Here is a 281,014-nt window from a genome sequence, read left to right as displayed (position 1 = left end):
TCTTGGAAACTTTTGAAATGTGAAAAATTAACCTGATGTTAAAGTGTTAGATGAGGTGTAAACACACCACTAAAAGTGGCTGAGGCGTCAGTTGAAGTATAATCACTGAAAGCAGCTGAAGTGTTGGATGAAGTGTAATTACTAAAAGCCGTTAGATATAAGTTAAAGTCTAGTCACTGAAAGCAGTTTGAGTGCAATTTTAAGTGCCAGCTAAAGTGTAATCACTGATGGCCAGTAAGCTGTTAGCTAAAGTGATACATGAAGTTCAGTCACTGTAACTAAAGTGTCCGTTAAGGGCAGTTCAAGTCTAATTGCTAATAGCAGTTTAAGTGTTAAATGGTTGAAGCGGCTTTAATGTCAGTCTTAGTAACACATCAAAACAGGTCAAGTGTTATATGAAGTGTAATAACTGAAAGCAGTTAAAGTGTCATCTGAAAGCAACTGAAGCATAAACAGTTAGGAAGTTAAATAGATGAAGTGTGAGCTCTTGAAGCAGTTCAAGTTTTAGTCAAAGTCAAAGCAGCTAAAGGTGTTGAAGTGGCACTTGAGGTGTAAGCAGTGATAATAGTTCAAGTGTCCGCTGGAGTGTAAGTGCTGAGAGCAACTGAAGTGTCAGCCGAAGTGTCATCACTTAAAGCCCAACCTGTTTTTGTTGTTTTTGTGTCCCTGTCCTGAAGGTCCACACTTTGCAGCAGTGAACAATAACAATGAGATCATCGTGACCGACTTCCATAACCACTCTGTCAAGGTACTGACTAAACATCAATGAAAAAAAGCACCCTTAGTCTAGTGTTATCTTGGTGAACAGGTACATATTTAATGTTTCGCTGAAGGCAGCTTTAACATGACACATGAGTATGGGTTCTGACTCTTTCTGTTTCTCTGACCCGGTCAGGTTTTCACCCCTGAGGGCGAGCTGGTTTTGAAATTCGGCTCAAACGGTGAGGGAAATGGCCAGTTCAACGCTCCCACTGGCGTAGCTGTGGATGTTAATGGGAACATCATCGTAGCTGACTGGGGCAATAGCAGAATACAGGTACGACAGTGCCGTGCAGTGCTTGTCAACTTGTGACAATAAGAAGGCGCTTCTGGGAAAATTATTGGATTTATCAAAACATTTCCTGTCCCTGTTCCAACATTTCCAGGTGTTTGACGGCAGTGGTTCCTTCCTTTCTTACATCAACACGTCGGCGGACCCTCTGTATGGACCCCAAGGTCTGGCTCTGACCTCAGACGGACATGTGGTAGTGGCTGACTCTGGCAACCACTGCTTCAAAGTCTACCGCTACCTGCAATGATGGAGGCTTGGATGGAGAAGTGAAGCGGAGGCAGGAGGGAGGGTTGGGGGGGAGCAGTCGTGGAAGAGGAGAGATACGACGCATGATGTAAAATTTTAGGAATTATCACATGAACCTCCATTGCTAACTGTAACGATGGAAGAAGGATGGCTAAAAGCGACGAACGAACAAAGAGGAAGGATTAGCAGAGCCATCGTTCCATCACAAGGCTACGATGAAAGTAAAGGCTAGTCTTGACCTCTTTGCTGATTTTGATAAAGAAAGATCATCGAAAAAATGAAACAGTGGACAGCAGGAGATGGTGGAACAAACACTGGTTCTTTGGACTACATCCTTTTAAACGTCTGAAGATTGTTAAATGGCAGATAAGGGGTAACGGAAGGATAAAAACCGTCTGCCTTCATGCAAATTTGAGATATATTGCAGAATGGGGTGCAGGAGGGATGCAAGGCTGGAGTAAAAACAGAGATGCAAAGGTGAATTAAGGATGTCAAATTCTAAAAGCCCGCCTTTCTCCCAGGTCTGCGTGAGGAGAGCAACAGGGGACTGAATGAAAAAAAGGCTTTAAAAAGGAGAGGATGACAAAAATAAAGACCGAAAGACTGGAGGACGAAATAATCCTTGGAAACCACTGCTTCCCTAAACCCGCAATGGAGTTAATGATGGATAAAGGGATCGAAGAGGCATCAAAGGCATAAATGAATGAAGAAAGGATGGTGATTCGGAGAGAATGGAATGGAAGATTGAAAGTTTTCGATTGTTCGGCCTTCTTGTATTGTATCTAACAGGTAAAATAATGGCCAGCGAGCTAAAAGAGGTCTATGTCTTGGTTTGACACAGCGTGTTACTCCACATCACCAACGTAACTTTCACCTACAGCTTTTGTACAGTAGTTTACATTTGTACATCAACATCCACTCTAACATTTGGGGCTAATTCCGGCTACCGACTCTCGGAGGTTGTCAGGGTGCGCTTGAGCAAAGCACTTACGGGACTTTAAACTGGTCCAGCAGTAGAGCACCGGAGTTGCCCCGGGAAACTCCCAGCGTCAATCTGTAAATATGAAGCAAAGAATTGGCAAAAAAAATAGAAAATAAAAATGGCAGTCTCACACAGTCAGATTTCCTTTGACTATATCGTTAAATGAAGATGTTGTGTCAAAAACATTTTGCTCTGGAATGGTCGTTAATTATTAGTAGACTAAGACATGGGCCACCTTTAGCCTGTTGTCCATTGTTTGTACATTAGGATTGTCTGGAATGTTTATTTTCTTTCTTGCCATATGCTAGTATTCTTTACAAATCGTAGGCAATAGATTCATCATTAGATACGATTGCTTGACTCTGATTCTGATTGTCCGAATGACTGATCCGTCGGGTTGATTGACGAGCACCGTTGCCCATCTATGCTTGGTTTGAGTGTTCATATATTTTTCCTGAGGTGTCTGTTGCAAGGAGGAAAAAAAAAGAATGTCTATAAATCTATCCTATATATTTGTGAGAATACCTTTAATAATATCTTGTAAAATGCTCGAAATAACCAACGTATTTGGGATCAGGAACGTTTTTACCCACTCACTCACTTCTGCTCGCCATCTCGGCACCGGAAAAACAAGAGGCCCTGGGGAGGGAATTCTGGAACGTTTGGGTGCATCCCACCACCGCTGAGGCTTCCAGGAGGCACTGAGAGCTCCGAGAAGTGCTGTCGCTCGCCCGTGCATCTCCCACAGAAGAATACCTCGGTGTTCTAGACGCATGCCTCCGTATTATGTGATTGTTGACATCAAACGTACCTGAATTCGACTCCCATTTTACAAACAGTTCAACCGCACCTGAGCAGATTTAATGTTAAGTACAGTAAAGGACGACTGCGAAGCGTTTACAAATTACCTTTGGAAAAAGCGCTATGTGATGATAATATTCAGAATAATACAAAGCATTTACATCAACTATTGAATAGGCAAGAAAAGCTTTTAAGTTGCTCACATCAACCCACAGTTGGACAGTTTGAACCGGCATCATTTATATACAGAAAACATCTTTGTCGTCTAACAGACGCTTGTGTTAGAGGAACAGCTTGTGGCCAGTTGTTTACACTATGTTGTCTATCAGTCTCTATTGAAGCAGGAATAAAAAATAAAAAATAAAAATCAATAACATGAATACACTATGCTCACAACAGATCAAAGGTTTGTAGTAAACTCTATGTAAGTTATTACTTCTATTTATTTATTACTTATTTATCTTATTAGGTATTTTAATCTCTCTATCTTGCCATTTGATTGTGTTCCACGGTGTGCATTGAAATTCTTAAGTGCCCATTATATTTCTTCTTTTTATACAGTTCATCTGTTATGTTGAATCAGAATATGATTGTTGGCATTTGCCACGTTTTATATTGGCTGGTGCGAGGGGACGAATCAGCGTTTAAACTTTTTATTCTATTCGTTTTTTGGCAAATGAAAGTTTTCATGCCGCAGGGAAAAAATACTCAAGCTAGCAAGACATCCAAAACAGCTCGGTAGCGTCGCATTTCTGATTGAAAACCAATGGACATTTTGAGTGCAAAGCTAATAAGTTAGCAGTAGCCAAAAATACAGTACAATGACCAACCTTATAGACACTGAGCTGCTGCTGGTTAGGTCAGAAGGTCGATTTCGAAATGCTAAGACTGTCCATTTTGTAAGAAAATGTGTGACTAGTGACCAGCTAATGCAATAGTCTTTGGTTGTTTCTAGACATTGGTTTGAATGCTGAATGCTAACAAGGCTTGTCACCACTGTTACAGATAGCTACGACAAAATAGTTTATAAACTGCGGGATAAGTGCATGCTCAAAAAAAAAAAAAAAAAGATTAAAATGAAAAGGTGTCAGTCCAAAGACAGAGTCGTTTCCCTAATTGTTCAGATTGTCAGTCTGTTCAAGAGTCTGTTAAAAGTACATTTTCCGACTTTGCTTAAGCGCCCAATAGTGCTGCTGAGTCTCCGATCTCGCGCATCAACAGTGAGCTGGTAGAAGATTTTTGGGTTTGTTGGCGCTACTGATTGTTTCAACGAAATTAGACTGTTTTTCTAAAGTAATCTGGGCCTTGTTTGCTGGATATTCAGCCTTAATGTCAGTAACACACATGAATGTTGTTTCAAAGTTGATATGAAGGAATTGCCTTCTCAGTAATCTTGACTTTCAAAATTTATTGCAAACATACAGAGTTAGGTAAAAAAAGAAAAGACATTTCGTTTGTAGAGTACACATCCATTCGAGGGAACTTTTGTTCTGAATTTTCACAATCGGGGGAAAAAAAACAAAACGAAGAAGAAAAACTTAAAAGAAATCCCTTGATAAACACAACAGAAACCTGCTACTTTTGTCCTTGCAAGTGCTCTCACGTGGCTTTGGGTGTGTATCATTGTCAGTTTGCACCATGACATGAACAACATTGTACATCGGTTTTATTTTTGCCCTCAAATGGATATGTAGTATTTTGGGATACAGCTCTTAAAGTACAGATCAGTTTCTCACAGTGTCACTTGCCTGCTCGTTCTCTCTCTGTATTTACTATCTGTCATGTCTGTTCACTGCTATGGACTCTCTCTTTAACATTCACAAACACTCAACACTGAAATAAAGCATTGATTCCTAAATGGCAGCCATTTGTTGTGGTTTCATTTTGTGAAAGCTCTGCATATTGAAGGATCTCAATGTTTTCTGCAGATAAAAAAAAAAAAAAGGTTGTGTCGTTTTTCGGTTTTCTCTTCAAGAAACGACGCCGCTCGGTCAGGGTCTCTTCTGCTTCATGTTGAACCCGTTTTCTCGGCGTTTCTCATTTCAACCCATCCTGTAGCTGCAGAGGAGACACAGGACAGTCAGAGCATGAAGTCCTGCAACTGCAGACACACACCCACCTTTGTGTGTGTGTGTGTGTGTGTGTGTGTGTGCGCGCTATAGGGACAGCTCCTACCACTGCTCAGCGTAACAGAATGTCCAGTGAATGGTCAGACGGAGCAGAGAAAAAAAGAAAAGACTGAGTGAAGCGCCCTCTGCTGTCTGCTCATAGACTGTGCATGTCCAGGGCACAAGCTGCTGGATCTCAAAAATGTTATGCAAATTATTTTTCTCTTTTCGGGACCTCAAGTTTTTAAAAACTTACTGATTTTATTAAAGAATAAAACTTATTTCTAAACTTTTATTCTGTTACTTTTCTCTAATTTTCAATGTTGATTTTTTGTTCAATTATTTATCCTGTTGGTTATTAATATACACACACACATCATTTTTTACTTACTTTCATTTACATAAGTCTTTTATTACGTTTAGATGCATTTTATATCTCCCCGGCGGCATTGTGTTTGTATTGTCCTAATTTTGCAATATTATGAATGAAATAAGAACAAAAACAAACAAACACTTAAAAGAGAACAGTACCAGCAGTAAAACTAATGGTAGCAGGAGCAGGGAGCTCAACTGTCCTCTGATCTGTGTATGGTACTGACCTTGAACCTGGATCTCCATCACTTTCTGTGAGAGGATGTCTCCGTCTCTGCGGTGAAAGCGTTGGTGCCACTGGGGGCGGACTGAGGTCTCCAGTCTGCAGCAGGCTCTCGAGGTGAATGTCACGCCGTTTCTCGGGTTGGTCACAACAGTGCTGATACGGGGGTTCAGAGTCAGAGAAGCTGCAGTCCGCTGTGGCGTCCTCAGAAAGCTGGGCCTTGCTTTGGTAGGACAGCTTTACAGACTCCGACCCCTTCTTCAGCCCCCCCTTGGAGCCTGAGTGGAAAGCTGAACGAAGGAGGACAAAAGTAATTCTCTACGACTGCTGGTGTGTTAAAGAGAAGCTTCCACCCCTTCAATGTGTTGCCTCCCTGCTCCCTGACTGAGGTTTAATGAGCTGAAAAGATCACGATAATGTACCCAACCTTAATTTCTGCAACATACCTGCCACCTTCGACCTCCAAAAACATACAACAAAATCCCCGACCAAAAAACCCACGGCACCCACCAAAGCACCCAGGAGAAAGGAGGACATTTGTGGGAACGGTTCTGTGGATGACACAAGGAGAAACACCAAATTAACGTGTACATCGCGCAAGACAATCCCCCATGATGCACTTTTGATGATTTGGGTCACAGGTCGCATTCAGTTCGATCCCTGACCCATTTCTGAAGCTCTAGGCTGTAACCTCCACCCTCTATTGTACCGACCTCTGAACTGTATCTACGATGACCTGCGACCTGTATCGACAGATGATGTGTTAGGCTTCGTTCCTGACCTTTGACCAGCAGCTCTACTTCTGTCCGGTTCAGATTAGAACCCAACCTGCGGATGATGCAGACGTAGGTGGCGCTGTCGTTGAGGCGTGGTTTACTCAGAGTGAGGCTGGCGAGTCCTTTCTCCCGCTGGGGTTCGACCACTGTCGTACGATCTCTGTAGTGCCGGTTCTGGCTGTCAGACCGATCAGTTCCCTGCTCTCTATAGTGGACGATTGAGGAACTGAGATCTTCACGGCGCCACACCACGGACAAGTTTGTGAAATCGGAGAGATGGACGGCGCAGGGCAGCACGACAGAATCCGTCCCCTCGTAGACCTCCACAGCCTCGGCATGTTGGAACACTTAGGGGACAAGCAGAGGAAAACGCTGTCAGAGACCTGCCGTGGTGCAGATACAGTGAGTTCCACAGGGTTTCTGTGGAGTTAACGGAGTTAAACTTAAGACTCTTTCAGAACCGAGTACAATGCAATTTAACAGTCACACAGCTTTAACTAAGATATTATTAAAAATCCGGTGGGGATCATAAGGCCTAGAGTTATTTACCAAGTGCGAGGTGAAAATTAGTTGGTTTGTTTACATTTATTTCACGTTTGTCATCACTTCCTGGTACATTCCTAGTAATTAATCACTTAACACGGACGTGGATAAGCAGCAGAAAAATGGATGAATGGGCAGATGGATTCACCAAGAAAAAAAAAAAAATCTTGAATTAATTTGAGGTCAGAGGTTTGGAAGAACACGGGAGATTAGCCCCTGCCTGATACGGCATATACCCTGCTCCCATTTAAAAGACTAGAGTGTAAAGCCTCCGAACGACCAAATGGTTCTAAGGCTGCATTCACACAGACGTTCACTCGGCGTGGGAGGAAAAAAAAATCCTGTCAAGCCACCGTGCTGCGTTTTGGCGTCGCTTAGTTCCTCAAACTCGATTTCCTGGAACATATTACATGATCCCACTGTGTCGAAACATGCTCCTGCCCCTCGCATTGTTTTACCGTGGGGCAAATATCTGTGAGAGTAACTCGCACCGAGGGTGGAGTCCATGTGGAACCAGCTCTCTTGGTATCACGTGTGTGTGTTCTGGATGCTGGAGCCAGTGCTGGGGAGGCTCTGTGGCGAGCTGGCCCAGAAGACGCAGCGGTTCGGCCTGAACGGGACATCAAGGACGCAGACTAGACCAGAAGCCGCATCTCCATGGATTCTCCTGCTCACCTCACCCACAATCAAACAAACGTCCTGCTTGCCTCTCACCAGAAGAGGCGAGCAGCTGAAAACCTGATCTTTAGACAACACCTGTACGTGCATTTGGGCCAGCTGACCATCACTACCACTAAGTAATATGAATATGTCAACATTATATCAAATCAGAGCACATGTGCCACTTCCTTCCCTTTCTGCAGTATCGACAATCTGCCAGATATAGACTACTAGCTTATAGCAACACATACTGTCTTGATTATTTGGTCCTGTGACTAATTTATGACCCTGCTGAAAAACCGAAGCAGCATAGCATCCAGTAAAGCACGGGCCTGGGGGGCCTGGGGGCCCGGGGGCCCGGAGGTCTGGAGGGCGGCGGCCGTCTCGGAAGCCCGTCTCCCGGACGATTCCTGTGAGGAAACCGGCGACCGTGCGCTTCTCTTTAACGTCGGCGGAGGAATGAGTCTCCGGGTGGTCTCCCCGCTCCGAGTCGTTCCTCCTGCTAAACCTAGAAAGCTAAGCACGGGTGTCAGCTTCCTGTCTTTCCAACAGACGCGGCCCGGCCACAAAAAGGCGACATCCGTGCTTGATGTGAGGCGCTGTCGAACCGTGCCGAGTAACTGACGGCCTCGGGCGGAGGAAGGTCGTCGCTTACCGTGAACAAGCGCCAGGAAAAACCCAATTCCCTTCATCCTCCCGGAAAGACACCAACCGAACTAAACGGGTTCAAACCAGGGCTTCGGCGCCAAACCGGCTCGAACTGCTTCCGTGTTCCGTGTGACAGCTACGTCACAGAATTCTAAGCTCGACAATTGGATGGTTCTTCGCGAAATGCACCGCGGGAGCTGTAGTGAACCCCTCGCCCCAACGTGTCCACGTACTCAGGCTTGTACCTTCGAATATTTGACCAAAGAACCGGACCTTTTCGGACGCAGTTGATGTTCGTTTGCACCGGTGACCGAACCGGGAGCGTGTCGCGCGGATCCAGGCCGCGGGGCCACTGACACCGTCTGTGGGGGAAATGAATGGGACTTACTCCGCTTGGTGCAGGTTGGGGAACCGGGATGTGACAGATTCAAGAGTAGCCCAGTTTGAAATGTTCATTTGGCGCTTCTGGTCCATCTGTACATGCATGTATAGAATGTGAGCTTAAATTAAAAAAAAAAAAAAATTATATATATATAATTTTTTTTTTTTTTTTTTTAAACAAGCCCTCTGAATAATGTTCCATTAACTGTTAATACTCTTATATGAGCAGATGTAAACATCTACAAGTGACAGGAAGTCCAACCCTGCCAAGGAGGTTGACCTCCGTGGTGTGCACGGCCTGAATTCCCATTGGCCTCCACTGTGTTTGCGAGGACAGGGGCCCAGCTCGGCTTTTTCACCGCTCACTGCGACCGATCGATCACATCTGTGATACTTCGCGACGGTTGCCGTTGGCAGCACGCGGAGGTCAGTGGGCCTCAGTAGTCTCCAGTGTGTTTTCGGCGTACTCGTACATCAGGAGTTGTTCCAAGTTTCAGTTCCATCTTTAAAATGCTGTCTGCATATCAACCCTGTTCACGCTCCAAAAGTTTTAGAAACCATCTCAGAGAAGTGTTCACCATCCTGCACTGTTGGCCAATCATTGGCTAAACAGAAGAAGTTTTCATATCAATATCAGAGGAAATGTTGCAGGAGCGACCTGAATCGACGGCTTGTGTGAAAAGAAAGCAAAGATGTGACATCTCACCTGATGCCTGCACTCCAGCGACCCAGGCCGCCTTGACTGACGCGTCGAGGGCCGCGGGTCGATATGGCGCGCGGCCGCCTACGGGTCGAGGCGTTCTAGGAGGAAGTGGTGAGGCTCAACGCATCACTGCCGCTCAGACGGGCTGAAACCTGGTCGGCATCCAAGCAACATGAAGGCTCCGTCTGTCTCTCTGCTCCGTGGTGAGTTAAACCCAGAGCTTCTACAATCCTTCCGTCCGTTCATTCGTCCATCGCAGCTCCAACACACACTCAGTGTGTCGGCTCCTACATGTATAAGTCGAACCAGCATCCGGTGTTTTATAATATTCCTTTCATCCACCTTTTTGATTTTTTACACATGCCGGTGCTCAGAAAAAACGAATGTAATCATTTTGTGATCTGAAAAAAAATGTCTTTGTCGTACTCAATATTCAGTTACATGAAAATGAAGGTGCTTAAATGTACCAGAAATATCAGATCGTCAGTTTGTGTCGCGCGTTCAGGTTTTAGCTGTAGGTTTCCATTCGGACATGTGAGCCGTTGACAGAAGGGAACAGAGCGCTGTGCCACTAAGAGGTCCCCTCGCACAGGAAACCTCAGCTTTTGGGTGAACGCACACAGAGGCCACTGAGCTTTTACCTGTCACTCGACACTTCCTTCGCCGAGTGGCATGTTTTGTTATATTTGCCTGACACTTGTCTCTTGAAAACTGATCGAATGTGAGCTTTTAAGCAGGGGGCCGAGTGGGACTCGACGAGGACCGAGCGGAAAAAACAAAGTGTAAATAATAAACCCCTTTATGCTTTACCTTGGCCTTTGAGAATTCTCAATACCGATTGGCTATCAGGTGTCCATTAATTGCAGGCGCAGTCCTTTAAGTTTGCTTTGAGTTTGGCAAACTCCCAGCGGGCTGTCATCTGGCCTCCGTCCAGCCGCTCTACCCCAAACACCTGATTGACGGAGCGCTGCTGAGATGGTCGCCCTCCCCGGCAGGTTCTCCCATCTCTGGACGTCTGAGGTTCTTTTAGAGAGACCGTCGGGTTCTCGGTCACCTCCGGGACCGAGGCCCCCTTCTTGCCCGGTTACTCAGTTTGGAAGATTGGCAGTGTGAATGGTGGGACATTTTGCCTTTTCAAAACTCTGTCCAATCGGTTCAGTTTGCCACGGGCGGACTCCAGTCGAGTTCTGGTCACATCTCAAGGACTGTTAAATCAAGCAGGAAGCACCTGACCACGGTGACGGCTCTGAACACTTTTTGTAAATGAGAGATTTCTCTTTTTGTTTTTTGTTTTTTTTTAAATAAATTGTTTTCTCTTCATCGTTATAGGTTAACCGAGCGTAGACTGAGGGGCAAAAATGGCATTTTACTCTGTTTAAAATCAAATCTATGACAAAATAAAGTGTGAAAAGTCTGAACGCTTTCCGAAGCCACTGTAGGTGTTGTTAGCTACAGAGCTCAGAGTTTGCTTTTACCGAGAAGAAATGTGGCTGAAACCGCACAGATAATAAGGAAGTGCAGAGAGCTCTGTGTGAGTGGGTTAAACGAAACAGAGGTAGATTACAGGAATAAAGAAAAATCTCATCAGAAAACCAGTGAAACCATGAAAACCATTTCCTGAAGACCGCTGGTTGGTTTTCAGCAACACGAGCAGCAGAAATACACAGCATTCGATGTCCCTCTCAAGGTCCAGACGTAGAGAGTGTTGATGATGTGGACCTTCCGGCCGTTTGGTAGATGCAGTTCTCCCCCTCTGAGGCGTAAACGCAGGAGTGATGAGACCTGACAGCGGCCATTTAGTTGGGGTGATACCATTCAGAGTAGGAGGGGGAGCTCAGATGAGATCTGCTGCAGCTTTATGTTGAGGGGAGGCAGTCGAAAGTGGTTCAGGTGGGTCAGGATGCCTCTCGGATCTCTCCGCTGGGGAAGACCATGAGGCCGTGGGAGAAAGGCCTTAATACACCGGAGTGGCTCTGTATCCCATCAGGCCTGTGAACGCCCCGGGCTCCTCCAGGAGGAGCTGGAGCCTATTGACCGTGCTGACTGATGGGCAGTTAGCCCGCTGACCTCTGCGTCTTAGATGAACCGTGTGCCCCTGTTGCAGGTCTGGCTGTTCTGCTGCTGTCCGGACCGGCAGCTCCTTCTTCAGGTGAGCTGATGGAAGTGAGATGTTGTCCCAGAGAAATAAATCACAGTCACTCTAGTGACAAATCAAAATACACTTCCTCTGTTCCACCTGTCTGTCTTTCTCCGACAGTCTTTCTGAACGCCAGTCCGAACCGTCTGCAGTTCCTCACAGAGGAGTCCGTCTCTCTGCGCTGCGAGGGACGGCGGAGCCTCGCTGGATGGACAGTGAGGAGGACAGCGGGGGGAAAGACGCAGAAGTGTGGCCAAGGTCCGAAAGATTTTGGGAGTTTTGATGGATCCTCGTGCATCATGTTAGACGTCTCCCCGTTATCGGACAGTGGAGTTTACTGGTGTGAAAACGGTGACGGGCAGAAGAGTCCTGAAGTCAACATCACTGTGTCTGGTACAGAAACTAACTTCTTCAATCCCGTCGTCAGTCTGATATCATTGAGGGCTTTTGGGGGTTTTTTGGTCCACCCCACACGAACACACACACACACACACACACACACACACACACACACACACTCTATGTATGGAATAAGAGCTTAAACATCAGTTTAATTACATGATTTTTTTCTTCTTCTTTGAATAAACTTTTACAACTTTTATACTTCTTCAAGAAAGAGGAAATATATAATGTTGCCATAGATTCAGTGAGTTAAGCTGTGGGCTACAACTTGAGCCACGTTTTAAAAACATTTTTTTCTGCTGAAGTAGCTTTAAGAAGTTCCTGTTTTCAGTGTGCCCACGGATGCACTGACCGCAGTCACTGGATCACTGTGACACTGAAGAAAACCTAAATACCTGGTGATTCTCAGGCAAGTTCTGCAGACACGAGGAAGGCCTTTTGTGTGTGATTTCTAAATGGATTCATGGACATTTATCAGCGGTAATGATGTCCTCAGAAAGAGTAAGCCACACCAAATCTAGAAATAGGCCTATCATGTCGCTGCGTTCAGATTTGACTGAGGTTTGACTCCAAGTTTGAGCCTCAATTTAAAGTGGCCGTCTTTATTTGCTTCCATCGGCCGTGCGGCACTGCCCCTGAGCAGCTATCAGTCATGCTGATAGGCCGGCCCACTGACGATAACTGACCTCCTGTTGCTTTTAGAGCACCTGCATCCACCGGTCCCTCCTGTCTCACCCTCTGCGCTTTCCTTACAGTTTAAAAAACCTCTAGATTTAAGACGAACCTTTGGCGGGTGGGATCTGACCTAATGGTACAAGAAGTAGCCCGAATTATAACAAGCCAAGATCAATTTCTACCAATCAAAGAAAAAGTAAAACGGCCCAATCTGGCAACACAGTCTGGTGTTTGTGTCTGTGTTACTTGGGTGTCAACCTGGAAGCGGCAGCAACCTCCACTGCTCTGTCTGAACCTGGCCGTCGTCTGAGGGAATAACTCCGTCTGGTGTTGCCGTGTTGTTTAGGTGTGATCCTGGAGATTCCCCCGGCGCCTGTGGTGACAGGAAGTGATGTCACACTGCTCTGTAGAACCGGAGCCGCGTCCATGGGCACAGCCTACTTCTCCAAGAACGGTGTCTACATTGGGTCGGGATCTAAGGGGGAATTTACCATCAGCAAAGTGCAACGGTCTGATGACGGATTCTACTCGTGCGCTACTGATCTGACTGGATCATCTTCACGGAGCCGGCTGATTGTCAGAGGTCAGGAAACTCACATTCGCTTCCTGTTTGTATTGTATGACTGTCATTACGTCACACTTGTGTTTAAAGATAGGAACCAACCCGGTGACATTTGTTAAACTCATCACTTTACCGCAGGAGTTTTTTTCTGCTCTCTCCTACAGATGTCTCTCCTACCACCCCTCCCCTCCGCCCTACACTTTCTCCTGGTCCTCACCCTTCCCCAACTCCTCCTCCGCCGCCTCCGCTCTCCTCCCTCCTCCTGCCAGTCGTAGCAGCTCTGCTGTTGCTGATTGTTCTGGTTTTGTTCCTGGCTGGAGCTCTGCTGTTCTATAGGAAACAAGCGGGTATGAAAGTTGTCACACTCACCTGATACGGTCAGGCTGTAACTAGACTAGTCGCTGTGGTCGCCGGGCAGCGGGTCTGTACTGTTACTCCAACCAGTGACCCATTTTAAACACCGGGGCAAGGTTATGAAAGTCTATAGGGGTCAAACTGAGAGAAGAAACAACCCAAAGAAAATCAAAAAACGTTCGGCCAGTGAGCAAACCTGTACATTTAATGAAATGAAACACTAGCCCTAAGAAAAAAGATCAGATGAGCAGAGACTCCACTCAGGAAATGACACCGATCGATCGATCACGTTCAGTTTTGAACCTGCCACTCGGGCCGTTGCCAGTGAGGATCTAAAGCGTAACAGTAAGCCGTGGTGCGATTGTGGGCTTAGTTTACCGAACAGAGGAAAAGATCATCAAACTTCGAAGGAATAATAATAAGTGCAATAATAGTATTTATCAAAATCACCCTCAGTGCTGATTATATATGATTTATTGGCATGAATATGTGCGTCAGTCACAATCAGGTGGGGAGGTTTGAGGAAAAACTCAGAAATGAAGGAGAGGAAGCAGCAAAGCTGCTCAAACACTAGGGCTGAAGTTACTTTGATAGTCTCACTTTTTACCCCAAATAATCTGCATGAAGTTTAATTTAAGGGTTGGACAATATCACAAAATCTTTATCATGAGAGGGTTTAGACTCACCAGCTGTCGGAGATTTTTTCCGCAACGTTTACGCACCGATACTTTACTTTCAAAGTAACGTTGCAAATAAATGAGCAGGCGTGCTTGGTGGCAATGTGGGATCGTCACCCGACTATGACTGGAGGAATCTCTGTCTGACTGTCCTTCGATTTTCTCGACAGCCGCTCATCCGATCGACCTCTGACTTCAAACAGTTTATTGTTGAGGACCCGAGGAAGCGCCTTGTCGGCTGTGAAGGTTTTTGGACGAGCGGTTCTCGAGAAACATTAAACGACAGTCGGTCGGAGCTGAGGCGACGCGACCGCGCAGCCGACGTCATCGATTAGAACTACGGCGCGGATTCCCCCGGAGAACCAGCTGCGGCCACAGACGCTGGCACAGGATCGTCTGAAGTGTGGGACTATTTTAGACCCAGGCTCTGACTCATCACACTAACGGTCGCGTGAAGCGAAAGCATCCCGGGGCGCTTCGCTTAGAGCGCAGCGACAGCAAGGCCGCGCCGTTCTGTTCACGTTTTATCCGCAGCCGGGACCGATATATTAGGATCAGGCGGAACGAGTCACTTATGCGCCGTTTCCATAACGTCACCGCCATTGTGTAATGCCGACAGGATTATGTTTTGTGTTAACCCCAGGAGGCAAAAAGTTGTTAATCAACATATCGAGTCGTAAAAATGTTCACACTGAATGTATCAGTAAAACCAATAACAACGTAATTCGTTTGGTTTTCTGCCTAAATGTCAGATCTTGCGGTTCTGTAATTAACCTCTTGCGGTTGCTACAGTAGTACAGCCTGATGATTAAAAGTGAACAGAAACCACAGTCTTTCCCAAACCTCATCCAAAGTGCTTTCGTTTGCTAAATCTAAGCACACACACACGGGACTAAAGCTACGAACCCCGGACTCCGGTGTCAAAGTCCTGAACTTTGTAGACCCGTCATCCACCCCGACCGCCTCCGCGTGGCTCCGGTGCAGATGTCATACAGATGCACGGTGGCAGGCTACTCGCTTGAAAAAACGTTCCAGGCAGCGACGATATTTGCTTTCACCGTGTAGCTGGGAGGCACCAGGCGTGTGATAGTTTTACCCCGATCCCTGATTCCAAACAGTGAAAATACAAAAAAACAAAAACAGGTTATACAGGCTCTAAAGGCTCGATAGCAGGGGGGTCCAAAACCTCCATGTCAGGGGCCACGAGTATGCAGTCCTGGGCCGCTGGTCTTTTAATTTAGGAGACTATGTGAGTGAGGAAGTTTTGAGCAACTTAGCTGTCAGTCCTCTTGGACTCGAGTCTGCTCTGGGTTCACTGTCCTCAGAGAAAATGTTTGCTCACATATGTGCGTAGAGCCAAATAAACGGAGCATCCCTTTGGCATCGCCAACGCCGCCGCTGGGGAAATCTGGACTTTGCCAGCCCCCGGTTGAACCCTAACAGTGGGAGCTGCTGGTTGGCAGAAGGGATCATGACATCCCATTTCAATAAGCTTCAACTGCACATCCTCCTGTGCTCCTGACATGTCAGGAGAGAGAGGGTTTGAGAACTGGTTGATGTTGCGGTTAATGTCAGCCGGTGACCGTTAGTGAGACCTCTGACCTTTTTGACATCTAGTAACGTTGTCCTTCCGTTGCAGGCCTGGCTGTGCAGCTTCTGTCTGGACTGGCAGTTTCAGCAGGTGAGCTGATGGAAGTGAAACTATATTCTACCTTCAACCTGTCTGAGCTGGTGCCTGAGCCCCTTGACACAGACATGTAAAAGGTTCCCCAACCCTCTTACTTAATAGCAAGACCCCAGGTTGAGAGGGACACATGTCACTTTGCATCTCTTCTTTGTTTGTTTTGTGCTTATTTTTACTCATTTTCGTGTCGCTTTGTGGTCATTTTGCATCTAGTCATGTTAATTTTTTCTCTCTGTAGCTGTTTTGTGTCTATGTTTACTCATTTTGCGTCTCTTTGTAGTCATTTTTTGATGTAATCCATCAATGCTTACATGGCCCGTGGAGGAAGCTGTGTTGATGGAAGCGCATCTGTTCCGGTTAAAGTGATCTCACCGGACCTTCAGGACATTTCGGGTGTCGTAGCTACACATTTTAAGCTTTTCGCATGTCATTTAATGCCATTTTGGTTACAGTTGGGGGGGGGGGGTAAATGACATGTGAGAAGCCAAAAATGTGAAGCAATAATACGTGAAATAACTTAAAGGTGCTATATGTAAGTTTCTTGGTTTCTTGGCGGGAGCGGGTGGTGGTGATGGTCGCTTTGCCAGGAGCTTCAGTGATCGTTGCAGTTACAATACAAGATGTTAGGATACCCCCTTTGAGCAGCGCTACTTCCTCAGGGCAGCCTGGACGCTACAGTGACTCGCTATCGGAAAGGGATGAGGCTGGCCGGGCAGGCCGGGGCCAGCTGGCTAGCATGCTAGCTTCAGTAGAAGAAAACAAGTGATAGAAATAGAAAAGCAAAGCAAAACAAGAGCTAACATTGGCGTTGCTTTCCACCGCTGGGGACAGCTCAAAGTTTGAAGCTGAACTCGCAAGGTTTCTTCTAGACCGGTGAGTAAACAGCTGTTAATCCTAACGTTGGCTGTGCAGCGATAGCAAGTGCTTTCAAATAGCACCTTTTAGGGACATTGGCGTGTTGTTCATACGCCATTTGGTGAGTCGTGTGTGAGAAGGACATCCTGCTCAGACGAGCCGCGAGCCCGCTGACCTTTGCGTCTTAGATGAACCGTGTGTCCCTGTTGCAGGTCTGGCTGTTCTGCTGCTGTCCGGACTGGCAGTTCCTTCTTCAGGTGAGCTGATGGAAGTGAGATGTCCCAGAGAAATAAATCACAGTCACTCTAGTGACAATCACGATACACTTCCTCTGTTCCACCTCTCCTCTAGGCGTCCTCCCTGCTCCCTCTGTGTCTGTGGTGACACTGCTCTGCCATCTAGTGGTCTTCTGTCCATACTGCATCTCCACCATCCTGATGGTATCTATTTACTGCAGCAGGAGGACAGGTAGCGACCACGCAACCGCCTATAACCCCATCCCAATACCTCCACTGTGGAGTTGTCTACCGCCGAGTATCAGACAGCGCAGTGTCTTTGACCGTTTTAAATCCAGTTTGAAAACATGGCTGACTGTGTGGCCCGCATTAATGCTGTGTGTCTCGACATGCCTCGCACTGATTGTAATGATGTCTAGATTCCTGAAGGCACACTCCCTGGCCGGGAGCTAGTATTGTCTATGTGTTTGTTTTGAGGCTTGTTTTTCCTTTGTTTCCCCTTTTTGTTTTGTTTTTTTCAGTTTTTTAACGTTTTATCGTGTCTGTTTTTCAGAGCGTAGGGTTTGAATTCACCGCACACCTGAGTAATAAATAAATAAATAACTCGACTCCACCCACAGGAATCAAACGACCAGCCTCCACTGAGATGGCCGAGCGCGCTGAAGGCGAAGACTGTGGCAACATCACGGCCGATGTCACCACTGAGCATCGCGTCTGAGAGGAAGAGGCCGGTAGAATGAATTTTGAATTGGATTGAAAATGGATGAATTTAATTTATTGACTTTACATTCAGTTGCAAGTTTATTGGAATTCAGTTCCAAACTAATAATTTGGATTTCATATTATGCTATTCAGATTCAGTTTTTCTGTACAGTTATTCAAGTGAAACAATGCAAATTCAAATAGAAATGATTCAAGTTCAGTTTCTAGCGACACATATTTCTGCCCATACTGGACTGTGGGCTTTTGTTGCATGATGCAACGCAACACAAACAGGCTTTTGTGTGACTCTGTCGCTGTCACTCTAAAGTCGGCAAAATGTCTTTTCACATCGTTCTTCAAAAGCAGTTCATAGCCACTTATGCTGCGCCCATCAGATCTACACTTCATCCAAAAACGGCAAAATAATCAGAGGAACTGTTGAGAATTTGAGAAATTGTTTTAACAATATTGCCGTTCATTCTATGACATCAGGCTGCAGCTTATTTCTCTTTTTTTTTTTCACAGAAACAAGAGCAGTATTTACATATTTCCATGCCAGTAGCCGTGCTTCATTTTATCAGTCCATTATGTTTGATTCAAATGATCTGTAAACCAAGAAAGCTGTTTATTCAAATAGTATCATGCAGACTGTGTGTGCGTACTTAGTGCACTTCGGGGGCAAATCTCCTTTATCCGCTTCATAATGACCTTGAATGCAGTTTTAGTATGTATGACTCCAGCAATCATTATTATTAGCAGGGTTAATTTAGTCGGTTAAATTAGTCAAATCGAACGGGATGAGAACAGAGTAGTGGCTCAACCATACTGCAGCCCGCAGGTCACAGGGCTGAGGTCGAGCCGGTATAATGTCTACCGTGTTCATGTTGATGATGACCCGATGACCGCGCTGCATAAAAAGTTAAGGACTCACCGAAGTAACTAGCAATAGCCTCCGCCATAGTAATAGCCATTATTAGTTAGCCAAAGTGTATAGCGGTTCGTCCTGAGGGGGAGCATGAATGTCCGTACTAAATTTCATGGCAATCCGTCCAAGAGTTCTTGAGATATTTCACTCAAGACACAAAATTGAAACTCATGGTGAGGATAGAGGAAAGGTCAGAGGATTCCCAAAGTCATTATGATTCATCCTCCAGGCACCATGAATATCTTTACCAAGTTTCATGAGGATACATTGTCTGGGCATTCATCCTCTGGGCACCATGCCCTGGAAATGTATACCACGTTCAATGGAAATCCATACAATTGTTCAAAAGTGTCAACCTCTTGGTGGCGCTAGAGGCAAAGTCAGGAATTCACCAAAGTCGGTAGGATTCATCCTCTGGGGACCATAATTGTCACAGCATGTATCCATGGATGTAAGTTGATAAGAGGTTTAAGTCTACACCAAAGTGTTGGACTGTGGTTGTACTTCGTCTTGCTCTGGACAAGTCACAGCTGCTGAATTACAGTCAGGGGGGTCTGGTGCTGGTATCCGGAAGCTGGTTTAGTCTGCCCAGCAGTCTGGTTTTACTTCTTCTGTTTCTGGACAGGGCAGGAAAACTGCTGTGTGGCCAATTCAGCAACGGGTAAAGGACAACGACTGGATTGGATCTGAGGATAATTCTATTAAGTTAGTTCAGAGTACGTTTCACTACAATAGAACCTCAGACAGTAAATTAGAACTTGTTTTCGTAAGTTGCCACAGAGAAGGTTGGATTTGATGTCATTGGATAAAACAAGAGAAAACAGACATACAACGGTCCCTCCAGGATCTCAGAGCTTTATTTGTTCGTGATACAGTTTGTAGTGAGGGATTAAATTTGAATTCAACTCATACACAAAAATTCATATTCTCAGATCACTAACTGGTGCAGGCAAATAGCAATTTTTCGCTCTCTAATCAATAACTAGAGGGCACAAATTAGTAATTAAACCCTCAAGGTTAATGACTCATGCTCTCAGTCACAAATTACATGTTGATCAAATTACATTTATAATGGTTTTAGCATTTTAATTATGTTTACAGGATGTCAAAGATAAAGGAATGTTGTTTAACATGCAAAATATGCATGTATCTGTGTATTAAGGTCAAGAGGCTCATTTAGGTCAACTGCATGAAAAAGATGCATATAAACAGTATATGCACCCAACTGATGCTAACCAGAATTTTCTGAAACACACGACGAAAGAACAAAAGAGGACAAGGACAACAAAATTAAGTAATTCGTGAGCGTGAAGTAATAACTTCGGTTTACAAATGAACCAATTTGAGAGCACAAATGATCAATGTCCGCGGCGTACGAATAAATATGAGAGCACAAATTCAGTCATTCAAGAGCCACAACTGCGGTACAAATGAACTCATGTAAGAGGACAAGTTACTACTACGGAGCCAACAAACGACCCAATGTGAGGGCACGGATTACTAATCCGAACGTAGAAATGAACTAATTTCAAAGTGCAAATGAAGTCCTCCAGAGCGTCAACCACAATTCTGGGCCTACGGAATATCAAATTCGAGAGCATGAATTGTACAAGTGTAATAATAATACAAGAGCACAAAATGCGAATATGTATGAACAAACTTGACCGGTTGTTCACATGCTGGGCTTCACAGCTCTTAGATTACAGATCAGTTTCTCACAGCGTCACTTGCCTGCTCGTTCTCCCTCTGCGTTCACTACCTGTCAGTGCTGTTCACTGTTATCGGTTGCCTATTGCTGTATACCATTCAATCACTACTGATACTGCTAACGCAAATTAAAAGATTTCTAAATGGGAGCCATGTGTTGTGGTTCTGTTTTGCTTTTTGGAATATCTCAGTTGCGCTTTGCCAGTGTTTGTATCCTGTGGGGAACAAAATCACGATGAGTCTCACCCTTAAGGCAAGTGAGCAGAGCCGCAACAATGACCTGATTAGTCCATTGAAAGAAAATTAATCGGCAACTATATTTGGTAACCGAATGATCGTTTCAGTGATTTTTCAAGGTAAATGCCAAAGATTTGCTGGTTCAAATTTCTCAGATATGAGGATTTGCAGCTTTTGTGTGATATATGATAGTAAATAAAATATTTGTCTGGAGGAGGCGTTTTGGGCTGTTGGTCAGACAAGTGAACCGATATGAAGACGTCACTTTGGGCTCTGCGAAGTTGCGATGACCATTTTTTTTACTACTTTTGGCATTTGAAAATGTACGCAGATAATCTGTTAATCAAGAAATTAGTCTGTAGATTAATCCAAAAAAATTAAAATGATGTGTGCAGCTTCTAAAGCAACGCAGTCAACAAGAAAAAGTGTTGCACTTTTGTGAATTTTTGTATTCTTCACATTCTGACATTTCATAACTACTATAATACTGATTGCCCTACAAATCAGATTTAACACACTGGAGCTCATCTCGGGGTCGAGTTCTATCCGAGTCTTCGTGCGCCGCTTTGTTGATGTTTGTAGCAGCCCTGATTGCAGACTTCATAGAGGTCTCGATCCAGGCGTGAGGGAAGGCCGTGTGTTCGCCAGCAAAGTGGACCCTGTCTTCACGTCTGAAGAGCTCCTTGGCGTACTCTAAATGTTGGTAGGGTGTGAAGAGAGCGAAGGCGCCCAGGCTGTAAGGATCCAAGCTCCACCTCTTCACCACCACCCCTGTGCAGAGACACTTGACGTGCTCGCCGTGGATCCGCGCCAAATCTCTCAGAGCCAGCTCTTTCAGGTCTTCATCGCTCGCTCCCTCGAAGAGGAGGGAGTCGTCAGACCATGTGTACGAGGCCAGGAGGACGCCGATGGTCTTGTTTTTTGGGAAACTGTGGCTGGGGTAGTAGATGAAACGAGAGGGCCTGTCGGTAATGCTCTTTCCTCCTCGGATGCCGTCCTTCTCCCAGAACTTCTCGCTGAAGGTGAGGATGATTTTAGTGGAGCTTTCATAATGGACAGTCCTCAGGGCCTCCATCTTTCTGGTGGAAAGAGGTGGATCAAAGTCTATGAAAAGGGCAGCTTTGGCCGTAGTCGTTAGCAGGACGGTATCGGCAGCAAGGTCTGTCAAAGAGGACTGTTGGCCTGTCTGATACCGTACAGTAACACCCTTGTCTGACTGGCTGATGCTCTTGACCTTGGAGTCGAGGAGGATGGGGACATCGAGGACAGGAAGAAAAGCTTTGGGGAGAAGATCTGACCCACCACTTATTTCATAGTACCTTCAAAAGAAAAAGACAAATCTTTATCGTCATTGAGCACGAATGCGACGAAATTATCGCAGTCTTTGTGGATAGAATGACAAGTCAGCCCTTTGATAAGTAATTCGTTTTCGTTCGGCCTGAGCCAACTACAGCGTGTCATCTATCACCGAGGTTTCCCTGCCAGAAACAGTAAAGGTGCAACTAAAAGTAAAGAAAACAACTATGTCTTGTCTTGTCGTATGTCTTGTTATCCCCTTTTGAAAGTTAATGGCTTCTTGCCCTTCTCCTTCTCGCCCAGCATTGGAGCGTGGCCATTCAACACAGATATAAATACAGCAATAAGACATGGTCCGACGGCACTTTGTACAAACTGTGTAGCTTCAAGTATCTTTCTGGGTAAAGTCAGCTGATCTTACACGGTGCTGTCGCTGACGTCGCTGTTGATGTAGATCACCTCGGTTAGAGCCAGGTGCATGAGGCTCTGTTCATTGAGCAAGTCTCCGATCATCCTCACCGCTTCTGCGCTCACGCCACCTTCCTCTCTCAAATATTCCTGTAAAGCCAAACACAGATGGTTCTCTATGTCGAGTGTTCACACGCTCATATTTAACCTTAACCTTAGATTCAAACTCCATTTTTCTACATTTACTCTACATTTTGAAAAAACCGAACAGCTGAAAATTGGTACTGTTTTTCACATAATGCCTCTCCGCAGCACAAAGTCTTGTGTTTCAGACTTTGTAGATTTTCCTGGAATCACAAAGCGCTTTACCTTCAGAGAATAGTGGTCGTATTTCTTAAGCGCAGCTCGGCAGCCGTGTGCCTCCACTTCATCTTTCACCTACAGAAAAGATCGATTACAGTTACGAGTTAGAACTACAGCTACACACTCGACCCACATCGTCACTAGAAGAGACACGTGTGTACATTAAGTATAAATCCTTCAATTTCTTATTAAAAATGTTTAATGGAAATGTCCAAAAAAAAAGCCAAATTTAGTTTTTACCTAGAGAGTTTTAACCCAGTTGTCTTTTGACTTTGGACTACGTGAAACAAGGTCAGTTTCCTAAGCCTTATTTTAACAATCGGATCAAATTCATACACACAAAACATCTTCAGCCCCAAAGTGAGATCTCAGTGATGGAAGAAAGAGTCGATATGATTTACATTTAGAGGGACGCATCAGGTTATTCAAAACTAATAAGTGCGTACGTAGGACATCATCTTTCAGCTCGTACTGACGCCAGATACTCTTACTATATACTGTACAGTATTAGGACCACTAATTCCCTCTTCATCCCGCCACACCTTCTGCAAAGCTTCCTGCAGCAGTTGCTCGGCCGACTTCCCCCTCTCGCCTTCCGGCAGTTCATACTTCAGGATGTCAGGGTCTGCTTTCACCCCGTACGTCCGTTTCAGCTGCTCATTGACCAGGTAGAAGGTGTTGAGGTCATCCATGATGAATTTATTTAGCTTCACGTCAAGTTTCTCAGCAAACCACTGGACGAGTCTGTTGAGACACGAGGCCACGAGCTTGAGACCGGAAAATTCCCTGAGGTTCGGAAAATGTGAGCCAAGACTAGCGAATTTCTTTCTGACACCTGATGGTGGACTGCGGCATTTCCATATCAGTTCAGAGTTTTTAGTTAAGCAAGGCACATTCTGTTGATGATGCTTGAGTTTCTTTAAGTGTTGCTATTGCTGCCCATGCTGACTACCTAACCGGGAACATTTTTGACTGGCTAAAGGCAGCGTGTATTGTAGGTCATGTAGCAAAAAAGCAGAAATTCCTCTCAGAGCCAAACCTGCAAATTTAAGACACATTTCTACTCACTGGTGAAAACTCGGGATCCTCATTGCTCCCATTTCAGCGTACCAGCCCTCTTTTTCATTCCTGTAGGTCTCCACGCGTCCTCCCACGCGCCCACTAGCCTCTAATATGGTGACCTTGTTCAAACGGATAAATGAAAGGATTAGCCACGCGTGTTTGATTCCTGATTTGGAGTGAAATTTTCTGTCAAAAAAGACATTAATAAAAGAAGACATGTTCAGGGAAGTACAGCATATTTGTGTCCAATCATGGTGGGACAATTGGAGCTCGGAAATGGATTAGATAGTAGATAGTAGTTTAGGTAACAGAGAAATCATTATTATGCAAAGTATAATTTAATATAAGCAAAAACGTCACCAGAATCCTTAGGCTCTCAAACTATGTTCTGGCTCATATGGTACTAAAAGGTCTTAAATGTAACTGGGACAAAGGCCACGAAGAACCTTACAAGTGGTGGGAGCCAGTGTAAAGAAGCTTAAACAGGAAGGATGTGGTCTCGCCTCTTGGTTCCGGTTAAAGACCCGGTAGCTGAGTTCCGTACAGTCTGCAGGCGATGAATAGATTTTTGCTAAGACAAGTCCAAAGGCTGTTGCACTAATCAAGGCCTGAATAAAATAAAGGCCGGTAAAATGGAAAGATCGTGTTTTTTGACATGTTTCCAGGATGGTAAAAAACATGAATGGAGCCGCGGCTCAGAATTTAAGTTACTATAAAAAAAACAGAACACCAACATTTCTTGCAACAGGCTGGAGATGCTCCAGCAGAGAACCAGCGGATGGTAGAACGTATGAGCAACGTAAGCCTGCGATTTGTGGTGGCTGTGTGCCCATCAGCTTGTTGTAACGTTTCTCTGCCCCTTGGGGCCAACGAAACCACCAAAAGGAGCTCTGAAGCATCGGCCCGCGGCGCGTACCTCGTGTCCCGCGTCCCGCAGTAACGTGGCGGCCGTCAGTCCGGCCATGCCAGCTCCAACAATGACGACATGGTGAGACGCGTTTATGCGCGGGAGGCCCGTCTTCGCAGTCCGCAGCAGCTCACTGTAGTCTTTGTCCTCCAAACAATCAGCCAGATGTTCCCTCAGGCTGAAAGCAGCAGCGTGGCCGTGGCACAGCGTGAGCAGCAACACGCCAGCGGCAACTGGAGGAAGACCAGAACGGAGAAACGCTCGACTTACCCCAAGAGGAAACTCTCACAGTGAGTCGAGTGCTTCTTTTTGTTTCTTTGTTTGTTTTTTCAGGGACAGAAATATCGAACAACGTTACAACAACGTTAGTTACCGTCGCTGCTCTTATCTGAACAAACATACCGTTGAGTCCGGTGATGCTTCAAGGCTGAATTTTATTTACGCTTCTATTGCAATTAAATGAATTGTATGCTTCCCTGTAGACAATTTTCACATTTGTACTCATACATTATGATAGGAATTAAATATATGTGACTCGTTGTATGTGGCTTTTAATGTAATAATGTCCGTTATATAAAATGAGTCCAGTAACTGAAGGATTTTCAGTTCCGCAAATTAAAAAGTCAAAACTTTGTGGCGTTTACGCTGGCAAGTCCCACTTCTTCTAGTCAGTGTGGGACTTTTACGCTCTTAAATTCCAGTAATGAATGGCCACTGCCCATTTCATCATGTAGAGATGAGAATGAAACTGAACTCATGACGACCTTGTGTTCAAAAATAGAAATACAGTAACTGTTCAGCGCTGATTTCTTCAGCGCGTCAAAACCGCAGACAGAGAAAGAAAGTCCGGGAACCGAGCACACACTTCACAGCACAGAGTGATTACACGGGAATTCACACCGAGTACTACTCACCTTCAAGCCTCCAACGCTCGGTGACACTGAGACACCGGAGTTGCAGAGGGGGCAGCCTGATAGTTCAGATCATTTACAGCTTTGTCTCAGCAAAAGAAAACGATATTGCTCCAAAATACTCACGCGATTTCCACTTCTCCAAGCGCGGATCCATCTCGATTTGGAGGCTTGTCTTCTTTTTCGCCTTCGGTGGGACGAGGAGGAAGAAGAGAGGCAGAAACGTGCAGGAGGAAAAATGTTTAAATCCTTAACCTCCCGACAAAAGTTGCAGCTCAGACGGTTACAGTGTGTTATCTTTTACATTTAGCTAAGGACCTCATCCAAAGTGGTGAAGTTGAAGGAGTGAACTCATTGACAGTGAAAAATTGTGCAGCAGTATTCAGTTTCCTTTGAATCCCTTTTCTTTCCTTCTATTCTAAATGAAAGGACAGATTCCTACCTTTCGAGGAGGTTAAACGTCAGATCTGATGTTACACTGACCTGACATGAAATCGCGGCCTCTTATATACAATTCAGTGTCCTGATGCCGGTGAATTTTTTTCTCATCTGATTGGCTCACCAGAAAGGGCATGACGCCCTGCAAGTTCTGTTTGTGTTTGTTAGTTTTCGGTTTGATTATTCACTGTCTCACGCTATCACATGAAAAAAAAACTGGTCGGGTCTCATGATCAGAATAAAAAAATGTGCAATGTCTACTTCTGCAACGTCACAACAAAGACAACCGCCCTGAGGAAATGTGAGTATTTTTTAATCATTCGATCGTGTCAAATTTCCCTTTGCTAATCTGCCTCCCGTTCCCACAGTCATACACAGACATGCACCACGCGGGGGAACGGTATCTCTGACTGGCTTAGATCTTGAGGAAGTAAGAAAAGTGCTGGCAATATCAGGTCTCCCGCAGTGGATTCGTTTTTATCTCCCTCTTACCGATTGCTTTGACCACTACTGTAAAATGAAGGCTGTAGTCGCAATCATTGACCATCCACTGATTGTACTTTATGGTTCTCTGTTATCTATTATACCACAAGCACTGCCTGGCATGAATAAAATCCCTTGTCGCAGTCCATCTTACACTGCAATATCCAACCGGATGTTAGTTTATGGCTAATCCAGCTGTTGAAATACCTGAGAATCCATCCCATTGATCCGAACTTTGTCTATAAATCCACTGCTGCCATTAATCGACAAAACCTCCCTCAGTATCCGGGTGAAATGTCTGACCGTGGACACATTTACGGAACTTCTCTCCATGTATCATCATATCACTCAACCTCGTTGGGGATTCTGTCCAGGGGGTAGCCGCACCATCGGTGGCGCTTCTGCGGGTGGCAGGAGGCACATGGCGGGATTCTAGAGGAGCTCCACAAATTTGGAAAACATAAAAATTGTGATTTGATTAAAAAAAGTATTGGTGTTTAGAGGGTCTCCTATCTCTGTAAAATACTTTTATTTTTCTTTGTTAAATCATTGGGAAACAAACACTTCATATTGCACAGACAGGTTATTTTGGATAGTATTCAATGAAGGGGGTATTCTCTCTATTAATACCACACTACTTAGTTGCTCAGACCCTGGAGCTCATCTCGGGGTGGAGTTCTAGCCGAGTCTTCGTGCGCCGCTTTGTTGATGTTTGTAGCAGCCCTGATTGCAGACTTCATAGAGGTCTCGATCCGGGCGTGAGGGAAGGCCGTGTGTTCGCCAGCAAAGCGGACCCTGTCTTCACGTCTGAAGAGCTCCTTGGCGTACTCTAAATGTTGGTAGGGTGTGAAGAGAGCGAAGGCGCCCAGGCTGCGAGGATCCAAGCTCCGCCTCTTCACCACCACCCCTGTGCAGAGACACCTGACGTGCTCGCCGTGGATCCGCGCCAAATCTCTCGGAGCCAGCTCTTTCAGGTCTTCATCGCCCGCTCCCTCGAGGAGGAGGGAGTCGTCAGACCAGGTGTACGAGGCCAGGAGGACGCCGATGTAAAAATAAATCAATTCCCGTTAAAACACACGACATGATTTGTGCTTTGCCGAATACCACGTTCGGATTCAGCTCCACAGTTTCATTGCATCTGTTTGTCAGCACATGAACAAGAGCGTTGTAAGTTCAGCAGAAATCAGAGGGGAGCTCTGATCATTTACTGTATTTAAACTAAGTATAAAACCTGTTACTTCACATTCAGATTGTTCTCAGTAAAACTTGTGCTGCGTCATCAGTGGTGTAACCCGCTGCGACCGGGTGCGTCGGGTCTTTCAGGGTCAGACTGAGCAAAGTTCAGCGGCCGACCGTCTGGGTCTGGATCTGAACTCCTCCCTGATTTTCAGTGAAGTGACGTCACCCTTGTTTATGTGCAGACGCAACTCCATTTCCCATATTGCAAGTGAACGGGAAATGTGTGGTATATACAGGGGGGTCCATGTCTTACACCACATTTCCCATTCAGATTACAATTACATATTTATATATGATATATATGTGATGTCTATGTACTGCTTGTATACATCATATACATGTATATATATCATTTATAAATATGTAATTGCAATGCACTGTATCTATTTATCTATGAACACTTCTCAGAAATTGAAGTCATTTAGAAAGTTGAAGAACGGCAAATCGCCGCCGTCTTCGGGAACATGTCACCTGCTCGTGTCCGTAGTTGCACTAAAGCGGGGAAAGCAGAAGTGACAGTATCTTGAAATGAAAAAAAAAAGACAAGTATACCTTAGTCTGCATCCACGTACTGGGCACGACGCCGATCGAGCCCAGAGCCGGGACACATTTCTCGGTTCTAGACAGGACTGGAGATATCAACTGTCTGTCATCAGAAGCTAATAAAGTACACGGCCTGCATCGGCCTGCATGAAACTGCGGTGGGAACGACGCGGATTTTGATCCGCCTCTTGTTTTTGTGGCTTATTTACGCGAGTGGCTCTTCTGCTGCCGGTACTGTCTGAAAGCCACAAACCGTAAACAAAACCAGAGTTACCACTGTACGCGGATATGACGCGGTGACCCCCCTTTGGTCGGTCAGGTGCTCGGGAGCCACAGAAAACGCGTGAGGACACGCACATCACCACCGTTGGGTCTCCACATGCAGTGCTCTCCAACAGCTGCAAACAGACTGATGTGGGTGACTGCAGCCCAGCGGCCGATTCGCCGCTGGGCTGCATTGTGAGGGAGCAACATCCTGGGATTCTCCAGGTGAATAACAGATCAAAGATGGCATACGTCAGCGCGTTAACATCGCTTAACCCTTCCTGGTAGAACCCGTCAGTCATCCTTGCGTGCGCTGTACTTGCCGCTCGCTACACACTGTGTGTATTCTGTTCCTCATTCAGGGGTGAATGAGTAAAATCTGGTTTCGGTTCTCACCCAGAAAACCTCATTGCGTCACTGCTGCTAAGGGGAAGACTCCCTCTCTGCACGCCTGCTTGGTTAGAGGAGGCCCACATTAACCCACAAAAAAAAAAAAAGTTAAAAAGGGACAAACAACAACAACCACAACCAAAACAGAAACCTGCGTTCCTGCGTCGCTGTGTTAAAAACCAGGCTCCTAACAAATGTAACGAGTCGCAAAAACAACTGAAGCTAAGCTCCATTTGAAGATTTGGATCCTGTGTGCTCAGAAATGCCAGGGAAATGAATTTTGATGATACAAGCTGCTTTTTTCTGGAAACATGCCACGCGGTTTCGAAATCGCAGCGACGCTCCCGGCTCCACCTCACGCAGCTACGTCATCAAATCGGGCCTCAAGGCTTTGTAGCAAAAGGTTTTGAACACACGCGAGTGCATCTGCAGGCTTTCAAATTCCGACGAGCGCGACAGAAATAATTCCATTCATTCACCCCACTCCAACTGATCTCCGTGCGAAGATCACGCTTTAAAAAAAAAAAAAATTCCCTCCCGGAAGGCAGACGTGAGTTCCATCGGTTCCAGATTGTTTCCCTTTCTGCTCACAATGGACAGAGGCCCCCGCGGAGAACAATGCGACAGGCTGTGCTTACGTCCTGTCGCTGTGTGTATCATTTCCTAGGTCTGCGTGTACCGTCACTATAACTGCACCAGCACTGTAATGACCACGAAAAATAAACAAAACAATCCAGTTCGGCCCCTCTGCAAGACCGGGGGCCCGTCATAGTCGGCGTCGTGCTGGTGTGCTGCCACTTTCTAACACATTTAGGATATCGTGTAGAGCCAGTTAGGCCTGGGCCCGTTGGGGCCCCCACCGGCCCCGCTTCCCCAGGAGCGGAGCTGTTCGCAGGAGAGGAGGAGATGAGAGACGCCGACAGAGGCTGAGGCCGTCGACCGCAGGCGACACGGCAGAGGTGAAGCGAGCTCCGGCCGAGTCTCCCGGAGGATGAACGCTTGGTTCGCAAACACCCGGATCAAGAACCAAACCGACGCAAAGTCTCGCGTCTCCAGTTTTATTGGTTTGGTTGTTTTGTTTTGTTTTGTTTTTTTTTTTTGCTCCGCACTTGATGTGGTTCAGATGAAATGTTTAGCACCTGACACCAGCTGGCAACCTATGGGGGAAAAAGCTGAGGCGCGGCCTTTAAACCGCAACAGGAAACCCACGACGACAAACGTAAGAAGTCCCGAGGAGGGGATTTCCAGAACCGAGCGGACCCGGCGCCGATGTGGATCCTCACACACGGTTGAAATTTAGAAATGTAGGAGTAAAAAAAAAAAAAAAATCTGAGAGGGAGAACTTTTTATGGCCTGAAATAATCCAGAGCCACCAGATCTGGATTATCTCAGTGAGAGGGCCGGATGTCACGAGACTTTCTCGCAGCACTCAACAGCTGTGTGACGCATACGACCCGGAAACGCGCGGGGAAAACTCTCAGTTTCTTTTCCCACTGACCTCGAAGGCACCACATGCAGAGCCGTGAAGGAAGCGGAGCGTCGTCGTCGGGCCGAGCGGAGCTCGGTGTCCCCTGAAACCTTCACCCTCCTCTCCCTCTCTGTGCCCGTCCGTCTTTTCTTGAAGCGGGGGAAACCGAACTTCTGTGCTGCGGGGATGGATCCTCGCTTAGTCCTGCTGCTCACTCTGCTGCCTTGCTCCGCAGGTATGTGTGCGTCTATACACTCGTCTAGATCGTTTTTTAACAGGGGCCAGAAATGAGCTGCATGTGAGGGCATTAGTAGAAGAAGAGTGGTAGAAGTGGTCCCTCGTCCTTTACATCGCGGTTCAGACGGAGCTTCATCTCAGCACCTTTTTTTTTCTGACAGAGTTTGGTGTTTTCTTAATACTTCTACCGACTTTGGAGGAAGGGGAGGAAAATCCCTTTTGAGGATCACACTCTGTATATTATTAAAACCCGTGACCTGGATCAGGTGTACGACGTGTGGGCTAACGTGGATTGACCCGGGAAGGCGGCCTTCGTTTGGCTTGTATGTTCGTTGTTAATACTTGTTTTTGTGGGGGGGTCCGTCTAGGCATTTGTCCCGGGACAGGGTGTGGTGGCCGTTCGAATGTGTGTCAGTACCGTGGTCCACCTGTGTTGTGGACCGTCTTACAAACCTTGTGCAATGACCAGGCATCAAGGATTTCATCAGTTCAGCATCGCGACTCTTGCTGCGGACTCGAGTCGGGCCTAAAGACACAGTGAGGTCTCAGACCCTGGCGCGGTCTTGACCTCTGCGAACCTTGACGGATCGGGGCCACGACTCACCGAAGACCTGAAAACGGTCTTCGGTGAAAACGGAGACGCGTGGGAACGGAGCGCCGAGCCGGCGAAAAGGCCGATCGGCGCATCCGGGCCGTGGAACGCCTGTTCGGACTATGAGACGCTGGGGCAGAGGCGTGTCGGTGAGGTCGGGAGATAGTGACTGATATAAAAAAAGCACAAGCAGGAGAAACGCTCGACGTTATTGACCCCATTTTATCCACCGACGTGCATCATGATGCCATCGGTCCGGCGGAATTCCACCAGAGAAACCGTGATTCTGTCCATCTGGACGTATCAGATGAAACAAAGTTCACAGTGGAACTTTTTACGAGTTCTTTACAACCTGCTTGGCCTTCGAACGAGGAGGAACTGCAGGCTCTCTGCCAAGTGTTGCACAAGTTTAGGGGTTTTTTTTTTGTTTTTTGTTTTTGCGGCGGGGGTTTCCAGTTGGATGAGATTCCGCTGACATTCCTCACGAGCATGTTTTCCCCCTGTTTCCAGGGACGGAGGGTGGCGGTCGGAGCGGCATCGACCCCCGTCGCTCGACCGCTTCCCGCGCCGCCTTTAAATCCCTTTCATGGCGCCGAGCCGCAGACCGGTCCGCACACAAAGAGTTAAATTCCAGTCCAGTGCGGGGGGGGGAAGCGAAACCGCGTCATGTGGCGGAACCCCTGGATGTTTAGTGAGGAGTTCCTGTTTGCTTGGCGTTTAGAGAGACACTCGAGTGGGTGGATCTGAATGATCTTCTGAATAAAGTGGAGGCTGCACAAGGTGAAACACGCACAGAGAGAGAGGGGAGTTTGAAATGTTTTCGTAAATATTAAGCGAAACACACGACGGGATATTAAAAGGTAGCAAAATTCACTGTGTTATAAAGTTTAGGTGACAAGACTGATGTGGAGACTGTGTCAAGAGAAGTCAGGGCGAGCGTCCCCATAGGTGGATGAGGCCAGCTGGTCTGAAAAGGGCTTGAGTCAACCATTCTGCCGTTTCTAGAGCCGCCTGTCAAAAAGGCTGTGGAATGTTTAATACGAAGTAGCTCCTTCTGTTACCGTTTCTCAAATCTTTCCAAGGTCAATCCTCGGTGCAAGGTCTGCCGGAGAGGGTTCGCGGTCCAGACAATGTCCTCGCCTTCGCGGGCGGAGACGTCACTCTGCCCTGTAGTTTCGACATCACCGCCAGTCGTTACTTTCCAACGGTGGAGTGGTCCAAGGAGGACCTGCAGCCAGATGTGATCTTCCTGTACCGGGACGGCTGTGAGACCCACGAGATGAAGAATCCGGACTTCGAGTACAGGACGAGCTTCGTCACGAAAAAACTGAAGAACGGAGACATCTCGTTAAGGATCTCCAACGTGCGGCTGTCTGATGCCGGGCGGTACAAGTGCACGAGGCTGATGAAAAATTACCGAGAAACTTCAGCAGTGACGCTTGTTGTGGGTACGTTTTTATACACAGTTAGAAAAGTTCCGGTCCGATCCAATCAGGCCTGAGGCCGATCCGACCGGATCATTTCAATCCGTTTTTAACTCCAGTTTGCGCTTTAATTACGTAACGTCGCTCTCGGACATTTCCGAAGCCAAAAATTCAAAGCAGCCAAGTTGGGTCTCACCCAGAGGAACGGCTGTTAACTTTTCCCGATGCCCGTTTTCACCTCGTGTTTCCACCCGCACGGTATGAATGAACAGCACTCGGGAGTGTATCATAGCCTGTGTCATTCTCGTTTATGTATAGGTGCAGTTTCTGAGCCAAAACTCTCGGTGGTTTCGGCCGAGAGTGGGGGCGTGACTCTGCAGTGTGAGGCGAGCTGCTGGCTTCCAGAGCCGGAGATCAAGCTACTGGATGATCGGGGAAACGAAATCCCCGGCGAAGACCCGAAAAGAGACCAAGATGCCCGTGGATGTTACACCGTGAGACGAAGAGTGACTCTCCGAACTGCCACCAGCAGGTTTCAGATTTAGTTTATTATTCACACTTAAACCAGTGTTCTGCAAGAGGACTGAAAATCCCGTGCAGACACATGGACTCAGACTCTGCTCTGTAGGGGGAAAAAAAGGCCCTTTTCCAACAATACGGGCCTCACACTCAAGTGAAGGTTAAAAACAAACGGCACATGAGTTCGTCGTCAGCGCTGATCATTCAGGTCCTCTTGTGCTTATACCAAATAGCATTGAACGCATTAGTTCACCAAACGCAGGACAATCTTTGCCATAAGAAAAAAGAGTGAACGTATTTGTGACGAAATAACCGAACTGACGCTTCATCTGATGTCTCGTTTCATCCCAGGGTCACCTGCAGAGTTCACCAGGTGGACTTCAACCAGTCCAGGGAAACAGACATCCTCATACCAGGTACGCTGGAGCTTCAACGGCATTAACTACAACCTGAATTCACGCCCCTCTGCCACCCCCGGGCAGTTTCGCTGTGGGGACGGGGCCACGTTTCACCCCCTTTCCGCAGTAGCTGATTTTACATACAAAACCAAGGCTAATGGTTTAATTTGAAAGAAGACACTTAAACTTATAACCGCACAATACTTTATTTATTTATTTTCATGAAAAGATAAGACATCGAATACACATTTAAACCAGAAGGGCACCTAGAGAGACAGCGGGATTACGCAACGAAGAACTGAACCGATTTGCACTGAACTTGGTGGAGGGACGGGGGCCTGGGCTGGGGAAGAACCCGCTACGCCGTGGGGCAGATCCAGATGATTTAATATGAATTTGGATTTTTTTCCCTGAAGTCTGGTGTATGTTGTTTGACACTGGCCTTGGCGGAGGTCTGCGCTGTGCTGGGCACGTCGCCTAGTTTTTGAATGTGATGCTGGGGCCATCAATGTGTGTTCTGACACTTATGGAAGACTTGGATCTTTTTTCAGCAGTTTTCAGGTCAGTAGAGGATATCTGCTGGTCTAGAAAAGCCCTAAAAAGCACTGAATTCAGTTTCCAAAAAAATAAAACAAAATCCTGAAAAGGCATAAATAGTCTCTAATTTACAAAAGTCTCAAATATAGTCATTTTTCCTGCCGTAGGCCGGTTTGTGAGTTCAAATTTAAACTTCTAATGCATCCATTCATCCATTTTCTGCTGTTTATCCTCATCCAGGTCATGTTTAATGACTAATTAATGATTCATTAATTATATTACAAGGAAGGGAATTATTGTGATGTTCAGCCTGGGCGTACTGACAAAAATGGGCCATAAATGTCAATTCATTCACGCGCTTGGTAAATAAGCTGAGGCCATATCATCTCACTGGTTTACACTGATATCGTCAAACGGGCATTAGATTGTTTTCTGTGTTTGGTGTTAAAAATGCCCTTGAAAGTCCTTCATGTAACTTGGTGAACCCTGCAAAAAACCCTGGAATAATATGCTAAGATGCTTCTTCACAGCTTCCTTGTTTGACTGACACATTTCAATGGCCGTCAGTTCAACAGGCATCGCACCTCGGGGTGATATTCCAGTCATGTATGAGTGTGCCGGTTAAAGAAGGTCAATTCTTAGTTGGCTGAAATCACGGGCAGTGGAGGAAGCGGACTGGAAACTCCTGTTTCCTGTTAACAGATTGCTCATGTTGTCTCCCTGTGGTGTATGCGAAATATCAGATTATTATCTTGTATGTCGACACTGTTCACTGTCATTTCAGCTGACTGCATGAGGTCCTCTTTTCGGCTGATCCTTGGCATCTCTGTTGGAGGGGTCATTTTATTTGCATGTGCATTTGCATTTGCCGTCTACTTGTGGAAGAGATGTGGCAAATCAGGTAAGTCACTGACACTGAGACAGAACTTTTGAATGCCTGGGTATTCGCCGTTCGCTATTCGCAAAAAGCAGCCTCAGCACCTGGAAACTCACTGCATTTCAAGTGAACTAGAGGCAAATGCACGTCCCTGGTCGATTGCTTTGCAATGTGAACATGGTAGTTTTCCTGTTTATCTGCTAATTGCTAAGAAAGAGGATAAAACGATGAAACGATTTCTTCATGAAAACTCTCCAGAGCTGTCAAACCTGTCGCGTAGTGTTTCTGATGAACCTTCAGACTCACTGATTTGGTACCAGCCTTCCTGCATTGTATGTCCTCCGCGTGTCCATTTTTTTTTTTTTTTTGTGGACGCAGCGCTGTTCTTGGTCTGAGAGGCTGGTGAGTGCGCTAGCGTTGTCGATCATAATCCCTTTCTGCTCTAAAAGAGGTCAAAGTTGAAGACGGAGGTGGGTCTGTAAACTGTGATGGATGCTTAGAACGGAGAGTTAGTGTTTTAGTGTTCGCCTTCCCCTTCTCTACCACATGCATTTGGCCAACCCGGAGGTCTGCTTAAAACTCGTCCGATTATCTGACCGATCATCCTGCTCGTCCTGTCTGACTTTGTGATGTTGCCACATTCCCAGATCTCAGCGGTTAGTTCGGTGAGTGAGAACGGTGGTTCCACAACCGACAGGACCTGTGGCTAAACCTGCCAAAAAAGAAAACAAAAACAGAAAAACAACAAGATCTAAGTTGTGATCAACGGGAGTCATCCAACGATCAACGTCAGCATTACTAACGGCTGGTCTTTTTTTTGTCTCCACACAGCAGAGGCACAGAAGCAGCCAGTGACCAGGCAGCCGTCGGATGAAAGTACAGTCAGTGGCACCTGTGAAAATCAGCTGCTCCTGCAGCACAGAGAGACGAGCAGCACCGTAGAGCAGCTGACCAAAAAGGTGGCTGACCTCAGGGCAGAGCTTCGGGACAAAGACGAGACCATCCGCCAACTACAAAACAGCCCCAGATCTCAGCCAAGCCAGCACAACCAGCCGGCAATTGACTGCAGTCCTTCCAGATCCCCGCTGGAAGCCTCAAAACCCTTCAGCCCCCAGAGCAGCATCTTAACCAGCGATCGCAATTCAACGCCAGCAGTCTCCAGCAACAGCGACCTTGCTAGATCTGCCAACCTACCCCAGAACAAGCCTCCAAAACCTGGCATTCAAGGGCAGAACAGTAATCCGGGGCCTTCCCGCCCGATCCAAAAACACCATCTTAATAACAGCAGCCTGGCTGTTTTCTCTGACAATGACTGGGTGTTGTACAGTTCTTCTTCAGAGAAAAAACAAGGCCATATTGGTCGTTCTAGGAGCGTGTCTCATGCTCTGCGTAATCCACAGAATGCCAAGTGTCAGCGTAGATATTCGCTAGGGTCACAGCTATCTAATAACCGCTACGTTGTCCTGGCAGATTTGAATGAAGAGTCTGAACAGTTGGTGTCATGAGAAAAGAACACGAAGCAGTGACCATTTCAGTTCTGGATATCCTGAAGCCCTGGCAAATAAAAACAACCATACAGTATCTGTATGGTATCCACTTGCTAAAATGAGCATGGCTTCTCTCAAACGCATGGCGGGCGTCTCCAAGAAGAAACAGGCTCACGCTCCTTTTGCACCTTCGCCCTTTTGACTTTTATTTAAAAAGAAAAAATCTTAAATTCACTTTCTTTTTTCACGAATAACAAATCCGCTTTTGATTTTTATATGGAAATGGACTCGTGGAGTTGTCAGCGTGGTACCTGCTGATGTATGCATCCGCAACATCTGCCCACTTTTTACACGTTTCTATAGAAGCAAATTATATTGTAAGGGTTAGGGTTGCAATGGGTTTTGATGTCCGGGGTTGTATGTATGGCTTCCTGTTTTTTAAAACTGCTTGGCGCTTGTGATAAAGCAGTGATTCTTGGTCTTAATTAAATATTTGTATAAATTGTAAATAGCATTTGGCATTTTTGTATGTTGTTGTAAGCTGAGCTTTTTTATGTCCAGTACACTCTGTTCTGAAATGAAATAAAGCTCTTTCTTTCCTTAACTTCCATCATAGTATACTAGTCGGAGACCTGGAAAAAGACAATGAGCTCCCCCCGGTGGGTAAATAATGGCACTGCACCTATTGATTTGCTTTTGCATTGGAGGTCCTGCAGCAGCCAACTTTTTTTCAACCTTCTCTGGTGTCTTCAGAGCTGAAAAGTGAAAGTCTGATCAGTCAGGTTGGGATTTTAACTGGCCCTATATGCTCAGGTGTTGTCGAGTCATTTGGGGTAAATTTTTCTTCCTCCGGGATAAGTGGTCAGCAATATAGACACCTGATGCAATAAGCTGACACTCGTCCCGAGCGGTTGCTGAAAGACAACGAAGTCTGAGATGTGATGGATGCCTGCGTGTGAAGAAGAGAAAGCTGAATACATTAAAAAACGAAGTGAAAAGCTGTGAATTATATTTATATTAATAGTGTAAAAACAATGACTGTGCAATGTGTAAAAGTAGTCACTTGCAGTGATTATCCCAGAGAGAATTATCACCTGACACTGCAGCTCCCCTCAGTTGTATGGAACATTTTAGCGTCTTTGAGCTCGTTGTTTTGGTTTTATGGCCATGTTGTGGTTCGCTCTCAGCGCTCTCATTAGCACAACTTCCACTTACAAAAGGCAGCTGTTTTCAGATAGAATCAGCTGTAAAGAGCCGCCGTCCACTTCCTGCTCAGCAGCAAAACGGCAGACAGACCCAGCCAGAGACCAGCTGGTGAACACGGCGGAGCGTTTAGCAGCTAAAGAGCCAGAGGTTTCCCTCGGGAGCTGGTGGAGACCAAAACCAGAGCTAAGAGAGATGGAGTACTGGACTGAGGTTCATCAGGTGACACAAACGCCAGATGCAGATGAAGGATCATGTTGCTCCTTAGGTCCTGGATGTGTAAATATGCAACTTTGTTTACTAGTCAACTAGTGCAGGTTCTGTGTTTAGAAAATTGCTTAAATACACTGAAGGGATTTTCCCCTGGAGGAAGAGTAAGTAGGTTACATTCTGGAAAAAAAACCCTGAGGCTTTTGACACAAGCAGTTGCCATGACACCTAACAGAGAGGTAAAGTATGTATGTGTGGGTGGCGTTTGTAAGACAGGAAGTGCAGAGATGAGACCCCGTCAGTCCGTCCGTCAGTTGGCGGTTGGACAGGATGCAGTTAACACCTTTCTGCCTGATGCTACGTGAGTACAAACTGACATTTCTTTCCTTTCTAGAAGATGATATGTCTTTTTTTAAACTGCTCAGGGTCCCAGCATGCTGTTGATGGACATTTTAGTGTCTTTTTGAATTCAAACTTTATTAAATTACTGGTACGTTCGTGCATCTTGTGCTATTTTTCTATATCTATGTTTCCTTTTCATTTTCTCTTTATCATTTCTCTCTAATACTTTTCCTCTCATTATCTCATCATCTTTTCCTGCCTCCCTCGCTTTTTTCATTTTACCCTACTTTTCTTACCTTTCGTTTCGAAATGTTCTTTTTGTGCTTTTGCATGACTATTTTCATCCTATTTTCTTTTATTTGACATATTTTCTCTTTATTTTTCACTCTCTCCTCCACCATTCTCGTCATACTTTTCCTGCTTTCACACTTTCCTAATTCCCCCTATTTTTTTTTCTTTTCATATTTGCTCTTTGTCTTTTACCTTTTTTACTTTCTTTAGTCTCCTACATCCTTCCATCCTCTCTTTTCTCCCTTCTCTCCTTCCTCTCCTCTTTCCCCCTCCCTGCAGCCTGTCTTCGGATCAGCCCTGACAGGTCTCAGTTCTTCAGGTACGACACCATCTCTCTGACCTGTGAGGATCAGTTGAACTCCACCGGTTGGAACGTGAAGAGGAAAACATTGGAGGGCGGGTTCAGGCCCTGCTCCTCTGGTTGGGGCTCCACCTCTTTGGGCTCGACTTGCACCATAGGAAACATCTACCCGTCGGACAGCGGGGTGTACTGGTGCGAGTCCGTAGACGGGGAGCGGAGCAACGTCGTCAACATCACCATCACTGGTACGACACACAACACTGGAAGGCAGTGGCAAATTTTACATCAGAATCCATGTCTGACAAACATCCACAAAGTAGGGTTAGGGTTATGTTAGAAATTGACCTTCTGTTTGACGTAAAACCACAGCAAAACAAAATGAGTTTCTACCCCTTTGTAAAGATCGTACTGTGATCCTGGAGAGTCCTGCCCTCCCTGTCTCGGAGGGAGCTGCAGTGACTCTGCGCTGCAAGGCTGAGACGCACTCCTCCGACCATGTGTTCGATTTCTACAAAGATGACCACCGCATTAGCAGCAGCTCCACAGGAGAGATGACCATTCACAGTGCTTCCAAATCTGATGAAGGACTCTACAAGTGCAGCATCTCCGGAGGTAGAGAATCAACAGCCAGCTGGCTGGCTGTTGACGGTGAGTTAACCAGTCTAGAGTCGCTATATAACTGACAAAAAGTCTGCCAAATGCACTGTATGAATATGTTGTTGCATTACCAAGTCGCAGTTAGTATCTCATCTTTCTCAATCTATACCCTCAGATTTTTTTTTCATTTTCAAACTTGTAGTCTTCAGCTCCAGCCAAAGCTGATTATCAGACCTTACGCAGCTCCCTGGAGACACAAGAGTTCCCCTTTTTAATAGCAACCAGTGGTTTAACTTCCCGTTCGGCCTCAGTGATGTAGAGGCTGCCTGGTATTAAGGGTACCCCTGGAGGTTTCTGACCACCTGTAGCTCTACGGAACCAGCTTTTCTATGTGAGCAGCCCCCATTTTCAGTCCATTTTTGTTCTAAACAGGGGGTCGCTCTCTTAAAAGGTTAAGAAACACTGCTTCATTCTAAACGTATCTTTATGCTCATATTATATGCTTTATCACAGTTGTTTTTTTTAATATTGTATATTTTCTTCACTTTTTTTTTTCGTGCTTTGCTCAGCATACGTTGTTTGCTTCTATATTCTATAAAGTACTTTGTACCATCTTTATTTGTGTGCTTATGTTTCAGTCCACTGTCTTATTGTAAAATTATATTTCACATTAAATTGATGATATGAGGCAAAAGACCAAACAATGCTACAAAAAAGTCATGACTGAAAGTAAACATTTATATTTCAGAGGCTGAAACAGATACGAAGGAAACACTAGTTTCTTTATTTGATTAGTGGGTCAGTTTTTTCATCACATTGTTAACAAACTTCGTGATTATGAGGGGTTTTTTTTGTTTGTTTGTTTTTTTAATCAACACAGCTTCGCTTCCGCCTTCTACCTCAGCTCCGCCCGCAGCTTCATGTTCAGTTTCTGCCATCAGATTGACGTGTCACCTGCTGGTGGGAACTCCTTACCTACTGTCCACTGTCTTACTAGGTCTCATATACAGAGACAGGATGAGAGGTAAGAGCACTCCTGCAAGTGTCTAAGGAGGCAGTCTTATTTCCACTAACTAACTGCAGCAAATCATATCAGGCTAAAACAACAAACCACTGCGGTTAGCTAGCTGTGCTATCAGCTAGCCGAGTTCTTTTCTGTTTGGTTTGTAAGAGACTCTTGTTTACCTTCTACAACATCTGTCAACCCTTCTATTGTGAGTGTTTGATAATCAAAATTGTTGCCTTAGGAAAGAAAGTCAGCCAAAAACAACTGGGTGTCGTCTGCATAACTGATGATTTTTGCACACAATATGGAAAATAACCAAATTAAGGCTTTACTCCGAATAAGATGTTACACTTGTACTATATAACTTTTACAAACGTGTTTTCGTGGTGCAGATTCCATGGCAACACGATACTTCCTACAGCAAACATGACAGGAGCTGTAGTTCCATAACTGAGAACATGTAAGTAGAGATTAAAAAAAAAAAAAAAGGATATTTTGTTCAGTTTACACTAACAATATGTTTCTTGACAGAACTAAACCACAAAACATCCGATCGACACGGTTCTTACATTCGTTGGACAGTAGTAGTAGCATTGAATTTTGAATAGATGGCATTTCTGAGTAGCCTAACCTATCGTGAATATAACAATATATGGCATACCTAGCTAAGACAAGTGATGACTATGCCAAAGCCTCTAAATAAAGGTGGTGAAAACCAAACGAAGAAAGCCTAGGGTTAAATCGTCATTCACCAAGTTTTCATTGGCTTCTGCAACAAATAAGTCAAGGTGCCTGACGATGAATGCCAAAGACATTCTTGGCTCCAAGCAGACTCCCTGTATGTCTTTCATGTTACAGAGTGCGGCATCTTTCTCTGGCAGAACATCTTTTTACTCTACTTGTTTTCTGTTGAAGCTACTACAGAAAGAAAGACTCAAAGCACAGTTCTGTTGCAGTACAGACTGACAAAACAGATTGAGAGCTAGAGGTAAACGCCAACATTGCATTGCATAATGTGAAGGTGGCTTTTTCGGTTATTAATCAGACTCTACATTGAAACGGGAGAACGGGCTGCTCTGAAAAGAAACCCAAACATCTTAATCTAAGTAAAGCCTTCACCTGATTATCACTGATTCATATTAAGGCATAAATCTGGCTATTATTTTCATAGATATTAAGCCACTTCTGTTGATTCTTATTTGTTCGCACAGCAGCTCGGACAGTTGCAGAGAGAAGAGGCAACAACGACGTCGTCATGGAAATAGTTGTGTAGCCCAACAAACCAGAAACAATCGGCCAAGAAATTCTGCATCACCTCTGACCGTGCACCACGGGAGATCAACTTTTGCTACCATCAGCTGATGTATCGGCAGTATTTGACATTTGAAGGCAGCAGGTTCAGCAGGTCAAGGTCAGCCGAGATTGTAGTAAAAAGAGATTACAAAGCCTTGCGACCTCTTAGACGTAATGAACTCGTCATGAGTCCTGACGAAATATGAACGATCTTTTGGTGCATGCTTCCTATCCTCTTTTCCCTTCAAAAATATCAAATTCAGAATATTTTACAGTTGGTGTGTGTGGTTTCAGTTCTGATGTCTCGCCGGTCATCTCAACAATGCTGTAAGTCAACAAATCTTCCAACCGAAACGACAACAGTGGTCCTCCGTCGGTGACTTCCAAAATGCATGACCATTACAAAAACGACCCATATGAGAGTTTTCTGATCTGACACCTCTATGGTCAATGTTTGGTTAAGTTAAGGCAATTGGAACTACGTGGTTAAAGTTGGCTGATTATCATTATTAAAAGTAACCAAATGCAGATGCAAATATACAGCACAGGGACATAGCTTGGATTTCGTAGAGGTGATGTGCATTACCCTAAAACCTTTTTTATTGCTCTCAGCGTCATGATTGAATAATCGAGTGGGACATTATGAGTGGACGGTGAACTGTAACTGAGACAAATTATACTGTATAAGTACCTCGGTAAATACTGCAGTTGCGTGTGAAAAGGAAGTGGCGGGGCGATGGGTGCATATGTTTGTTGTGCAGGGTATAAGGTGTTTTTCATCATTAAAACAGTGTGAGGTGTGAAGTTTTAGCCCGACTGTCTATTTTTTTCTGTTTTGTATTGTTTGCTTATTTGCTTTTCCCATTTAACATTTCATCTCTGTTCAGAATTTACTGAAAACTCCATTCAACATTGGACATAAATGGCTTTCACTGGACAAAGACACAAATCACTTTTGTAAATGACATTTGTTGTTTTATGCTTTTCTCACATTTTTATTCTTCTACAATATAAATGTTCCTTTAACTCACAAACAGGGAAAGCTCAAACTTTTTTGCATTTATTTTCCAGTGATTTACTCAATCAGCCTTCTCTGCCTGTGTCGGTTCGTTGCGGTGAGATCAGATGTGTTGAAACTAGGTGAATTTCTCAGAAGCTCACAAAGAGGATGTTGTGCCATATTAAAAAGCCCACAAACAGGTCACCAATTGATTGAAAAACATGTACAGGAGAAACTGAAGGAGAAGCAAAACCAATTGAGATGCTTAAAACAAACGGCCAAAGCAGGTAGGAGTATGTGCTTTGGCACATTTAACTTCATGAAATGACCCTACAGTAAAAATGAAGCTAAAGCCAGCAGCTGGTTAGCTTAGCTTAGCATGAAGACTGGAAACAGGGGGAAACAGCTGGCCTGGCTGTGTCCAAAAGTAATATAATTTACCGTATTTTAAAATAAATAAATGCAGTAATACTCCCTGAAGTACAACACCTGTAAACACACTTTGACATGTAAAATGGTGGAGTTCAGTACAAACCCAAACCAGTACAAAACCTTGCTTGGCCTGTCACACTTCCAGCAGTTCTGGCAGGCATTCACATATTTCCACACACAGATCCAGAGATGTAGCGTAGTCACCTAAAGAACAGAAAAGGTCAAGTGTTATTGACCTTGCCGCCACTCCGTTGAGCTGACGGCAGGCTTCAAGACAGCTGGGAACAAGAAGAATCATCCGTCTGAGGCAAATGTTTCTCATTTGAGTCCGTTAGACACTTGCTGATGTATTTGGTTCGTTATCCAAGAAGCTAAATGCTGAGGAGCATTGAGGCTATTAAAGCCCTGAAAATCTGAAACTTACAATGGGGAAATAGAGGAGGGGGAGACATTTTTTGATCGACCATACTGACCATTGAGACAGCATACTACGGCAATGACAATAGCGAAGATGACGACCACAGCGATGCTGATGCCAATGCCGACGTGTGAGTCAGTTCTGTGATCTAAAAGAAGACAAGGGAGGTCCGAGCTTCAACGCAGGTTTCCAAACATCTGCACACTCATTCAAACATCCCGGGATCTAAACCGTGGACTCAAACATAGGTTTCGTGACCTGACATGACTCACTATTGGCATGATGACATTCCTCCTGACGAGTTGCCAGCAGGCACAGCTACCTGGAATCACCTGCATTAACCGGACCAGCTGCGTTCCCAGTGGAAGCCCCAATATCTTGTGTATGCAAGGTTTTTTTCTAGTGTGTCCAGAAATGCCATTTCTTTGTACAGCAGAAAAGTCGATATTTTTTTAGGCCGTGCTAGAGACGTGGCACCAGGGTTGGTTCACCACGTCGATCCAGACTTACTTACTTACTGGAGTGGGAGAACTGCTCGGTCTGGTTGCCTCCGTCCTGAGGTACTGTTAAAAAAAAAAAAAAAAATAGGAAAAGAAAAATGTTATAATAGTCCCCCCAGAAAACTTGCGATAGGTAGATTCTAAACATGCTTCATATTTATTGTGTAAATATGTGTCCCCTTGTTCAGAGAATGGCACCATTTGCCAAAACCTGCCTTTGCACTCGTGGAAAACTCATCGGTTTATACTTGACGGCCAAACGCGCAGCTTTCTTAAAAGGTCACTAAGAGCTGGAAACAGCACAGGGTGAAAAACTGCCTGCGCGTTTTCCGTGGGTCTCTGCTGAAGTTCATCGATTAGCTTCCTCCTTACCTGGCTGTGTAGTTGTAGTAAACCTGGAGTACATCAGCACTAATGAATATAAACCTGGTACCTTATTTTTATATTTACAGACTATTATAATTTAGCTTTTATGACCATGTTGTTAAAAATAAATAAATAAATGACATTATCAGTCAAAAAAATACATGACCAATGTTGAAAATTGAACTGATTAAGCTGAAATTCAACAGATTTAATGACAGGAAAAAAATAGAGTAAAAATCAGCCTGTTTTGACCCCACCAGGTCTTCATCAGGCAAATGGCCAACATTATAAAAAAAATGAAAATCACAAAAACCGGTCTTAGTAATCCCCCAAAAAACCATATGATATTAATATTTTTTAAATAATATTTTTTTAATATAATTTGTTCAAAAAAAGCCTTAAAAATGAACCACAAAATTCAAGAAAGACAACATTGGATCTCAGTATATAACTAAATGAGTGTCTACGTATCTCGATCTCTCCGCTCTTTGTCATGATGTTCAAACACTGCCAGGCTGAGACAGTCATACTGTACCAGAACAGACAGAGGAGTCTGACTTTTTTAGTTAAGAAATAAACACGTCAAGGCTACAGTCGCCACGAACAGCAGCCATGGCAACTGTCTGTTAAAGAACCACAAAATGAACATACCCGTGGGGGCCATGGCGACTTGAGAGAGCAGCAAAACCACGAATGCCACTTGCTTCATCCTGCACGATGCTGCTGCAGATTTTACACTTTATGATCGATAACAAAGCAAAATATACGAAATCTGGTTTATCCGGTTTTTGAGGGTGAACACCAACCAGCTTTACTTGACACACTGGCCACAAGAATACTTCTGCTTAGCTACTCAAGAAGGAAGTTGCTTTGTGTCTTAAAATCCACTGTTACACTGCGAACAGGAACCACTAAAAGCCCATTGGAAAACGGGGATTTACCTGTAGCCCACAGCGTGGCCCACTGAATCCGTGGCACCGTTACACTTCCTGTTTACAAGCACCATTTGGAAACCTCTCTACTTGGCAATAACGCAGGTCTCAATGTTTAGAGTCCATTGAAAAACGCCGTTTAATGATCCATCAAGTTGGCCGTTATAAATGTTAAAGAGTCATTAATATATGATTCATTAACGTTTTGCTTTTTTTTTTTTTTTTTTACAATAATTCAAGGATGAGGATAATCACCAGCTGGGGGAATTTTTCCCAAGCTTCCACGCAGAAATTGTTAAAACTATTGATTAACCACTAGTGAAGCTATGACTGTTTTCACAGGAAATGCTGCCATTATCCTGTACATCGGTGCGTTTTCTCCTTGCTGAATATTTCCTTCTTTGGGGCTCATGTAGGAAAATGTTCCCTGACTTTATAATTGATCCTGATAAATGGTTTATGAAAACCAAATCATCACAGTCATACCATGAATAATTAAACTGTCAAAGCAGTTTCTGCACCAGAGCCACTTGTTGATTTGTTAAAAACCCAAAACGCTTTCTTGAGTGTTTCAGCTCTCGAACCTTTGTGTTGAAAAATTTAACCTTTCATGCCTTCACTTTAGAGGAAAACTCTTTGTCTCATGAAGCATGATCAGTTGCACCTGAATGCATCATTCCATCACTTTCATTTACAGCCTTGTATGGCAGTGTCATTCTTAAGTCTGCTACCAGGTGGAGACAGAATGAAGACTTCTGAAATCCTTGTGGGACCGATGTGATGTTTTCACCCTGATCTCTGTGTGGTATATGCATGTGTGTTACATCTTATGGAAAATGTGCACAATAAAAGTTTAATAAATGTTGATGAAACATTTTGACTCGTGCATTCGTCCAGTAGGATTGAGGCTCAAGACTCACTCCTGGTGCTCGCGGGAGACCGACGTTGCACTTGATCTGATGCTGCTCGGAAAACTGTCAGTTGTGGATTCAGTTTCCTGCCTCAGTTTAATGAGAGCAGCAACACCGGCGTGTGGATCTGCACCTTAAAAGGTTTGTTTCATGGAGCCAAAAATGAGACATTATCAAACCATCAAATAAGTTTAGCAGAACCCGTCTAACATGATGGAGGTGAGCGGAGAGACGCCTCACAAAGCTGGACACGATGACTCGAACGTGTCCTTTATGGTTGACAGACAGAAATGTTGAAGGTTTATCTGAACAGCTAAGAAGCTGAAACCAGGCTGTCACTCACAAGCTGACTGAAAGTGATAGGAGCTGTCGGGGTTGATGTTAAACTTCGCCTACATGAACAATGAACAGACGTTTAACAATCAGCTATGTCCCAAAAAAGTCCGATACTACAAGAAGTAACGATAGTTTTTGTTCATTTCTGACTTACTTCTCGTTTTCGATGCCGTCGTATAAGAAAATATCCACCGACTACAACAGCAGCAGCAGCCAGGGATAGCGAGGAGCAGACGACCACTGGCAGGATCCAGATGTTGGGACTGGACCGACCATCTGATGTGAAAGAATGAAAACAAAGACGACGGCTGCAGTCACAAAAAATGTCAACAAAGCGCCAAAATGGCTGAGAATTCTTTATTCTGTGTCTTTTTCTCTCGCCCTCACGGAGCTGGACCATTTTCTCACCTTTGCCATCCGTCCCGTCTTCTGGATCGGGAGTTTGTAGGCCTCTGTCACGCAGCGGCGCCTCTGTCGTCCCGGTTCTAAGCAAGTTTGGATCTAGAAAAACACGAGATTTGCAAAGATTTACAACGCAACATTCAAAACAAACAATATTAGTAGGACAACAGCGACGTAAGTTGCTGACAAAATGACCCTTAAAGTTTAAAAGATTCTCATTTTGATCTAATATGGATATAAATGACTCATCACACAGATAATTTTACTAGGGCTGCAACTAACACACAGTCATTTTCATTATGAATTCATCTGCTGGGTTTTTTTTTTGGATTCATTCATTAGCCTATGAAACATAAAAGAAATTGTCCAAAAATGTTTCTGAGCTGAAGCAGACGTCTTCAAAAGTCTTGTTTTGATTCACCAAAAGCCCCAAAATGCCCAATTACTCAGTTTACAACGATATGAAATCATCTGTGCCGAGAGGCTGAAATCCGGGAATATTCGGAATTTTAATGGCCATGTTTGCGTAAAAGCGGGATCCGTTTGTAACATTTAAAACAGCTATAGACAAATTTACTCACCAACAACAAGTCGTATAATTGAAGCATTCGCTTTGCTCCTTAACTTTGGGATGAAACATCTGTATCTCCCGTCATCCGCGTGCGTTACGTTCACGATCTTGAGCGATATGTTTCCACGTTTCAGGTCGTCTGTGAACAGCGCCGTCCTGCCGACGTACGACGGGATCTTCATGTCAGGGTCCTCTCGCTTGTCCCGGTAAAGGTGCACGTACCCGACCCGGCTCAGCCGATCGGAGGGGTCGGGCTTGAGGTCGGGCTTGGACCACTCCACCGTCAGCCCCCGCACGTCGACGGGTGGGTCCAGGTGGCATGGCAGAATGACGTCGTCACCCGGCGCGGCGAGGATTGGCAGAGATGAACCAATCACCCGAGGCTTACCTGGAAAATTGAGGGGAAAAAATTAAAACTTATGAAAAGCGAGTGAAGTGTGGAATCTGATTTGCTGCATGTTGAAAACATACATACATACTATTTATTAAAATACAGCAGAGTCTTAAAGACTGAGGTGGCTCACGGAGCTCTGGACCAGACTGTGCGTCCCCTGACAAGCCTACAGCATCCACATCAGTTCACGAGGTGTGAGTGACTAGTCTCTCCCTGGTCCAGCAGATACTGGGTTTACACAAAGGAAGTAACAGTGTCGGCTCGGCCATCTTCTCGTTGGCCGAGGCCTCCGTCGCTCCCCCGGCGTGTGCCTCCATCGGGCGGACATTTCACTCTGGGCGCGCTTGACCCTCCCTGCTCCCCAACTTACCTGTAGAAAAAGACCAGACGCAGGACAGCACCCGAGGACGGTTTCCAGATTGTCACGCCGTTGCCATATAAGGGGTTGTTTTTCTCATGTGCACAGCTTTATGCAGAATAACACACTCTGTTCAGTACATTATATCCATTACAAACACCTAAGTTTAATAAGCACCATAAGCACGTTTCTTTTAATCTCATAGCAAAGTAATATATAAAAACATATAAAAATAACTCTTCAATTTATATATATATATATATATATATATATACAACATTAGATGTAATGAACATGAGCGTATTTGCTGCAAGTTTTTCAAGTGCAACATGCACAGAAGTTGATAACGTCCTGGTCACACAAATCAATTAGATCAAATATCAAAAATAAAAATTCGGTCCATGGACTGTTTTGTTTTTTTTTTTTTGACTTGAGCATAAAAAACAAACGTCAGAAAAACCTGCGGTTTGTTTGTTTAAAAAATGTTGCGATTTGTGATTCTCAGTTGATTTTGAAAAAAAAAAAAAGAGTGACAGACGGTTCGGAGATCGGCCGGTCCGACAGTCTCAGCACTGACCGGGACTAAAGGGCGTGCGCAGGTTTTCAACTGGCTCTTTAGAGCCTCCGTCCTGCTCATGGTGACATCGTTCTCTGCCAAGACAGGATCAACATGGACCAGAATCTCAAAGCAAGGTTTCCAACATCTTATGGGATCCAGGCCACGAAGACCCGGGGCTGTCTGAGAGCAAATGGAAGAACTACCCACTGTTAGTGTGGTGTTCCTAACAAAGTGCTCAGGGAGGGTATATACTGTATATACGTACACACAGCACATTAGAAGTTTAGATCCTTCTCCATCAGTCCCATCAGTGAGGTGTCTGATTGGTTCCAGATTCATCCTGAAGCAGGACAACGAGTACAAACACAACCAGAGTCATAAAGACTCTTTCGGGTTGGCGCTCCCTCGGACATTTTATTTGAACGTGTCTTTGGAGACCAGAAGGACAAGGAGTCCTGCAGCCCCCACAGAGATCTCATCTTAACATCATGGAGTCAGTCTGGGATCAGATTAAGAGACAGAAGACACCGAGACAGACTAAATCCACAGAAGAACTGCACCAAGTTCCCCAAGATCCTTAGAACAACCTACCTGCCAAGAACCTTAAACAAATTGTGTGCAGTTGAACCAAAGAGAACTGGTGCTGGTTTAAAGGCTGAAGGGGGTCACAGCAAATATTCATTAGGTGATCAGCTGGGTCTGATTGTCGGTGGATCCACTGCGTTGATCCAGACATCGATGGATCCCTACGACTGTCGGTCCAGATCCATCATTTTCTGAAAGGTTTTGATGAACAAGTCCAAGAAAAGGAGTTTCACCCCAGGATGTTTGAGTTTTAGACACAAATCTGTTGCATGTCCTCAGGTCAAGTCTGTTTTATTTTATATAACATAAGTTATCTCAGGGACTGGGTAACTGTATGTGTGTGTGTGTGTGTGTGTGTGTGTGTGTGTGTGTGTGTGTGTGTGTGTGTGTGTGTGTGTGTGTGTGTGTTTCTGCTGTACAACCTGTTCCCTTAAGTGTTCCGGTCTGAGCTCAGGATGTGGGTAAACCTTTCTCTTTCAGATTCAGAGAAACACAGAGAGCTTCAACGCAGCATGGACATCCCGTCACTCTGCCTTTTCATCTGTAAGAAAATTTGTACTTTTTTAATCTCAGATATTTCCCCCTCAGCTTTCTCCTGCAGCTCAGGTAGAAATCAGCTCCATCTCTTTCTTGGAGCCCAGTTTTAAGCTGAAAAGATGTTATGTACAATGTTTGACCTTTCAAATAGAAATGAGGAATAGCAATCAAATCACTTTCGGGTTGGCGCTCCCTCTGCGGACATTTTATTTGAACGTGTTAACGTGGTAATTGTTTGGTAAAACTGTTTGTCCATCCCACTTTTCTCAGCTTCTGCTCTCAAAGATTTTTCAACCTTAAACATTTGTTTTAGCCACCAAACCTTAACCGCTGTTTGATTTGCCCTACTGACAGTCGAAAGGAGTAGATGCTGTAGGAGGAAAAGGATTTTAGGAAAGTTCACGTTGAATGCGGTCGAAAAATATCTTGCAGAACCGTCCGGAGTCAACGTTCCTGTTTGGCGACCGGGCTGCACTTCCACATCACTAAACGGAAAACGGTCAGGATCAGTTCACGGGTTTAAAAATTGACCAAAATTAAATGGCCAGTTAAACTGCTTATACAGACAGAGGTGCTATGACGACTATTTGATACTAGCTGCGGTCAGCCAATGGCATCAACAACAGCAACAACCTTGTGATATGAACCTACTGAATAATGTTATAAAATCTCGGTGTGTTAAATATAAAATATGAAGGGTCTGGTACCCAAATTACATTTACCCTTGGTGTTACCCAGCCGAGCAGATCGTTCTGAGTTTTTTTGGTCAGGTTTAGAGCCGTCTTTGAGATATCTGCCTCCAACCCACTACATTGGCGTTGAAGAATAAGTTTTAGTACAAACCACTAAGTTGGTTTGTCATGTTAAAGGCATTTACAAAGTTCACTATATTCTAAAAACTTTTTATTCAAAAAGAGACATCTGCACAGCTAGACAACATTATAGGTAAGTGAGGACATCTGTTTTTTTGTTTGTTGTTTGTCGGTCAACTGGTCAACTTCCTCGAAATGAGTCACTAATGGCCCCACATTGCATCTACGCCGGCTGGCGCAGGTCTGGCCCCACCATGTCGTTTTAAGCGAGAAAGCAGAGGGGGTCTTAACCTTTCTCTTAACGAGCATTCAAAAAAGGAGCAGATGACGATGTCACCCAGACGGTTTTGCGTTTGTGTCTGCTTTTTCCTGTCTAAACCCACAGCAGCCACACTGAGGGTCCACCCCGACAGATCTCAGTTCTTTCCGTACGAGACCCTCGCTCTGACTTGTGCAGTGCCGGGGAACTTCAGCGGCTGGACGGTGGTGAGAAACACTTCCTCTGAGTCATTTCAGTCATGTGAAGCCGGCTGGGGTCGCACAGACGCCCCCTCCTCCTCCTGCACCATTGGGGGTATCTACCTGTCAGAGAGTGGACCGTACTGGTGCGAGTCCAAGCGAGGGGAGTGCAGCAACGTCCTCAACATCAGGGTGCACGGTAAGATCGCAATGCCGAGTGTTCCTGGAGCTTTTCTGTGTCTTTAGGTATACACTGTTTCACGGTGAGTGGATTTCTCTCTGCGCAGAATGTCCGTCCACCCAAGACGCAGGTCAAAACTTTTAAAAATGTGACATCTGCCGTGTTTTTAATTATGAAAAACAGTGACTACCACAATGTCGTCTCTGCGCTACAAAGCAAAAAAAAAGGTTTGTTTGTCAGACTGAGTTAACACCAGAATCTGACTCCCCGATCTGTTTTACCATGGAGACAATTAGAAGGCCAGAGAAATGAATCATTTCAGCATGTTAAAAATCTGCAGTAAATTAAAAAAAATGGAGCTAAGAACCGAACCAAAGAGCAGTAAGTGTGCTCTGCCTGTCCTGTCCGTCCCATTTATGTCTACCAGGGGAGGCTAAACAACCGACACACCTCTTTGTATAACACAATACACTTCGACGGCAGCACAAACTGCTGCCTCCGAAACGCTCGCACAGTTGAATCAACACGTCTCTGAGTCGGTTTCAATAAAAACTGAACATTATAACCTTCATGCAGGAGGCTTTACTGCAGGACTGGATTTTCAGGACAGGTTTTTGGCCGGGTGCACCTACTAAACTGCAAACTGAGCGTGCACTTCATTAAAAGCAAAAGTGCTGCATTGAGAATGTCACTTACAAACGTAGGTATTATTAGAAAAATGTTCTTCAAGTAGCAAAAGTGGGTGAAAAGTACTCATAATGCAGAACAATGTCACCTATTACCAGACACATTACAGTATCTGATTGCATTATTATGACTGAAACGCTGATGTGCAAGTAGCCTTTGCTGAGGAAGAAAGTTCTTCAGATGGGCCAGTGGTTCCTCAGATCTTCCCCAACACCTACTTTTAATGACCAAGAAGCAGTTGACAATCAAAAATTCGGCTCAATACAGTAAACGGAGGCTGGTTCCCGAACACAGACACTGAATATGAGTTAAACCCTTCTCACCTTAGATACCTTGGCGGGTGTTCCCTTGGGTGTTTCAAACATTCCCCACGTTGTGGCTTAATTCAGAGATGATTTTAACTTTTTCCCGTACTCTAAGATTCTCCGCTCTTAGGTCGCCAACATTTGTCGTTCCTTGCCCCCTGCCGCATTTCATCCTGTCTTCCGTAGGGGCGTCTTCCGACGGACCGACCCCAAAGAAATCAAATATAAGCACGTGTTGTTCAGCGTCCCACCCGTTGCACCTGTTTGAACGTGGCAATGTCGTGATGGGACCCTAGAGTAACACAACACAAAATAAGATGCACCTCACCTTTTACTGTCGTGGTTGGTCAAGACAGAATTCGTTTTTTATATATCCTTAATGTTTTGAGTTTGGTCAAACAGAAGACACGCGTTTGCACTATTTACGATGCAGGAGGATGTTTTTTCACCTGTTACTGGCATCGGCACTGACACAAACAATACTGTAAGTTAATGACATTAGATTTGCGTCGTTCAGTGCAGACAATTCAGTGTCAGTCGTTCACCCATGCCTCAGAATATCATCTTGTCATTGCTTTGCTAAATTCTTTTAAATGATTAGGTGTTAAATAAGCACTTTGCTCTTTCTTGTGTATTTTCCCATCTTTACTGAACATGTTCTAGTTAGTTTTTCTGCAACTAAACAGACTAAGGGCTGAAAAACCGCGGACCGTGGTCCGTCACTCTGTGTTCCAGCTGGTGTTGTGATCCTGGAGAGCCCTGCGCTTCCTGTGACGGAGGGAGACAGCGTGACACTTCGCTGTTCCTACAAGGTAAGACCTGCGAAGCCCTCCACGTCGGCTTTCAACGCAACGTTCTACAGAAATGGCGTCATCGTCGGGACTCAGCCCGACGGAAAGATGATCCTCCCGGCGGTGTCCAAGTCTGACGAAGGCTTCTACAAGTGTCAACACCCCACAAAAGCAGAGTCACTGCAGAGTTTGCTGGTGGTGAGAGGTGAGGTCAGCTCCGTGTTCACGTAATACAGACGTGTCTTTGAGACAAAGCTGTTTCTAGAGGCAGGAATCTCATCTCATTCTTTGAGTTAAAGCTCAAAAGTTGAAGCTGACTACGCTCCGTAATTAATAAGTTGCGGTCCTTCTTTTAGATACTTGCAAAGCAGCTTGAAACTGTTCGACTTGACTGCTGCTTTTTAGACTTGACACAGACCTGAAACTCAGTACAACCCGGGAAAAGGTCTAAGTGGGTACACTGCGGACAAAGCACAGAGACAGACTGGTTTGAGTATTGTGACCCTGGTGAGGTTTGATGAGAGTCACGTGGTTAAAATGTTCCCTAGATATAACAGTTAACTATTTGTGTGCGTCAATTAAGTAAACAGAAACCATCTGTCAGCCTATAAAATATGGTTAAGCCTCACTGTGTTGCTGACACCTGTCATTACAGACGTCCCGCCAGAATCACCAAAAACTAAATCGCATACTACATACTGTAGACCCATGACGGACAGGTTTTTTGTTTTGTTTGTTTGTTTTTAAAAAGAAAAAAAGGATTAAAATTGACGCAGGAGAACTAGAGATATCGTCCACAATGCAGCTCGCTCGCCGACAGTTCACCCGGAGATTCGGGTGCGTTCCGCCAATAGCAGCGGAGATGAGGAGCGGACTACAGAGGTCCGGTGACCGGTTCACATCCACTGGTTTTTGGTCTTTTCTTCTTTTTCAAACTTGCAGTCTTCAGAACTAACTGTGGCTGTGGCCCACGATGGATGGAGTTTTGTGCGTACTTGTTTGTGTAATGTTTGGATAAAAACAGAACCGTTGACCTGAAGTGGTTTCCTCCTCACAGTCAGAGCCCAGCCCGGAAGCGAAAGTGTCCCTGCCACTCTACCTGACACGTCCGTGTCTCACCTCAGGCTGGCGTGTGCCGTCCTGCTTTTTAGCTTCTACAACGGCATAATGATAGTGTTTGTGCACAAGTACCGGAGGTGGGCCCGAGGTAAGAACACCCCTGAAAATCCTAACAATGATAATAGAATGTACAGATCCCTGTATTTACTACCTCTCCTGTTGGCCACAAGGTGTCTGTGATCAGGGCCGATCTCGTAGCTGGTAGGGACGGGGACCCTTCAAAGACACATATCGCCGCGGTGAACGCTCAGTACACTGCAAAATCATTTAGTCCATCTGGTTAAAATCACCTCATCTGTTGTCATAAACGATTATTCTGATCAATATAATTAGAAAAGGTTTGTCACTTCTACGTCAACTTTGAATTTCGAAACTATTTCAGAACATCTACCGTATTTACGAATTCAAGTCGTGGGACCTAAAATGGGGGGGGTCAATATTCCTCTAAACTTTTTAGCTTTTTAGCATTTCTAGTTAAAATTCTCCAGATTCTCTTCCTTCCCTGTAGACTTTTCAACAATGCGGTGCACGTCGCGTATCGTTGCTTGGGGGCAAGTCAGAAGTGACCCGGGGCCTGCATCGCAAAGCAGGTTCAGCCTAGCCCGGCTCTCTTTGGGTTATCTGGCTTCACCTAGCCCGAGTGTGGTGAGCCTGAACAGTCTGTATCCTGAAGCCGGTTATCAACGGGCTCCGTTAACTCTGGCTCTATCCGTCCGGGCGAACAAGCGTGTGAAAGAGGCAGGGCCGGAACCGGGAGTGAAGTGCTTGATGTGACACGAGATGGAACGGTGGGACCGGCGGGCAGATTCGGTTGTGGTGACAGCAGGAAGCGGTGTTCATGGAGGTGAAATGTAAACTAGAAACTAGAGCAGGAGAAGAAGCTGTTCAAATGCAAATAAATGTAATAATTTGTACCATTTGGGCGGTTTCCACCCACCGAAAGTTAGGTTATATTTCAATAAACCTGCCCCTTCTCTCATCAGTCAGCAGATTCCTCCTGACACACACAGTGATGTCAAAACCGAGTGTCATTGCAGTTGATTACAACTAAGTTGAATCTTTGGAAAACCAGAGTGAAGCGTAGAGAGAGCCCAGCTCACCCACTGGCCCCTGCTCGTGGTTTCTGAGGTGAAGCCAGCGGCTGCGGAGCCGCTTGTCGCAGTACGACAGTGTTGGTAGAAAGAGGGAAGTGAAAGAACGGCGAAGGTGAAAGTCTACTGATCACGGACGCCATCTACCCGAGCCTCAGGGCAGGCGACGGCTTGTCCAGATGATTGACAGGTGTGGTGAAGTAGGGAACTGGACCAAATGATGGAACAGCTGCTTATGTGGGATTAAATTCTACTTTTAAAAAATGGACATCGAAAGGGCTCAATTTAAAGACCTAGAGTAAGACTTAGGACCCTTTTATCGATGTCCCACTAGATCCAGTGGATTTTATTGCGGGGGGGGCTCCTGTAATATTATATCTGAGACAAGAATTGTTTAAGACAACAGTTTAGAAATAAATCAGTAAATAAAAGGTCTCCCCTCTGCTCTTCCTGCAGCTCGAGCTGAGGCTAAGAGGAGAGCTTCTGATCGTCTCGCACGGGAGCGATGAGGCCGGTTTCCTGCGGGGACGACGATGAAGAAGACCACGTTATAGGCGAACCAATATTACTGCGAATGAGACAAACTGCTTATTTTATATTCTTCCCATTTTTAAAAATACGTTATTACACAGCTAATATAATGCGACGCCTAAATGAGGGCGTTTCAAAAGATGTCAAATCATTAAGGAGCTTGATGCGGTGTACATTAAATTATTTGTATTTTTTTTTTTTTCTAATGTACCAATGTTATTCTGTACCGTCCCTGCTAATTTACCAACTAAGGAATAAATGAATAGACTTGAGTTTCCTACATTAGTTCTGAAATGTCCTCCGGTACGGAGCGTGTGTTGCACGGGGCCGATCTCCATCGGGTTTTTGTCGACGGAAAAGTTCGGAGAAGCTGAACATGTTGACGCCGATGTTTCAGACGCACCTTACGGGGGCATCGATAGCTGAGGCCCGACTCACACGACTTCACTCTGATGAACTGGAGGATTAAGGTTATAAAAGTTCTTATTATTGATTTTTTGTGTAACACAAAGCTCGTCACATCTGGTACATCAGCGTATTTTATCCTTTCAGAATTGTTCTCTCTTTGTTGCTCACCTGTGAAAATTCAGCTTTTCGAAAATCTGACTTCATCATTGACCCTGGTGGATAATTTGAGTCTACAGCGATGCTAGAGGCTCTTTAGCAGGTATGTTAACCATGTTCACCCTCTTACTTACAAGACCTAGAGTAAGACTTAGGACACTTTTATCATTATCCCACTAGATCCAGTGTATTTTATAGCGGGGGGGCAAAACCCCCACAAAGGGACAGAAGACTTCCAGCCTGGTTGTCTCATACAGGATGGGTGGGAGGCCTCCTGCCTGTCCGTGCCCAGGGTCCCATTGTCTCATTCTCCATCCATGTCGTTGAGCCTGTCGTTGCACTTTCCTTTCACAGTGTTAACTGATGCCAAGAAGAAGAGAAGAGGAATCCGTGTAAAGGCCTGCGGTTTACCACCAGAACCTCTCTACAGGGATACAACACCTCCAGTGGGGGGGCTCCCTTGGTTCTGGGGGGGGGGTTGGAAAACGTGTCCGAAGGCTTATCGAGCCGTGACCGGTCTCAGTGCTGCCTCAAGTGGTTAAACCCCGGGGAGGCGCTACGACCTCTCTGTTTTGTTTACGGTAACCTTGGTGATGGCTGCCGTCACGCTGAACCAATGAGAGCCCAGGAAAACTGGCTGAGAGGGCGGGGCTTCGGTCCCGGAGGAGTGTCCCATATCAGGTTCATCACATACCGGAGGAAAGGACTCAGCGAGCGGCGTCAGTCTGAGTCCCGGCTGCTTTCTGATGTGGTTTTGGGTTTTCAGTTCAAAATCTCATAGGAATACTTGTGAATTTTTGTCCTGTTTCTTTGTGAACGCGACTTGTGATGTAAATAACATGGCTCAGCTATGAAGCAGCCTTTCGTGACTCAGGAAAACCAGACAAGCACCAGTCCGCCCGCCTTAAAAACACAACGCCGCTGCTGTGTCTTTAATAAAAACACGATAATGCTTTACACTTTATGACGAAGGAATTACTCGATGCTTGTTTGGCATCTGTAACGATACTTTTAGCACTTGAATGGTCGGTTCGACCAAACGACCAAAGGGGAAAAAAAACAAAACACCTATTTTCCGAATGACCTTCACTTGTGGCCTCTATCGGTCAGTGTCGGTTTATTTCCTATCACGATAAACACGGTTAGCTTCCGTGCTAGCAACAACCCCGGTTGTTGTTAGCACGGAAGCTGGAAATTCAGGTTGAAAACGCCCCAGCAGCCGCATCCGCTGCCGGGTCACTCTCCCAACCCTTGACTCGCTCCTCAGTCCATATCAGGAGTTTCCCTGCGGCGCACAGAGACGTACTCGTACCTGGGATCTGTTGGGAAGGAAATGAAAAATACAACAAAAAACGTATTTCAGGTTCGTTGGTCCTGCTTTTAGAGACGCGACCCCGTCGTGGGTACGTCCTGACTCGGGAGGACCGCCGAAGCAACCGGGACCCTCGGCAGCGCAGTGATAGCCGAAGGTACCCCCCCCCCCCCGGCCCCACATGCCTGCCGGGGCCATCTGTCTGCTGGTCGTTCTGAGCCACGGTAAGTCGGTCCCGTTCACGGTGGTACCTGCGCTGACCACTTTTGTCGTGTGCCGGAACGTCCCGGTTCTCTGAACGGCTGAGTCACGTCGAGAAACGTCCCCGGGATCGATTCCCGAATACATAAACCAAAGAACCAGTAGACAAGGATTAGACCTGCCTGCTTTAAAATAATCCTCGGTGATATAGTGTATTATGTACACACGTGATTTTAAAAACTATATATGTCTGTGACATCCTTAATATTTGAAGTAGCGAATAAGGAAATGAAAAACTGTCTAATATTCTTGTAACATATAAGTGGGGATGAAATAATGACCAGTTCGCTAAAAGGTGCCTGCAAAGAGTTGGCTATTAGTTCCCGCCTCTGAACGACAGACAACGACGGATGTTGAGATGAAACCATTCATCCTGACCGAAGATATTTTCCACAACCAAAAGGTGTCCCGGGAGGTGTGTGCGCTCTCTCCTCTGTCTCTGGCGCCCAGGATCCGGACCTAGCCAGGTCCCCCCCTTTACTACCGTGCCGGACTTTGAACGTCCAGGTTCTGAGTGTGTTTTCGTTTTTCGGTCAATCCCACAGGCGCCGTCAGTGGAGCGGATGTTGGACGAGGCACCGCGGGCGAACCAGAGGACCCGGGTGAGTATCCGCGGTCGTCGCCCACGGTGGCAAACAGGTTTTCTCTTTATCTTCTGCGTCCAACACGAGGACGTGCGTGTGCGTGTGCGTGTGCGTGTGTGAGTGAGTGAGTGAGTGAGTGTGTGAGTGTGTGAGTGTGTGAGTGAGTGAGTGTGTGAGTGAGTGAGTGAGTGAGTGTGTGAGTGAGTGAGTGAGTGTGTGAGTGAGTGAGTGTGTGAGTGAGTGTGTGAGTGAGTGAGTGAGTGTGTGAGTGAGTGAGTGAGTGTAGCCATGGTGAGAATATTCCTCACCAGCGTGTGACTGCGATCACAGGAGGGTGCGGATGAGTTTGCACGTTTTATGAAAGTCGTGAAATGTCACTCGGGACCAGTCGTGATGGAAATGCGGTAAGAAAAAAGGCGGGAGCTGTTATGATTTGCTTGATTGCATTCGGCCGCTAAACATGGCGACAACCATCCGGACGTTCGACACAGAGATGCATAACGGAGTCATTTCAGTGAAACAAGTGTCGTTCACCAGGTTGGCGCAGTGTCCGGTCGCTCCCGGACACGAGGTCGGTGGATATTTCACACACTGTTCAGTTTCGATCCGTGCTACCAAACTCACTTGTTCGGCTAAAAACGGACAGTTTTCTCCATCTCTCTCTCGTTTCACGCTGCGTCAGCGAGCTGTGGCTGGAGGCGGCTCTCCCGGTCTGCTCCCAGAACGAGGGTATGTTTCTCAGAGGCCTGGGTGTCATCAAGGAAAAACCTTTTTGTGCCTTTATCTTCGGGAGGTTTTAACTCGGCTCAGTAGTCAAATGAAACTCACCAACCGGTTTGTGTTTTGACACCAGTTACAACTGAGGCCACAGTGATGTGGGGCTGCAAGTAACGACTGTTTTCATCATTGATTAATCGATTAAGCATTCGGTCAATGAAACATCATCACAACTTTTTTTTTTTTTTTTTTTCTTCTTTGTGCAACCGACAGTTCAAAACCCCCAAATATTCCATTTACAGTGATGTAAGACCCAGAAAAGCAACAATTCCTTCCATTTGAGACTTGAACCAGAAAATGTTCTGTCCTCTCCTCTGTGTAACTTACCTTTTGTGCATTTTGTTACAGATGCCCAGAAACAGTGGCACTGCTCTGGTCCATCAGAAGAAATATGTGCAACGATTGGCAGAAATGCAACTCTTCCGTTCAGAGTCAGTGGGGCCGATTCGAGATACACTTGGCGAATAAATGGCTCTGATCTTTGCTTCTGTCGCAGCGGATACCTGCGATTTGAGTCTCGGCGCCACAGAAGAAGATTCGGAGTCTCTTGTAAAGACCTTGCACGAGGAGAAGGGTCTGTCAGGGTCTCTGGAGTGCAGGAGCAAGATGGGGGGCTGTATTCATTATGTGACAGCAGCGGCAATTGTACCTGTGTGAACTTGGGTAAGCGCCGTAAACACTGTATGGTTCGCTGACCGCACCATTTCTCTGTTTTGACCTGTGCTGATGTTGTCGAGTTTTAGTGAATTCATCGTACCTGGGTCCACGTCGCATTAATGTAATTAATGATATCATCAGGAGTTCTTGTTATAAACCGCCGGGACATGTTTAAAAATGTGACGCGTGTATATATAAAATAATTCTTCACCGTATCATCCCTGATGGTTTCCCGTCACACTATCGTGCTTCGGCCATTGTATTTCCTGTTTTTACAAAAGACGTCCTGAACTGAACTCGCCGAACCCTGCAGAATTCCTGGCTACCTTTTTTTTCGCTAAAATGTCGGGATGTGCGACGTCAGCGCACGGGGCCAAACACTTCACTCCAACTCCAAGCGCACTCTGAGACTCGGTCAATGTCACACAGGCAACAAAGCCGATGGCCGAACATCGGGAGACGACAAAATGGACCCAGAGAATTTTGAAAACCGTGGAAGTTCTCAGTAATGACATGCACACGTCTTGGTTGATCCTCTCCTCCGACTAATTCAACACCTCCCTCTCTCTCTCCTTTCTTCTCAGATGTGAAACCAGCTGGAACAAGTTGCGGCAAAATCGGTAAACACATCTTCATCAGTTGTCTAGAACGACGATGACTTTTTTTTTATTTTATTTTTTTTAAAATCATGTCTCGGACACAAGCGCAGGATGGTTTGAGCCGCGTGGAAGCGTGAAAACCAAGTCATTCCATGTCGGATTTGGTGGATGAAGCGGTAAAATATCTTGACATTTTCTGGTCCACGACCAACGGTTAAGACGGGTCGGATTGTAGAGAACCAAACCTGCGGCGCAGAACTCTGGGGTCCAGTGACTCTACTAACTGATTCCAGCGGTGTTTAGATCACTCGTTGCTGAACCACGTTGATGAGTGGAAATACAGTCGAAACTTTAACTGTACTCTGGCAAACTAAGTGACTGACTGTTAAAGTCTCAGTGGCATCTTACCAATCAGTCAGCAGGAGATCCTTCTTCTTTTCAACGCGCTGGAAAGTTTCACTCCAAAGGGAGAAATCGACTAATCTGAACACCTGTCTTCAGCAACTGACCCCGGCTTTAGGACGCTGGTTCCCGTTTCTTTTCCAGTTTTATAACCACGTTTGCATCTTTTGTTATGAGCACAGAAAGCATTGAGTTTTGTGAAAGTGTGCAGCCCCATCGGCTCTTTCCAGGTGATTTAACGCGCTCCCGTGTCATTGCAGATTTAGCAGAACGCCCAAGCGACAATGAGAACGATCCCGGAGTCCAGGACAGCGGGATGAACCCGAAACAAGCCAGTAAGTCGCAGAAAAAACGGATCATTCACAGCTGAATACGACATCTTATCTTATCTCTCTGGTTTTGAATACAGAGCGCTTTAGGTTCTGAAACCGCTGCTCACGGTCAACAACTTCTTCAGCGAATGAGGACAGACTGCACACGCTCATGACATAGTAGTAACAAAAAAGAAGCTGTAGCACAGTAGCAAAAGCTACCTGGTGAACGATAGACGCCTGCAGTGCAGCACTGTTACTTCCCCGGAGTCACGGCAGCGTCTCCTCTATGCTTCCAGATCCCGTCCAGAGCTGGTTCGCACCTGTCGTCGTCCTTTTAGCTGGTCTCTGCTTCACGGTGCTAATCTGTAAAAAGAAATGTTCAAAACGTAAGTCACCTATTTCCTGCTTTCGGAAAACCCCCTGACGTTAAACTTGTCAGGATTCTAACGGCATGGTCGGAGCATGTTGAAACGTGTGTGACGTGATGTGTGTCACGTCGCACTCCAACGAGTGATGTTAGCTGTTTGGTCCACGGGTCCCCCAGAGAGGGGTCCGGTTTTTAGTTTTCTTTTTCTTCAGTTGTTAATTCGGAGCGTTCCATGCAAACTTTCCTGTGTGACGACATGGACCACAACCTGGTCACTGACGTGTCTTTGTGATTCTGACATTATCCAGGTTTCCGTTCCTCGGGGATGCCTCAGAAACTTCAGCATCTCCAACAGTCCCTGTTTCCACAGTCCAGAGGTGCAGGTATTATCACCATCTTACTTTTACTTGTGGACTTGACCGCGTTTGACGACGAAGCCGACTTTAATCCTACTGCTGATCATTTGCTGGGGGGGACGACCCACAGTGCGCACGTTGGGCCTGCTTTTAAAAAACCAAAAGTAGTAATAAATCATAGAATATTCATCAATAAACGTGAGCGTGAGGAACAAAATGAATCCAATTTAGACGAACAGGGAGAGATTTAACATTTATCATAAACTGCATCACGGCTTTCATACAAGTAAAGTATCGATTTGTTGGGTTCGATCGTATCAGGCATCAGATCCCATCAGTGCGATGCTGATTTTTTTCCAGCTGACAAAACAAATCCTCATGCTTTGCTGCAGTAATTCTACATAGTGCACTGCTGCTATTGGTTAAGCCAGCGAAGGCCGAGAGGCGCCGTGGTCACGTCCTGTAACCGTTGCAGCCGGTGGTCATTTACCGTGAACTTCGTGAGCCGAGGGACGAACCGGGGTCTGAAGAGCCCTTTTGGTTTGGCGAGTTCCGACAGACGGCTGAAGCTCAGACCACCGGTCTCTGGGCGACGGGGTACGAGAATACTCCAGCATGTGCCCTGTGCTCTCACACCAGGACATGACGTCATGTAATAATGACCAATGTTAACGAATCGATTCAGAATCCTAGAACATAAAGATCGATGTTTGTTTTGACCCCCCGGGCGTCACCGGGCCAGACTTTTACAAGTGGATCAGCCATTTTAAAGGTCTAACATGTAACTCTTCCGCATTAAAATGTCCAAAGACAACTAGACCCCTGTTGTTGAGATGCGTACTGACTTTATCCCAAATGTTTCCAGCAATTTCCAAAGCCGGGAGAAATCCGCTGTTTAAATCCGGGCAACCGTCCGTTTCACTGTCAGTGGCGTGCGTCATTTCCCCTTTGCGCATGCGTCGGCGTTGTGGTTTGTTTGCCGGTAAAACGGTAAAATTGACTTCTCATCCAGCTTTAAGCTGCATTTTTAGGATACGCTTTTTAACTGTTGGTTGTCTTCAGCTATACACTTTAACCAGATGAAGGGTTTTAGTCGTCGGGCGTCCGGATCTTAGGTTTTCAGAGAAACGAGACGAGCAAACATTAGCGGCAGCTCGGCTCGCAGCCCCTTCGGGACGGTTTTGAACGTGAAAACGCTTCGTTCCGTGTTTTTACCGGATTTGCTCACCAGGTCAGTTTTTATTATTGAGAGGAGGAGACCTCTCGGTAAAAAGACGACCTGAAAGATTGACGCTGAAGGAATCCTAACCAGGAGAAGCTGGTGGCGAAGACAGCAACTCCCCGTGATCCCGCGCTACGTCGGGACGTCACGACGACCGAGGGACCCCCAGCGGCAGAAAACTACAGGTTGCGCGTTGACGTTAATTCCAGTCACTGCCGTTCGTCTATGTCTAAAAACAACCCAGAATAACCGTGATCTCTACCGTCTCAACCGAAACTCCAAGTCCCCCCGCACCGTAGCTGCTGTGCTCAAGTCCTGTAGAAAAAAAAAAAGAATTAATCAAAAATGCGGGTCAGCGCTGCCATTAAATGTAACGCGGGGTCTGTGGGGCCGCTGTAAGTCCGTCAGACAGAGTGAACCTGCGGTAACCGTCGTTAACTTCTCACACTGCCACAGCGGTGCCGGCAAACAACGCGGAACTGGAAAGGCTGAACCGAAAAAGATGTACCGGCCCTGACGCTGGACCTGACGCTGGACCTGACGCTGGACCTGACGCTGGGACCTGACGCTGGACCTCCTGGCCAAGACTGAAACCTCGTGATGTGCAGAATGATATTTACAGTTTCTCCGTGTTTATTCTGAACTGTGATGATGAATGATGAAGGGCGTTTACAAGCTGGTGGGAGGGGGGGGCGAAACCTTCTTCCTATGTGCACTGTGTGTTATTAAGAATGAATGTTATTCACAGTCTTTCTTCTGAGCACTTTTTCTCATAATTGTGGGTGTGTATGTGTTTTGTTTTTTGTGTTGCATTAATTCTGGGCCGTTGCTTTATAAGTTTTTTATTTTTTTTATTTTTAGATACGAATAGTAGACATAGTTCTTTAGTATTGATTTCGTTTGTGTTACTACGAGCCAGTTGAACTCCAGCAGCACCCAGGACCTGGTCTTTTACTTAAACTGTCAGCATCTTAAGATTTATTCACACAGGGGCGAGGGACGCAAATATACACAAATGCGTATATAGAAATGGGGGAGCGCAAACCCATTTATTATATGTTTTGTAAACTTTTCTTATTCTGCAGATTTATTAATAAATAAATCTTTTAAAAAATAGTATTGAAACTCTGTTGTGTCTTGGTTGTATTTTGGCATCCTCCGGACAAAATGTGTGCAGCTTGTTGTCCTCAGCCCGAGAATGATCTCTTACGCAGGTTCAGCCAAGTCCTAGGAACTGGTTCTGGGGCTGGAGTGACGAAGAAGACCGTTCCTGTGTGAGAGTGTGTAGCCGTCGCAGATCGGATTTGGATTATTGTTACACTGCCACTGATGCCCAGACCGCTCAGTGGAGTTTTTCACACTCTGTGGCAAAGCTTGCAGAACTAGTCTCTCTAGTCTCTCGGGACCAGAGGAATGAAGGAAGAATTCAAATGCCGATGGTCCACGCAAGGATTTTGGCGTGAAGGCTGACAACATTCATAGTGACCGGGAGGATGGTGAGGAGGATCCCCCAAGGTCTCTTAAGGTGCGAGGTGGAGCCGCCGCGGATCCGGCTTGACCCGCAACATCCCCCAACACCCCGGCGAGTAAAGTGGCAGAAGTGAAGCTGCTTCTTACCTATCGATGAACCGCGAATCCGGCCTTGAGATCAGCTCTGCCTCAGGCTGGTTGTTGGTTGTCAAACCTTCAAGCAAACGTGAAATTAATCCGATTAACCGCTTCGGACATCACCGCCTCACACCGCCTCGTGGGCATCGCGGTTTAAAACACTTTCATGCGGCATAACTGGACTTTGAAACGAACCAGTCATGGCCACGGTCGCTTTGAGAGCTCAGGCTTCTGCAGAGCTCAGTCGTCCCTCAGCTTCCTGTTGCACGTGCGAGGCGTCGTTGTGATTTGAAGGTCGTCCAGCTCTTCCCGCCAGAGTCTGCATCCTCGTTTCACAGAGACAATCCTTCATCAGCGTTAGAGCCTTTACTGAACCTCCCCCTTTGACTCAGCTCCTTCCGCGCAGGTGAAAATACCAAGAATCGGCCACTGGATGTCACCGACGTTCAGTTTCCTTCACTTCAAACCAGTGAACCCGGACACAGTGTGATGAAATCTGTTGCACGCGTGCAGTTGAACCTCTGCTTGAAGTAATTTCTAAGCCGAGAGTGGACGCAGAAAAGGTCCGAAGCAGCAAGGCCAGGACCCAGAGCTGTGAAAACGTCCGTGGCTCTTCACTACTGGATCCGCTGGGACTGGGGACTCTGTATTTCCAGCTCCTTCCAAACAAATGAAATACCAAGGTTCGGCCACCGGATGCCGCCATTTTCAGGTTCAAACAGTTTGTGAACACTGGGGTTTGACCTAACCCGTGAACCCAGAAACAGTATCACGACCTCGTCGTCCACATGCACGTGAACCTTTTGATTAAAGTACGAGCTCTAATTACTCTAATCCCTCAGTCCCTCCCAGACCCTTAAAACTGGATTGTTTAGGGGAAACACTGGAGAAGAGACGTGGCACTAAAGGTACAGACTACTGAGATTTAATCATTTTGTGATTACAGGTTACCTGACACTGAAAACCCGATTTAGCGGTGTGATAAGTAAATCGTCATCAGTCTCAGCGAAACAGATTCCAACCCGTCAGCTTGTGCGGATACTATGACTTATTAGTGTGAATTACCTGTTAGGTCCAACGGGACATGTAGGGCTTTTGCTTACATCAGATATTTCACATTGCATTTCACTGCACATTTAAAGAAAAATGTGACAAATCATTAAAAATGCATTTTAAAGAATAATAAATTTTGAAGACAACTATTCACGCTCATATTTGAATGTAATGGAGGCCAGTATTTTGGACTGGGCAAAGCTGTTTTGTCACGCAGGCAAGGCTAGTAACTAATTATTTGTTTTTTTCAGTGCTATATATGTGTGTGTGTATGTGTGTGTATATACCACTAAAGGACATGAACTGAAATGACTGGTGCTTTAAGGAAACATTTGTTCTTAAGGCTCTGTCTTGTGAAAGGAGCCCTGAGTTAAAATCCTGTTTAATACTTTGGTTTGGTACTAAAATGTCATATTTTACTAAGTAAACGTGTGTCTTAATCAAGGGGCCACAACTAATGACTAATTATTACATTTAACTAATCTTTAGACAGGGGCCCCTGGGGAAAGAGTTTTTTTTTTTTCCTCCATGAAACAGAGGAAGAAACCAGAATCCCAAGAGAAAACCCACAATCAATAAACTGAAAGTGCAAATTCTCCCTTTAGCATCTGTTACTTTCGTATTTTTTGCCTACCACTGAAGACACGTCAGCTAAGCAGGTATTTGGTCATAAGCCAAAGTACTGGACACGTTAATATTTTGACCCGATGACGGCGCTGGATTCAAAAGTCCGAGTTTTTTTAACAGTTCGTCGTCTGAGGGGGCCACACGTGTCTCAACCATATTTCACAACAGTCCATCCAATAGTTTGTTGAGACCCTTCAATAAAACAAAAAAAACAAAAATGTCAACCTCATGGTGGCGCTAGAGGGAAAGTCAGAGGGTCACCAAAGTCCGTAGGATTCATCCTCTGGGGACGACGAATGTCCATCCCAGACTTTTTGAGATATTTCAGTCTGGACTAGGCCTGCGACTAATGATTGTTTTCATTAGCGATTAATCTGCTGATTATTTTTGGGATCATTTGATTAATCATTTTGTGTATAAAATGCGAGAAAATGTTGAAAAAGGTCTATTTCGGGGATGTTTTTAAACGTTTTTGCTTCGTCCGACCGACAGACCAAAACCCAAAGATATTCAGGTGGGCCTGACACGAGTGCGGCAGACTTTTCCCGTCGACGCCGGCAGATGACAACGTCCTAACGAGGGGAATGCAGCTCAGTCATCGAGTGTTATTTCCCAGTAGTGTTATTTCCCACTTTCTGTTCTAGTTAACACTCGGCAGCGAGTCAGTTTCTACTCAAGACTCTTGGGTGAATTCACTTCTGTACATCACTTCGTTTAATTTTTTTGTAAATTGATTTTGGTGATTTACAAGAGGAAAAAAAAAAACACCTAAATGTCTCGGCTTAAAAAAAGGGGTTGAAAAGTGAACGTTTCTTCGCTGCATATCAAATCATTCCGAAGACCATATTCCATTTTGAAGCAGGTCGTTGAAATGTAGTCACTGAGTGTCGTTGATATGATGTTATGTGCAGCCTAGATGTACAGTATGAAAAGTGACTTAGCCCTACGTTGGCTCAGTGTTTACGTATGTATCGTGTGTGGAAAGAGGAAGCAGCTTCTAATGCGAGGTGGAGTAACTCGTAAACGGAATGTGGAGTTACCTGCTCAATCAGCTATTATTAGCACAGTTTCCACAAATAAATCCTTTGTGTTTCTAAAAAAAGGATTTGGAAACATCTCTAACAAGGAATCTTCTGCGTTGAATCACAATTAGTGCCTGTAAGTCGTGGCAAAGGGGCAGACGGAAACGTTTTAAAGCGGCACCCAAACAGTGTTTCCATGAGAGCGGCGTCTTTATTAAATGGCAGTTTCTCTCAGTGATAAACTTGTCCAGCCTGTGTCCAGCCTGTGGCTGTTGATTGTTCTCAGGACCGGATCTTAATACATTTCCTGTACCAAGCCAAACGCTTTTCCTTCCGCGGCAACAAGAATTGAAATCTGATGAGTAAAGTAGGTCACGTTGACTTCGTCCTTATTAAATTATTCTGGCGTAGTTCTTGTGAATGTTTTTTTTTACATTATGACCCATCTGAGAAGTTTGGCTAATTATTTCTGAGGAAATAGTGAAGTGAAAATGTGTTGTACACATGATGTACTGAAAACAACACGAAGGCCCCAAGTGACTTTGTACTTCTGGGTAATTTACATCTGTGCTCACCAAGCTGAGAAAAAAAAAAACCCAGTGTGGAGTTTCATGTTTTACTCTTGTAGTTTTATGTAAAAGTCCATAAATCTGACTAGTTAAGAAATATATACAGTATATAGAGAACAAATTCTACAAACAACTACACAAAAACGCACAACAGCACAAAACAACTACAACGAGATGCAACCCAACTACAAAGAAACACAGAATGAAACTTCATATTGCGGATGCTGCTGAAATCCATATTATTATGATTATTATATTCCAACAATGGTGCTGTTTTTCTTTTTCCTGTCAGGTGCTTCCTGCCTTGACAGCTGAGTTAGAAGGTTGAAACCTCGTCCACACCTGCAAAGGAGGGATACGGACAAACTGTTACCATTTAGGGGTTCAGTACTACAGATATTAGGTGAACAAAGTACTAGAAACTATAATATATGTCAAGTTTTTCAGGCGCAGCACGTCTCTCGCCTTCAATTCAATTCATTTCAGGGGCATAGCACAGTAGATGTATAACATAAATATGTATAATAATAATGAGACTAATAATTATAGAGTAAATAATAATACTAATAAAACTAAATATGATACTAGTTGATAGTCAGAACATTTGAAGCAAGAAGCCTCAAAGTCATGTGAGACGTTAGTAGGAGACATTCACTGCTGGTTTTGGTCTTTTCACGGGATTTGTCAGCAGGGATACAACACCTCCAGTGGGGGGGTTCCCTTGGTTCTGGGGAGGGGGGGTTGGAAAACGTGTCCGAAGGCTTATCGAGCCGTGACCGGTCTCAGTGCTGCTTGTCATAGCGCCGGGGAGGCAAACAGTGTTGACAAGCAGACAACACTGTTTGTTTACAGTAACCTTGGTGATGGCTGCCGTCACGCTGAACCGATGAGAGCCCAGGAAAACTGGCTGAGAGGGCGGGGCTTCGGTCCCAGAGGAGTGTCCCATATCAGGTTCATCACATAGTGGAAGAAACGACTCAGCGAGTCTCCCCCTTGTTTGGCATCTGTAACGATACTTTTAGCAGTTGAATGGTCGGTTCGACCAAACGACCAGAGGGGAAAAAAAAACACCTATTTTCCGAATGACCTTCACTTGTGTCCTCTATCGGTCGGTGTCGGTTTATTTCCTATCACGATTATTCATCCGTAGGTTGAGAAATCTGCTACGGTACGGTACAGGGGAGGCCATGGAAAGCTTCATGCATGTCCCACCATCGAAGAGCACAGAGCGTTTCCTAATTCATTTGTGTTTCCTGATTCATTTGTGTAGCCTTCACGGTCACATAACAATATTTCTTCAGTGTTTACTTGGTGGTTATGAGGAAAGTTTTAGGACAAAAAGTTCACGGGTGCTTGGGGCCGTGAGGTAATGTGGCATCGGTGGCCTGCCCGGGTCGCATAAGATCATTCATCAAGTACAAGGAGGATGACACCAAATGCAGCCGTTCATTCATTACAAATTTACTAAATCCGCCTGCGAATTGTTCAAACGCGCGCAACGGCTACTCGCCAGCGACAGTGCGGTGTCGTCACCTCCAGGCCACTTGGCTGCCGGCGGGTGACCCGACCGACCGGTGGCCCGCGTCGCACTCTTCTCCTGATTGTACGTCGCGCAGGAGCCAGTTCCCTGCCTTGATATAAAGTCCACGTCCAAATGTAAGACATGCCTGTTGGTTTTTGTTTTCTTTTCTAACTCCTCAAATGTCAAAAGGTTTGTGCCTCAGGCCCCCTTTTACTTTTCATGGGGTTTTTTTTACAGTAAACAGACACAGATAATTATGGTGATTTTCTTTCGGGGGGGAAAAACCACATCTCGCCTGTCAATCTTGTGATTTTTTACACAAGGAAGAAGTTTTGCAAAATTTCAGGTGACTCACAAAACATGACCACTGAATTTTCCTTCTACGTTTGGCTGCAGTTGCCCAGGTCCGGACCTCGGGTCACGAAAAATGAGAAGGGGCTCCGGGATCCTCCAGTGGGCGTTTTATAAAGTTAAAGATCGTGAGATTGGTCCGGGGACAGCCCTGCCGCGTGGAGAAACTTCCAGAATCGTGATTCATCGCTGAGTTTGTTCTGGAAAGTGTTTGTCTTGGACCGGGCAGAGCACGGTGCCGCTGTGGTTCTGGTAAATTCCAGAAAGGGGCCGTGGCGGAAGAACGTTTTGCCCGAGCTCCGGTTCTGACTCAGGCTCCCGCGACAGAGGCGACCCACGGGATCAAATACCTTTTCTTCTAAGTCAGTAGGAATCCGTGAAGATAATCGGGGCGGGGAGGCACCCATGACACACATGACACCCATGACGCACAGTTTCCCTGGTGCCCCCCCCCTCTCGCGTGGCTTCGCGCATGAAGTTGAAGTCAGAGGCACGCGCCCCGCGAGAGGCTTTAAAGCGGTCGAGGGTACGGCGGCCGGCAAGTCAACCGCGGGCATGTCGGAGGCGAACGTCGAGGGGTTCTCTCGGGCTTCTGCCCTCTGGATTCTTACCCTCCGGGTCCTGGCCTTCGTCCACTGCACGTCCGTTGAAGGTGAACAGATACGTTGCTACCACCCCCGCTGGCTTTAGCTCGTTCGTTTAGCCGCCTCGTGAAACACGGCGCGTTTTACCGGTTGTTTTCCTCCGTCTTCAAACTGCTTCAAAACCGAAGAAAAGCTTAAAAACAAAAAAAAAAGACGATGTTTCTCGGGCGAGTTCATCGCCACTGGACCTGGAAAAAAATACGTGTAAACCGCAGTTAGCGTCTTCAGTGAACTCGTTTGCCGCTGTTTTTGCCGCAGTAGAAGGATTTCACGGAATTAGAAGTGAAGATGAAAAACCATCGGGCGAGTAAAAGGCTGGAAATAATACGGTTAATCATTATTAACGATTATTGGGAAGGAGGGACGGAAACGTTACCTGAATGTCAAGAAGTTGACGGTGCTTAACTCCAGGCCACATCATCCCGACGGGTCTCCACCGATCCGTCTCGGGCTTTGACCGGCTGTTAAATGGCGTTCATGCAATATTACGAGCTAGTTACAGAAACGCGAACTAAACCTAATCGCTGCGAGGTTTTGAATGAAACTACCAGCGGCTGTCGATTAGTTGATTCATCGGTTAGTCGATCCACGGAAAAGGAATCGGTACTTCTTTTGGTCCGTGGTTAAGCAGATATGCTGGTTCCAGCTGTTAGGATTTGATGTCTTTTCATTTATATTATATTATATAATAAATGGTAAATGGGCTGCACTTATATAGCGCTTTTCTAGTCTTATCGACCGCTCAAAAGGCTTTACACTGCTTTAAGTATGTATGTATGTTTTCAACATGCAGCAAATCAGATTCCACACTTCACTCGCTTTTCATAAGTTTTAATTTTTTCCCCTCAATTTTCCAGGTAAGCCTCGGGTGATTGGTTCATCTCTGCCAATCCTCGCGGCGCCGGGTGACGACGTCATTCTGCCATGCCACCTGGACCCACCCGTCGACGTGCGGGGGCTGACGGTGGAGTGGTCCAAGCCCGACCTCAAGCCCGACCCCTCCGATCGGCTGAGCCGGTCGGGTACGCACCTTACCGGGACAAGCGAGAGGACCCTGACATGAAGATCCCGTCGCAGTGCCGCCAGGACGGCGCTGTTCACAGACGACCTGAAACGTGGAAACATATCGCTCAAGATCGTGAACGAACGCATGCGGATGACGGAGATACAGATGTTTCATCCCAAAGTTAAGGAGCAAAGCGAATGCTTCAATTATACGACTTGTTGTTGGTGAGTAAATTTGTCTATAGCTGTTTTAAATGTTACAAACGGATCCCGCTTTTACGCAAACATGGCCATTAAAATTCCGAATATTCCCGGATTTCAGCCTCTCGGCACAGATGATTTCATATCGTTGTAAACTGAGTAATTGGGCATTTTGGGGCTTTTGGTGAATCAAAACAAGACTTTTGAAGACGTCTGCTTCAGCTCAGAAACATTTTTGGACAATTTCTTTTATGTTTCATAGGCTAATGAATGAATCCAAAAAAAAAACCCAGAAGATGAATTCATAATGAAAATGACTGTGTGTTAGTTGCAGCCCTAGTAAAATTATCTGTGTGATGAGTCATTTATATCCATATTAGATCAAAATGAGAATCTTTTAAACTTTAAGGGTCATTTTGTCAGCAACTTACGTCGCTGTTGTCCTACTAATATTGTTTGTTTTGAACGCTATGCTGTAAATCTTTGCAAATCTCGTGTTTTTCTAGATCCAAACTTGCTTAGAACCGGGACGACAGAGGCGCCGCTGCGTGACAGAGGCCTACAAACTCCCGATCCAGAAGACGGGACGGATGGCAAAGGTAAGAAAATGGTCCAGCTCCGTGAGGGCGAGAGAAAAAGACACAGAATAAAGAATTCTCAGCCATTTTGGCGCTTTGTTGACATTTTTTGTGACTGCAGCCGTCGTCTTTGTTTTCATTCTTTCACATCAGATGGTCGGTCCAGTCCCAACATCTGGATCCTGCCAGTGGTCGTCTGCTCCTCGCTATCCCTGGCTGCTGCTGCTGTTGTAGTCGGTGGATATTTTCTTATACGACGGCATCGAAAACGAGAAGTAAGTCAGAAATGAACAAAAACTATCGTTACTTCTTGTAGTATCGGACTTTTTTGGGACATAGCTGATTAATTGTTAAACGTCTGTTCATTGTTCATGTAGTGTGTGAAGTATGAGGTGGCCCCAAGCTCACCACTTCCAGCCTAGGTCCCTTGCTTAAGGACACATTGGCAGTTGCTGTTGATGGAGATGAGAGCTGGACGTTAGAATCAGTTTGGGGATTCAAACCAGCAACACTTTCGGCCACAGTTGGACACACTAGACCAGCAGGAGGGAGATCATCATGGTGGCTCCAGGTTACCATAAGGAAATCCTCTCAAGAAAAGGACGTAAGTCCGACTTGAACATCTGACCACTGTTTTCACAACCAGAGTAATAATATGATGTAACCAGACGAGTCATCCATCGTCTGAACAAACCCGGTCAGACAGTTGTGTCGGGGGTTTGCGCTCTTGACTCCAGGCCTTTCGGGAAACGGCGTTGGGTATTTGTCACCAAAATCAACGGTCCGATTTCAGAAAACCTCCATGCTGACAAAACAGCAGAAGAGGCTCTTGATAAGGAAAAAGAATCAATTTACTCTACGTTGAGTAGAGTCTTTGTGCATCTAAAGAGCCTCTTCTACCCACTTTTACTTCTCGGTGGGCGGACAGGTCTTCTACAACAAAAGAAGGCGAGTCATTGGGAAAAATGCAAAGATTTCCAGCGTAGTTTGAGTCTAGATTCGCTTCAGATTTGGCCTCCAGCCGGTTTTGCGCAGCTTTGCGTTGGAAGTGCAGTCACTTGATTCTCTGCTCAGCTGCAGAAGTTTGGTCCTAAATGTTCACGCAGCTGACGTGCGGTCTGATCAGCTGGGTGGCAGGTTACTGCATTGCCTGGTTATCAAGTGCATAGTAAAGAGTGTTTTAGCGGAGGTTCTTGTGTGGCAGCAAAAACTAACGCACTCTGTGTTTTCTTTATCCACAGGCGTTATGAAGATCTTGGCTGTGAGCGAATCGGTTGCTGGAGGAATCTAATCCCCTTGGACAAAGACTGCTGTAAAACCAACACCTGTCAAAACTGATGGATCCCATTTTGAAAAGTAAACCCTCTTTCAGCTTCTCAACACGTGATCAGCAGCAGGATCATTTTGCATGAGACATTTATTTCTTTTTATTTCCTATGGAAAGAAGGACGCCGACCTCAAAGCCAACCTATGTTGGACCAAAAAGTCCCAAAGGGTTTGGTTTAGCGCAGCCAGACCCTTCCTTATCGTTGGGATCTTACCCGTCGTCTTCCTCAAAGCAGAGGACCCAAAGCTGCGTGTGCATTTTTTGTTGCACCGAAATTCATAATTGACGGACTACCTCGTCGTTTTTATTTTTCGAGTTTAAGTGGACTCTTATGTCTCCCGCAACTTGGTCATTTCAGTCGCAGATCATAAAATCTGCGCGGACGTAATGCTGCCGTACCAGTTTCCTCGACAGTGGAACATCTCATTAGCGACGTACAAGCTACCTACAGGAAGGAAAGTCTTTTTCGTGAAAGTCCGCACAAGATGGTGCAGGACTCCCTCCTCGCTCGCCTTTCTCGTAATGGACGTTCGACCCGCGAGTTTGTTTTTTGTTTTTTGTTGAACTGCCTGACATCATTTTCTTAGAGCAGTTTTTGTGAGCAGATCTGTGACCGAAATGTCCAAGTTCTGGGAGACTCTGAGGCGGGCAGCAAAGCTTCTGGTCGCTGAGAGAGAAACCTTCCGGATCGGGAGCCAGCTGCACCACCTGTTCGCAAGTTCCCGCTGGGCCTCGTTCTAATGAAAGTGTTTACTAAGTGGAGTTCTGGGCATCGTTTAATTGAAACAAATTGCGCAAACTTGTTTTTTTTGCTGGAGGTTCACACCCAGTACCTGCAAATCGAAATTTGTGACTTTATTTAATGTATTTGCAAAAGTTGTATCTCTTGATTGGACAACACCAGTTGACACACTACTGAAATCTTTACTTGTCCATCCAGTGACGGCGAAGATTATGGGGGGGGGGGGGTTCTGCTTTTGTATTTTAAGACCTTTTTTTAAGTGGAGGAGAAACATGGTTGAAATTAATCCTCATGACCCCGTTGTGGTCGGCCCTCCTTTCACCTGAACACACGCCCTCGATTCGGAGTGGCAGCTGCAGCTCTCTGGCACGTACGAGTCAGAGCTGGAAGAATTAGCTCATTGGACGTTCAGACGCTCTCCACTCCCTTCACATCAACGCTGAAAGTAGCTTTTAGCAGGGCACCTCCGCCTCACTGATGTTCTCTTTATATAATTTTGTTGTGATTGTTTGTTTGAACAATTTAACCAATAAAAGATCTTTGTTCGTTTTTGAGCATCAAACTACCTCTAGTTTCAGTTACATCGTGCTGTACGTGAATGTTATTTCTCTAAATAAAGGTTTTTATAGTGTTCACACAAATTCTGTGCACTTCATTATTTTTCTCGGACGTTTCCACAACGCACGTGTTGCTGCTCTCATTAAACTGAGGCAGGAAACTGAAACCACAACTGACAGTTTTCCGAGCAGCATCAGATCGAGTGCAACGTCGGTCTCCCGCGAGCACCAGGGTGCTAAAACAATATTCACATGCTCACGTGTTAGTGGTTTGTGTTTCGACACTGTTTCCTTAACAAATGTGTGGTAATGGTAACACAGTGAGGGAACTTTGTATGTAAATCATTCCCATTTGATTTGTCCTGTTGCTGAAATTTCATGTCAGCTTTGGCTGAACTTTGGGGTTTGTTTTTTTTGTTTTTTTTCCCTCTATCATTTTGCATTGCGTGTATTTATTCTTTATCTCTTTTTCAGTGGGTTATTTCTAACCAGTGTTAGAAGGAGGAACAGGAGGAGCCGTAACAGCTTTCAACAGTGCTTTCAATGCACTGTACCTCTGGGCGTTGGAGGTGCAGTGTCATGAGTTGTTTCAAACACCAAACTAATATCTGAAAACATAATATGTTGAACTTTGAGAGTCTTGTTTTATTTATTAAGCACTGCTGTTAATAGTGAAGTCAGCTCAGACGTTAGGCCTCACCCAGTCTCCAATACAGCAGCTCGAAAGATTCAAAGGTGACCTTAGCCGGCTTAGAAGTAGGAACCGGTAGAAAACGGAGGGCTGAGAAGGCACTGGAGGGGGCGGAGGCTAGGCTTAGACAGAAGGCCTTAGCAGCAAGAACGGTGGCCCCTGGACGAGCTGGCTTGAGGCATTTGTCTAACATCCGAGTCCAAGCCGTGCGAGCGGGCGTGGAAGAAGAAGAAGAAGAAGAAAGACCAAGCGGGATGGTCGGGCTGAGGGACCAGGCGGGAGAACGCTCCGCAGCACAACATCCCCTGGTCTGACGCAACCAATTCCAGTCCCCCAGTTCAAGCTGTCCCCAACATTCTCCCAGGCCCCACAAACCTCCACACCAGGGGGAAGAATGACTCCACTCTGTCGGTGGGAAATAGTCGCTTAAATGTGTCTCTCGGGGCTGGATAATCAATCAAATGATGCACAACTATTTTATAACTGATCAGCCATCGCGATGGCACATCAAAGCATAAAATACAAACAGCTTTTAAAATGTGAGCGTTCGCTGCTTCCGCTGGTTAAACGTCGTTCGGGTCCGGACCTCGGGTTCAGGAAAAATGAGAAGGGCTCCGGGATCCTCCAATGGGCGTTTTATAAAGTAAGACTGTGGGATTGGTCCGGAAACAGTCAACAGATGAACTGATAATGAAGTGTGTGTTTTACATCCGCACCTGGACCCTAACAACCGCATCTTTCTCTGGGACCCGTTGCCACGACAACGAGATCAGCCGGGGTTATCCAACAGCTGCAGCGAAAATCTAGTGTCACATAATGACACTACCAACATACGAGACAACGCGAGGGAATGTAGACCGTCACGGGAACAGCTGTGTGCTGTCTTCCCGTTTTCATCAGCTGAGACACGAGGCAACAGGAAAAACAAGTAGTATCACGAGAGATCTACGGCGACCTACCATTAGTCAGCATTAAGTAATAAAATCCTGAATAAAACTACCATAAAAAGCAGAGAAAATACAGCCACAAAACGGACTACGCACTTTGAGGCTTTAAAACCTCCCAGCGGGCGCCCAGACCCCGACAGACCGCTTTAGAGACGCCCAGAGAAACGGGGGACTGCAGCGTCGCAGAGGCTCTGTTCAAAACCCCCCAGGCCCAGTCCACAAAAAGAGGCCCCGTGAGCCGAGAGCACGACTGTTTGCGTCCCTCCCTCCCATGTACGCGCACGGCGACCGTCCTCATACCGGCCAGGATCTGCTCCAGCCTCCTCGGCGGGCAACAGTTAGAAAACGACGGCTGGAAAAAAAAAATCTGCCCGAAACCCTGCGAGAGTTTCACCGTCACTCCGGCGGTGTCCACGCGTCCAAATGACGACGTTATGAAATGAGAATCAAGGAAATCGGATCTGAATGTTACCGTGATTATTAGTGACCAGTAATAGGAGACAGAAACCCCCACAAGTCGGCAGAACCGAGACCAGGACCTGGTCGGTCACAGGTCTCCGGAGAACGAAGACACTCATTCCGGTCGGTCGGTACAAATCCGCATATGCGCTCCGTCCGACGGGCAGTTTGCCGTAGACACGCGTTCCCGCGCAGACGTATCGGGAGGAGGAACCCAAGGGGCCCGACAACTCAACTTCACCGATCGGCCCTGGTCCGGTACCGCTGCGACCCTCCCCGGTCACGAGGAGACCGAAGCCTTGCTCCTCTGGTTACGCGGCACGTTTCTTTAAAAATGGCACTGACATGACAAACCCACGCACGTTCACGGACGCTGCAGCCACACGAGCGGTTTGCCGCGCTTCTTCTGCGTCACGTGACGTTCGTTCAGCTCGCGACTCCTCGTTATTCCTCCTCGGTCGCAGCGTGACGCTGTTTTTTGCAACAGTGTCTGGTTTTGGTCTTTGGGGAAAAGTCAGACGGATTCTGCAAAAATCCCAGTCTCTCATTTTGGTTTTAAAATGGAGCTTAAACAATTGATCGATTGATCGGTAGACAGAAAATGATCGACTATTTTTTACCCAAGTGATTTATTTTCGAGCACCAACGCCAAGCGCCTCCCGATTCCAGCTGGTCTCAGTCCGAACATTCGGTGTGTCTCAAACATCAGTCCTTTATGTAAACCGACGCGTCTCCTGGAGCAGATCTGAAAGTCAGATTTCCGGGTCACCTCCCCTCCAGTCACGTCGTCGCGCCGACGTTGTTCGGCGCCCCCTGGTGGTGGAAATGTCCCACCGGGGACGTGGAGACAGACTCCTCTTCAGCTCTCTGCTCCGTGGGGCATTAAAATGCTCGGTCTACGCTGCCGACGCGGGTTTTTCCTATTTGGTAACTAGTCTTTGAGAGGTCAGGGAGAACATTCAGGAGTCACAGAATGAGTCCAAATGTGTTCTTAAATTAAATAATTCGGATTCGCGGTATGTGGTCTGAGTTATTCTGCGTTGTTTCGAAAGACGCTCGCCCTCATTTCTGCTAAAATCCTCGAAACGGGTCGGGATTATCTCGCTTGTGTCGCAAACCCGCCGCCTGCGCTCTTGTGACGCACTTCCCCAGAGCGGCGCCTTGGGCTAAATGCCGGTCAGCAGGCTAACACGCTGGGCTGTGACGTTTACCGCTGAAGGGTTATTTTTATGTGTTTCTATGTATTATCTTGTTATGAGACTAAAAGAAAGCAGCTTGTGGTGCTTATTAAACTCAGGCGCTGCTACTAAACAGAGGTGTTATTCTGTAAAGAATGCACCCAAAGACACATGGTTGTCTCTATGTGACAAACGACCCCTTTTATGGAAACGGCAGGACAGTTTGAGAAACCGTCCTTGGGTCCTGTGTAGTGTCTCGTCTTAAGTCTCTCGTCGATAAGTCGTTAAACGGGGAGAGTCAATCATGTCCAGAGGGAAACGTCCGTACGAGGGAGGCACGTACCTGAGGAGCATTCGGTTTGAAATTGAAATATTGGGGACCGCATTAAAGGGCCCGGTGTCAGCTTTTATTGGAGTAGGCTGAGATGTGGCCCTTTAAAAAAGGGTCCACATTTTAAGGGGTACAAAAGTAATCGGACACTTGGCTACCTTCTCGGGCCGCCGCGCGTCGTTTCAACGCTTGTTCGTGCACAAAAAAATAAATAAATAAATTTTTAAAAATGGCTCAGAGTTGACCGAGAGCCGAGAGTTGCCATTTAGATCGAGGTGGGGTCGACATGAGGAGCGGCGAGGCGACCATGCAGGGGAAGAAGATAATAATGTGTCTCAAAACAAATAAATAAACAAATAAAATCTATCAGAGAGATGCCAAAGGTAGCTGGTTTGCAGGTGTGTACGGGAAAACTAGCGTACTAGCGCAAACGAGCCGGTAGACCGAAGAGTGCGAGCAGAAAATCGTCTGTATGTTGAAGAACAAAACCCTTTCTAATGGTCTAAAGTTATACTATTGTGCTTTATTCGGTCAGTCCTCCAGTGTGAATGGGCTTCATGCTGGACAGACCCAGACCTGGTTTTATTTCATGTCAGCAGGACACAGGTTCCCCACTTTTTTTTTTTTTTTTTTTTTTTTTTTTTTCCGGATCTGAGGAGAACTCCGATTTCCGAGCTGCGTCTGAACGCAGCGTCAGGCTCTATAATGAGCTGTCCGTGGTGCTGGTGGTGGGGGGGGGGGGGGGGGGGGTTGGGGGCGGCGTGGTTACGTCACAGAGAACGTCCCCGCCAAAGATCGTGTGTGTGCGTGTGACAGATGATTTTTTTTTTTTCCAGGTGACTTTTAATGTTTTGAGCGGAAATAAATGAGACATGAAGACAAATCTGGCTGCAGCTTTTCAACCAAAACGATTTAAAGCCGCGTCTCCGACAGAGATAAAAAGAAGAAAGAAAAAAAAGTGACATAAATCTAACACCTCAATCTGCTCTGTTTTAAATAACGTTTTTATCAAACACTGCAGTCCTGAAAATGGTTTTTTTAAATGATTATTATAGAATTAAACGTTTAGGATACTGCAGATCTGCTATTATTGTGGACGCATTAACATGTGAGCTGTAGCCGGGCGAGCAAAAAGTCCTTTTAACCGCTGGGCCAGGAACAATTACAGGGGAGAGATTTATTTGACCACAGTAAAACTAAATGCTGGACGGCCATCGCGCCGACCTGCCGAGGGTAAAAACGCCAGGAAGCTAAAAGCTTGTTTTCATTCTGGTCGTCGGGCAAAACAAAGCCTATGATGGACGCGGATTTACGACCGACTGCCTCGTCGCCGCGATCGTTGTCTCATCGCGTGTCATCGTAACAAATATTTTTCATCACGTTTGTGAGTAAAATCTTCATAACAGAGTGGAGAAGAAATACGAAGTTGGATTCAAATAGGAAAACTCGAGTAAAGCACAACTACCTCAGAATTCTACTTGAATATAATACTTTAGTAAATGTTTGCAGTCACTTATCTTCACTGGTCAACATACCTGCTAAAAAGAGAAAATAATAATCATAATAATAATTTATATGCTTTTCCAGTCTGAGGCTACAGACTAGAAAATGACGCCAAGGTTCCTGCAGTGCTGTGTTACCGAAAGGGGCAACGCACCAAGACTGTTGGAGACGTTGGACTTTACACCGTCTGAATTTATGATCAGTATTTCTGCGTAATCGGGATTAAGCTGCATCAAGTGTGCAGATTATCGGTATTCTGAGAACTGTTTGCGAGGTAACAGTTTAGATAGATCTGGGTATCGCACACGTAAAAATGGAAGCTGATGTTGTGTCCACGCATCGGAGGCGTGTAAGTGGAAAAAAGCATCGGACCGAGCACCGAGCCCTGAGGCACCCCACAGAGGTACCCCGGGTTAGGGTCAGGTAAGGACCTGACCTGAGCCACTGCACAGCGCTGCCGCTGAGACCCGGCCGGCTTTCGAAAAGGACAACAACTGTATCGAAGACGAGAATGGAGCAACATCGGCCGAGGGCAGAAAGCCGCCGCAGCCCGGTTCGTTTTCTAAAACCGCCAAGAAAAGAAAGCAGCCGATCAACACAACCAGTGGGGCTGGGACCGCTTGTTTAGCACTCGGGTGAGCCGTCTCCTCACTAGAAGATCTTTGTCGTCCTCCGCCCCCCCCCCCACACACAAACCAGCACCCACCCCTCCCTCACCCTCCCACCCTCTCAGACTGAAAATAGATCCAGCTGGGTTTGGTCTGGTCCGGCGATCATCGGCTCCTGCGTCCACCACCAATTTTTTTTTTTTTTTTTTTTTTTGAGCCAAAAATTAACGGACGACATCGACGTGTGGCGACCGTTGACCGGAGGATTTACCGCCAGTTTTGGGGTCGAGCTCGGTCGTTCTCGCCCCCTGCCCCCTCCCCCAGTGCTCTTCATATATATCTGTTTTTTAAAACCTCGTCTACCCTTGTTTTTTCTTTTCCCTCCCTCCCCAACCGAAGCGATGTCTGTGGCGGGGTTGAAGAAGCAGTTCCACAAAGCCACCCAGGTAGGGAGCGCCCGTCCTGCCGCGCGTGTTTGTGGGTCTGTATCGCGTCCGCGTTGACGCACGGCGTCCGTGGTCTCGGCACCTGTGATGCGTCTGGCGCGGGGAGACACGAGCCGGAGCGGGACGTGAAGTCGCCACGGGTCCGACCGCGACCCCCGACAAGCTCGGTGGACGCGGACACCCTGTAGAACTGGTCCGTCCCCCTTTTTTAAAACCGCGTTATCGCATCGGAGAATATTCGCGATTTTGGCTTCATGTTTAAAAAAAAAAAACCCCAAACAACCGCGATTTTAGTTGGAAATTGAGCAAATGAAACGAGATTTGGGGTAAATTGTGAGCTGTGGTCTCGCGGTGTTTTGGGGTCAGGGTAAACCCCCCTCTCAAACACACACACTTTGGGATGTAATATTACATAACATAATGTGAGTTGAAACTGTGTGTGTGTGTGTGTGTGTGTGTGTGTCGGCAGAGCTGATTGGCTGTTGCTGCACGCAACAGGGAATTCCCTCCATCCCTCCTTCTCTCTTTTCATCCATCCATCATTCCTGGACCCCCTCGTCCCATCTCCCTCTCCCTTCCTGTCTCCGCTGGTCATCCCTCCGTCCTCCCCGTATTCATCCTCCTCCGCTCGTTTTCATTTACATGTGGTTCCTTTACTCCATCGTCCATCTTTCTTTTTTCTTGAATTCGTTCTCTCCATCCTCTTTTGATGCTCTGAACATCCCTTCGTCAACTTCCATCGCACTAACTGACCTTCCATCCCTCCATAATCCCTTCCTCTTCTTTTGTGAGGCCTCTCACCATCCCTCCATCCTTTTTTACACCCATCTCTCCATCTTTACATCAGTCTGTTCTCATTTTAGACTTTCTTCCATCTCTTCTCCCATCCCTCCATCATCTTCCGTTCATGTAGTCCTTCCTCTCACTTTTTCTTTGCCCCCTATAGTCATCCCTCCATCATCTGTCTGTCCAACATCCCTCTACCCCTCCATCTTCTTGTCATTCTTCTAAACATACTCCCATCCCTCTGTCAATCCCCAATCATCCATTTCTCTTCATTTACACCCCTTTGTGTTGCCCCCGAACATCCCTCCATCTCCTCTACATCCCTCTATCTGTCTTCTCATCCCTCCATCATCTCTTCCTTTATCTTTTCACACCCCCCAGTTTTCCTTTGACCCCTCCGTTATCCCTTATTCCTCTGAAAATCCCTCCATCTTCCCTTTTTTCCACCCCTTATCTTGCTCCCTCCATCTTGTCTCCGTATCTTCCTCATTGTTGAATCTTTGCATTCATCCCGTGTTGCCATCCCTCCACTCCTCCCTTTCTCCCATCTATCATTTTTCTACACCTCCATCTGCCTTCTCCCTGAGCCCGGGCTCCGTCTACAGGAGCTTCGGGCCGATTTATCCCCGATTCAGCCGGTCTGAGGAGAATCTGGTCCGGGACCTTGGATGGCACCATTGTCCGGGCCCAGATTATCTGGAACTGGGGGGGGGGGGTTTACAGATCCAGTCCTAAACCTCCTGAGCTTCTTTTACGTTTCCATCGCCTCCGTCCTTTTGTGTTTGGCGACATCCTTTCACCGCCTCTCCACTCGTGTTCTATCTCTCCGCCATCCCTCTGTTCCTCCCTGTAGGCATCCTTTCATCATCCATTGAGACTTTCCCTCCAACCCACCTCCGCCAGCTTTATTTCCATTTACCATCCCACCGCTCCCCCCTCCTCTCTCCATTCGCATCCCTCCGTCATCAGCCATCCTCGCCTTTCCGTCCTCCCGCCGTCGCCTCCCCTTCTCCCTGAACATCCCTCCGTCATCGGTTTCAGTTTGGAGCAAAGTGCAGCCTGCTAACTGCCGGCGTGTCACTTACCGCCACTGCTGCTGCCAGTGCTTCCTCTACTCCTGTTGCTGCCGTTGAAGCTGCTACCTCCTACCAGTGCCACCACTGCTCCGGCCACTGCTGCTACGCCCATTGCTACTGCTACAGCTGAGGCCACTGCGGCTACTACTACTGCTACTATTACTAGTGCCGCTACTGTTGCTATTGCTATCATTAAAGCGGTCCTGGGTGTTTTGGTGCCGTAAGCGAGCTCTTATCCACTGGCCAACTAAGGTAGCCAAAGCACTGACTTAATCAATTAGTCTTAGGGTTAAAAAAAAGGAATTGAAATAATCGGTAAATCAATATTTCGAGCAAAAATGCCCAAAAATACAAAAATCCTGCTTCCCGCTTGTCATGATTTTCTACTTTTCTGTTTTATGCCGCTAAAGTAAAGTGACTATTTTTGGGTTTTTAGATTTTGTTTCAGACAAAATGAGGTTTTTTGTTTTTTTCAGACGCCAACTCGAGCTTTAGGAAAACTTGGTGGGCGTTTCTCACCATCTTCTGACATTTTAGAGACCAAATGATTCATCAGTTAATCTAAAAAAAAAAACCCCGAAACAAAACAGGCAGATGAAGTGATAATGGAAAATAATCGTTAGTTGCAGCCGTGTAGGCGCCGAGGGGACGTTTATTTCCTTCTCCTAACAAACTGCCACAGCTGCTGCTGCCGTCACTGTCAGGGGGGTTGTCTGGCATTTTGGCTTAATGTTGGGAGATCCGTCGGAGTCGGTGCAGCGGAGGCAGAGAGATCCCTGGTGTGGTTCAGGCTCCAAAGCAGCCGGTTCCCGCAATTAAAGCAACTTGGGAAGCATCTTCCGTCACATTCTCCCAGTCCGGCGAACACCCATAGCTTTGGAACCCAGCACACCCCTGGTCTGTATTGCAAGCTTTGTGTTAAGCATTCCCGGGCCCGAGCCAGTTTGACCACGGCGCGATCGCTTTGGCACCTTTTCAGGTCAAACGTCTCGTGTGATGCTTCAACTGCCGTAACCTCAGTCATTCCTGCTGTAGTTTTCCGGACATTGTGTTCACCCAGAAATGAATCATTAGGGGGAATCAAGTTAAATATTCCCGCAAACAATCTCAGCTTTACGGATTGGACGTTTTTTTTTTTGTGTTTGTTTTTTGTTTTTTCAATGTTTTTATTTTTGTTTAACCAGGAAAGCCTCATTTACGTCACATTAAAAAAAAAAAAAAAAAATCTTTTTAAATAGTCTCCAGGCCAAGACAAGCAGCAGTAACAACAACCTACAGTCGAACAGCGTAAAACATGCAAATGTCACAAATTCCGAATCAAAAAAGTTCAAGAGTCGTCTAAGCAGGCAACAGAGGCCTCAACCATCAAACCGTCACAGAGACAAATCTAAACCTAAAACGGCTTTTGGCTTCTTTCCCCACCAAACTCAATATCGGTCATTTCCATTTCTGCCGCAGATTTCAGATCTCACAAAACATTTTTGCAATGTGAGCGAAAGAGTTCAAAGTTCTCCTCAACATTTAGTATTACATTTTATAAATAGCCCAATTTCAGCCCCAAAGAGCTCTAGTTGTGATGGAACATGACCAGGTGACCGGACACCGTGGACTTTTGGACATTTTCCGTTCCCTTCAGCGTCCCAGATTCAAGGACCCGGGGACGCATGTCCGCAGATTCTATTCCTGGTTTGCATGTGATTGGGTCTGAATATTGAACCTCGGCTTTCACTGTGAAAGTTTTTTTACCCTGGAGATTGTTTGACGCCCACCAAAGGTCCACTTGCAGAGCTTTTTCGGAAGCTCTCAGCTGTATCTGGCGGTGTTCGACAGTGACGGAGTTTGCTCAGTTGTCATAGACATTTTTCCTTGTCAGACGTCAGTGATCTTTTCTTATTGACCCAGTTGTTTCTGTAGCATCATCACGAGTTGCCACCGAATGCTTGGATTCAGATTTTAAGATTTTAAATTTTTTTGACCATATTATTCCGGATTTAAATGAAAACATTGCTATTTTTGCATTTTCTTTGACTCGGGTCAAAACTGTTGTACAGTTTGTTTGTTTTTGTTTTTCAATGTTTTTATTTTTGTTTAACCAGGAAAGCCTCATTTACGTCACATTAAAAAAAAAAAAATCTTTTTAAATAGTCTCCAGGCCAAGACAAGCAGCAGTAACAACAACCTACAGTCGAACAGCGTAAAACACGCAAATGTCACAAATTCCGAATCAAAAAAGTTCAAGAGTCGTCTAAGCAGGCAACAGAGGCCTCAACCATCAAACCGTCACAGAGACAAATCTAAACCTAAAACGGCTTTTGGCTTCTTTCCCCACCAAACTCAATATCGGTCATTTCCATTTCTGCCGCAGCTCTCAGATCGATCTCACAAAACATTTTTGCAATGTGAGCGAAAGAGTTCGAAGTTCTCCTCAACATTTAGTATTACATTTTATAAATAGCCCAATTTCAGCCCCAAAGCGCTCTAGTTGTGATGGAACATGACCAGGTGACCGGACACCGTGGACTTTTGGACATTTTCCGTTCCCTTCAGCGTCCCAGATTCAAGGACCCGGGGACGCATGTCCGCAGATTCTATTCCTGGTTTGCATGTGATTGGGTCTGAATATTGAACCTCGGCTTTCACTGTGAAAGTTTTTTTACCCTGGAGATTGTTTGACGCCCACCAAAGGTCCACTTGCAGAGCTTTTTCGGAAGCTCTCAGCTGTATCTGAGAGCTTTGTATCTGCTCAGTTGTCATAGACATTTTTCCTTGGCAAACGTCAGTGATCTTTTCTTATTGACCCAGTTGTGTCTGTAGCATCATCACGAGTTGCCACCGAATGCTTGGATTCAGATTTTAAGATTTTAAATTTTTCTGACCATATTATTCCGGATTTAAATGAAAACATTGCTATTTTTGCATTTTCTTTGACTCGGGTCAAAACTGTTGTACAGTTTGTTTGTTTTTTAATTAATTTATGACAATAAACACTGGCGTATTAGACAAATTAGGTTTGAAGTTTGTCCACAAGATGGCACTCAAGAGTTTATTTTTACACTGTAAAAAGTCCCGCTTAATACGTGTCTTGCTCAGGATTTTTAAGAATATGATCTGAGGGATTAGTATCCAGATTGGGTTTTTTTTGGGGGGCAAAAAAACAAAAAAGAAAAGTCACAGTGGGTTGACGTATCGTTATCGGGTTTTCTTTAAACTCCTAAATTTCGTCCTAAAAACTCCAGCGTTGGTCGGGGCAGCGGTTGGTACCAAACCTCAGGACCTGTGCAGTCTTCAGTGGTCCGAGACTTTCTAAAGATTCCCAGCCAGAAGAATGAATGTTTTTTTAAAATGATCTTCTTTATCATAAGCTCAACTAAAAGTGTGCAAGTGCAGCGTTTAAAGACTTAAATGCACCACCATTAGTTACAGACAAAAACAACAGTCCTGTCCTGAGATAAATCCTCTCTGCTCTTTCACACAGCCACAAATGCAGAGAGAAGTCTCTGTCTCCACCGCTGCCGCCTTGTGTTTGTCCTCCGCCGCGTCGTCCGAGACGCCGTGAGTCTAAATCAATGAAAACGTAGTAAATTTCACGCCGCAACGTGACCCCGAGTGCTTCAGTCACGTCGATTAAAAACCGTATCGTGGAGAAGGAGGAGGAATGTTTCCAAAAGAACGCAACAGAATCAGTTTCCCTCATGTCTGCGTTTGGTCCCGGCTGTCATCAGGACGTGGTCCTGCACATTTGTTGCATTTGTCAGACGAAGTGAAGCCGGTAAAGAGAGGAGATGATGTTTATTGATCCCCGGAGGGGGAAACTGGGTCAGTGCATCGGAGCAGAACACGAAGTAAAAATAAAAAGTACGGCGGTGGCGGCGGCAGAGAAGGCTCCAGAGGACAACAGGAACTGTGAGACCTCCTGTCTGCCAAAGCATCAGACTCTGCTTCTTTCTTTTTCCTGTGACATGATCCATCCAAAGGACACGGATGTGAGGCTGTGCAGGCCGCCGTGTTCTGAGTCTGTGCCTCCATCCAATGATTTAACTCGGAGGAAACCATTGGGAATGGACGGACATGCTGCGGAGACGTCGTCGTTGTTCTTACTCCTGCTTGTTTCAACGGTTCAATGACACTATGCTTACCTGGCATCAGTACACCACCAACACAGTTTAGTGTCATCATTAGTGAAGACCCAGCATAGATACTAACGAAAAAAAAGTTTTCTTATCCTATTTTAATAATTTAATTAGCTGTTAAATTGATTTATCAAGTCACAGGGGAGGAAAATAGAGTTTCTGCCTCAAGCTGTGTCTGATTTCGCTCGATTTGCTTTGGATTTTTCACTTTATTTGAAGTTTAAGCTGCAACGGACAAACGGAACGAGACTCACTGAAAATACCGAAACGCACCGTGCCGCCGCCAGCGTGGCTGAGAGCCGCCAGCGCTTGCCGGCTCGGCGTCCCGCCCTTAGGTCAGTGTATTCTGGCTCAGAAGCGGAGGCGGCGTTTGCACGGGAGGAGAGCGAACTCCAGCCAGGTCCCCAGGACAAGGCGGGATTCAGAGGGACTCAGAGTTCAGAGCCTCTAAGATATGCAGGATTACCGCTGTGAACAATGTCACATTTCAGGTTTTCAAAAGGCGAAACAATTGATGAGACAGGAGCCTTGAAAAAAATCTAAAGTTTGAAACTTTCTGTCTGTCTCACGGTTCCTTGTGAAAACTTGAATCTTTAAAATGCTTCACAAATATCTACTTTCATTTCTAAGAATTTCGTACAGCAGCTGCTCACTGTTTTTTTTTTTATAGCTTCTGGACAAAACTGGAGCTCAGAGGAATAAGATATAACAGGCTGATACACACAGTTCTTGATGGTAGGAGACATTTATTGTTGGGATTTGTTGACAGGAAGGAAAATATAGAATATCACCCGTGAATCGGCTATTGATCAGGTTACAAATCCAGATTCCGTGGGTTTTCCTTTGTCCGAGACGACAGGTGTCACGGAGGCGCGGCAGGAAATAAAAAGATTGAACCGCGTGTCTGATCTGAAGCGGCGGCGGCGGCGTCTCGTCTCTCTGAGGTGAGATTTCGATGGCGTGAGGGCGAGCAGGAGGGGAGCGAGGCCCAAAATAGATCTGTGAATCAACTGCAGACGCAGGCGGCACGAGACGTCACAGACTGGCAACCAGGAGACAGGGAATCTGTCTGTCTGCCTGTTTGTCCATCTATCTATCATCCATCTATCTATCTATCATCCATCTATCTGTCTATCATCCATCAATCTATCATCCATCTATCTATCTATCATCCATCTATCTATCTATCATCCATCTATCTGTCTATCATCCATCTATCTGTCTATCATCCATCAATCTATCATCCATCTATCTATCTATCATCCATCTATCTATCATCCATCTATCTATCATCCATCTATCTATCTATCATCCATCTATCTGTCTATCATCCATCTATCTATCATCCATCTATCTATCATCCATCTATCTCTCTGGTGTTGATTAACCATCGAGACAGCGGCTGCTGTGATCTGTTCAAGTTCATTGATTTGGTTTATTCATGGCTATGTCAAGCAGAGTTAAACACACACACACACACACACACACACACACACACACACACACACACACACACACGCACAACGCAAAGGGACCTGTAACCGGAGGCAACGGGGTGGATGTTGTATTGCAGAGGTGAGGGGTGATTGACGATGATTACGACCCCCTCCGCCGGCGTTGTTCTGACAAAACAGCGAGAACATAGTTGAAAGAGCTTTTACATAGTCAGTGTTTGCGTTTCTCCTAATTCAGACCCCATTTCCCAGCACACCCGTTGTTGTTTCCTGCCCCCTCTCCTCCTGCCTGGGGGGAGGATAGACTTGTTCAGTCCGTCCTTCCACCAAACAAAGCTTTTATTCTGAAAAGAACAGGGGGAGGCGCCCGCCGTCGTAGAGACGAGCGAGACGCGATCATCTCGCGCTCGTGGCCCGTCTAGGCGGCACCGGGAGCAGGTTTGAGGCGCTGTTGGACCATCCAGCAAACGCGACCTTTGAGGCATGTGGCCCATTGCAACACCGGAAAGCGCGGGGATCTTATTTTGTCCGGCCAACCGTCCCGGAAACATTCAGTTTTCCATAACGGAAGACAAAGAAAAGCAGCGTTGTCACACTTGAAAACCCCAAACTGTCACATTTTTGGCACTTTAGCTTGAACAATGACATTTATCCAAATAGTTGAGGATTAATTTCCATTGGTGGACTAATGGTTGCAGCTGGCATGTGAGTTGCCAACCTACGTACAAGGGATTCGCAGGAACGGGTCGGACGTGACATCGGGTCGTCGGCTGTCCTCTGTAGTCCTGTCGGCCTGTAAACAGAAGCACCGCTTTCCCTTCTTCCACCGGTCTGGGGCTTGGCGTCACCGCAAGTAACCACCAAGGCTGGGATTGTGCGGACTATGACTTTAAGGAAAACCAACACAAGCAAGGAAATGTAACGTAACATGAATGTTTATTGAAGTTAAAACTTCTACTCTCAGCAGCTTCGACGAGAACCCGCGTGGGTCAGTTGACCAGGATTATCTCAGTTCTGCGAGCGGCGTCACCGGTGACGTGAGCGATTTAAGCAGGAAGTTGCTTTAATTTGGAGTTCCAGAAGTTCCGGAAGACCAAAGGCGGAGCGAGCGAGCCCTCCCGCTTTTTTCCGATCAAGGTTCGTCGGGGTTTTGTGATCCCGGGTGTGCGCTCTCTGCCTGCGGGCGGTGACTCGGCCAATCGGACGTGAGGAGCGGGAGCTGTGTTTTGTTGCCGGAGGAACAGGAATTCTGTGAGCGGGAACATCAAACCTCGGTATGGACGCCGGCTTCTTGTCCGAGGAGACTCTAATCTGGGACACATCTCAGCATGTGCGTTCCTGCATGTGATTCTCCAGCACTCGTGTTTTCACAGACGGTGTCAGCCGTCGACGCTGGGCCGCTAGTTCACGGCGCCCTCGACCAAGATGGTTGCCGCCGCCGCTGTCGCGAAACCTCGGTCCACCTGGCGGAATAAAACATGAGCGGAGAGAAAAGACACGGGCTGAAGGGGGAAAGATTGATGGGGTGGAAAGAGAGAGAGAGACTGGGGAGAGCAAAAAGTACCAGAAATCCTCAGACAGTGGCCGGAGCCTTGATTTCCATCCACCGCAGATCAAACTGAGAGGAGTCTGCTGAGTCTTTTGTCGGTTCATGAACAGTGTTGTCTTGACATGTCGGGAATTGTGTTAAAAAGAAAAATAGCCTGCAGCTACTTTGAATCTCTTTCACTCGTTTCAGTCATTTCTCAAGCAAAAAGCTTTTCCTTGTCACGCATCATCATAAAGTAAAGTATTTTCGGGGTATTTGGACTTTGGGCATTTGAAGACGCCGCGTTCGGCTCTAGGATTAGTCCATTCGCTGAAAAAATCGTCCGCAGATGGACTGGTAATGGAAATACTCAGCCCTGAGTACAGGTACTTTCACCGCTCCTCGACCTCCGTCTTTTTGTTTTTGTTTTGTTCTGTTTTTCTGGGCTTTTGTTTTTTTTTTGTTTGTTCGTTTCGGCCGTGGACATTTCTGGGACCGTCGTTCGAATGCTGGCTTTTATTTGAGAAACTATGCTCTGAGAAAATAAAAGGGAGAGGAAGAGAGGAAGCTGGAGGAAGGAGGGGAAAGTGAAATCAGTGATGAGAGAATCCAAAATATTCTCTCAAATTTAAATCGGCAATGGCAGGAAATAAATGATCAATAATCACATTAAAAAAAACCCATGAGATAAACACTTCAGTTTTATTTTATTTTGAAACCACAGATAATCTTTCTCTGTTTCTTCCAGACCGAATGTACCCTCCTCCGTTCCGGGGACGGTGTTGTCGTGGCAACCACATACGTACAAAGAGAAACCATCTCTCTCACACACACACACACACACACACACACACACAGAGAAAGGCAGGGCTGTGCTCCGGGTGGCTCGCTCAATGATTGGTCGCCCTCGAGGGATCACACGTGAGCGAGAAGCAGAGGAAGGGGGACCCCTGCGTGTTTGTACTCTGCTGTTGGTTTCAGGTGTATTTACCACATTTAACGTCGCGGCGCCCTTGACCTTTCGACCTCTGCCCCCCCCCGCTGCCGGCTGCCGGTCGTGTCAGCGGCGTAGCCTCGGCCGACGAGCAGGAAGGTTAGCGTTTTTGTTCGCTGAGGCAGAGGTGATCCCACCGGTAACTGGCGGTAATTTTGTCGGCTGGTTTTTCACTCAGTCCTGGTCCGGTGTCAGACGGTTTACTTGGCTAGAGGTCCCGTCTCAGTCAAAGGAAACTGAGTTGGCCTGTGAAGACACTTTGGTGCAGTGGCCAAATTGCCTGTTTCTGTGGCTGTTTCTGCCTCTTAAAAAAAAAGAAAAGAGAAAAAACGCCATTTGGAGATAACAGTGAAATGACTGATCAGTGTGTTGTGTGCAGAGAGCTCATAGTCATTAGTCATCCTGGCACAAAAGCTCTCTGGCGCACCCGGTTCTCCAGATGGCCAAAATGGATGCAGCGGTGTTGTGCTTCATTTCTGTCGCACCAGGTCCGGCAGAGTTGCGGAGTTCGAAAGGCTCAACAGCACCAGCGTCAGCCGACTCGTTATTGTGAGGGTGTTTATTCGCTCCCTAATTTAGAATCGAGTTTAGGCAAAAGTAAGAATTTCAGTATTTACTGGAGGTTTTTCAAACCTCGCTCTGGCCTGGTGATAGGAACCGGGAGGCTTTTTCCTTCCCTTATCCACAGAGCTTGTGGTTGTTCGTTGTGGAGCTGTCACTGATTGAATTTGGAATTTGAAATGAAAGAGCCCGGCGTTTCAAGGGGCTTAAACCTCAGGGCTCCGATCATAGACCTGATCCGAGGCTGGTCGCCAACTTTGCGTGGTGGGTCTGGTCGGGTTTTGCGTCGAAAATGCCAACAGAGGGAGAGAGCGCGGTCGAGGCGAACGGTCCGCGACTCGCTGCGCGAAGGCCGCGCTACTTCTCGCGCTGAAAACGTGAAGTGTTTCATCCTCCAACGTGGAAGTAGTTCCCCGCCGGTTTGAGTGCCTAAGCTCTCGAATGCTGTGTTATTACCACTGCGTCGGTGGAGGGTGGAGCATTTACGGCTTAAAAGTGCTCGGAGCTCATTAGCTGAGCTGCGGTTGTGCGGTGGCTTCGTCTTGAGGGCAAAGCAGGACTCAGTTTGGTGGTTGATACCTTTCAGATTGCAGTTGTATTTACCTGTATGTTCACAGCCGTGCGCCTTCTGAAATCTTGACCCGACACCTGAGTTTCGCTTCCGAAACTCCGGAAACGAGACTTGAATTCGATTCCGGGGTTTGAGAAATGAAACTATTTTCCAAAGTTTTCTGATGTTAGATGTTGTCGTAACACAAGCGGATAAAATAAAGACTCAAACCTTCTCGACTGAAATCAGATAATGGAGGATAATAAAAGCAAAAAGACTCCAGATCTGACCAGACATGTCAGTCAAATCTCCGTCGGCAGCAGACGGGTCTTCAGGGTTGAGACCCAGCCCCGGGGATCGCAGTGATGCCGCATTAGTTTCATTAGTCTACTGTGTTTACTCACAGTTAAAAGCCTGTAAATGAATCCTACAGGTATTAGCTCTGTGTTTGTCGCGTGTGTGTCCAGCCTGAGAACAAACTGGTCAGAGTTTGTTTTTATTTCATTTCTTTTTTGATTGCTTTGTCCTCGTCTTTTCTTTCCGCTCTCGCTTCTTTTTATACACGTGTGTGTGTGTGTTTTCTGTCACATGATGAAGACACACAACATCACTGCCGAGCGCCGGTGAATACTAATGTATCACCATCAGTCTCTCTCTCTGTCTCTCGCTGCTGCTCTTTCCACAAACCCAGTTCGGAGCAGTTGTCTACAGCACGGCCGCCTCCTGTATCTGTGTGTGTCTCCTTGCTGGGCGTTTTTATTGCCACATTGATCCTGAGAGATGCTCCTGCGGGGCTCCAGCACGAAGCCCCCCCATGTTCTCAATGAAGGCGTCTTCTTTGCGTCGATCGCTCCTCCATTTTGTTTCCGGCGTCACATGTGGCGAAACACTGCGAATAATGTCTTCAATAATATTTCTTTTTTTTTTCAGCTTGGAAAATTAATAATAATTTCAACTTTCTGTACGTTACGCTTTGCTGTTGTTAGCCGACACCGGGCTGGACAATGTGGGCGATGTAAATGTACCATTCCGGTGCAGTTATGTCGACTGTGGACGTCAAAATCAAAAAAGTGTTCAAACCGTCAAGTAAAAGTATCAACGCCACACAACAAAAGTCCTGCGTGCACAGTTTTTACTTGAGTAAAAGCAGGTAATTGTCATCAGAAACGTGAGAATACCAAAACTACGTTTTATAAATTATCATTGGATTTTCATTTCTGTGACACGATGACGATTTAATTTAATTTCTCTACCAGAATTACAGCGTAGAAAAGCATTTTTACCATAACGCCCATGAAATAACAGAAAATACGACTCAACAGTAAATAGACAAAAAAATTGTATGGAGTTTGGTTGGTGGCTGGTCAAGAATGTCTTCTGCGTTTTTATAGACTCCTGACCTCAGGACTACACAACACTGAATAATGAATTAAATATATAAATAGTGAGATTATAATACTGATGTAAGTTATAATCAGAATGAGGCCCCGCGGAGCTCCCGTAGTTTCCCCAGAGGGCTCCGGTTCAGTCTAGAAAGCCCCCACTTTGTGCTGCTCATTACGAAGCAATTATCTTCATCTCTTTGACGGGAAAATTCCCTAAACCCCATCAAACACACACACACAGCGTCATTTCATGGCCCGCGGATCGTGGCTCCAGCTGCTCCGTGCTGATGAACGGGGCGAAGGGGGGGCGCTTGTAAGTGACTGGAATCTGCAACCGCGTCCAAGTGTCCAGCTGTTCAGGGACAGACAACGACGGGGTAGTTTGGGCGGTTCGTGGAAAAAGGCGTTTGAAAGTGTTCAAAAGTACCCTCCCTGATCCTGTTTAGAAATCCTCACAATTACCACGACTGATGTTCCACCAAACGTGGTGGAAATGTGCGGATTTCTCACACAATATTTAATATTTAGCTGTAATCATTTATGAAAACAAATCTGGGGAATCCGCTGTGTCAATACCACATTTTTGTGAAAGTTAAATGCATATCCTGTCCTACGCAGCCATTTATTGTGCTTTTTTAAAACCCCGGATTTCAGTTAAAAGCGGTTGTTTTGATCGTTTTGTGGCTTTTTTTGATGTTGGATCGTAGAATGAAGGAAAAAACAAACCGACCATTACTAATGGATCTAAACTTCCCCGAACCTTCTCCAAGCTTATACCTAAACACAGCCGTTTGTGAAGGTGTCGTGCTCGGCCACTGGTCAACAGGCGGCGCTAACGCGCGGCAGTGCCGCACCAGAGGCAGGGAGGAAGAAGACCGCAAGCAAGTACACTTGGGCGTAAATAAACGACGCAATGAAATGCATTCTACGTATTCGCTAGAGCTCGAGGACACATTCATTTAGAAGCTGTGAGCTTGTTTGTTCACAGGGAAACTTCACGGGGCACCTTTGTTAATATGAGGCCTAAAACCCAACCCCTCCGGTCTGGCCGACCAATCACAGCACTTGTTTTTGTTTTAAATCCAGTTCAGGTGGAAGTGTGACCACGTCATGTTTTTCTTTATGTACATTTATCCCGCAGCCTGAATAAAACTAAGAGGACTTTTATCTCGTCACATTTGAGTTACCACCAGATATCAGGTCATTATTAATCAAACGGGAGCGTGTCTTGGAATGTAACTGCAATTACTATCCCCTCTTCTTCTGCGTCTTCTTCTGTGGTTGTTGTTGTTGTCGATATTAGTGCCCGAGTGTTGGTGAGGCGTTCGTGATGCGTCTGAGCTGCTGCGGCGCAGCTGGTCGGAGGCTTCCTGCTGGAATCTCGCCGTCGCCTCCCGAGAATTGAAATGCTTCTGCAGAGCAGTGAAACCTGCTGGAATTATAATGCAACGCGTGAAGCTGTTTAGACCCACAGAGCTGTGGAACGGCTCGTCCACTCCTCTCTTCATCACCTGCTGCTGTTCTTCTCTCTCCTCTCTGTTTTCTCTTCTTTTTCATCCTTTTCTCACCTCCGTTATTCCTCTGTCACTCTTCTGCTTTTCTTACATTTTTCTCCTCCCTTCTTTCATCTCATCGCCAATTTTCTCTCATCTCTCCATGTCTTTTCTCCTCTTCTTTCTTTCCTTGTTTTACTTTCTTCATTTCGACGTCTCCTGTCATCCTTTCCTTTTCCTCCTCTTTGCGTCCCCCCTTTCTCCGCTCATCTGGTTCCCTCTCCTCTTCTTCCTCACCATCAAAGTCCTGATCTAGTCTTTCCTGTCCTGTCTGGCTTAGAGTCACGTTCAGATCCACCGCCTCTGTCTGTCTGATCCAGTTATCCGCTCAAAGGCAGCGCTGATCCTAATCCTGCTCTGAAGAGGTTTTGGGATCAGATTATCTGAACTGTTCTGATTGTTTTAGATCGCAGGGACTCAGAAAAAAACAGAGGTGATGTCCTCAGAAGACCTCAGGAGTGTGATATCTGTCTCCTGAGCATCGTAATGCCCTTGTGTTATACAGATGTCATGATAGGAATTGATTTTGTCTTTGCATCGAAAACACACTCACTGTCTCTGTCCTAAAGCTCTAAGAGTGTCTGATGTTTTCTTTGCATCCTTTTGATGTTTGACAAACTCAGAGATTTTTATCACCCAACTCTGCAGGTTGCCGTCAGCTCCACAGAGAATTTTAGCTTCTTTCAGCTCATTGTTTTGGTTTTATGGACCACAGCGTTACTGCTCCGGTTCACTCTCATAGCGTCATCGACAGGCCGATGTTTTCAGAGAAACAGCTGTAAAAGAGCCGCCGTCCACCACCTGCTCGGCAGCAAAACAGCAGACAGACCCAGCCAGAGACCAGCTGGTGAACATAGAAGAGCGTTTGGCAGCTAAAGAGCCAGATGTTTCCCTCAGGAGCTGGTGGAGACCAAAACCAGAGCTAAGAGAGAGGGAGTACTGGACTTAGATTCATCAAGAGGACACAAACACCAGATCCAGATGAATCATCATGTTTTGTATTTGCGGGATGCGTAAGTTCACCATATCAACTGTAAAGGTGATGATATTTCAGTTCAGTGTTGTGGTCGCCGTCCACTGCCCCCAAGTGCTTACGTTTTAGGGAGCGATCGTGATTTGGGTCCAATTTACCACTTTGTTACCGTCATTCGGAACTTCGTCGTCACGGTTACAGTAACGAACACATGGTTTAGGTCAGGGAACGATCGCGATCGCGTTTTAGGAAAAACAAGGTTGACTGACGGTAGACAACGGGAAACGAGACAACAGTGTTTTCCCGTGTTGAAATGCAACGGTTTGTTTCGTTCAAGTGTCATTATATACCAGTGTTGTGTTTCCCGCTTGTTGCATTGCCCCCAGGTTGCCCAAAACAATCAATTCGTGACGTTTTAGGAGGAAGATACAAAAAAGGTCACAGGTCACTCCACCTCATCCTGGTGTATCAAGCTGCGTAAAAGCTACAGAGGAGCCCATGTATTTGTCGAAGCAGAAATAAGTAGAGCCCGCACAGCAGCACAGCTTCGAGAGCGCTTATTAACACCTTCCAGATCACACAGTTGTATGCAGAGGTTTGGTTATTTTTGAAGTGAAAAGTAAGTACAACCCCTGGAGCGAAGGGCCTGTAGAAATGAGCCCTTCTTCAACTTAATGTTTCATGTGCCATAGGCTGGGCATTTGCATACAACTGTATGTTTAGATACAGATTGCGTCTCGTGTTTTCAATTCTTAGTATTTGTCTTCTAATATGATTGTCTTCTTCTTCTTCCCTTGTTTTTGTTCTTCTTCACCTCTATCTTCTTATTTTTTCTGTCCCTCTCTGTCTCTGTAGATGTACTTTCATACCCTCAGACTGATTTGTAGCCCTACATGTCGTAAAATATTTTTTTTTTTAAACCAACCACAGCTCTCTGTCCCTTAGCTCTCGGTCTTTCAGTCTGATTCGCTGCGGGTCTGTGAGACAAGCCTCTCTCTATGTCTGGTAATTAAATGGCTGCTGCGTCTCACATCTTCTCTCTGAGGGGCGACGTTTGAGGAGACGAATCATCATTCCTGGGCTAAATAAAGCCGGAGGGGAAAATATCCGTTTGGGTTGCGCGTCGTGCTTCTCGGCTTCTGCCGGCGAAAGCTCGCAGAGCTTCCCAGAACGTTCACCAGTTCTCCGCGTCTGATGATCTAACCCTCCCTGCTGCTGTTAAAATAAACGGAGGTTTGACTCTTTCCGCTATGAAATCATCACCGGCTGGATGCACGGCACAATACATGCGATTATGAGACAATGAGTCGCGTCAAAGCAGCCATGGGTGTCCTTTTTCAGTAAATCTGCAGCTGTCCCATGAATATCTGCAGCATCTGAATTAAATTCACCTCCACGCAGGAGGTGATGAAAGCGAAAGGCAACAGCAGCTGAGCTTCTTCAGCCCCCTCCCGCTATATTCCACTGTAGAGCTGAGAGTCAGAAAAGTCAGCGCTTTAAACCACAAAAAAATGCAACGCGTGTTCAGAAGTCTCCTGTAGGAAGGGGACGAGGGTGCTCTGCCTTTTGAGGACACGCACACCTACCTCTTCCCGGATCGGAGAGGCTGCTGTGACGGCGTGCTACGGCCCCTCGGCGCCGTGGATCGTTGGTTTTTGTGTTGCTCTCCTCTCTCCTGTGCCTCAGGTACCGCCCTTCCTCCCGTGGAGCAGGTTAATCACCCGCAGCTGACTCCCGTCACTCACCCACGGGTGTTTAAAGGGGGAGAGAGGGAGCCCGGTCAGGGCCGGTGGGCCATGCAGCGGTCTGGGTGCTGTGGCTGTGTCTCTCTCTCCTTTTTTTAATTGACGAGGACGTTCATTTGGGTTCCTGTCATACCTTATTTCGTTAAGCTGTAAATAAATCTTTTTTTCTTCCCAAGAAGCCGGGCTCATTTTCACACGTGTTACACCCTTTATCCCCTGGACATTTTTAGGGGACGTAACACGGTGTGAAATCCGGTATCTTAGCCGTTGCTTCAAATGTGCCCTGATGTGGATTTCACAATCCGCCACGGTACAGAGAGATATTTTTAAAAATATATCGACTAAGACCGTTGCAGATGCTTGTCTCTAAGTCTTCATGCCTCACTACGGGATCAGAAGTACGTGGACGCCTGAACATGACATCCTTGGGCATTAGTCTGCTGCTACAACAGCCTCCACTCTTTTGTCTTCCAGTATTGATGTCCCGTCTCCTTGAGGGATAACTTCTGCATTTGTTTGCTCTTGTTCTGCCTTGTTTTTTTCTCTCTCTCTTTTCTCTGACTTTTCCCTGCCTGCCGACCTTTCGCTCTTTTATCTCTGTAGATGTTCTTTTATTTCTTCAAACTTATTTTATAGACTTACGTGCTGCAAAATATATTTTTTTAAAAAGTGTGTGCCACAGTTTTAAGACCTTACTTCACTGAAACTAGAGGAGCTGGCACAAACGGCGTCCACATACTTTTGGCCATGTGGTGTACACTACAGCTCCTGTTTGGCTTCCCATGAATCTAAACAGTTAAAAATACTTTCCAGTGGTTCAAGTCGACTTTTAAATTGCTGCTGCTGCAGTGTCCACGTTTCTGTTTTTTTGTTTGCGCACTTGAACGCACCAAAGTAGAAATGATGAACCACGAGTTTATTTCATTAAAAGCAGGAAACGTGATTTACGACGCTCACGTTTTGATGATGTCTGGGTGATTAAGAAGAAAAAATCTAAAATGTTCTTCTTCTTTTTTTTTTTTTATGCTTCCACTGCGACAAGATCATCAGAGATTTTTAAATATTGAGGGAATAAAAAAAGGTGTTGAACATTTTTTTCCTGAAACAGACACGTCACCTTTTGGATGAATTAGCCTGAGCTCTCATCTGTCTCACGGCCCGAGGTGACGTCTCCGTGTTTTGGCAGCCGATCAGACAGTTGGATGAACCGTCTCCGGCTGCCAGCTCTCCTCCCCGGTCCCCGCCCCCCCCCCCCCGGATCGGCTAATTCTCCTCCACACGAGATTAATGTCGGCTGGAGAGGAGGGATACCTGCTCCTCGTGCTGTCAGGGCGCCGTGACCTCCGACCTCCGCGGTGTCAGCCACTTGTGATGGCGACCGTGTAAATTAAGCTTTTTTTTTTTTTTCTTTCCCTGAGGGAGTGACTCAGCAAAGTGAGATGGGGGGGGGGGTGAAGGGAAAGAGGGAAGGACTGAGGACAAACGAGAACGAGAGATGGAGGAGGTCGGAGCAAATATGGCTGATTAAGTGGGAGTCGCAGAAAAAAACAAGAGAGAGAGAAAACCGGCAACCGTGGAGGAGGAGGAGGAGGAGAAGTAGAACAGATGGGGTTGGTTAATGCCTCAGTGGTCTGAAAGGTGGTTACAGTGTGTGTGTGTGTGTGTGTGTGTGTGGGCGTGAAACGACTTCCACCCGTGGCTTCCATTTTTCTTACTTTCCTGTGATTACTGCCAACGAGACCAAGCGCTCAACTGTTCTGCGGCTTTGTGGGGAACGAAGGTGTAGGGACGAGGGGGGGGGACGTGTCTGTGTCAGCGCCCCCCGCAGGCCGTGAAAAGAACAGTATTGTAACGTTGGAACGCGGATTATTTCAAACGTAAGGCCAGGAATAGCTTAAATCAGATCGGTATTTGCTGTGACCCCCTTCTGCCTTTAAACCAGCACCAGTTCTCCTTGGTTCACCTGCATAAAGTTTTTCAGGTTTCTCAGCAGGTGGGTCGTTCTAAGCATCTTGGAGAACCAGCCTCAGTTCCTCTGCGGATTTAGTCCGTCTCAGTGTCTCCTGTCTCTGCATGTGGTCCCAGACTGAGACCAGGGCTCCGTGGGGGGGGCCAGACCATCTGCTGCAGGGCTCCTTGTTCTTCTGGTCTCTGAAGACGGCTCTTTGTGACTCCGGCTGAGTGTTTGGGCCGGTTGTCCCGCTGCAGGTGTGAACCTGGGACTGATCAGACGCCTCCCCGACGGTGTCGAGTGACGAGGAAGAATCTAAAACCTTTTCACAGCCGCTGTACAGAAAGTCGGGCCTCACAGAGCTGCGGGCATGACTCGAGACTCCTTTTTGTGAATTTGGAAGAAGTAAAAAGTATTTACGACACTTAACTTTTAACAAATGGCTTCCGACACACTATAATTGTAAGCAGGTAAAAGTATTTATTAACGTATTTATCCACAACTCTAACCGACTCCTGTGGACGCAAGTAAGTGGATAAACAGATAACGAAAGGCAACATAGCAAAACACAAGTTCCAACGATATGTCTTCGTATGAGAAGTTATGATCGCTGACCTAACTATGTCCTCATATCAGTTTACTTACGCAGCACAAATCTGGTCCAGACACCACCAAGCGTTTCGCAGTAAAAGACAAAAGAAGAGCTCCCTGAATTTGAGAAGCCGGTCACACGGACATAAATTGGTGCCAGATACAGTGTGAAGAGGCCGTAGAAGGAAGGAACACTGCCGAGGCCGTTATGTAACAGCTACCAGACTCAGTGTTCCTCACAGACAAGTGTGTGTGTTTGTGTTCTTGGAAACGTGAGAGTACCCGGTCAGATCACCGTCTCCATGGCAACTGCCTCTTCCTCCTCATCTGTCTGTCCTTCTCTCTTTCCTTCCTGCTGTTGCCTTTGTAGGGTCTTTACATTTTGTAATCGCGGTCGGACGGGCCCACGGGGCCCGGTCCCAGGGGCCCGAGGGCTCCGGAGGTCCCCCCTGGGCCAGAGTCTGTGTATGAGCTGACTCTTAATATTTCTTCTTTCAGAGCGAAAGAGCTCAGTTAAAAGACACAACAGGACCACAAAGCGATGCGACACGATCCCAAAGAGACACGAGATGACTACAAAGAGATGAGAAGCTACTACGGAGAGACGAAACAAAGGACCATAAAGAGACAGAAGACGACAACGAAGAGACTCAAAACAAAAACAGAGACACAGAACGACCACGAGGAGACTTAAAACAACTGCAATGAGACGCTACTGGACTAACAAGTCACAAAATGAGATTTAAAAAAAAAAAAGAAAACATAAAGAGACACAAATGACTGAAAACACAAACAACTACAAAGAGACAAAACACAAAAGCAGAGACACAAAATGACCAAAAGAGACAAAAAAAATGGCTACAAATGACCCAATGGTCTGGACGTCCTATGTAGGACGGGGGGGGGCTTTTACCTGTCTGTGCTCATGATCCGTCCATGTGAATAACCATCTGTGTCTCTGTTATTTCATCAGGGCAGCTTTGATCAAAGCAACACACACACACACACACACACTCTCAGGTGCTCAGGTGTATAGGCGGTTACATAAACACGCATGTTTACCTTCATGTTTGCATGCTTTGTTGGTTTGATGTCGAAGGTGTGTGACATCTGCTTCACGGACCACACACACACACACACATCATTAGCTGCCCGGTCAACGAACTTCACGTCATTTTGATTTGACTGTTTGCAAAAGGAGCTTCCATGTGTGCAGGGGTGGAAGAAGTGCTCACATCCTGTACGTAGGCGAAGGGACCGGCATGGGAATGTAAAAGTAAAAGTTCTGCTTAAGGAAAAGTACAGAAGTCTCATCAGCAAAATGTGCTTCAAGCATCAAAACTGCACGAGGATACAGTTGGCTAGCTTAGTATGGAGGTTCCCAACCTGGGGGTCGGGCCCCTGCAGAGGGCTGAATCTGAACGGTACCCAACACCTACGGCTGTCGGATAAATGTACCAGGGTATAAAGCAGCACAGCATGAGGAGCTTCAGTTAATGCTACTCGAGTACACGTGCCTGGCTAAGCTCCACCACGGCGTGTGTGTGCATTCATATTTGATTACCTGAAATCACCAAAAAAAGATTTGGATTCGGTTTCACTTTGTTGTCGGATTTGTCTGTAGGTGGTGTTGCAACACTGAGCCCCTGTAGATGTACTGTGTGCATCCCAATGAGCAGCTGCAGTGGGATCAGTTTTGTTGCTTATCTAAACTTTTCTAGTTGGCAGTTGGTCCGGTTTTTGCTGTAACATCGCTATTTAACTTGAGGACTACCCGTCTTCCCTCCACAACAATGATCCCAATGAGTGAAGCCTACGGATTTTATATTACTGGAAAAAGACGGCACTCGAATCAGGCAGATGTCCTGACTACCGGGAGTGAGAAGTTGGCCTGGTGCATCCCTGTTAACACCAATTAACATTTTATACAACACATAACATTTCAAGTTGAGTTCTTCGTCTTCATATTATTATTATTATTGTTGTTTTTGTTTTTGTTGTTGTTGTTGTTGTTATGAGCAGCAGCGGCTCCAGTCTTTATGTTTAATTATTCATGCACCTGCACCAAAGTAGACTTTTCCCATGAATGCTCTACTCTCCTGTTGGTACTGTATCGAGCCTTAATGCATGTTTAAGGGCTTATACTGCATGAGTAAGCGTGTGTGTGTGTGTGTGTGTGTGTGTGTGTGTGTGGGTGGCTGACGTGAGTCACGATTGTGGAGAATCCCACTCTCCTCCTTCCCTGCAACCTGAGGCGACTAGAAAGTGAGAGGTTTCACTCTGAAGCACTTCCTGCTGTCACGGTGAAAAAACTGAGAAGGACAAGAAAGGCACGTCCAAGGCTGTGACGGCAAAACCTGAATGAATATAAACCAAAAGTGATTTGTGGTAGAATCATTCATCCTCTCCAGAAGTGAATATGTGTAATTAGTAAGACTCTGTGTCCTAACCAGGTGGCGGGGCAGGCTACTGTCTTTGTTTGGTTTGGAAACCGAGGCGCAACTAGGGAAACGCATTGAAAATCTTTTTATCGCTCAGTAGACGGATTATTTTTCCATCCCGAGGGTCGGAAGAGTCTTTGAGTATTCTGGAAATACCTTCAGCACGACGGAAAGTGTTTCCAACAATCTTGCGGATTTTTCAACCCCTTAGAGGGAACCGCCGGTCACCTCTGTGACCCGAACGCAGGCTAATACACGAGGGACACGAACTGGAGCTGGTCGGCGCATTCAGATCGAGAACCCACAAACTAGTCTCAGACACACACCGAACGGACCCATCCGTCCCACCCGCCCTACGCGGACCTCACCTAACTTCCCTCCTGTGCCCTTGATAGTTTGTGGCCTGAATTATTATATCATTGTTATTATTATAATCATTCGGTATCGAGTTTGAGTTGAGACTCGGGACTGAGGCCACTGGCTCGAGCAGACACGTGAAGTCAGCTGAATGTTCTCTGTGAAGCTCTGCAGCAGTGTTCGGCACGTTATCTATGCACGTACCTGTAAAAAGAAGTTTAGAGGGACGCGTCAAGAAATCTAACACCTTCGTAATCGTGACATATTCATTTATATTCATAAGCAATAATGAAGAAACTGAGCTGAATCAAGGTTCGTTGAGACGTCTCGGTGTTAACGCGGACTCTGTTCGGCAGCTTTTACACTTGACTGCGACAAACGTTACAGGATCCCAGTAAAAACTCAGCTCGTCCATAGGGGGCGAGGCGCTCGGCCCTCGCTGAGGGAGTTTCTACTGTGGCAGGATGAAGAGGCTGTTGGAGAATCCAAATTGCTCCTCCGTTGCCTTCAGAGGCCAAATGACGGATGAAATATATTTTGATGACACCGGGGAATTAAAGGTTAACGCTCACACAAAACAGGCCTTGTTTTCGGTGCTAATATAACCCCTGTGATCAGCCGTCTAATGTTGGATTATTCATTCTGTCGTCTACAAAGCTAATGCCGTCACTCCATCTCCACTTTCCTTCCGCTCTCTTTCCGCCGTCTGTCTCTTTTTCCTGCTCCTTTTTATTTGATATGCTGTCCCCTGTGTTTCCCTCCAGCTCTTCCAACAGCTCTCTCCTTTGCTTTACTCCCGCTCTCATCTTGCAACAAGAAATCCCAGTTTTCTCCCCGTCTTTGAAAGTGGTCCGGTCTTTCTTCTCTCAGGGTGGGTTCGAGGCAATGAAGTCTTTCAGGACAGAAAATCTGAGTGGACCTAACTCTCTGTGTCCTTCTCTCTTTCTCTCTTTGGGTTTCTCATTTCAGAAAGTCAGTGAGAAGGTCGGAGGGGCGGAAGGAACCAAGTTAGATGATGACTTCAAAGAAATGGAAAAGGTAAATACCTGTCCATTCACACAAAATAAAAAAGAAGCACTCCACACCTAATATAATACAGTGCCTATTAAGACATTAAAAGAATAAAAGTTAAAAATAAGCTTTGTTTCGTCCGTTTTCAACACCACTGTCACATTTTCTGTTTCATGCTGCAGTAAAGGCCCTTAATCTTATGAAATATACCTAAAAGACAAATTTTAGTCCAGAATATTTAATGTTCTATAGAAATTCTGGAGTAAAAAGAGAACCGATTCCGTCTTTTTACTGTGAAGCAACTGCAGGAAGTGTTGAGGTAGGCGTTTCAGCGGGAATAGCTTAGCGTGGGATAGCTGTACCTTAACCAAGGTTAGAGCAACAGTTCCCCATTTCGGGAAATACACTCTTTTGTGCCCCGGTGGAGAGTTTGATGAGAGAATTGGTACCACTCCCACTCTTGTTCATGGAATAAGAAGGCACAGCCAACGGCCAGTTAGCTTGACTTTGCATAATGACTGTGACGGTAAAGAAATACTCCACCGCATAACCCGCCAGTAAACCAGAAAATCGTGGTTTTTTTACACTTGGGTTTTTGTACAGATGAAACCAGGAAGACATAACGTGTTAATTAGTGAGCTTCAGAGGCACCGGTCAGTGGATTTTGTAACCATTTGGACAGGGCCGGGCGCAGCCTCCCGCTGTTTCTAGTCCTCTTCTTCGTGCTAAGCTAAGCTAACAGCTGCTGGTTGTTGCTTCGTATTTAACGGACAGGCGGTAGCGGTATCGATAAGAGCTTTACCGATAGATCTGCCAGACTGGTAAATTGGACAATATTATCTTGTATTATCTAAATATCAATATAAGTATTGGCCTCGGAAATCCTTTATTGGTCAGGTTACAGTGTCCATATTCTAACTCTCCACCAGAAAGCGAAACGTCAAATTATTCCTTTCAGAGTTGGAGTAAATTTTCATTTTCCATTTTTACTTTTTCACTTATGGATCAGCTTCACACAAGTGAATTGATTAGGTGAGAAGCTGCAGGCACTCTTGGTTCTTATCCATGGATATACATTAACGTCTAGATGTAATCTTCGTTAAGTAGCTTTATGTGCTAATTGGGGTGTTGCTTATCTCCCACATTTTGCCTGATGTATTTTCCTCTGCAGAAGGTGGACGTCACCAGCAGAGCAGTGCTGGACATCATGACGAAAACCACAGAATACCTACAGCCTAATCCAGGTATAAAACACAAAGTCAAGCCGCACCCGACTGCAACAACATGAAGCAGGAAAAAAACACAATGTCAGTATTTACGTCGTCACTCATTTTCCAACTCCTGCTTCCTTAAAGCATCCAGAGCCAAGCTGAGCATGATCAACACCATGTCAAAGATCCGCGGGCAGGATAAGGGACCTGGTTACCCGCAGGCTGAGACCGTCCTGGGTGACGCTATGTTGAGGTTTGGACGGGACTTAGGAGAGGAGTCCAGCTTCGGTAAGTGGGAATGTGCACGTACCAATGGCGTCTGCAAAGGCCTGTTCCCTCAGAGATTTGTTGTGGGTGGTTGGTGGTGGGGTCCGGTAGAGGGGCCGTGAGGCAAAGCATTCATATTTGCACATTCTTAGTGGATGTGTACTCAGGCCTGTTCACGTCACAACGTGGAGACTGAAATACTGTTGAAACTCTGACTGTTGTAACCAGGAGATCTAAAAACTACCACTTTTCAGCCAACCTTAGCCTTGTTTTTAACTTGGAGGTCCAGATGTCTCTTGACCTGCCAATGACCAAATCGGCGCCGTCTGGTTGTCCACACATTTAGAAAATTTGCCCTTCGGTTGACTGCGTTAAAGCCAGTACACACATTGAAACACAGTCAGTCACAGGGCCAATGATTTTGTCAGTTAATTTTCACAAAAAAATGGCAAAAGTATTGACATTGACATTTAAATTAAAAAGTCAGCATAGTGCAGGCATTCAGGGTAAAAGACATCTTCTGGCGTTCACCAGAAGGCAGCTGATTAAATTCAAATCAGGCGTAACCGAGTCCCGTTTTCAAACATTTATGAAGCGCTCGCTGTGAGACTTTTTCGAGTCACCAGAGAGCAGCAATGAACTTCAAAATCGCTAGAACAGGACAGTGGGTTAAGTGCAGTTTGAATCCACCAGACCCTCGCGGTGCCGAGTGCCTGTAGGCCAGCACAGACTAAACACAGCTCTGACCCCGATAAACGATCTGCCACCCCTTCCCGTTTGGGAAAAATCGTAGTCGCAGAGAGGCAAAGGGTTTCTTTCATTCATTTCCCTGCTTTCTCACTATTTCTCTGTCCACCTTCTCCACATTTTCTCACTCTGCCCCATCCTTCCGTTCTCTCCGTTTTCCCTTCATCCCTTTCCTTCCAGGCCTGGCGCTGATGGATGCCGGCGAGGCCATGAAGGAGCTCGGGGAGGTGAAGGACGCTCTGGACATGGAGGTCAAACAGAACTTCATTGACCCGCTGCAGAACCTCCACGACAAAGACCTCAAAGAGATACAGGTGAATAAAACAGGTTCCCAGACAACAGGTCACTTGATCCCTCCGAACCTTAATATAAGTGAAGAATGGCAACAGTAATGGATGCTGTAGAGAGCTGCCATCAAATAGCTGCTGCGGTTCAGATGCTGTGTAGCAGCTCACTTACACACCAGCACATCTCCTTGAGTCGAAAATGGTCTCCAGACTGATTTATATTTCATATTCCTCTCCTGTCATTTTTTTTTCCCCCCCTCCGCTGTAGCACCATTTGAAGAAGATGGAAGGCCGCCGTCTGGACTTTGACTACAAGAAGAAGCGTCAGGGGAAAGTCCAGGACGACGAAATCAAACAGGCGCTAGAGAAGTTTGACGAGAGCAAAGAGATCGCAGAGCAGAGCATGTTTAACCTGCTGGAGAGTGATGTAAGGGCAACTGCATCTTTTTTACTTACGCTGTCAAGTACAATAAATAGATCTTGTATTTGTTGGGAAGTTAATATAGATTATCAGAGTTGAAGCTACAGCGAATGTTGTTTCTTCGCCATCCCAATGAATGTTGAAAGTGGGCGTTTACAGAAAGCGAAACAACCAAAAAAATAATAACAATGATGATGACAAAACACATGAAAAAATAATTTGAAACAAAATCTGTTAACACCAGATTATGCTCCAAGCACAAGTGCAGAAACGTAGTTTTTAAAGCGCAATGAATGAAACCCCAAAGTTCTAGGGAAGGGAAAAACAATAATAAAATATTCACCATGTCTGTTGTTGAGGGTGAAATACATACAGAATCCCATTGTGCTCGAAACTGCTATGGAAAAACAAAGGGCCGCCATCCTGTGCCATGCTGTGCCAGGCCAGACCCAGGCCCAGCATGGGTAGAGAAACAGGGCTACTGCAGTGGAAAAAACACATGTATGTGTGTGTGTTGCAGATAGAGCAGGTGAGCCAGCTGGCAGCACTGGTCCAAGCTCAGCTGGAGTACCACAGCCGCGCTGCTGAAATCCTCCAACAGCTCTCCAGCAAGATGGAGGACAGGTATTGATTAATCTGCCTACCGCTGATAAAAATAAACCAATAAAACTAGATTTATGTGATTAGACAAGCCTTTTTTTTTTTTTTCAAACTGTGTCTGGCGTTTATCCAGGATAAAAGAAGTGTCCAGTAAACCGAGGAAGGAGTACGCTCCCAAACCCCGAATGACCCTGGAGCTTCTGCCCCCCAGTGAGAGCCACAACGGGGGGATACACTCTGCCAAATCCCCCGGAAGATCACCAGGTAGGGGTCGGAAATGTACTTTGGCTTGGCGAATGGGAGCTTGACCTAACCAAAAACGTATCTTTTCTTATCTGCTCTGCAGCGAAACAGCCTTATGCCAGGATCAGACTTCACAATATCAGTGCAATAATGGCCCAGCCCAACAGATGTGGGCCCCCGGGAATGAAAGGGAGAGTCAGGCGCAACGACTGCGCATTTTTTCGCCGTGCGGTGTAGTCATAACGGGGACAGAGACAAAACAGCACGGCATCTGGAACGCCTTACGTCCCGACAAAAAAAGACTAGCGCGTAACTTTTCTACCCTCTCGCCCAGTTTGACGGTTTCTCTTACATGTTCTGTGATGTTCAGCGATAGGACCAAAGTCCTTCCCTGCTCTGCTGTAAACACGATGGAGCAAAAGAAGAGGGATGTCAGCCCCCTGACACGACCTTTCAAATCACCTTCATGAAAGTCATGAAAGACGGCCAACTATATGATTGGTCAGGAGCCGGTGTGTGGTCTGCCATGTCTCTTGGCCAAGTCACGGCGGTGATTTATGACTCTACGATCACCTAGTCCGACGCGTATCTTATAGTCTGATCCCGCTGTGGTTGAGAAATGCCAAGAGGTACGCTGAAAAAAGCAGATGTTTATAGGTGTCAAGAGGAATTGAGGGTTCCTCGTGGAATGTCACGACACATTGTTAGAGATCACTGATCATCAAAGACTCACCGTGGTTTTAAGACCGAACGACCAAAAGAGAGTCGTTTGTGTAAGGAAGCTGCGCAAAATGAAGATCAGCACGTAATCCTACATAGCAGCTAACTAGGATGCTACGGGCCACGACAGAATGCAAACAATTGATTACGTTCTTACAAAGACTCCCCACCCCTTTCTTTTTCAAGCACCTTGTGCATTTACTTTCCCCAAACTTCTCTGCGTATAAGCAGACATGTGCTTTCTACGCTGTGTTCTTTTAAATGCATTCAGATTTGGTCAGTAAACCAAACCAAACAACATGACCCACAAAAGACACAGCTCAGATAGAAACTCAGTACTCAAGAGGTAAGAACCTCAGATATGGCCGCTAGAGGTCGTAGCACCTAACTTACAAAAAAAACCCACCCCTGACTCAACCTGCCTTGTCCTTTTTGTCTCCGTCCCCTCGCAGCCCCCATGGACCAGCCCTGCTGCCGAGCACTCTACGACTTCGAGCCGGAGAACGAAGGCGAGCTGGGCTTCAAAGAGGGCGACGTCATCACCCTGACCAACCAGATTGACGACAACTGGTACGAGGGCATGATCAACGGCCAGTCGGGCTTCTTCCCCATCAACTATGTGGATATCCTGGTGCCGCTTCCTCATTAGGCCCCGCAAATCACCTGACCCTTCCGCCCGACCAATCCAGACACCCCGAAAAACAGCCCGTATTTGCATAAACGGCGAACCACGCCCTCCTTCTACTTCTTCTACTTCTTCTTCTGTGCTTCTGTGCCATTCTGCTCTAGCAAAATGGACTGAAATGAGGGAGGAGCCGGAGGTGGGACGGATGAGACGAGGCAGTAGGACAGGGATTGGAGGAGAAGAAGAGAGGGAGAGGAGGGTTTTAGCGCGAGAGATGCAGAAGAGAGGGATTGAAAGAGACGAGAAGACGAAGAGAGGATGATGTTTAACAGCACGGTGCTCGGCCGGGCAGCACTGGATACCAACGAGGCTCTGGAGACTTACCAATGAGGCACGGTGTATGTGTACGTGCATGTATGTGTCTGTATGTGCGTTTCGACTTGTTCTTACTCTATTATGATCAAGCCAGCACAAATTCCTGCTTATCAGTTGAAACAGCTTATTTCTTTTTTTTTTGCGAAACTGTCTTCTTCCTCTCTCCTTACTTTTTTTCCCTTTTTTTTTTTTTGTCGTTGCTGCCACCTTTCTCTCCGAGTAATTCTGTCTTTTCTGCCTTGACTTGACTCTTGTGCTTTTCAACGGCCCTAGATTTCTCAGCAACTATCACAGTCTTCCCCGGCTTCTTTCCGTCCCTCTTTCTTTCTTTCTCTCTCGGCTAGCACTGCCTTCTAGCACGGCTCCATACTGTATACAGACCTATCACTAACCCGTGATCCAGAGCCACAGTAGGTCATCGGACCCTTCGGTTTATATCTGAGTATATCTCGTACTCTTTCTGGCACTTCTGCTAACATACCCTTAACCTTCTCAGAGTCTGCGTAGAATCTCAGCTCAGCGGCTGCACGCACGAACCAGCCGAATCCAAAAGCTGAGTGATGGTAAAATTTAGTTTTCGTGAGTGCATCTTTGGAATAAAGCCCTATCTGCAATAAGTAGATATTTCGAGGATGAAGGGGCGACTACTGGATCACTCATTTTCAAACTCATTTATCCTATGGTGGGAATTTCAGCAGGTTTTAGAGGCTTGAGGGTCGGGAGAGTCACTCAGCACATCAGTAAACACGTCAGCTCAAGCGGTGAAAAGGAAAACTCGGGGTTACAGGATTTGCCTGACAGCAGTGATATGCTAACACAACCAGCACAGGCCAGTTGCACTGAACAGAACTTTTCACCAGGTTTGTGAACTGATGAGCCTCAGTTTATTACAGTATAGACGAAGGGAAAGGTGCTTGTTTATTCTCTGTGTACTATTCTAACTTACCCATTCACAGTATTTTGTATTTACTGTGTGGAGTAGATGCTTGTTGATTCGTCTTATTTGTGTCTTCTGCATGCGGGACTGTGTGAACAGTGGTAGCCGTTCTCCAATTCCCTTATTACTGTATGTACACTATCTTCTTGACTCCACCTTACGAGAACCCAGATTCTTCAAATGTTCAACTTGGTTGCGGTTCACTGCCTTGCAAATGGGTAAATCAGTCACCGACGGACATCCTGTCAACTGCCATGATCACCTGGGAAAAACCCACACAGGGGACGACCTACCGCTCATTGCCAGCAGTCTGTCCACCAGCTGTACGTTGTCAATTGAGATTATTCTATAATCTTTAGCACCAACAGAATATCGGACCTTAACTGACACATTGTAGAATTTTCCTAGCGCCCCTAGTTACACTAAACCTTCTAGGACGCGCAGAAGTTGTTGGAAAAAACTCCGGGAGGCGCCGTCAAAATTCTCTAAACTTCAGAACGTCTGTAATGTTTTTGATCTTCCGAATATTCCAGAAACCTGGAAACGTTCTACACCGCTCGGAACTGTACCTGATCTACTGAAATTTCTGGAGCCTCGGTCGAATTCCTGAACCTCTGTCTCACCGTAAAGGTTTGTGAGTATTTCAGGTCTCCGGCGCCCCTCGAGAACTTCACACATTCTACGGCTTTGACGGGTCCACAGAACGAACCAGAAACGTTTGATTGTTCTTGGCAGCGCTCTGAAGCGTGCCATTACATTCGAGACGCTTTTGAGCATTTTAGAACTCGGGCTGTCTAAGAATGTTTCTGGACACACTGGGCATTCTGGGGCATTTCTAAACACCCAGGAGCGCCCAGAACATCGTGGAGCCCTCGACACCGTGTATAATTAGGGATTCAGGACCCTCCAGATATGCTGTCGTAGTTCTCTCTAACCAGTCGTTGTGGTAGAGTGTAATATCACTTTTGAGTATTCAGAACCGAACCTATTAGGTCAGTAAGCAGTCAGTATTGGCAGTAACGCGGCGGAAAATGAGAGGGCCCACACCCGAAGCCCAGAAGGCCTAGGCCCCTCTACCACACAGCTTAGCGCTCAATTCAACACTCTACTTTTATCACAGAAACAATTCAGTGAAGTCTCTCGGTCTGGTGCGTTAGGGTTAGATTTACTGCTTCTAGTTCTGGTCCCGGGAGCAACAGAATCTGAATGTGAAAGCACTCATATTTAGATCATGTCTCTTTTGCTGCCCTTTGAGGGGCTTCACTCCGTACTCCTCCCAGGTTTCTGCGCTTTTTCTTTTTTATGCGCACTTTGCCAGATCTCGTAAGTAATGGTGTAATTTGGCTCCCGTCCTACTACTAGATATCCATCTACTAGATAACGGTGTAATGTGCTACTACTACATGTCATAGTTCCCAAACAATGGTGTAATGTTTTCACAGTGTTGATTCATAAAAAAAAAAAGAAAAAAAGAAAAAATACTTTAATGACCATTAACATTCGAATTGGTGTGATTACAGTTTTCATAAAGTGATTTGATTACTGCTCACATGAGGTTACTGAAAAGTGTGCATAGGCAAATATTTCCCATGGTAACTATCAGCCGTGCTAGTTCCCCGGAGTCATGTGCAGGGTAAAGTGGGGCTTGTACAGTGGATAAAACTGCTGCAGCTACCTACCTGTTGTGTTTGAATTTATCAGCAGCAGTATGTCAGGTAGTATTCAGGAGACCTCACACAAAAGGTTGATGTTATTCATTGGTAAAGGCTCTTTAATAATTCAGCTATTTATCGCTGGTGTTAGATTACACTGACAAAACTACCTTTTACAGACAATGCACAACATCAGTTCATGTAAAAAAAAAAAAAAAAAACACTGGTTGAACCAAAGTTACGGGGGTTTTGCCTTTGATGGCGGCAGAACGCTTTTTATTGGCAGAACGTTGCCGGTATTTGTCTCACAGCTGCACGGGCTGAAGGATGCAGCTTTGGGACAAGTTGATGGGGAGTTTCCCGCGTGTTTGTGCGACTTCCAAGAGTTTTCTGATCCGGGTCGCGACTAACGGCGATGGAAAATGTTCTGGCAGTGGTCAGGGATCTCGTTCAGACGCTTGACGAAACACAAGACTGGAGAACTTACTATCATGTTCATGACTTGCTGGAATGGACATTCAGTATGGTGCTGGGTTCTTATCGACTCCATTGTACATTAGAATAAAAAACAAAAAAAAACTGAATCGCGTCAAGTACCCAGGCCGTCTTTGCGCGCACGGAGCTAAAGTTAGTAACCTTGGTAGAATGCTTGTTCCCATTTACCGCGGTAGAATTTTAAAAATGAAAACTGAAACCCACGCGGCTGGATATTTAATGCGTAGACTGTATTGTTTCACTGAAAAGCTTAGGGTTTTTTCTATCCAGGCATTATTTATTACGTCGTCGAACATCGGCAGGAATCTGTGCTAGCATGGCTAACGCTACTGTGCCGGATGTGACTAACCAGTTAGCCTTGCACATTCCCGTACTCGTGCTTTGGTGATGCAGTGTCACGTAGAATACTTAAAAGTAAAGTATTTAGTGCCTGAAAACTTAATATCTCAACCTAAATGTAACACTTTCTGTTGAAATTCAGAGGAAAAATACTCAGAATCTGTTTGGAAAACATCGTCAAAAGGATAGCCGTCATTTTAAACAGTTGGACTGTACATTCTTTTTGTCTAATTTTTTGCCCATTCCTTGCTAACTATTAATCTGATGATGCTGTGATTACAAAATAGTCATAATAATATACTATAATATACTATAATTGCAATATACTCCGTTAATTGCCCCACTAATTTCTGTTTCTGCAGGAGTTTACGGGAAGGGACTGAACCACGTGAAAATACCTAAACCCTTTTTCGTCGTTCTATTTCGACCAAACTCTAACTTACTTACGTACATGGGTGACAATGACTCAAACACTATTAAAACAACCAAGACACGAGTCCCTGGTTTACATTTATATTTATATTTCTACCTGGCCCAAAGTCAAATAACATACCACTACACAATGCAAACCAGGAAATTAAGAAAATAAGACATTTTTAACACACGGGAATGAGGTACTCTAACAGTAGTCTTCTCAGAATTTATAAGGAACCATTTTTGTGTTTAAAAAGGTACAGATACTTAATTTTTGTATGCTGAAGACGTATTCTGAATACTTACATGCCTTTGCTGTCACGACGCTACTGTAGCTGCTTTTTGTTAAGTCACGGCTGTACATCACCCAAAAAAAAAAAGAAATAAAAAAAAAAAAAGAAATTGTTAAACGGAAGTGAGACATTGGTCCAAAGTGCATTGTTTGTGGGGTGGCATCGTGCCGGCTGCTGACACGTTAGCTGACAATAGTAATAATTTACCAGGTCTTGAGCAGAGGGAAAAAAAAACATTTTGTAAAATGTTTGGTTCAGGGATGGAAGGTTTAAGAGAGTTCCTCTTGAAAAGGTATAATGGGTCTTTAGGACACAGATAGTTACAATAGAAATGAAAGGAAAAACTTGAGTGTTAACCAGGTTGCAGAGACTGAATATCATCTAGAAACTGTTCATAAGCTTTGAATACCGAGGCAATAAATGATGATCTAACAATAAAATCTAATGTTTCAATAAGAGGAAGAGATGGTTCTGAAGGAAAACTGTGGAACTGTCAAATATCTATCTGTCTATTTATTTAAATCAAAGAGCTTGGACCTTAGCCATCTCTTCTATTGCCAAAGCACACACATGACGACAACAGCAACAATACAACGACAAACCATGGAAACACTAGGTGATAGTCTCCCCTCGTTGTTTCTGCCTACCTGCTTTTCTGTAACTGTTACCGGTTGTTGTACAAGACGGGGGCTTGGAAGCACAACTTTGTTCAGTGTCTCTCTTAGATTTTTCTGTTTTCCGTCAGTGCGTTCTGAGTCTGAAGCCTGATTTACTGAGTCCGCCTGTGGAAAGTCCGTGAGCTGCATGCAACTGAACCGCTTTACGTCTGCTGTTTGAGATGGTTTTCCAAAAAATAATGGGGAAGTGTTTGTCCTGCTGGCTTTTATCTCACGCTGCTGTGAGCCCACGTTAACTGAAGCTCTTCATTTTATATCTTCCAGTTACTTAATAGTTGTTTTGTTTTTGTTTTTTTTATCTTTTGACTTGCTTGAGCTAAATTTGTATAGCACTCTTCTTCAAATTGCAAAGTGCTTTGAGACTTTTTTGAACTTTATTTTGCACCCCGTCAGGACTCTTTGTTGGACTTCTCTTTTCCTTTTCCTTCTTTTGTTTGTGTTTTCTTTTCTTCTGTGCCGATTTGCCCTCTATGGCGACATGTATTCTAACCTCAATGAGGGACTTGTACAGTGTTACCCTCCGTTTTCCCTTGTCATCTTGATGACAGTCAGACCTCGGCCACGTTACCTTCCTGAGTTCGGCGTCAACACCGCTCTGGGATCGACGGATCGAGCGTAGCACTCGAAACCAAACCTGCAGGATGAAGCTTTGGTTCCTGAGTGAATTTCCTCAATGGTGCGAGAGCTCTCAACGCAGAAATACTCTCTCTCTCTCTTTTTTTTTATTTTGTGTTTGTTTTGTTGTGTCCACACTTGAAAAGAGTCCGTTTTTCTTGCTGACCTAATACCCAGGTGTGTCGGTCGGACAGACAGACAGCAAATGCACCTTAATCTCAAAACTCCATAGTTCTCATGTTGAGGACATATCAAGAGGCTCATGGTCTTTGTGAATAAAGTTCAAGAACAACTTTCGAGCTCCTCTGATTGTCGAATGGAATCAAACCGAAGGTAATTTGATGTTCGGCTAAATTAAACGACCTGTTTAGCATTAACAACCCGTTAATAAACTGGTAACTCGCACACTAAAGACAAAAAAACCAACCCCCCCTATTTAGTGCTGCCTCCATGAATTCACTGGTTAAAGGAACAGTTCAACATTCTGGGAAATACGCTCATTCGGAGAGTTAGATGACGAGACTGATACAACCGTGAGGCCTCTATGCTAAATATGAGGATACAGCCAGGAGACAGTTAGCTTAGCTTAGCATAAAAACTGGAAACGGGGAAAAAACAGCCTTGCTCTATCTATCAACATCTTTAAAGCTCAGAAGTTTTCAACCAAGATCCATTTTTGATCCAAATTTGCCAGTTTAGGTTTTTTTTGCACACAAAAGAAATCCTTTTTTGTTTTTTTTGTTTGCTTCCTTTCGTTTTTGACACACCCACCTAGGCGTGTAACCCCAATCGAAGAGATTAATCCTGCTAATTCTGCAGCTTCGATGTTTGTAAAATTGAAACTACAGTCTGCACCGCGATTTTCCAGGGGTGCGGTAATGTGGCCTTGGTCTGACCTGCGGCTGTTCCAAAACGCTGCACGCCTTGTGGCTGTATAAAATAGCCCTATGCCTATGGAACCCAGTGTCTTCTGGTGAGCTACATGTGTGTATGTGAGTATATACACACATCCTCGTTGCTATTTATTTATGTATAGTATGTATTCATTTGGTTATTTATTTATTGATCGATTCCTGAGTCCTATTTATTGGTTCGGCACCTGTGGCGTATTTGACGATTGCGGATACATTGGGGTATGATGTGGGGGGTGGAGGGACATTTTCGGGGGGGTCAATGGAAAAACCTCGCTGTTATACTAACTCTTAACTGTTGCTCTCCTCGTATTGGACGATGATATAATCTAAGACCACTGTATGTACAATTGCTTGTCGTGAAGATGAACTACAATGTAATGACAATAAAGAATTAACACTGTGTTGACAACAAGACTCCAATATGTTCTTCACAGATAGATAGACGGATGGACGGATGGACGGATGGATGGATGGATGGATGGATGGATGCATGGATGGATAGACAGACCGAGAGATAGATGGATAGATGGACGGATGGATGGATGGATGGATAGACAGACAGACTGAGAGATAGATAGACAGATAGACGGATGGACGGATGGATGGATGGATGGATGGATGGATGCATGGATGGATAGACAGACCGAGAGATAGATGGATAGATAGACAGATGGACGGATGGATGGATGGATGGATAGACAGACAGACTGAGAGATAGATAGACAGATGGACAGATGGACATGGATGGATGGATGGATAGACAGATCAAGAGATAGATGGATAGACAGATAGACAGATGGACGGATGGATGGATGGATGGATGGATGGATGGATAGACAGATCAAGAGATAGATGGATAGACAGATAGACATATGGATGGATGGATGGATGGATGGATAGACAGACCAAGAGATAGATGGATAGACAGATGGATAGATGGATGGATGGATGGACAGACCGAGAGATAGATGGAAAGATAGACAGATATATAGACGGATGGACGGATGGATGGATGGATGGATAGACAGACAGATAACGCAACCGTAACTGTACAAAAGTGAAAAAGCCTCATAAAACCAGCAATAAAACCAAAAGAAAATGCTCGACCATTGTTCTGAAAGCCATATGATATGACAGTCATGTCACTGAACGCAGCCATCAACTGTGTGTGTGTGTGTGTGTGTGTGTGTGTGTGTGTGTGTGTGTGTGTGTGTAAAATAAACGAAATCAAACATGCTGTAGGAGTGAAGAAGGGAAACAACCAGTCCAGCTCGAGTGAATTGCACGGCACCTTTCGAGTTACATGAAGAGCTGAAACAGAAACACCACATTTAAAACGACATCATTTAACATCAGCTACCAGTGGAAAAACTTTTCAGATCCCTCGGTTTAACTGCAGTTACGACTCTTGTCTGTCTTCAGAAGCGCGAGTCCTGCATCCGGATCTGTGCCACAGCACAAGCACAGAAGTGTTAACAGCCCAATTTGCCCAGAGTCCGAAAGTGAAAGTACCCAGTGTGCGGGCGAAACTGCCGTATTAGAGCTCTGCTGTCACACATCATACCGCTGGGCCATGGTCGCAGTGCACTGCGTTACGATGGAAATACCATTACATGTTGTGGAGCCGAGTCTCGGCATTTCGCGAGCTGCTCGGCGGGTTGATGTTCTGTAAAACGACGCATCGCGTTCTGTACCTGTAGCAGTAACAGGTAACTACAGCCGTCGGGGAAAGGCAGTGGAGTAGGTGTGCAAAGCAACGTAGAATTAAAAAGACTGCCATAAATCACAAGTACCCCGGAGATCACGTTTCGTGCTGGCGTGTGATTGGTGTGAACGACATCCCATTTTTAATGGGAAAAAAAAAAGGCAGGTTTATTTCAAAAATGTGTTTTACTATCTGTTTGGTCGTCAACGTGCGTTCGGAAGGCGAAACTTCCGATGATTTCTGAGGGCAAGTAAATGCAGCACGCAGGCTTGACCCACTTTTCACACGCCACTGGAACGTTTCACTCGGTCCTCGTCCCGGATCAAGTTCCGCGGAAAAAGCGACATCCGGACGGGAAGTAAAACCGTTGGCCTTCAGAGTAAGTGCACGATGTCCAGGGCCTCTGTACGTGACGGACATCCTCTGGAGTACACGGGACACTGGACGCGTACGGTTACATGGCTCGGCTGCATTTTTTTATTTCTGTGTTATACCAAACATCTGACCCATTCCCCACGGGATCACGAAACACAGACACTGCCGTTTTACAGGAATAAAACAAAGCCAAAGCTACTAAAGCTCCAACATAACAAGAGCTTCTGTTTTCTCTCAAACAACATTTATGTGGAGAAAAAAATGACCTGCACAGGGAAGAACTGCTACCTGTCAGCAGTTTATCCTGATGAAGGCTTTCCCCCCTCTTTTTTCCCAGGTTTTCTCCAACTGTCTAATGTAAATGTTTCCAGTCCGGACAATATCGGTTTTTACTTTACCAATCAAAGTATCATGCAGTTAAATATTGTCTTACATCGAGATTTTGAGGAATTGTATACAACATAATTATCAGTGCCATATTCTTTTTTTTTTCTTTATCATCCTGAATATACACATTTCTGTTTTGGTCCGTGTGTTATCAACACTTTGCCTTTGACTCTGAGCGAAAACAGGTTGAGCTCAAACTAATGTTCAGCTTTTCATTATTAAAAAAACTATTAAAAAATTATCTGCGATCTTATAGATTTAATATTGTGGTACATCCCAGCTGCAAATGCATGTCAGTTTTAGAAAACGAAATTTTGCATTTCCGCTGCGCTCATGAGAGTTGTATTTTGAAATCTTCCCCGGAAGTGTTGCGTTTTTTACTGCCGCTAACTTCATAGTGGTTCCGCGTGTTGATAGTGAAGACGGGATCGAGGAGAAACAAGTTTTTCGCACCGCAGAGACCCGAACTCAAGCCGAAACCAGAGGAAAATGGACATGAAGAAGAGGGTCTCCTTGGAGCTGAGGCACCGGTCGCCGACAGAAGTGAGTTCCCGGGTTTGTTTCGTTGATTATCGGAGACGTTGCGGTGTAAACTTGACCGGCCGGAGAAGGAGGGGTGGCGAGCACATGGCAGGATGTTCTGCAGCTCCCTGAAAGTGCCGAAATGTATATTTACTCCTCACAGCCAAGCTCCGATCAACCCGTAAACTCTGTAACACAACTTGAATTAGTTATATTTAAATCCTCATTTCTCTCCCGGAGGTCCGGATTTCCCTGACCGTTTTATCGCCAATTAACAGCTGCGTGCTTGCGCTGTTTACCGCTTTGTTTTCATTGCTAACTTCACACTTTCCTCGTTTTTATTTAGCTCAAAATTGTCTCGCACATTCGTTAATCACGAGTTGAGGACGGTTCTTTTGTAACGAAACTTGCATAAGAAATGCACATCCGTATCTCCCGGGGCCTGGCTAATTTCTGGGATCGCACTACTTCGAAATTACAAGGCGGTTTATAGCTGATTTGTAAAAGCCTGTTCGCAACTTAAATATACAAATAGTTGGGTTTTATTTTTGTTTGTTTGTTTTTTCAATCGCCCAATTTAAATACCAATAGTAGTGAAATTTTTGTGGAATAAGTTTCCAGTAACGGGTAAATGTTTGCAAGCAAAAATGACTCGTCACGATATTGCCTTTAGCGCTTAATACTCGTGTAAAGCAGGAAATGCGTTATTTCTCGACTTGCACACTAATGTTTATTTATATTTATTTGCAACTACAAACGCATGTTTTTACAGCCTCTCAACTTTAGGTTTAAATATTTAAAAACGCTATTGATATTAGCGCCTCTCCAGAGATTAGTTGGAGCCCGTGTGCTAAGGGCGCGTAGCCAGCGGCGGGCTAGCTGCTAGCTTGCTAAAGAGGCTACTTCGTGTGCCCGGGTTTTGCTGCGGTCGCCCGGTTCGCGCCCTTAAACCGATATAAACCGGGTTGTTTGCAGTCGGCGGGTTGTTGGGGGGCGGCGGGGGACGGGGGCTGGGCGCTGGGGGCGCCGTAAGCGAGGAGGCCAGCGGAGGAACCGTTACCGGAGAGCTAGCAGGTGGGCTAACCGAGCAGCATCACGTGTCCCGGGAGTTTACAAACAGTCCCGACCAGGGTCCGTCCCAACATGAGACGGTACAAGAATCCTTCACACTAGCACGCCCCCTCTGCGTTGTCCCAACGTTAAGTCCTCCCCTTGAACTGTGGATATGAATGTTTTTTTAGTTTTTTCATGTTTTTATTGTTTTATTATTTTTTAAAATAAACTGAGTCCGATCCGAAAAAAAAATCTCTAACCCAAATTCCAAAATTATGTATGTTAAAAATGTTCTTTTTTTATGTCCAATTACAATATTGAAAAGTAAATATTGATATTGACTAAGATCCACAAATAAATGCTTTTAGCTTGGCCTCACGTTCATGCAACACCTGAGCTTCTGACACCAAAATGATACTACACCCACGACACCGACTCGCTGATTTCCCTCTGTAGTTGTCAAAGTGCAGCGTGTTCGCCTCCAGATCTGAAGATATATATTTTTTTTTCAACCGAAAGGCAGTGCGGTGTTCCCGCTCCTCCATCCCAAGCAGTGCCCCCCGTCCGCCCGGGAGCTGTGGCCAAAAGCCAGGACGTTGCGTGCGGGTGCGTCGTCGTCAGCGACTCGCTCAGCGTCCCTCCGAGTTAAAGAACGACAAGCACACACGTCGTCCCCGATGGGACGGTGTCCTGCTCCCAAGCGCCTTTTGGTTTTGGGTGAAGGGGCAGATTTCAGGCCTCCATCGGTTTTTCCTTTTCGGTCCATTCATCGCTCTGTCTGTAAAATGTCAGAAAAACGATGAAAAAAGCTCCTAATAATTTCACACAGCCCAGAGTGGCGTCTTCAGATGTCTTGTTTTGTCCAACCAACAGTCCGAAACCCCAGATATCCAGTTTACTTTCAGATATGACGAAGAAAAGCATCAAATCCTCACAATTGAGGAGCTGGAACCAGCGAATATTTGGTATTTTTGCTTAAAAAAAACCCGACTAAAACAGGTATTCAATTATCAAAATAGCTGCTGATTCATTTTCAGTCACTCAGTTAATGGACTAATCATCGCAGCTCCACTGTGCATCACTGGTGGCCTCCACCCAGGGGCTGCAGATGAAAAATGAGCTTTTAGTTAACGTCTGGTGCAGTAAGTCTACTGTGCATTGTTAAATAAAAATTATGTACTTTTGTACTGTGAGAAATATATTTAGTTTTTCATCTGATGAAAGACGCCAAAATTTCAAACGTTGTCTTAATACGGGCAGATGTGTCTCAGATTTGCAAACTTATTAGAGTTCAAACCATCTGATTAAAGGAGAAGTGAATGAGATGACACAGTTGGATCACTAAGAGAAGTTCTGGCGTTCAGGCCCCGGTCCGAGGCCTAATGTGTTTCCAACTTCCAGTAAAAATTTGAAACACACGGAGAGTACAACGATATTGTACATTCTGATTTTCTAAAAACTATCCCTTTGGTTTTCACCTCTCCTCGTTTGGCATATTCAGACTGGCCGCTGAGAAGACACCGGGCAAAACGAGCCTGTGAATTAGTCATACCCACAAAAACAGTCATCTAATCGAGAAATGAGTTATTTTTAGATCGCAACTATAAAAATGTTCCCTAGTTTCAGCTAATTTCTAAAAAACACCTCCCACCCGGTCTGAAATTAAATTTCAGGGAGTTATAATAGAATAAATTACATCAAGGAGAACATTTCAAAGTTAAAGATTTTTCTAAATCAAGCTTCATTATCCATATGTAACGTATTGTGTGGACGTGTGGGGAAATACACATAAAACAAATGCACATCCACAACCAAAACCACCTAGAATGATCCAACTCGACCGTATAGTTAGAAATGAGTCATTTCATGAAATGTTGGTTTAAACTCAGACAAAGTCAACGTGATTCGAGAGGGATTTCCATGCTGGGGGGGGGACACGAACAAATCATAAATTCATACTTTTTTCTTCTTTTTTTTTTTTTTTTAATGAATATACTAGAGCTCATCGTTGTATTTGAGTTAACAGAATTCTGAACAGCTGTAGCGAGGAAGTGAAAACAGGTAGCACACTTATTATTATATTTAAAAATAATCCATTGAACAAATTAAAAAAAAAAAAAGCCTTAACCTTTTCAGACTGAAGAAATCTATATGTTGTTGTTTTCTAATATCATATTTGAGTAAATGATTTTTTTAGTTTCTTGCCTTATTATTTGTTTGTTATTGGCTGCGGACTGAAATGAGTGAACTAAATAAAGAAGACTGGGCTAACTAACCCCGCCCGGCTCCCTCCCCTCAGGTCCAGGAGCTGGTTCTGGACAACTGTCGCTCTAGTGAAGGGAAGATCGAAGGAATCACGGCAGAGTTCTCGAATCTGGAGCTGCTGAGCCTCATCAACGTCGGCCTGACCAGCGTAGCAGACATCCCCAAACTGGACAAACTCCAAAAGGTGAGAGGACGGAGCGCACCCCGTACCCACTTTCTGTAACTTCGGTCAGGTACAGGAGGAAAAACCCAAATGACTGCGCGTGTGTAATAAACCTCACTTTCCTGCTATTATGTTAATATCAGATACAAATGTAAATGTCTAATGAACCATCTATTGCATTTAACGGTGTTTCTGGTCACTTTATAAATAGGTTCAATTAAGCAATACTGACGTATTAGAATGTCCAGAAAATAATCTGGAGATGAATCGATAATGATAATCATTAGTTGCAGTTAGAAGTGATCAAGAAACTAAACATTTAAGAAACCATCATTGTCATACAGGTTGAGATCCCGAACCGTTGCTGCTATTAATGACAGTTTTTGATAAACTGTTAAACTAAAACTACACTATAAATGTGTGTTTTCTTTTTTCTTTTTTATTATTGTACACATATGCATAAAAGCAGATAATAGAAATAAGACGGATGTGACTGGAGAGGTCAAGAAGCGACAGGCTTATACAACGACCTGGACCTCAACTTAAGAAAAAGAGAGCAAAGGGATGAAAATGATTTGGAAGAAATAAATGATTTTAAAAATACCTGTCATGATTTCTCATACCCCATGGGCGTCTTTAAATTGCTATTTTTGTCTGACCAACAATCTGAGCTCAAAGATTTTTCATGTACAACGATATAAAAAACAGAGAGAAGGAGCAAATCCTGACATTTGAGAAGCTGGAATCGGCGAATCGTCACCATTTCTGTTGATAGAGAGAATAAAACAAATCTTTCTCCTGCTGCAGTTGGAGCTGAGTGACAACAGGATATCGGGCGGTCTGGAGGTCCTGGCGGAGCGGCTGGTGAACCTAACGCACCTCAACCTCAGCGGGAACAAGTTCAAAGACATCAGCACCTTGGAGCCCCTGGTGGGTGGAGTTCGACCCTCATTATCATTAAAAGCTTGTAACCTGAATACTTGTCTGCCTAAACTGGTGAGGGTGGGGGCATCGTGGTTTGAACTGGCCACAGTGGCAGTAAACAAACGTGTATTTACTCTTACCCCTTTGTGCTGCACATTACAAAGGTCTTCAGATAGTAGTCAGCAGATATCAACAGGAAAGCCTCAGAAAGTTTTCAAACATTAAATGTATTTAACGTGACACTTTTTCTTCCAAAACATCGAGTGGGGTTGAAAATACATAACCCAGGAAAGCCGTGGTCACATACCCTGAACCAAACGTTTTGTTTGTTTTTGGGTTTTTGTCTGATTTTGTCTGCGAACCTTCCGAGTCAAAAATCTGCTGCAGTAATAAAACCAGTAACTCTGCTGGTCAGTCTCATCCTCACACCTGAGTTGTCAAGGTTCCTTTTTACTTCCTATTTTTGTTACTAATGAATTGGTTGCTTATTATCATTTATTACGTCCACCAGCAGCTACCATGGTCCAAAGTGATGTCTTCAAATTGTTCACTTTGTTTGACCACCAGCCAGAACGTCTCAACATAATTCGGTCTGCGGTGACATGGTAGAAGCCTACATCAGTCCGCGTGTTGAATTCCTAAACCGCGTTCGCACTTGAACCATTTCTCATATTTCTGTAAATTAAAAAACGCTCTGCGGTTCGTTGTGTGGAGACGGTGCGAGTGTGTCATCGCGTCTGTTGTCTCCCCATCAGAAAAAGTTGCCCCAGCTGAAGAGTCTCGACCTGTTTAACTGCGAGGTGACCAACCTGGCCGACTACAGGGAGTCCATCTTCAAGCTCCTCCCCCAGCTCACCTACCTGGACGGCTACGACATCGACGACTGCGAGGCCTCCGACTCGGACGGAGAGGGAGACGGAGTCGAGGATGAGGACGAAGAAGGTGAGGGTTCGTTGTCGGGCCGTGAGACGCGGCGGCGCCGGGGTTTGATTGCCGTAAATCCTGCTCTGATCTTGTTGAGCGACGGAAGGGTTCTGCTCGGGCAGAATTCATGCTGGCTTCACTTATAATTCACCTCCAGCAAAAACAAAAGCACAGTTGTATCGTGCTTCTGCCTTGTGACACTGTTATGCATGTAGAGCTCCAACAGTTGGTCGATTGACAGAAAATTCCTATCAAGATAATCGATTAAGTTTGTGTTCAAGCAGAGGCACCAAATATTCTCTTACTCCAGCTTCTCAAATGGGAGGATTTGCTGCTTTTACTTTGTAGTGAACTTAATGTCTTTGGGTTCTGGACTGATGGTTGGATAAAACAAGAAATTTGAGCAAAACGATCATTTCATGAAGAAAATAATCATTAGCTCTTAGTTAATTAACGATCATTATTGAATAATCTGTTGATCCTTTTTTGTGATCGATTTGATTAATTAATGGTTTAGTCCTAAAAAATTAGCAAAATGTTTGAAAATGCTCGTCGCGATTTTTCCAGAGCTCGTTGTGACGTCTCCAAATGTCCTGGTCCAAAACCCCAACGTACGAACCAGTCTGTGTAGTCCCATAGTCCGTATGTCATGATATGCTTTGTGTGTTCCAGAGGGTGAATCGGAGGACTTTGAGGAAGAGGAGGAGGAGGATGAGGAGGACGTAGTAGCTGAGGAGGAGGACGACGACGACGACAGCGGTGACGATGAGGTGTTTGTTTTTGTTTTATTGGACGGAAATGCGTCCAGAGATCTGAACGTGTCCGGTCTTAACCGAAGTTCACACCATCGAGTTAAATGACTGTGGTTGTTGAAAAAGACATGAAGGCGTGGGAACTCGTTTTTACCAACCGGAGTCTCTCTTAGCTTCGTGCGTCTGCCGCATCGTATTTTGTGGTAATTTAAAGCAACGTTTAGGTTGAATTGTTCCGATTTTTGAGGCCAAATATGTTCCACGAAAAGTTTGTCATGTGACCCGGCCTGTGGAGGTTGGCGAGTGTGTGTGTGTGTGTGTGTTTTCGTTTAGACAAAGTTTGTGTGCAGCTGCTGTTGTTTAGACGACACGGGGTTTGCGAGCGATTTGACGCAACAACCTTCAACGGACGAACCCCTCTCTCTGTCCCTCTCTGTAGGACGGAGAGGTGAATGGAGATGTGGACAGTGAAGAGGACGAAGAGGATGAGGAAGACGAGGAGGATGATGGTGAGTATCACCGTGGCTCCTGTGGTTCCACACAATCGTGTGCACCAGCCGTTTGCATATGAAGCGCTTTATCTGTCACGTTCTCTCACACTTCATTTCACCGACCATCCGTTTCCTTTATGAATACACGCACTTCATTCTTACACCGTCTTATCGCCGAGGCTTACACTCAGTCAGTTTAGGGGACTGCCCCACTCTAAGCACATCAATCGCAAGCCATTAATAAACTTCAGAGAGAGATTGATGAAGTTTACACAAAGATTGCCACCTGACCTGTGAAGATCAGCACTGTTTTCTTTATATCAAACTTAAACAATGGTGAACTTGGCGCGCTGTACGTCCCCTGCCTCTGTGTTGCCTGTTTTAATTAGCACCCGACGGTGTAGCTTTGATACCGTCTTCTCATTATTGCTCTGCTTGTTTAATATCGATTGGGCACACGCGCAGTAACGTTTTAGTTTCCGCTGCAGCCGCTGGTTATTTTCGTTTTCCGTTAACCTGCCGGTTGTTTTTCTCGGTTAATTGTTTGGTCTATAAAACGTCAGAAAATTGTGAAATGTGAACCACGACATCCTGGAGCGCAGGGCGACGTCTTCGTAGCAGCCGGAAACCTAAAACTATTCAAAAAAAGCAATCATCAGATAATTGGAAGTTTTGTTTGAATGTTGACCAAAATGATGAATCTATTATCAAAACAGTTGGCAACTGATTTTCTGCTGATCAATTAATCGACCAATCAGTGCAGCTCGAGTCCACGGTCTCCGTTAAATAAACCGTTACGAATGTTACAGTTGTGGTTGAACCTCTGGCGTCTCCTCTGCAGATGAGGACTCGTCTCCGGCCAAAGGAGAGAAGAGGAAGAGGGACCCCGAGGATGAGGACGATGAAGATGATGATTAAGGACCCGCAGACACCCCGCTAACCCCTCTGACCTCTCTCGCCCGGTGACCCCCCCCCCCCTCCGCCCGCAACACACCCCAACACCAACGACACTGGCCCTGCTCCTCTGACTCCTCCCCCCTCCACTCGGCCGTCTCCTGGGCTGCATCTCCTTTCTGAAACTGGTCTCCTCCCACCGCGCTCTTGTCAGACCCCCTCTCGCAGATAGAAACTGCTCCCGCTAGCTTATAAAGCACCTCTGTATTCCTCCCGGTTTTTCCTCCCTCGCGGGTTTTTGTCACGATCCCAGGTGGTCTCTAGTCCGGGGTTTTTACTCACATTTCCGCGGCTCGATCCAAAGTATTCCTTAACTTCTAAAAGATACCCTGCTATGTAAAGAACGACAATTTACATAATATAATAACACAAAAGTTTCCCCTGAAGGAAGCTGGATGATAACCTGGTCTGTGATTATTACTTTCTGGCACCTGTGCGTTTGTGGCGACACACTTTTGCGAACTCAGGAATAGGATGCAAGCTTCAAATTCACACAGCAGATCAAATCTCCAGCTAATGATTGTTTTCATTATCGATGAATCTGCCGATTGTCGTCACGATTATTGGTTCTGTCTGTAAAAAAATGTCTCTGGTTCCAGCCTCGAAGTGTCTTTCAGAGGCTGGAACCAGACAATGTTTGGCATTTCCGTTTAGAAAAAGGAATTAAACAGTGACTTGATTACCACAACAGTTGCAGGTTAGTATTCGCTCCATCAGTTCATCAGTTTATCGAGTTGTTGTTTCAGTCCTACGACGGATTAAACTTGAGACTCTGAGGCCACAGCCCCCCCCAGCCACTTCTTAATTAGAAAATAAGGCCTGACGTCGAGCAGCATGGAGTGCCTCTGTGACATTAGCAGAAACCCTTTACTTTTTCACATGAAAAGGATTATATAAATTATACTTTACAATATGCAACTGGACAGAGTTGATTATTGATTTTTGGCGTTAAACCTTGACAGAAATCCATGTAGGAAAGAGGCCTTTGGTGATCGTGTTTTGTGGCTGAAATGGGGGGAAAAACCTGTTCTCTAAATACGATAAAACAGAACCTCAGATTAAAGATAAAAACCCATTATTTTTCTGCATTTCTTTGCGATTTATTACATTGGCGGAATTTTTGCGTTTCTCAGGACATAACGTCACGAGGCGGCGTGTCTCTCCGTTTCATACACAAGAAAAACACGTGACGGGAACGTATCACAATTTTAACTCTATATTTCTTCTCCGTTAACAAGTAAAGGCATCAGTGGTTGCAAGAAGCTCACAAACGATGCATCACAGAGGCGAGATTTTTGCTGTAATCTAGTTTGTTTTCTTAGTTACTTTGTGATCAAAACAGAAGCTTCTGTTTTCTTTCCTTGTTTGAATCACAAACCATCTCGATCACGAGAAACGTTTGCTATATAAGGCTTCGAAATCACTTTTGTGTTTTTTTTGTTTTGTTTTTGTGATATTTTGTTAGCTCAGTTAAAGTGTCGGTTTTCTCGTGGTCGTGGCGTAATTACTCGGTGAACACATAATAACCAGGGTTTCAAGAGAGGACAAAACACGAGAAACAAATACATTTGGGTCTTTTCTGTGGAAGGAGATAGAACAAGGGCTCATGGGAGGTAACGGCACTTTTGGGATGCGCAAACCCCCCCCCCCCCCCCCAAAACCCTTGATTACTCCTTTTTGTCCCCCCGACTTTTCCATCTTCCCCGACACCCCTCTCTGACATCATCACTCTGGGACTGAACCAGCAGCTTTGACTTCTTCACCGTGCTCCAGACAGGCTCTGCGATGTCACTGACGGACAGTCGAACCTAGTGAATGTGCCCCCCCCCCCCCCCATTTCCCAGAGGCCGAGCGTGCTCAGGGCAAACTGTGTTCTCTCTCTTTTTTGCCAACAGAGCTTTTTAAAAGAAATATTTTTTCAAAGAAATTGTTTTTTGTTTAATTTTGTATGGTTGTCTGGGGACACACACTCTCTCTCTGTCTCTCTCTCTCTCTCTCTCTCTCTCTCTCTCTCTCTCTCTGTCTCTCTCTCTCTCTCTGCCTCTGTTTTCATTTCTCTCCTGAGAGATCCAGTTGTTCCTTCACACTTACACTGACTTAGTTGAATTTTTTTTTTTTTTTTTTTTTTACTTTCTGTAACTTAAAGGAAAAACAAACCAAAAAAAAAAACATACAAAAAGGACTTTGTAAATAAAATCTTAACATTTTGCTCCTGGCGTCTCCTCTCTCGCCTTTTGTCTCCCTGAATCACAACGCTTCCCCTCATTGCGTTCGAATCGACTTAAAGCTTGTTCCCAGGTTTAGCTGTAGCTAAAACAGCTCCGGGAGGCTGCACTATGGCTCGTCTGCCTTGAGCTAAATGCTGAACAAACCAATATAAACCAGATTATCAAGCAAACTGAAACTTTGGCCTGATGTTGTTGCCAGATGAAGGGAATCACCGAAGAAGAGCCCGACCATTAAAGTGACCAATGCGCTGGTCGACTTCACAAGTGACGAGACGTCGCGGCAGAGAAACGCCACCGCTTTCAGACTCGCATGACACGGTCCTAGGGACACGTGTTCAGCCGATGTCGGACCGTTGAGCACCGGTCAAACCCGTGTCCTCGCCATGCGCGTAGACGGGTTTCTCGCTCACTAACGGTCGTTTCCACATCGTCGTGACCGTTTACATCTGGACATTTTCTCTAATTGGAAATGAAGCAGCCGCTGGAAACCTGCGAAATTAATGTTTGGAGGTGACCTTTGTATGCGACACACATCGTCGCGGTGCGTACTTTTATTTTAACCACAGGCCACCTTTTGTAATAGACAACTGTCAACTCTGCCGGCTGGCGCGATGAGCGCCGCAGTCAGAAACGACCCGTGTCGCGCCAGTAAACCTCAGCTGCCACGACACGGGTTAAATAGAAGCACAGCGCTGTCATAATACTAATAAAAATAACTAATATCTCTGTCATTCTGTTTTCCTGCCGCACTCGCTCCGGTTGTTGTATCCGTAACATCACATTATATGAAAGTCCTGCCATTTCTTCAAAACATTACAGACACTGGATATACAGTGAATTCATAAAGTACTCAGACCCCTTCGCTTATGTTGCTGCTTTATGCCAAAATCCTTTTAAATTCACCACACACACACACACACACACACACACACATCAATCGATACACTCAGTAGCCCATTTTTTTTAATGTTTGCAAATTTATTGATAAGGAAAAAACTGAAATATCACCTTGACCCAAGAGGAGGGTCGGTCGGGTGACGCAGGTTGACCCACGTCACCGTGTTGGTCTGAGTGGGGTATAAAAAATAAAAAATAAAGTGTTTCCATTACATAGTTTGTCCACCCTGGGGCACCGTCAAGTTAATTTTTCCACCGAGAAATCCATTAATAATTTTAATTGTGTTTTATGTTAAAAAAAAAAATTACAAATTTGAGATCATATCAAAATTTTAAAACTCTTTCCTCCTCAATCCATCTAGTAGTTAAAATTCTTAGGTCTGGACCAACTGACAGTGGCAGTCCTACAGCAAAGGGGCTAAAAAACTGGAAATGTCTGTGGTAAAAGGAATTAACAGGTGTTCATCCATCAAGACTTCACTAAGCTCAACAAATTCCAAAACTAGTCTTAAATTATCTTAAATTACTTGTTTGTGTGGTTTGTGTATTTTTGGTTTTAATACATTTTAATACATCCCAGAGTCAAGAACATGAGGATTGACCGTTAACAATTAACCACCTGCTCATTTATTGGTCTGTATGGTCTAAATTACATTTTGCCAGAAGTTACGAGTATTAACAGTCATTAATACACGAAATTAGACTCGAGGCAGAATTTACCTGACAGAAGCTAAAAGTGTTAACACAATGCAAACACCATGTAAAAAAAAAAAAACAGCCTGTGTGTGTGTGTTTGTCTTTTACTGGTTGGAAATTTTTGAGCATTTTGATTGGTTCACCGAAGAAACGGCCGCGTGAGATTTGGTTGGTTGAATCAGAAGGTCGCCCTCATGTTGTTTCTGGTGTTTTTGATCTCCAGCTCCAGTTGAGCGATCCTCGCCTGCAGAACAGAAAGTTTTGGAGTAACTTGATGACTGATCACACTCCATGAGAAACCGTCCATTTCTGTTTGAAGAGTTTGTGTCATTTTGTGTAGATATTCAACCAACTGCCAATAATCCGACTAAACAATAATGAAGTGTTATCTTGATGATTTTTTTTTTTTTCCCCAAAAGGCTCCCCACATTTAGTGGAGACAAAAATAATGAGACGTAATTCACCACAGTGACATTTTCCTTCTAAATATGAATCTGTAAAAGTTTGTTGTCTTTGGTTTTTACGAGATGATACAGCATGTTGGCCGACTGCCCTGTGAGTGTGTTTCAGTACTAACATCTTTCTGATTAAGTTGTTCCTTCAGGCCTCTTATCTGGTCTTGCTGTCTGTAAAACGCCTGCAGGAGCTGAAATGCAAAGAAAACTAGAATTAGATTTTTTGGCAGGAAGAGGGAAAGCTTTGGCCAAATCATTTGCACGCACACGGTACTGCCTCGTGTCTCGTTAATTCCCGCCTCACCTCGCTTTCGGTGGTCGGCGGCGGCCTCTCCGCAGGTTCGCAGCAGTGTGGAGTGGAGCAGTACGTCCACAGCGGGATCTGGGTCTCATCCGGCTGCCACCCGGACAGATCGCTCAGATCTCTGGGGTATTTGGCGTCCTGGTAGGCCAGCTGCTCCTCGAGGAAGGCCTCGAAAGAGTTGATCGGCAAGTCAAACCTCAGTTCGTCAGCTAAGACCGCTCGCTTTTTCTCAACGCAGGACGGCCACATGATGATTTGTTTTTCAGGTTTGGTGGCGCTTTCTAACTTACTGGTGCCCTTTGGTTGCACGAACCTACGCTACACTTGGCCTCTGCACTGCGCCCTCTACCCAGTCTTACCGTGAACACGGCTCGTAGCGCTGATCGTGGGCAGACGGCGGATTTACGGCCTTGAAGGCATCTGTGTTTTTCTTCCGATATGACACAAACCGCGTTCAGGCTAACAAAGCTCTACCTAGCGGTACAGGTTTCAGCAATAAACGCCGCTGATTTTTGACGTGGTTCAAGCCGGTAGCCAAATACAGTGTGTTTTACCTCTTCCATAAAGTCCAAGTTTGTCCCAGTCACTGCACCTACAGCCGGGCCCATCTGGAACCTGAGGTTGCTCAGCTGCCCCACCGGCCCCTTCTCGGCTGGGGTTTCTGGGTAAGGGTTGGCTACTCGAGGCCCAGGCTTCAGGGACATCAGCACTGGGCCTAACAAAGAGACATAAGAGAGGTTTCCATGATCCCTCTCTATAAGAGAAACTGGAGCCCTGTAGCTGATCTGTCAGCCATTTTGGTTCGAAGGCACCAATGGGTCACTGACCCCTGTTGATCCCTGCCAGCCACTCCTGAGCCGTCAATGCCGCCTGGTTTCCAGCTGTCATCGGGTACAGATCCTCTTGGAAAATATCCGACTGCAAGGACAGACAAGAACACCGCAACTTGTCGCCCTATCGTTTTTTTTTTTCTATCCTCATCAAGCATCATCAATAAATGCAACATATTAACGAGGTGAGGTGAATATATCATCCTAACCTCTTTTCGTGGTACGATCATCGACAGCGGCTCCACCAGGTCTTTGACAGCAATCAGGCGATAAAACCGGAAAACCTCGCAGGCGCTCACGTCCAGGCCACGCTTTGGCATCACTCCTGAAGTGAGGTCAGGGGTCAAAGGACATTTGGAGCTGGTCATGCAGAATTGGGAAGTAGAAATTGTAGGACCTAAAAATGCGGAAAGTCTTGGTCTTTCCCTTTTTTTTTTCTTTTAAAGTATGACAGGAAGCTAAAGGTCGTCCCTTCTTAGATAAGTTATGGTAGAAACCTAAACTGGCCTTTTTAAAATAAGTATACCACCATAGTTGATCTTTTCCTAACATTGGTACAACTAGCTAGAGTTTGTCTTTTTCTAAATGAGGAATTGTAAAGCTGGCTAGATCGATGTTCACCCAAAATAAGTATTGGTACAGCTAGCTAAATAAGACCAACGTTAGAGATTCGCTCTATTCATAGCCTAGTAGAGCTAAGTACTGCTAAGTATGCGTAGTTTATACAGTACAGTAAATAAGCATATCATTTCAAGTTTGTCGTTAGCATTTCTAAGTGGCATGGCTAACTTAGATGGTTATGTTTCATCTCACCGAGTCCTTTCTGTGGCAGCAGGGACCTGTACTCTGTCAGGAAGCTAATGTAAGGTTTCTCAGCGCTCAGCTCGTAGTACCGGATGTTCCCGTCACCCTAGAGCGCACAAACACACCGTAACATTTATTAATGTTGGTGGGGTGTGATGACAATCTGGGAATTTAAGGGCACAACAGTTTTTTTTGTTTGTTTCTTGTTTTTTTCGGCTGTGCATATGAACTGTTCAGTTTTCCGGGTTAGGAAGGTGTCATTTGAATCGGGGTGCATCAGCAACCGAAATGAAAAGCTTAAAAATATGAGTCTGACTTCGAACAGGAAAAAATGTGGTGTGGTTTTATCGGTGAGAATAAAATCTCGACCAAATGCGGGAAGCAAAATGCAAAAGTTCATAGGTAGGTTCTTTACGGGTTGAAGAGCAAAACGAAGTCAGCAGCTTTAGGTTGACACACAGGTTACAAGGACCAAAGAAAACCGACTGAAGCAGTGTTTATTCTACTGTCGGTCCTCAGTCAAAGTTGCATGTGCGTGCGTCTACGTGCAAAGTGTGTTTTTGCGTGTCGTATGACCTTTCCAGCCAAGTAGAGCATGTGTGTGTCTGGGTCGTAGAACGGGAAGAGAACTCCCGCGGACCCGTCCAAATCTTCTTCGTACAGAGGCTCGGATAAGTCGTCCTGCACACAAACACACGCACAAATGTAGCGAGAAATGGACAAAAACAATATTTTCGACTCCAGATTTCCTGAATACCTGCTTAAAAAATAAACACAGCTTTCAGTTTGAAGGGTTAAACGGAGTCGTTGGACCGAAATATCCGGAGGCCAAGTGAACACGGTCACCTGGCACGGCTCGGAAAAAGGTTCTATTAAAATATGAGGAGGAAAATGCAGATAAAATGCAATGTGCTGCAGGAACCTCTGTTTCAGGACACCCGTCAACCAATGCATTGACTCTATTCGAGTGAATACATCAGTCACCTAATCTGTTCAACTAATCAGTCACTGTATTTGATGTGTGCCCTGTCTTACAGGGTCCCAGAGGACGATCTGTCTGTGGTTCCAGGGTGAGCTGCCCGTGGACAGAAGCATCTTCAGCCCTCCGATGTATAAAACCTTACTGGCCCTGTGGGACTTACTGCCGGACACCTGCAGGAACATTAGGAACATTTTTACAAAGTTTGTTTTTTTGTTTTCTTAAGGACACACAATCGGACAAAATAAACACACCTGTAAAATCTTTCCTGTCCGCGGGTCCAGGACTCGAACCCGTCTGTCTTTGGACGAGACCGCCAGTCTGCTGCCATCACTGTTGAAGCTGACGGAGAGCAGCAGCGTCTCGGACGGGTAGCGGTGGTGGACGGGCATCAGAACCACCCGGACCGGGAACCTGATTACAGCACCTACCTGGGACACGTCCCAGAGGAGGACCTGGTACAAAAAGAGAGGGCAGAGACTGAAGTTTATCATTTTGAAATTACAAGCAGTAACTCAGTTTGTTTTAAAGTAGTTGAGACTCAACTTGGAGTGCGTAGTGGCCGGGGTTGCCTGTCTTATGTCAGACTGGTGATAAATGGAATACCAGAATTGGCCCAATACTGGTCAGATTCTAGGTGCAGAGAACTGGCCCAAATTTGGATTAGCTGCAAACTGGAACCGAATCTCAGCCCGAATCAGCTGAGGGTCCATATCCGCAAAACCCGCCCGAATGCATTGGGCCAGACCTGGATCACATCTGGTCCTCTAATCTCGTGCCAGAACACAGCCGAGCATGCCGACACTCAGCCGAAATTGGCCTGACCCAGTTGGCTACCCAATGGAAAAAACATTGTGGCGTAAATTTATGGACCATAAGGTAAAGTCTTAGTTAGTTCGAGGACGAAAAAGAGCATCCAGATTCTTATGGTCCATCAGACACTTCCTCAACTCGTCACCTATGGTTTATGCCAAAATAGCAGGGAATGAAGTTGAGTTAAAAAAAAAAAAAGACGTTACGCAAAATATGCGGTGTTCCTATTCCTTCCTTATATTTCAGGATAATGTAATAACAAAAGTACAATATCATAATAATCACTTTTATGGTTAACGACACGTAAAAACATGTCGTTAACCATTTGACTGACGCTGCCACTGACCAATGAGGCTCCTGACCTTGTAGTCGTAGGCGGAGCTAAGCAACAGGTTTTCAGCTGTTGGGTGCCACTCGATGAGCCCCACCCTCCTGGAGTGACCAATCAGAGTCTTCCTGGCCTTGGTTAAGTTCTGTTGGACACCGCAGACCGGGATGTCCCAGATCTTCACCTGTGTACACGCACATGTACCTGTTTGTATGCACTATACTTGTGAGGACCGTCGTTAATAATGCATTTCCCGCTAACCGTATCCTAAACCTAAATCCAGACTTAATCTTAACCTTAAAACTAAATCTGAAACCACCTGCAGCCCTCTAAAGAAGTGGAGACAAGACAAAATGTCTTCACCGTCAACATGAAAACCTCAAATAAGGTCCTCACAGGGACAAAAGTGAAAGAACACAGGTGTTTTAGCTAAAACGTCCGGACACGCGAACGGGACAGTGCGTACAGTACAGTCCTCTGAGCACGAGGCGATGCAGTGATCGTCAAACGGATCCCACTTGACGTCCAGGACCCTCCCACTGTGACCACACACCCTCGGGTGCTGAGGATCCACCCTCCCTGTCTGCGAGAGAGAGAGAGAGCGAGAGAGCGAGTTAGAGCGCGTGAAACCATTTTACCACTCAGGTCACACCAGCATTTTACAGGCACGAGAACTCGCGCCAGATTAAAACTAATATGAATGAAAAATTGTACCAATCTAACATCAGCATCAGGGTAAGTTCGGTGCTGAAACATCCAAAATCCAGTTCCCAAAACTGCGACTTATTCCTTTAAACTCGCTCGACATGTGGGTAGTTCACTGTCGCGAAATTACACAGCATACGCAGTGTAATATGTTAGCAGTCCTCTCTCTAAGCAATCATTACCGTTTCTCCCTGAATGATACCTTCGTCTGTTCATTTCTAATATTCACGATTCACTTTGTGCCAGCCTCTCACATTACAACGATACGTTCTACTTCCTTTTGTCACTTTGGTGGTAACTTTTATTCTCATCAGGAGGGAAAACGGCCAAACGCACATGGTGGATGGGCAGGACTAAGAAGGACCCGCCCCCGGCGCACTCGGTCACCACGGCGATGAAGCAGGGATTGGCCGAGCAGTAGTGGTTGTCGTGGACGCTGCGGGCGATCGGCACCCCGTCGTAGCTGTGCTCCTTGGTGGCCGGCTTTCCCAGGACGTGACGAAACTTGGAGCAGCGGAAAGACGAACGCCACGACATCTACATGTAAAATTTTGTTTTTTTTAAATATTACAAAACTTTTTAAAAAAGATATTACAAAACAATTACAAAAATGTTATCCATACTTACACTTTGAACACTTTGATCCGTACATGCAGATGGAAAAAACTTGTGGAGAGGTGGAAAAAGTGTGTGTCAGACCGACGTAATCTTATAATAGTGTTGTGTGCAGCTTCAGCAGCTGCAGTATCTGCTCTAATCAATAATGCAATCGGCTGTCATTATTGGCTTTCATGATCTCATCAATAATAAATCAGTTTCTTCAACAACCGAGCTTTTTAAATCATTCATACACACACACACACACAAACTGATAAATCCATCGTCCAGAAACGCTTCCTTGTCTCTGTTAAATATTTATCAGTTACACAAAGACTTCCTGTTGTTACAAATTCCTCCTGACCTCCTCTTTTACTGAGGCTGGGAAAGATCAGCTCACTGTATAGAGAGAGATGAGGAGAAGAGGGAAAACGAGAGGAGAGTGCGGGAAAGAAAGGAAAGGAGAGGGGAACAGGAGGCGAGGAAAGAAAAACTTGGGTTAAACGTCTCCTGTAGTCCATCAGAGCATCGCTTGATCAGAATATTATCCATAAGAAGCTGATTTCCCCCCAGAACTTCCCCAGAAGCATTTTATTTTTACTGTACAGGCATGAGAGTGGAGTCAATCCTCCCATCTAACTCTCAGCCGGAAAACAAAACATGTCAAACTGTTCTTTTGATTCATCCTGTGACATCCAGGATGGTCCAGGCTGCATCTACGCTGTTGAGACTATCATTATTATTATCATCATTATCAACAGACGTAAAAGACTTTTTTCAAAACTGTGGCGATGACTTCAGCTTTGACAGTTTGACAGGGAGGATGGTTCGGCCTCCAGGGAAGTTTGAGCTCCACCTTCAGTGACTTGTGTTGTGGTTTTATCACTGCAGAGGTTCTGGCCCGGACCCAGACCGTCGAGTAGAGCTCGAAAGTCCAGCTCGAACCGGATCATACGCAAACTCCCCCTTCATTTCATCAAAGTCAGATGAATAAGGGGGTCCCTGTTGGCCCTGGTGGCCTTGGGCCGTGAGGTGCTGACCATGAGCCGCAGCATCTTCCCCCTTCCCACTGTTAACTCACCAGTAAAGGCATAAAATTCCCCATAAAGACGGAACAGAAATGAAATAAGGACATGGTCTTACCTCAGGTATCGGCATATAGGAACCACTGGGTTCACCTGAAACCCGCCGCCCGTACGACGCCCATTAAATGCAGCTATGGCGGGTAAAACTGCGACGCTTGGTGCAAGCTGGTGAAAGCACAACTGCTCCGTCTACAGTGCTGGTGACTTCTGACTGCAGCCCCCACCCGTGTGCGTGTGCGTGTGTGTGTGTGTGATCCATGACGTCTACCCTCTGCTTCCACGTTAGCCGAGCTGTTTATGCACGGCTGCACGCGCACAAACACCCCTCTACATCCGACACCCTTGCCGCCAACGCACATTCGCACACAGGAGCGGCTCCACGCCCAACCGGTGCCACGCTACTGACGTCCGTTAGTATAAATCCGCGGGGGTTCGGTCAACTGAGGTGGCAGCACATGGCCTTGCTACTTTATCCTCTTACTTTCCGCCATAGCGTTTCATCCGTCGGTCACAATCACCGGCGGGTGATGCTGCTGCGGCAGTAGTCTAATCATTTTAGTCATTATGACTCAAGACGCCGCTGCTTTTCAAGTATCATTGCGATCATATCATTTGTGGTCGTAGCGACGGCAATGGCGTTGTTTTCATCGTCCTCAGAACTGCAACCATTAGATAATTAATCAAAGGACAATTTCAATCCATCAGTCCTTTTGAGTCATTTTTTAACAAGAATGCTGAAATTGTGTGGTTACGGGTTTTCAAGTCCCTTATGATACTAAACCTAATGTGTTTGGGGTTTGGACAGTTGGTCAGATAAAACAAGAAATTTGACGACGTCATCTTGGGTTTCGGGAATTTGGGATTTTTCACCATTTTCCAACACTGGACAACTAAACAACTAATCAGTAAAATAATGTTCAGATTATTCAGTAATGAAAATGATTGTTATTTGCAGGCGTCCTTTAGTGTGTTTGGGAGGAGGCCTCTCGGGCGTCCCGTGGACCCTGAGGGGCAGGTCGATGCCACCATCAACCCGGTGAACCTCGCGCCTTTTCAATCCGGAGAATTTTTCCCCGGGTTCATCCTCCCAACGTCTGTTGCCCGCTGAGGCCACATTTTCGATTTTTGAGCCCGGTTACATTCACCTGAAATGTTTTTTGAAGGTTCGGAGGATCAGAGAGAAAGCGATAAGGACAGTTTTCACTTTACTGAGAAAGTGGAATATACGTTAAAGGCGGGAAAATGCGGGACATTAACTGTACAATGCAGATATTAAAATAAGTAGGATTCAAAGAATGAAACTTTCTTTTAAATGTTCTTTTTTTTTTAATTTTAAAAGACATTCTGTGGCTTATATGGTTTATACATTTGTAGGTTTTTTTTCCGGCTTATAAATGGACACTCTTCATTAACATCGAGGGTTTGATGCCGTGTTTGCCTCCGGCAGCAGAAGCTATCAACCGGATTGCGTCCCCCTGGGTTTGCCTGAGACAAACAGTTGGACCGCCTCCTGGCAGAAGAGGAAAGTTACAGGAAGAGATGATTTTTTATTTTATTTATTTTTTTTATTTATTTTTGGATCGGCACCATCAGGACGGTTTCCAGATACCGCGCGAGGTGAAGGGGGGACGACGCGTGCAGGTGATCTTAAAACAACAGGAAGTTGATGGGAGTTTGGCGGCAGCGTCGGGGACGCAGCTCGCGGAGGACGTTAAGGTAGGCTGCTTTAAAAAAAAAATAATAATAATACTCAGTCATCATTCAGTCAAATCTGAACACACAGACGTGACACGCATATTTGTCACCTTCCGCTTGACTTACGCTTTCCGAGGATGTCGGTATCCCCGAGGTCCGCCCCGGAAATGAAGGCCCGTAAAAACCGGCTTTGAACTCCGACTCCGGAGCTTGCCCGAGAATAAGCAGGTTTTAAGGCTTTTCTTCGGTATCAAAGTTAATTCCGTGATAGCTGTCAGTTCATCCACTGTTACGCCACAAACAAGAACCGTTAATGGCTAATTCGGCGTATTTAATTTTTTAATAATGTGAACAAATACGGGCTAAAAAAACGAAAAAGAAAAAACGGGACTTAAGTGTAACTCGCGGAGTTCATGGACACATTACACTTGATGCTTGCAGGGGAAGCTAAACTTGGGCTGGTCTCCGGAACCAACCGGACCGACAGAGTTTAGTTATGTCCTCTGAGGGTTTTGGCTGCTCTTTGGAAACGCGGTGCGCTTGCCGGGGCCGACGGCCACAGCAGCAGACTGACCAGAGACCGGCTCTTTCCATCACATGCATTTTCAGACCGCGTCCGGTCTGTGCGAGTTGCCAGGGTTTGACGAAGCTGAAGTTTTTTTTGGGGGGGGGGACTTCAGTAACTCGGACTTGTCAAATCCGGACTAACTTAAGCCAGAGACGCCAAAGACTCTTTAAAACACACTGTCAGGTTTGTGAAACCTTTTATTCCGGTTGATGAAAAACGCACGAGAAAGCGTTTTTGCGTGTCTGGCAAAGCACCAGGTGACACTTGGACTCGTCCGATCTTTTTCAAGGGAACATCTGTTGGACCCAGCTCGTCGGATGTTGGGGACCTGATGCTTCTCAGTATTTTTCCGACGTGATGCTGCAACCAACCTCGTTGGGTTTCGTACTGTTGGTCAGATAGAACAAGACGAGGCACCTGAAGACGTCGCCTTGGGCCCAGGGAAATCCCGACGGGCATTTGTCACTGTTCACTGACATTTTGATGACAGGACGATTAATCAATTAATCGATTTCATAATGAATTCCTGCCAAATATGCTCTTTTTTTTCATTTTAAAACAAAAGACGGCACCAGAGCTCCTTTATAACTTCAAATTGTCATAATTCTATGATGCTTATGTGATGAATTTAATTTTAATTTTAATTTTTTTGTTGTTGTTGATATTTCATCCATGAGCAGTGCCCCAAAAACGCCCCTGAAATGATTTAAGTCATCCTCCAAAAGTCACGGCAACTACAATATTCAAATCCCAGTGATTCCGGAAATCAACGCCACCACGTTGAAAAGTTGTGTTTTGTGACTTTTTAAAAGCAGATTGTTTCAGACAGCTGGGAAAAAAAAACAAACCCTAAAATGGTGACTCGTTAGCAGCTTTACCACAGCTTCTAAATTATATGTTATATTCATATATATTATTAAACCTCGGGTTAAGGAATTGATGGAGCCTAAAATGTGCAACCAGTACAATGAGAGACTTTCACAGTGTTCAATTTAAATCCACTGATGAATTGACTAATTAAAAAATACTATTATAAGTTAAAATGGGGAATTAGAAAATATGAAAAGTTTAAAAAAAAAAAAAATGCCACTTTCAATTTTGTGATTGTTTCAGTTTAAAGTAATTATTTATTTATTTATTGCCAAAAATGGGAGTTTCAGGAAATACTGTACTTAAAATCTGCCTGTAGTCATGCTGGTGTAGTTATATTAGCAGGAGAAGCTTCACTGGTGCAGGTCTCAGAGGTCGTGTTTGCACTGACCCGTGGCAGCGGCAGTGGGTCGTTGGCCATAGTTCTGACTTTAACCTGCAGGTGGCGATGTCCTGCTGAGGGTAGAACTGTGCACTCTGTTTGCACCAGACTACTACTTGCCTGAGTCTGCACTTTACGGAAACCAGCACATGGTCCACCAGAATTAAAGAGCTCCCGTGTGAATGAGGTAGTTTACCCTAGTGTGTGTGTGTGTGTGTGTGTGTGACTGTAGATACACCACATGGGCCAAAGGTATGTGGACGCTTAAGCATTACTCCCATATGTGGTAGCTGAGCGTCTCATTCCAAAACCATGGGCCTTAATCTGCTGCTCTAACGGCCTCCGCTCTCCTGGTTTTCAGTCCATCCACCAGCCTTGGGACGCGGTCGGCGTTTGCTGTTTGCCCGGGTTGAGGTGTGGGCTCTGCGCTGGACGGGCGAGTTCCTCCACACCCAACGGGGAAAACCGTCTCTTTGTGGAGCTTGGCTTTGTGCAGGGGGGCACTGGCACGTTGAAACAGGGAAGGGTCTCCCCCATGTTGCTGCCACAAAGTTAGGACATTGTTGTCTAAAAAATCTAATAGTGCCATTTTGGCTGTTTTCAGGCAGACCGCTTGTAATGGACGGTAAACTTGTCCCACACTTGACAGATTTGTGGCCTTACTTGTCTTGCAGCGTAAAAACTGTGTGCACTGGTTGCGCAGGGTTTAAAACTGAGAAAGTTGGCCTCATACCAGAGATAAATATGTTCATATCACTGGGATCTCGCAGTCATGCACACCACATGTCAGTTCCCCTGGCGTGCCAAAGGACTGCGGGCGATGTGACGGATCTTATCTGTCTGCTCATGTAAATCTGCATTCAGCCCTCATTAATCACGCATCCATATCTTATTTTAAATTTAAATCAATTACTAAATGTGACTTTTAACGTTTTAACCTTTCTTGTATAGCCATAAAGTCAAAAATATATTGAGCATTTGTAATTGGAATTAAATGGCATCTCAATTTTGCTCCTCTTCATCTATTGTGAAAACAAAAACATGATTTATTTTAAACTGACAGCTAATAAAGAGCTGGACAATGTGTTTTTTTTTGTTTTGTTTTGTTTTTTTTGTTTGTTTTTTTAAGTAGAATTCAACCGTAGTCCGTTCGCTTGTATGTTTTCAGTACATTGAAACCTGCTTAAAGAAATAAATCTACCGAAATACTTTCACTGGCATTTGGCTAAAAATATGTCAAAGACCTAAAATAGTCTAGAGCTGTTTATGGAGCCACACATGCTTGGATACCGTAGACGTCATGGGGGCTTCAGTGCAGCTTCTGAAAGTCGGAAAAAGCTTCTCAGAAAACAGTGAAAATACCACACGACCACATTTATCAGAAATCAAGTTGTATATTACAACTATATTGTGGAAACTGAATATATTTGGGTTCTGGACTGATGGTCGGAAAAAACAACGCATTTGAAGACTCAAGAAAGTACAATTTTTCCCAAAAGAAAATTAGAGCAACTGAGAAAAAACTGCAGATGAAGATCATTGGATGTGATCGAAAGCACTAAAACAGCTACTATAAATGGACCTTGTGGTGAGACAGTTTTCTCAAAAAATTTAGTTTATGAATCAAATACCTAAATTTACCTGTTTTTTTCTTAGAAAATGCCCCGTGTCAAATGTTTAAATGACAATTTCATTGAGTTGCAATTTGTATTTCTAAAAGCTTTAAATGATTTGATCAATTATTGATCATTCAGCAATTGATTAAGGAAATTACATTAAATCTGCACTCCTGAAATATGCAGTAAGGACATATCCCATTCAGTCTAGGTTGATAGTTGTTATATGGATAAGACTTTCATGCCAAAAATTTAATTGTTAATGATAATAGAAGCACATTTTTACGCAGGTGCCTGGAAACAGCCTCACATTTACGGTGGTTACGAGTTAGTTAGTGTTACGATATGGCAATGTTAAACTCGTTCTCACTACACACTCGAGGTTAAGCGGCTGAAAATGTAGAAAAACGTGATCAAATTACAGCCAAAATGTGCTGATGGTGTTGGTGCTGCTCAAAGTGGCCCGAGAAATGGGTTTTCCCCCCCTGACAAAAACCTTCTGTAAATCAGTACTGATGGTGGATCTGTGCACTCAAGCCCACCACTTCCTGGAATCTTGAGGCCGAAAACGATACTGATAATAGAGAACAATAAGATCATTCGATCAACTGATTTTCATTCTTTACATAGACACAGAACAATCGTCTTCGATAAGGATCTTTTGTATTTGTTTATTAAAGAGTGGTGGCCACGATACCGAGCGGGATATTGTACACTGTAAAAATAATCGCGTGAGTTCTATGTGGTGGACAAACTCTGTAAAGGAGGCGCCGTTTAAACTACCTCAAACAAATCTTCGACATTTTTTTACTGCGATTTCTCGACTCTCATGAGTCCACATGTAGTACGCAACGAAACCGAGTACGCCCCTGGTCAGTATCACTAAAATGTGAAAAAGTAATTACAAATCCTGTCCACATAAAATTATTTTTTTTTTTATTTTTTTTTTTTAGCCAAAAGCCCAAAGAGTATCAAGCCAATTCATTTGAAAAACAAACGTTTTGAATATTATTCCATATTAAAGAACCAACTGCAACAAAAATGAGACTGTAATTAATAAGGTTTGATGCACCTGGTGTACTGTAGCATGGCGACGTAGAGTAAATTAGAAAATGAAGAGCTTTATATGCAAACAAGTAAACGAGCATTACTTTCAGTGCTTTGCCAAACATATGAAGGCAGTTTGCTATTATCATACAGCAACATTAATAACATAAAAGCCAAAAACCTTTTATTTGCGAGGTTTTGATAAGATTTCTTTAAAAAAAAAAATTAACCTTTAGTCAAGGCATCAAGAAGCTTTACTTGGTTGGAAACACACTTTAATTGAACCTCTGTAAACTCCACTACCAAACAGCTCTGTGCATGTATTCAGATTTTATATTTCTGCAATTACAATCATGATTTTACAGATACATTTCCCATTTTTTAAAGGTCTGTGCACTAATGATCTCAAATCAGACATTTCTCATCACCCTTGCATAGTTTCCGTTTGGTTTTGTAAGTAAATACTTGAGTTAATGTGACATTTATGAAATAGCGATGTGAAAATACAGTTTTCAAATTCACATTTAGCTAAAAATCAATATCTCGAACTAAAAACTGAAGGAAAAAAAAAATCTTTAAGCCTTAGTAAGATACCCTGTCCCTGTTTCTCTATAATTTGTAAGACAGAAAAAAGACAGAAATGTGTAATACAACATTACCGGAAGCCCAAACTTACCAGCTGACCAACTGTCCAATTGATATTTAACAAACAAACCAAGAAAAAGCAATTGTTTCTCATGTTTAAGAGATTTATGATTGATAAATGATTTAAATGATTCATAGATTATGAAAATTGTTGTGACTAATCATTTATAGAACTAAAACAAAACGCATTCAACACATTTTTAAGGCTTTTGTAAGGGGATCACACATCCAATGCCTTAAGTTAAAATTGTGGAGAAAAAAAAAAACCCTTAACCACAGCATGAATAATGACTGTCCTGTTTGCTTTAGCCTTAATCAGAGACAGCAAAAACATACAGGATGGTAAATACTGCACATAGGCAGAGCTTCAGGGCTTGACGTTGACATAGCAGCTGCCCACCACGTCTCTGAAGCCGCTGCAGTTGAAGTCGCCCACCACAATCCTCGGCCCAAGCTTGAGGGGAATCGTTTTGATGGCAACCTTCAGTGTGGCATGAGGCGCCAACTCCCCGAGGTCACTGATAACACACATACAAGGTTAAAATCACCCTGCAGCACTTGCTTTTTTTAATGGCTTATGTTGTTCACACTTGAGTTCCAAAACGATCTAAAACCCTTAAAATTAAAAACATCATTTTGATAAACAAGGCTAGTTGTTCTACTCGGGCTCTACTTGGTTGGGAAATACACTTATTTGCTTTCTGTGCGAGTTGGATGAGAAGGTTGATACCACCCTCATGTCCGTATGTGAAATACAAAGCTGGAGTCAGGAGACAATCGGCTTAGTTTAGCTTAGCATAAAGACTGGAAGCAAGGGGGAAACAGCAAGCCTCGCTCTTCTCAAAGGTAACAAAATCCACCCTCCAGCATCCTAAAGCTCACTAATTAACACGCTATATCTTGTTTGTCTAATCCGTACACAAACAGAAATGTAAAAACAGGAATTTACGTTTTTACGGGGAGTTGTGTGTTGGACGTATTTCTAGGCGAACAACAGCCGGAGACACTTCACAGACGTATTGAGCGTAATAAATGTGTTTCCAAACATTTCTCAAGATACAGCCAATCGCACAAAAAGTCTCTGGTTTATCTGAGTGAAAGATTATGATGGACATTTGCCTATGTAAATCGCAAAAGGACCTCTTTAAATGTACAGGGTCATCAAAATCCGAGTCACTTGCAGGTTGAGTATATCTACAACTCTTATGTTCCGGAGGTTTAAACAGTGGAACCGCATACTAACCTCTTCTTGATTTCAAATTTGTACATGCCACTACCAGTGACAGTCAGAGAGCAGTTTCTCAGCGTAACATTGAGTGGGTTTGTAAATTCCACCTCCATGGTCATTTCTTGGTACACACGGGCCTCACCCAAAACCTAAAACACACACAAAGCACAACATTGATGTACTTGACCTGGTACACACCCATGCATACACACACCTGTGTGTATCCACAGCATCTTGAGAGTTAATACAAGTCATTCACAGTCAAGCTGCAAGATGTGAAAGGTGCTGCTGACTTAAGAACAGTGAGTTTCTTTAGGAATCGCAGCGTCGGTCTGGTGATTGGTTGCTCTAGACTGTTATATCTCAACAACTATTGGATGGATTGCCATGACACAGATTTACCACAGACATTTGTGGTCCCCTGAGGATGAATCCCAATGACCTAAGTGATCTTCTGACTTTTTCCCGCTAGCGTCACCAGCAGGTCAAGTTTTAATTTGTCTGGTGAAATATCTACCAGATGGAATGGCACAAAACTTGGTAAAGACATTCAAAATCCCCAGAGGATGTATCTTAAAAATTATGGTGACCGACTTTTGTGGTTTAGCGCGAAATGTCAAATGGCTTTCGTTGAATTTTAGTACAGATATTTGTTTCCCGTCAGCATGACTTGTAATAACTTTATCTACTGCTAGCATGGCTGTGGACCTCGCCTCTGGTTTCTTACGCAGTTGCTTTTTCCTCTGTCGCTGCACGCAAAAATGGACTGACAGAACTTGTTTGTGAGCTCAGTTACTGTGAAAACAAGATGTAGTTGTTAGCGACTAGTCATTCCCATTTCAGACTGCCAGTATCTTGTTGTCAACTTAAGTTAACAACATGACTGTACTGCCATTTCCCAGCGTGCTCAATCAAACAATTCCTTGCATTTTTACATAGTAAACATCGGAGGATTTCACTGACCTTCATAGAGAGGGGAGGCTGCTGCAGAGACATGTCAATCTCAGATTGGTAGATGTCATCATCTCGCTGAGGGTCCATGGCCATGACTGAAACCTTCATGCTGTCACAGTTCACCATGTAGTCACTGTAGGCCCGGAATGGGATCAAGATGGGTATGATCACCTCTGTCGGAAGAAAAGGAAAATGCATATCACCATGCATTCAGTGTGTTTGGATTATATTTTAGATACTATATTGAGACTTAAGGTGGAGTTTAAACAAACTGTTTGAAATAGTTCCATTTTGCCAAGGGAGTTCTGTAAAAGCCTGTTTTTCAATTCCATATTTTTAAACAGCATCAAATTACAGTACATCCATGATATCTTTTATGTCACATAGTGTCTGACCTTGAGGAGCTAATTTGTTCAGTTTGATGGTGATAAAATTTTGAAGATTTAAAAATTGGTTGTAAGGACTTTAACAAGAATCTGTGGTCTAATGTTAAACATTCTTAAAAGCTTAAGAATAAGAGAATAATAGTAGACCTTTTCCAGACCGCAGCGCCTTCTCTTGCACTGTGCTCAGGATGTGGCATGCTGGTATGCCGTTGTACCTCATGGCCTGGGCACTGACAGAGATGGACATTGTCCTATCGATGTGATCTTTGTTGCACAACTTAAGCTTCAGCTTAATGTCCTGACCACTTTGCACCATGGTCTCCTGGTGTAGAAAAAATAAAAGGTTGGTGATGGTTCTATATAGACGAAATCCACAAACAAATTTTGACTATGTCCTTCTCTTTTGCCACTGAAATCAAAATGTGGTCCCCTGAGGCTTTTCTGTTTTTTTGTTTTTTTTGTTTTTGTTTTTGTTTGTTTGTTTTTTGTTTTGTTTTTTCTCTTTTTCTCAATAATGTGTTGTAATGAAGCCGCCCAGTTCTAATGTTGCAAATAATTATTTACTGTATGTATTTCCTTTTTTCTGCCATTAGTTATTAGAATGACTTCTAGCCAGGGCTGGGTATTGTTGAAATACTATCAATACGATCCCTGACTTTTTGTCTCAGTACAAAAACGATACCATTTTTGATACCTTTCTTTGAAGAATATGACCAGGATTGGTTGCAACTGAAATATCTCAGCTACTATTGGATGATTTATTACAAAGTTTTGTACCGACGTTCATAAGTTGCAGATGATATAGCTCTATAACGTTGGTGATCCTCTGACTTTTCATGGAGCACCATCATCAGGTCAAGATTTTATGTTGCCTAATGCTTTTGTATATGACAAAAAAAAACCCTGCAAAATGAATGTATTTCTGTTCTTTGTGTCCGCTATTATTTAGCAGATGTTAGCGTAAAGTAAAAGCTAAACTAAAACCTAAGTAAACATTATACTTGATAAATATCATGTGCGTGTAGATGGATGAATGTTATGCAAATTGTAAAATGCTTTGGAGATAAGTACAGTATTAATGCAGCCATTTACCATTTTACTATTTACCGTCATTGTGGACATGTTAGCATACTGATGTTAAGTTTAAAGCTTTAGATACATTTCAGTCAGTACCAAAAATGTTGGAAGTTTGACATTGGGCCCTACTTCTTGCTGACTTGAAAGCCAGTTTGGACACGAGTTTCAAATATCTAAATTAACGCAGTCAAGCCGCAGATGTTCATCATAGCATGCTCAGGTAGCACGTCACCAGCTTGAATTATAAGTTTCACATTGCACCTCAGCAGCTTGGGTTTTACCTTTTCCAATTTCATCACCATCTTCTGCTGCAACTTTCCTGTATCACCCGCTTGAACACCTCCTGAGTTCAGTCTGGTGACTGCATCCACGAAGACTTGCCTCTCCTTTGCACTGCCTGATGGGAAAATGCCGATCATTTAATTAAATTAAGGGCTGAGAGCCACAGAAAAGAAACCCGCTAAAAAACGTTTTAAACACTCATAAAAAGTACAATGAAGACGATAGGAAAACTAATATATCCTTTGATTCGGCCAAACAGTGTCTGGATGAATACATTTGTGCTTGCTCTCGAAGCCTGTAGTTTTTCAGGTAGCTGCGAGGTTGTTACAAGATGGTAAGGTCTTAAAGATTGGTTGCCAAATGCTCGCTTGGATGTTGCTCTTTCATTTCTGGAGATGGTTGATGGGAATCTTAGATATAATGGTTATAGGGTGTTTGGGGTAGTTGCTGGGATGTTGCTAGGTAGTACCCATAGTGTCTGTACGGATGGCTTTTTGTAATGTTTGGGATCTGGGAATTTAAGCTTTTAGTACTTTGGCAATTGACTGTCTTTCAAAAGAACATCAGCTCAATGGCCCTGTCAAAAGAATATCTCATTAAAGACTATCTGCATGTGTTAATTGGATTTGACACATATCCCATATGGCCATTCTCCCCAAGATATTCTGTTGGAGTCATGGAGTTATGGGTTAGCACAGGAATCCATCGTAACTGCTGTGAAACAAAACTGACTATGGTTGCTGTCCTTCCAGAAGGAGCTGGCAACAAGGTTTTCAGTGCCACAGGCCTACAGGGTGATATTTGAAATTCAAAAGATAGAGAGTATATTTGTATTACCAGGTAGTATTTACCCTCTTTGTATTTGTAGTTGTCTGTGACATCATTTCTCCTGTTGCAGCCAACAGCCTTGGTAGAAATGCTCTGACCCACTGTAGTGGTGTCGGAGTTCATTTTCCTCTTTGAACCATTAGCACTGACCTGAGCAGAGGGACATAAAAGAATAAGATATTTGGCATTCTTTTCTGTGTCACAAGGAAGATAAATAAAGGAATTTTATCAGTGTACCTGCATGTGTGCTTACTTACACAATAATTATTCCTTCTTAACCTTATCAACTGAATAATTGCTGGGCTCAAACTGTCACCATTAAGCGAAAGTTCATGTAACTGTAATCTGGTTGTGCATTTAAGATGCCGAATGAGTTTTGATTTGGTAAAGGTGTCTAAGAGTTGCTATCAATTTCACTGTAACCTATAGAAAATGATTACAATAGAGAAAATAGTAGTGGAGGAGGAAAACTGTGACATGACCTGGGAATTGGGCTCTTTTAAAGTCTTAAATCAACCAAAGTTGGTAGAAAGTTCAATGAAGTGAAACTGTAAAAGAGGTTTCAATTCCTGTAGAATGTGTAACAGGTAGCATTTGAACAGAACAAAAGAAGAAAAATGGACAAATTAAGCAATTAAGCAAAAACAGCTCCACAAGGCTCGGAGATGCTTCTACCCAGTCGTCTGGCCATAACAATCTAGGTCTTGTCAAAGCGGCTCAAATCTTCTCACCCTTCCATTTCTTCCTTTATCCATCACATTGACTACGAGAACCAACTGTTCGCTTACTGTATATCCGAGACCTTGACGTGCGCCACTGTTATGAGATGATCAGCTTTATTTGCTTCTTCTGTGAGTTGTCATAAGGTTTTGGCTCATTGTCGTACATTAAGTATGAGTACTGACCATCCACTTGACAATGTCAGCGTTGACCTCAGCAAAGACAAATGGCACGTCATACTTCAGCGTAGTGTGGCCCTCGAGGATGGCCTTGACTGGTGCTGGACCACAGCAGTACTGTCCTGGGGTGAGAAAAACAAAGTTTGACTTATTATCTTATTTATTTAATGGACCCATCTGTAAATTGAACACAAAGATTAATCTTAAAAAGACAGGGCCTGCGATTGAACCCTGTGAAACATGTTTGTACTTTTATTAAACTTCTCCTAGTTTCTGTAGGGAACTATCGCCCTAGTCGGGTGTAGCTGTTCTTGCAGTTATCCATTTGTGAATCTGTCAGAGGGCACTTATTTCTAAAAAACAAAAACAAAATTGTGTTCACCTTCGCTCTTTTCCTGTGGTGTGGGATCCAAGACCTGCCAACCATCATAGTAGCCATCTTTCTTCAGGTCTGGTCGTTTCATCCATCCCTCCACCCACACATGGAAGTTCCTGCATGACACAGATTAATTTCTCAGCCTATCCCAGTCCTCAGCGTTCTCAAAGATGGGACCTAATGGTGCTTTCTGGTTGCTAGGGGCACCTGACTGATTGCTAGGGTATTACTAGGTTGTTTTTGTGATGTTCTGGATGGTTGTCAGGGTGTTAGTATTTGGTTGCTAAGTGGTTTCTAGGGTGATGGATGGTTGACAGAGTATTATAAATAGTTCATAGGGTGTTTGGGTTGGTTGGTATAGGTATACATAGTGGTTACAAGGGTGTTTGTGTGGCAGTACCGCAGTATTGTTGACTGGTTGTTATGTTTGTGAACAGAGAATTTAAGTTTTTTTAAAACTGTGGGAAATGGTTGTGTTTGGTAATAACACCTGCTAAGCGGCCTTGTCCGAAGAATAATCAAATACTCTAGTCTAAACTAATCAAATGTTTTGGGCAGTTTGCCTGTAATGTCTGTATATGTGTAGTGGATTTGGCAATTGCCATATGACCACCCAAACAGGGATAGGAAAGGATCATGTTAATATTGTTTGACTGAAGGAGAGGACTGTCGATTATATGTTGTACAGCCTACTCCAACATAACATCTGTTATGAACAGATAGCCAAGAGCCCTGCCAGACCACAGTGGCAGAAGCAAAAGTTTTAGATCTGCATGCTCAGTTAGAGCTGTGTTTGCTTAATACGTGGTAAGGCTTTATCTTCATACTCCTCTGGCTTCTCTTTGTTTTACCCTCAGTTTGTAGAATTCCTCTGAAGAGAGCTCTGCAAGCGTCATCGGAACTCAACAGTCGAACGAAAACCATTCATAGTACAACACACATTTATTTGTTATTTGTATTGTGGCTCCAACACAAACCTGCCCCAAGTAAAAGGAAGTAAAATGGGTAGAATTCTCTCCAGCATATTGATGTTAAGGCATAATGCTGATTCTAATTAACCACAACCATTTTAGTAGAGGACTGGACCTTTCACAAAAACATCTGGCCAATAATAATAATATAACCCTGTTGACTGAAATAACAACAAAACAGAATAACAAAACTGGCTGTTTGTTTGGATCATATCAGTCTGACCACTTGTCTTACCAGATACTGTCGGGGCTCTGCTTGGGTTGTGCTCCTTGTTTGCCATAAAACGTATCAACAGTGAGGTTGTCGTTTGTGTCATGAGCTGACTGGAAGTTTGTGACCACGCGACATGGGATACCAAAGAACCGCATCACTGGAATCATAAACACGTACGTGCACAGAAACAAGTACAATGTTTGGAAGTTAATGATAAAGTCAAACAGTATTTCAGTCCTGCGAATATTAGACGACAAAACTGTGATGCACATGAGCAAGACAGCATGTACAGTACCTGTACACATTACACCAGCGAACACCCAGCACTGCCCATACTTGACGGGGCGGCAGTTTGTTTTATACCACTTCCGCAGGATGCGAAGGCTGCCAAGCCAGGAGGTGGGCCTTTCTCCATCAGAATAATTATCAGTCCATCGTCCGTACAACACACCTTGATCATCGTTACAGTTGATCTGGAGATTAGATAAGATCTCAATTTTACCGTCCGCCATTGAATGACCATAAGCGATATATTGTTGTGGATAGTTATTTTGTATTTGCCAGTGCTGCAAGAAGTACTCAAATTCTTTTAATTACTTTAAACAAACATAGAAGTGCAGCAATAAAACGTACTCCATCACAAGTAATAAGTAAGTACTACATGCAGATGGTGACGTGGGTAAATGTACATTGCTTACTGTCAAAAGGCAATTTGGGAAATGGATAGAAATAAAGTAAATCAAAGCATAAGTCTTTAAAAAATTCTGGTCCTACCATGGCGCTGACCACACGGCTAACATAGATGGGGTTACAGCGAGCAGAGACATCATCAGCTGGGTCTTTGATGTGTTTTGGGTTGACGTCCAGCATCTTGAGACAAATGTCCACCATGTCCTCCTCAAACTGGGTAAGAAGATACAAGTTAGAGCTTCCAGTTGACAAACATACTGCCTGATCCATGGCTGCCCCTTCAGTTTGTTTCTAAGGCTCCTGATATAATTGCTTCTACTGACGTGTAAACTTGGAACTGTGGTGCGAAAGACATTGTCCACTCAATTTACTGCAATTTCTCATTGCCTTCCAAAATATAGATCTGAGCATTTTCTGGTCTGGCACCCCTATGGGCAGGATAATATTTTTTATCAGTTCAATCCAAAACCATAACACATGACCATCACAAAAATGATTCATATGAGTATTTTTAAAATCTGCGACAGCGTGACTCCTACTGTTTTGAGCTTGTGAGTCTCTCTGTGTGAGTGTGTGTGTGTGTGTGAGAGAGTGTCATCGTTGCAGAATGAGGTCCTGCAGATACCTACTGTAGCGGGGACTACCAGAGGCGGTTTTGAGGACTTTGGCAAGTGTTTATGTCTGTAGACAGATTTTGTCATTGTCATAATTCACATGCCAGCTAGAGATCATTGTCACGTAAATGGCGTCACCTACTTTTTTCCGGAAATTGAAACAAAAAACAACTGCTGTAATATTTTTATTGTGAACGCAGCAATCTCTGAGAACAAGCTCAGCCAATGCTCTGAAGCAACACAGGGCAGCCATAATACAAAGTAAAACGCAAGTATAGCATCATTCTAATGCTCACCTGTCCAAAGACCCAGTTCCTTGGAGTGGGAAAATCTGACGTCCCTACATAGATGACTCCCTGTTCATTAATCACATATTCTTGTCTTTCCCTCTCGTCACCAAGATACACCCAGTCCTCTGCAAACAAACACACACAAGTATAATGCTAACATCCGTATATGCACATAAAACACACTGTAGTGATGAGACCTCCCCTTAAATTTTTCCCTGTTTTTTCCCATTGCTCTTAAATGTTGCACAACTACAGCAGCCTTTTGTTGCTCGAAAAACGTAACAGAAGTTAGAATATGTATATCACGAGTCACAATAATGCAACTTGGCATTACACTAGTTTCTGCAATCTCTCAAGCAGCCTAGAACAAATTTATTCAAACATCATTTAGAGCAGGTTGATCCTTAAAAGCTTCTTTGTAAAGCACATTGGTAATTAATAGATATTTCATTATATTTTTGCAGTAATTGTCCTGACATTAGATATTTGTTCTTGTGTTGACATAGATGAAGCATGTGACCGTAACTTCCACTGAAGAGACTGAAAATAGCGCCATATGAAAACATTAGACATGTGTGGAACAACGAGGAGACTGTAACATTCCTCAAATTAATACATGAAACAAACACAAATTTGATTGGAGCTCTTAAGTCATGTTTTGTCATCCCCTCGAAATTTGGTTAAAATTTCCACTACATTTGGAGGGAAACCCACCATGCGACAAACAGTTATAACAAAACACAGTTTCAATTTTAGGTTTTGGAAGTAGAGGCCTTCGTCCAATCCGAAATGGACCTAGCTGAACCTGACATGCATAAATTCATCTTTTTAAAAATGGCGACCCGAACAGATTTTAACAGAAAGATGACACCAACACCGGCAGCAGTATGAAAAGAGCCAGATCCATCCATCAATTCCTCAGAATGGAGTGGACCTGTGAAAACCTCTAAATGGATGTGCTTCACATCAGTTGTGGAACATCTTAGTCACGTATTTTTTCTTTTTTTTTCGTCAGGGTTCCAGTAACGACACCCACCTGAGCACCAGGGGTTGAAGAGCACCACCAAGGTTCCCAGGGTGGTCTTTCCCGTCTTGGTCTCTGCAGACAGCGAGTACTTGCCCAGAGGAGCGTCAACCGGCGGGGTCACGGACAGGGTCACAATACCGCGCGCCATGTTGGGGCTCTTGTTAATACTGTACCGCCATATCGCCTTGACGTCACTGGTGTACTGGATGGACATGAGGGACGGGTTACTCATCTGAGACCGAGTACCACACTTCTCTGATGGATACGAACCTGAGGTAAGGAAGGCAGAGGACAGGTGGGTGAAAGAGATCATGTATGTATTGTATGTAGGCATTTCATCTGTTGTTCTTCTCATTCTTACATATTATCAACACACTGATTAGTCAAACTTCAGATTTCCTGCTTTCATTTCTAACTGACATTGAGGTCAATCATAAAAATGCAAAACGCAGTGTAATCACAATGGGGAGTTCAGACACTGAGCAAAATTCCAGTCTTGATGCATCTTAGCCAATCATCTAACAATTAAATCAGTTATGATATTGGAATCAAAGAAGTGAAAAAGTTTCCGGTCTTCATCAACTTAAAACAAAAAAATTTCATGGTTTAATTTTAGAAACGTTGCATTACTATGTTAAGTCGACAAAAGAACTGAAATCTGAGGCATCGTCATTGTAAGAGAACGACATCCAGTGAAAACAACGGATGTATTTTCCTGTAAAGGACCTAACACATTGAAACATTTCGGCCACCAGTCGGTGTTTATTGATATTTAAGTCTGTAAGTGTATATGCTGGAAGCACTACCTGCACCACCATCCTGATAGACTCGTTTGATCCCAGAAGTCCCACAAGGGATTTTGTATAGGTGCACCGAAGAGTCCACATCACAGTATCACTGTGGGTGTCAACTGAATGTTTTCATACCTTTTAGGAAATGATCCCGACATAGTTTACGATGGTAGCTACTGGCATCAGTCTTGTGCAAATGATTTTTTTATATGTGAGGCCGTGGAAGGGCCTATTTCTTTAATTCAGTTTGGGGCTTTATTTATTTTTATTTTTATTTTTTTAGCCTTGATGTGAGGGAGGTGAACTCTCCAGAAGCTAAAAATCCAGAGAGAATTTCAGGCAGCAGATGTGAAATCCTGTCGTTTAAAAAAACAAACAGTGAACTATAATGACCATGAATTGGTAACGAACACTTGTGAGAATATCATTAGTTGAAATGTATTACAATCAGTCCTTTTAACATGGTAAGCCATGACTAATGAATCTTCCTCTGAAGGTTTTTCTCCTGGTAAACTCATCACAAACCACTTTACTTTTACTTGTGTGCAATCAGCAGCAGCTCATTACTAAAAATGAAAGAATAATTTTTTGTTTTCCACTTTCGACTGGTTTAGAGATATAAATTTAGAAATGGGAGCTGCGCATCAGTATGGGATTTGGGTTCATGTAGAGATGTTCTGCCTGCCAAGTACGACATTGAGAATTTTTATTGTAAGCACAGCCTTTAAAAGCTCGATAGTTCTAGATATTTTATTTGAAACACTGGAGGTATAAATCTAGATGTAAATACCAGTAGGATTGAGAGTGTTTTTCTCTGCTGTTTTTTCGATTCACATTTGCCAGCTAGCTACAGTGCTTTAGCTTTCACCGTGACATGACAGAAAAGCGGCACAGAAAAGAAGCATCCCTGGCCTGTTTAAAAAAAAAAAAACAAAAAAAAAACAAAACTTCGTAGCTGCACACTACTGTATATAGAAACCCTGGAAGTGTGTGGTGATCTACCCGTCTCCACGGTGAGGATGAGCTCGTCATAGTTATCGAAAGGTTGTGTCATGTTCAGGGTCAGGAGGAAGGACTGGCCCCGTCTCACGATCAGCTGCTTTGCTGTAATTTCAATGGTGTGGTGGGCGGTGTTGTTCGCCTGGCAGTGGAAGTCCACGCTCTTAATCGCTACAACAGAGAAAAAAAAAAACCCCAAAAAACAGTATAAACACAAAAACAGAAATTCAACACGAGCTCGATAGAGACAAGCTGGGGGCAGTGAAGTCAGAGGTTCTCCAGCCATCATACTTATTTTTACTAGACACATTATGGGTAAATTACTTATTGTGCTTTCAAAAATTACAGATACATGTAAATGGCTTTATGAATGCACTAATCCTAATTAAAAAAAAAAAAATTTCCTTGATAAAGACCTGATATTTAATGATAAATAATGTTGTATTTCCATCTCTACTAAAAGAAGTCGTTTTAAGGGAATATTAAAAAAATTAATAAAATTAAATAAAATAAAGATTTTTTTCAGAAATGTAAGGATTTGTTGTATTTCTTTGTCTTATCTGATAGTAAACACATTTAGGATAAGCTAGTCAGAAAAAACACACTTCACTATTTTCTGACACTTTGATGGGCCAATAATCCACTGATCAATCGATAATAAAAAATAATGGATTTATTGACTCTTCTCTTCTCACATCTGGATTTAGGTGTTGGAGGAAACCGTTCAAAGGGATTTTAGTAAGAAAATCAACCATACAGTATAAAAGTTCGCTTGCAGGGATGTTAAAATAAAAACCCTTTAGATAGAACTGTTTTTTTTTTTTCTGTTTTTTTTAAATCTGCCAACTATTTTTTTAAATTAAACAATTAATCGTTCCGTCTATAAAATGTGAAAAACCAATGCAAAAAAGAAAAAGAAAAGCCCACCACAGCTTCCCAGAGCCCAAGGTGATGTCTTCAGATGTCTTGTTTGGACCAAGTATTTTAGTTAAAATTGATGTACGGCAAGGGAAAAGCAGCAAATCGTCTCGTTTGAGGAGCCGGAACCAAAGAATATTTAGCATTTGTTAACAAACTGCTTAAAAAAAACAACAACAAAAAAATGTAGTGATTATCAAAATAGTTGCTGATTATTTTGATATTGATCAACGGACTAACTGTCTCAACTCTGGTTGAGTGTCTCGTTATAGCAGCTTGGTGTCATTTTCACGATCGTAATCACCAACTAATGTAAATTCATTAATTCATTAATGTCAATAATCAGTAAACATCACTAATTTTTAATTGATATTTTGAATAGCTGATCATTACTTGATCACCTTTGTAGAAATTTTGTAGAAAAACTTACAAAGTAAAAAAAATTGATCCATGACGTGAAACGACAGTAACATAACTTAAATAAAATAGGACCGTATTTTTTTTTTAAATTTTCTCCACCAAGTACTATAACTCCAACAGTGAGTGTAAATTAAAGTTAGATATCAGCGAATAAAAATGTGAATTAAATGGATCGAAGCCACAGGAGTCATGGGTAAGAGGGAGAGAAAATGAACCATGACAAGGATTTTAATAGGAAAAAACATTAGTAGTTAAAAGAAAAAGTAAAATTCCAAAAGCAAATTTAAAAATAACCCTTCAAATCCAATAAAAAAAATATTAGTTGCTGTTTTATAGACGGAATAATAAAATGTCATAATTGCTTTGCTTTGAGTTTTTGAATTTAAATGATTGAAATGTAATCTTATTTATTTATTTATTTATTTAGTATATTACCTTTATCACTGTAAAATAATGTCTGTTGGCACACTTTAACCCCCATACTCTTCTCTGACATTGTCATGTTCACGTTTAAAGTCGGCTCCCACCATCAGTTTAGGACTTCCTATAGACAGGAATGTGGCATTCACCAAAAATAACAAATGCTAAAAAACAAAACACCAACAAAAGACTAAAACAAATCTAAAAATACGAAAAAGAAATAGGCATTTTTTCGGTTTCTAAATAAAACCCCAGTGTCGGATATCAATCTGACCATCAGTACAATATTTTACACATTATATTAGAAACACTTAATATAATTCATACTCACTCTGTGCCATCGCGTCAGTATTTGCAGTGAGTCGTTCTTTCTGCACGGGGTTTGAGAAGCGCTTGCCTGCACTCAGTTCAGCACTGAGAAACCTGAGTGGCCTCCTGCAATTTAAAGGCTCAGCGATTTTGGAATCTTTACTTCCTGCATACTATAAAATTCCTGTTGAAACAGGTTGTTGGAACATAAGACAGCGAGGGGCTATTAAAAACTGTGACTCAATCAAACGTCAGCTGGTTTGTCAGCAGGATTATGTAAAAACTACTAAACTACCAAACTGTGGTGGAGGGACGGGGTCATGGAGCCAGGGAGGAACTCGTTGTAAAGGGCAGTTCTGGATCATTTACCGTGAATTTGAATTTTTTTTCCTTGGAAGAGCGTTGTCAGTTGTTTGACATTTGCCTTGGCAAAAGTTTTGCGCTCTACTGAGGGCATTTTTGTTGTTTAAAAACTGTGACTGCTTTATTGGTTAGATCTCGTGCTCCCGCTTACTAACACAGATGGGAGGAGGCCACCACTGAGGAGTCGCCATTTACTTAGAAAAACGGTTTATCAGGAGAATAGTGTCATTCTGCCTTAAGGTGCACACTGGGAGCCGATCCAGGACGCACACCCCAACCAGATTTTAACACGCGAATTTTGTGTCACTTGGACTCCAAGATGATCAGATTAGATCAGATTCAGATTAGATTAGCCAAAGGTCAAAAAAAGTGTTTTTTTTTTTTTTTTTTTTGTGACAAAACACAAAACATGTTTTTGGCCATAACTAAAGAATTCATATGCTAATTTTGATAAAATAGACCTAATACCCTTTTTATTAAATTCCTTTTGAAGTATTCACTACATGTATTATTTGAGTCTGGACAGACGTGAATCTAAACTCCAACTTGATAGGTTGGTGGAGGCAAACAACCACGAGGCGGTAATTCTAGTTTTCTCTCAAGTACAAAGCAATTACTCAATGTTAAAAGAAAAATAAATATTTTTACGCTCAAATAAATGCTAAGATTTAAGATTAAAGATGTTATATTAAAATATTTTGAATATTTTTTTCCCCCAAAAGACAAAAGAAAAGAACAGGAAAGATAAAGTGGTGGTAATGATGGTCAAACTCTAAAGTAGGGTTCTTCACGGGTCCACTTGTATATTTTTATATTTTTATTATCTTATGTTAGACGCTATTTTAGAATGCAAACGTATTTGGATTTGAGCAGAGTCTGTTGTGTCAGGCGGATTTGCAGCAGGCTACAAATTAAAGTTTTCCAAGTGTTTTGTTTTGGTTTTTTTGTTTTTTTTATGCCATTGCAGCAAACGGTGACCATCATACTGACCTCATGTCATATAAGATTCATTCAGAATTTTTCAGACAAGGATGCAGTCCATCCTGGTTCTGGTGAGGGCACTGAAGCCAAGCTCATTTCAGGAGCGCGGAGAGATTTCGGTTGCCTACAAGATTCATGCTATTAAATTACAGTTTTTGTGGAATTGGATTCACAGATATTAAATAGGTTTGACCACTGTCTTCCCTCCATCTATCGCCCAGATGGGCACAGAATGTTTTATTGTTGGTGCAGGACGTGGGAATAGGTATTTCCGCTATTTATATCATTTATCTGTGAAACATATAAACCTATTATTATAGGTTCTGTGTCTTTACATTTATTCTAGGCTTATTATTATGTAATGTATAAGGAGTGTATGTTAAAGATGTCTCCAATAAATTTCAGTAATACTTCCCGTATAGTGTATTTTGAGAGTTACAGTATATTACAGTATATTTTTTTTACAGTATAAGTATTGTTTCAATTGTATTTAAATACATCACTTGCAGAAAACAATGCAAGTAAGCTATTTGATTTTTTTGATATTTTTATCCTTACTGTTGGTGAACGTACAATATTGCAATTACTGAATGCATCCTTTATGTTGATGTGATATGTGAAACTGTAGATGAGGGAGTTTACTTGATAGGTTTAGATCAAATAAACCCCTATAATGTTTGTCATTTCCATAGAAAGATAGTTTCCAGTAATTCTGGTTCTGCTTGGCATATCTCACTCTTGTGATTTTCTGACTAAAACAGCCACCTCCCTAGTTACTTTGAATGTCGCTGTCAAGACTGAGAGTGAATACAAAAAAGCATAACGCATAACATTCTGGTGAGAGCGCACAGTGTAATTTACTCTTCAGTTCAAAGAGTTCATTACAAGGTGTACATTATTATGATTATGCAGTCTTTACTTCCTTGATATGATAAAATTCCTGCTAAAACAGGTTGTTGGAACATAAGACAGTGAGGGTTTATTAAAAACTGTAAACCAATTGAACGTCAGCTGAGAACAGAGAGGGTGTTTGATTCAGTGTTTGATTTGGAGGGGGTCCGGAAGGGGTCCGAAGGGGCAGGATTATTACCTCCGCCAGGGAGGTTCTGTATCCACCCCTGTCTGTTGGTTGGTTGGTTGGTTGGTTGGTTGGTTGGTTTGTCAGCAGGATTATGTAAAAACTACTAAACTACCAAACTGTGGTGGAGGGACGGGGTCATGGAGCCAGGGAAGAACTCGTTGTAAAGGGCAGATCCGGATCATTTACCATGAATTTGAATTTTTTTTCTCAGAAGAGAGGGAGGAGGCCACCACTGAGTCGCCGCCATTTACTTAGAAAAACGCTTTATCAGGAGAGTGGTGTCATTCTGCCTTAAGGCGGACACTGGGAGCCGATCCAGGACGCACACCCCAACCAGATTTTAACACGCGAATTCTTTTTGCTGTAGATGCCATCAGGCTCATGTATCACTGAGAAGCGTTAACAGTATTCACTGATGACCCCACCGCAAAGACTTATTTGTAGTGAACTCAGTTGTAAGAGGTTTAAAAAAAATAATAACGCCAACAACGATCGTCTGCGTAGCCGCAGCCTAACATATCTTGCGCCTTCGTTCCAGAGAATTTGTCATCCCAGAAACCCCCCTTCATGACATTGAACATAGTCAGTGCAGTTTATTGTGAAACAACTTAATTTTCAGTCTCTTGGTGTTTTTACCAGTGAGATGTTGTTTTTTTTCTTCCTAGGGATTGTTGATTGAAAAACAAAAAAACAAGTTGGGTAGGTTAGAGGCAGCTTCGTTCTGCTACTGTGTTAACTTCCTCATACGTAAAGTTATCCATACCAGCATTTTGAAGTTTAAATATTTTTGTTAACACAGACATTTAATCACTTTTACGTTGATGTAATGAACTCTGATGGATTTTGACGTCAGTTTATAAACAAGTTTTCTCTTGACTACTACACAATTTCCTAGTTTTTTTGGAAGTCACCTACTTTATATGTCAACCTAAGGCTGCTGCAGCCTCATATTAGCTTCAGTGTACATGTGAGTATTGTTTTAAGACGACTGAGTTCACTACAAATAAGTCTTTGCTGTTGTTTTAAGGGAAGAAACCATTGCATTTTGGGGCAGATCCGGATCATCTGCTATGAATCTGAATTTTTATGCCTCTGTGCCGACGGCGGCGGTGTGGCCAGTGGCGTTATGTTTTCTTCAGATTTCGCACAAACTTTCACTTGGACTCAAAGATGATCAGATTAGATTTGGGAGGTTAAAGGTAAAAAAAAAGTGGGGTTTTTTTGTGACCTCACAAAACATGTTTTTGGCCATAACTAAAGAATTCATATGCTAATTTAGATTAAAATAGACCTGAGATATACAAAAAGGACACTAGATGGTGCTCTAGTGCCAGAGTGCAGTGATCATTCACAGACTCCACATGACAGAGTCTTAAGATATGCTGTATTCTCCAAATAGAAAAGAGGATATATTAATTCCATCAAGACTGTCAACCAATTTAGTGGTATATTAATATATATGATGATACATGTATATGAACAATGAAACTATCTGAAGATCAACAGAAACATGTTGGGAAGGGCAGAAACTGTATGTTTGATCTTGTTATGTGAGCTGGAGGACGAGGAGAAGGACAGAAAATAGATAATATTCAGATTTTGTCTTTGAGATAACATAACCGTCATTTTTTCATAAAATGCCCAGGTCATAATTTCAACAAGATGTTTGAGATGTTTATTGAAGGGTCAGCGTTGTGTTCTTAGTGCGACCTGCGAGAGCGCCAGATGAAGATGCAGGTGGGCTAGATGTAGGTGTTGCAGGACCAGATGTGGTGGTGAAATGGCGAGATGTGGTAGTGGTAAGGCCAGATGCAAATGTGCAGAGCCAAATGTGGTAATATGAAGGCCAGATGGAGATGTGGGAAGGCCAGATGTGGTAGTTAGTGGGCTAGTGATAGGGCCAGATGTTGTAGTTGGGAGGACAGATGTAGACCTGGGAAGGTCTGATGATGCAGTGAGTGGGGTACATGTTGAAATATGAGATCCAGATGTAGTTGTGTGACGGGTAGATATTGTAGTAATTTGGCCAGATGCTGAAGTGTAGAGTCCAGATGTGGTGGTAAGAGGGCCAGATGTTACAGTGAGGGGGCAGATGTAGAAGTGGCAGCAGCAGATGTGGTAGTTGGAGGGCCAGATGTGGTGGCAAGAGGGCCAGATCTAGATTTTGGGGGGGCAGATGTTGTAGATGTTGAGGACGTAGTAAAGGGAACCAGTGTTGAAGTTGGAGGGGCAGAAGTAGATCTGAGTGGGCCAGATGTGGAGCTGAGAGGAGTAGATGATGTACTGAGAGAGCCAGATGTTGAATCGGTCGAAGTGGAGGATGAGCAATGGCAGGTTTTATTTTCTGGGTGAAACTCAGTGACAGTTGTGTGGAGAGGACACCGCGTTCCAGGAAACACTTTAAATTCCGAGTCCGCCGTCCTCAGTTCGTCATGGAGTTCTGCCAAGGTCTTAGTTTGCAGATACTTGTAATCAGATTCATCCGGAACATTGTCACCCCAGTGCGCACTTGCTAGCCACATCTTCATGCTGGAGCTGTAGCAGCAGAATGCTGACCAGAGCGTGGAGGGAATATTAATCCTGTTACTGAGGGTGTTGTTGGTGCTTGGCCTTGCTCCGGTCACCACAAACCCTTCAGTAACACCATTGCTGTTACTGCAGTATTTGTCCATAACACATTTGATGTACTTCTCCATTCTGTTCCAGCTTCCCCTGTTGAAGGTGCCTGCTTGTGGAACAGTGTTGGTCAGGGTGAAGGTAGCCATTTTGTCAGTTTTACTGAACGCATAAAAGCTTGGGAATAAATGTCCCCTGTCAAATGCGCCATTGTGTCTGTAATCTATGTCCCCAGCCTGGTAATTGTAGATCTTCCGTTTTTCTACTTTCCTCATGTTGTCACCATGTTTATTCTCAAGCTGTAAGAGTTGGAAGGTCAGTAACTGATGCAGGTAGAGCAGTAGTAAGTAAATAAAGTGTACAGTAAAAATTTCTTTTGATTAAAAAGTAGCCTTTAGAAAAAGCTTCACAGAAAAACACCCTCTTTGTTTTATTACTTCCTGAGGTCATGGACAACTAGCTGACTAATATCTCAAAGAGCCGCCTGCATAGGTGATCTTAGGTGAGTTGGTCAACTCATCTGTATCTAACACCGCCTGGTCGTTGAAAATCACTGCACTAGAGCACCAAATTGTGTATTAATCCACCAGTGAAAGTAGTCCCCAACAAATGCAAGACTTGCTCCTGTTTGAGTAACGCACGGTGCCCAGCTGTTTTAAAAACCCTATAATTTCTGTTTTTAACAGTCGTCTTCAGTAGGAATCTGTGAGCTTGGGGCTCACAAATTGCTGGTTTTGGTCTTTTCATGGGATTTGTTGGCAATAACCAAAAGATTAAGGGTCTACACTAGTAAGCAAGTAGTTCTGTGATCAGGCACGGTGATAATCTGACCGAAACGTTAACGTTAGCATGCTAACATGCTTGAAAGAACAGTGATAACATGATAACACCATGCTCACCATCTTAGTTTGGCTCATTAGCATGCTAACACTTGCTAATTATCATCAAACTCAAAGCATAGTTCAGGCTGATGGGATTGTCTTTTAGTTTTTCAGGTGTTTGGCCTTAAATAAAAGTATTGCACAAATTAAAACTTTGACCTAATGATGGCGCTGGAGGACCTAAGACAGCCGTCTAATATAAATGGACGTCTCCTAAATGAAGGGGTAGTAAAAGTAGTTGTGAAACTCCTACCAGTGCCAATGCTATTGACACAGATCCACAGTACCCCTGGTATGCATGAGCAAGTCGTCCTGATTGTCCGTGTAAATCTAACTTTGTTGCTCCACATCTATTGCGTGTCCGTCCGTCCGTCCTAGAGGAGGGAAGCCTTCTCTGTTGCTCCTCCTGAGGGGCAACAGAGAAGGGTTTCTCTGGGGGTTTTTCTTGTCCGCCTCGAGGGTGTCGTAACGCTGTACAGATTAAGCCCCTTGAGGCAGATTTGTGACTTGTGATATTGGGCTGTCTAAATAAAATTGCACTTGACTTGACTAGTGGTGGTTGCATTATTATTAGTAGAAGTAGCTAATAGGACTGTAAATAAAATACTATGTTTATTAGTTCTATCTTTTCTGAGACAAAAAGAAAGACGCACCTGTGGCTCTATCTTCCAGACGTTTCTGGGCCTCCTCCTTTCCTCTTCCCCTCTGTACTTGTTTGCAGAAAACACTGGAATCTTGCTCTCGATGTCGTAGAGCGTCACAAACCTTCTCGTGTTGTTATAAGTCTGGCAGATGCATTTGTATCGGTTCTGGTTCAGGATTTTCCCACCTTCCAAGATCCCTGGGACCTGTGGTGGGGTTCCCTCAAGAAGAAACTGGTCACAGTCTGACATCGATTTCACCACTTCAGACACAGTGGGAACCATGGACAGGGAGAGGAGGACAGTGATGGGCAGGAAACACCATGTCCTCAGTGACGCCATCTTCGTACAATGAGTGAGCTTAGGTCGGAAGAGAATGTAACACTTAAGTTAGACTGCAGTCGCACACAGTATGTACACAGAGTGTAAGACGTTGTATTGAAAACCATGTTTGGACAGTGTTGTGTGGTTTTTTTTTTTGTTTTTTTTATCTTTTCCAAAACCAGAAACACAGGAGTAAAAGAATAAGGGATGCATTCTCTCTGCTCATTATCGGTGTATCTGCTTGAACATAAGCTGCAAACGTCAGCATTTCCAGCTAACTAGCTTACTACTTAAACAGAGTTGTTTCATGAGCTACCTACATTAGTGTGTGCGGCTACAGGTTATGTTTTTTTTTAAAATAAATAAATTTTAAAAAAGCACCTCACACGACTAGCACATCCACTGTTTCTCCACTGTGCGGTAGCTGTTCCTGGATGCTTTCACAGTTTAGGTGGTTAGCTGTGAGCAGCACTGTTGTCCATCCTCATTGGATTCGGGGAAGCTTAAACTCCCTCAGCCAGTGTTACCTGAGGTAGCATCAACCTTAGCCTCAGGCTTTTGGCACAATTTCATGCATGTAGCCGTCAAGTGCATTTTCAAGGCCCCTTTACAAGAGATTCTTTTTTTGAAAAAGCGCATGCGAAAAAAAAAAAAAAAAACTCAGTAGATTAGATTTTTCATAAAAACTGTGTGTCAAATCTCATCATTATATATATTATATTACACTTTACTTGTGTGTGTTGTGTGAATGAAAAAAAAAAAAAAATTAGAGCCAGCATAACACTACATACTTTCTGCAAACAATAAATGAAATGCAAATACATTTTTACCGTTGTGCAATGCAACTGTGCAAACAGCTATAAGCTTTCACAATAAACAAGATGATGACGAGCATCTTAATTCAATCTTCACTCACTTCACACGATTGAAATCTTCAGTAAACTGGGTAAACTGGGTGGTTTCGGTGGACTTCATTATTTCAGTTACGCTGGTGCGTAACTGGTGACTAACAGGCTGATTTAAGATCATCTAATTCAGAGAAAACATTATAAAATACAAAATCAATGGGAGAAATCAATTTTATTTTGGTATCAGTTTGCTTTGAAATGTGTTCACAAGTTTGTTAGTTTTTTGCTTTCTAAACTCCATTTAATGGAGACATTTTCAAATATGCTTATAAGTGAAACTGTTAGTGCCCAAAAAAGCTACAGCATTTCTTTTTGGCAGATGAGCATGTATTTCAAGAACTAATTTTTGAACAGTGCGGGCAGTTTTTTTGCGTAAAGAGTTGTTGCGTCATACGTTTTAATCAAAAAACGTGAGGCACATTATATTAAATCAAACTGTTAAAAAAAAACAACTTACTTCATAAATAGGAAATAGCAAATGTGTAGTCGCTGAACTTTTAATGTCAAATGATAATAAAAAATTAAAATAGATAATAAAGTAATGTATAAATTCAAAGAAAAACTTTACCACCTTCCTGAACATCATCCGAACGGTGTCTTCGTGTTAATAAAGCAGTGGAAACCAGACGTGTTTCCAGCAAAATCATGAGCGTGTGGGGGGAGTCAGAATTATACTGTACATTCAGCAAGTTTATGACCACGGTGGAGAGGATGTGCTACTTCTAGTGAGATATCGTCCTTAACTGACCTCAGCCAGGCCCCGCTTCACACTCTCACAGTTCCTCAGCTCAGTTCAAACCGACTGAAGATTCTCAAAGACACTTTTTACATAAAAACAGACGGAATTGTATGAGCTGAACTGTGAAATTTAAGGGATTTGTTTACCCGTATCGATAAGAACCCTGTGGAAACCTGTATGTAGCCTCTGTGAGGCTGTACGTAGACACAGTGGTGGTTTTAGCTAAATGATAATTGACAGCACGATGACGTGCCCATGACGCCGATGCTAACAGTTACCCTGATGTTTTAAATATGTTAACCAGGTTCACTGTCTTAATTTAGTGTGTTAGCATGCTAACATTTGCTAATTAGCACTAAACTGGAAGTCCAGCTGAGGCTGATGTGAATGTCGTCATTTTTGCTGGGATTTTGACCTGAACCAAAGCGCTGGAAGAAAGTAAAATTTTGATGATGACTTTGGTGATCTGACTTCTTATCTACTCCATTATCAGGTCACAAGTTTCATTTGTTTATGTTGTTGTATTATATGCTTTAGATTCGTCTTATTAATCAAACAGTAGTACTAGTATTCTTTTTAATGAGAATGTTGTATGACACCCATTTATTTCCCCTCTACAGTATTTTAATATTAATGCACAGGATGTTGCAGGAATAACATGTAACAGAAAAAAAAAGAAGAAACTGATATGACCTAGTGAGATTCCTTACATTTCACAACACTTCCTTACTGGAAAGAAAATTAGGCTTTGGATCGTGTGTTGTGGTTTGAAGTACTTTTTTTTTTTTTTTTTTACTCGATACCGTAGCTGACCTTTTTTCATTTCTGACCTAGGGACCTAAGGTCCAGGTCTGAGGGGACGTCCCCCGAGGAAACACTGCGGCTGGATGGATTCATTTGCACAGACAGGTGGCTAATGTGTCCATCACGAACGCCTATTATTATGTTTTCCACATCGCTATCAGTTCCTGTACGTCTCACTTATCCTAAAACAAATCTGACAGGAGCAGATGTGTGTGTTATGAATGTAACTTCAGTTTTCACTGCTGTCAGTCCAGCTGTTCAGGAAACTCGAAGGCGACTTGTCCGCCAATGTTGATATGATCGAGTGGACTACAGCCGGTGCGACTGGTCCTTCCCTTCCATCTGATAGGTCAGCTTCAGACAGCCTAGGTACTGTTACACTGCGTTCTCCATGTTGCTGTCCCGTTTTCTTGCACAGTAAGTTAAACGACGACTGCCATGACATCCTGGAGAGTGGCAGGTTAGCATAGAAATGGCCACGGAGCAGGAGTTAGGGGCCAACGTGGCAGTCGGTGGATGGTGGAAGCTGCTGGTTTCTCGGTCAGTTGGCCAGTTCGTGGGGAGGGACGTCACCCTCCAGAGCGTCGGAGATCATCATGCAGAGCTGAACGAACGACGGACGCTCCTCCGGTCTCTGCAGACAGAGAGAGAGAGAGAGAAAACAGCCTTGATGTTATCATTTCATGCTGCCTCAAAATGTGAACTTCAAAAGTGCAGCAGAGGCTAACTCAAAGAAGAGGTGGAACTTCAGCTCTCTTTCTTTTCTTTTAACTTCCTGTTTACACCAACAGTAAATAATGGCTTAATCCAGGACGACTATCGACGTAGAACTTCTCTCCTTATTAAAGTAACACCGGCAATTGTCCCACCAACGATAATCTTGGTCGCAGGGGACATTTTTCTAGATAAATAGAACTTTAAGTTCCTTTTCCTGTTAATACCTCCGTACTTTTACTTTCAGTTTAGGTAGGATTTTGAACAAAGGCCTCTTACTTGTAATGGAGTGTTTTTGGATCGACTTAATTTGTATTATGTTGAAAATTTAAATACTACTTCTACTACTCATAATAATACTGACAGATTCTCAATCAGGAAAACATAAAGGTCAAATATTGTTACCAACGAAATGGGGGCTGACAGACAAGGCTTCCTTTACAGTATTCATCATGATTTTTTTTTTTTTTTAAGTACTTTGAGACGTAACTGAACCAGAGACACAGATGTTTCCTCTCGGGTCTCACCTCGTGCCAACAGAGCTGCATGATGTCATAGATGGCGGGCGAGGCCATTTTGGGCCTGAACAGGCGGTGACCCTGGGTTACCAAGGCAACCACCTCGTGGTTCTGATGCTGTTCAAACGGCATGCGACCCTCGGTGAAAACTTCCCACATCAACACACCTGGACAGACACCCGTAAAAAAGTAGAGGCTTTGGCAGAGTAGTGAGATTTCCTTTTAGAGCACTCGTCTGGCAGAATGTGTAAAGTCAGTTCACAGTTAACACATGGGAAGAAACCCGCGGCGGCCACTTTATTAGGTACACGTGATGCGTTGTGCTGGACTGCATCATATTCAGAGGTGTTTCTAAAAGTTAGAAACACCTTTTAATTACAGCGGCAAGAAAAAGTATGTGAACCCTTTGGAATTACCTGGTTTTCTGCATTTATTGGTCATTAAATGTGATCACGCGGGAAATTTGAATTGTCTCCACCATTTGTTTATCCCGATGAACAGACGCCTAAGTAGTAGGGGATGGAAACGCACATTAATATTCTTGTTTGGTTTTTTTTTTTTTAACCAATTTTCTGGAAAATCAGTAAGAAATTGCACTACATTCAGATCGGAGACCTCGGTATTGTGTCTACTCTGGACCAACACCCAATCCCTGCAGAGTCGAGGCTGACGGAACCTGATGGTCTAATCAGTGATAGTCTCAGATTCTTTTATGATTGTACTGATGACTTAATGACATTAAAGTGCGCTCACCATAGGACCAGACATCCGACATGCTGCTGTATTTGCAGAAGTTAAAGACCTCAGGAGGCGACCACTTCACAGGAAACTTGGCACCCGATGAACTGGTGTACTGGTTGTCTAACACATATCTACATAAAACGCACACGTATTTAAATGAGACAGCACACCAGACTGCAGTCTTTTTACCAGCTGACTTGTTGTAAGTCAGACTGAGTAGAAGAAGACAGAGTGTAAATGTGTGGGGACGGCGATCATACCTGGCCATGCCGAAGTCGGACACCTTCACTACCAGAGCCTCGTTCACCAAACAGTTTCTGGCAGCCTTCGGAGGAGATGGAGGGAAGGAAGACGAAAGAAACCAGGAAATTAAACAGGAAGGAATGAACAGGAAAAAAAAAAGAACACATTCTATTAAGCAACAGCAGCTTTGTCGTACACTTCATTGCCACATACTATCTGCAGCGGACACAAGTGGTGAACACAGCGGTGACATATCATCACTTTTTAAGTTGAGATGGTGAACCTGTTAGCAAACAGTTGCTTATTTACACACCAACACGATCATTCATTTGGAGTCTTGTTTGTGTCCGCGTGATGAATGTTCACCAGTGTTCACTCTCATTCAGAAGGTGGCATACTCGGCCTCTATGTAGCCTTCTCTGTCTTATGGAATAACATGTTCTATGTAACCAGCCAATTTCAAATGGAATTGAAAGGCAGTAGATCTTTTCAAAACACGTCTCCACATAGGACAAGTCCTTGAAAACCGGACGTTAGTTCTGAAGTCAAAAGTTCTCGCGGCGGAAAAGTTGCTACAAACTTCAGTCAGGATGGTAAAAACGGATCCTGTACGGGAATGAAAAAGTAACTTGACGTCACCAGATCTCTGTGGATGAAACCGTTGGCCTCCAGGTGCTCCATGCCCTCGCTGACGTCCAGGCAGATACTCAGCAAGGACCCCAGGCTGAAGCTGCCCCGCCGCTGCCTGAGGAAGTTCAGCAGGCAGCCGTGCTCCATGAACTCTGTGACGATGTAGATGGGATGCTGCTGGCTGCACACTCCGTACAGCTGCACCAGTTTAGGGTGGGACAGTCTCCTGGAGAAAACACACTAATTATAGACTGGGATAAGACACCGCTTATCCCCCACCCACAGCGCCGTCCTGTCACCCCTTCCCAGGAGATTTAGCAACCCCTCACTCTTTGCCTCAGGTGACTTGCAACGCCAGTCAGTCATTACAGCCAGGAGCAGTAATGAGCCAAGTGACATCAATGGCCTCGATGACGCTTTATTCACTGCAACCTGGAGCATGTTTTTACACCTTCAACCTATTTTCTTTCGTCTTGAGCGCATAGCTACTGTAAACTGACCGCGCATCAGGCTGCGAGCGCTGCCAAAACGCCTCCGCATGAACAGTAGCACTGTGGCTGACTGGATTCGTGCTGCTTTTGCTAAACAGCATAGGCAGACGAGGCACAAGTGCCGAGATTTCTAGCTTTTGCCTTGTTCTTTCTTTGAGAACAAACTTCACCGTGCGGCGGTTCAGGACTCGTCCGCTTTAGCAGTGCGGCTACGGAGCCTACGCACACGGGAAAGGCAGGGCAAGCTTATTTGTGTGGCATCTTTAAACCAGGCAATTCAAGGTGATTTACGTAAATCATTAAATACATTACATTAAGAAAATATAAAGACGCTGAAGGGTTATTTTTATGTGTTTTTATATATTGTCTTGTTATGAGATTAAAAGAAAGTGGCTTGTGGTGTTTATTACACTCAGGCGCAGGTACTAAACAGAGGTGTTATTCTGCAAAGAATGCACCCAAAGATATATGGTTGTTTATATGTGATAAACAACCCCTTATCTGGAGGCGGCATGGCGGTGTGAGAAACTGTCCTGGGGTGCTTTGAAGTGTCTTGTCTTTTATTGCCTGTTTTTCTACAGATAAGCCGTTCAATGGGGAGAGTCACGCGTGTCCAGAGTGGAATGTCCGTACGAGGGGGGCACATACCTGAGGAGCAATGGAGGTCTCAGCCAATAAGAAGATGACCATGCCGACAATGTTCTTTATGATGTTTAAACCTAATTTCTGCTGGACCAGGGAGAGACTAGTCACTCAGACTTCGTGAACTGATGTGGATGCTGTATGCTTGTCAGGGACGCAGAGTCTGGTCCAGAGCTCTGTAAGCAACCTCAATCTTTAAGACTCTGCTGTATTTTAATAAATAGATGTGAATTTAACTTTTTGCGTCCTGCATACTTCACTAAACGAATGCGCGAGTCCTGATGTTTTGAAGGATGGACTCAACAACGCATACAGAAAAAAAATGGGATTTTAAAAACCACTGCCGAAGCTTCTCGTAGGCTGCGCTTAAGATGACAAGCACCTCTTAAAACAATGTAGCTGCATTTTCCTCCCACGAGTTTCTGATGCTGGCGGAGGCTGTTGCGACTGAGAACATCAGGCAAGCTGAAGGAAGGACTCAGAAGGTCTCCTCCGTTTCAATAAACGCACATCTGGCAAAGACATCTCCGCTGCAGACCGTCACCGCCGCTCCGTGCGAGTGAACGTAAACAGGGGCGACTGGACGGGAGACGTCTTCCATCCAGTAACGGGACGAGGCAAAATAAGCTGGACACAACCTCAGTATGGATCATAATCAAAGATGAACTGTAAATCAAAATTGTAGGTGTCTACTGCAGGACTGCCATCAACCACTCGCGTAAAGCACAGATCCATTTTTAGTTTTTAGCTTCACCTATTGAACCAAGGAGAACTGGCCTCACGGAGCCAAACGACGTTTTACAAGCTCAAGTTTCACCGCAGACTTCAAAGAAAATATCCGCAGAGAACCAGACGAGTCCAGGACGTACGGGACGTAATCACTCTTCGTTGCTAGTTTAATCACCTGAAGCACACGAACAACAAGGTCTCACAACCTGAAGCCTTAGTCAGCGACCGCGCGGCTTCTGTGACGCCACCGGCCATCCAGTCAGAGTGTAGGCGAGAGTTGTCAGTCGTCACTCGTCAGTTTCTTCAGTCTGTTGTCACGTTCGTTGTCAAGCAGGCGTTGAACTAAAAAAAAAAATCCTGTTTCAAAGCGGTTTGATTTTTGAACCGTTCGTCGTGGTGCTGATTTGTGAGCTCGTTTTGAGGCATCACCCGGCCCTTCTGCTGCACCCTGGCAAAACGCGACCTTATCCTTTGTGTCAATCACAGGCCACCATAGCTCCAGGGAACAAGAGGAGCAGAGTGCACGTAGTTGGACTTCTTACAAGTCACCAGTGGAGGGCGGCAGAGATGAAAGGTGACTCACATAGACTCTGCCACGCAGGGCCATCACCTCATAATGCAGGTAACTAACCCTCTCCCTCACCTCTTTTTCCTCCCCACCTCCTTTTCTTTTCCTTTATTCTATCTTCCTCTTTCATCTCTCCTCCTTTCTCGCTCCCTCTTTAATTTCTCCACCCCCTCGTCTTCTCCGTCCTTACATCATGACCTTGGCCTCCTCGATGAAGTCCTCCTCGTACATGGCCCCCTCCCTGATGGCCTTGATGGCCACTTTGTGCTGAGCCCGCCACTTGCCGAGCCTCACCAGGCCGAACTGACCGCTGCCCAGCTCCTTCATGAAGGTCAGCTCGCTGGGGTTGATCTCCCACTTCTCTGGAGGGGGGTGGGAGAGAGAGGAGGAAGGCACGACGGGAGTAAAGACAACGAGGTTTGCTCATGATCGACATCGTTTGAAAGGTACAGAACCTGCAGAGTGCTCTGTTGGGACTCACCGTAGCTGAAGCCAGCGGTGGACGGAGCAGACTTGTCATGTTTTCCTACGGGGTACCTCAACCTTGCTACAAGACCTGAGACAGAGAGACATAAAAAATATTAAGAAAGACAGAGACATTTACATATAATGTAATGAAAATAACGGTGTGTTTGAATGTGCAGAAGAAAGCCGTGGCTTGAAGGGCCGAGCGAATATTTACAGCTTGGATATCGAGCTCCGTCGAGCTACGTTAACAATGTGAAGCATTAAAAGAAAATTAAAAATGAATCAGATATTGAGTTCGGATTTTATTCTGATCCACTGTAGCTGCTCGTTTATTTTCATGAGTGTGCAGCCGACATCAAACAAAATACCACCGCGACTTATGGAGAATACAAATTAAAGGGGAAATGAAAAACGACCAAAAGAAAAAAACAAACTATGATTATGATGCACTGGTCAGGACAATCAGGACATAATTAAACGTTAATAAGAAGCTCCTGCTCTTCTGGTCCATAACCTGCAGTTACATATAAGCTCTTTTTTTTCCAGCTTCTAGAGCCTGAATTGCAGTTTCCATTTTCAAAATGTCATTTGTCAATATCCATTTGTCATTTCAGTATCAAATTTCATTTTTCCGTTTTCTTTCCTTATTGCCTGATTATCCCGAGTAGTACGGTAAAATAATAGTTTTTTTTGCCATTTTCTCCTTTAATTTAATTCTGGGTGAAAAGTATCTTTTACTATAAAGACCTGCACTGAGTTGAGGTAATCGAAATTTCTGTTTCTTCCATTATACCACGGAAAATCTACTGAAAAGCAAGTTTACCTGTATTATCTAGATGGCTACCAAGTTAGCTAGTTAGAGTATGGTTAAGTCATGTACTACATCACGATGACCGACGCGTTGTTCACCTGCTGCGTTGTGCTTGTGGTACTCGATCAGGTCGGGGATGGAGCTGAACACGTGTTTCTCGGCCAGGTAAAACTGAGGAGGCAGGTCTTGTGTCTCCTTGATGTGGTAATGTTTTATAGCTGCACCTCCCTCCCTACGAACACAACCAGAGCATTAAAACAACATCCACAACGCTAAATGTTTCGTAGTTGTTTTAACAGACATATAGTCCCATTACACTGCGGCAGACTTGGCGTAGAGCGAGACGGTGTAGGTCCCTGGGGTGCTGGAGTCTCTGACAATGAAGGCTCCTTCTTTGTCCTGCAGGGGGCGACACAAAGGCGTAGACCGAGGCTCAAAATTAGATGCCATGTTTTGCCTTTGTTGGACAGCTGATAGTACAGAGGCAGACAGAAAATGAGGGGGGAGCCAGAATCTAACCCCAGACATTGAAGTTAAATGGTGTGCACACTATCCCCTAACTGATCAGGTACCTGGTCTCCCCAGGATTATTCTTTATTTTGTTTTCCCATGAACACAAGAAAGTTTGTTTGTGGCCCTAGCATAGATATGGCTTATTTCGTCAATCCTTATTTCCTAAAAATAAGACAACACTTTGTATATTTTGTGGTTTCATTTTTTAAGAAAGTATTTTGTGATCTCATCAAATGCTTTTTTTAAAACCTTTTTTGTGTTTGGCGATTAATTATAATAATCAAAAAAGTCTATTACTTTGTTAGCAGGAAATATACTTGCCCTTTTGAGCTTTCAAGTATTTGATGTCTTTATGAGAGAGTTGACAGTAGAGCAATGACCAGTAAGGAGGAAGGAGTTACATGCAACTAAAGTCCTCAGCTGGCCTTGAACCCTAAACCTCTAGGCCACCAGAGCCCCCCTAGACTTTCTGTACTCTATCAACTGCTTTATTTTGGATATTTTTTCACCTTAGAAGGACAGAAAAAAAATAGGACTTGTGAGAGTCCAATGCCAAAGAGGGGAGGTTGAAGAGGGACTAAAGGAGGACGGAAACACGGAAAATGAAAGGAAAAAAGAAAGAAGGCGAATGGAGGAAAACAGCGAAGGAAAGGAGAAGCAACAGTGAGGAAAAAGTGTCAAAGCAGTAAAAATAAGAGGAGGAAAAGACACACGGAAGTAACAAAGAAACTAAAGGGGGAGAGAGTAAGTTAACAGAACAGTCACCTCATTCCTCAGCAGCTCCTCTGCCTTGTTCCTGTTGACTTGTTTACTGTACCAACTGGAACAAACAGAGAAACGTCCCAATTACAATGAGATCTTAACGGTTCTATTCAGATCTCTGCATATTACAAGTCCTCTGAATCCAAATGTCAGCTGCCATAAGATGAGACTTAACACCTAAATGAGAAGAATCCACATCACCAATTTGTGGGTAAAAATCAAAAAATCTGGGTAAATTTGCGCCATGAAAAATATTGAGCGCGTTTAATTTATCGGAAGCTCGACGTGCCCTAACCCTGCAGTATGCGCACTTGAAGCCTTGCAGACTCGATAAATTGTGGATTGGGACACCCCTCGTCGCTTAATGCGCAAAGTCCGCGAGTCAACAAGTGCAAAAAAAGTCCAGACATTTGGATTCAGCCAGTATCAAAACTGTTACGCCAACACGTCCTGTAACTTTATAGTGGCAGGTGGTGTGCTGGTGCTGATCTACAGTGAACCGATTAACGCACTCACACAAACTGCACCAGGTTTCCAGATTTCTTCTCTGTTACATAGTTACTTGGGATGTAGCCTTCCTCGCTGTCGAACGCACAACCACACACACACACACACACACACACACACACACACACACACACACACACACACACACACACCAATCACCAAAACACATAAAAAACACGAAAGGAAACAAGCAGGGAAACAGGTTAGGATGTCAAAACACAGAAAAAAACGTAGTTCCACCACTATTCACTCACATTTTAGGGCTCAAAATGCCAACACTTTAAAATCAGTCAGCAACCGCAGTTCACTCTCACTGCACCGTTCAATTCATAGTGAGTCTGAATCCCATTCAGTTGAACTGAAAATAGCCACAACAACCAGTGACATCGAACCAGCACATTAATTTAAGTCCAGTCCGATGAAAAATGGCGATGACATTGAGGTGTCTGAAATCGTTGCTGCTCACTACAGAGGCTGCAGCCTTACCAACACGCTGATGTTTAGGTTTATGCTCACCATCCTAGCGTGTTAGCATGCTAACATTTGGTAATTAGCACTAAACACAAAGTACCACTGGGGCAGATGGGAATAGTTTTGCGGCAATTTAAAATGGTTTGACGTTAATAATAATTGATTTCGTCACATCTGTTTTTATTCTTTGTCTTACTTTTATTTGGAGGATAATCATGGTTTTGTACTTGGAACTACGGTTCACATAATGCTTTGGGGACATTAAACAGGAAGTATAATGTTGCTGTGGACCACACCTTTGGCCTTTTGTTTACATTTGGGCAAATTGGCACCAATAAAAGTATGCCGAATTAGCTATTATCAGTTCCTGTTTGTGATGTAACCATGGTTGTACAGATGATTAGCACCGGATTCATTTATTGATCGAGAAAACTTAAAAATGTCTTGATTTTAAGGCAGGTTCTGGAGTTATAAGGAGCGTCTTTTTTCTATGATTCCAAAGCAGGCTCCCGGGCCTTTATTTGCGATGAACAAATGGGACAGTAAGATCGTCAGAAAAAGTCAGTCACTCCGAATGTAAAAAAATGTGTATCATGTCTGCGTGTTCAGATCTGACTGCGAGAAAGAGTGCGATTTCTGTCACAATTTACCTTAATTGCCTCGATGAGCTGTGCGTCACAGCTGCTGCTGAAACTGCTGACTTTGATGATACGCAGGCCAAATAAGAGGCCAAACTACAGTAACTACTACTTCCTGTTGTTCTGTAGAACATCTGTCCCTTTCATCTCACACGGTATTTTTGCCTCAAATCTCTCGCTCCACACCCCTCTGCAGAGGCACGCCTCACAGTTTCAGAACCTCTAAACCAGACCATTTGACAAAGTTATCTATTAGTTTTTACAGTTCATGCTGAGGGCACAACGAATCTCTGCTCCAAATTTCGTGGCAATCCATCCAATAATCGTGAGGATGTTTCAGTCCAAATGGTGGACCAGCTGACCAACATCGCCATCCATAGAGCCACGCCGCAGACGGACAACACTTCTTACTTACATTGACCGTCATGGCGTTCACACTCACCCATACTTGTTGCGCGCCTTGTACCAGTTGACGTCGCACTTTTCAAGGATGACGTACTCGTCTCCTTTGACCAGACTCAGGTCGTGTGGCTCGGTGCCCGGGAAGTTGTACAGAGCCACCACCACCACCTCCTCCTCCTCGTCGTCATCGTCGTCATCCCCGTCGTCGTCGTCGTCGTCGTCATCGTCGTCGTCATCCACAGGGGTCGGGGGGAGGGGAGGAGGAGGCCGCCGCTGGTGGAAGAGGAACGGGGGGAGGAGGAATGAAAAAAACGCTCGTAGGATGTGGTTGTGATTGATTCGTTGATCATAATGGTGTGTGTGTGTGTGTGTGTGTGTGTGTGTGTGTGCGGTTAGCAGTTACCCTTCCATCTTTACGTTCCTCTCCAGGAATCGGAGGCAAAGGTTTTCTTGTAACTAGAAAAGAGGAACAGAAACAGTTAACCAAGCAGAAACCATTGTATCACTTTGACCTCTGGCCTTTGACCTCTTGCTGCCGGTTGTTTGTAGTATTGCTAATATCAGGAATTGAATCTGATCATACAGCTGCAGCAGTTGCGAGTTTGAATGAATCAGCTAACAGGTTACGTTTAATCTTAGCAGTGTGATTTCGTGTTTTTGGTCCGACAACATCATATCTGAAAGAGCTCATAGTACCTTACTACCCCACTAGAACACTGCGCTCCCAGAACGCAGGCTTGCTTGTGGTTCCTGAGGCTACAGGAGTAGAACAGGGGGCAGAGCCTTCAGTCGTCAGGCTCCTCTACAGCGGAACCATCTTCCAGTGTTGTTCCTGGAGGCAGACACCCTCTCCAGGTTTAAGAGCAGGCTTAAAACCTTCCTTCTCGATAAAGCTTACAGTCAGGGCTGGTTGAGGCTTTACTTGAACCATCCCCTAGTCATGCTGCTACAGGACCAGACTGCCAGGGGACCTCCCATGATGCACCGAGCTCCTCTCTGCTCCTCTCCATCTGTTCATATTCATATCCCATCGGTGCTCGTAACTAACTCGGATTCTTCTCTCTCCCGTAGTTTTGTGCTTTCTCGTCTCTCTCCTCTCTCTTCCTGTCGCTTTCTGCAGATATCTCTGCCCCTGGTGCTGCAGAGTCTGGATCTGTGACTGCAAACCACCTACTGCCCCCGTTATTAGTCTTATTAATTATTATTATTCCTATTGTCAGTCGTATTATTAGTCCTATCACTGTATTATTAGTCTTATTATTATTAGTCCTATTATTGTCATTTTATATCTTTAGGCAGACGGCCGCCCACCATGAGCCGGGTTCTGTTCAAGGTTTCTACCTGTTAAAAGGGAGTTTTGTCCTTGCTGCTGTCGCCAAGCGCTTGCTCCTTGGGGAACGTCGGTTCTCCGTAAATATAACTATAAGACTTGATTTTACGGTTTAGGTTAGAATCAGGTTTTAGTGAGTGTTAGGGTGAGGGTTGGAGTTTCTGTCGCCCAGCTGTGATGACTGTGGACTAGGGAACGCATTGTGGTGTCAGGGTCCTCTGCAAGTATAGAAGGACTAATGTGTGTGTCTCTTACTCTCTCCGAACAGGTTGTACTCCTCGCAGCCCAGCGCCTGTTTTTCTGCCTGGCGACAGCAGAGCCACGCCCCCTCCTGCCAGAACTGGGGGTGAAACTTCGTCAAGACCACAAGGTTGTCTTTGATCTCTGCGCGCACACACACACACACACACACACACACACACACACACACACACACACACACACACAAAAGGGTATTTCGAAATAAGTGAGTTCACATGAATTTTGCAGCCATTTGTTTACAGCGACGTGTTCGGTTCTTTTAACCCAGTGGGCAATTTGGTGACTATCAGAAATTCCAAACACCTTTGACCCAGAACCGCGAGATGGCCGATGTGAACGGTTTTTCCTCACTCGGCTTCTCGTTTAAACAATATGCCGTGGACGCATTAGACCTCCCATTTCTAAACCTCCTTATTTTTTTCCCACAAACAAGTGGAATTGCTGCCGGAGCGCTTCTGTTTTTGTGTTTTGTCGTGTTAAAAATCTTTTAACTCCACTGGTATCTCTCCAAAGCCGACATCCATTTCAACCGGCTGGTCATCGCAGTGGTTAGCATTAGCCACGGATCAGTGGCTAGCATAACAGCTAGCTGGGGAATTTTTGCTGCCACCATCAAGAGTTTTGTTTCGGTTTTCTGTGCTCTTTCCACTCGTTTTAGATCACATTTCTGTCAAGTTTGATCGATAAACAGATGAAACACTGCTGTTTGAATCACCTGAACTGAATGAGACAAACGTTTCATGTTACCTGACACGGGTCTACGGTCCTAAAAGAAATAGTTCCACGCTGTGGTAAATGTGCTAATTTGCTTTATTTCCAAGAGTGAAATGAGATTGATACCACCCTCGTGGTTAGGTTAACTTATGATGAAGACTGGAAGCGTGCGGAAACAGCTAGCCAAACTAGCCTGGCTCTGTCCAAAGTTCAAAAATACCAATTCCCAGCTAGGAGTCAGACAGTGGGAATAGTTCAAAGTAATGCTGATACCAGTGAACTATTCCTTTGAGTTAAAGGTGTAAGTTTTAAGAACATATTTGATAAATTCAAAAATTTGAATTAACTGACCGTGCGCCCTTTTGTTACTGTTGCGATCCACGTCAGAAACTGCACGTACGGCAAATAGTTTACAATAATCAAAGTGGCAGATTTGCTTCTCGAAATGTGCGAGATGATAGGTCTTTGATTTCAGACAGAGATAGACGAAAGCAGGTGTCCTCATTCGTGCACAGCGACCGTTGATCTTGCTGACTGAAGTGACAGCTGTAGCAAGCAGATTTTTATCAGCTGCAGCCAGCAAGCTAACTACCCGAGTTGGTAGGAAACTCCCTCTCCAAGTGGCTTTTCAACGTTTCCAGCTGTCTTATTTGAAAACGGGAAACCTTCAAAAGAGTCTAAAATATGCAGGTCAGCATGTTGAGAATGGATTATGGCTGCAAAGGAAAATCACTGTTTTGGGGAGAGGTTTGGCCAATGGTCAGTTAACTTTAACTTCCCCCTATATATGTTTACATTTTTGCGAACTTGCACCAATAAAAGTATGCTGAATGAGCTGTTAGAAGGTCCTGTTTGCTGTCAGTCACTGGATTTCTTTGAGTCTGAAGAAAACTTAAAAACGAGATGCCTCTCGGGAAAGTTCTGGAGTAAGGGGGGTCTTCTTATTTTAAATGACTTCTGAGCAAATTTATCAGTGTTTATTCACAACAGACATTAGAGATGATCATATCCCCGGAAAGTGTAAACCACCTGCATGAACCTGTCCCTTACACCTCACGCAGTATCCTTTCCTCACGTCTCTCCCTCCACAACCAATTGTTACATTAGTTTAATTAAATTATCGGGTAGCATCCAGTGTTTCTGTTGTGAGTACCATTAAAACTGAACGTCCAGAGGAGGTCAGTGGCTTTAAAGTGGCATCTGACCTTGCCACCCGTGTGTCCATCATGTTCTCTGTGAAAGGTCATGTACGAAAGGTGCAAGAAAGAACGGTGGAAAAAGTGGGGGCTGCTAGGAAAGTTGCAGCGTGCGAAAGCCTGTTTCACTATGTGGTAGAAAGTGTGAAAACGTCTTTGCACCAGCCAAGACTGTAAACTGTGTGTGTAATCTATCATATAACCATGACTGTCTGGCAGAAGAGAGAGTGCTTCTCAATGGGACTTTCCAGTTTAAATAAAGGTTAAATAAATAAACATTTCCGCCGGTGTAAGCTCCTCTTCTGTTTTAGAGAATAGAACAGAACAGAGACTGACCGTCTTTCAGGCTCTGGACCCAGAGACTTCTGCTGTCGTGACTCGGAGCAAAAACATAGAGTGTGTTGGTATCATACACCACCTAGGGGAAAAACACACACAGACCGAGGTTAAGTTTTCAATCAAGATGTTTGTGGCACAATGCAAGTTAGGGATTACCTTTAGATTTAAAGACAGCTTAAGGACTACATTTTCTCCTCAGTGCCATTCCTCTCTGAAGAGAATAAAGGTGTTGAATGTGAATTTTTTTTTTCAGGGCTTCTACTTATTTACACTTATGTTGAGCCTTCCATGTTCATTCTTGAGTGTGACAAAAAAAATCCTATCGAAAGCCAGCAGTTTATCCAAATGATATAAAATCACACTATTTGGAGGCAGAGCTGACCTAAACATGTCAGCATTAATCCCTCACTGCAGGAAAGCTGCAAGGGCTAAACTGTGATGGACGTTCACGATGGGGGTGATAATTTTCTCACACGTCGGGAGGAAAACCCCGAACCAATCACAGCCGTCGACCTTTTCAGGTTCGTAGGTGTGTTGGTGCCGTAGTTACATTTTTGAGAGGGCGCACGCCAGCTGCAGCACAGGTGACGCAGCACGGCGTCAAACGCAGTCCTGCTCAACTCCTGGCCAGAAAGCGAATGAACATGTTTCCCGAAGATGTCGAACTATTCCCTTAAAGTGACCCACAGGGCGGCTTCGCATGGAAGAGAACTTCTTGCTGGATGTGAGGCGCTGTTATTTGAGACGGGATACCTGAAAGGGGTATTTGTTCTGGCAGGGAATGATTCCTCCCCCGTTCTTGACGATCTCCACACATCTGATGCGGCTCAGCTCGATGGAGCCTCTCCTGAACTTCTTCTGTTGATGGAAACGACATATGTCAACGGCAGCTTCTTTTTTTTTTTTTTTTTTTCTAAACACATTATTAACTGTACAGTAAATAAAAGCAGGAATAAAAAGTAAAACCACCTCTGCTTTTCCATCATAGTACGTCAGCCTGCTCTTGGTGAGGATGAACAGTCTTTCCTTGTAGTTGAGCGGCGACGTCCGCTTCTTCTGCTGAGACCGTTTGATCAGCGTCTCCTCCAATAGCATCTCGGCACTCATCCTAGCCCCGCCCACGCCCTCGGCCCATCGGTGGGTGTCGTCAGAACGCGGCGATGTGGAGCTGAGCTGAGGGGAGACACACAATTTTAAATTTAAAAACATGACTCGGTACACTTACTCATGTACTGCACTTTTGCACAGTAATTTTGATGTACGTGTGCTTTACCTGAGTATTTCCACTTCATGCTACTTTATACTTCTGCTACACCAGATTCAGAAGGAAACGTACTTTTTACTACTGTTTATCAAAGTACGACAAACCAAACACCGATTTTTAATAACCTGAAGGCTGCCGTAAGTTAGCCTACACGCTTGGAAAGGGAGGGGTGAGGGCAGGGGTATTTGGTTGGTTGCCATCTGCAACCTCACCACTAGATACCGCTGATTCCCACACACTGGTCCTTTTAAGCTAGCCAGCAGTATATAAAGTAGTTAAGTAGCTACACCTCGACCAACTACGACGTTAAAATACTGCTTACCTATTAATACATTAATAGTCATCTGATAATATAAAAGTGACTAAATAAGTACTTTTATTTTTGATACTTTAAGTACATTTTGTTGCTAATATACTTTGTGTAAGTAAAATTTTGAATGCTGGGCATCGCTCGTAGTGACAATTTCACAGAGATTACCAGTTCCCCTCAAATCTGTTTTCAACTCTGAGTTTTACTGTCTTCTAGCTCATCGTTTTGTTCAACTGTATGCTGTTTTGTCTCTGCAGCAGGCAGCTGTCTTCATCTAAAGTTCTCTAACAAACCCACTGTCCACTGCCTACTCAGCAGCAAGGCAGCAGACAGACACAGTCAGAGACCAGCCGGTGAACATAGTGGTGCATATTTCTGCTAAAAGAGCCAGACGTTTCCCTCAGGAGCTGGTGGAGACCAAAACCAGAGCTAAAAGAAGAGGGAGTACTGGACTTATATCCACCAGGTGGACATAAACACGACTCTAAATGAATGATAATGCTGCTACGTATCGGCTGGCACTAGAAATAGGTAACTGTTCGCTAGCATGTTCACTACATCAACTTTATTGGCTAATAAGCTGTACCTACAACATTAGCATTATTTCTGTTTTCCCAATGTGGCCAAAGAAAAAAACAGTTAACAGATTTGACAGATCTGAACCCAGAAAATAAAGAAAAAGATGACATTAAACACATCATTGCCTAGAATTACACCCTTCTTCCTGTTTTGTGAAGTAAAACGATCCAGCAGATTTCTCTCCAAAACCAAGCCGGTTTAGCTTGATGTTAAGTCTGCTCAGTGAAATTCCAGTTGTTTAATGATTGTCAATTAATCCAGTGTCTCTAAATTATGAGTTATTGATGTTTAAATTGGAGAGCAATTTTTACGTCATGATCACGGGGACAAATACAGGATATAGGTCATGTAGCAGCGTCCTTTTTAGCCAGGCTAGCAGAATGGCTCTGGGGATGGCAATGTCGGTCTGTCGATCAGACAGATATAGCTCGACAACTATTGGATGGATTGCCATGAAATTTTGCAAAGATATTCACGGACCCCAGAGGATGAATCCTAATAACTCTGATGATCCTCTTGACTTTTCATCACGGTCAAACTTAAAACTCGTCCAATACTTTGTTTTTAGAATCCAATTTTTGCCAAAGCTGTATTTTGTGTTGAGTGCTTGTTAGTAAATGTTTAGGGCTGCAACAAACGATTATTTTCTTGCTTTATCGATGAATTGTTTAGTGTTTGAAATGTTGGTGAAAAATGGCATTCACAATATCTCAGTCACACAAGTTGAACAAGACATTTGATTAATTTGTAATTAAGATTTCAACATTAAGAAATTTGGTTAAATGTCAGATGTGACAAAGAAACACGTGAATTTTGTCACATTTTAAAAGCTGGAACCAACAATAGGTTTGTAATGTTGGTATTTGTGCTTAAAAATGAAGAAATGTCAGTCGACTAAATCGATAACCCAACTAATCGTATCAGCTCTACAAACACTAGCAATACTAACATGCTAAACCAAGATGGTGGATGGCTTTAGACCCCTTTAGTCTTTAGTCCCACAAGAGAAGAAGAGTTTCTTAACCCAGTTTATCGAGACTAAATAAATTCCTAGAACCAGATCTGTACCATCAGTGTGTTCACAGACAGGGAGTCTTTCCTACACATGATAAATCTATACCACAAACGGAAACTGTCTCCTGAATTGTCCCCTGGTGGTTCGGAAGGCTGAGATTTCTGAAAGCTGGGCTCTGATGTACTTTATTGTCTTTTTTTTGGAGAACATTTTCCATAGGGTTTTCTGCATTAATTTTGGTCTTCGCTTCCTCCTGTGTTGTGAAAGGCGCACAGTCATTTAACTCAGAATTTTATCAACTACGTGATCTGAGAAACTCACATTGATCAGCTTTTAATCTTCCTCTCACATCAGTAAAGTAACATTTCTTCTGTTTTGCTTCTTCATATCTGTCTTCTGTACATCTGATTGGCATATTTTACCTTTTTTTTTCTGAAAGTATCTCATTTAATTGCAGTTTGTATTCATCATTGGGTTTGTTGATCTGAATTTAACATGTGGTATTGGTGGTTAGACAGAGATGGACATCAAGCGACTCATAAGCAAAGTCTGTGTTTTAATTTTTAGATTGTACTCATGTGCTGGTTTTCTAATTTTTGATATATATGTAAAATTATATATAAAAGTACCAGTAGAACAATACGAAAATAATCCAAAACAACTAAAAGTCCTGCATTCAAAAGCACAGATGTATGAATAAGTAAAAGTACTGTTTCTGCAGTAAAATGTACCGTATGACTAATGTATTATTATATATGAATCAATGGTGTAAACAGCATTTTACTGTTGAAGCTGTTGGAGGTGGAGCTGGTTCATATTTATATACTTTGTATACAGTTGGTTTGGCCCAGTGGTTCCCAACCTAGGGGGTCGGGCCTCCCCAGAGGGTCACAACATGAATCTGAAGGGGTCGTGAGATGATTAAAGGGAGAGGGAATAAGTTTTTTTGGTCTCTAGTGAAATACTGATTCATTTTAATTCTTTGGGCATCAAACATTCATTTATTTAATTGAAACCATGTGAGAAGTTTAGAGGTGAAATGTCTCCTTGGCCGAACTGCTAACAACTCATAAACATCTGAGATGTGAAAAAGGACCAAACTGAACAGAGTTCATAAGGCAAATATTAACCTTTTATAAGCCTAATATATGATGTTTTATGTAAAATAAAACTAACTAATAACTAATTAGGCCATATAGCTGCCAGATAAAAAGTAAAATTTTTCGCTTTATAATGTAGTGGAGCAGAAGTTTAAAGTAGCGTAAATTGGAAATGCTTAAGTCAAGTACAAGTAACCCAAAGATGCGCTTGAGTACATGTATTTAGTCTTTATTTAGTAAGGATTAATTTAGTTACTTTCCATCAGCGGTTTAGGGAATAGAAGGTCGTTCTAACTAGAGCGGAAAGGCTCAACACATCAGCTGATTAAAAAAAAATTAACTGGTAGCTATTGCGATAACTGATTAAGAATTCTATTCTCTCTCTTGTCTTTCATTTTTGGCAGGTTTCAGCTTCTCAGACATGAGGACCTGCTGCTTCTCTCTGTCATGTAAGACAGTGAATGAAATATCTGTAGGTTTTGGGCGGTGGCTGGACGAGAGGAGACATTTGAAAACGTAACCTGGGATTCTGGGAAACTGGAACGAGCACCTTTTTACCACTTTTTAACATTTCATGGACTAAACAAAGTCGATTGATCGATTGATCCAGAAAATAACCACATTAAAAATAATCCTTAGCTTCCCTTTTAACCCTTGTTTTTTCATGTGATAAAACAAAACAGCCTCAAACAATTCATTTTGCCAAACTATGCTCTAAAGTCAGACACATTTCCTTATTTAGATCAGGAAACGGCTGAGCAAGTGTCTGATGCCGCCCAATTCTCGAAATGTGCCCCGGACACATTTCAGTTGACACTCACTGGTCCGACGAGTCTCTCCCTCAAGTTAATACCCAGGTATGCTGATACACAGCCTAAGGCTTGGCAAAAATTAAATCCCACTCCTGGATGTTTTCTGATGCAGTTAAAGACATGTGCACGTTTGTAGACAATAGTAGAGCATCTGCATCCGGCCATATTGTCTTTATGCAAAACACACATACGGTCATCTATAACAGAGAGTCCTACCGGACAATACTTGAGTTGCAAACGGTCGAGAAAAGGAGAGAGAAATAGAAAAACAACACTTATTGATTGACATTCCAACGTGTCTTCCGTGTTTCCGACATCACTCGAATGCAGCATAAGGAAGCTAAAAGCGCTCCCGGCTCCTCGGGTCAGCGCGCGCGCGCGCGCGAGGCGCAGGTCCCTGTACACCTGCACGCACAGGTGCATCGACGTCATTAGAAAAGTTCAAGCATAAGCAGAGGATTTTCCCGTGACACGTGATGACAGAGCCGAACGGTGTTTCTGTGATACCCTGCTGGACGCGTGTGTGTGTGTGTGTGTGTGTGTGTGTGTGTGTGTGTGTGTGTGTGTGTGTGTGTGTTCTTCTGTGGTTTCACTTTAACAACCTTTCCTGTTACGTTACTTCTACGACTTGTACTTTTTCTGTGTTTTTTTTTTTGTTTGTTTTTAAAATTATTTTAAAAGCAGCTTCTTCCGGTTCCACTTCAGGTCTCTGTCGCCGTGAAGTCCGCCGTTTGTGGCGAAGTGGCAGTTGATTTAACCCAAAAAGAGAGAGAGAAAAAAGAAAAAAAAACTGCAGGAGGTGACATTAAAAAAAACTTAACCAAAAAAAAGAGAGAAAGAAACCCCGAGACGCACGACACGAGCGCAAGCGCGTGTCTCTTACCTTCGCGCTTCATTTCCAGGTGTGTTCAGCTCATCGGTGCCTGTCCGTGTCTCCCCAGGTCGCCGAGACTGAAGAGGAGCGGGATTCAGGAAATGAAGAGAGGGAGGCGGACGCACGACCCAACCTACACGGACACACCGACTTCCTCCTACACACGGTCTGCCGCCGTGTGTGTGTGTGTGTGTGTGTGTGAGAGTGTGTGAGTGAGAGAGGGGGAGAGGGGGAGAGGGAGCCCAGTGGTGTGTGAAATCGCTTCATTAGTCAAATCAGTCAGATAACAGAGTGGAAAGATATAAAACATGGAGCTGCTGCCTCTCTACGGTCCTCATTCGAGATTTTTAACCTGAAGAGAGAGGACATTTTGGACAGCGAGACTCGTTTGTTTTCATTATTGGACAGCGAGACTCGTGGAAATCGACAAGGGTTTAAAAAAATAAAAAAAAGTTGAGGTTTTTTTTTTTTTTTTTTAACGTTTTTGCAAATGGAGGAGATATTTTTAGAGTCCAAATAGTTTAAGAAAATTAGGGACATTCTTAAAAGGCGAAGACTTTGCTTAGAGAGGGACGACACGTCTGGAAAGTTTGGACATTCTTTGAAAATGGGGACATTTTTGTTAGAGTGAGAACAGAATTAAACAGTTGTTGAAAGTGTGGACGTCTTTTTTTTTTTTTTTTTTAGGATATTTTGGACATGTTTGGGACGCTTGAAAGAGTATAGACGTTTGTGGAAAGTGGGGACATCTTTGAAAGTGAGAACTCTTAGACAGTGAAGGCGTTTTTTTTGAAAAGGTGAAGACAATGTCAGGACAACTTTGTAGAGTGAAGACACTTTTGGAATATGAGGGGGAAATTGAGGACATTCTTTTTTTTAAAGGTGGAGACATTTTTGGTAAGTCAGGACATTTTGGACAGCGGGGACATTCTGGAGAGTGAGGACATTTCTGGAAAAGACAACATTATTGAAAAAGGAGGATATTTGTAGAGTGTGATGACAGTTTAAACACTTACGGGACATTTTGGACATTTTTTGGGATCCTTGGAAATTGAGGACATCTTTCAAAATCAAGGACATTTTGAAAGGCAAGGACAGTTCTGATAAGTAAGGACAGTTACGTTTTTGGAAGGTGACAACATACACTACTGAAAAAGTAAGGACACTTTGGGGAAATTGAGGACATTTTAGGAAAAAAAAGGACATTTTTAGAAAGTGATAAGAATTTTAGAAATTTGAGGACACTGGACATTTTTTGAGACCCTTGAAGATTGAGGATACTTTTCAAAATGAGAATGTTCTGGAAAGTGAGGACATTTTGTAAAGTCTTTTCCATACTTTTGATGAGTACAGATGATTTTAGGAAACTGGGATTTTATTATGGAAATAAAGACATTTTTGTACATTTGCAGAAAGTGAGGACATTTTTCAAACTGAGGACATTTTTAGGACACTTTCTGAAAAGTTAGGATATTTTTGGAAAGTGACGACTGTTTGGTAACTTGCCGTGTTTTTCAAAAGTGAGGAGATTTTTTTGGAAAGTAGGTGCTGGTATAATTTCGAAGACGGTCCTTCACGAGTATAGAAGTGCAAACGTGTTTGTGTGTGTGTATAGCCTGAGTTTATACGAAGCCTTTGACTTCGGTCATAACCAGCTGCCCTGTGCCGTAGCTAAATGTTTTCCAACCTCACGCGTCTCTACTCTACCATATTTTAGCCAAACTACCGATCGGCTGTACTGTACTTGACTGACAACCCCTGTCCAACACAAGTCACATGCTGTTTTCTGGCTGGTTTCACTTCTTCTTTTAGGAAAATCATAACAACAATAACATTTTTGTCACCACTATTATTATTAGAAGGAGTAGCAGTAATAGTAGTAGTAGTAATAGTAGCAGTAATAGTAGCAGTAGCAGTAGTAGTAGCAGTAGCAGTAGCAGGAGCAGTAGCAGCGGTAGCAGCAGCAGTAGTAGCAGTAGCAGTAATAGTAGTAGCAGGAGTAGTAGTAGTAGCAGTAGTAGTAGCAGTAATAGTAGCAGTAATAGTAGCAGTAGCAGTAGCAGTAGCAGCAGTAGCAGTAGTAGGAACAGTAGTAGCACCAGTAGCAGTAGTAGCAACAGTAGTAGCAGCAGTAGTGCTATTAGCAGCAGCAGTAGTAGTAGTAGTGCTATTAGCAGCAGCAGTAGTAGTAGCTGTAGCAGTAGTAGTAGCAGTAGCAGTAGTATTAGCTGTAGCAGTAGTAGTAGTAGCAGTAATAGTACTTTCCCCATTGTCTCTTGGTGCATTCACAGACGCTCCAACGTCTTAGAGTTGGTTGTTGGTTACCAAACATGTTAACGTTTTAACAACATTCCTCTTTGTTTAATGTAGTTGATAACGTGCATTAATTTGCATTTTCTTTTGCTTATTTTATTTATTTATTTATTTATTGGGAAATTTGGTTAAATTTTTTTTGCTAAAAAAAAATGGATGAAAACTTGGCTACAACCTTTTTTTCAGCCATGCTAGCAGCATGTCGGTCGGTTCACCGCTTTGGTCCAGATCGAAATATCTCAACAACCACTGGATGGATTAAAAGTTCGCATAGGATGAACCCTACTGACTATGTGATCCCCTGACATTCCCTCTAGCGCCACCGAGAGGTTGATAATTGTGGTTTTGAGTGGATGGATTGCCCTGAAATTTTTTTAAAGACATTCATGTTCCTCTCAGGATGAACTGTAATAACTTGGGTGAAAATTTGATTTTGTTTAATTCTTTGGTTTGTGACCAAATAGCTGCAAAACTAATGACCTTCCCATTTGCCTCAACTGTACTTTTTAGCTACTTAAAAATTAGCAAATGTTAGCATGCTAACAAGCTAAACTAAAATAGTGAACATGGTACACATACCTGCAAACTTTAAGTATTTTTAGCATTGTTATTGAGCGCTTGTTAGCATGCTGATGTTAGCATTTAGCTCAGTGCATTAGTTTAAAGCCTCACAGAGCCGCTGGCGTGAATGGCGACGTTTAGTCATGTTTTTAAAAAAAAAAAAAAACATTACTTTGAATTTGCATTTTCATCAAATAACAAAAAAAAAAAAAAGACCACCAGGTGTTTAGTTGTATTTCAGGTTAGTGTTTTACAGTTAACGTTGGATCAGAGCGACACCAGCGTTGGGACGAGACATGGGATTTAAAAAAAACCCTGGTTAAGTCAGATGATCACATTCTGGTTCAGCGTCGTCATAAAACAGGAGTTAATTTTTGCATTGTGAGTTTTACAGTGCATGCTTTGTGTGTGTGTGTGTGTGTTCTTCCTGGAGTTATTCACAGAGACGGATGCTTTGTGGTTTCATTCACGTCATTCTTTCACTTCCTCTTGATCTTTCTCTTTATCTCTCTCCCACACGCTCTGTCTCTCTATAAACACTGCACGTCTCAAAGATTTGTTTTCAAGTCAGATATTTAAAACTATATCCATGTGGCAAAAGCCGACAGTAACAGCCCCAATACAAACATCTTCTTCTTCTTCCCTCTGCTCGTGTGTTTCTCTCTCTTTTTCCTTTGTCTTCTACCTTCTGTACTTCCTCCACCCACCTGCCTCTCTCTCTCTCTCTCTGTCTGCCTCTCTCTCTTTTCTCTTTATCTCTTTCTATCCCTGTCGCTCAACTATTTTGGGGTTTCCTACCTGTGGCATCATATCAGCCCCATTGATGCAACTGGGTTCAGAGAAATCAACGCTGAGCTAAGGGACTTCTAGCAGAAGAAGAAGAGGAGCTGGAGCTGAAGAGGAGATAGAAGAAGAGGAGGAGGAAGAAGAAGAAGAAGAGGAGACGTAAAGACAGTCGGTTATGATTCACTCAAGTAAGTACCCGTACTTATCTGCAGAATAAACGCATCATATTAAAGTCTAACTATATCACACAGGGTTATGAGATGAAACTTTACTGACATTTGGTCAGAGCAGGATACAGCAAACAAATCCACAAAAAATACGCTATCGACACCTTGAAGTGAGTCGAAAGTATGGACGAAAAATATGAGAAGAGACATGAGCTTAAGCGCTGTCGCGGCGTGAAAAGTAAGAAAAAACTGCTCAGAATTTACCGAGTCAAAGGAGAAAATCTACGTACAATGTGCACGGTGAAAATGTGACAAAGCTTAGTAAGAAAAACCCGTAGTCTATTAAAATGTCAGTGTGTGTGCAGGATATGTGCAGCAAAAAAGAAATGCATAAGAACATGAAGGACCTAAAACTAACAACTTTAAATTTTTCCTGATGTCGCTTCAAAGATATAAACATCTTCAACAAAAGTGTCATTAAATGTGTCTGATGTTTGTCGAACCAGAACTCGGCAGCCGAGTCTGGAGCTAAAATTTCCATTAGTGCGTTTGTGTTTGCCTCTAAAACCTCTAAACGGCAGGTGAATGAGACAAATAGGCAACAGAAAAGGGACAGTTCGGTTTGAGACGTCGTTGCAGCACGTGGCAAAACAGCAACCTAGAGACGTTGTACTTTTTACTCTTTTAATGTCATTTTGATGTTTATCTGATGTTTGAGATGTGCAGAGAGCTGGAAACGGAGACTGAAACCCCCTTCGAGGGCAGAGATGCTTGTCTGCCAGGTCGCACCTCTGATCTGTCGATTATAGAAACGTTTGGCAGCTTAAGTGAAGTTTCGGTTTCGTTTCGTTTCTCACCCTGGCAGAAAGGACCAGTTACCCTACACTAAAGACTGAGACTAAACTAAGTCTCAAAGTGGCCTTTTACTGTGGAGCAGAACTAGCCCCAGTCTGTGCCTCTCGTGTATTATCATTACATTTGAGTCACAGAGCTAGCGGTCAGCAGCTCGCTGAGGCCGAACTTAGGCTTAGTGGCGGTTTGGGCTACATGTTAGCGCCAGCATGGCAACACGCTGACAGTGACAATAACATGCTAACGCTAAGCACATACGATATAATTTTCACCATGTTGACCATCTTCGTTTCGCGTGTTTGCGTGCTAAAATTAGCTACTTAGCACTAAACACAAAGCACAGCTGAGGCTCATGGGAATGTCCTTAGTTTTGCAGGTGTTTGGTCACAAACCAAAGTACTGGACAAATAAAACGATGGTCAAGGAAAAAGAAAGGGGGTCGCAAAAGTGGCGAGGCAATCCATCCAGTGGCAGTCGAGACATTTCACTTAAAACCCCACAAAATCAATATCATGGTGGTGCTAGAGGAAAAGTCAGAGCATTGCCGAAGTCAGTAGGGGTTCATCCTCTGGTGAAAATGAATATCTCTCTGCAAAATTTCCTGACAATCCATCCAGGAAAAAGACGAAAGGCCTGAGCCGCAATTCGCGTCAAAAACCGCACTCCTCCTTGGAGTCATAGCTCAGTTAAATCTGAACACGCGGACATGAAACACACATCTTTACATTCAGTATGACTGACACTCCCCGAGGACACAATTATCTCTGACGTCCGTTGCGAAAAACGCATAATTAAATCTGCTTAAAAAAGTTGTCTGCACTATCGAAGTCGTCCGGTGATGGTTATCGGTAGATCCATGGGTACGCTGCCAACGGGAACTCTTTAATCTTGCCAATTAGACAGAGTGTGAACAAATACAGGCTTAACAAAGGGGGCTCAAGTTGTAGCGAATGGCAACATCGTCCCCGATTATGGGAACTGTACCAGCAAGATTAATTTTACCCTCCATTTCGATGAACGTGTGCTTAAATGTGTCTGTCTACCACATGACCTGGTTTTTGATGAAGACATCTGCGTGGGTTTTTCCAGATGTCGTTTTTTTTTTTCACGCAATGCTAATGTCAGCCCGAGCGTGACCTTATGCAGAGCTCTGAATAACTTGACAAAATCTGACAGAAGTGTTCCGACTGAGAGGCCTGGACCCGGGACCTTCTAGAGCCGGACTTAAATTCTCAGAGCGTCAACGTGCAACTCAGAAAAAAGGGGGTTTAAATCACAGAATGGCCTCGGCGAAACAGTGGTGGCACAAGTATTCGGATACTTCCCTTAAGTAAAAGTAGTAATGCTCCAATGTAAAACTTACTCCATTACAAGTAAAAATCCTACTTTAGTAAAAAGTAAATAAGTATTATCAGCAAAATGTAGGCAAAGTATAAAAAGTAAAAGCACTTGTTCTGCCAAATGGCCTCTTTTCTTAGTGTCATAGGATTCTTATTATTAATGCTGCACTAGTGCGTGAACAGTGTTGTTGTTGTAGCTCCTGTTTTTAACCACTTAGTAGCTGCAAAAACCTTGGTCTTTGAAAGACATTTCTTCCTGTGACCGAGTCCTACGAACCTTTATTTCACCAGTGGGAAAGTAAGGTTCGTCATAAAGTGAGAACTTTCCGACCTATTTCTGATTTAAATGTGCTACGAATGACCATCGCTGCACTAGAATCCCGAAAAGAAAACAGGTTGAAATGATCCTAAAACGTAAGAAAATAAAACTTTAAAGAGTCGATCAGGTGATTCGAGGGAGTTTTTTTTTTTTTTTTTTTTCACAGAACACGTAGGTGTTTTGTATGAAAAATAATCTGCAAAATCTGTAAAGTAACCCAGTAACTCCAGCAAAAAGTGTAGTGGAGTTGAAGTATAAAGTAGCATAAGATGGAAACACTCAGGCCAAGCACCTCAAAAGTGTACTCAAGTACGGTGTCTTGAGTAAATGTACTCAGTTACTTCCTGAGTTCAGAGTCGATGACAAGCTTAGTTGATTTGTGGTGATTCCCTCGTCACAAGAATATTCCCTCATTTACCCAAAAGCCACATCAAAAGTTTTAAATCCGCCCGTGGAGGAAGGAGCTTCACGGTTGGCCGACAGAAACCTCAGAGAGAGTGTGTTAATGGGATGTCGGATCACCACAAACCACCGGAGGAGTTCATCATCCACTCTGAACCTCCGCTGCGAGGACGCTAATGTGGAGGCCCCGCTTCTGTTTTGGCAGTCGCCTCTAAATCACGCGACTGCCATCGGATCGCAGACGCGCGCATACGTTACGCACTAGTCTCTAAATCTCAAACGCCCTGAGAACGCACGACGTGAGCAGAAACACCACAGGAAGATACGCCGCCTCCGCCGCCGCCGCCTGCCCACAAGCGGGCGCATGCAGCACGAATGCTGAGAAAATGACCCACTAACACCTGTCCGTCCCTTCGCCCACGGACGCACACAGACTCGTCGAGTGTGTTAGTTCTGCAGAAAAGGAAACTATGTTTCCTGAAATAGACCTCCTACTCAAAACCGCAGAGAGAGAGAGAGAAAGTTAAACTAAAGCAGGTGTAGAAACAATGAGACAGTGGGAGAGAAACTGCAGAGTTTTAGACGCATCTGTGTCTATATTTACAGGTTAAGGGACACTGCTCACGGTAACACCATTTATAAGCAGTATACAAAACATTAATAAATGCTTTATAGCACAATGCAATGTTTATTAATGTACAGTTTTAACTTCTGCCATGAAGACGTGTTTTATTATACTGTTAAAAAAATACATTAATAAACACATCAATTATCATCTGCTTACAGCTACATTATAGCATAAGAAAACATGTATTAAATGTACCTATACTCTTTTTAAATGCTAAATAGGAGGACTTGAAGTAAAGTGTCACCAGCATCAAAAATAATGACAGTGTCCATCACAAGTGTTCAGAGCTGAAGTTCGTCCGAGTGACAAAACCACCGTTTTCTCACTCGACTCTCTCCACATCCGTAAACGCGGGGAGCAAAGTTACACGCTGTACCTGTCAATAAAGGCAAAATGTGACACAGTGCACAACGGGCTCAGTGAACGGATGACGACGTGCAGAGAATCGCGTGAGTTGGGTGCTCCTGAGGAGAGGAAACCATCAGGTCTGCGTGGAGCCACGAGGAGACCGGAACCTTCCTCACATCAACACATGGAACCGACAGAAACGCCAGGTCTCCATCGCGTTCTCCACGTGGTTTTCCCATCGGCTGAGCTTCGGGTGCAGCTCTTTCAGTCACCCCGTCTCGCCGTCACCTCTTCTTCTGCCGCGTTTTATTGGCAGCGACTGGAGAATCGGTGCCGCGAACCAAGCTCCCGTTATTTGCGTGCCAGTAGTGGACGGACGAGCAGGTTTCGGATTTTCATTTTCTTTTTCGCCCATTTTCTGGAAAAATCAGCCACATTTGTGGTTTTGAGCGAAATGCCTCAACAAGTATTGGATGGCTCGCCGTGAAATGTTCCCCCTCGGTCGCCCGGTCACTTTTCATCTCACACCGTCATCGGGTCAAAATTTTAAATTGTCCACCACTTAATTATGACTAAGTACCTGCAAAACTAATGACAGAAACATCTGCGTTTTCTTTTGCCGATGTTCCGGAAATTTACGCTAAATTTTGAAGGAAACTTGACTTCCGAGATTCCCGACTCCAACCGCTTTTCCTGATATTGAAAACTTTTATTTTGAAATTCAACAGCAACATCTTTTTCTAGAAAGTTCAAACTCGCGAGAACAGGAAGACACAGTGCGCTCGGTTTTCACAACTAAATGTCATGACATGAGAACAGCTGTAGTACGGAAGTTATACACCATCGGCGCCTGTTGATACAAAAATGCATGCTGGGATACCTGTTACCGTTTGACACGGGTTTCCCAGCACGCATGATGAACAGAGCAGAGCAGGAAGACTTTGGGACGGTGCTGGAGCTGTGACCGATGATGGGAAAAGCCACAGGACTCCCCGTCGAGACCGTTCCCTGGGACCGGTCCTTCCCTCTCCGGAGCACGACGAAGAGAGCGCCATTTCTCGCCCCCCAGTTGTGTTGGGGCGGAAATCTCAGACGCAGATGAAACCAAAACTCTCTGCGTGACTAGACACCGCCGGAGGTGAAATGAGCAAACCGGTCGATTCAGAATTCGGGTGAACCGACCGGTAGGCTACGTCGTTTTTTGCCTGAAATATTTGCGCCGTTTGTGTTGTTTTGAAGACGTCAGTTCACCTCGGAGGCATCATAAGACAAGTGAAATCTCACTGTGGGTTTCGTGAGGTAAAGACGTTAAGAGGGCGAAGATCATTTCATGAGCAAAGCTCCCCTCAGATTAAAAATCACCTTTTGTGCGTCCTGGCCAAGATGAAGCAACAACACTGAGTTAGAAACAAACGACAGAAGACAGATAACACAAAATATATGAAACACTAGATGGGGATTAACAATCAAACGAGAGTAACAGCTGAATCTGTAGCAGTAAAGCCTCCGTGCGTTAACAGTAACACAGCTCCTCTTCTTCTTCTGTTTCCTCCCCCAGATCACTCCATCCACTCAGTCTTCTGCTGCTGCTGTGCAGTGCAGACCAGGTAAAGGCTCCAACACCGACATGAGCAACAGTTCGTTTTCTTCAGAAATGTCAGTTTCAAGTCAAATGAAACCTGACGGCTTTTTTTTTTCTTCTACAAGCAAAACCGGTTCAGCAAAAAACCCCAAAAACCTCAGGTTCATTCAGACAATGTTCTAGTCGGCGCATGACTCAGGAAGAGAAAACACCGCTGTGAATTATTGTATAGTTGCATAATCCAGACTGTTAATGTCAGGACAACGCACCTAATCTCCCATCATAATGGGAACTGGTAAATTGTCCTTCTGAATCGAATTGTACCTGCTGCATCTGTTCGCTTGCTCTAGTGACAAAAAAAAAGGACCTGACACGACATTAACGATTTCATGGTTTCAAATGATCATCACTAATGTCACTTAATTAGTTAAAACTAAAAATGTTGCCTCTAATAGTTTTATTAAATTCATCCCTTGTGTGGAACAATGTAAAAATGCTCCACCAAAAGTAAAAGTCCTGCGTTCAAAATTCTGCTTCAGTCAAAGTACAGTATGAAGTAAAATGTACTAAAAGTGAAAGTACTCGTTCTACTTGTGGCTGATATATTATCGTAACTGACGTGATCAGATCATTGATCCTGAGTCATGGAGGCTTCAGCGGCGTTTTACTGGCGGAGCCGCTTTTAGCTACGTCATGTACAGGTAGGTGGTTTAGTCCACTGGTTCCCCACCTTGGGAACCAGAGGGTCTCGTTCCCAAGGTGGGGAACCAGCCACTCAGGTTCCCGAGGGTCACCTGGTGAACCTGAGCGGTTTAACTTCTCTCTTTTTGTGAAATGTTGCTGAATTTTTGCCTTTTTGGTCTCGAAGAGTTATCTACGTGAAGCCATCTGAGGAGTCCAGAGGGGGAATGTCTCTGTGTTTGAAAAAGATGAAAAACCACTGGTTGAATGGTCAATAATGTTTTGTATTTTAGAGGCTCATCTTATGTAAAAGTCTGCTGTCAGGTAAATGTAGTGGAGTAAGAGGTACAACATTTAGCATATAAAGTAAAATGGAAATACACAAGTAAAGTGCGTGTACGCTCAGCAGCTGCAGGTACAAAACCAAAATATAGTCTGTGCAGTACACTGATTGATTGATCGATGGATTGATTTCAGGGAGATCAGCACCCGCATGGAGCTGGAGGGAAGAACCTCCCTGTGCTTCCAGAGCAGACGATACCCAGGACACGCCTGCCGGGTACGACCGAGATCTTGTGCGAGGGAGACGGCGGAGAACGAGGGCGAGAGAGAGATGCCTGCTTTTACCTCTAAATTCTTTCCTCTCAGGTCGACAGGTCGAGGAGGAAGCTCCCCCTCCCCCCTCCCGAGGACGAGGACGGTGAAGGCGCGGCGTCGCTGAGGGTCGTCGCCATGTACGAGTTCATCGCCAAGGAGGACACCGACCTCACACTCAAACAGGTACACGCGCGCGCAAACACACACAAGAGCCGAAACAATTAGTTGATGAGAGACAGGAAGGAAACTGACAGATATTTTGATGGCAGCACTTTCTACTTCTTTCTAATCAAATCTGATAAATTCTTACTAGAGGTTAATAAACCACATTAAACTCTCTATAGATCAGTTATAAGCCGTTGATAATAAAACTTCGGTTGTCAGGTCGTAAAAATGCCTTTGCCTGGTTGGACTCTGACATTTACAACTGCAGGCTTGATGGACTAAAACACCTTTTATTGATTCATTACCAACCTTTAGAGTTGCATCATTGACAAACAGCAATGATAAACACCTGAAGAAGGGACTAGTTCTTATTAACGGCTCATAACTGATATTGTAAAACATTATTAAACAATGTAAAAACCACTAATAAAGCCATTAGTTACAACTGTTTAACACCTGGGGAGACTTATTGGAAGGTGGCGCCATTTTGATAATCGATTTGAAGTCTAAGAGATTATCATGCGCAAATGCCAAACATGTTGTGTCCACAGGGAGAGGAGTACATCATCCTCCACAAGCAGGACCAGCTGTGGTGGAGAGCGCAGGACAAACACGGGTAAAACCATTTGACTGGAAGAGTTTCGCTGCAGAGCCCGACGGTGTCGGTCGGGGGAATCGTATTATTGTAATTTCTGTTGTCCCAATGAATGATCCTGAGCGAGTCGTGATTAAAAACAAAACAAAAAAACTAATTTGGTTATTCACGTCGTTGGTCTCATGAAATGTTGAACAGGTGGAGCACAGCGTGGGATTGGATATTTTTTAACACAGAGGTTTTTGTAACCATGAAAATAATTCATGGTTGATATTTCCTTTATACGGAAATAATTGTTCCGTGTAAAGTATTGTTAATTCATATACCAAATATCACTGATGTTAATATTAGCTTGTTTACACTGAGACTGGAAATTGAAATGTATTTATAAAAACGAGGCTAAAAGGCAGTTACTCCAAAACAAAACAGTACTGTTAAAAAATCATCTTCAGCTGTTGTCGGGCAGATTGTTAATGTTTTCTTCCTGCTCTTTCTACCAGGAATAAAGGCTTCATCCCCAGTAACTATGTGACCGAGAAAAACAGAATCGAGGCAAACTCGTGAGTCATATATCACTTCGTATTTTTCAAGGTTACATTATCTTCGTGTTACCTCGCGGTACTCAGAGCAAAGCCTCAAAGGTTTTATTTTTTTAATGATCAAAAGTCAACAACTGAACCATTATTTTTGTTTTGCTTCCTGGAGGTGGTACTGCAAGAACATCACCAGGACAGAAGCTGAGCAGCTGCTGAGACAGGAGGTATGCACCCGTCTGTCCCTCTGGTTCACGCATGTCTATCTGTGCACATGCAGAGGCTAAGCTACCAGAAGGAATCGCTAGCATCTTTATAATCAGCAATTATCAGAGAATCGATTCGTCATTTCCGGGGTTTTTTTTTTTAACGCCAGAATACAAAACACTGGTTGGTTCCAGCTTCTTATATGTGATGATTACCTGGTTTTATTTGTCTTATGCGATAGTAAACTGAAAATCTTGTGGTTTTTCGACTGTAACTCAGACAAAACAAACTATGTAAAAACGTCGTCTTGGGCTGTGGAAACGCAAAGGACATTTTCTAGACTAAAATAATTGATATGTTTAAAAAAGCACACGTTAATTAATAATAAAAATAGTCTCTGATGTTGGTTACTTCACCTTCTTTGAATGTTCGTTCTAGTAGCTTGTGGGTCAGATGAGGGTATATCTGGTTGTTTTCCAGGACAAAGAGGGTGGTTTCGTGGTGCGGGAGTCCAGTCAGAAGGGAGTCTACACCGTCTCTGTTTACACCAAGACCTTAAGGTGATTCACATCACAGCATCTACACCGGAGCTTAAACTCCCAGACAAAGTCCACGCATACAGTAAATCTTTACCTGCAAACTGATGAACTTTTTAACTTTTCGCGTGTGTGTGTGTGTGTGTGTGTGTGTGTGCGTGTGCAGTGCTAGTGGAGATATTAGGCATTACCAGATCAAAATCAGTGACACCGGACAATACTTCCTGGCTGAAAAACACACCTTCGGGTCCATACCTGACGTCATACACTACCACGAACACAACGCAGCAGGTACATACACTTCTGTGCATGCAACTGTACGGTTGAGACAACAGCGCTACCGTATAGCAGTGCTTCATTTGGTACGGTTGGGTACGTGTGTGTCTGTGCATAGGTCTAGTGACAAGGTTGCGATACGCAGTGGGGCCAATGGGAAGGTGTGTACCTGCCACGTCAGGATTCAGCTCAGGTAAATAAACAAACACACCTTTACATAAAGCTGCTCTGTGTGTCATTTCCCATTAATAAATCAATTACAGCTTTTCTCTTTCTTCGGATTCTACCGTCTCTCTCTGCCTTTTTTTTTTTCCATCCATTATCCCGCCTCTCTCCCACCCCCCTCCAGAGAAGTGGGAGATCAACCCCAGCGAGCTGACCTTCATGAAGGAGCTGGGCAGCGGTCAGTTCGGCCTGGTGAGGCTCGGCAAGTGGCGGGCTCAGCACAAAGTGGCCATCAAGGCCATCAGGGAGGGGGCCATGTACGAGGAGGACTTCGTCGAGGAGGCCAAGGTCATGATGTAAGGACGGAGAGAAAGGAGAATGTAGATGGAGGAGAGCTGGAAACTTCCCTCTCGTCAACACGGGGAAGTGAAACTGTCTGTGTTTGTTGTCGCTCTCAGGAGACTGTGCCACCCGAAACTGGTGCAGCTGTACGGCGTTTGCCTGCAGAAGCGCCCCCTGCTGATCGTGGCCGAGTTCATGGAGAACGGCTGCCTGCTGAACTTCCTGCGGCAGAGGGGTGGAGATCTGAAGGAGGCCTGGCTTCTGTCCATGTGCCAGGACGTCTGCGAGGGGATGGAGTACCTGGAGGCTCATAGTTTTATCCACAGGGACCTGGTGAGTCAGTCACTGGCCTTGGTTTGCTGTGCATTTTAATAATGAAGCTAGTGACTGAAGAACAACACGCAAGCGATACTGGGAAGCAGCTGATCGGTGTCTGCATTTTGGCGGTTTCTTCACATGCACCGCAAACACTGAACCGATGATTTGGCCAGTTGATTACACATGGCGCATTGCTGTTGGTCAAGCTGGAGCGAATTCTTAACAGTCATGTACCAGGGTATCTCCAAATTAAATTTAAGACTTTTTAAGACCTTCGTAATCCAACACAGAATGAAACTGAACATCTTTTTCAACAATAGGGGCGAGAATTAGTCAGGAAGTACATGACATTCGTGTCCCATTTTTGTGTCAGCACTCCCCAGCTGTATCCAACAATAACTCTCAGGACAGTAATGAATCAGTTAGCGTGACCCGGACCCGGATCGATTGGTAGATTACCCGATTGATTAAACCAGTTCATTAGTTCTAATGGACGAGAGCTGAGGGAGAAAAACAAGAGCGCATTTTACTTGTGCCTTTTAAAATGTCCAGACATAGAGTGCAGCAACTAAAGTTCCTTGGGTTTTATGTAGACTCTGTGACAATCGTTGATATCCAACTGAAATATGTGGTGAGAGTAACAGTTTGGGTAAGAGTCTCCAAGCTGCTACTGGAGTCACTGCTCTCTTCCTTTGTGAGCAAATGCACTGGACCAGACGTATAAAGTCATTTGACATTCCTTTCTTTTCTCGTCCAGGCAGCCAGGAACTGCCTGGTCAACGAGAGCAACGTGGTGAAGGTCTGCGACTTCGGAATGACCCGGTACGCCCAACGCTTTATTTCGAGTTTTCCCAGGACCATTCGGCATTTTGGGAAAACCTGCTCATTAGCTTTCTGGATCGACACCACTCTCATGTCGGGCATGTGAATATGAAGCTGCGGGCAGCAGCTGGTTGGCTTGGCTCAGCCCGGCTCCGAGGGGACAGAACCCACCAAACGGCATCTCCAACGCTGACTGATTAACATGTTATACCTTGTTGGTTGAATCCAGACCAAAACCTGAGCATAAAACAACAATTTTCAATCTTACAGATTGTTTCCTGCTCTAACTATTTGCAATGCTATCGCCCCATCTACTGCCGAGATACGAGAGTGGTAATGTCGAACACAGAGCTGAAACTGTAGGTCAATTAATCCAAAGCAATGTTTGGAATCAATTCATCTTTACATCCACCAGTTCCAGCTTTTCTATTGTGATGATTTACTGCTTGTCTCTGTTTTATATCATTGTAAACTGAATGTCTTTGGGTTCTGGACCGTTGGTCGGACGAAACAAACGGAGGACGTCATCTTGGGCTTTTTTCCACAGCTGTCATTTTGTACTGTATCAAGACCGATGATTATTCCTGTAGGGAATACTAAATGAAGATGTACTGGGAATCAAACGTTCAGATTTGAAAACTGTGTGCTCACGTTTCCAGGTACGTTCTGGACAACCAGTACACCAGTTCCAGCGGTGCCAAGTTCCCTGTGAAGTGGTCTCCGCCTGAAGTTCTCCACTACAGCAAATACAGCAGCAAGTCCGACGTCTGGTCCTTCGGTGAGGAGCCGCAGTCTGACCAGCCACTTAGTACTGAGAGCGGTAGAAATACTCGACCCAGCGGTTTTTTTAATGGCCTACAAAGTGGTCGTCATAGTTTTCTATCAGCAGCAGTAGTAAGTAACTGGGTTTGACCAGTGCAGCTTTTTTTAATGACCGTTTCAATTAATTCATTTATTTTAAAATCTGATGCTGCTAAAACAGATACTGGTATTCAGGTTTTTATTTTTATTTTTAAGCTGAAAGTTACAAGCATAAGTGAATAAAAACAAGAAAATAAAAAAATACGCTGATAAGAGGACAGCAACTAAGATTTTTTTTTAGTGCTTAGATATTAAATACTTTGATAAAAGGCCACGGAGACTCAGCTTTTATGGAGCTGAGGACATTATAACATTAACTTCAGATGAATTCACTTAACGCTTCTCTTTTAACTCAACAATCACCTAGAAAATGTGGTTTGCAAAACATTTGGCTGTTTCAACTTAAACTGCTTTTCCTTCTAACAATGCATCAAAATGTAAATCCAGTCAGACAAAAACATGTCTGACTGGACATCCTGTCTCTGATCGATGGACGGTTTGATTTCGAAGCGAATAGTCGATTGATCAAACCCCACGGAGGCGAGCGAGTCACCGCCTTTTCACAGGAAGCTTGCGACTAACCGCCTTCACGTCGACCTATCGCTGTGCAGGTGTGGTGATGTGGGAGATCTACTCGGAGGGTCGGACCCCGTTCGAAAACCGCTCCAACCTGGATGTGGTTAATGACATCACCAGAGGGATCCGGCTGTACCGGCCGCAGCGAGCCTCGCAGCCGCTCTACGCCGTCATGTACCGCTGCTGGCACGAGGTACCCGCCCAACCGCCGGCACGTTAACATAAACCAAGTGCCCCCCACACACACACACACACACACACACTTGTTTATCATTTGTACAAAGCTTGGAATTTGAAAATGTGTGCATTATATATATATATATATAGAGGGAGGGAAAAAAACTGGCTGGATGTTCAGTGTTAAGAGTTTCACAACTTGATGACTGCACCTATCGTTAACCACCACACCACATCTTCTCCTCCTCTTCCTCCTCTTCCCCTACTTCTTCTTCGGCGGCGGCGGCGTAGAAGCCTCAGGGTCGGCCGCCTTTCTCTGAGCTGCTGGAGGAGATCAGGAAACTGGCAGAAAATCCAGATTAACACTCGCATACACAAACACGAAATGTTGAGTTTCAAACTATTCTTCGCTGTTATCGCGAATGTACACAGACTGTATTTTGTTATCGTAAATAACTATTTTTTCATTAAAACATTTTCAGAAAATTTCTTCTGCGACACTTTTTTCCTCCTTGAAGTTTGAATGTTTATCTGTCTTGGTTTTTTTTGTTTTTCTTTCACCCTTATACAAGCTCACGTGATCAAACAATTTCATGTAAAAAGCTCAAGTGCTTTATGGACATTTGCTCGTCTTTACTCCTTTGTGAAGATGTGAAATCTCACTTTTCAAACAATATTCACCTGCAGCTTTGCCTCTTCGCTTTGCGTTTCAAATCACTATTGCACAGCTGGGACAAGGGACACTCTGTCAGCTTCTCACCATTTTGTCTTAGTGTCTTATAATTATGAAGGTTTTTTTTTTGTTGTTTTTTTTACCCTTCACTCACTCAACGTTATGCGGGCTGCACAACTGGCGAGGACATTGCCAGGAACCAACAGCAAAAAAAATGCAGGTATGTTTGTTGCTGGGAGTCAGATACACAAGTGTCCTGAGGTGCTTCACCTGTAATAAAACAGTGGCTAAGATCACGTGTTGGGTGGATTTGCTGAGACAACTAACGCTGTCCTTTCTCTCCGGTGAAAACTGGGGGGGTTTTCTGTTCTGTTTTTGCATTTAGCCTCCATTGATAGCAAGTAGCAGACATGGCAGCTTGGATTACACATGCCCGACGTGTAAATTACAGAATAACAGAAGGGAGCAGAAATGGAAGAAGTTGTGCAGAGCACTAAAAACGACAAGGTGCCAGGGAATGGAAAAGTTAGACCCGTCGGCTAGAAAGCTGCTGCCGTCAACCACCGGGTGGCTTTTCTTCCTATAAGTTTTGTTAGAAGAATAAAACTGCTCCATCAGAACAGCTGGTCTCAGTTAGTCAGTTAGTCCAAGAACAGTGGGTTTTGTCGTTTAACTCTTTTCAGTTAACCTTTGATTGTTTAACCTTTTCCACCACAGCCACAAATGAACTAAATCTGATGAAACATGTATGAAATAATACAAACTTTCAGTCAACTAAAATCTTATAAATGGGTGTTTTTTTTTATACACACACACACACACACACACACACACACACGAGGTAATGCTGTAATATTTAAATTCATTTACGAAATGAAAAAGGAACTTTGACTTGAGTAGTTTGACCATTTGCTTTCGCGAGTGATGTTTCCAGAGTCAATGGGATCAGAGAGAGCTGGGCTCCGGTCCCCGGAGCCAGAGTCGAGGACCGTCCCGCACTGGGCCCGCAACGGGCGGAGAAGGAGCGCGAGACGAAAGAGGCCGGGCCGCTGACGTCACGTTCTGTCCGCGGGTGGTCCTGCCTCCGCGCGTGCAGCGTGGCGGGGGGCGTTGCCGCGGCAACGTGCAGGGCGGCAGCAGGTGACCGCTGGGACACGCACACACACACACACACACCGAGACACAGAGGCTAGCTGTCTTCTCCGCTGTCTGCGAACACACACGCACACAAGACGTTACTCCGGTGTTTACGTTGGTATCGGACCGCGGAGTAGAAGGAAACCCCCCCTGTAAAGGTCAGTGTGGGTTTTCCGTGATAATCCGGACCAGCACGGGCTTTTTACCGGTCCGGGTCTTCTGTCCCCGTGAGTTTACGGTGATCTCGGACCGGAACTGGACGAATTTCTCAGCCTCGCCGGCTTCAGCAGCGGTTACACATGAATGTAGCTATGATTTAATATGATTTAATGTGGAGTATATCATTTATACTTTCAGGACATTTTGTTGGAATATTAATACACATTTTTGTACTATAGATAGAGCTCTGGCCTTTGTTTTTGTTTTTCACAGTACTCTTTTTGGATTCTTTTGTTTCCGTCTGTTTTACATGACTTGTATTAACCTTTTCTTCTACCTTTCGCCTCTCCTTTTCCTTTCTCTGTCAAATATGACACGTCATTTTCTTATTTCAGGTTATTTTCTAAAGCCTTTGGGTGATGTCAGACTAAAGCTATTAAAATTAGATGCTTCAATATAGCAGCAATAATATATTTGTAAAATGTATTTTGAATATTAGCGACGTGTTGTTATCGATGTTAATGTTTAAAAAAAGCAAATACATCTGTTTGTCTGAATCGTTCCAAGGAGATCTGACCTCTTTCTCTCGCCCCCCCCCCCAGTGTACACGGTGTAATGGAGCGGTACGAGTCTCTGGGTCCGGTCGGGGAGGGCAGTTACGGCACCGTGCTGAAGTGCCGTCATCGAGACTCCGGCCGCCTCGTTGCCATCAAGAAGTTCGTGGACTCCGACGATGACAAGGCGGTGAAGAAGATCGCCCTGAGGGAGATCAGGCTGCTCCGGGTACCTGTCATTCAGTCCATCACCCAACCAGTCAGTCACTGAGTCACTGAGTGCTTCGTATGAGCCTGAAACCCGAGTGAAGCAAAACACAAAAGCGGCCTGTCGATCACAGGAACACACAACCCGAAAGAAGGGGGTCCTAGTCTTACATTTAGTTCAAAGCCGGCGATGAGAGAAAAAATGACAGGAAGAGAAACCAGCGGCTGTGAGCAAAACACTACCGAGTACTAGCTTCGCTGTTCACTCAACATGTAGGCCAAAAAATGCTTTGGTAGAACGTTAGACATGCAGAGCGTTTTTACCGCTTTCGCCAACAGCTAGAAGAACCACGTCCAGTTTTAAATTCACAAATGCTCATTTCTTCGCTCTCATCTTTCTAACCATAAAGCAACTGCGTCACGGCAACCTGGTGAACCTCCTGGAAGTGTGGAAGCGTCGCCGCCGCTGGTATCTGGTGTTCGAGTTTGTGGAGCGGACACTCCTGCATGATTTGGAGCAAAACCCAGGCGGACTCGACCTGAACACCAGCCGGCAATACCTCTACCAGATACTGAGGGCTGCAGCCTTCTGCCACCAGAAAAGTGTGAGGCTACACAGTGAAGCATCACCCCAAACGGGTCTTTCTAAGTATACGTCAAGTCAGACTGGCTTTATTGCTGGTTTCAGGTGTGTGTAAGCACCTGTACAAGATGATTCAACCCATTAGGTCCTAAAGACTCTTTGATAAAAAGAGATGAGTTGAGCAGCTTCTTGAAACAGGTGTGAAGAAGGTGTCCATAGGTCCTTTTCTGGTTGGGTTTTAATGTTAGAACGCAGACTAACTGTTTCAGAGTTCAATGGGCATCAGCATGGGTAATTTTTCATGAATTTCCATCGTACAGGTGTGTTCAGACAGAACATGGAGCGAGTTACTGACGGGAATTTGTCCGTGGTTTGTACCACCTGTGCAGATGTCAGCTGTAAGCGCAACCTCTGACTGATCTCAGATCTCACCTGAAACTCAATGTCTTGGCGTCATTTTTCTACAGTCTTTCTCCTTTTGTCTTCAGTCTGTGTACCCTTTTATAAAGTAGTTTCATTAAAGCCGCGGGATGGGCGCAAGTTTTTTTTTCCTCACGTTTAAGTGTTTTTAACTCAACTTTGCCTCAGTTCACGACACCCTGGGCACGTATTCATGCCCACTTGAGGCTTTCCATCGACTTTGTATGCAATCATGCCATGTCCATAAAATGCTTTGAATTTGTCTGAGCACCCCTTTAGACCTTGATGTAACCCACTAGAAAATTTGCGCATCCAAATTATCTCTGAATCTGCTGCACGTTGGGTAATTGTGGATTAAGAGGATATTTACATGCAACTGATGCCAAAATTTCCGATAATGTGACGGCAGGAACAAAACCATTCGGCTTCACTTTTGCATTCTACAGAGGAATAGTTTCTACCACCTGCATTAGCTACTGAATCAACCAGATGTGCTACAGTAACAGTAAGACAGTCATCATTAGCTGAGCAGATACTATGCAAGCAAGCTAATGTCATCTAACCACAAAATCATTCAGATAGATCCGCAATAAAATGATCAGTAACCATTCAGAAACAAAGACTTCAGCAATGTCTTCTCCATTCTGTTGACACAGTTCAAAGAGCTTCCAATATGGCTGGCAGATAAAGGGTTACGGACTTCAGTACTTTCTCTGTCTCTTTCCCTCACAGATCATCCACCGTGACATTAAACCAGAGAATATCCTCATCTCTCAGGGGGGCGTGGTCAAGCTGTGCGATTTCGGCTTTGCCCGCACCGTGGCGTCGCCTGCTGAGGGTGGCGTCTACACCGACTATGTAGCCACTCGCTGGTACAGAGCCCCTGAACTGCTGGTGGGAGACATTAAATACGGAAAGTAAGCGTTTACACGTGGACCCGTGGATGCTAGCTCTAGGTTCTCTGTTGATAAAAATGTTCAAAGGTGTGTGTGTGTGTGTGTGTTTGTGTAGACCAGTAGATGTGTGGGCCGTGGGTTGTCTGTTATTAGAGATGTTAACAGGTCAGCCTCTGTTTCCCGGAGACTCGGACCTCGACCAAATTTACCACATCGTCAGGTGCCTTGGTAAGCACACACACTAAAAAATGTGTTGGATAAAAATATGCTGAAGCTCCTCTTTTAACTCACCCAACACAATTTTACTCTATTATGTTCTCCTTTTCTCTATTACAGGTAACCTGACTGCTCCTCACCAGGAGTTGTTCCACAGGAATCCCGTCTTTACTGGAGTCAGATTGCCAGAATGTTATGGTCAAGTCCCACTGCAGCAGCGCTTCCCTACAGTCACATCCACTGCCCTAGACCTGGCACAGGTACAATTCAGTTTAGTTCGTTTATGGACTCAAAGCGAGACAGTGTCACTTTTGTTGAGCAGTGGCAACAGCAGCCTGTGCAGCCAGATCTTGTGATTACAGGATGGTTGGGCATTAAATTCTGTTAGGCTCAGAGTCTGAGAAGAAGAAGCCTAACCCATTCACATGTCGGTTAACTCACTTAGTGAGTGAGTTAACTGACATGTGACTCACATGTGAATAGGTTCCACTAACGTTACGATCCCTATCAATATACGGTCTTCTGAAAATAACATCTAGCTGCTTCTCGTATGTAGCCTAGCTCTGTTAGGAGTACAGTCTGAAAGCTGATAGTCTTGAACTTAGCTCTGTTGATTATGAGCTAGGAGACATATTGACAAGCTAACAGGTGACCTTGTAGTGCCAGCAATGAATTAGTTCTTTTATTTTTGTCATTTTCAGATCTGAAGTGAGACATATCAGAATCAGTAATAACCATCTGTGCTCCCTTTCAGAGCTGTCTCCAGATGGACCCAGAAAGACGCGCTCAGTGTTTAGAACTACTTGAACATCCTCTGTTCACAAAGGACTCTTTCCACATCAGGTATCTTTTTGTATATGTAGTTTAACAGACAGAATTACCATTGTCATGTGAGTTATTTTTACAGAGCAACCAACCTCATCAAATAGCCTGTTAAGTTTTAACACAGTATTTAGCTACATTACGCAGTCTCATAACTGAATCTGCTGTATCTGTGTGTCTATACAGGTTTTTGAATGAGCTGACTGCTAAGATCCAAAGGGACCACAGAGAAAACTCTGCCCTTCCCAAAACAACCAAAACCCCAAGACGAGAAAAGGATCAAGGGAATGAGAAAAACCAGAGAAGCAAAGACAGGAAACAAATGGAAGATGTGGATGAGAAAGTTAACAAGGAAAAAGAGAAGAAAGACAAGAAGGAAGAAGAGAAGATGGAGAAAACAAAAGGAAAACAGCCTTCGAAGCTTTCTAAAACTATTCGGAACACCTCAGAACCTTTGTTGTCCACCAAAAAGTCCAAGGCATTGGGCGCTAAGGTAATCAACAATACAGCAAGAGCTTCAGTGGCCATGAAAAGTAGACCAGGAAAAGCCACTGGTGCTCAGTTAAAGAGGGAACATGAGATTTCTAAATCAGCTAAAACCCTTACTTCGGATTCATCAGAAGGTACCAAGACCGTAACAGGTCTGAAGGACAATAACAGAGTTGCAGCTAAACCTAAACATAAGAATGTTGCTTCTCCAGAGACAAGGGATGACCATTTAAAAAGTACAAAGAAGACAAAAGATATAGATTCCAGTGGCTTGCATTGTAGTTGCTCAGACACAGCTGTTGCAAGTGAGACTGAGAAAAATGTAATGGACATCTGTAAATCTTCTGAATCAACGGCCATTCAAAAGTATGGGAAGAAATGGAGCAATGCAAACACGAAAGTGCCAAAATTGTCTAAAAGCTCAACCCCTGACCATCCGAATGGGAGTTTATCTTCTAAAGTTTCTTTGATATCAACTGTCAATCGAATAGACACTAGCTTGGCATGTGAAGCGTGTCAACCATCAAACAATGACCACATTGAGGTCTCTACCCCAACTATCCCTTCTGTCACCAAGCCATGCAAGGCAACTACTATTTCAGAGCATCAGACCGATCAGTTGACTGTGGACCCAGAGCAAAGAAGGACATCTGAATGTCCAAAAGTCTTAGCCTCAAATGCCAAGCTGCCTAAAACTACCTCAAACTTTGGCCCAGAAATGACTAAAACCAACATCTCTTTGTTAATCAACCAGTCAAAGACTCTTACCTCTGATCTTTCAGCACAGTCCTTCACAGTTTTTGCAGAGGCCAGTCCTAAACACAGCACTATGACACTACCCAAAGGAATTTCAAATCCTAAATTATCCAAAACTGGCTCGACTTCAATTGCTAAACCCACAAATGACACCACATGTGCACCCAACAAACCTTCAAAGGGCCTTGCAAAAGACAGTGAACTAACAGAAGTATCAATCGAAACCAAAAAACAGCACGATAGTTTTAACACTTCATACAAGGCTATCAAGGATCATGGATACTTGAAGCGGAGCCCAGCGACCAAAACAGAGGGAAGCCGCAAACAAATATTCCACGCTCTTGGAAAAGATCAGCTGGAGGATCCTCTATCTTCTGAGTCCTCCAGCGTCCATCAGCAGAGCACTTTCAAATCCAAGATCATCCCAGAATCCAGATCAACCTCAGCCTCCATACTGAGTGAAATTCCTAAAACCAATACATTAGTAGGGACCACTTTTCCTAAAACCCTGAAAGTCTTAGATAAAGAGAACAGAGAGAATTTAGCGCTTTCTGTGTCCATCGGTGCAACAACCAAGTCTTCAGTAAATCAAACCTCAAATGTTTATTTAAGCTCAAGTAACAAGCAAAAGAACGACAGCAGTGAAGTTGAATCTGATGTAAAATCCTTGAAACCCCCTCACTCCAAATCTTTGATTGGACAACCTCAAGCAGAGCTTGGGTCTTTTAGTAACCAAAGCACATCCGCCACAACAATGACCCTAAACGCTCAGAAAACTACATTTCCAACAGAGGCAAGGAAGAAAAGTGACAACTCAGAAAGGAATGACACAACAAATATATCCTCGATCCCAAATTCAACTTTAATCCCGTCTATGGCTACTCCAGACCATAGAGCTTCAAAACGAAGCTTCATTTTACACAACATGGACACCTCAGACTTAAATGAGTTTGATTTCACTGTACCCCATCACTCTCCGCCTCCTCCACCTCCTCCTCCCTCCTCCACTCCTCTCCTCCTCCCTCCTTCCTCCACAACCCTTATCCCCTCCTTCTCTGATGTCAAAACCAACAGCCCAGCCGTCAGCGATCACCTTACCCTGGGGGCAGGTTTCCACCCTGGGAACCACAGCCTTAGGTACTAAAGTTCTCACAATTCTGAACACCGGAGCATGAAGTTTCAACCTGCCTAAAATTCATTTTGGCTTAAGCACCACCTGAGCCAAAAAACTACCAAATTTAGCTTGCTAGTACAACTACACTAGCTAGCTAGCATCTGATCGATAAATCAATGCTGATTCAGCCCTTTGCCTTGATGTAAGAAGAGCATGACAAGAAGCCAAGTGAAAAACTATTCCCGAAATCTTTGTGAAATGGTTAAATCCTTGAGCCTGATAATCAGACTGAGTTGCCTTTTCGTTTCTCTTTATTCATTCAGTCTGACATTGTGTTCATGATATCTGATTTTGTCTCGTTTGATCCTAATCAGTCTGTAGCAAGCAACCAATCATAATCAATCAGTAGCGAGTGACAAATTGTCTGTCATTTTCAGGCAACTCAGAGGCTGTAGTAAAGGAGCAGTTAACATTTTCCATGCATTCAAGGAAATATGCCAATTTAGAGTTATTTCTGAAAGAATGTGTAGCTGTGTCAAACACACCATATTTGCCACCATTTTGTGGTCATTTTTTCTGTTTTCGTCACGTCCCCGTTCTCAGTTCCTCTCAGACTGCACTAATGTTTCTCCAGTCTGGGAAAACATACGTCAAGGGGGCACAACACCAGACCAGTTTGAATCACTAAACAAATCTGAGATGTGGGCGTTGATTCAGAGGTCTGGAATCAGGAGCAGAAACTCCACAACTTGGCAAACTGGCAACTGTTAAAAATTCTCCTTTACATATTTTCCACGTATTTCTATTTATTTCCCATGGTTAACCATCTTAAAGCCAGCCAAAACAGTTAGCTAGCGCTGGCTAGTGTAAGCCCTAAACTGTGGGTATTGTAAGTGTCCATAAAAATTTTAACATACACAGTTTCTGTATTTTAGGTCCAAACCAGTGCTCACGCAAAAATATTCCTGACCTCTGCGCAAAGTTGTTGCACCTGTCAGGTTCCCTTGGGTTCTGGCTTAGTTTTAGACCCATAATTGCAAGTCTTCAGCACAGTGTACCGTGAAGCTTGTTTCATCCTTGCTAATCAACTAATGTGTGTCAAAACACACCGTGTGTGTATTACAGGTGCATAGACAAGCCAAGGCATCGCGGTGGCGTTTATAGTCGACTGGCCCAACAGTCTCTGTCGAGCCACATTACAGCATCAGTACCAGCCCAGGTAACAGTATACCTGTGTTTTTCTTGTTTACAGCTGAATCGTAATAGAAAATGTAGTGTTACCACATCATCGCACTCTCCTTTCAGGTGTCGGATAAGAGTCTGATCTGCGAGCGCTCCTTCCTATCTGATCGCCGTAACTGTGGTAACAGCGGTGGCGTTGCAGTGGCCAAAAAGAAGTCTGACATCCATTTCCCTGATCTAAGAGGCTCGGTGCTAGCAGAGCTCAGAGGAAGAGATGGTACGCACAAAAACCACAAACACGCACACGTGTGCCTGACTGTAGTACCAACATTTTAGTAAGGAAAGAACAACTATGTGAGGCAGGCTGCACCTGGCCCAATCAGGGGGCAACGTCTTCATTCTGATTTATAACAATAGCATCCTCTTTAGGCTAACTAGGGTTTAAATATAACAAGAGTCAGTCACGAAATGCCCTAGTCCTGGTTTTTTTGGTAAGATTTTAAAGGTGTTGACAGCGTGTCGACACAGAAAGCGTTTCAGTCGTCCGTGTCACGCGCCTGATGGAACAGGTACGTTCTCCTGTCTCGTCCTACTCACGCTACATGCACATAAACCTGTCACTAATTAATATATCATAAAAAAAAAGCCCAAAGAATTCAGGACTCTTGTGGCTCCGTGGCAACGACAAGCATAATTTTCTCACATTTTTCTAGAAATTCATTTGGTGGCATTTGAGATATCAGGAACCAGACTTGACCAACAGGAAAAACATGTCCTCTCACTCCAGAAAACCTCTGTTTTTAAAAATGTCACCACTCTGCAGTGTCCTCACAATGAAAGGCCCCTAGTTTATCTCACTGTCTGTATATTATGAACCATGACTGTGGGTGTTTTAGCTGTTCTTCCATGGTCAATGTCTAAACGGCATGAACTGTTTCTGGGTAGTCATTGTTTATCCGTTGACCTGACCGTTCAAATACCAAACACAGTGATGATTCCGCCAATGTTTTCCCAGGCAAGCACAGCAAAGGCGTCGCCAAGGATCAGAGGAAAGACAAGCAGCCAGTTCCCTCCGTTTCTCCATCAGAGCCGCAGCAGCACGGACGCGACAGTATGGACAGACACCACACACACACACCGAGACACGCATCCTAACACGCCGGTTTTGTTCTTTGCTGACTTTCTAGACGCAGATTTCTTCATTTCTTACTCATCGCCGTAAACCTGCTGACTTTGGCTAAATCCAAAAGACGCGTTGCATTCTCCCTTCTGCCGTTCAGTCATTTAGCGTTGGCGGTGGCCACATTGTTCAGATATAAAGAACCAGTTGTTTTATTTACACCTGGTTATTGGTGTCAAATGTGAAACTTGATGATACGAAGAATAAAATTGTTACTTTTGAGCATCTTTAGTCAAACAAGAGATAAATAATGTCTGAAAATTTCAATAATGCCAGTTAATTTAAAAGTTCGTTGGTTTGTTTTATTATGTCAGGCCTTTTTAAAAAAAAAAAAAAAAACAGGTCATTCTGTAAATACTTTTTAAATCATTGTTAAACAAACAGCACATGGACATTAGAGAATAAAGAAGCTTTTTAAAAAGGAGATTGTTGATGTTGGTTCTGTTCTATGATCATAGATAAGCAAACGTCTCTAAACTAACATACATTTAAAGTTTCCTTTAGTAGTTTAGTGCACAATAATTCATTTCTACAACATACAGGATACTGACTGATATTACAACAGTGATGCAGGTAGGGACAACAGTCGGTCTGTCAGGCGGAACTACGGTACCGGCTGCCAAATTTAGTTCACAGAACTTCAGAACCTTTTCCGTCGATCTCTGTTTTTTTGCTTAAAAATGCCAAGAGGAAAATCTGTGCATCAAAATGTCATTTTAAGACTCGTCACTGGAGTCCTCCGAGGAAAACGAACCTACGTTCCACCTGTTCCTGCCTGTTCTCTTCTTCAGCGCTGCTGCCAGTTCGTCGCTATCTGACGTCGCACCGTAACCGCCGCGAGGCAGCCCTCCTATTGGCTGAGACATAAAACTGTTGAACCCTGGGAGAGAACCAGCTGCGTGTCCCCTGCTGTTGGTCAGAAGGTAGTAGAGGAGGCTGGCTGCAGGGTCGAAGTGGCCGTTAGCGACCGGTCCTGCCGGAGCTGGCTGTGGCCTAATCGGTGGTCCAGCGTCTTTGGTTGCCGGTTTCCTTGGTGGCGACTGGACGGCTGGCTTTTCAAATTAAAATTAAAATTACACATTAGAAAGAAAATACCGCAAGGCATAGAAATCCAGTACGACGACATTTGACACACAATGAAGAGGAAAGTAAAATAAATCAGACAGACAAAAATTAAGGGATAAAAAATAAAGTCACAATGTAGAGATTAGATTTTCCAAATTTAGTAAAGTAAGTAAAGGTGCATCAAAGACAGAGGAGGGAGTGTTTTGAAGTTAGATTTGAAAGGGACTAAAGTTGATGCACGTTTAAGTTACTTAAGGAAATATTACGCATAATACATATTCAGTGCCCACTTTATTAGGCACACCTATACAATCTAGTGCAGAGCGCTACGACAGCTCCCCACATGTTCTACCATCACAGAGCTTATGTGGCCAGTTTTTCTCAAAACTTTTCAAGCAGTGTTAATTCAACACGTTTATTTGATAGGTCATCGTTAGTGGTGGTGTCGTACTAGACTAGAGTTATACTCAGAAGGGTTTCTAATATTCTGGTCGCCCTTTTTCCCACCCCATTTAGAAAAAAAACAAAAAACATTAGAAACACCTCCACAAACACACCTAATGCAGTCAAGTTCAACTCCACTGCAAACCACAGTGTCAATCGAAGCTGAACAATCTTTATAAAAGCAGAATTTATAGCTGAGCTGCTGGATTGCGTCAGATTTTACAGGTGTACCTAATAAAGTGGCATTTGAGTGTGTATTCTGTACTTGTTTGTGTCAATCTAACAGCTTAAGAAAACATTTTATCCTGAATTTCAAGAAAGTTTCAGTTACCTCACCAAAAAAGCACCTTTGAGAACCATGTCCTCACGTAGTGATTATTACATTTCATCAGTTTAATTAATCAATTTCAAATTTACCAGCATGAGAATTCGTCACGTGTGACAAAAAGTGCATGTTACAAGTGTGTCACCCCAGAAAAAACAAAAATTGCATACTAATACTACAGTAGTTACAGGTGGAGGGTCATCTATAGCAATAGACTGGGGACACGTTGAGGCTACAGCTGAGCCATCGTGGTGGAATTTCTTGCTGACCAACAAAACCAACGATTACTCTAACGTGCAGATACCTTCCTGGTGATGGGTCCGGGTGTGGTGGTGGTGGTGGGGTGGTGGTGGCGGTGGGGGTGGGGGTGTTGGGAGTAGGCGGAGGGCTCGGTGTCTGATCAAAGAAAATCTTGCAGACGTTGTCCACAGCAGAGCCATCAACCTCCGGAAACTCAAAATCCAGCATGGTGGACAGGGACCGAGCTGTTGGAGGGAAATCGGAGGTCTGTGAATCCATTTTCTGCTCTCGAGAATTAACATCAACCACTGGCAACATCGCTGTGGATCAGCAGTCGCAGGTTAACATCAGAAATTAATTCGTTTTTTAGTTCGTTTAGTGTTCCCAGCCTAGGGTCTGGGCCCCTCCAAAGGGTCACCAGATAAATCTGAGGAATCTGAGTTGTCATGAGGTGAAAAATGGGGAGAGGGGAGAAGAAAAAACACAGTTCTGCTGGAGACATTTGTAGGCGTTTTTCTCTAATCTTTGCTGTTTATGAATTTTTTTGGAGGATAATTTTACATCTTTAAGTCCCAAACAGTTGGTTGATTGAAACAATCTGAGCAGTTTCAAAGTGTAAAGTTTTCAATTTTTGAGTCTCTCTTGGAAGGGTCCACCCTTAGCATGATGTCCTGAGAACTAGTCAGTTGGTCCATCCAGAGAAAATGTTTGATCAAAATCCTTAGTACAAATCCTCAAATGCGAGGAACTGGATTCCTGTCACTTTTCACATTTTGCAGACTAAGCAGTAAGTGAGTAAGAAACACAGTTAATATATTTATTGATAATTAAACAGGATGTTGATGGATTCATTAGCTTAAAGACCACAGTTGCTTTTTACACTGTTTGACAGTGAACCTCTCGCTTACCTGGACCGAGGTCAACAGGTACCTCAGTCTTTTGTGCATGTCTGTGTGCATCAAGGCGCCTGTGCGGCTACCTGATCGGTCGGTCTGTGTTGCATTTTTTATGACGACAGGTCTAAGGTGTGTCTGTCTTTTGTCTGCTGCAACGCTGCCATGAAGACAAAAGCTTTGTTCCAAAACAATCACAGACGTCCAATTATGCCACCTGTATATTTTGTACTACAAATTAAAAAGGGGTCGTTGGTCGGTCAAAGTTTCCCCAAATTAAAACGAGCGTATTTGTACTCACCGTGAGTCGATTCGAAGTTCTGAACTCTGAGGAGGAAGAGCAGGAGAGGGATGGACACAGCTGTCAACCGGCAGGACATGACTTTAGGTGGGGACAGCAAATGAAGAAGAATTGGAGAAGACTGAGGCGAGGACACGGAGTGAAAGGAGAAGGATGAGACAGATTATAGAGGTGCCGGAAGGGGGGCGGGCTGCAGACTGACTGAAGATGGCATGAGATGAGGAAGGTGGTGCAGCATTTAACAAAACAAAAATAAGGGAGGGAAGGACTGAAGACGAGGGAGGAGAAACAAAGGGAAAAGATGGATAATGTCTAGACTGTAAGGTTTTGTCAGAGCAGATCCGGCAGGGTTTGTGGTTCTGAGTTGCAACAGAGTAAAACCCGGTTAATCCTCGGTTTTTTAAAAAGTTATTCTCCAGTGAAGGTTTACAGAGCAACGTCAAACGCCTCAATGACGCCCTGCTTCACACTGTGTTCACACCTTTACCGTTTTCTGTTGCCGCAAATGATTTTTCTCCTTTTGTCGGTGTTTTTCTATTTTTTATTCATCATTCGTCTCTTCTTTCAAATTAATTATTCTAAACGGAGTTTGGTTTAAACTCGAGTCCTTTCCCATAAGTATAAACCGTCTAGACGTCTTTTCAGCTTCCACAAAAAGACACAAACCTCCGATCCATGAAATCAGTTTTACTTACATCCATCTTTCTTTTTATCATGAGATACATTTTTTTTTTTTTTGGCGTCACCGTGAGCAGCTTGCCGACAAAGGGGTTGACCAGGGACGGCTAAAGATGGAGTCGTTTGGTTACATGGGGCCGATTGTTTTTAATTATCGTTGAGTTGTTTTGATGATAAGATGTCCGTAAGTAGATTTAAAAAAAAAAAAAACCTTTCACAGGTTCCCCCGAAGCCCAAGGCGAAGACTTTAAATGTCTCGTCTTGGCCAACCAACGGTCCAAAACCCCAAGATGTTCAGTGTAGTATAATAAACAATAAAGAAAAGCACTGAACCTGCACATTTGGGAAAAAGGTTAGACCTTGATTATCCGAACAGCTGTTGCTTAATTTTCTAGCGATTTGGTGGCGCTGGAGGGCACAGCGCATAACCCACACCCTGCTTACGCACGGTCTAACTTCCGGTCTCTCAGTGTGTTTTCCTGTCGTATCGTATCATCATGAAACTATTCTCAAATCATGAAGCGCCGTCTCCTGATGTTGGGGTCTCGATCGCGGCGACTCATCCACTGCGATGGGGCAGGCCGCCTTCACTGAACGATCCAGGGTCAGTCGTCTGGCCGATGTCGCGCTGGGCTTTGTGCCTTCAAGGCTTCTTCTCGCCTTGACATCGGTTGTTATGGGGGGAGACCTGGAGTTTCCCTGCTGTTTTTTTTTTTTTTTTTTTTCTAACCCTTGTCTCCGTCTTGCCAAACCTCCAGAGCAGCAGCTTGTGTAACTTTATGCCAGCAGAGATTAGTGAAGCATCAAACCACTAAGCTTCGTTTGATTGGTCTCAAAACACACCACGTTCGTAGAGTGTGATGCAAAGAGAAATCATCGCCACGCTGCGGTTTAGTTTGTCTAGGACCCCGTCTGGACTTCAGCTTTCTACAGGAGCAGAGGTGGGAAGTCGCTCAATTACTATCCTTATTTTCCATGTTGTTGTTCCTTCATATTTTTATTCGGGAGGACATACTCCACATTTTACGCCACTGTTGATTTGACGGCTTTAGTTTCTAGTTACTTTGCAGATTCCGATCAGGGATGGAATGTGAGTCGATTATAACAGGTTAAAGGGAAATTAAGATTAGCCACCCACCTCCTCCAGCTGCAGCGCTGAGGTGAGTCCTTCTTCCACCGAGTGGAGCCCCATCCCAGTAGATGAGGAGCAGAAATACGAGGGTTTCAGACTGAAACGACCTTTAATTCATCTTAAAACTATCGAAGGGAACAGTCTGGACTGATTAATGTCTGACAACCATAAACATCTCTCATTTTTCCCTCGCTGATCCGATTTTTTTTTTTTTTCCCTACTTTGAAATTTCCACCTTTTTATTTGATCTGTTTCTGTTTCTCTTTGGATTCGTATGAAAACCCCCGTCCTTTGCTTTAAATCTGGGGAGATAAACCCGCTCCTCTGGGTATGTCTCAGTTGCTGGTTCAGTGCCTTGCTCAGGGGCACGTCAAACCGTTTGTCAAAACAGTTACTCATTCATTTGTCACACAAAGATTTTTCCTCTCTCTCTCTCACACACACACACACACACACACACACACTCAAAGGTGTGTGTCTCGCTCTCCACCAGTATGCCTCCAGCCATTACTGGCATTGCTCAGGTGGAACCAGAGATTTCCTAATACCACAAACACACACACACACACACACTCGTGCTGTGACTGTTTATAGCAGTGGTTTCTATGGAACCGAGTGTCTGCTTACACACCTACCGTACAGTCAGTGAGCACATGTGTTTGTTTATATGCTTTTGCGGCAGATTGTTTTATTTTTTTTTTAGTCCTGTGTTATTTGGAACTAAAAACTAAAATGTAGTTGTAAGCAGATGTAAAGACATTTTAGGTATTTATTACAGTATAAGACATATTTTATATTATCACAGCTGCGTTTTACAGTATTGTTGTTTCATTATGTTTGAACAGCAGCCTCCTGTCCACGGGAGGAGTTAAAGTTGTTGCATCAATAAGTCTCTCGTCATTAAATGTTTATATACAACTCTGAACTACTATTTATGGTAGTTCACAGGGAGTTAACATGTTACAGTTCAGCCCCACAGAGGCGGCACGGCTGTAGGCGCTCTCACTTATATGCGGTTGTATAATAAAATAAAAAGTTTTGACACACTTTTTTTAAGCTCAGATCAAGAGCACGAAATCTGCCAAACGCTCCAAATACAGAGCGGGCTGAGTTCTGGCCAAATGCAGTTGGGCAGACATAAGGTAGCATCGACTTAGGGTCCACGTAACAGCCTACTCGTTCTTAGGTAACTGATTAATCGATCAACAAAATAAATCAATCACCCATTCTTGTTGAGTTATATTTCCAGCAAAAAAGGCCAAACATCTGATGGTTGATTGGACGAAGTTTGACATGTTACAGTACGTTGTATGTATTGTAATTGTTTATAGACAAGAGAATAGCCACTAATGAAAGTAATCGTCCGTCTCATGGTCTTCATCGGCGGGCGAAGCTTGGGGCTTCGGTCTCACGATAACTGGCGGAAGGCAAACTCCCTCCGCTGATGAAGACCGTGGGATGTGGCTGAAAGCTCCGAAGTGGACCTTGAATTTAAATCGTTTTGTAAAAACTACTATTTCCAGAGTCAAGAACAAACTTTCAGGCTCAAATCGTATTAGGATTTAGAGCCGCATTTAGCGGTTTTGACTGCCGGGCTCGTCAGTCTATTTTTCCCATCATAAAAATTCCTCAATATAAACTTCCTGGATTTGTGTGGAGGGAAAAAAAACCAAAAACTTCTTTGAAAATCAGGAGTTGTATCCTGAAGTTAACACAATACAGCACTACAGGGTTAGTAAGGAGTGAATCAGTTATATGTTAATAACATCTCCATAAAGAAGAAAAGTCATTTTACAAACAAATGGAAGGTCACTGCTTCTTATTATGTCACATGGATCAGCCGGAAAAGAAAATGAACAAACTCACCAAGTTGGGATAAAAAATGTAATCATATTTGAAAACAATAAAATAAAATAGATACACAATTACACCCAATTACAGTACTTGCGGGTGCACATAGATTTAAACCACACCCACGGTGTGTGTCTCGTGTCGACGGCGACGACGATGAAGGTCTAGGTGAACTTCCTGATGAAGCGCAGTTTGAGGTAAGTGATGGTCAGGAAGCAGATGATCATGACGCCCAGGGCCACGTGGTTCTGCCAAAAGCCCCAGGTGGAGTAGTCCACGCCCTGCTCCGCCAGAAACTCCTCCCCTGTGCAACTGGAAACACAGCACGAAGGTTCCTCAGTAACCAAATGACTGAACCAGGTCATCGACCAAGCGACCAACCCACAGAGCACAATGTTACTGTCGGACCGGCGACCTTCATCTGACTGACTGACTAGCAGCTGACGCATTTTGAAAAGGAAGGTAAGAAACTCAGTAGCTGTGTAGCCACAGAACTGATGGCTCACGTTTAAGCCGAGCCAAATGACCGACTAGCACGTTCACTTTTTAAGCAACTAACGGGAGAGATGAACTCTAATATTCTCACTTATTATCCAGCTAAATAACTAACCTACTCACCGGCTCATACCTTAAATAAGTAAATAACTAAAATACTGACAGGTTCGCTCTTAATTCAACCAACTAATAACAGGTAAGTTAAGCTCACTTTTTGAACGAGTAACTAACTAACACGCCCATGTTTTATCCACATAAGTGAAAAACAGATTGTTACGTAGTTCTTAGTTAAAAATTTGAGCCAAACGGCCAAATGTCATTAATATCTACACTTGGTTGTGTGTGTGTGTGCATCAGCGTCTCTTACGCCAGTCCAGGTGGAATGACGCTGGCGTTTAACCCCTGGCAGAAGTTCAGACCAGAAAACTCGTTCACCTGCAAAGCCTGGAGAGACGCAACCGATCAAAGGTACATCAGCATCACCATCATACAACTCCAGTCATGTGGTAGAAATATTTGTTGTTTGTTTTCTAATTTCTAGAAATCCGGAGACGATGATGTTTTAAAAAAGCAGCGTGTTTCACTGTTCAGAACTGGAAAACAGCATAAAAAGTTTAAAAAAAAAAAAGAACTTCCAGTGCTAAAGTACTAAATGTCTGACAACAGACATTCACTCAACAACAGGACACATCCCCTGGACAGTGGGAAAGCCGAGCGGGAAGAAAAATCTCTAATCTGGACTTTGTTTTTGAGTGGAAGGAACAAGAGGGGAAAGCAAAGGCAGATTAGGTTGCAGGTGTGTGTGTGTGTGTGTGTGTGTGTGTGTGTGTGTGTGTGTGTGTGTGTGTGTGCGTACACTGAGGCCATATCTTGGTATACTGAGGTACTTTAACCAAGCGAGCCAGCTGACGATGGAGGGAAGGTTCACCAACAAACCTGCGAAGATCTGCAGACCAAGAGAGAGATTTACAGATGAGACGTTACAGATATTTGTTCATTATTCATAGGAATTTGTTGGCGTTTTATTTCTTCGTCTATGTGAGTTTTTGTCTGTGTTAAGGCTGCAGGGTTGCGACGGAGATCATGATTATCCTCCTCCTAAACTTTATTCCTTTAATGGGGGTTCGGTGAACAGCCAGTTAATTGCACGTGCAAGTGTTTGTGCCGCTGCGTGTGCACATCACCATCATGAAGACGAAGGAGATGGTCATGAAGATGTTGGCGATGGCCACCACCGTCTGGTCGGCGGAGATGGCCAGAGCCATGGAGGTGGCCGTATACGACACCAGCATGACCGTGAACGTGAAGAGGAAGAAGGCTTCGGCTGTGGGCTTCAGACCTGCGCGCACACACACGCGCACACACCAGAAGTCCAAAGTTACGATTATCAGCAAAAACTGCGGTGGACCAAACCTGAATTATTAAATCAATTATTAAGAATGAAATAGAAACACACAAATTGTATAAACACACAATCCTGGTTGAAATTATTGACACCCTTGAGTTTTATGTACAGAATTAAGAATATCTTCGCAAATAAATGCAAATTAACAGATTATTGAATAAAATTTCCGAAATTACTGAACAAAAAAAAAAGATGCTTTCAAATACCAAAATAAAAAATAGAGACATAAAATGTATGTAACACAATTATTGGCAGCTTTTGATGAATTTAAATTAGTTCCTCAAACAAAATAGGACTCACCAGTGCTTGACTGTCAGTGTTCACATGACCCGATTGTTTCCCGTTTCCATTTGAAAATGACGAAGACGCGACAGAAATGTTATTATCAAAAAAAACAGAACAGTTCCAGAGGCCACGGGGGGAATCGCCAAGATCTCGAAATCCCTGCTTCGTGACGTTATCAAGAAGTTTCACAGTCATAAAACCGTTAAGACACTTCCAGGACGTGGCGCTGAGGAGAAGCTCAACGAGAGAAGTCTGCGAAGGTCGATGCGGATTGTGGGAAAAACACCAAGCAAGACATCTAAAGAGCTTCGGGCTGACCTGGATCAATCTGGAGCGGTGGGTCCAGCCTGTACCAGACGCCTCAAACTAAACCAAGTAGGCCTCCATGGGTGAAGACCAAGGACAACACCACTACTGCAAGAAAGGCACAGAGAGGCAAAACTAGTGTTTGCAAAAACTCTCATTGATGAGCCACAGTCTCTCTGGGATAATGTTCTTTGGGAACGCAGAGCATCAGTTTGTTTATGGGTGACGAAAGGAAGCCGTTAAGGAAAAGAACACCCAACCTGCAGTAAACAATGGTGGAGCTGTGGGGCTGCTTCGCTGCCTCTGGCACTGGAGGCACCGGATGTACCAAATCAGATGAAATCGGAAGATTACCGAGGCATTGTAGAGCGAAATCTGTCACCCAGCGTCAGAAAAGTAGGTTTTCCAGCGGAGGTCTTGGGTCTTTCAGCAGGACAACGACCCAAATCACACGTCCAGCAGCACAAAAGAATTGTTGAAGAGGAAAAGATGGACTGTTTTACGCTGGACAGCAATGAGTCCTGACCTAAGGCCCACTGAAAAACCTTTGCAAAGAGCTGAAATCTGCCATTGAAAAAAAAACCACTCCGTGCAAACGTAAAGGAGCTTGAACACACAGCAGTGGAAGAAGTGCCAGAAGCCTCCAGATGGCTACAGGAAACGTTTAGAGGCTGTTGCCAAAGGTTCTACAACCAAATATCAGTGAAGGCGCCAAAAATTGTGTCCAAGGTACATTTTGTGTTTTATGCAAGTTTTGTTTTGTTTTTTTTTCCTTTTGTTCAGTAGCATTGGACATTGTATTAAAATAATTTGCATTTATTTGCGAAGATATCCTGACTTGTGTACTTGAAATTCTGTCTACAGATAAACATTCCAAGATTATTATCACCAGTTAAAATAAACTCTAAAGCAAACACTACTTGTGAAAAATATTCATTTGAAATAAATCTAAGATAATAATTATTTTCATTATTAATTGACCTGCTGATTGTTCTCTCTGGGAGCCAGTGGTGACGTCTTTAAACGTTTCAGTATCTTGACTCAAACTATTCACCCGTTCTCAGACTGGTTGCAGATTTGTTTTGTTTCAGCCAACTAATCGTTTCATCTCTACTCTAAAGGGGAAAACGGTTATACTATAAAACTCATGAGCACCAAAACTAACTAAACCAAACTACATAGAAAATTCCTTAATTTATTATGTTATATAAGTAATTATGTTTTAAAACAAGTTGGTTTTTTTCCTGCTATTAAGTTTGATGAGAAGATTTGACGTCAGCTTCAGGGCTGGATTAATTGGGTCGGACACGGGCAAAAATGTAGGTGCAAGGTGCAACACTCTACAAAATTAACTTTGCACATGCTGTAAAACTAAAACTCAGTAATTGAACCCTGTAAAAAAGTTTTAAAAACCAAAAGAAAAAAAGACAAACCTCAATATAACCTAAGTTTGAAATATAAACTCCAATTTAACTGAATAAAGCATGGTTTTAAATTTAAAAAATGAGAAGAGAAGAAACTATAGAAAAGATAAAACAGCAGCAGGATGCGCTTCAGATTTCACAGCAACCGTAGTGAAGTCATTTCAGCAGCTGTGTGTGTGTCTGTTCACCAATCATGAAGTACGCCACGCAGCTGAAGACGACGGCGGGGATGGTCCTCAGTGTGATAATGTCAGATAGGATCTTAGCCAGGAAGTACACAGACAGCCTGTAGTAACCACTGATATACTCGTGACTGTAGAGGAAGAGAGAAGGACATCGACAGTTTGATCCATAAACCCTGATCTGCACCAAACAACAGAGAGGAACCAGAAAAAGGGTGAAAAACCCCGGAAATGTTGTAAATAAACAACTGGATCTTAAAATGTTTACGTGTCTTTAATCACATCGTGGGGACTCGCTTCCCGTCCGGGGGCTAAAGCCTCTAGAAAATACAGGGTTAAAAAAAGAAGTACTTCATTTTGGGAAAAACGCATCCTCACTTTTTCCTCCGAGAGTGACATTACGAGATCAGTGTCAATGTCATGAAGAGCTGGAGTCAGGGCTTGGTCAGCCCAGCTTAGCGTAAAGACTGGACACAAACGACAAACTATCACACGACTCCCCCCGAAACCCTGAACATATCAATATATGAGATACAGCGGTTAAATACCTTTAGCGGGGTTAGCTGGCTAGCTGCCTCCCCTGATTTCAGCTCTTTACGCTAAGCTAGGCTAACCACATCCTGACTCCAGCTCTGTACTTCGCATGAAGGCTCTCAGAGAGAAAGTGGATATCTGTATTTCCCCGATACGAACTACTACCTTTGACCTCAAAACAAGCCAATGAGGTCCACGCATGGTGGCGTGAGACCCCACGGCGCGACGGTATTCAAAGGCGTTTGTCTACACGGTGAATCGAGAACACGTCGATTACCGATCTTCTAATCTCACCCGATCTTCTAATCTCACCCGATCTTACCGATCTTCTAAGTTTCGATTTCCGGTGCTTAGGGAAGGACTTGAAATACTTAATGCAACGCTACGTCCTCAGAAGTGTGTGTGTGTGCGTTGGTGTGCCAGACCCACGTGAAGAGTTTTCTCTCGGAGATGAAGAGCTCAGCAGACGACAGAGAGCTGAAACACTGATTCACCGTGATGAAGAAGAGAGCCCCGAATCTGGCAACGCAAGCACCATCCGATCAATACAGCGTGGCAATGCACAGACTGATCGAATACACTAGAATTTCAGAATATTTTAATATAATAATTAAATATATAATAATACACTGAGCCTGTCAAATGTTACTAACAATGGTCACAGTGTTAAACTTACTTCTTCTACTGCCAATAGAATGATTAATTACTGCTTCTGTTGATAGGACCTTCACTACTACTACTATTCCACTGCTGCTTCCGCTACTGATACAACAACTGCAGCAAATTATTTATATATATATATGAGTTGCAATCAGAAATATTCAACCCCCTCACCTCAAAAGATGATACAGTGATGTGGATGGAAGATAATGACAATAAATGACAAAAAATAATTATTGATACATATGAGTTATTTTGATAACAGAAGTTGACTTAACTTTGAAGTTCAAATGAGAAATGTAACTCTTAACACACGTGCATGTGCAGTATTATTCAACCCCCGGCTTCAGTGCTTTGTGGCGCATCCTTTGGCTTTTATAACTTCTGACAAACGTTTTCGGTAAGTGCTGGCAAGCTTCTTAACCTCCCGATCGGAATCTTTGCCCATTCTTCACGTGCAAAAGCCTCTAGCTCAGTGATGCTTGATGGCTTCCGTCCTGCAACTGCCTTCTTAAAATCCCACCAAAGATTCTCAGTCAGATTTAAATCTGGTGACCGACAAGGCCTCTCCAGGACGTTCCAGGATCTTTTTCTCAACCAGGCTTTGGTTGACTTGGGGGTGGGCTCGGGATCACTGTCTTGCCGGAAAGTCCCATGATCACCAAGGTTTAACTTGTCAACAGAAGGCGTCACGTTCCTCTTTAAAATGGCCTGGTATTTCTGGGAATCCGCGATGCCAGGTACACGATCGATATCGCCAGTTCCTGCCGCAGAAACACAGCCCCACATCATCAGTGACCCGCCTCCATGCTTGACCGTGGGGATGGTATTCTTCTGGTCATAAGCCTGGCCTTTCGCACGCCAGACATACCGCCGGTCCATATGTCCAAACAGGTCCAGTTTGGTTTCATCAGTCCGTAGAAGTGTCTCCCAAAACTCTGCAGTCTTATCCCGATTCCTCCTGGCCTATTCTAGTCGACTTTTGATGTTCCTCGTGGTCCAGAGTGGAGTGCGTCTTGGAGTCCGGCCACGAAGTCCTTGTTTATTCAGGTCACGTCTTATAGCTGCCACTGAAGCACTTGTACCAGCCTTCATCAGGTCATCCTGCACCCGGGGGGGGTTCCTCTTAGTTGTTCTGACTAAGTTGCTAAGGGCCCTTGATGAAATGTTGGGCCAGGCAGGTTTGCAGCTGTTCCGTAAGTTTTAAACTTCTTCTTATACCTTCTTAGTCTTACCTTCTTATACCCAAAGCCCCTCAGGCGTGATGACCTAATCTCCCCTCTCAGCTTTTTGTGGAAGATCCTTTGTCTTTCCCAGGATTGCAACTCACCTTGAATACCTTCATGGGTGGGGTTTATATATATACGCATCCCAGCTGAAGCAAATGAAGGATCCTTATAAAGTTCCCAAAGGCTTCATTATGTTTCAACTCCACTTTAGGCCATAAAACCTGTCAGACAGCTTTGAAATCAGCCATATTATATAGGGGTTGAATAATTGTGACATGGCTGTCTTAACAAAATGTACTGTTACACACAACTACTGCATCATGCATTTTCCGTGTTGATTTTACGCCTCACTCGACTCATGAAGAAGTCGTCCGAAGCAGAATCTTGCTCTTTGGGAAAACTTTAATTGATAAATCCTTAAAATCTTTGGGGGGGTTGAAGATTTCTGATCGCAACTGTATATTAAAAAAAATAATAAATTAAAAAAAAACAAACTAGAATAGAGTAGAATACCTGTTCTGCATTCCACTCTGATTCTCCTGGACGTCAAAGAAAATAGCTCCTACAACCAGAGCGAGGAACAGAGTCACCGCTACCTGAAGAGAATAGAAAACGCAGCTGTTAATACACGAGTACTGGACATGATGCAGCAGTTACAACGACTGAGTGTGGAAGCCGGGGCTCAAGCGTCTGAGGCCGCGGGTCCTGTAGAGGCCGCCATGCTGCGCCGACCTTCCGACCTCGGGGCCCGTGTGTTCTTACCTGAGCGACGGAGGTCTGAGGGTTGAGGAGGAGGTTGCGAATCGTTCTCCTGAGAACCCACGTGAACTGGGTCAGGAAGCCGGTGTTGTAGGTGATGGTTCTGAGGGGAGCGGCGGCAGTCGTCTGCTTACCCTGAATTATCCTCTCTGAGAGAGACAGACGGTTTCAACTCTTATTAGCTCCTATCAACATTCCTCATAAAGTTATGTCTTCGAGTTCGTAATTCTGCACCTATGAGTGAAAGTTAAATAATAATAAGGTACATAACATACAAAAAGATGCAACACAATGTGGTTCACAAAAGATGAAAATTACACATAGAAAGGCAGATGCAAGGCACATCCCATGTCCCAGTTTTGTTTCTACACTGAAACAGCAATATTTGAGCATTACGGTATAAATAAAGCTTTATCCGTAGATATGTGGTAAAACTGTCCCCCGCGTCAGGGTTTGAAGAGCTGACGCCGCAGCCCGAACTCTGCAGGAAAAACCAGTTCTTTGTGGCAAAGATCAATAGAGGTTTTTTTTTTTTTTTTTCCTTCAAACATTTCTCCCGGTTGAGTCAGTTTTTATTATAATCAAAAGCAAATTTTAAAAGTTCTGTGTGGAAAAAAAAATCTTTAGCTACTGACAGTTACTCTCGTTCCGGTGACCGATCAGGTTTGAATGCGGTTTCCGTGTGAGACTCTGGGTTTCGTCACATCGGTGCTCATACCTACCTACTCCGACTTTTGATGATTAAATGATAATGATGATGATGATGATAATTCCACTTTGCTTATCTTGAGCTCACATTCATAAAAATCCCTAAGTCCACCCGCAGCTCCTCGTATCTCCTATTCTGTTAACGACACGTTACATGAGACTTGAACACCCGTACGGAGATCGACCCTGTGGTCTTCTTCTACCCACCCAGCTCCGCTTTGGTCTGTTTATAGTGGTGACAGTTCCTGTACTCCTCCACCAGTTTGTCCTCGATCCCCCGTCTGGACACCAACACCGAGTCTGAATCTGGATCTGGACAAAGCAAGACGCGTTCAGAATCAACCGACCAGCTCAAACACATGAAAAGCTAAAAGAAATACTTTATGTAGGGGCTGTATGGAAATCACTGGAGGGAGGGGGGACTTATATATATATATATATATATATATATATATATATATATATATATATCTAGATATCTATATATAGATATATATATATATGACATATATTATAGATATATGACATATATATATTATTTATATGTATATCCACATAGTAAACATTATTATTCCATTAACATATAAAGCTTGAAACTGGGACTGAGTTGAGAAACTAAAGGCGTCGCAGATTTTCTGTAACTGGAGGGGGACAAAGCGAGTACTGGTAACCCAGAAGGAGGGTCCTGCTTTTCAGGAAGTCAAATATAAGGTTAAGCCTCTCTCCTCACCCCAGATATTTTCTTCGTGCTGTCCCTCGTAAATGACCCTGTTTGACCCGATTCATTTTCTTGATCCTTTTTTCACGCCCATCGATTCCACTCGGGTTTCAGGATCTGATCCGAAGGGACGTAAGACCCAAACAGAATCTAGAGTCCGCCGAAACAATTCGCCCCCTTTTCTGCGGTGGTGGAAAGTAACCAAGTATCGTACTTCAGCAAAGATCTGAGTCTTGTGTATTTTCAGTTTGTGATACTTTATACTCCTACGCCACCAGATTTCATAGGCAAACCAGATTTAGTTGGCAACTATGGGAACCAGTTACTTCTCAAATGTTTGTATAATCCTTACTGTGGATTAAACTACCCGTCACTAAATTAGTTAAAAATTGGATCCAACCAAACCAACCGCAACATACTGCTTACACATGAACGCTCCAGTGATTTGATAATATTCATCCGATGGGGATCATTCTGCATTTTGACTACATTTGGTTGCTAATATTTTAGTTTCACTCGGGTGAATCTCTGAGGGCAGAGCTTTTACAGTGTGGTATTGCTGCTTTTACTCAGGTGAATGATTTGAATGCTCCTTCCACCGCCGCCCTTTTTGGCCGCCGTGAGAACAGACCCGCGTGACGAACCTTGTCTTTCCTCGTTGCTGAGGACGACTGCGGTCGAGTCTCCGTTGATGACGTCCAGGAAGAAGTCGGCAGGGTTGTTGTGGGGCTCACAGGTGTACCCTGGGAAATGAGGTTCCACGGCGAATTACTAACATTACCGTCACAGCGCGTTGTGTCATGCTGGATTAAAACTGACCACGGGTTCCTACCGATGTCTGAGAAGTAGTCCAACGCGCTCTGCGCCAGCCCGTGGTAAACCTGAAATCAACATTTAACACGAACAGTAGTGAGGTCTAAACACGACATAGAGCGGTGACAATAGCCGATGAGCTTTCCAGAGGTGGTGTGTTCGTGAGCGACCTGTTTGCCGTTGACCAGCAGCGTGAGGCTGTCGAACAGGCGGTAGATGGCGTACCGCGGCTGGTGGATGGACAGGATGATGGTGTGACCGTGGTTCGCCATCCTGAGGAAGAAACTTATCATCACCACCGGACTCCGCAGCTCCCCTCAGCTCCGTGGAGCTCTACAACGCCTTTCGGCTCACTGTTTTGGTTTTGTGGACCACAACTCTACAGTTTCGCCCTCTGCGCCCTCATCGGTGTCGTCACCGGCCGCAGCAGGCGGCTGTTTTTCGGAGAAACGGCTGAAGTCCCAGTTTGAGGAAAACCAGGTAGCCGAGCGCTAAACTGAATGAAATGAATGTTTCGGACTGGGTCCGTTAAGGACCGCGGGGTATTTAGGGGGTAACTGCTGACTGGCGACTGTTTGCTGACGATATCGACTTCATATGGTGATGATATGTCAGTGTTGTGTTCACAGCCTGTTTCCGCTGCCCCCCAGTGGCCAAAAACCAAATGAATGCGAGACTAACCAGACGGTGTTTGAGGGACTCTGACAAACACCTCATGGTCCGTGCGATGGTTGGAGCAAAGACTTGGGTCACTACAACATGTTCATTGGGCCTCGGCCCCAGTGTGTCGTGTGTGTGTGTGTGTGTGTGTGTGTGTGTGTGTGTGTGTTTGCACCTCTTTAGCAGCAGCAGGACGGAGTTAGCGGTGCTGGCGTCGAGGCCCGTGGTGGGTTCGTCCAGGAAGAGGACGGGCGGGTCGATGATCAGCTCCATGCCGATGTTCGTCCTCTTCCTCTCGCCGCCGGAGATCCCACGAATCAGCTGGGTGCCCACCTGAACACACACACACACACACACTTGTACCCCTATACTTGTGAGGTCCCTTACTGACATAATCAGAACTACACGTCTTCCCTTCTCTCTTGGCCTTTTCCTTTACACAGTGTTTCCATCCTTTCTTCTTTTTGCTTTTTCCTCCTTGATTCCTTCTCCTTCCTTTTTATCTCTTTCTTTTTCCTTCCTCATGTCCTTTCTCTCTCTTTTTTTTCACTTTATTCTTTTTTGTAGCTGTCTCTTCTTTCTTTCTTTTTTGGTGCTCTCTTTATTTTTGTATTTTTTGTAACTGTATTTCTTTTCTGTCTTTCTTTCCTTTGTGCAACTCTTTGTTTCTATCGCTCTCTTCCTCCTATCTTTTGCCGCTCTCCCTGTATTTCTAACTTTCTTTATTTCATTTTTGTCTCGCTGTTTGTCTTTCTTTCTTTCTGTCCTCTCTCTTTCCCTTCCCCCCTCACCCTGGAGTCGGCCACTCGGCTCAGTCCCAGCTCCTGGATCAGTGTGTTGACTTTCTGCGCTTTCTCCTCCTGGGAGATGGTCGACGGGAGGCGCAGCGCCGCCGAGAAGCTGAAGTTTTCTCTGACCGTCAGAGTTCCCATCACCACGTCGTCCTGCAGACAGGAAACCGTCAACGACTGAAAGATCAGAGCACTCGATGCTGCTGGATGCACTATTATTTCACATTTGATTATATTATTCGCGGCGTGGCCTCTGACCTCAGTTTTCCTAACGTGAGTTGATGTACGCTATATGTGACTGAAACAGACGCGGCCTGAAAAGCCGGGTCCTATTGTTGTGCTCAGACTCTTCCTGCCTCGACCAGGAAACTCCCCTGAATCAAAGCTGGCTACCGTAGGTCGGGCTTCCTGCCCGTCTCACCCACCTGCACCACGTATCCAGACAGACACTTGAAGTTTGGAGGCTGAGGCGCTCCGTCGATCAGGACTTCTCCGGACAGGCCCACGGGGTCCTTCCTGGCTGCCAAGACGTCGAGGAACCTGAGCGGAAAAACAGCTCCCGTTAACGCATCGGACGTGAGCAGCTGTCAGGAAGCTTTTGTTTACACATCAGCTCATCTCATTCACAAAACGACTGAAAAAAAAATTTTTTTTTTCCGTCTGGACAAACACACACACACACTCACGATGACTTGCCGCTTCCCGTCGCTCCCATGATGGCGTTCAGCCCCGGCTTCATGATCCCACTGAGACAGAGAAAAGGAACGATGTAAATTTTTAGTCACCGTGTCGCGTGTACAACTGCGCCTCGGCCACACGTGCTCGCAGGACGCCTCAGACTAATGTAAGCCAGACCCAGAATGCTGCACATGCACTGCCTTTTCAAGCAGACCACGGGAGTCTGAATTAAAGAGAGACCATTTGAATCATTTTCACAGGTCGGATTTATAACAACCTGCGCGTCCACGGCGGTGTCTTCCATCATCTGTGCAACAGGCTATTTCACTGTTTGGCCAATGTGCATTGTTTTGGGTGCAGACAACAAACAAAATACAGAAAGTACTGACTGATTTTTAAAATTTTTTTTTTAACCTGTGGACAGAGCCAGTCTTTCTGCTAAGCTAAGCTAATGGCCGACATACTCTAACTGCTCACCGTGCTCCCTGTTCATCTCCGTTCGGACGTTTTAAAATGACCCAGCAGTTTCAGTTCTGTTTCCTTGAGGGGACACTGGTGGTGAACTTTGTGATCGCCCTCATATTGTCATGTTACTGAGGAACTGAGGGAGGTTTTTGTGGCTTTTTCCTCTTTTCAGCGAACTGAGAATTTATTGATAAATCGGGTTTTGGTGGAGCTCTTTTGCAACAGTCTGTGTCATCTTTTGGGATTTTTTCGCTGACTCTTGTAAAGACTGAGGGGAAGAATTTGTGTCAGGTTATTATTTCTCCAATTTAATGACCTATTTCATCACCGCAACCTTATTCTGCCTCATAGATGATGCTCTATCCACCCTTCCTGTATATATTTTATTTTAATTTTCTTTGAATACATTTTAAGTTCTTTTAACAAACTGAAACAGTTTTTGTGGGTTTTTTTTTTTTTTCAGCAAACTGAGTAAATAATGACAGTTTTTTTTAGAACCTAATGGGGATATATTTTTCTCAGAGGTTTCTCTGTGGGGCATGACAATGGTTTTTTATGCAACTGTTGAGAAACCTTTAGCCTTTTCGCTGATTCTGACAAACACTGGGAGACGACTTCCCGCTGTCACACGTTTGTCAGGTCATTCGTCAGAAAATCCCATAAAACATGACACAGCGGGGGTTTTTTTTTAACACTGAAACCATGATGCTGCAGATTTGTTTTTCCTCCTCTACAATGAGCCTGCTGTTTTTTTTATTTATTTTGTGTTTCCATTACTTTCTATTTCTGTCTTTGTTTTTTAATCTCACATCGTTCTTATTTTTTGTTTTTAATATAAAGCCTTTCTTTCTCTCCATCCTACCTTAATTTTTTATTTTCTATTTTAATCAGTTTGTAATTATTTTAATCTTTGTCTTTCTCCATTTTTTTCTCTTTCTATTAGCGGAAGCATATTTGAGCTGTGCTACTCACTTTTTAACCCTCCTTCACCACGGCAGCAGGGAAAAACAACAAAATGTTAGAACTCTGGGTCATTTTTAAGTTATAACTGATGAGTGAAAACCAACACAGTTAAAAAACCCAAATCTTCCAACTTGAAGAGAGAAGGCCAGCGGTTAAAAGGCCCATCCCAAATCTCCCAGAGTTGCGTCCCCCCCACCTCCTCATATACAACCTGCATAAGCAAACCAAATGTTGAACTTCCTTCCCTCTCGTGATAAGAGATAAGCAGGTGCTCTCTTCATACTGTTGTATGAGACGCTCGCCGAGCCACAGTTTCCGAGATTTCCTTTGTTTTATCCTTCCAAAAATATACCATTTTAGCCATTATCATCCTACAATAAAGAAACCTTAGGAAGAATGTGTGGCTTTGTGACTTTTTCCGACTATGAAAAGTTTTATCCTACTGTTTGAAAGACCAGCAGGGAAATGTGTTCGGGTCCAGACAAGCTGCAGTGGTGAGTTTCTCAAGACTAAAACCGGCTGTAAAGTCGCTCTATGCACGATCACAAATGATGGTGAAGTAAATGAGCCCTGGGTCGAAAGACAGCGAACTTCTCCGTTTCGCAAGCTGTCGGGACAGTGTGCAGACGTCGTTCTCACGCGAACGGATTAACTGAGGCCGTAAAGGTTTCTATAAAACGCTCTAAACTAGCTGCTCATACTGAGTCTACCTTCAACTTTGACTCAGACCGGTCAATGATTACACACAGTGAACAATGAAGTACCAGAGATACTAACCCACTGTGAGCCGTACGCACGCGACCACGCACGCTGCACTTTGACCGGTTGCATTTTTCATGACATAAATGCATAATCAAAGACTTTGGCCATTTTCATATCAGAACGTGATCAGAGACTTCTTCAGGTGTTGGTGTTTCGGCCACAGAGTAAACAACGTGACCTCTTGGGTAGTTTTAATAGAAATTGTGAATTTGGGTTTTTTCTTGAAGAATGTGCTTTATGGCTTCTGTGTGCTCACCGTAGCACTTTAATGTAAAGTGTTAACATGTTAACATTCGCTGATTAGCATTAAACGCAAAGAACAGCTGAGGCTGATGGGCTGATTTGATCATAAACCAAAGTACTGAACAAGTTGGCGCTGACGAAAAGTCGGAAGATCACCGAAATTATTGAAGTTCATCCCAAGGGGAACGTGACAGTCTGAACCGAATTTCATGGCATTGCATCCAATAGTTAATGAGATATTTCACTAAAAAACCACAAGTGTAAATCTCATAGCGGCGCTATGGGAAAAGCCAGATGATCACCAAAGCCGGTGGGGTCCATCCTCTGGGAACCAGGAATGTCTGTACCATCCAGTAAATGTTGAGACATTTCACAGTAGAAGCGGAAAAAAAAAGTGACCTGCCGTTGGCGCCCGCTTGGATGAGGACTCCAGAATGAGGGAGGAGGGAGGCAGGAACACCGAAATCTATAGCATCCAACCTCTTGGCACCGTGGAAACTAGAGGCGGATTTCTTAGAAATATATCCGGTAGTTTTAGAGGTTTTTTTCACTAACACATTGGCGCTAGAGAAAAAGTCAGGGGATCAGGAAAGTCAGTTGGATTTGGAGGGACGTCTGAACCACGTTCTTTGGCAGATATTTCAGTCTGGACCAAACTGAAATTGCCATCTCTAGATCCATGCCGCTAGCATGGAGGGACATCTTAGATCCTTGGCACTATGTTGGCAAAAAAACCCCAAAGTCAAACCGCATTTCTTCCACACGTTTCTGTGAATTTAACACCCTGAACCTTCTCGCTAAGTCACGTTTCAAAGGTATGGAGGCGGTTTCTGCATCCTGCCACCGAGTCTGTTTGTTGGTTTAAGCTGAGAGTCATTGTTTCTTTCAAGCTCCTGTACGTATGTGTGTGTCACAGAAGGAAAGTGGGAACCTGAGTCTCCTGACAAAGCAAACATCTCCCCTTGGCCTCCAGACGTGTGTGTATATGTGTGCGTTTGATCCAAGCGGGCCTTGGCTGTGTCACGCTGACCTCCCAGGTGGACTCATGTCAGCACGTAGACAAACAAACACCACAACTGTACATGTGGACCTGCTTACCAGTTTAGATTTTTCGGAATTTCCCTCATATGGATAGAATTACATTTTATTTGTCCTTTTTCTGTTTTAAAAACGAGAGCAGCAGCTTTTACAATATAAAAAAAAGAAGTTTGGCGACCCATTTTGATCCCCCGGGCCATAGTTTTTGACGCAGCAATGTACTCACTTGAGGTCAACGAGGATGTCTTTGGTCGTGGCCTTCTTCCGGCAAAGACTGTTTCCTCCCTGGGTCACCTTGTAGTGGATATTGTGGAAGCTGACGGTGGCGCCGTGCCGCTGTAGGCCCGTACCTGCAGACTGTATAAACGATTATTTTTCAGCCCCAAAACCAGAAATACGCCGACAAATTTCTGAAACGTCTTAAGATTAGTATCAAGATAAGGACAGGATGGTAGGATGGTACCTGGTGCTTTGAGGCTCCGTTCAAACTGGGCTCCATCGTCACCCGGGACTCTGACATCTTTTATCCTCTCTCCGCCTGAGCACAAAGCGCTGAAGAGACATATACTGTTACAAACACTTCTTATAGACAGCTGAAGTCCTTCTCGAGCTAGCTTAGCTTCTCTGTGCGTTTTATTTATTTACTTTGCTCTTAATTCATATATTTTCCCATCTATATTCAGCTCAAAATAAAGTGAAAGGAAGCAGATTATGGTCTTGCTGGATTGCGAAAAACAGACAGTCCACCTGTGACTGTATCGTGGTGTTACAGTGTGATGTTGATTTAACCGGTATTGGCCGAGAAAAGCGAGTCTTGCTAACGCCGGGGCTCATCAAACCCAGGTGTTCTTGTCAGGAACGGAAACAGGAACCAGATGAAACCAGCTATCATGATTTCACGATACAGTATTCGGCAAAGCACATTACACTGATGCAAGAGTTTAAGCGTTTTATCTCTTTATCTCCAAAACACAAACACCAGATCAAAATTCGTAAAGAGGGTCAAACTGTGTGTTTGCCTAAGCTGCTAACGTTAACAAGCTCGGCTAGCTAGCTTACTACGTATAACAGTAACCGAGCTTTGCCTCCAAAGCCAACGGCCCGATTCATGAGCCAGCTACATAATTCTGTAGGGTCACAGGTTACGCCGGAAAAAGTCACATGCGCTCTCTGCTAGCTGGTCCTGGACGCTATATCAGAGTCCAAGCTAACGTCAGTGGCGCTGCTCTGCTCTCTATTGGATCCGGGGAAGTTTACACTCCCCAGTCAAACTCTTTGTCCAGGATAGCGTTACGTTTCCCAGACATAGAGTCGCCAGTCCTCGTACTAAAAGCCTCTTCTCATTAAAAGTGAAACATATAATATGAAAATATAAACAATAAAGTACCAATCTAAGTTCTGTGCTGCTGTCACAGTATGTTTTTCTATTCTAATCATCTGAACAGAGTTATTTTAGAAGGAACTAACATTGTGGTGTCGTCTTTAGTTAAATATTGAAGCAGCACACTTAACCCCAGTTCGCGTCCCTCATCTATTAACATGCATTCAGGCCAACGAGGTTACCGCTGGTTTAGCTGAAAGACAATCAACCGGCCATGTTTGAAAAGCCCAGGTCGTTCACCAACACTTACCGCTGTTCTGACGATATTTTCCGAATCCCCAAAGACTCTTTAAACCGTCAGGATGAAAAAATATTCCATCCACTGCCCGTTGAAAACGATTTTTAACGTGTTTCCTATCCATCTTTGTTTGGTTTGATTGGGAAACAAAGGCGTAACTTGGGATAAAAATCTTTTCTTTTTTTTTGCTTTTATCTTTCGGTGGGATTCTAGAGATATCTTGGTGGTTTTTTTAATCGACGGTTAATCATCTTTAAGAGAACCCAATAGTTACCTCTGTAACTTGAATGTATGCTAACGTGAGGGGTAGAAACTGTGGCTACAGCTTACTAGGACTGATAAAATACCCTGCAATATAGCCCTATATAACTCTATATAGATATTGTTCGCCAGTGTCCTTCAAAACCTTTATAAAAATAAAATAATAAGATTGTTTGGTTTAGTTTGGTTAGGTTTAGGCAGAAATAACTACAGGGTTCAGGCGAGGGAAAGACTGTGGATATGGTTAAAAGACACCAACATTAGCTGTTGGTAGACGACAACATGCGAACAGCGATCTCCAGTGTCAGAAGTCGGGCTCTTCGATGACCCAACAATAAACAAACGGATTCGGCAGATTTTGGCATTCGGTTGTTTTTTCTAGTAACTGCAGCTTGAACCTTTGACTGTTTCCTTTCAATATTGCTGGTGTGCAAACTGAGGATCGGCCTGCTGTAAATCCGCCGAAAGTCCGACAAAAGTTATAGAATACGTGCAAAAAAAAGGTTCATTTCCAGCATCAGTGGGGCAGTTTGCTGTCTGTGACCCCCAGTATTCAACCTCCTCACTGCAGTGCTGCATGGGAAACTGAAGTCAAAATCAACAGACGCCTTTCTGAACTTCTCCCCCCCGTCTCTGCTCTACAAACAATCCTATTCCGTCACAAAAAAAAAGAAAAAGAGAAAAAAATGCTCTAACCTCTCTTTATCGAACCGGATGGAAATGAATCTGGCCAGGAACAGTTCACCCTTCAGGGTTTGTCTTCATAAAAAAATACACGGGTGATGACACCGTTCTCAAATCGGTAAAGGTAAAAACTTGAGTTCATCGCTTACCTGCCGGACACAGAAATTCCCTGTTAAAAGCAGCCGCTGGTGGACATCCACGCCGCAGGACACTGACCAGGAGAGTGTGTGGACACAGACTGCAGAGACCAGTGTGTGCGAGAGAGTGAGTGGTTTGTTGAGCGTGCGTGTGTGTGTGTGTGTTATAAAACCAGTGTTATGACTGAAGGCATGATAAGAGAAGTAGGGAGCAGGGCAGCTGATGGTGTGTGACTCACGCGCTCTCCCTCTCTCTCTCTCTCTCTCTCTCTCTCTGGGCTGAAAGTAGTATTTAGATCTTCACTTCAGTTCCTCGGCATAAAGTAAAAGTCCTGCTTGTGAAACACCACTTCAGCAAAAGGACGCAATTAAAATAGGCAAAATTTACTGGCAAGAAACAGAAGTAAAAGTGCTTGTTGTTAAAAATGGCCTCGCTAATTTAATACACACGGTATCGTATAGAATATCATCACTGATGCATTAATGTGAGAGCAGCATTTCTGTTGTAGTTAGTCAAAGTGGAGCTGTTTTTAACTACTTTTATAAAGTTTTGGGACGTTAAACCTGCAAAAGGCTCAATCTTATAAAGACATTTTGGTCCAGAATTGAGTCGTAAAACCTGTTTTGCAGTGTAGTAAAAATACAGTATTTGAACCTGATTCTGATTTAAACCAACCTGCGAAAAAGAAAGAGAAAAAAAAACCTGACACTTCATTTGTCTTTATCTTATGTTTCTCTTGACCAAGGTGAGACTTTTGTATGTCGTTCGTTTTATCTGTGAAAATTGAGAAGATAACCCTTGACGTGCATTAAAACCCCCCTTATTATGTACGAACTCATCTATTGCCCCTGGTGACCTTCTGCCTGTTCTCTCATTTTATTTTATTTATTTACTTTGCAGTTTTTATGTTCTATTAAAAGTTATACAAATTAAGTTTAAAATCCCCCCCCCCAAAATGTGAAATATAAGTATAAATTCCTATTGCACTCAGGGCTGCAGGGCTGTTGCTGTGAATGCTCATGTGGCTACTAAAGAACTAGATCCGTGTCCACACATGTGACACGGACACATGCTGGCAAGTCGAACGCAGCAGTCGCCAGGTGTGAAGGAGAACTCGACGTCGGCAGAAAACATCTCAACAGACGTGGCACCGGCAGGGCGGGCTTCGATAGCCCCCCCCCCCCGGCGTCCCCTGACGGAAGCCAGCTCCAGCTGCCGTCGACGCCCCGCGCTGGGTCCGGCTGGACACGAGGCACCGTCGCACGAATGATCGATGCAAAAACAGCATGGCCGCCTCGTCGTTTGGCCTCCGAGCTGATATTAGCCGGTACCAAATCACTACCGCGGTGCGAAAGCAGAAAAAAGGGGGCGGCGGCCTCCCGCCGTTTTCTCTCCGCCGAGCAATCAACACTGCAACACGCCGTCAAATTCCGTCCGAGACGTGAGCAGTAACGGGCTGCATTGAAAGGGACAACAAGACTTCACCGTTGACGTTTCGACGTAAATCAGCGAATTCACGTGTGACCTCTAGACAACTGCGTAATCCGACGCCGTAGGATCTTCGGTTGCTACGGTCCGAAATTCGCCGAGGAAACGTGAACGTTAGCTGTAGGCGCCAGACTCTCGGTGAAACTCTTGACTTGGCGGGGGCTGTTCCGCTCAGGCACAGGTGTGATGGCAGCCCGGCGCCGGTGTTTACGGGTCCAGGTGCAGGGAAATAGTCAATAAATGAATGTTTCGCTGCGATTTGTCAAAGGGGGGTTTACCAGCGTCTGCGGGTCACAAACAGCGTATTTTACTGGGCAATGACATGTGACAAATGTTAAATAAACGAGACATTATATGATTAAATACAGATGAAAGTGTAATAGAGCCACGAAACTGAGAAATACCCCGTTTGTTTTTAAAACCAATATTAATCTAACATTTTAAACGTTATTTGATCCCGTGTCTTTGCCGGGAACAGAGTTTATTGCACATCACTTTTATCCCGTTTCATCCGTTTTGCGTCAATCGAGGACGAGCGTCGCGAGTGTTGGGCCTTTACACAAAATCTAAATGTAGTGTTTGTTCCTCACCTTCCGGCGTTTTGTTTATAACAGGTACATCCACTCTGTACAATTATACTAATTTCAAAGCTCCATATTTGTTTAAGTTACCATCTCTATCCACTTTTAATGCACTGGGTGGCTGCTGACTTGGAGTAATGGAAATAAATAATGGTGTATTTAAATAACGTGTGTGTGTGTGTGTGTGTGTGTGTGTGTCTGTGTGTGTTTCCCTGTTTTTGGTCACATGCTGATGAACCAAAACCTTGTAGTTTACTGACAGTGTGGGGACTTGAGTTGATTCTGATTCGTAGTTATTTTATGAGAGGTTTTAGGATTAAAGAGGGTTTTGGGGTCTTTACACACAGACTAAGGTTAAAGTTTTCGGGTCTTTTTGGGTGTTTTTTTTGTTTTGTATTAGTTTTACCAGGGTAAGGAATGAGTGTAGTCAGAGGAGAGTCCCCACAAGGACGGTGAGACGTTTGTCTGAAAGGAGTCAGGGTCGCCTGTTGCGCGTCCCAGCAGCTCCCTCAGCTGGTGAAAACACAGAAGGGAGGAACCAGGGTAAACGCCACACGCAGACAAAAAAAACCAAAAGCCCAAATAAAGCCCAACACCCGTTACTGTACCCAGTTAACTCTTTTATTCTGATTCTGTCTGCTTTCAGCAACATGCACAGCCAACCTAACCTGTACAAATAAAAGTTCAATGAATAATGTTAAATTGGCAAAAAAGGAAGAAATATGTCTGTTGCACAAAATTCTGTTAAGATCGTCTTTTCTGGGTAAAATCTGTAAAGATTTTCCTCTTCAGGCGTCTCAAATGTAACACATTCACATTAAGGAACCTGTGATGGGGGGTTAAAAGCAGTTCTTGCTTTATTTTAAAGGGGTCACAGGTCATAAAGGCTGGAAAAACAGCTCCTGTTTTACGCTGTCTGTCTCCTTTTTAATTCTGAACGTTTTACGGCGAGTGCTTTTATTTTGTGAAGAGTACTTGTTTGATCCACATCTACATTATGTCAAATATGCATAAAATGATATCGACTAGTAATAAAAACTGTAACGATAGAACTTTTTTTTCTGTGTTCTCTGCACAAAATCTATTGATTTTCTGAAATGTTTATACATCATTCAATGATAGCTTTAACATTGAAAACCAAATATTTACATTCACTGGCAAACTTGTTTTTAATTGTATCGTTAACGCGGTTAAATATTTTTAATTCACACCAGTTATCAAGTGGCTCAGCGTCCAAATAAAGAAGCTGATTGTCCGCACACACACACACACAAAACGCACAAAAAAATCAGTTTCTGCCTCTTTGCACACATGTGGATCAGGCTGTGTAACCTAGTTGTGGGCTAAAAAACAAGACACGCACACACACACACACGCGCGCGCACAGTTAATGATTTCACAAAATTTTCTGGAGGCCAACACACACACGCACACAGTCGATCACAAGGTTTTCAAGGTCAAGTTCCAGTGTGTGTGTCAGTGTGTCATGTGGCACCACGCTAGCAAGTATTTTGTGTCACTGACACATATTATATTTTACTGTGCCTTTTAGCGTGTGTGTGTGTGTGTTGTTGCAGCAGCTTCAGCATCACCTTGCGGTCACACGAGGGAATTCGAGGAATCTCAGGGGTTTTCTATATTTACCCGGCGACACCTGAAACGGCTCGTCACGCATTGGGAGGGCGGGACAATTTCTGTGATGCAACTGGACGTCCGAGAGGGGAACCAGCTGCCGGTCAACCAGGAGCCACTTTCCACAACTCTGAGCTGTCAGGAAGTCTACGAGCCACACGTTCGTCACTGATGTATGAAAATAGTTCATGTGAAACTGCTCGTGTGCAGTTAAAAGCAACGAGACTTTAAAAGGGTCGGTCGTAGCGAAAGGGGAACAGGATGGAAAACTCCAAACCAAACGTTGCCTTAATAACGTGACCTTGATTGATGGTTTTCTTTTCATTTGTGTTAAACGAGCCTGCGGTATCACTGCTTTTATTCATGCTGAGGATCAGAGTACTTCCACTACCGTTATCACGACAGCACAGGCCTACTTCATGCAAGACTAGGAAGGTTCCGAAAACCTTTTCAGGAAATGGCTGAAAAGGTTTCTAAATCCCGGGGGAGGGGAGGACAAACAGCGTTCACACACTCGATTATCAAGTTCTTATGCACACTTAAGAGTTAGGGATGTCCCAATCCTGATCCTGATACTGTCCCATCTGATACTTATATAAGCCTAAATTTTGATTTAATTTATATCTGACACTTTGCAATACCAGCTGTAGCTGAGTAAATTTAGCCCAGCGATTTGTTACAGCTTGGCGACTCGGTATGTTGCGAATCCTCGCCGTCCTTCTGCACACCTGCCCCCTGATTACCCCACTCGTCTTCACACACACATGCGGCGAAACGCGCTCGTTGTCGGCTGTTGGAAAGGAGAGCAGCACCGCAAGACTAGTAGGCCGAGCGGGACGAAACACGGCAGAGTTCAGTGCATAAAAGATCAGATTTTGATCGGTTTTGTTTTAGCCGATACCGATCCATTAACATGGGCCTGGTCAGAGCCGATACCGATACTCTGTGACAGCTCAGGACATCTCTTCAGCACGGTACTGTAATCACATTTAGGCTCCGTGTCTGTTAGGGCTGCGACTGATGATTATTTTTCCGCCATGAAACATAAAAAATCCGTCAAAAGTCCAGAAAACCCCCCCCTCAAATCGTCTCCTTTGAAAGGCAGAAATCCAAAACTATTTGGCCTTTTCTCACTCTTTTTGCTTGGGAAATGACTGAAATTGTCAATAAATGATCAAATTATTCTACTGTCGAGGGGTTAGTCGACTAACTGCTTCAGCCTCTCAGCGTAGACGACACTGATCTCCCTAAGAACAGCACGTGATGCCGAAGCCTGTGTGCATGTAGTCGGACGGGTCCCCCGGCTGTACGAATACTATATTGGCAGAGAAAAACTGCCACCTGCTGTAAATCTGCATTTCCACAACTTCGTGACTTGAGAAAAAAACCTTTAAAAAAGGTTGACTCGGGTCTGCATGAGAAGGTCTGTAGAAAAACAGGCAAACTGTGAAGTTTCAGTTTAACGTGTCAAATTTTATTCATCCCTGTACTGGCAGAGGAATCAGCTGACACAAGGGACGATCCAATTGTAGAGTTCCAGATATACTTTATACCATCTTTTCAAAGTGTCTTATGATGCGTTACCTTTTACAGGAGAGACCTGCACACAAAGCTTAACTGTGGTATGTTTTTGTGGTCACTCCTCCAATACGTTGACTTGTCCCCACTTCCTCAAAACACTGTTTACGGAGCAGACAGAATTTTACATTTAAGACAATGATAACATGAATTACAGTAAAAAGGAATAAAACAGTTTTTATGATTTATCCTAACCGGCAGGTAAAAGACCTAAAGCCGTTTAGATAAATGTATAACCTGTAACCCCCCCCCAGATAAACCCACCCCAGACTGAGCTGAACATCAAACCAAACGTGTGTTTTGTCTTCTGGACAAGTTAAATTTACATGACGGCAGCAAACCCTCGACATCCGCAGTCACGTCGAGGGATGTTAAAATGTTAAGTCTAAATGCACATGATGCACAGCGCGCAGATGAACAAACTTCACACTGATGAATAAACGCTGCAGCAAACCCCTCTGTATGTACAATAAATTAATATACACTCTATATACATCGACTAGTCAGCTTGGAGCTAAAACAGGAAAATGAATACGAAAGCCAGCACTACTGAGGGTGAGGGATCTCGTCAGATGAATTCAGGGCAGTTTCGTGGAATTTTTTGAGTCTGGAAAAGATCGAAAATGGTTGTGTCCTCCAATTCAGCTCTGTGATGTTTTTTTTCTGTTCCTGTGTGTCGTCTACGCCCATCTCCAACTCGAGGCGAAGTTCCTGCTCATGCTGTAGACGTTGGTGGGGCTCTGATATTTCCCCCAGGCTCCGAACGGGACGATGACGATGGTGGCGTTGTCCTCCGAGCCGTACTGCAGCGCCTTGAAAACACGCAGCACTTGTCATCAACTCAAACTCACCTGCTTTTTTCCTCAGTTAGCTGGTTAGAATGAGCGGCTACACACAGAGTGAATGTAAAAATAAGAGGGATTCATGAGCCGCTCTCTACCTGCTGAGCGATGACGTCTGCAGCCTCTGTGGGGTCTTGGCACTGGTTGATGACATCGCAGATCTCCTGGTCACTCAGCAGGAAGTTGATGCCGTCGGTGGTGAGAGCGAGGAAGGAGTCCTTGGCGTGCTGGACCTGCAGAGAGAAACAGAATCTCAGGTTTCAGTCCTGCTCTCAGTTTTCTGTCATTTACCCACTATGGGGTAAAAGTTAGAAGGTAGTGACGGTCGGCACTTCGGTCCAAAATGAAATGTTTCAAAAACCACAGGATGCAGTACAGACACTGGCGCTCCCCGCAGGATGGAGCTGCGCTCGGTGACATGCTGATATCCTAAAAAATGTCTCAATGGCAATGGTAGAACAGAATAGAATAGAGTGGACTTCTGACTATAGCTCAAGAAACAGTAAATACAATGAACAATTCACTGACATTAGAACAAAAGTCGATAAATTTAAAAGAAACAGTTACACTGTCTGTAGTTGTCGTCCAAGTTGAGGACTCCACGAATGTAAACGATACGAAGCAGAACCGGGAAAATGTTACCTGAGCCCAGCACAGACCTGAGACTTATGGAAAAGAACTGGACCCAGAATCAATCAGGCCGATTATAATTCGGACCTGTCTTGAGACATCTTTAGACTGTGCGGTAAAACCGGCCACCTCTCCTTGACCGACCAAAGGTCAAAGGTCAGATGAAGCCGCAGCAGGACTCACAGTTAGGCGCTGTGTATCTGGCTCAGCGATGACGCCGCTGGTTTTCAGGTGGAAGTCTCCGATGCTCCGAGTCATGGCGAGCCGCCCGTTGACGTTAGCCTGACCCACGCTGTTCCACGTCACGGAGCCGCCAAACCTCTGGATCCTGAACGCAAATACAACCGAGGATTAGTTATTGTCTGGTTAGAAGACCTGTCCTTCAAATGCAGAGTGATCACAGGTGTCGGAGGTTATGTTTTCACCCTTGTCTGTCTGTTTGTTTGGTGGTCGGTTTTATCGGCAGGATTACTCAAAAGGTACAGAACTGATTTGTGCCGAACTTTGTGGCGGGACGGGGCCTGGGCCTGGGAAGAACCCACTAAATTTTGCGGCAAATCCGGTTCATTTACTATGAATTTGAATCTCTTTCTCTGAAGTTCGGCGTATGTTGTTTGACATTGGCCTTGGCGGAGGACTTCACTCTACTGAGCACATTTCCCAGTTCCCTTCTTATTATTTTTATATTGCCGACTGTACCTTTAAGACAAATCAGTGACAGTTAAGTTTGGGACTTTGACGTTATGTGCCTGTAGGTCACAGACTGAAGCGTTAATATGTGTTTGGGTGATGTCCAGAGTTAAACATAGCCTTGTTCTGCTGTTACATAAAACCAGCTGCTTTGAGCTGAAGGGAATCCCAAACCTGTCCACCTCCGGCTCGGCTCTCTCTCTACTGGATGAACCGGACCTCACGTACAGGCAAGTGTTCTTGAGCAAGGCACCGATCCGCTGCCAGCTGCAGGCTGTTTGGCTGACGCCCACAGTCCAACATACTGTAGAGTCTATTTATACACAATGACCCAACTGGCTGCTGGTAGGAAACCTGAACCCTGCTGCTCCACTGCCTTTCTGCTTCACTGTTCACTCTGGACCAGAATTACCTTTAGACCTTGTGTGGTTTTTGACACAATCACAACAATTTTCTCAGTATATGATTAAAACATCATGCGTGCCTATGCGAAGAAGCTTTACAAAGGCTCACCCAAAATACAATCAAAGCTCTGGTTACTAGTTTCCACTGCTGCCTCCATAATTTCTTCATTCGGAAGAGGAAGAGGAAGAACAAAAAGCCGAGAAGTAGCATTGGTCTCGTGTGAACAGAGCTTTAGTCAAGTCTTTTTTGAATGCTGAACAATACTCTCACTGTGAGCCTGCATACTGCTTTAGGTATTTGTCATCATTTGTCTTCCTTGTTGGATTCCCCAGCAAAACTGTGAGTGAATGCATCTTTGAAAGTCCGTGATGTTTTTTACCCACTGATTACCCCAATAACACACTGCCGAACACACCTTCAATCTAATGCGTCTTTTAAAATATTCATTTTCTTTTACAGGTGCAAAAAAAAGGAGAAGGAAAAATCATAATCTGAGGAAATTTGCACATTTTTCCCATCAGCTTCAGCCTGTATGCATAAGTAGAATTAGTGTTTCTTCTGGCAGTGGGAGCAATTGTAAAATTTTAAGTACATGTAATTACACTCTAGAAATAAAAGTAATGGTAATAGTACTGTTGTAGTGACAGTAATAACAGTAAATGTCCCTGTTTTAAAAGTAGTAGCAACAGGCAGAAAATGATGAAGTGAAAAGGACAATGAAGAAGTAACAGCTGCGGTGATACTGATAAGAGAAACAGTGCACGTAACTGAAGTAGTAAAAGTAGTAGTAGTGGTAGTGGTCTTAATGCAGACGTGTCATAAAAGTACTAACAACTAAAAGTGAAAGTAATTATACTAGTGTGAGTTGTTGCAACTGCAGTAAGGAAGTTGTTCTAATACGAACACGTGTTGTCGTAACGGTGATGCTGTTAGTAGCTACTACTACAGCTACTACTACAGGACATTTACAACAATTAGTGGTGACTATAAAGACCTGAAGTGTTCAAATCAATCAATAAGTGACATGACAAATATATATAATATACACAGGAAATGCAACAAACGCTCAAAACTCAGCTGAATATTAATAAAAGTTAGATCTTGGCCTGCAACTAATGATTATTTTCATTATCCGTTAAACTGCCAATCGTTTATTCTGTGAAACACCAAAAAGTAGTGAAAAGTGCACGTCACAGCTTCCCAATGCCCAAACTGATCGCCTTAACCTGCATGTTTTATCCAACCATCCTCATATTTGAGAACGTTTGGCAAATTTGCCTGAAAAATTATTAACTGATAATCAAAATAGCTGGCGATAAATCTTCTACTTCCATTAATCAGCTAACTCTCGCAGCTCTGGTTTTATCATCCCGATGATTTGCACAGTAACGCAGTTTATCGCGGGTCAGTTTTTATTCAATTCCTGCAGCTTTTCTTTCAGATTTTTCCACTTTTCATCGCAAAGTCTTTGTCAATCAAAGCGAGCGGATTACGTGATCCTGTCACTTATTCATACTGAAGCAACAGCAAGATGACGTTCAATGAGTTCTAAAAATGTGTTGAATTATTTCACAGTTTCATGGTTGTATGACTTTTATATCATTGTTTTTCAATGTATTCAATGTAATATAGATGCAGGTAACTAAATAACATCAAAAGTACTCTAGAAGTACGTGTACCGCTGTCTCTCGTCCTCTCGGTCAGGTGTGTGGTCGTTGGTGAGTATGTTGGCCCGCCCCTTCCTGCACAACGTCGCCCGACTGTCACCGACGCTACCGACCACCAACTCCACGCCGTTACGTAGCATAGCAACCGTTGCCGTGGTGCCGGCCTTCAGGAACGAGGCTGGAGAGAAGGAGAGGGATGAATACTTGATTAATATGTAGTATTCAGGACTTTTTTTACTTGGTTCAAGGATACATATTTTGTAGTATTTAATACCCTTTGTTTTCTGGTACAGTGTGATACTATATCTGATACAAACCTCACCTCTAAACTTTTCTTTCAACCATCTTTAAAAATCTTTTTACACTTTAGGCCCTATTCGGAGAGGATTTATTTCTCTAGGGGAGGTGAGGTGATTTCAATGTCACCTGCCCTGGTCAGTGATTTTAATTTATTTTCTTGATTAAAATTACCAGTGGTGGTAATAACAGCAGAAATTACCTAAAGAGGATCTGAGGGGTTTTTTGTGCAGGAGAAGCTGCTACAGCTTCTACTTTTTTTTTTTTTTTTTTTTTTTTAAATCAGCTCAGTTTGAAATTTAAATCTTTTTACCAACATGATAGACAGAAACATGTTAACATCAACATACAGGCCTATTTGGGGACCAACAAGCCGTCAGCAAAGCTACACCCTGTGAGATCAACTACTGGTAAGTACTCTTTTGGCTACTCTAACTGATTTTATAAAGGGTATAATAGTCTTTAATATGCCACTACTATTTATAATAATATCATCACCTCACATACACCAGTTCCCAGTAAAGGTACAAACAGCTCTACCACATAAGAAATAACTATTCCCCATTAGTAAAAGTCCTAAATTCAAAAATGTCCTTAAGTAAAACGGAGAGTCAAAGTCTATCACAGACTACATCCTGTAATTTCAGAAGAAACCAGGGACCACGGGGAATATTTTTATTTTATTTTAGCTTTTTTTCTTACATAGTAATGCTTCTACTCTGCGCTCTTTGTAGAGATTGTGGGTCTCACCGTTGTTGAAGTAGCTCAGGTGTGTGTGTAGAGCTTTGTCGGCATCTAAAAAGGCTTTCTTTAAAACTTTCTCCAGATCATCCTCTTCTTCCAAAGCATCTCTGTACAACAATATTCAATAATTATATCAATGTTTTAGTAGAAACATCTATTAGATGACATGGGATTTGAGAAACAATACTTGTAGATGTCAACCTGATAAATTTCTCCATGAAGGTGTAGCAGTAGTCCGCGGCGTGCGGGCCGCCGTGGCCATCGAAGACGGCGAAGTACAGCAGGTTGTCATGGATACGGGCAACACGCAGACGGTCCTCGTTCTGCTTCCTGAGACCCAAAACAGACGCACCACCGACCCGAGACAAACTGACCTGGGGGGTTGTTGTTTGTACAACAATGACATATTTCATTCAACAAATAATATCAATATATTAGTTGCTTCTTTTATATGTCAATTCGCCCTTTCATGCACTAACTCATCCATCCATCCATCCACTCCTCCTCCCAGTTACCTGTGGAATTGGTTTTCCATATCTGATACTGGAGGGCAGCAGTATTGGTTCCTCTATCCTGTTGTCCCAGATACCAAATGAGTCCCAGGTCACTGGCTTGCCGCTGCCGTCGCTGTCGAAGCGGACCGACCCGCCAGCCTGCCGCACACCCACCATCCCCAACAAAGCCCTGCCCACCTGCAGGGCAATAATTCAGACAAATAACAAGGCTAGATTCATGAAAAAAGCCCTTAAACTAGTTAACATTACAGTGCAGTCTGGCCATGACATGATAATTAAAGCTATAACAATTAGCCAAATAGTTAATTAATAGCTGAGCAGCTATTCTGATAACTGAATGATTGTCATTTTTTAAAGCTGGTTTTATTTTCTTAAATCTGAACATTTTACGCTTTTCTACGTCACACGCGATAGTAAATTGAATATCTTTGGGTTTTGGACTGTTGTTCGCATAAAACAAGACGTCTGAATACGTCACCCTGTGATGGGGGAAATGATAAAGAATAATAATTCAGGATAATGAAGGAAACCTTTTTCCGCTATTTTTTGGCATTTAAAGCAAGACTGTGTAACTTTGTCTGAGCCGCAGCCACAAACTGAAATTACAGGACGCTGGACTATTAAACTCCATTCGAGTCCGAGAGGTTAAGGGTAGCGGAGGCAGCGTACCCCTAGAAGCTAACAGCTCATGTACAGAAAACAAAGCCCATCAATCGCAATCATCATCTCAGTACAAACCAGCAATCACACTGTCCACTCATGTCACGTCAGCGTTCAGCTGATCTGACGATGACAGAAAACACCTAAACCCTCAACAGCCTTGCGCTAAAATGTAGATTCTAGAACTTGGTCCCCTCGTCTCTGCGATGATGTCTGTACTGAGAATACCGGGCTAGCTGCTTCTTTAATTTAAGGTAAAATAGTTGCATAATGTTGCTTTAATAGACAAAAAGATTCATTGACCAATCGAGAAAATAATCACCAAAATAATAGTTTGTTGTAGCCCTAATGACGATATATACTGTGCAATGATAAATTGTCGAGCATTCACAGATTTTGCCAGCCCAGCATGGTCTGCATTGCAAATCAATGAGGTGGAATGATTTTTGGCATTAATGGATTCATGCAGGGTTGTTTCATCCATCAACAGTTTCTTAACTCTTTCTTCTGAACGGTTTATCACAATATTTATCTATAACACGGTATAAAATTACATAAACCACGACAGTTGACTTTATCCACATGTCCCAGTCTCACAGTCTCCTACAGTCTGTTTCTGAATCACTGAACTGTAGAAGAACCGGGTTTGTTACCATTCTGGTCAACAAGGGACTTCATTTCTGTTCTAATCTTCAAAAAGCAGCATTGCGTGGTGTCAATAACTGAGTAGCACACGGTAACGAAAACACACGTATGATTAGATTTACCTGCCCAGAAGCTGCGGAGGTTTCTGGTGAGGATCGTGCAGCGAGGAAGCTTTGTTTGGTGATGTTGGATCGACCACAACGGAGCAGATTCAACAGCACTGTAGACGACATAGCTGACTGTCTTTAACAGCTGTGGAGATTTTAACAAGAGGAGGAAACACCTGGCTGGGCTGTGGATTTCTGTAAATAAAGGGAAAGAGCAAAATGCATTTAACTAGGGATGCAACTAACAATTATATTCATTACCCCAGAGCCAGAAGCCAAGTCTTCAAACTGCTTGTTTTTGTCCAACCAAGAAACAAAAACCCACATCTACTAAATTTACAGTGATATAGAACAGAGAAAAGCAGCAAATCCTCAAATTTAAGAGGCCGCAATCAGTTAATGTTTACCCTTTTTGTTCGATAAATGATGTACGATTAAAAGCCGCAATACTGAAATATGGGTAAGCACTGAAAATACCACCAATTATTAGAAATTGTGGTTAAAATAATAAAATTAAAAGTACTAATAATTCACAGAAATTGCCCCTGTGAGTGTTATACTATTGAATATTATATTGTTGAATTATTATTACTGATACATTAATCGTAAGTAGCAATGCAACACGTTTGATAAACTCATGTTTTTTATTTTTTCTGAATTTGTAAAGTAACTAGTAACTACCGCTGTCAAATGTAGTGGAGTAAAAAATACAATATTGCCCTTTGAAATGTAGTGGAGTAGAAGCAGAAGTAGTACTCAAGTAAGGTACACATACCTCAAAATTTGTACTGAAATAAAAAGTACTTGAGTAGTTACCCAGTCAATTAAGTGTTTAAAAAAAAAAAAAGAAGAAGAAAAGATCCTTGCACCCACATTAAGGCAACAAACCTAAAATAAAGCATATATTCAAACATTGTTTGAATATTTTTAGATTTTTGGGTCACAGATGTGAGAACCTCATGGGGCTAAAATGGAGGAGACAGAGGGAGTGGGGAAATAGAAAAGGAGAGAGAAGGTCAGCTGTGGCAACGGTATGAGTTTTAATCTGTCAAGCTGTTTATCTTCCTCATTCCCTCTCAACCTTCCTTTGCTCTGTATTATTTGTATATAAATATATTTATGTGTGTGCGGTCCACAAATAGCCCTCCACCCCCTGCTGTGTTTTCACAGCAGTGTCATTTCCTACCCAGTATAAGTAGGACAGATACACCAGGCTAGGTTATAAAAAAAACGAGTCCGACTTCATTTGAAAATTAGATAATTTTGCTCCAAGGAGACACTTTCCAAAAAAATTTTTTTTTTTTTAAAATCTGCAGACGGAAAATTTTAAATTGCCCTTTTCTTTGTATGTTTTTAAGTTACTAGTGTTCAGGAGCTGTTCTTCCAAATGGGACAATTAAGGGATAACATGCTTTAACTAGAAAATGCCTTCAGTAGAGCACAGACCTCTGCCAAGGCCAGTGTCAAACAACATGCACCAAACTTCAGAGAAAAAAATTCAGATTCATAATAAATTATCCAGATCTGCCCCAAAATCTCATGGGTTCTTCCCTGGCCCATGCCCCGTCCCGCCACAAAGTTCAGTGCATATCGACTCAGTACTTTTTACATAATCCTTTTCACGAATAAACCAACAAACAAATAGCCAAAGGTGAACACATTCCCTCCTTGGCAGAGGTAATAAACCAAACAGACAAACACAAAAATGCTCTATTATAGATCACTCTGAAATTGTCACCTTTCCCCCACTTCTCTGATACTAAGTCTTTATCTTTTGCCATGCCATCATTGTGAATACCACTTTCCAAGTGGTTAGCCAGATTAAATAAAGCGGATTGATAAAGTTTGTAATCAATACCAAAAACTCACTGGCTGCCTCACCAACTGCTGGCATATCTGGCTTTAAACCGACTCTATAGCCCAGAGACATACACAGGCGAGGTTTAACTTTATGCAATCACATGTGTGGCACCTTTACATCCCACTCCAGCACAGTGTGTACGCATTAGAACACACGTGACCCCTTGCTGTTGACAAAACATAACACGGCGCGTGTGTATTTAGGCGCACACATGAGTGGATCAAGGCATGAATCACACCGACTCATACCATCGTGGAGTCAAAAGATAACAACAACTGTCCTCTTTCTTTTTTGTGTAGACTGACCCTTTCTGGACACAGATTTCAAAATAAAAATGATGCTGCTCAATCATAAGTATACTTATGAAAGTACCACTATCTGGTATGAAACCACAAGCAGCAGAGTAGAGTAGTGGCACAACCTCACCTACTTCCAAGGTGTAGGAGAGGGGACAATCTCTAAAGAGGTCAAAACTCCAACCACACTTGTAGTATACACAATTACTTTTATTGTTATTGAATAAAGTTGTTCAATATGAACTACGAGTGTGGCTGGAGTTTTGACCTCATGTAACCACCATCACAAATAGATGTAAATATGAGAAAAATCTCAAAAAACAAACAAACAAACAGACATACCGTGTCTGAGTCAAAGAATTAAAGTATTATTCGCACCCACATTAAGGCCACAAACCTCAAAGAGATGTACATTTTGTAATATTTACAGTTTTATGGGCCAGTTCCGCAGATGTGACTTGTATAGATTAGCTCAATCATACATATTTTTATAAGTGTAGCATTAGCTGAAGTGACGCCCCAACTGAAAGAGAAATTGGAAAGTTGACAGGAGGAAAATCTGGAAAATTTAACAAACCGAAGAAACTCAGTGTATCTGAGGGGTTGCGTCAGTAAAAAAACAGTGAAGCCATGACGGAATTTAGCTTAGAAAACGGCAGAAGACAGCAAAGGCGCCACTTACAAAAATACTATGGGAATATTGTGAAGATACTGAAGGAAAGACACTAAACAGATTATGACAACATCACCGTTAGCACTCTAAGTAACGGAAAAGACGTTCGCGAAAACTCACCCTTTACTGGCGATTTTCCCGCCCGCGCTGTCTCCGTGGCAACAGGTGAGCAGAGCCCCAGCAGCCGCCTCAAGCCGACAGTCGCCCGCGCGCTGCGCCCGTTGAGTCCGCGGGGGGCTCGGCTCGAGGGCATTTAAACCGGGCCGCGGCCGTCCAATCAGCGCCCGAGGCGGCGCGGACGTCAGCGCCGCGCCCGGTGGAGAGGGTGCGCCCGTTTCCCGGGCCAAGCCGGGTCACGATGAGGGTAAGTTGAGTCCCTCTCTTCCTCCTTCTCCACCTCTCGCTCCCTCGCCCTTGATTTATTCTTCTTCTTCTTCATAACTGCAGTACAACCAACTCTCGTGACCGTGGTAGTCATGACTACCCCTTCAACTGCAGCGCTGGAGAGTAACTGAGTACATTTGCCCAAGTACTGCACCTGAGTTTGTCCACTTCCTGCTTCTCTCCTACGTTTCAGACAGATGGACCTACCAGCGCTGGTGCATTAAGTACTCGGTTCATTTACTTGAGTAAAAGTAATGCCACACTATAAAAGTAACCCATTACAAGTAATGGGAGCAGTCCTGCATTCAAAATTATACTCACCTTACCTTATCACTGCATTACTGGGTCACTATTAGTGATGTAGTAACATAAAATTGTTGATCGAGGGGTGTAGTTAGTTATGGTGGTGCTAATTTTGTCTCTTATAGGCACTGTTTGATACTTCCAGCTTTAATGGGGCATCGTATTTTATAAACTGATCGTATTATTAATATTTAAAAATCCTAATCTGAAAAGTCAGATAAATGCAGCGGAGTAAAAAGTGCAATATTTCTCTCTAAAATGTAACAGAGTATATATGGAAATATTCAATTAGGGAACATGTACATCAAACTTGTACTTAAATCTAGTACTTGAGTTACAGTACTTTCTACTTACCTAGTTACTAGTTACCTTAGGAATTCAGATTGTTCGTGCAAAGCATGATCAACCAACAAATTATGTATTTTTATAGACAATAAGCGGCTCAGCAGTATAAAGTGGTTAAGGTTAGCGCCACCTTTTACCAGCTACAACATTAAAGTGACACATCTGCAGCGCAACACTGCTGTGAACTGTGATCCTACAGCTCCCTCTACAGACCAGCTGACAACACTGCACGTTCAGCAGACTGTCATGCATTTGATGTGTAACAGTGGGAAGGGAAAAAAAAATGATGACAGCTGTAGCCTGTTAGCCTTCAAGTGGCAGCAACACCTAATTAAAATGCTTGTTTTACTGGTCCGACTCTAAGGCCACAATCAGCCAACTGATCGGAAAGCTGGGAGATCCGGTTAATACTCCTGATAATAAAAAGCTTCAGAGGCCCCTGCAGCCGTAAGGCATCAGGACAACAACACTAGACCTAAATTATTATCATTATTTTGCTTTCTTTAATAATGGTAGTATAAGAAAAAGTTAGAGATGCAGTGTAAGCATCTGTATTTTTAATACATAAACTCATATTTAGTTTCCTTGATAGAGACCTGATGCTCTGATAGATGATGTATATTTGCGTCATTGCTAAAAAGAGAACTGGTCCTTTACCATATTATCTTTGGTTGCTGCTGGATTCAAGCATCTATTACAAGAATATTAACCCTAAATATAAATATTGATCACACAAATTATACGTTTAACCCAAAAATATGCAGAACGGGTTAAGGAGGTTATCAGAGGCGTGATTTAATTCGCTTTGAGAACCAAAGAGGTATCAGTATTAAAATGAGTATCTGAAGTCTGTGTTCAGGGACAAAGTTGTGTACTGGCAAACTAATCAGCGCACCAGAAAAGTTCTGCACATAATATTTAAGATTTTTAGTTTACCTGAAAACTTTCAAAATCTTTACTGCAATGTGTGTGTGTGCGTTTTCGATGTGTCTGAGGTACAGACTGAATAAAACATGGCGGAGAGACTCTGTTAACATGAGCGTGACTTTAATGTTTCTGAATTATTCAGGGAAGCAATCCGGTGCTCCATCAACAACATGACTTCACTAGAGGAGGAGGAGGAGGAGTGGAAGCAGGAGTTATGAAAGAGGGTGGAGACGGATGCAGAGGTCACAGATGGAGAGATAACAGACGGAAAGTGAGGTGAGGAAATATGAGGCGGGGGGGTTGAGAGGGCAAAATGGAGGAGAAAACGGAGAGAGGGATGAAGTAAAAGTTAATAAGTAGGACATGTTTTAACACTGGGGCCTAAAATGTGACGACATGACAGAAGAGAGGGATGACAAAGCCGACAAAGAAAAGACTTAAGCGACGCAAAATTTTAATTTGACACCAAGACACAATTAGGTCTTCGTCACAGTGTAATCAAGCAAACCGAAACATTACATTCACAGAGCATTAAAAACTGCTTCTAGTGTGTGTGTGTGTGTGTGTGTGTGTGTGTGTGTGTGTGTGCCCCCTTCGTGAGAATCTCGCTACTGCATTAATTAATGTCTACTGACTGAGGTGACCTGGAAAGAGAGGAAGCAAAAGGAAAGGAAAGAGCGGGGATAGAGGAAGTAAAGTGACATGCTTCCCATCTCAGATATTTGCAGAAAACAATCCAACTCTCACATACACTTATGGTTTTCGTTGGCTCCTGAGCTCTTGAGTGGTTTGTGCTGCATTTCATAAAAAATAAAAAAAACAAGGAAGTGGATGAAATATTTACAACCAATGAAGAGTAGAGAGCTGCTGTCCTCTCTGCTCCACTTCAACAACCGCTGCTGCTTAAAAAGTCAACCAGAAAAGGAAAAGCTGCCTCCCCCATGACGGGAGGAAGAAACTCAAGCATCACTGAGTCCAAACGACTCAGAAACTCAAGTACCACTGAGTGACATAAAGGCAGCGCTGGATACTGCCGAGTAGCATTACAAGAGCAGCATTGGGTTTAGACGTGAAAAGCAGTGGCGGTATAGGTGATACCACAGGTAAGAGAATAGGCAGCGGTTGTAGTTTATCACTGGTAGTAATGGAGGCAGCAGTAGCTGTGGCACTACTAACAGTAACAATAGTAAAAGTAATATTAGTAACAGTAAGAGCGTGGAGTTGGAATTTACTTTCGATAATATTAGCGTACAGGCTGCAGCAGCGGTAGGTAGCGGTGACAGAACTATTGCCTCAGAACACAAAGTGTTACACAAGTATAACGACGTACGTTTACGATTTTAGTGGCTAAAGGGCAAATGAATCAAGTTTCCATTCTGTGAACACCCTGAGAAAATCCTGACCGATCAGAATCTGTTTAAGGAAGAGTTCAACGTTTCGGGAAATAAACTTTGTTGTGTCTGTGTGTAAATACTGAGCTGGACCAGTGGGGGGATGATTAGCCTAGCTTAGCATAAAGAATGCAATCTGTAAACAAACAAATGTAAAAAACACTCATTTGTGTTTTTAGTAGGACAGAGCAAGGCTAGTTGTTCCCCTCAGCTCCTAGTCTTTATGCTAAGCTAATCGTGGCTTCTGCCCCATTACTTAAGGTAACAAACACAAGAGAAAATATCAAACTCTTGAAAAGAAAGCAAATTAGCATAGTTCATTAAATGTGGAATAATTCGTTTAAATATATTATATGTATCACAATGGCAAAATAAAATCTCCGTAATCTCAATAAAATCTTTTTTTCTCAAACAAGGAAAACTTTTAACACCTGACACAAATGCTGAAAACATTACATCCTCGTTATTAGTTATAGCCCCTGCTAACCCTGTTTATGGGGAAATTTTCTAACACAGTGTGTCTTATGCTGCTGTTGCATGAAACCTTGTCACACCAGCTTGGTGATTTCAATGGTTTCTACTTATAAATGCTCCTCTGGTGTCTACAAGCGTCTACCACACTTGATTCTGTCAGACCCTTTAAAACAGGACAAGCTAAAATTGATGACGACAGTCGGCCTCAAAATAAAACAACAGTTATCATGAAACTTAAACAGTATACGACCCTTTTTATTTTTCACCTACGAGTTTGTTAGTTTCACACTTTTAAAGTGTGAACACGGTTTTTATTGCAATTTTATTTGAAACAATACCATTTTAATCATGATTTTCTTTCTCTCTCTCTTTTCTTTTTTTGTGGGAGGAATCAGGAGTCATCGCAAACAACCTCACCTTTGACCCCTAACCTCTTACGATATATCTAATCGGCCTGGATATTATACAATATTTTCTTTCTGAACAAAACGTTGCATATTTGAGGGCTCGACAATTATGTGTTCACAACATCAGGTATTCTTTTTGAAAGGCGAGTACTGCTGCAACACGGTCTTCTGAAGAGGGTGTTGCATTATAAGTTGTTTGTAGCCTTAATGTTGCTAAGCCAGCGAGTGTTTTCAGTCTGTTTACGGCGAGTCTTCCAGAGTCCGTCTGTGACCTGTGCGTCTATGTTCATGACGACCATGTCTTCACTGCAGAAATGAACCGGGGAGAAAAACTGTCAAATGGCCGAGAATCACAGCTGTCACAGATGATGAGCTCAGACAGGCCGAGGTTTGAAAAACGCTAAATGTCAGAGAAAATGATTCTGACGCTCCAACAGTCTGACAGGAGAGAGGGAGAGTCTGTGACTGACAGACAAGATACACTAATGTGGGTTTTACGTAGTACTGTATTTCACGTTTCACTTATGCAGTATGAGAGAAAAGCCTTCAGTGAGGAGGACTCTTCTCACCATGGATTAATGGGATCTCAGGCAAACTTTTCCAACAGGACCAGTGAAAAAGTGTTTCCTCTAAATGTCTTTTTCTCCAAAAAAAAAGGTGTTGGAAAAAGGGGGTCGTCCTATATTTGAGCCAATACAGTACATGCAGACGTGTCAGACCTAAGATGTGAACAAACTGATTCCAAACTACACCGGTGAAATATGAGGAGGTAAGTGCTGTTAACAGATGTGTCTTGTGTGCATTAGGTGTAGACATCTCCTTTATAAACGTGTTTTTGAATTTGAACCTTCTGGACTCAGTCTGCCACAGCCGGCGCCTTCCTGCAACATCCCAGAATCCCTCCTCTCCTCTTCTTCCTTTTTTTCATCTTATATCCTCTGATGCTGCTCTCAGAGCAGATGGACTTCCTCAGAGTCCTGATGTGTTTCTCCTGGTCCCGGATCTTGGACTCAAGGTGGGACTGGATCGCCGTACCCAGGGACTCCAGGTCCACCGAGGCGCCGTACACTTCCCACGTCATCCCCTGCTCGTCCCACGCCACCTCCTGTGGCCTCACCATCTCTGCCATTTCCTCTTTATCCTCATCCCCTTCCTCCTCTTTTTGCTCTCTTGCTACTTCGTCATCCCCTTTGTCCTCCTCTTCCTCCCTGTCCTCCCAGAAACTCTCATCGCTGACATCTCTGTCTTGGTTTTGTCGTTGTAGCTCTGACATGAGGCCGGGGCTCTGCTGGAAGCTGTACGTGCGCAGACAGGCGGGAAGGGAACTAGCCTTGTCAGTCACAACAGAGGGAAAAACTGATTGGCTGCGCAGCTCAATGTCGATCTTGCAAACGTGCTGGAAGGGCGGCTGGCCAGGTGGGATGCAGCACGATGGTGAGGTCAAACTACTGGCCTGACAGCTGGGGGAGAAAATCAGGGAGGAGGTGGGAGCGTCCCTGTGGAGGCTGGGGCTGGTGGAAGCTGAGCGTTCAACTACCTCCACCTCCACCTGGACGCCCACCTCTCTCTGCTCCCCTCCCCGCAAATGGAGCCTCTCACAGGAGTCGGTCATGGTCGCTATTTCCCTGACCCTCTCGGAGTTCAGTGGATGAAGGGAAGGAGGAGGAAAAGGACGGAGGGGTGAGGGAGAACTCCCAAGATCCCTCTCCTGCTTCGTTTTCTCTTCTTTCTTACTCGCTACTCCCGTTGCCCTTGACGATGGGATATTGCTACCCGCAGCGATAGCATTTGCACCTCCCAGGTGACCTGGTTTGCTCAGTGAGGTGCCTGATATCCTTCTGGTATCTCCTGGTGACCACCCTGCAGTGTCAGTCACTCCTAACCCTCGCACAGCCCCCTGGGATCCCACCGGACCGCCTAGAGCTGTCACCTTGGTCTCCGGCAGTTTCAAATGATCTTCCTCAACGGCAGCACCTGTTTTCGCTGGTGTCCTGGTGATTTGGTCAAAGGTGAGACCTCGAGTCAGACTGTGGGATGTGCTGCTGGGATTTGTTTCCACAGCAACAGATGCTGCAAGCTCCGATGCGGATCCTCCCCTTGTTGTCAAGGCGACAGTGGTTCTAGTTTTTGGGGTGGAGGTGGCCAGAGGAGCGAGCGGGCCCGAAATCACACCAGGACCTGGAAGTAAGAAATAAAATGTGAGAAAACATATCACTGACAAGCAAAGAACATAATCTATTTGCTTATTCTACATTTTATATTTTCTTTACTATTCTCTAATACTCTAAATAATTCTTGATGTCTCTGAAAGTGGAAACTCTGTCTTAGACTATGTTGTGATAAATATAATATATATAATAATATATAACTGGTTTGGAGTCTTTGCATTGATGATTACATTCAAGTCACAGAATAAATAGGACAAATCACTTTATGTCAAAAAGAAATATAAGACACCCAGAGAAAAATAAAAATTATATGATCAAGGATCTTTAATTAAAGGTTATACTCAATTTAGTATCAAACCTGCGTAAAGTTAGGAGACTTTACAAATTTAAAAAAGAAAAGTAAAAATCAAAGGCCGAGTTATTGTGATTAGTAGTCACTGTTATGACAAGCAAAGGACAGTTTATTCTACATTTTATTTTAACTCTCAGCGTCTTCAAATATGGAAACTTCAAGCGACAACTTTTACTCTGAGTTTTGTAATAAATTGTATTGGGCCTGAAAGTTCATTCTCGACTTTGAAAATAGTAACTCGACAAAATAATCTTTAGTCAACACCCACTAGCTTCTTCTGGAGTTTTCTCGGTTGTTTCAATGTTAGTTCTCATGATGACAGCTGATAAAAAATGCCATCCACCGAAGAAAACCATGAAATACATTTTAAAGCTCTAGAAAATACTAGTAAGTGGACCTTGAGTTAAGATTATTTTGTTAGATTTTTTACATTCTTGATGTGGTGTTACCAAAGCTATTGTTACTTCACTGACAATCAGGTGATCTCAGTTTTAGAACATGCTACCCTTGATTAAACTGTGTGAAGATAATTACTTGGAGCAGAACAAGGACTCTTCTCGACCTCCCTGCTTGGTCCAACTAGATTAGACCCAAGACTTCTATCAGGACCAGACACAGGACTCCTGCTTGCTGAGCCAGGTCTAGGAGAGAGCGTCAAGGGGGTAGACAAATCTGCCAGAGCTGACTTTGAACTAGACTGAACTGGTCCGGGTTTGGAAAACTCTGATCCAGCTTTAGGGTCTGAACTGGGCTTAGCAACGGAGCCTGCAGCCTTGAGGTTGTCGTCTTTGTTCCCAGACAGAGCAGTTCTAGAGGAGGATGGGGAAATAGACCCGACAAGGTCCATCTTAGACCCAGAGGCCAGAGTAGGTTTTGAAGTTGACCGGGTCGGACCGGGTTTAGAACTGGAAAGGGCATCAGAACTAGAGATGAGATTCAACTCAGAGCCAGGTTTAAAACTTGGACTGGTTTTAAGAGCGAAACTGGCCTTAGAGTCTGGAGGAGTTTTAGGAGTTTTTGGATCTCTGTCATCCTTTGACCGCATGCCCGATTTAGAACCCACAACTGTCTTTGAATCTAAACCTTTTTTAAATCCAGAACTTGCTTTGATTTCAGTAGCATTTTTAGAATCAAAGCTATCTCTGGAACCAATCCTTGACTTAGAGTCAGGACTGGCTTTGGAATCTGAGCCAGTTTTAGAATCCAAACTGTCCTTGGTCACTGTTGTGCCTTTAGTATTTGAACTGAATTTGGAGCTAGTTTTGGATCCAGACCAAGCACTTGAATCTTTACTATCAAGATTCTCTTTGGACCCCGACGTGTTATTGTTTTTGGTCCCAGTCGCTTTTCTCTGTGTGGATGGTTTGGGACTTAGTGAACTCAGTTGAAGGGTCTTGGTACTAAGCAGTGTTGAATCAGCCCTCTGATTTTGTAAACTGAGAGTCCTTGATTCGTGGCCAGCCCGTTCGCTTGGCTTGGTAGTCATGCTTTCTGGGTCTGGTTTTTGGGTTTTGGCTGTCATTGTTGGGGTTCGATTGGCCACTTTTGTACTGACATTGTTTGAATCTCCTTTCTGATTGTGGACTTTCGGGCTTACAGGAAGGTGTAGCGTTTTTGGGGACTGTATCTCGGGGCTAATTTCTTTTCCGCCATCTTCTCCTCGATTTGTTTGCATTTTTACGCTCACTGTTAATTTGTTCGTAGTCTTTGTTGCCATTTCAGTTGTCAGCCCGATATGTGGTCTGGCGCTCGAGATGCTCGCAGATTCTGTTCCTAGCACTTGCACTTTGACACTTTCAGCCATTTTGGGGCTGCTAGCGATCATCAATTGATCCCCCCCGTGTGGTTTTGGACTTGTCGCCATGTTGCCGTGTGGGTGCGTCTTGGAGCTGAGCGTTGAGGTACGTTTGGGATTTGGGGATATCAGCCTTTGCTCGCCCCTGCTGTTCACCGACGCCTCTGCTGTTTGTGAGCGACACAAAGCTGGAATTTTGCTTTTTTGCTGCGATAGATCCTCTCTCTCCCCTGGTGACGTCACAGTGGTTGAAAAGGTACTTGCAGCCTTGCCAGTTTCTGTAGTAGCTGCTCCTTTAATCCCAGGTTTCCCACCTCCTTTATTCCCATTGCCCTTTTTGTTCACTCCATGCAGCTTCAAGGTCTCCGTGGCTGGGCGGGGGTTGCTTGGCGAAGACAGATTGAGGTTGAGGTTGAAATTAGGCTCCACCCCCCAGTTGGCATTGGGAGCCGTGTTGCCGAGGGCATCGGCAAACCCTGGCTCCCCTGGAATCGGGCATTCCGATTGGACGACGTCCTTCTCACATTTAGAAACATTTGGGGAGGTTTGCATGGTGACGATGGTGATGATGACTGTCTGTCCCGTAGAAATCAGGAAACAGCCTGGATTTTGTTTGTACAATTTGGAAATCAAAGGTCAGCACCTGATTGGACAGATGGAAAAAAAAATAGTTCATAAGATAATATAAGATAACACTTTAGGTAATGTACAGTAGGTACAAAAGGATGGAGCAAGCATCGGAAGTAAAAATGTAGAAAAATGGGGAAAAATACCCATAATTCAAAATTAAATCAAAATTAAATATCTATACAGATGCAAAAAAGTGAATAATAAGTAGAAAACAAAAAGTAAAACACAAAAAACTAAATGAAATGTAAAGCTATATACAGCACTGAATTGTACATAATTCTACTTAATGTGCGATAACGAGGTATTTCTGCAAGAATGACACCCAAAATGTTACCTTTCTCAGCAATAAGAGGAACCGCAACAAAATCAAGCCAAGCTATTAGTCCCAAACCACATACTACTCATCGAGCCAGTAAAAAATGATTAACAGTTTGGTATCATCCATTTGTCGCGCTACGAGTAATAAAAGATTCTCTATTCTCTGATGCCGTCCTGTATTATTATGGATGATATCGTGACAGAAAAGAAAATGTTATGTTATGTTATGTTTTCTCTGGCTGCTTAATTTCAACTCGGTTATTTGGAAATGCTGTCCTTTCTGAGAGCTGCTTTATGTCGAACTGATGAATCCTCCCGGGATCCAGTTTCACTCTTGTTTGCTTTTCCCCTGCTGTGCCCGACACATCCACATTCATGACTGGATTTGTCAAATACAAATACAAATGTTTCCTTGTCTGAGTCACAGGCCTAAAGATGGAAGATAATACTATATCCTTTACATATTGTAAAGCCATTAAAGGCAAAATTATGATATTAACTATATAAATAAACCTGAATTGAACTGAACTTAATACGCACATCGATTTAAAAAAAAAAAATGTATATAACTTTCTGTATCATTTTATGATACAGAATAAATGTTTTATAACACATTTATAAAATCACAGTTGTAAGTAAGTAGATATTTAACTGCAGTTTCTTTTTGAGATTAATAAACTACGCCTATCTATCAATCTATTATCTTTCTAAATCCCCCCTGAAATGTAGTGATGACACTGCCGACAATGCGCCGAATAATCACCATAAACACACCAAACGTCACAATAGGAGTCTCATAGGAATGCTTTAGTGGCTTCATAAGAAATTAAAAACCATTCCGCGTGACACACTGCAAGTCTCTAAATTAATATTTTAGGATAAAAGGAAATGTAAAAACAAAAATCCAACAAGAGAAAAAAAAAAAGTGCGGTAACTTCAATTACGGCAAACATCCCCAAATCAGGATTAAGTCATTGTAATCTGACTACTGGATATCACAGACAACTCGCCACAGGAATATGAACACAAGCTATAGGTCATTACATTTCATTCAATCCCCTTCTCCCTCTGTCTCTACGTACCTATTCAGAGACCAGAGACGCCAGCATCGGTCGGCAGAGGCGTGGAAATCCCATCCTGATGTCTGACGACTGCCTGCCGAGGAGCAGAGGAAAGCTTCAGCGGCTGCCTCGTTTGTTCCTCCCTGTTGCTTTACCAGAGGAGGCATTTATGAATAAATAAATGGAGGAGGGAGAGGGAGGAGAAAGGGGGCCTGAGATGAGATGAGATCAGCGATCATCATCATCACAAGGCTTTCTCTCCTCCTCTTCTTCCTCTTATTCTAGTTTTGTCCTCCTTTTTATGCCTTTCTCCTCTGTTGTTCTCCCCCATTCATTTTCTTCCCTTTATCCCTTTATCCCCCTGTCAACCCCTCTCTTTTGTTCATCTTGCTCAAACCTTTGCCTTCTTATTTTTATTCTCCTACTCCCTTTTATTTTTAACCTCCTTCTCCTCTTCTCCTCCGTCCCCACACCCTTCTTCTTCATGCTGTTTTATTCTCACGCCCCCCCCCTCCCTTCTCTTACTGCCGACCATCTTGTTGCTCTCTTCCTAATAGTTGTTGGTTTTCTTTATTCTTGTTGTTTATCTTCCTCAGTCCATCTCCTCCTCATTTCACGACATGAATGAATGAACGCACTGAACATGGTTTAAAAATAATAACTCACAGAGCAATTTCAAAACCATAAATTAAAGAACTAGATTTAGGCCAAGTTCGGACAGGCAGTGGGGAAAAAAATCAGCACGCCTACAGTGTTTAGTTCAAGACAAAGCTGTATTGGTGCAGCTGTGGTACCAATGCAGAAGACTTGCACAGTCGTCCAGAAAAAAAAAAGTTGATCCTGGCTCCGGTTTTGCCGCAACATAATGCCACGTCGTTCAGCGTCACACTGCATTGGCCAGTCAAACTCGTGCAGATACACTTTAGTAGCAGATTACTGTGTATTGAGACGTCACGATAATCAAGACGGAGGGTCCAGTGACTGAGATTAAGGTCTTGATAACCTCCCAGAGATGTAAAATCCTGTAGTATGAACCACCCGGCGGTGTTACGGCATCTTTTAAGGCTTCAGGCTCATGGGTATAAGACGAAATGTTCACCATTTTAGTTTAGCATGTTAGTACGACAACATTTAATATTTAGCACTAAGCACAAGGCACAGTTGAGGCTGAGGGGAACGTCATTAGTTCAGTAGCTACTTGGTCACAAAACCAAAGTATTGGACAAACTCAATATTTTGGACTGAGAAAGACGCAAGATGAAGAGTTCCATCCATTAGTTGTCAAGACATTTCACTCATTACCACAAATGTGAAATTCATGGCTGGACTCAAGGAAAGTCATTAAGCTACATTATCTGGAAACCATGAATGTCAGGATATTTCAGTTTGGATGAAAGTGGTGGACTGACAGACATTGCCATCCCAAGAAAAACTACTCTGGACCTCCAAATTATCTGGAAATCGAAATCAATAAGGCAGCTGCATTTTTCATGGAGTGCTTGCGTCGGTTCGAACAAGGCCTTAGTGGGCAATTTGTCTCCTAGACATTACATTTATAGATCACTAAATCATTTTCCTAATTTCGTTGTGGTGACAGACATAATCACTGCCTAGATGATGGTCAGAGGCAACAGGGTTTTTTGTTTTTTGTTTTTTGTTTTTTTTAAAGGAACACAACATTTATGAACTGCCCGAAAGTCATAGTGGAGCGGTCCAGGTGCACGGTGGGCGTACAAGGCCCCGGACTGTGAACCCAGAGCATGAAGTTCACATCCAGGCTCCGATCTGGGGTTAGGTTTAGGCAACGCAAGCGCTTTGGTTCAAGTTACGGAAAGATCGTGGTTCAGGTTATATGTTAACACGCACGTCGTGCGTCAAGTCGCTGTGGACTTTTCCTGTACTAAACCAGACCACGATCTTTCCCGAACTTGAACCGGGTGCGGCCAGTGCCTAAACACAGCCATAGAAAGTTTAACAATGCTGGAGTCACTACTGCATGTTTTGGCGGGAAAAAAATGAAAAATGTCGTCAGTGAACATTTTACTGACGCGTCAGTGGGTCCTTGTTGAGCTGCCGTGGGAAGATAGCATCACCACGCGGGAATTTTGTCCTCAAAGACCGAAACTTTGGATGACCTCCCCTTGACTCGTCTAACTGCTGCCCTGCTGAAGGTTCATATCAGTTTTTCTCAAAACGAGGACTGTGTAAATTGCCGGTGTATCGCTTCGTTTTTCTCACTTTTCTAAAACTAAAATTAAATAGCAATGAACCTGCATTTCAATTCTGAAAACTTAAGTTTTACTGTTTTGACAGTATTTTAAACTATGACTGATTAAAATGGATTATTTGTCACTTTTAATCCACTGTAATGTTAAACGGAATATGTACTGAGCTGTAACAGATTGTGGTTTTTTCTGAATGACATTTAGCCCTTAGCTTTTCGCAGCTGTCTGTCACTGTCACCTGAGGGCTGTTTGCGTGTGGGTGAGTGACAAAGAGAGACACAGCGCTTTGACTTGAAGACACCGTCACAACGAATACAGAAAAAAAAAAAAACGAAATTATAAGACAAACATGCAGTTTTGAGTCTGCAACCCTGAGGTGAGCCAGCTTTTGTCAGCTGGGTTTTTGGCCGCTGCGCTCAGTTACACCTGTGTTTGACAAGTCTGAATGTATATTTAGCTCCCTGCTTTTATCCAGAGGAATCAAAGACCCTTGTGAAAAAGCCTGTGAGTGAGCCTTAGATCACGAGATTGAGCAGCGCCTTTCTTTGCTTTTTTTTTTCCAGCTAGTTTTCTGTATCCAGCCTGGGCGGTAGAGGCATGACGCACCAGAAACTACCAGAAACTTCTCCAAAGTTCTGCCAAGGTGTCGGTAGCTCAGGCAGCCGGCGGATGAGCGGCGTGACTGAAGCCCATAGAGATGAGACGCAGTCAAGAAAGAGAGAGTTTTGACTCTCAACCCTTTCTATCTGCTTGTCTGCTCCACCCACTTTAGCCTGTCTGAGCCAATAGGATGCAGCAACAGTGATGCTACCTGACAGCAACAGATGACTAGGTATTGTCCTGTTGTGTGTGTGTGTGTGTGTGCGTTTGTACTTACATCAGCAGTCAGCCATCTCCCCTGTTATTTGGTCAATGGACGTGGGACGCGGTGGACAGGAGGAGGAGCAGCTCTGTCTGCGGTACAGTGCTTACTAAGGAAAACTTGCTTGATTACCTTACACAGACGCACATATACATATATATATATATATATATATATAAACAAAAAACACAGCTGACTGAAGACAACCAGCTGCCGTTTGGACGTTTTCCTACCGAGACACAGCATGTGGGAGGAGAACTTTGATACAGAGCAGTAAGTCACCTCTCCAAAACAAATCAGACGTTTAGGCAGATTAGCGACAAGGGTATCTCAGTCAGAAATTAATCCATTAATCATTCAAAATTGTGAGGCTTGAACTGAATAACCGCAAACACAAACTGAAGTTGGATGGCAGCATTTTTCTTCTGACTCAGTTGATACTTAGGAAAAGCTTGAAGTAAAAGTTTAATTTTAATTTCCAGTTGTTAGATTTATTTTTAGATAAGACAACACTGAATTAAACTCTCACCAGAAATGCACATTCAGTCACTGTTAGCACTGGTCTGTCCTTATGAGTTCACTGGGTGTTCCTGTAAAATGGCTCACAACTAACCTGTAGGATACGTTGTCATCAATGTTTATTTGACTCTTAGGGTGGATTTAACTTGAACTTTTCGGTTGTCAAAAGGAAACCAAAAACAAATTCCTAAAAACACGGGAGATGCAGTTAGCTCAGCGATTCTGATTCACAATTCCTCAAGTCGATTTATGCCACTTGGTTCTTGGAAAGGGGAGGAAAAGAAAGAGGAGGAAATTACTGAAGTGAAAAATCAATCAGTCGATCATTTTAATCAACTAAGCAAGCGCATAGCAACATCAGTACAGACCTATTGCAACTTTCTGAGCTGCCAGTCGCTAGTTTACTTTGAAAGAGTAGACAAACTTGGTTGCACTCATCCAAAATAGTGGAAGTTAAAAGTGTTAAACAAGCTAGCTAAGCGACGTTGGACTTCTGTTCAGTATCCTGACTCAATTTAGGAAAAGTATTGATTGTTGTTAAGTATAAACAACAAGAAGATGCTAAAATTCATGCGCGTCATGCTCCGCTAATAACTTCACCGCTCCAAGTTATACGTTAGCCCACCTGACACTCCACCTTCAAACTAGCCATTTTAGCATTTAGGTAGCTAGGTAAGCTAGTTAGCAAGCCCTCTGACCTCCAAATAAAATGAGTGCCGGAATTATCAGTGATTAAAAGGTATTAGTGTCTTATATTTAATTTTTATTTTTTACCAGAGTTCCTTTTTCGCTGCTTTGGCAGTTGGCTAAATGCTCCAATTTTTTTTTTTTTTTTTTTTTTTTTAAAGAAGGTCTCCCACCGGGAAATGTTTGGAAACCTGTTTATCTACTGGGGTATATTCTTGCTAAAAGTATACAGTTTGTGTAGGTAGTATACCGTGTGTGTGTGTTTCTGTGTGTCTACATGTCGACTAGTGAGGTTGGCCGTAAGATAGACTACTCGCCAGTGTCATGGCGGGAGTACTTTGAGCAGATGGAGGATGTGAGCGTCGGGTTGGCCGACAGCGGGGACGTCTTCAGGATTTACAAAGCGGGGAGCGATGGACCTCTGCTGGTTCTGCTGCATGGAGGGGGACACTCGGCCCTGTCGTGGGCCGTCTTCGCCGTGAGCATCTGTAGTAGCAGTTGACTGGTTCACTGAATGACTGACTGATCAATTGATTGATGGTGGCTACATCCCAAAAATCAGCAGCGTGTCCTGGTGTTTTTCTGTGTTGCAGACAGCCATCGCCAGCAGAGTGACCTGCAGGGTACTTGCCATGGACCTCAGGGGTCACGGTGAGGCAACATAAAGGAAAAAAAAGGGTTTGGTTATCTCTTTAGTAATCTTTGACTCTCATCTTTGACAGCTTCAAAAAATACAAATGCCATGACATACAGTATATGCAAGGAATTGGGGCTGTTTAAATTGGAGACTGTGTTTGACCAGGGCTAGTATCAATGGTTCTGAATTGGAATAGACTATGTGGAAAACAACAATTATGGGAAAAATCTGCCAAATACTGGAAATACTTGGAATAACTAAGCTCGGGCCAATATAGCAAAATGTTTCGTAATCCTTCTTGTACTAGTATTACTGAATTTTGTACCACATATTCAATCACCCTGATTTAAAGGAGCAGTGTGTAGGAATTAGGGAATCTAACGGCAGAAATAGAATATATTATTCATAATTATGTTTTCATTAGTGTATAATCACCTGAAACTAAGTATCGTTGTGTTTTCTTTAGCTTAGAAAGAGCCCTTCATATCTACATAGGGGAGCAGGTCCTCTGCCACGGAGCCCTTCATGTTGCACCACCAAATCTCTACAGTAGCCCAGAATGGACAAACCAAACTTTTGCGTTTTCCTGCTACCTGAAGGCCACCGTGGGTTCGCCTACAGGCTTGGAAAGGGAGGGGTGAGGGGAGGAGTATTCAGTTGGTTGCGATCTGCAACCTCACCACTGGATGCCACTAAATCCTACACATTGGTCCTTTAACAGTAAATTAATGTATCTGCATGGTTTCAGTGGCTCAGTGTTTTAGTGCTTCTATATTTTCAGACACTATAAAGAAATTTTAGTTGCATTGCTGTGAGACTTTGTTCTCTGTCAAGGTGCCACTCTGGTCCGCCAATCAGATGACTTCTCAACTCAAACCATGTCCAGGTATCAGCGCACAATACTCACAAAAACTCACATCATCCAGCTTCCATTAATCCTCCCATCTCAGATTAACAATATCGTCCGAGCAAAAGAGGGTAGTTCTTCTCGAGCAAACACCCACAAATTTTCTTGTAAATTCTTTCAGTGTATGTCCAAACCAACTGTTATGCTACCGCACATATTGCACGGCTACTGCCGGTGATGCTACAAATACAGCTCCACCTTCTACTGTTACCACTCTAATGGTTATAACTGTCACCGTCCGTTATCATCACTGCTTTCCCCCCATTCCCCTCAGCGATGTAGCCAATGTGATTCGGGCCTGCTATGGTGACACTCCTCCCCCCATCGTCCTGATTGGCCACGGAGTTGGTGGGGCGATCGCGGTGCACACAGCCAGCAACATGCTGCTACCAACCACTGTGGGTCTGGTGGCCATAGACGTCGTGGAAGGTAAGCGTGTGCAGCGTCTGAGTATTAGAGAGTAGGGAGCAGCAGATGTGCTCCAAAACCTACACATTTTATTTTTGTGGTTTTTTTTAGTTGGGATATTTAGATGTTTATGATTGTACTCAATCGGTCTTCTGTTCCTCCGGCAGGCAGTGCGATGGATGCACTCCACAGCATACAGAACTTCCTGAAGGGAAGACCCAAGTCCTTCAAGTCCATGGACCACGCTATAGAGTGGAGGTGAGAGTTCAAGGCCCCATTTACACTTTTCAGGTGTCTCATATCCTGATAAAATACAGAAAACACAAGGGGCTCTTTGGTAGCAGAAATGCCAGAACAATAATAATCTAACCAGTTAGTTAAAACAATTAACACTAAACCTTTTTTAGATTGGATAGCTATCCGATCCATCCAAGAAGCATGAAGTGACTGTGCTGGTTTGAAATTAGACTTGGTGGGAAAGGGGCATGAGTTAAAATGGGCCCATGGGCCGGTTTATGATCTGCCAGAACTAGTTCTTACGTTGTGTGACCACGTTGGAAAGCACAAGTGTTTATAGCTGATGCCGGCTGTGATGGGGGGGTGATGTCATTTAAAAACAGGTGAAATTATGCTATAAGCTGGCGTGGGTGAGAAAATCGGACCATCCGTTTAAGAAGTTTACAGACACAGACTCCCCTTAATCCGATGTTGGAAAGTTGTATGGGGAGCGGGTTTCCGAAGCTATCCAACCATCCAACAAGCAATTTTCCAACTCATACAAACGACTTGGCCCAAGAGCTGATTATCCAGCAAACCTAGAATCAGACTAAAGCCAAATTCACACTGCACTGGAAAAACAATACTGGGATTGTAATTTATCATTGTATAGTTATATTCAGAAACAGTCCTTTTACATTTGTCCTCCATCTTTTAATCACATCTCAACCACTGACTGTGCTGGCACAGACCAGCTCGGCTGGGGTCAAAGTTAAATCAATCTTGAATCTTGAATATGGCTTTACGATGTATTAAAATCTGTTTTACTGGGATGTCTCTAAGACAAAGTTGGCCCAAATGCTTCTAACTGGATCAGTAACAACTTACTTTTCTTCGTTACTCTCCTTTCAGCGTCAAGAGTGGACAAATCAGGAACCTGGAATCTGCCAGAGTCTCGATGGTTGGCCAGATCAAAAGGTAGGCTGGCTCTGATTGGTGAGTTATCCTGTGATTTTCACCATCACTCCCAAGTTTTTAAATATCTGAGTAAAATATGTCCTGTAATCGTTACCCATTACACCGTGTCTACAGAGGCAGCGTAGCGTGCGCAGCATGTTAGCAGAGCAGCAGCAGCAGCAGCTGCAGCTCTGGTGATACCACCGGTGTCTACACAGGATGCGTTCGGGCACAGTATTGAGCTGTAGGTGACCCACGTTTTCGAAACACTCAGTGCCCATATTGTAAAAACATGCTTCAAGCAGACATTTTGGCCAAATAGCACGGGTAACACCCGAGACCCGAGTCGTTACGTGTAGACATTCGGATTGATTAAAGTAGGAGCACATTTGTACTGTCAGACACATGTAAGGACGGACGAGCATAAAATGCAGCCGAAATGCTTTCTGCGTAGACATGGCATGGTGTTTCCACGGCAAGAGGAATCCAGAGTCCGGATTACTGACTTGCATCAGACTAAACCCTCCAGGACTGAGATCCTTTAAACCTGAATTGCTAAGATAATTTCCACCTCTCCGCACGCTTACTGTCCGTCAGATGTGAGGTGGAGGAGGCTGACACTCTGGAGCAGCCCAGCCCGGTGACTGACGTGGTCGTCGAGCGCAACGAAGAGTTCTACGATCAAAGCTACGTCAACGACAAAGAAAACGCTGCCTCAGAGGTGAGCCTCAGCCAAGGCCAGGTATGAAAACGTCTTCACAGAAACATTGTTGTACCCTGCTTTAACCTTTGTTAACCACTGACATCAATCTATGTGTTCTGAGTGTTTCACATTTTCAAGGATGTATTCTATTCATTGTCAAAGCACGTTTCTCTCTTTAGTAATTTAGTCTCTACCTGTGATAATGTGTTGTTTTACTTGCCATTCCACTGACTTAGATTCACTAGGGAACCATACCATTAAAAGAGCAAACATACAAATACCCATACATATGGCTGTTTGCATTATTTGTCATTGATAGGACATTGCTGAATATCATTCATTTGTATTAACACCCAAGTTAAACCTTAATTTCTAAACACGTGTGCAGATTGGCACTGCTTTACTGGGGAGAAAGCCGCCATTGACTTTCAAATTATCCCCTCATCGACATTCATTTATTACCCAAACCGCAACTCCTAAACTTTAATTGTTCTCATAAATTGAAGCACAGACACGCACATTAACAATACCGATTTAACTTCTGAATCCACTGACCTTCATTTATTTGTCAGCTTTCACCACTTGTCCCCAGCACAGGCAGACGGACACTTGATTTGTACATTGTAGCCCGCTCAACTTTTTTATATTTCCTGTATCTCAGATGCATCCACACACCCAAATGTCTTATGTCTTCTTCCTGCTTTTTCCTGGAGTATTACGAAGGTTATTCACCGACTACCCTGTTTATCTTTGCGTACGCATGCCAGACTGTGTACAAGTGGCGTATAGACCTGTCAAAGTCAGAGAAGTATTGGGATGGCTGGTTTAGAGGAACGTCCAACCTCTTCCTGGCCTGCAACCTACCCAAACTCCTCTTATTGGCGGGTAGGTATTTGGAGATCTCTGTATTAGATGGTGTATATTAGCGAATGTAAACTATTACTTTGAAAAATATTTTTGATATTAATGTCCAACCCTAATTTTTTGTTTAATGCCAGTATTAATTTTGTTGTCTCACAGCTGAGAAAACTATCTCGATGTTTCACACTTGACCTCAAGCTGCTTCTCTTCCCAGGAATCGACCGGCTGGACAGAGATCTGACTATTGGCCAGATGCAAGGTAGGACATTTCCAGACACCAAAACAAATGCACCCCTTTCAATGATCTGGGAAATTCTTTTACGGGATTGGTCACAACATTAACTTGCAGAATCAAGTTGGGCTTGGAAGGAAATTCGCTTTAATGTATAAAAAGGAAAGAGGTCAGCGCTGTGAAGTTCGAGTGTTATGTTGCCTCGGTATACTTGGATCCGGCCCCTTCAGTCAGTAGGCTGCAGGTAGGGACGCACAGGAAGTTTCAAGGGCAGCGAGTCTGTAGGAGAGCCGGTATCAGCAGCAGTCGAGTCGAGAGCGCGTAACTTTGTTAGACAGAACTTGGTTGGGTTATTAAAGACGTTTAAAGTTGCAATGCTTCCATTTATATGACTGGAATTTAGTTTGGTAACGTACTGAAGCCGCCTTGTCAGAAGGAGGTGAAGCCTTTTGGCAGTGTTGGACTCTAAGTGCAAGCAATATATGCGGAGGTAGTGCGTGTAGACCCGGTACAAAACGTGAAGAAGCTGAAACCTGAAAAAGAATCGCCACAAAAGTATGTTTGATTTTTTTTGGTTTTTTTTCCCCATCACTGACACGGAGCAAAAAGTAAAATATCACCTTCAATATGCCAGGCCTCCACAAAGACGAGGGGGAAAGAAGCAGAAGTCATCAGGGCTGATGGGAAATGTAGTCTTGGAGAAACAAAAAGGCCTCATGTAGAGACACACTGTGATACTGGGAACAGCTGACATTCTTTTCACACTGGGTTTCTACACTAACTGTGAGGGAAAAGGTGAAGGACGTCTTAGCTGCTCCAGAGTCGTCTCCGGGGACACAGGCATACATTCGCACTCAGACAAACACAGATACACACACCTTGCGGTGGCAGTTCCTCTCCAGGGACGGCTGGTTCTGTCAGTCAACAACCGCGCTGGAAGTGACAGCCCAGGAGTGTGTGTCCGTGAGAGAGAGAGAGAGAGACTCAGAGTGTGCACCTGTCTTGCTGTTTTTATCCAGGTAAATTCATGATGCAGGTGCTGCCCCCCTGTGGTCACGCAGTACAAGAGGACAAACCAGAGAAAGTAAGAACAAACCTGCCAATCTGTCCACATACAGAATGTTACTGTGAATCCTAACTCTACATGAACACTCTCTAGTATCTATCGTTGTCTACTAAAACAACGATTTTTACATTTTTCTACTGGGGTTGAAGCATTCAGGCATAAAACAAAGCTTTGTCTCAGCCTAGGATGAGTATGTAGAGAGTAAGGTAAAAGAAGCACTAGCACAACGAAAAGTTGGCCATGTTTAGTAAGGCTAAAACCCTTTTCCTAAATCAAAAATCCACTCAAAACTCTTCCCTGAAGAGTTACTACTATTACAGGAAAAGTCTGGCGTATTCTGTATGTTTCTTATTGTCCACAAATCCCATGAAAAGGCCAAAACCAACGATTAAAGTATCCAATCATAAACAAGTACTGTGTATGTATCCGAAGCCTGAAAAATGTTGTCAAAAACTATTGAAAACTGTTTATTTTGACTCAGTCCCCCCCCCACACACACACACTACAGCACCAAATGTGGATTAATCCGCTGCTTAAAATAGTCCCCAACAAATGCACTATTTCCCCCTGTTTGAGTGACCTTTGCTAAAAACATTGCATAACAGTGCCTCGACTGTTTTCGTAAATTATTTAGTCCTCTGAAAAAAAAAAAAGGAAAGAACCTGTATATCTGTGAGCCATTTTTAAAAGTTTACTTCTTCTTCAGTAGGAACCAGTGGGTTTGGGGCTGAAAACCACGGACAAGGTAGGGTCAGTAAAGTATTTAGAGATGGACTACAACGTTGTTGATTTTGGTCTGTTCCAGGATTTGTTGGCAACAAAAAACACAGAATATCAACAGCCTTATCCGTTAAATATGTATTAGTAGTATAATAAAATACTAATAGTACTAATTTTGAAGCTAAAATTACACCGACACAAAGAAGCATATTTCCCACTTACCTTTAGTTGGTATGTAGCTTTGCAGATAATGTAGTTTCTGTTTTACGGGTAGAGATATTCGCATCTGAGCTTTCTAGTCCCACCATGGAGGTAAATGGAATTAAAGCAAATTCAACATAAACTGATATTACGAGCCTTTCTAATTTTTTTTTTTTAACCCGTTCTCTCCACAGCCATCAGTGAAGTTTCATGTAACCACCTAAATCAATTGCTCTGCTTCGTCTGTTTGCGTGAAGGTGGCTGAGGCTGTGGCCGCCTTCCTGTTGAGACACAAGTTTGCTGAAACCAGAAGAGAAACCAAGAGGTAAAACATTCAGCTGGCAAAAAAAAAAACTGCAAATTTTGCCAACCGGGAGCCAGAATGTCTCGTTCTTTGACCTCGTACAGTGGTCCCTTCCTTTCAAAGCTCCCTCGTTTATTATCCCTGCAAACAAGAGCCGAACTAACAGCCTCCAAGTCCTCCAACTTTTTAGCAAAACTTGAGCTTGTACCTGAAAACCTGAAAAATGTTCTCCTGTTTCTGCAGCTCCAACTCTTTGACGCGATGAGATCTGCAGGTAAGATGCTGTTTAAATACCTAAACCTGTTTTAAGTTCTGTAGCACTGTAGTACTGAAACGCAGAACAGACATCACCTCTGCAGTAGAGCGGCAGTGATGAATGAACTGAGTGCTTGACCTACAGAAAATTAAATGGTGACAGTTTTGACATTCGAGTAATTGTTTCGGTCATTTTTTTTCAAGTAAAAAAACAGCAGAAATTCAAAGGTTTCAGTTTCTCATATGTGAATATTTTCTATGATAGCAAACTGAGTATCGTTGGGTTTTGGCCGTCTTGTCCGACAAATAAGGGCATCGCCATGGTAACTATTGGAAATTGTGATGCCTACATTTCATGGAGCAAACGGTTCGTCAGTTAATCAAGAAAAATACCTGGTACCTGCGAAGATTGAAATAAGAACATTGAAAGAAAGGAAAAATCTTGATTTTTAATGATTTCTTTAGTACCAAATGTTGTCAATCTGGAGCATGACGGGGGGAAAGGAGACAAAAACATTTTTTTTAGTTTCTAGATATGATTAGTGGATAAAATCTTAACTTTCACACCAACCAGTTTACATAGAAAAAAGTATTTGGCTTCAAAACCATCTATCAACCATTTAAAAACACACTTTACTTCTACAGGCCTTCGTGCTTGTCTTGATTATATACTGCACTTTTAAACACTTTCTCCATTTCTCATGTTTTCTTTCAGATCGGCAACAAGGAGCTACAGATTCAGAGATGACTGCTTCCACACTTTAGAGCTGCTCGTAACATTTGGCCTCAACTCCGCTGTGCTCTTCTCAAAGTTCCTTCACTTTGCCACTATTTTTATCTGTAACTACCTGTATTCTGCTGTAGCCCAAGAGCTTGACGTAAATCTTGAAATCTTTAGAAATTCAGCTGCTGTATTACCATCCCGTCAAAACCACTGCTTATGGTTCGTTTCCCGGTTGAATAAAAACAACTTTCCTTTCTGTTTGATTTCACTGAACAATAAATGTATATGAACTTCTCCGTCCTAAAAAGCCAAAATGCAGTAACTACCTATTAAGAGCACAATCGGACTTTTTGACACGTTGCTATAGAAATGTGATATTAGGTGGAAAAATACAACTAACAGCATGTAAAAAACCAAAATGCTGACAGTTCGGCTAGTTCCACCTAGCTGGTGCGACAGCTAATTTACCCATTTTTTTCCTGTTTCCTGTAGTTGAAAAATCCATTTTGAGGCTCTAGCATCTTAATAAGTGAGATTGTTAAATGACCTAAATAATGCAGCAGCTGTATGTAATCGCAATGGGAAAAAAAAAAAGCAACACCAGATAAACGCCAACTAGCCTAGCTTAGCGGAGTAGCAGTTACTACCCTCTCTGCAGCTTGAGACTCTAGAGAAACCTTTAAATAACATTTTTAAATGTATTTAATCAAGGATGAATTTATTAAACTAGCTCAAATGAACAGCAAAGTTGAAGAAGTTGATGTATTTTGTTTATAAGTTCATTTTTATTTATTTAAGTAACAGCCATTTTTATCCTAGTTTTAAGACTTTCTCGCTGATTAGCGGTAAACTGCTAGGCGTAGCGACTAGCTAGCACTTATACTAATAGTAACTGCTAGCTAGGTAGCTGAAGTTAAAATGATTAACGACGTAAGTGAAATGATATTGAAGACTTAAAGTTTTATGCCATTTCCTTACGCTGACATTGAAGTTGAACTAACGTACTGCTAAAACTCGGGTGCATACGTGGATGGACAGTCAAAAACAAAACATTTTCTTTCAGAGATGAACCTAGTTTTACAAATGACTTTCAAGAGGGTGAATGGAGGAAGACGTTTTCTTTGTGTGAACATTAAAACAGAGAGCGCTACATGCTAATGCTTTCTTTTCCTTCATAAAAAATAGGAACATTCGAGACGTCTGGGCCTCCAATAGGGTGCTAAAGGGACGACGTATTTTTGTAGGCCAACCCGGAAGTTAGCATCACCCTGGTTCCCTCGACAAAAAGCCATTAGGCCTTTTCCAGTGGCTTTTGGATTATTGCAGAAAATAAGGTCTGTGACTAATAAAAGTTTGTGGTACGTTTTGTTCAGCAAGATGATCTTCACAAACGAAGACCACTTTTTAAGATTTTTGAAGCCTAAGTACAATCTTTAGTAAAAAGCTGATGTTAGGCTAAAAACGAACTACACCACGGTCATGGCATCAACATCACCACCACTGAGCTTACCTCTTCTAAAAAAAAAAGCTTTTCATCTCATAAAGTTAGTAACAGTTTATGACTGAGAGTATAAACACAACGAGGCTGTAAAGGCGGACTGGTGAGTAGATCGGTTTTCGTGTTTGAAATTATGACACTTAATGTCCCCGACACTCATTTAGCCACTTGTTAGCAGCCCCCTTTTTTTTTTTTAAAAGCTTACAAAAAAAGTCACAAGTGGGTTATTTACTGACCTAATTTATGCCGTAGCATAAAATGTGAAAATGACTCGAGCTTGTGGTAACACAGACCTTATTTCAGGCATCTAAACAAAAATTCTGAAAAACCCATCGACTTCGAGCCGGAAGTGCAAAAATGCTTAGTTCCGGGTTTTGGGACTCGTTCTTGCAGCACTCCATTGTTCACCACTATCAACAGATAGATTTTTGTTCTGTTATTACTAATAGATGGTGATAAACATTTATTTTTTATCTCCATTTGTCTGTTAGACGTTCCTGGATGTATCTGTTGTTTACATACCGTGTGTAGCATTAGCGCCTATTCAGCGGCGTCATTAGACGAATGTGTTCTTTGTTCAGTATAAAGTTCGCTGTGATTTATTTCGCTGTCTTCGTGTCTTCAATTTATTATTAGTGATATTTTTTACATTTAGTTTGAAAATAAAACTAAGAAAACACTGGCACTTAGCCCTTGTACCACATTGAAAAACTTACCAAAGCGCATTAAATTCAAACAAATAATCCTCATAATTATGTATATTTTAGTGTATAGACAGACATTAAGGATTTTGGTTTTATTCTACAACCCGTACTTGTTTTCCCTTCCCTCCATTTTCCATTATTTACTGTGACTGCATCTTGAAGCAATTTTACAGCTGCTAGATGCTTGAAACCTCTCGATATTGTGCTTTGCATTTGTGCAACACACGCTGCTTGAAAATGAATGGTTGTTTTCGCCGACAAAAAACAGCAAAATGCGCACAGAAATCCATAAGTTAAAAAGTGTGAACGTGCTGATGGAAAATGTAGTCACTTCCATCATCGGGAAAACACAAACAAGAAAAATATCTCCCCATTTATTTTCAGACATGACACACAAACACCAGGCTGGAATATCAGCAATAAAATTTTATTTAAATTCTGTCCTGAATCGGAGCACGTGCAACAACTGAAACACATAATCAACATGGCATCACGCAGCCTTGTATTTACACGTGTATGTAGGTGTGTCTATTTTGTGTTTGCGTGCACAGGACAATCACACAGACAGACGTTCTGAAAACCATTAATATCGTAGAAACACACGGGACACCACATCACACCCTGCTGTCATGGTAACTGGGGGGTTACCACGGCCACAAGCGCGTCTGATCATCTCTCTGGAAGGATCTGAAAGTTTTGTCTTGGATTCATTCTTCTATCGCTGTGATTAAATGCAAAATTCCTTGTAACGTATTTAAATCCTCCTACTTGCATGTTCACGACTGATGCTGCTTTTATAGATAATATTTAGGGGATGAAGATTATACTCCCAATGGGATTAGAAACCCCAGGAAAGAGATCAGGAATTACAAAACAAAATTACAATACTGTGGACCGACTGCTTTATTGGCCATATTAAGGATTTGTGGTTGAATATGGACCGGCAGGGCTACACATCTCTCCTTGGTTTTCCAGATTCTTTTTCAATTCGGTTCACAAAATTTTCCAACACCCTCTCACAAAACAATGCCGTACATTTCCAACACGGTGGAGGGCAACAGAAGAGACAAGGGAGGGAGTAGAGGGGCGAAGCAGAAAACTAAAGCAAAAAAGGTGAGTATAAAGGTGGAGGAGAGAGACAAGAAAAGACTTTAAGAACCTTCCAGAGAAACGGTATTAAAGTGCATCAACAGAGGATGCCGCGTAACCAATCAAAACACAGCATCCAGGGAAGGCGGCCAGTTGGCCGGCAGAGAGGAGGGACGGGGAAGAGCAAGAAAACCAACCGGACGTCATGGCTGGCAGTGACATGCGGGCCCCGTTTTGAAACGCACCGAGGTCAACGTTTGACCATTTGATCTACAGAATCATTTGGAGCCCTGTTCTCAGACGACTAAAGGCCACTGCCTTCATACTAGAAACAGAAAAGAAAGATCTTATCTCGTAATTAATATCTACTATTATGAGATATAAAGTCATGGTTGTATCAATGGTCATATGTAACTTGTAGTTAAGACTTCCTTACCTCACATTTATGACTAATTATCTCATTATTACAGGATCATTTCTCATAATTATGAGGTACAAATCGCAGATCTCGTAAGTACGAGATGGGTCCTCGAATTATGAGATCTGTGGATCTTAATTACAAAATCGACGACCGTCGTCACTATAATTAAGACACGTAACAATGTTGTGCCAATCATATTTACAAAATACTGGTCATTGTTCAATAGTTATGAAAGATTTTCTTCGTTGAACGCTGTGTTTTCGAATCAGACTGTCAATCACGTGTTTTTGAAAAGTAACGTGTGCGTGGCTGAACTTGGTCGTCACATTGATCCGCAAATTTAGTTTCGTGAACGATTTCGGGGCCTCGTGAACATTCGCTCGCGGCGTATTTTCTCAGTTGTCTACTCGCGTTAGAGGGTGACAGCGTTTCTAAAACGATGCTCGGTGAACAACTCCACTCCTCATTAGATCTTAGGTGGAAAAATGACCTTTGCTGGTTTTCCTACGACGCGTTTTGAGTGGCTACCGTATGTTTCCTTGCTGTAACAGAAGAGCAGAAAATACTTGTTTATCATTGCCAGAGGTCTGTATCAGCGGCATATGAGGGGCACAAGGGCTGG

The 281,014-nt window shown here is 43.9% G+C and overlaps 19 protein-coding genes and 1 long non-coding RNA gene across 37 annotated transcripts in view; 11 read left to right on the top strand and 9 right to left on the bottom strand.

Moving 5' to 3' along the window:
- LOC120797250 (tripartite motif-containing protein 2-like) overlaps positions 1-1,298 on the top strand; it is a 7,727-nt gene extending 6,429 nt beyond the window's left edge. For all 3 annotated transcript variants that reach the window (XM_040140753.1, XM_040140752.1, XM_040140751.1), the window contains exons 11-13: positions 678-748; positions 896-1,036; positions 1,146-1,298. In XM_040140753.1, coding sequence (XP_039996687.1) covers positions 678-748; positions 896-1,036; positions 1,146-1,298 — 365 coding nt within the window. The remainder of the gene's footprint in view (positions 1-677; positions 749-895; positions 1,037-1,145) is intronic.
- Positions 1,299-4,473: 3,175 nt separating this feature from the next.
- On the bottom strand, positions 4,474-8,566 carry LOC120797295. Its single transcript, XM_040140847.1, has 5 exons — positions 8,418-8,566; positions 6,565-6,906; positions 6,230-6,334; positions 5,788-6,073; positions 4,474-5,138 (listed from the first exon to the last, which is right to left on the bottom strand). The coding sequence occupies exons 1-5, from the start codon at positions 8,452-8,454 to the stop codon at positions 5,123-5,125; spliced, it is 786 nt and encodes a 261-aa protein (XP_039996781.1). The 5' UTR covers positions 8,455-8,566; the 3' UTR covers positions 4,474-5,122.
- A 482-nt stretch (positions 8,567-9,048) lies between these two features.
- LOC120797270 (low affinity immunoglobulin gamma Fc region receptor II-b-like) lies at positions 9,049-18,618 on the top strand. 2 transcript variants are annotated; one of them, XM_040140799.1, is made up of 9 exons: positions 9,049-9,697; positions 11,599-11,643; positions 11,752-12,024; positions 13,055-13,291; positions 13,435-13,617; positions 15,941-15,982; positions 17,053-17,097; positions 17,192-17,308; positions 17,697-18,618. In XM_040140799.1, the coding sequence occupies exons 1-9, from the start codon at positions 9,667-9,669 to the stop codon at positions 17,792-17,794; spliced, it is 1,071 nt and encodes a 356-aa protein (XP_039996733.1). In that variant the 5' UTR covers positions 9,049-9,666; the 3' UTR covers positions 17,795-18,618. The 2 variants fall into 2 exon arrangements, with proteins under 2 accessions (XP_039996733.1, XP_039996732.1); XM_040140798.1 differs by lacking the exon at positions 17,697-18,618 and having other exon boundaries at positions 17,192-17,676.
- Positions 18,619-19,536: 918 nt separating this feature from the next.
- On the bottom strand, positions 19,537-28,074 carry LOC120797257 (L-amino-acid oxidase-like). 4 transcript variants are annotated; one of them, XM_040140770.1, is made up of 9 exons: positions 27,146-28,074; positions 26,723-26,956; positions 25,721-25,781; positions 24,693-24,916; positions 23,783-23,895; positions 23,257-23,458; positions 22,721-22,789; positions 22,365-22,501; positions 19,537-21,966 (listed from the first exon to the last, which is right to left on the bottom strand). In XM_040140770.1, the coding sequence occupies exons 2-9, from the start codon at positions 26,846-26,848 to the stop codon at positions 21,144-21,146; spliced, it is 1,755 nt and encodes a 584-aa protein (XP_039996704.1). In that variant the 5' UTR covers positions 26,849-26,956; positions 27,146-28,074; the 3' UTR covers positions 19,537-21,143. The 4 variants fall into 4 exon arrangements, with proteins under 4 accessions (XP_039996704.1, XP_039996705.1, XP_039996707.1 ...); XM_040140771.1 differs by having other exon boundaries at positions 26,723-26,947; XM_040140773.1 differs by lacking the exon at positions 27,146-28,074 and having other exon boundaries at positions 19,539-21,966; positions 26,078-26,828.
- Positions 28,075-29,960: 1,886 nt separating this feature from the next.
- LOC120797265 (butyrophilin subfamily 3 member A2-like) lies at positions 29,961-36,571 on the top strand. 3 transcript variants are annotated; one of them, XM_040140789.1, is made up of 6 exons: positions 29,961-30,654; positions 32,331-32,696; positions 32,991-33,204; positions 33,543-33,607; positions 34,911-35,027; positions 35,835-36,571. In XM_040140789.1, the coding sequence occupies exons 1-6, from the start codon at positions 30,606-30,608 to the stop codon at positions 36,506-36,508; spliced, it is 1,485 nt and encodes a 494-aa protein (XP_039996723.1). In that variant the 5' UTR covers positions 29,961-30,605; the 3' UTR covers positions 36,509-36,571. The 3 variants fall into 3 exon arrangements, with proteins under 3 accessions (XP_039996723.1, XP_039996725.1, XP_039996724.1); XM_040140791.1 differs by having other exon boundaries at positions 29,962-30,979; XM_040140790.1 differs by having other exon boundaries at positions 29,962-32,108.
- A 1,456-nt stretch (positions 36,572-38,027) lies between these two features.
- Positions 38,028-42,481, top strand: LOC120797299 (Fc receptor-like protein 5). 3 transcript variants are annotated; one of them, XM_040140853.1, is made up of 5 exons: positions 38,028-38,264; positions 38,816-39,082; positions 39,240-39,485; positions 40,315-40,458; positions 41,655-42,481. In XM_040140853.1, the coding sequence occupies exons 1-5, from the start codon at positions 38,234-38,236 to the stop codon at positions 41,711-41,713; spliced, it is 747 nt and encodes a 248-aa protein (XP_039996787.1). In that variant the 5' UTR covers positions 38,028-38,233; the 3' UTR covers positions 41,714-42,481. The 3 variants fall into 3 exon arrangements, with proteins under 3 accessions (XP_039996787.1, XP_039996786.1, XP_039996788.1); XM_040140852.1 differs by having other exon boundaries at positions 41,652-42,481; XM_040140854.1 differs by lacking the exon at positions 41,655-42,481 and adding an exon at positions 40,833-40,887.
- A 4,268-nt stretch (positions 42,482-46,749) lies between these two features.
- On the bottom strand, positions 46,750-48,312 carry LOC120797736 (myelin-oligodendrocyte glycoprotein-like). Its single transcript, XM_040141583.1, has 4 exons — positions 48,234-48,312; positions 47,612-47,989; positions 47,037-47,129; positions 46,750-46,904 (listed from the first exon to the last, which is right to left on the bottom strand). Exons 1-4 carry the CDS (start codon positions 48,310-48,312, stop codon positions 46,768-46,770), a joined length of 687 nt encoding a protein of 228 aa, XP_039997517.1. The 3' UTR covers positions 46,750-46,767.
- Positions 48,313-49,996: 1,684 nt separating this feature from the next.
- Positions 49,997-56,054, top strand: LOC120797297 (Fc receptor-like protein 5). The gene is made up of 5 exons (XM_040140850.1): positions 49,997-50,040; positions 51,232-51,504; positions 53,214-53,474; positions 54,327-54,476; positions 55,936-56,054. The coding sequence occupies exons 1-5, from the start codon at positions 50,010-50,012 to the stop codon at positions 55,986-55,988; spliced, it is 768 nt and encodes a 255-aa protein (XP_039996784.1). The 5' UTR covers positions 49,997-50,009; the 3' UTR covers positions 55,989-56,054.
- A 15,928-nt stretch (positions 56,055-71,982) lies between these two features.
- Positions 71,983-75,308, top strand: LOC120797316. Its single transcript, XR_005708487.1, has 5 exons — positions 71,983-72,051; positions 72,534-72,626; positions 72,759-72,880; positions 72,983-73,209; positions 73,847-75,308. It is a non-coding gene; the product is annotated as an uncharacterized LOC120797316 (long non-coding RNA).
- Positions 75,309-81,338: 6,030 nt separating this feature from the next.
- On the top strand, positions 81,339-109,625 carry LOC120797281 (endophilin-A1-like). Its single transcript, XM_040140817.1, has 9 exons — positions 81,339-81,394; positions 104,439-104,507; positions 105,652-105,724; positions 105,836-105,979; positions 106,886-107,019; positions 107,261-107,419; positions 107,934-108,037; positions 108,147-108,277; positions 109,429-109,625. The coding sequence occupies exons 1-9, from the start codon at positions 81,350-81,352 to the stop codon at positions 109,623-109,625; spliced, it is 1,056 nt and encodes a 351-aa protein (XP_039996751.1). The 5' UTR covers positions 81,339-81,349.
- A 9,517-nt stretch (positions 109,626-119,142) lies between these two features.
- LOC120797298 (acidic leucine-rich nuclear phosphoprotein 32 family member B-like) lies at positions 119,143-128,924 on the top strand. Its single transcript, XM_040140851.1, has 7 exons — positions 119,143-119,322; positions 122,654-122,803; positions 123,590-123,712; positions 124,462-124,648; positions 125,303-125,400; positions 125,822-125,891; positions 126,715-128,924. The coding sequence occupies exons 1-7, from the start codon at positions 119,269-119,271 to the stop codon at positions 126,789-126,791; spliced, it is 759 nt and encodes a 252-aa protein (XP_039996785.1). The 5' UTR covers positions 119,143-119,268; the 3' UTR covers positions 126,792-128,924.
- Positions 128,925-130,304: 1,380 nt separating this feature from the next.
- Positions 130,305-136,538, bottom strand: LOC120797314 (coronin-2B-like). Its single transcript, XM_040140881.1, has 14 exons — positions 136,494-136,538; positions 136,203-136,403; positions 135,628-135,744; positions 135,196-135,345; positions 134,275-134,475; positions 134,077-134,193; positions 133,618-133,722; positions 133,051-133,147; positions 132,447-132,562; positions 132,235-132,325; positions 131,962-132,122; positions 131,408-131,575; positions 131,226-131,294; positions 130,305-130,892 (listed from the first exon to the last, which is right to left on the bottom strand). The coding sequence occupies exons 2-14, from the start codon at positions 136,401-136,403 to the stop codon at positions 130,827-130,829; spliced, it is 1,659 nt and encodes a 552-aa protein (XP_039996815.1). The 5' UTR covers positions 136,494-136,538; the 3' UTR covers positions 130,305-130,826.
- Positions 136,539-138,949: 2,411 nt separating this feature from the next.
- Positions 138,950-203,735, top strand: txk (TXK tyrosine kinase). 5 transcript variants are annotated; one of them, XM_040140783.1, is made up of 22 exons: positions 138,950-139,264; positions 154,196-154,482; positions 178,849-178,950; positions 185,763-185,807; positions 186,101-186,215; positions 187,112-187,210; positions 190,734-190,892; positions 196,319-196,367; positions 197,501-197,582; positions 197,672-197,803; positions 198,337-198,401; positions 198,881-198,940; positions 199,086-199,140; positions 199,601-199,680; positions 199,823-199,947; positions 200,051-200,125; positions 200,282-200,453; positions 200,556-200,772; positions 201,515-201,579; positions 202,239-202,357; positions 203,052-203,209; positions 203,485-203,735. In XM_040140783.1, exons 7-22 carry the CDS (start codon positions 190,880-190,882, stop codon positions 203,554-203,556), a joined length of 1,539 nt encoding a protein of 512 aa, XP_039996717.1. In that variant the 5' UTR covers positions 138,950-139,264; positions 154,196-154,482; positions 178,849-178,950; positions 185,763-185,807; positions 186,101-186,215; positions 187,112-187,210; positions 190,734-190,879; the 3' UTR covers positions 203,557-203,735. The 5 variants fall into 5 exon arrangements, with proteins under 5 accessions (XP_039996717.1, XP_039996715.1, XP_039996720.1 ...); XM_040140781.1 differs by having other exon boundaries at positions 187,083-187,210; XM_040140786.1 differs by lacking the exon at positions 190,734-190,892 and having other exon boundaries at positions 187,083-187,210.
- Positions 144,002-158,096, bottom strand: LOC120797735 (protein-glutamine gamma-glutamyltransferase 2-like). Its single transcript, XM_040141582.1, has 15 exons — positions 158,087-158,096; positions 156,001-156,168; positions 154,217-154,477; positions 153,187-153,305; positions 152,361-152,489; positions 151,882-152,059; positions 151,608-151,743; positions 150,408-150,517; positions 150,032-150,147; positions 149,150-149,276; positions 148,298-148,413; positions 147,087-147,261; positions 146,563-146,726; positions 145,615-145,748; positions 144,002-144,889 (listed from the first exon to the last, which is right to left on the bottom strand). The coding sequence occupies exons 1-15, from the start codon at positions 158,094-158,096 to the stop codon at positions 144,739-144,741; spliced, it is 2,094 nt and encodes a 697-aa protein (XP_039997516.1). The 3' UTR covers positions 144,002-144,738.
- Positions 167,365-187,219, bottom strand: tec (tec protein tyrosine kinase). Of its 2 annotated transcripts, XM_040140743.1 has the most exons (18): positions 187,054-187,219; positions 182,060-182,263; positions 181,844-181,948; positions 181,088-181,169; positions 178,836-178,964; positions 177,654-177,706; positions 177,291-177,523; positions 175,749-175,814; positions 175,236-175,290; positions 174,274-174,356; positions 174,056-174,189; positions 173,160-173,234; positions 172,869-173,040; positions 170,258-170,474; positions 169,636-169,700; positions 169,388-169,506; positions 168,644-168,801; positions 167,365-168,036 (listed from the first exon to the last, which is right to left on the bottom strand). In XM_040140743.1, exons 2-18 carry the CDS (start codon positions 182,195-182,197, stop codon positions 167,944-167,946), a joined length of 1,977 nt encoding a protein of 658 aa, XP_039996677.1. In that variant the 5' UTR covers positions 182,198-182,263; positions 187,054-187,219; the 3' UTR covers positions 167,365-167,943. The 2 variants fall into 2 exon arrangements, with proteins under 2 accessions (XP_039996677.1, XP_039996678.1); XM_040140744.1 differs by lacking the exon at positions 168,644-168,801.
- A 1,314-nt stretch (positions 203,736-205,049) lies between the features above and the next one.
- Positions 205,050-213,887, top strand: LOC120797227 (serine/threonine-protein kinase ppk16-like). 2 transcript variants are annotated; one of them, XM_040140688.1, is made up of 11 exons: positions 205,050-205,161; positions 205,765-205,945; positions 206,334-206,528; positions 207,659-207,843; positions 207,938-208,050; positions 208,159-208,298; positions 208,793-208,881; positions 209,047-211,242; positions 212,345-212,438; positions 212,525-212,678; positions 213,417-213,887. In XM_040140688.1, the coding sequence occupies exons 2-11, from the start codon at positions 205,778-205,780 to the stop codon at positions 213,554-213,556; spliced, it is 3,474 nt and encodes a 1,157-aa protein (XP_039996622.1). In that variant the 5' UTR covers positions 205,050-205,161; positions 205,765-205,777; the 3' UTR covers positions 213,557-213,887. The 2 variants fall into 2 exon arrangements, 1 of the variants encoding a protein (XP_039996622.1); XR_005708471.1 differs by lacking the exon at positions 213,417-213,887 and having other exon boundaries at positions 209,047-209,353; positions 212,525-212,626.
- A 6,142-nt stretch (positions 213,888-220,029) lies between these two features.
- Positions 220,030-238,479, bottom strand: LOC120797249 (broad substrate specificity ATP-binding cassette transporter ABCG2-like). Of its 2 annotated transcripts, XM_040140749.1 has the most exons (19): positions 238,342-238,479; positions 236,092-236,180; positions 235,855-235,985; positions 232,166-232,225; positions 231,905-232,019; positions 231,480-231,632; positions 230,864-231,021; positions 230,199-230,301; positions 230,048-230,096; positions 229,860-229,958; positions 228,705-228,809; positions 227,793-227,938; positions 227,544-227,626; positions 225,571-225,660; positions 224,614-224,738; positions 222,190-222,344; positions 221,862-221,951; positions 221,373-221,449; positions 220,030-220,822 (listed from the first exon to the last, which is right to left on the bottom strand). In XM_040140749.1, exons 2-19 carry the CDS (start codon positions 236,146-236,148, stop codon positions 220,675-220,677), a joined length of 1,944 nt encoding a protein of 647 aa, XP_039996683.1. In that variant the 5' UTR covers positions 236,149-236,180; positions 238,342-238,479; the 3' UTR covers positions 220,030-220,674. The 2 variants fall into 2 exon arrangements, with proteins under 2 accessions (XP_039996683.1, XP_039996684.1); XM_040140750.1 differs by lacking the exon at positions 221,862-221,951.
- A 4,998-nt stretch (positions 238,480-243,477) lies between these two features.
- LOC120797274 (protein phosphatase 1K, mitochondrial-like) lies at positions 243,478-253,864 on the bottom strand. The gene is made up of 9 exons (XM_040140803.1): positions 253,762-253,864; positions 250,827-251,006; positions 249,400-249,576; positions 249,086-249,258; positions 248,891-248,991; positions 247,856-248,021; positions 245,265-245,409; positions 244,550-244,684; positions 243,478-244,421 (listed from the first exon to the last, which is right to left on the bottom strand). The coding sequence occupies exons 2-9, from the start codon at positions 250,935-250,937 to the stop codon at positions 244,290-244,292; spliced, it is 1,140 nt and encodes a 379-aa protein (XP_039996737.1). The 5' UTR covers positions 250,938-251,006; positions 253,762-253,864; the 3' UTR covers positions 243,478-244,289.
- A 4,864-nt stretch (positions 253,865-258,728) lies between these two features.
- Positions 258,729-261,437, bottom strand: gprin3a (GPRIN family member 3a). Its single transcript, XM_040141580.1, has 2 exons — positions 260,927-261,437; positions 258,729-260,050 (listed from the first exon to the last, which is right to left on the bottom strand). Exons 1-2 carry the CDS (start codon positions 261,435-261,437, stop codon positions 258,729-258,731), a joined length of 1,833 nt encoding a protein of 610 aa, XP_039997514.1.
- Positions 261,438-267,527: 6,090 nt separating this feature from the next.
- On the top strand, positions 267,528-275,973 carry LOC120797275 (protein phosphatase methylesterase 1-like). The gene is made up of 13 exons (XM_040140805.1): positions 267,528-267,556; positions 268,769-268,967; positions 269,083-269,140; positions 269,961-270,012; positions 270,308-270,462; positions 270,609-270,699; positions 271,570-271,635; positions 272,212-272,335; positions 273,085-273,202; positions 273,393-273,437; positions 274,430-274,494; positions 275,655-275,722; positions 275,945-275,973. The coding sequence occupies exons 1-13, from the start codon at positions 267,528-267,530 to the stop codon at positions 275,964-275,966; spliced, it is 1,092 nt and encodes a 363-aa protein (XP_039996739.1). The 3' UTR covers positions 275,967-275,973.
- The last annotated feature ends 5,041 nt before the right edge of the window (positions 275,974-281,014 follow it).

Source organism: Xiphias gladius, chromosome 12 (assembly GCF_016859285.1).
Source record: "Xiphias gladius isolate SHS-SW01 ecotype Sanya breed wild chromosome 12, ASM1685928v1, whole genome shotgun sequence".
NCBI lineage: Eukaryota > Metazoa > Chordata > Actinopteri > Istiophoriformes > Xiphiidae > Xiphias > Xiphias gladius.
Note: the sequence above shows the minus strand (reverse complement) of the source record. Positions and strands in the feature narration are given on the sequence as shown.

Coding starts and splice junctions, on each gene's coding strand:
- LOC120797299 (XM_040140852.1), top strand. CDS start 38,234: ATGCAGTTAACACCTTTCTGCCTGATGCTAC. Junction 38,265..38,815: donor ACCTTTCTGCCTGATGCTAC/GTGAGTACAAAC, acceptor CCCTCCCTGCAG/CCTGTCTTCGGATCAGCCCT. Junction 39,486..40,314: donor CAGCTGGCTGGCTGTTGACG/GTGAGTTAACCA, acceptor TAATCAACACAG/CTTCGCTTCCGCCTTCTACC.
- LOC120797265 (XM_040140789.1), top strand. CDS start 30,606: ATGGATCCTCGCTTAGTCCTGCTGCTCACTCTGCTGCCTTGCTCCGCA. Junction 30,655..32,330: donor TCTGCTGCCTTGCTCCGCAG/GTATGTGTGCGT, acceptor AATCTTTCCAAG/GTCAATCCTCGGTGCAAGGT. Junction 32,697..32,990: donor AGCAGTGACGCTTGTTGTGG/GTACGTTTTTAT, acceptor GTTTATGTATAG/GTGCAGTTTCTGAGCCAAAA.
- LOC120797735 (XM_040141582.1), bottom strand. Junction 148,414..149,149: donor CAACTACAAATACAAAGAGG/GTAAATACTACC, acceptor TTTTCCCATCAG/GCAGTGCAAAGGAGAGGCAA. Junction 146,727..147,086: donor GGCGCTGCGGTCTGGAAAAG/GTCTACTATTAT, acceptor TTCTTCCGACAG/AGGTGATCATACCCATCTTG.
- LOC120797249 (XM_040140749.1), bottom strand. CDS start 236,148: ATGTCAGAGTCCCGGGTGACGATGGAGCCCAGTTTGAACGGAGCCTCA. Junction 224,739..225,570: donor TCCGAGAGAAAACTCTTCAC/GTGGGTCTGGCA, acceptor CTTCCTCTACAG/TCACGAGTATATCAGTGGTT. Junction 220,823..221,372: donor GTCATTCCACCTGGACTGGC/GTAAGAGACGCT, acceptor CTGTGTTTCCAG/TTGCACAGGGGAGGAGTTTC.
- LOC120797314 (XM_040140881.1), bottom strand. CDS start 136,403: ATGTCGTGGCGTTCGTCTTTCCGCTGCTCCAAGTTTCGTCACGTCCTG. Junction 135,745..136,202: donor TAGTCCTGCCCATCCACCAT/GTGCGTTTGGCC, acceptor TCTCTCTCGCAG/ACAGGGAGGGTGGATCCTCA. Junction 134,476..135,195: donor GCTCCGCCTACGACTACAAG/GTCAGGAGCCTC, acceptor TTTTTGTACCAG/GTCCTCCTCTGGGACGTGTC.
- LOC120797297 (XM_040140850.1), top strand. CDS start 50,010: ATGGACATCCCGTCACTCTGCCTTTTCATCT. Junction 53,475..54,326: donor GAGTTTGCTGGTGGTGAGAG/GTGAGGTCAGCT, acceptor TCCTCCTCACAG/TCAGAGCCCAGCCCGGAAGC. Junction 54,477..55,935: donor GTACCGGAGGTGGGCCCGAG/GTAAGAACACCC, acceptor CTCTTCCTGCAG/CTCGAGCTGAGGCTAAGAGG.
- LOC120797274 (XM_040140803.1), bottom strand. CDS start 250,937: ATGTCGTCTACAGTGCTGTTGAATCTGCTCCGTTGTGGTCGATCCAAC. Junction 249,577..250,826: donor CCTCCGCAGCTTCTGGGCAG/GTAAATCTAATC, acceptor ATTGCCCTGCAG/GTGGGCAGGGCTTTGTTGGG. Junction 244,422..244,549: donor CAGACGTCATCGCTCAGCAG/GTAGAGAGCGGC, acceptor CGTGTTTTCAAG/GCGCTGCAGTACGGCTCGGA.
- LOC120797275 (XM_040140805.1), top strand. CDS start 267,528: ATGTGGGAGGAGAACTTTGATACAGAGCA. Junction 270,463..270,608: donor GGCCATAGACGTCGTGGAAG/GTAAGCGTGTGC, acceptor TTCCTCCGGCAG/GCAGTGCGATGGATGCACTC. Junction 271,636..272,211: donor ATGGTTGGCCAGATCAAAAG/GTAGGCTGGCTC, acceptor ACTGTCCGTCAG/ATGTGAGGTGGAGGAGGCTG.
- LOC120797281 (XM_040140817.1), top strand. CDS start 81,350: ATGTCTGTGGCGGGGTTGAAGAAGCAGTTCCACAAAGCCACCCAG. Junction 105,725..105,835: donor ATACCTACAGCCTAATCCAG/GTATAAAACACA, acceptor GCTTCCTTAAAG/CATCCAGAGCCAAGCTGAGC. Junction 107,020..107,260: donor AAGACCTCAAAGAGATACAG/GTGAATAAAACA, acceptor CCTCCGCTGTAG/CACCATTTGAAGAAGATGGA.
- txk (XM_040140784.1), top strand. Junction 198,941..199,085: donor AACAGAATCGAGGCAAACTC/GTGAGTCATATA, acceptor TGCTTCCTGGAG/GTGGTACTGCAAGAACATCA. Junction 200,454..200,555: donor GAGGAGGCCAAGGTCATGAT/GTAAGGACGGAG, acceptor TGTCGCTCTCAG/GAGACTGTGCCACCCGAAAC.
- LOC120797295 (XM_040140847.1), bottom strand. CDS start 8,454: ATGAAGGGAATTGGGTTTTTCCTGGCGCTTGTTCACG. Junction 6,907..8,417: donor TTTCCTGGCGCTTGTTCACG/GTAAGCGACGAC, acceptor TTGTCCCCTAAG/TGTTCCAACATGCCGAGGCT. Junction 6,335..6,564: donor AGTAGAGCTGCTGGTCAAAG/GTCAGGAACGAA, acceptor TGTCATCCACAG/AACCGTTCCCACAAATGTCC.
- LOC120797270 (XM_040140798.1), top strand. CDS start 9,667: ATGAAGGCTCCGTCTGTCTCTCTGCTCCGTG. Junction 12,025..13,054: donor AGTCAACATCACTGTGTCTG/GTACAGAAACTA, acceptor CGTGTTGTTTAG/GTGTGATCCTGGAGATTCCC. Junction 15,983..17,052: donor TGGACTGGCAGTTTCAGCAG/GTGAGCTGATGG, acceptor TCCCTGTTGCAG/GTCTGGCTGTTCTGCTGCTG.
- LOC120797736 (XM_040141583.1), bottom strand. CDS start 48,312: ATGGAGGCACACGCCGGGGGAGCGACGGAGGCCTCGGCCAACGAGAAG. Junction 47,990..48,233: donor GACACTGTTACTTCCTTTGT/GTAAACCCAGTA, acceptor TCAATTTTCCAG/GTAAGCCTCGGGTGATTGGT. Junction 47,130..47,611: donor AATTATACGACTTGTTGTTG/GTGAGTAAATTT, acceptor GTGTTTTTCTAG/ATCCAAACTTGCTTAGAACC.
- LOC120797257 (XM_040140770.1), bottom strand. CDS start 26,848: ATGGAGAGAAGTTCCGTAAATGTGTCCACGGTCAGACATTTCACCCGG. Junction 23,459..23,782: donor AGGATCCCGAGTTTTCACCA/GTGAGTAGAAAT, acceptor GTGTCTCAACAG/ACTCGTCCAGTGGTTTGCTG. Junction 21,967..22,364: donor GACGTCAGCGACAGCACCGT/GTAAGATCAGCT, acceptor TTTCTTTTGAAG/GTACTATGAAATAAGTGGTG.
- gprin3a (XM_040141580.1), bottom strand. CDS start 261,437: ATGCGGTCAAAGGATGACAGAGATCCAAAAACTCCTAAAACTCCTCCA. Junction 260,051..260,926: donor GAGTCCTTGTTCTGCTCCAA/GTAATTATCTTC, acceptor TCTTACTTCCAG/GTCCTGGTGTGATTTCGGGC.
- LOC120797298 (XM_040140851.1), top strand. CDS start 119,269: ATGGACATGAAGAAGAGGGTCTCCTTGGAGCTGAGGCACCGGTCGCCG. Junction 119,323..122,653: donor GGCACCGGTCGCCGACAGAA/GTGAGTTCCCGG, acceptor CCCTCCCCTCAG/GTCCAGGAGCTGGTTCTGGA. Junction 123,713..124,461: donor TCAGCACCTTGGAGCCCCTG/GTGGGTGGAGTT, acceptor TCTCCCCATCAG/AAAAAGTTGCCCCAGCTGAA.
- LOC120797227 (XM_040140688.1), top strand. CDS start 205,778: ATGGAGCGGTACGAGTCTCTGGGTCCGGTCGGGGAGGGCAGTTACGGC. Junction 208,051..208,158: donor CCACATCGTCAGGTGCCTTG/GTAAGCACACAC, acceptor TCTCTATTACAG/GTAACCTGACTGCTCCTCAC. Junction 212,679..213,416: donor AGAGCTCAGAGGAAGAGATG/GTACGCACAAAA, acceptor ATGTTTTCCCAG/GCAAGCACAGCAAAGGCGTC.
- tec (XM_040140743.1), bottom strand. CDS start 182,197: ATGAGTGCCGAGATGCTATTGGAGGAGACGCTGATCAAACGGTCTCAG. Junction 181,949..182,059: donor ACTATGATGGAAAAGCAGAG/GTGGTTTTACTT, acceptor TTCCATCAACAG/AAGAAGTTCAGGAGAGGCTC. Junction 178,965..181,087: donor GGTCCAGAGCCTGAAAGACG/GTCAGTCTCTGT, acceptor GTGTGCGCGCAG/AGATCAAAGACAACCTTGTG.